Below are 288,358 nucleotides of genomic sequence, written 5' to 3' on the forward strand. Positions count from 1 at the left end.
GGAGGATTGGAGAGGTGTGTTTTCCTGTGGAGAAATAAAAAAATGACTTCCCAAAGACAGAGGGCTGCACCCCACTTTTCCGATGACTCCCTACATATTTTTGTGGAGGGAGTCAGAGCACGCAGGGAGGTACAGAGCCTGAAACTCTTCAATAATCTCATGAGATCAGGAAAGGTGTGCAAAGCCATACTCACATTCATCCTGATGTGCCAGTCACCACATCCCCTTCATTCCCAAGCCTTCCCAAGCCTACTCCTGCACATCGTTACTCACATCAACAGACCTTGCACTCCCACCTATTCCTCTCTGTCTATGTACATACACACATCTCCATCTGACTAAACACCCCTCACGCTCACCCTCATCCAAATGTAATCATACCAAGTAACACCACAGAAAGAGGCCATTTGCCATTGTCACTCCACTCGCTCATAGACACCCTCTACAGATGGAATCCATACATTCCTTACACTCATGCCATTACTCTCACTCAAATTTCTCTTCTTTCCCTCCTTGCAGGATAAGGGAGCCCACAACAACATGGAGAGGGAGACAACCGGAGGTGGCCCGCCATCCTTCAGTACTTGAACTGCAGCAGAGGAGGTGGCCCCTGGAGGTCTCAAGAGGTATTGTTACCCATTTTTAATATGACATTTCTAAATCATCTCTTTACTCTCCCACAGGTTCATCAAGAGCCTCTCCCACTGTCTAGTCGGAGGAGGAAGATGATTCCTCAAAGGTGCCTCCAATCTCTGAGGATGCACCATCACCAGACGGAAGTGCACCCAGCACCAGCGCAGATGCACACACCTCTTTGGAACCTCTGCGAGATCTTCTTCTAAGGCAGTCCCTCGTATCGAGGATGGCTTGCTTCCACACCAAAAAGGGCTGAGTTCACAGCTGTTTGAATGAAGGACCTGACATTCCAGGTCCAGAACTACATATTGAAGGGTGGAAGATGCCTGTGCGTGGATTTTTTTTAACATCTGGTGGCCGTTGCACACCAGCCACCATATGAGCTTGACAGAGCTAGGTCTTGTTCCAGTGGCAAGGATTAACCAAGACGACTGGAGACAAGCTCTGTTGCACGGACCTAGTGCGCACACATATCACTGTGGGCTGGCCCGTGTGCCCCTAACTTCAAAAGTAGAATCACAATGGTCTGCGACTGGGCAGCTCTATTTACAAACTTAAAAAAAAGGATAAAATCTTGTTAACATCTCCCACTAACCTCATCGCTTAAAAGGTTGTGAAATAGGCCACAGCGATAGTGAAAAATCTGGCTGGGACAATGACCCAGCCTGAAAGAAAGAAGTGCATCTACGCTAGTCACAAACTGGAGTGGTTCTGGCTTTATTTTTTACTAAATACATTGTTCTGGAAACTTCATCGTCTCCAGGAAACATGCTCCTTGCACTCAGGGCAACAAAACCAGGAGAGGCAACTTTCCTTACAGTCACCCACATCCCCTTCGTTCCACTCCCAGCAGTGAGCATAGCCAGAACCACTATGCGAGATAGAGTAGAGTTGTCACCTGGTGTCTCACACTTCACAAGTGAGCAAGAGCAGATGGTGGAGACAGGGACAGCAGTGGAGACTCCTCATCAAATGGCGTTGGAAGCTCCAAGCTCTGCTCATCTGCATGCAGACATTGAAAAAGGGCAATCCTGGAGGGGCAGTAAGAAATGCAGGAGGCTCCAGCAGGATATCTGCAAATGTTCACAGAATGGTGGAGTCCATCTCCAACATGAGCAGCACCATGTCGCAGGCGATGGCAACGATGTGCTCTTCCATGGAAAGGATGGCCACCTGCATGGAGCAGCTAATGCGTCACTCACATCAGGACATGTGAGTTATGGAGAACAGATAGCAGAGTGACATAGACCTCCTCTCGAGGAGGATTTTAAATGTAGATTTGGGTCCTCATGGCCCCACTGCTGTGCAGCAAGGTGCTCTCTAGCATCTTGCTAGCAGGGAAGTGTGGGTGGCCCATGAGGGGAATGATGGTGAGAGGGAACATGGAAGTGGGGACTCCTCTCAAAGTGTTCCCACTGCCCCTCTGTCAGAGTCACAGATGCTTCATTGGATCACGATGGCCGAGTTCTTTCCCTGTACAGTCGCAGGAGGAGCGGACGTTGGATAGCCCTCACATGCTCCAAAACCCAGAGGGCATCTGCCAAAATTGTGAAAGCATTCGCATCAGGGAAGTGAGCAGTCTGCTTCTACCTCTGCTGAGGCCACAGGGGATGCACCTCGTAGAAGCACGTACAAAATAAAATTGACACAGAAGAAGATGCACAAGGGTAAGCACATGGGTGTACAAAGAAGTGTTATTATTAATGTTCCATTACTGTTATCAAACATATAAAAGTCATTATTTTAACCACATGAACTGCTATATTGGAAGTGGTTTTGTGAGGGAGTGAATGGTGAGACATTGCTTTACCTCCAGCAATGGGGGTCAGTGTGAAGGGAATGGCTTGTCCATTGCAGGGCTGCTTTATTCTGTTGTTGTGGCGGGACGGGGGGAACTTGGTACAGCATGTGACAGCCATATGGATGCAATGCAGGAAGTTAAGCAAATCTGGCCATGATGAAGCCATCACTGGCCTTCCGGGCAGCAATGTGCTGGTGCCATCTAGACCTCAGGTTCCTCCTGCTCCTCCTCCTTGTCTTCTAGCTGAAGCCCCTCCTAATCCTTCTCTGAAGAAGCTGTGCACTCTGTGCCGTGCTCCTCGTGCAGCTCCAATCCTCAGTGCTGTGTTATATTGTGCAGCACGCAGCAATGATGAATTTGGAGACCCTGGCTGATGCGTACTGAAGGGCTTCTCCAGATTGGTCAAGACATCTGAAGTCCATCTTCAGCATGCCTATTGTTTGCTCTACAACACATCTGGTGAACATGTGACTTTCATTATAATGCTCCTGAGCCTCATTGCTTGACCTCCACAAGGGTATCATGAACCACATCTTCAATGGATAGCCCTTGTCTCCAAGCAGCCAACCGGTAAGTGTATTTGGTGGTTAAAAAAGCTGAGGGAGGCAGGACTGGTGCAGGATGAAAGACTCATGATAACTGCCAGGGAATTTGGTGCACACGTGCATGATGATCTTCCTATGGTTGCAGACGAGCTGACATTGAGGGAGTGGAAGCCTTTGCTGTTCACAAACACTCCTAGATAATGTGGGGGTGTCCTGATGGCCACATGTGTGCAGTCGATGATGCCCTGCACCCATGGGAAGCCAGCCAGAGTGGCAAAGCCAAGCGCACGCTCACTAACACTGGCTTTATTAGTGGCAAAGTTCACATAATTGGCTGGCTAATTAAACTTGGCAGCGTTGGAGGAGCGGTGAGTCGAGGAGGAGCGGGAGTCCAGGGGAGGTCCATAAAAGGCCCAGCAGCGTCGGAGGAGCGGTGAGTCGAGGAGGAGCAGGAGTCCGGGGGAGGCCCATAAAAGACACAGCTGGGAGTAGTGAGTTGAGGAGGAGGAGCTAGCTGGTGCAGCTACAGCAGGGAGAGAAGGCAAAAAAGAAGTAAAAAGAAATTGAAGTGTGACATCACAGCCAAGGGGATAAGTCATCGGCTGGTGATTGGTGAGTAGTTTTTCTTCTTTTTCTTTTCAGTAAGAAAGCTTTGGCATTGTTGCCAAATTAAATTAATTTAAGGGTTAAATCATGGCAGGAGAGCCCAGACCCATGTCATGCTCCTCCTGTGCTATGTGGGAGGTCAGGGATGCCCCCAGTGTCCCTGACGGCTACATGTGCAGGAAGTGTATCTAGCTGCAGCTCCTGACAGACCGCATTGTGGCACTGGAACTGCGCATGGATTCACACTGCAGCATCCGTGATGCTGAGGATGTTGTGAATAGAACGTTTAGTGAGTTGGTCACACCGCAGGTAAAGGTTACTCAGGCCAATAGGGAATAGGTGACCATCAGGCAGAGCAGTGGAAGGAAGGTAGTGCAGGGGTCCACTGCGGTCATCCGCCTTCAAAACAGATACACCGCCTTGGGTGCTGTTGGGGGGGATGACTCATCAGGGGAGGGCAGCAGCAGCCAAGTTCATGGCACCATGGGTGGATCTGCTGCACAGGAGGGCAGGAAAAATAGTGGGAGAGCGATAGTGATAGGGATTCAATTGTAAGGGGAATAGATAGGCGTTTCTGTGGCTGCAATCGAGACATCAGGATGATATATTGCCTCCCTGGTGCAAGGGTCAAGGATGTCTCGGAGGGCTGCAGGACATTTTGGAGAGGGAGGGTGAACAGCCAGTTGTTGTGGTACATATAGGTACCAACGATATAGGTAAAAAACGAGATGAGGTCCTACAAGCTGAATTTGGGAGCTAGGAGTTAAATTAAAAAGCAGGACTTCAAAGCTAGTAATCTCAGGATTGCTACCAGTGCCATGTGCTAGTCAGAGTAGAAATAGCAGGATAGCTCAGATGAATATGTGGCTTGAAGAGTGGTGCAGAAGGGAGGGATTCAAATTCCTGAGATATTCAAACCGGTTCTGGTGGAGGTGGGACCAGTACGAACCGGACGGTCTGCACCTCGGCAGGACCAGAACTAATGTCCTCGGGGGAGTGTTTGCGAGTGCTATTGGGGAGGGGTTAAACTAATATGGCAAGGAGATGGGAGCCTATGCAGGGACACAGAGGGAAGTAAAATGGGGGCAGAAGCAAAAGATAGAAAGAAGAAAAGTAAAAGTGGAGGACAGAGAAACCCAAGGCAAAAAACAAAAAGGGCTACATTACAGAAAAGTTCTAAAGGGACAAAGTGTGTTAAAAAGACAAGCCTGAAGGCTCTGTACCTCAATGCGAGGAGAATTCGTAACAAGGTGGATGAATTAACTGCGCAGGCAGCTATTAACGAATATGAAATAATTGGGTTTACGGAGACATGGCTCTTGGGCGACCAAGGCTGGGAACTCAACATCCAGAGGTATTCAACATTTAGGAAGGATGGACAGAAAGGAAAAGGAGGTGTGGTAGCGTTGCTGGTTAAAGAGGAAATTAACGCAATAGTAAGGAAGGACATTAGCGTGGATAATGTGGAATCTGTATGGGTAGAGTTGCAGACTACCAAAGGCAGAAAACACTAGTGGGAGTTGTGCACAGACCACCAAACAGTAGTAGTGAGGTTGGGGACAGCATCAAACAAGAAATTAGGGATGCGTGCAATAAATGTATAGCAGTTATCATGGGTGACTTTAATCTACATATAGATTGGGCGAACCAATCTGGTAGCAATACGGTGGAGGAGGATTTCCTGGAGTGTATTAGGGATGGTTTTCTTGACCAATATGTCGAGGAACCAACTAGCGGGCTGGCCATTCCAGATTGGGTGATGTGTAATGGGAAAGGACTAATTAGTAATCTTGTTGTGCGAGGCCCCTTGGGGAAGAATGACCATAATATGGTAGAATTCTTTATTAAGATGGAGAGTGACACAGTTAATTCAGAGACTCGGGTCCTGAACTTAAGGAAAGGTAACTTTGATGGTGTGAGACGTCAATTGGCTAGAAGAGACTGGCGAATGATACTTAAAGGATTGACGGTGCTAGGCAATGGCAAACATTTAACGATCAAATGGATGAACTTCAATGATTGTACATGGAGTAAAAATAAAATGGGGAAGGTGGCTCAACCGTTGCTAACAAGGGAAATTAAGGATAGTGTTAAATCCAAGGAAGAGGCATATCAATTGGCCGGAAAAAGCAGCAAACCTGAGGACTGGGAGAAATTTAGAGTTCAGCAGAGGAGGACAAAGGGCTTAATTAGGAGGGGGAAAATAGAATATGATAGGAAGCTTGCTAGGAACATAAAAACTGACTGCAAAAGCTTCTATAGATATGTGAAGAGAAAATGATTAGTGAAGACAAACATCGAATCAGGTGAATTTATAATGGGGAGCAAAGAAATGGCAGACCAATTGAACAAATACTATGGTTCTGTCTTCACAAAGGAAGACACAAATAAGCTTTCGGAAATGCTAGGGGTCCAAGGGTTTGGCGAGAAGGAGGAACTGAAGAAAAGCCTTATTAATCAGGAAATTGTGTTAGGGAAATTGATGGGATTGAAGGCCTGATAGTCTGCATCCAAGTGTACTTAAGGAAGTGGCCCTAGAAATAGTGGATGCATTGATGACCATTTTCCAACAGTCTATCAACTCTGGATCAGTTCTTATGGACTAGAAGGTAGCTAATGTAACCCCACTTTTTAAAAAAGGAGGGAGAGAGAAAACAGGGAATTATTAGTCTGACATCAGTTGTGGGGGAAATGTTGGAATCAATTATTAAGGATGAAATAGCAGCGCATTTGGAAAGCAGTGACAGGATCGGTCCAAGTCAGCATGGATTTATGAAAGGGAAATCATGCTTGACAAATCTTCTGGAATTTTTTGAGGATGTAACTAGTAGAGTGGACAAGGGAGAACCAGTGGATGTGGTGTATTTGGACTTTCAAAAGGCTTTTGACAAGGTCCCACACAAGAGATCGGTGTGCAAAATTAAGGCACATGTTATTTGGAGTAATGTACTGATGTGGATAGAGAACTGGTTGGCAGACAGGAAAGAGAGAGTCTGGATAAACGGGTCCTTTTCAGAATGGCAGGCAGTGACTAGTGGGGTGCCGCAGGGCTCAGTGCTGGGATCCCAGCTATTTACAATATACATTAATGATTTAAATGAAGGAATTGAGTGTAATATCTCCAAGTTTGCAGCTGACACTAAGCTGGGTGGTGGTGTGAGCTGTGAGGAGCATGCTAAGCGGCTGCAAGGTGACTTGGACAGGTTAGGTGAGTGGGCAAATGCATGGCAGATGCAGTATAATGTGGATAAATGTGAGGTTATCCACTTTGGTGGCAAAAACATGAAGGCAGAATATTATCTGAATGGCGGCAGATTAGGAAAAGGAGAGGCGCAACGAGACCTGCGTGTCATGGTACATCAGTCATTGAAAGTTGGCATGCAGGTACAGCAGGCGGTGAAGAAGGCAAATGGCATGTTGGCCTTCATAGCTAGGGTATTTGAGTATAGGAGCAGGGAGGTCTTACTGCAGTTGTACAGGGTCTTGGTGAGACCTCACCTGGAATATTGTGTTTAGTTTTGGTCTCCTAATCTGAAGAAGGACATTCTTGCTATTGAGGGAGTGCAGCGAAGGTTCATCAGACTGATTCCCAGGATGGGAGGACTGACATATGAGGAGAGACTGGATTGACTGGGCCTTTATTCACTCGAGTTTAGAAGGATGAGAGGGGATCTCATAGAAACATATAAGATTCTGACGGGACTGGACAGGTGAGATACAGGAAGAGTGTTCCCGATGTTGGGGAAGTCCAGAACCAGGGGTCACAGTCTAAGGATAAGGGGTCAGCCATTTAGTACCGAGATGAGGAGAAAATTCTTCACTCAGAGAGTTGTTAACCTGTGGAATTCTCTACCGCAGAGAATTGTTGATGCCAGTTCGTTAGATATATTCAAGAGGGAATTAGATATGGCTCTTATGGCTAAAGAGATCAAGGGGTATGGAGAGAAAGCAGGAAAGGGGTACTGAGGTGGATGATCAGCCATGATCTTACTGAATGGTGGTGCAGGCTCGAAGGGCTGAAAGGCCTACTCCTGCACCTATTTTCTTTGTTTCTATGTTTCTATGTGACCTGTGTGATATATCTGAGCGCAGCTGACTGGGAGATGCTGCAAATGTCTGCTATAGATCACAAGAAGTAGCCTGAGGTGAAGAGGTTGAGGGCTCTGGTGACTTTGACAGCCGATGGAAAGGCGTGTCCACCTGCTCTTCTGGGCTGAAAGTGTTGCTCCGACAAGCTGTAATTATCTGCGATGACCTGGCGTGATAACCTGACCTTCGTTTGGCACAGCTGCTCAGTCATATTGAGGTAGCTCAACCTCTGCCTGTATTCCCTGTGTTTGGGGTATCGCCTCCAGTGCTGATGCCATGTGGACTAAGTTTTGTCATAACTCACACTTGTGAGCAGTCATTCACATTCTGTGATTCCTTGCCGTTTGAGCACTTCATTCAATACATTATTGTTGAGGTGCTGAAATGAGTATGTCATCTAAATAACATACTACCCATTCAAGGCCTTGAAAAATCTGGTTCATCAATCCTTGGAATATGGCGGGAGTCCATATGGTAGTCTATTAAAGTGATATAAATGAATGTTTATCGTCAAGCATGACTTGGACTCCTCATGAAGCTCAAGTTGGAAGTAGGCATTTGTCAGATCTAACTTCAAGAAGATCTGGCCCCCAGTCAGCTTTGTGCACAAATCTTCTACATTTGGCAATGTATTGGATAGATTACCCTCCCACAACCTGGCTTACGGTTATTTTATAATCACCACACAACCTTACCTTACTAACTGATTTAGGTACAACAACAAAAGGTGTAGCCCAATTACTTAGATCTACCTTAGATAATGTTCTCAGTCTCTCGTCTTTAGAGTTCTTGCTCAACTTTCTCCTTGAGTGAATATGGTACATGTTGTGTATGGACATAAGAACATAAGAACCTAAGAATTAGGAACAGGAGTAGGTCATCTAGCTCCTCGAGCCTGCTCCACCATTCAAAAAGATCATGGCTGATCTGGCCGTGGACCCAGTTCCACTTACCCGCCCGCTCCCCATAACCCTTAATTCCCTTATTGGTTAAAAATCTATCTATCTGTGATTTGAATACATTCAATGAGCTAGCCTCAACTGCTTCCTTGGGCAGAGAATTCCACAGATTCACAACCCTCTGGGAGAAAAAATTCCTTCTCAACTCGGTTTTAAATTGGCTCCCCAGTATTTTGAGGCTGTGCCCCCTAGTTCTAGTCTCCCCGACCAGTGGAAACAACCTCTCTGCCTCTATCTTGTCTTTCCCTTTCATTATTTAAATGTTTCTATAAGATCACCCCTCATCCTTCTGAACTCCAACGAGTAAAGACCCAGTCTACTCAATCTATCATCATAAGGTAACCCCCTCATCTCCGGAATCAGCCAAGTGAATCGTCTCTGTACCCCCTCCAAAACTAGTATATCTTTCCCTAAGTAAGGTGACCAAAACTGCACGCAGTACTCCAGGTGCGGCCTCACCAATACCCTGTACAGTTGCAGCAGGACCTCCCTGCTTCTGTACTCCATCCCTCTCGCAATGAAGGCCAACATTCCATTTGTCTTCCTGATTACCTGCTGCACCTGCAAACTAACTTTTTGGGATTCATGCACAAGGACCCCCAGGTCCCTCTGCACCGCAGCATGTTGCAATTTCTCCCCATTCAAATAATATTCCCTTTTACTGTTTTTTTTTCCAAGGTGGATGACCTCACATTTTCCGACATTGTATTCCATCTGCCAAACCTTAGCCCATTCGCTTAACCTATCTAAATCTCTTTGCAGCCTCTCTGTGTCCTCTACACAACCCGCTTTCCCACTAATCTTTGTTTCATCTGCAAATTTTGTTACACTACACTCTGTCCCCTCTTCCAAGTCATCTATGTATATTGTAAACAGTTGTGGTCCCAGCACCGATCCCTGTGGCACACCACTAACCACTGATTTCCAACCTGAAAATGACCCATTTATCCCGACTCTCTGCTTTCCGTTAGCCAGCCAATTCTCTACCCATGCTAATATATTTCCTCTGACTCCGCGTACCTTTATCTTCTGCAGTAACCTTTTGTGTGGCACCTTATCGAATGCCTTTTGGAAATCTAAATAGACCACATCCATCGGTACACCTCTATCCACCATGCTCGTTATATCCTCAAAGATGGAGAAAGAGTCAGACTGAATACTGTGAGCTCAAAGTAACGTGTGGCCTTCAACTTTTATTGCAGGTCTCCAAAGTGCCTCTCCAAGCTATGAAGTCTTCTGAAATACCTGTGCTACCAAGGGATTATGGGATCCCTTGGGACTCCAGGGAATGAGCCCTCTGGTGGCTATACAGAGTAAATACAAGTCCACATATATAACAACATTACCCCCCCCCACCAAGTCAATAGTGTAACTATTTACAATGTGAGTCGATCTGGGGCCCTTCTTGCCCTGGTTGATCATCTCGGTGTGAAAGCTGGTGTTGTTGAATCATTTGTTGGGCCTCGCTGGGCTGCTGTGAAGCTGGCCTCGCTGGGCTGCCTCATGTGTTGGGCCTTGCAGGGCTGCTGTGGATGATGGGTTCTGCTGCGTGTTCAACCGTGGTGTCAGTTGTCACTGGTGTATGTGTTGGGGGATCAAAAAAGATTGGGTCCAAGGTGGGTTGCTCAGGGTAGTCCCTGAATCTGAGTTTGATTTGGTCCAAGTGTTTCCGGTGAATGCGTCTATTTGAAAGTTTGACCCGAAACACTCTTTGGCCACAACAGTGCCGGGAAACCACTTGGGACCTTGTCCATAATTTAATACAAATACAGGATCATTGACTTCAATCTCGCGTGACACATTTGCACTATCATGGTATGCACTTTGTTGAAGCCGCCTGCTCTCTACCTGTTCATGTAGATCAGGGTGAACTAACGAGAGCCTTATTTTAAGTGCTCTTTTCATGATCAGTTCAGCAGGTGGGATCCCAGTGAGTGAGTGGGGTCTCATGCGGTAGCTAAGCAGGACTCGGGATAGGCGAGTCTGCAGTGAGCCTTCAGTTACCCTCTTCAAGCCTTGCTTGATGGTTTGCACTGCTCTCTCTGCCTGATCATTGGACGCTGGTTTAAACGGAGCAAATGTGACATGTTTGATCCCGTTTACGGGTCATGAATTCTTTGAACTCAGCACTGGTAAAACATGGTCCGTTGTTGCTCACCAGGACATCGGGTAAGCCGTGTGTGGCAAACATGGCCCGCAGGTTTTCAGTCATGGCAGCGGACGTGCTAGCCGACATTATCTCACATTCAATCCACTTGGAGTATGTGTCCACAACCACAAGGAAGATTTTGCCCAAGAACGGGCCTGCATAGTCGACGTGTACCTTAGACCATGGTTTGAAGGGCCAAGACCATAAACTTTGCGGTGCCTCTCTGGGTACATTGCTTAATTGCGAGCATGTATTACATCTGTGAACGCAGGACTTTAACTTCGCATCGATACCGGGCCACCACACGTGGGATCTGGCTATCGCTTTCATCAATACGATGCCTGGGTGGGTACTGTGGAGGTCATTGATGAAGGTATCTCTGCACTTCTTGGGGACCACTACTCGATTGCCCCACAGAAGACATTTCATCTTTGCGCCGCTGGAATGGCTTTATCTCTTCTTGCATTTCTTCTGGGACACTGGACCAGCTCCCATGAAGCACACAGCTTTTGACTAGAGATAATAAGGGGTCCTGGCTTGTCCAGGTTTTGATCTGCCGGGCAGTGATGGGTGATTGCTCATTCTCAAATGCTTCCATAACCATGGCTAGAACGGCGGGTTGCGCCATTTCCACCGCCGTGGTGGGCAATGGCAGCCTACTGAGAGCATCGGCGAAGTTTTCTGTGCCTAGCCTGTGGTGGATGGCATGGTTGTATGTGGACACCGTGAGCGCCCATCTGTGGATGCGGGCCGATGCATTTGTATTTATCCCTTTACTCTCGGAAAACAGGGATATAAGTGGCTTATGGTCAGTTTCCAATTCGAATTTTAGCCCAAACAGGCATTGATGCATTTTCTTTACTCCATAGACACATGCTAACGCTTCTTTTTCAATCATACTGTAGGCTCGCTCAGCCTTAGACAGACTCCTGGATGCATAAGCAATCGGTTGCAGTTTTCCGAAACCATTAGCTTGTTGCAACACACTCCCAACGCCACATGACGATGCATCACATGCTAGTACCAAATGCTTACATGGATCATACAACACAAGCAATTTGTTTGAGCATAACAATTTTTTTGCTTTTACAAAGGCATTTTCTTGGTTTTTGCCCCAAACTCATTCACCCCCTTTTCGTAGTAAGACATGTAGTGGTTCTAGCATCGTGCTGAGACCCGGTAAGAAGTTACCAAAGTAGTTCAAGAGTCCCAGAAACGAACACAACTCCGTCACGTTCTGTGGCCTTGGTGTGTTCTCGATTGCTTCCGTCTTCGCATTGGTGAGCCTGATGCAGTCCGCCGCAATCCTCCTTTCCAGGAACTCCACTTCAGGTGCCAAGAAAACGCACTTCGAGCGTTTTAACCTGTGCCCCTCATGGTTGAATCGACTAAGAACCTCCTCCAGATGCTCGACTGTGTTCCGAACTGTGACCAAGATTTCGTCCTGGAAGACCACGGTGTGCGGGACCGATTTCAGTAAACTTTCCATGATTCTCTGGAATATCGCCGCCGCTGATCGGATTCCAAATGGGCACCTGTTATAAACAAAAAGACCTTTGTGCGTGTTGATGCAGGTGAGGGCCTTCAATGATTCCTCCAGTTCCTGTGTCATGTAGGCCGAAGTCTGATCCAGCTTTGTGAACGTCTTTCCTCCTGCCAGCGTTGCAAAGAGGTCGTCGGCTTTTGGTAGTGGGTATTGGTCCTGCAGGGAGAAACGATTGATAGTTACTTTGTAATCGCCACAGATTCTTACGGTGCCGTCTCCCTTGAGTTCTGGGACAATAGGACTGGCCCAGTCGCTGAACTCGATAAGTGAAATGATGCCCTCTCATTGCAACCAGTCGAGCTCAATCTCTACCCTTTCTCTCATCATGTCCGGTACTGCTCTCACCTTGTGATGGATGGGTCGCACCCCCGGAATTAGGTGGATCTGCACTTTTGCTCCTTGGAATTTCCCGATGCCTGGTTCAAAAAGCGAAGGAAATTTGTTTAAGACCTGGGCACACGAAGTGTCGTCAGCAGGCGATAGGGCTCGGACGTCGTCCCAGTTCCAGAGTATCTTTCCCAGCCAGCTCCTGCCCAGCAGCGTGGGACCTTCGCCCAGTACCACCCAGAGTGTGCACCGCTCCATCGTAGGAGACTTTTACGGTAGGACTGCCGATTACAGGAATCAGTTCATTTGTGTCAGTTCTTAGTTGCATGTGAACTGGAGTTAAGACTGGCTTTGAGGCCTTGTTACACCACAACCTTTCGAAAGTCTTTTTACCCATGATGGACTGGCTCGCGCACATGTCCAGCTCCATTGACACTGGGAGTCCATTTAGTTCAATATTCAACATTATTAGGGGACAATTCGTGGTGAATGTGTGTACCTGATGTACCTCTGCCTCCTCTATCTGAAGCTCTGTTTCGTCTTGATCCTCCTCTGCAACATGGTGGTTTTCAGGTTTAATAGGCTTAGCAGCTCACCTGCAGACTCGTTGGAGGTGTCCCATTGTTCCACAGCCATTGCAAACGTTTCCTTTGAATCGGCATGAATAGAAACGATGATCACCCCCCACAGCACCAACAAAGTGTTAATGGCCTTGCATTCATCACCCTTGATGGTGAACTCTGAGACATCTGCGGACGTGTAGCTGCAGGTATGTGTGACCTGCCCTGTATGTTACGATTCGAAAACAACATCACTTTGTTCACAGTACTTGTAGCAGCACTTGTGTGCTGAGAGATTTGCTTGGTATTGTCACTGGTGGCAATGAACGCCTGGGATATCGCTATGGCCTTACTCAAGGTTGGAGTCTCGACCGTCAAAAATTTGCGAATTATGGTTTCATGGCCAATGCCAAGTTTGAAAAAGTCCTGCAAGGCGTCTTAGCTCGGCGACATAACTCACCACTTCCTGGCCTTCAGACCTTTTGTAGGTGTCGAACCGGTACCTCGCCATCAGAATGCTTTCCTTCGGGTTCAAATGCTCTCGCACCAGTGTGCACAAATCGTCATACGATTTCTCCATGGGTTTTGCTGGAGTGAGCATATTCTTCATGAGGCCGTACATTGGTGCCCCACAGAGAGTGAGGAAGATTGCCCTTCATTTGGCAGCGCTCTCTTCCCCATCCAGCTCGTTGGTCACGAAGTATTGATCGAGTCGCTCCACAAAAGTTTCCCAATTATCTCCCTCCGAAAATTTCTCCAGGATGCCCACTGTTCTCTGTATCTTTGGGTTCACTATCTGTATCTCGTCGCCAGTTGTTGTGTATGGAGAAAGAGTCAGACTGAATACTGTGAGCTCAAAGTAACGTTTGACCTTAGTCTTTTATTGCAGGTCTCCAAAGTGCCTCTCCAAGCTGTGAAGCCTTCTTAAATACCTGTGCTCTCAAGGGTTATGGGATCCCTTGGGACTCCAGGGAATGAGCCCTCTGGTGGCTGTACAGAGTAAATACAAGTCCACATATATAACAATACGAGACGTGGCTTGCAGTAAACTGGTCTAGCTTCCTTCTGCACTCTGACACTCAGCTTGAAACCTTGGATTGGACTGCCTGTTTCATGGAATACATTTGGATGCTTCTTGATGACATCATCCTTTGATGCAAATCTTTTGTCAGCACAAAAAAATCTGATCCCTATCCAGCTTCAGTGATCCCAACCAATTTCTACCTACTAAGGCAGGCTTGTCTCCTGCCACTACTAAGTGCAGAAAGCTCTGAAACTGATCCTTGTATTTCACTGGTACAGTGATACATCCGACCACAGGGACTTGCTCTCCTGAGTAGCCTCACAGTTCTATCCGACTTCTCCATTTGAAAATCACTCAACTTGTTGAGTGTTGTGCATGCAATAACTGTTATACTGAGTACTGTTTAACTCCAAGAGGTATGACTTTGGCCTTGCTTTATTAAGGTCCAAAGTGATTAATATACAAAATGGCTGGCCTTTTATACTTGGGCTGCACACGCATGCTTGCAGCCCAATGGCCTCCAACAGTGATGCTATCTAGTGGCTAGTGATCCCAAAAGTACATACATGACAATACCCCCTCTGAGATATTAACACAGTCGTTAACAAATTGAGATGGTCCAGTGTTTTACGCTCCCAGGTTCGCTGTCTCAGTTCAACTCCAGCCTTGGGTTGAGTCTGTTGTGACTGGTGGCTGGGTGGCTGACCTGGTGGGAGTGGCAATTGCCATGTCAGGGATTGAAAGTCCATTTTCATTGAACATGTCAGTGATTGAAAGTCCCGATTCACTTTTGACCACTGAATCCTCTGATGACTGGGGGCAGGTTGGTTGGTCGTCGATTGTCTCTTCCTCCGACTGTTCCGGTTCATCTATGTGCCGCAGCTATGTCTGATCCATATGTTTCCTGCATGTTTGCCTATTTTTGAGCTTGACAATAAATACTCCATTGCCCTCCTTGGCCATGACAGCACCTTTGATCCACTTGGGACCCTGATGATAATTCAGAACATATACAGGATCATATACAGAAATATCGCATGATACAGCTGCGCGATCGTGATACCCTTGCTGACTTTGTCTTCTATATTCAACAAGAATATTCAAGTCAGGGTGTACAAGAGATAGCTTGATCTTAAGACCTCTCTTCATCATTAGTTCAGCAGGCGAGACCCCGGTAAGCTATTGTGGTCTTGTCCTGTAACTGAGCAGTATGCATGACAGACGGGTCTGCAGTGACCCTTGGGTTACTCGCTTCATACTCTGCTTTATGATTTTGACAGCAGGTTTGAATGGTGCTGACCTTACATGTTTGATACCATTGAGTTTCATGAACTCTTGAAACTCCTGACTGGTGAAGCACGATCCATTGTCGCTGACAACGATGTCAGGCAGACCATGTGTCGTGAGCATGACACTGAGATTTGTTGTGGATGTGCTGGATGACATGATTATACATTCTATCCACTTCGAATATGCATCCACCATAACTAAAAACATCTTCCCCAGGAGGGACCTGCAAAGTCTATGTGGATCCTGGACCATGTTTTGGAAGGCCAAGACCACAGACTCAGCGGCGATTCCGCTGGTGCTTTACTGAGCTGCATGCAAGTGTTGCACTGATGCACACATGATTCCAGCTCAGAGTCAATTCCCAGCCACCATACATGAGGCCTGGCAATGGCTTTCATCATTACAATGCTAGGATGTGTGCTATGTAGCTCACGCACAAATTTCTCTCTCCCTTTCTTGGGCATAACAACATTATTGCCCCACAGTATATAATCCGACTGAAAAGACAGTTCAACTTTGCGACGATTGTAAGGTTTGTTCTCCTCACACATTTGCTTGGGTATGGCATATCAATCATCTTTGAGGATGCAACTCTTCACCACTGATAAAATCGGATCCTGGCTGGTCCAGATCTTAACTTGTTGAGCTGTGACAGGGGTTTCTTCACTCTCGAAAGCATCCATGGGTCCACCGGTTGTGGCATTTCCACCTCCAACGTGGGTAACGGCAGACAGCTCAAAACATCGGCACAATTCTCGATGCCAGGTCTATGGTGAAAAACATAATCATAATGTCAGCGCCCACCTCTGGATGTGGGATGAAGCATTGGCATTGATATCTTTGTTTGCGGAGAACAGTGAAATGAGCAGCTTGTGATCTGTCTCCAGTTCAAACCGAAGATCAAACAGGTATTGCTGCATCTTTTTAACCCCATACACACAGGCCAGTGCTTCTTTCTCTACCATGTTGAAGGCTCGTTTCGCTTTAGACAAACTTTTTGACGCATACGCGACTGGTTGAAGTTTACCTGACACAGTAGCTTGTTGGAATACGCAACCAATTCCATATGACGAAGCATCACAGACCAATAGTAAACATTTACATGGGTCATAATATACCAGCAGCTTGTTCGAGCAAAGCAGCTTAGTGGCTTTCTCAAAAGCTCTATCTTGAGACGCACCCCACATCCAGTTGGCGCCTTTTCTTAGCAGCATGCGCAGTGGTTCTAATAAGGTGCTCAATTTAGGTAGGAAGCTACTGAAGTAGTTGAGTAGACCCAGGAATGAACGCAGCTCCTTCACATTCTGTGGCTTGGGTGCATTCTTGATGGCCTTGGTTTTCGCATCTGTTGGCCTGGTGCCATCAGCAGCAATTTTCCTCCCCTGGAATTCGACCTCTGGTGCCATGAAGACGCACTTTGAGCATTTCAGTCTGAGTCCCACTTTGTCCAGACGATGTAGAACCACTTCCAGGTTGTTCAGATGTTCCTCGGAGTCATGACCTGTGATCAGGATGTCATCTTGGAACACGACGGTTCTGGGAACAGACTTCAGTAGACTCTCCATGTTCTTCTGAAATATTGCTGCAGCCAAGCGAATTCCAAAAGGGCACCTGTGATAACTAAACAGTCCTTTATGTGTGTTAATGCTCATAAGTCTCTTAAACATCTCGACCAGCTCCTGTGTCATGTAGGCCGACGTCAATCCAGTTTGGTGAATGACTTCCCCCCGGCTAGCATTGCAAACAAGTCATCAGCCTTTGGTAAAGGGTACTGATCCTGTTTCAAAACCCTGTTGATCGTAGTCTTGTAGTCTCCACAGATTCTGACTGTGCCATCACTTTTCAGCATAGGAACAATGGGGCTGGCCCATTCATTAAATTCAACCGGTGATATGATCCCTTCACGCTGGAGTCTGTCCAGTTTGATTTCGACCTGCCCCCTCATCATATACGGAACTGCCAGAGCTTAATGATGGACGGGTCTTGCATCCGAGTTCACGTGGATCTGCACCTTGGCTTTCGTGAAGTTGCCGATGCCTGGTTCGAACAGCGAGGAGAACTTGCTCAGTACTTGGGCTCATGTATCTATCTCCGACAACAACACCTTGATGTCATTCCAATTGCATCTGATTTTTTTAAGCCAGTTCCTGCCGAACAGCATTGGGCCATTGCCTGGGACAATCCATAGCGGTAACTCGTGAACCGCACCGTCATACAACACTTTAATTGTGGCACTGCCAATCACCGTTATGAGTTCTTTGGTGTATGTGCGCAACTTGGCATTGATTGGACTCAGCCCGGGCCTCAAAGCCTTAGAATCCCACAGCTTTGAATGCCCACTGGCTCATTATCGATTGACTCGCCCCCGTGTCCAGTTCCATCGATACTGGCACCCCATGAAACTTCACGTTGATCATTATTGGTTTGCTCTTAGTTAGAAATGAGTACAGTCCATACACTTTCTCCTCTGGTATCTCAGATTGCGTATCCGGATCTGCACTAGTCTGACCATCATCCTTCACGTAGTGTGTCGCAGCACGCTTGCTCATCTGCGAACACTTGCGCCTGAGATGCCCCACTCTCAGACAGCCTTTGCAACTATATTGCTTAAATCAGCACTGTTGGTGCCGGTGATTTCCTCCACAATGCCAACATGGAGAAATCGGATGCAGTCCCACTGGCAAACTTTGGACAGCCATAGGTTTCGCGTACACAGTTGGGTAGGCCCTGCCATGTGCCGCTCTGCCGAACACCGAATCAATCATATTTACAGTACTTGCTGAGTTTTAATTTTTCACTGATATTTGCTTTAGACTTCTATCCGTCGTCATGCATGACTGAGCGATCGTGATGGCCCTGATCAAGTCCAACATCTCCACCGCCAGTAGTCTATGCAGGATCACCTCGTGGTTGATGCCGATTACAAAGAAGTCCCACAGCATGTCTGCCAACACAGCCCCGAACTTACACGGTCCCGCAGGACGTCTCAGGTCAGCAATGAATTCTGCTGCATTCTGGCCCTCTGAGTAAACATGCATGTAAAATCTATATCGCGAGATGATGATGCCTTCATCTGGATTAAGCTGGTCCTGTACCAGTGTACACAATTCTTCATACGTCTTCTCTATTGGATTCATAGGCAGGAGTAGATTCTTTATCAGACCATAAATTTTTGGACCGCAAACCTTGAGGAACACCACCCGGCACCGATCTGCGTCGCCGACCTCCTCCATTTTGTTGGCCACGAAGAACTGGCTCAAACGGCTCACAAAGTCTGCCCAATCTTCTCCTTCCACAAATCGCTTCAACAATCCAATTGTGCTCATGTTTGCATGCAAAGGTTCTTGTAGCCTCGTCGCCAAATGTTGTGTATGCAATAACTGTTAGACTGAGTACTGTTTAACTCCAAGAGGTCTGACCTTGGCTCTGCTTTATTAAGGCTCAAAGTGACGAATATACAAAATGGCAAGCCTTTTATACTTGGGCTGCACAACATCGAGTGGCTAGTGATCCCAAAAGTACATACATGACACTGAGAAGTAACTATTCCAATACTATGCTCATGTATGCGCCAGTGTCGATTTCCATTGGTATCCTAGTTCCTGCAACATCTACTTGGATTACGATACTTCGCAAATCATTGTTAGATACCGTTGTGCTCATAAAAACATAAGAACATAAGATATAGGAGCAGGGGTATGCCATACGATCTCTCAAGCCTGCTCCGCCATTTAACATGACCATAGCTGATCCAATCATGGACTCAGGTCCACTTCCCTGCCTGCTGCCCATAATCCCTTAATCCCTGATCAGTTAAGAAGCTATCTATCTCTGTCTTAAATGTATTCAATGTCTCAGCTTCCACAACTCTCTGAGGCAGCAAATTCCACAGATTTACAATCCTCCGAGAGAAGAAATTCCTCCTCATCTCAGTTTTAAATGGGTGGGCCCTTATTCTATGATTATACTCGCTAGTTCTAGTCTCCCCTATCAGTGGGAACATTGTCTCTGCATCCACCTTGTCAAGCCCCCTCATAATCTTAAACCTTTCCATAAGATCACTTCTCATTCTTCTGAATTCCAATGAGTAGAGGCACAACCTACTCAACCTTTCCTCATATGTCAACTCCCTCAACTCCGGAATCAACCTAGTGAACCTTTTCTGAACTGCCTCCAAAGCAAGTATATCCTTTCGTAAATATGGAAACCAAAACTGCACGCAGTATTCCAGGTGTGGCCTCATCAATACCCTGTACAACTGTAGCAAGACTTCCCTGCTTTTATACTCCATCCCCTTTGCAATAAAGGCCAAGATTCCATTTGCCTTCCTGATCACTTGCTGTACCTGCATACTAACCTTTTGTGTTTCATGCACAAGTACCTCCAGGTCCCGCTGTACGGCAGCACTTTGCAATTTTCGCCATTTAAATAATAACTTGCTCTTTGTTTTTTTCTGCCAAAGTGCATGACCTCACACGTTCCAACATTATACTCCATCTGCCAAATTTTTGCCCACTTACTTAGCCTGTCTATGTCCTTTTGCAGATTTTTCCTGTCCTCCTCACACTGCTTTTTCTCTCATCTTTGTATCGTCAGCAAACTTGGCTACGTTACATTCGGTCCTTTCTTCCAAGTCGTTAATATAGAATGTAAATAGTTGAGGTTCCAGCACTGATCCCTGCGGCACCCCACTAATTACTGATTGCCAACCTGAGAATGAACTATTTATCCCAACTCTCTGTTTTCTGTTAGTTAGCCAATCCTCTATCCATGCTAATATATTACCCCAACTCTGTGAACATTTATCTTGTGCAGCAACCTTTTATGTGGCATCTTGTCAGATGCCTTCTGGAAGTCAAAATACACCACATCCACTGGTTCCCCTTTATCTACCCTGTTCATTACATCCTCAAAAAATTCCAGCAAATTCATCAAACATGACTTCTCCTTCATAAATCCATGCTGACTCTGCCTGACGGAATGATGCTTTTCCAAATGTCCTGCTACTGCTTCTTTAATAATGGACTCCAACATTTTCCCAAGCACAGATGTTAGGCTAACTGGTCTAAAGTTTCTTGCTTTTTGTCTGCCTCCTTTATTAAATCTGCTCCTGATGATGTCTATCTCCAGAACCTCCTCATCCTGTTGCTTCACTTCATTGCTATGTAGTCTCTAGAGATTTCTATTATAGCATTGAAGCTGCTTTACTCTTCAGTAAGCATGTCTTCGCAAGATGCCCAGTTTTCTTGCAGAAGAAGCACTCTGTCTTCACATATGGACAATTTTGAGCAATGTGTTGTCCCACCTACCAATAGCACAAATTCAATGTGCTGTTACCTTGGCCAGATGCTGAGGCCTAGGGGCCTAACTGCCTTTTACTTTTAACCTGCAGGTGATTCACCTCAGTTGTCTGACGACTGAAAATGGCACAAAATTCTCTGGCTTATTGGTCGACCATATCCATCGACATCGTTGTCTGACAAGCTAAATCAGGTCAAGTTAGGGGTTGTCAACAACTTTCTTCTGATTGCTTCATCTTTCATCGCACAAAACAACACGGTCACACAATGTTCGGTCCTGAAAGTTTCCGAAATGACAGTGAATGGATAGCCTTTTTAAAGCTACAAGGTAGTCAGTGATAATCTCATCATTGAACTGATTTCTTGTTCCAAAACAATAACTTGCAGCAATTTCCAAGGGCTCAGAACTGTAGTGCTGTTCCAACTTGGTTGGAATCTCCATCAGTGGCTTGTCCTTTGGTTTTGCGGTAACAAGCACATTTTTCAAGGTTTCATACACCCGGGCCTGCTTTAGTCAGGAAAGTAGCCCATTTTCTTTCTAAAACCAACCCGTTACGGGTTTCATCATTGGGGACTTTGATGATGCCGCTTCACATACGCTCCGAATGTCTCTCGGTCATGATGGAACTCAACCAAGTGCCCTATTATTCCCATAGGTGCAGCTATCTGGACTCTTCAGTTCAGCCAAGTGTGCTTGTAATTTAACTTGGATTTTTAACTGTGCTGCAAAACAAATAACCTCTCAAAGTCGCTCTGTCAGTTGACAGAAACATCCACCATCATAAATTTCAGCCAGGGAATCCGTTTATCCCATCCTACGTTGCCAGATGTGATATATTCTTACGACATCACTAAAGCACACACACTCAAAGATGCCTCCAATCTGGAACTTCTTTACTGTATGAACAGCGGTGCCTGTATTACCACAGTAGCCCACTTGGTGGAGCTATATTTCAGTCTTCAAGTAAAAATCAAAAGGTTTGGTTAAAATTCTTGTTTAGGGTCTCATATCAAGGATTTAATAAGCTTAAGTAGGTCGTCCACCTCTGCAGTTCAAGGCCATGGCTTGCTGCAAACACACCTGTGTTAAAGGCGTGAAGAGATGTGATGACAGTGGATTCCTGACTTGCTCGCATTTTCTGCAACTTTTACTGGCAACTGTCTCCAAACCCACACACACGGCAGCCCGAAAATTCTGACCAGTGTTTTACAGCACATCGTTTTACAGTCTTCTATTCATTACACTGTCCTCATACCAGTAAAATTGTAAACTGTGAGCTGGTGTCATAGTGGACTAATACATCTTCTTGCCTCGAACAGTGGGAGTCATTTCCCTTGCCAAAAGTTTACCCTTTGATATCATGCACACTGACATCAATTGAATTCTGCCTTATGGCTTGAGTGTTTAATAAAGAATTTTCACTGATGAAAGAGACAAAATGTTCTTCCTGACCATCTCCATCTCACAGAAGAAAGTGAATGATTTCTTTAACAGAATCATAGAATGAATAAGGAGAAGCTGTTTCCACTGTCAGGAGTGTTGGTAACTGAAGGATGCAGATTAAAGATAATTGGCAAAAGAATCATAGGGGAGATGAAGAGCAATTTAATATTGTGATCCGAAATGCGTTACCTCAGAGGGTGGTGGAAGTAGACTCAAAAGCAACTTTCAAAAGAGAATTGGAAATATACTTGAAATAAAAGTTTTCAATTGGGGGAAAGCCAATTTTACTAAGCTGAGATGTGATTTCGCCAAGTTGGACTGAAACAGCTACTGGAAGGTCAATCAGTGGCAGAGCAGTGGGAGGCATACAAGGAGAATATTCTGAGGCTGCACAGCAAGTATGTTTCCTTAAAGAAAAATAGTGGGAGTAACAAATCTAGAGCCCCCTGGATGTCAAGGGACATATAGGGTAGGATAAAGAAAAAAAGGGAGGCTTATGACAGATACCAAGGGCTGAATACTGCAGAAACCCTGGAGGAATATGAAAAGTGCAAAGGTGACATTAAAAAGGAAATTAGGAAAGAAAAAAGAGAGCAGAACAACATTTTGGCAAGTAAAACCAAGGAAAACACAAAAATGTTTTATAAATACATTAAGAACAAGAGGAGTTTAGGTCTCCATATTTAAGGAAGTATATACCTGCATTGGAGGCTGTTCAGAGAGATTCACTAGGTTGATTCCGGAGATGAGGGAGTTGACTTATGAAGATAGGTTGAGTATGTTGGGCCGATACTCATTGGAGTTCAGAAGAATGAGAGGTGATCTTAATTGAAAATATAAGATAATGAGGGGACTCGACAAGATGGATGCAGAGAGGATATTTCCACTCATAGGGGAAACTAAAACTAGGGGACACAGGGCTAGATTTTCCACTTTTGCACTTATCGCCCAAAAATGGGCATTATTCCTGGTGTGGGCGTTAAAAAAGGGTTTTCAGAACGTCGGCTTCTCGCCCATTCTCAAAGCAACTAGTCTCCATTTTTAAAAATGGGCTTTACCACGAGCGATATGAAATGGGCAGTAGCATTAAATCTCGCTGACCTTCTGCCGTAGAGTGTCACCGTTCTTAGCAACAGCATGGCAATGCTCGATTCCCGCGATTCAGGAGGTCAAGGGTCATCATGACATGCGCAGAAGAGGAGACAGAGAGAGAGGGAGCTCAGAGGGACTAAAGGTGTGTATGGCTGTGGTGTGTGCTTGTTTGGCTGTTGTGGGAGGCACGAGGGAAATTCACCAGCAGCAAAAAGCCTACTAAGCACCAAGAACATAATTGGCACTGAGTTTTTGTCCAACAAATAAGATATAACATGGAAGGGATGGTGGAGGCCCTGGAGCTGATAGCCAGGAACACTGGTGGCAGAGGGCTCCCAGTGGTCCCATAGCACAGCACTGCACCCCAAGGTGCCGCACCCACATTGCTAACCACATGAGAGCCAGCAGCAACATCTTGCTTCTGGCTCAGAGCATGTTCCCATCTCGGGACCATCCTCTCCCATATCCTTCCAAGCAGCGTTTCGGCCATCATCCCTCCCCCCCCGCCAATGAAGCATCACCTAAGGAGCTCCTCGGCCAGGCGGCTTGAAGTCAGGAGGGGAAGGGGAAGGGGTAGCATAGAAACATAGAAACATAGAAACATAGAAAATAGGTGCAGGAGTAGGCCATTTGGCATTTTGAGCCTGCACCACCATTCAATAAGATCATGGCTGATCATTCCCTCAGTACCCCTTTCCTGCTTTCTCTCCATACCCCTTGATCCCTTTAGCGGTGGGGAGGAGAAGCGGGGCGGGGGAGGCGGGGGCGGTGGGTACAGAAATACTGATGATTTCAGACAAATGTTCGGTTTAAATGTTTTTTATTTAACAAATCCTTGTTGCGCATTGGCTCAGATAGCTGCACGATTACACAATGGTGATTCCTTAACATCAAAGGGTATAATGACACTTAACTTCAATCAACTTAAACTTTAACTGTCACTAAAGTGATGCCCACCATTGATGTATGACCTGCACACCCAGCAATGTGTCAACCTTGTAAATAACACCAATGTTCTTTCAGGCAAAGCGATCATTGATGAGCTCCTTACATAAGACTCTTGCAGCTATCATGCCACCATGTGCCCTTTCATGCCATCTACAGGGGGCAAGGCCATGGCTTCAGCATCATCTTGAATGTCTGGGCCGATTTTAGCTTCCGCTTCCTTATTATCCTCTTCCTTCTCTAGTGAGGTGGACTGTCAGACTCATCAGGCAATTCTTGTCCCCTCCTGATAGCCAAGTTGTGCAGCATGGAGCACACCACCACGAATTGAGCTACCTGCTCAGGGTGGTATTGGAGCTCACCTCCTGAGTGGTCCAGGCATCTAAAGCGCTGCTTCAGCACTCCAATGGTTTTCTCCATGATATTGCGAGTGGCTCGTTGTATCGCCTCTTGGCTTTGGTGTGGGTATCATGCAGGGAGGTCATCAGCCAGGTGGTGAGGCCATATCTTTTGTCACCAAGCATCCAGCATTGACCTTGTGGCTCATTGTTAAAAAGTCAGATACAGTGCTCTCACGCAGGATGAGAGCAACATGGATGCTGCCCGGAAATTGAGTATTCACTGCCAGTATGATTTGCTGGTGGTCGACAACGAGTTGGACATTCAGGGCGTGGAATCTCTTGCGGTTCCTGAAAACCTCTGCATTCTGAAAAGGTGCCCGCATCGCGATATGCATACAGTCTATTGTTCCCTGCACCTTGGGAAGTTTGCAAACCTGGAGAATCCAAGAGCCCTTTCACTCTATGCCTCCCTGGTCATAGGGAAGCTGATCAAGTCCCTCCTGTGTGCTTACAGGGATTCAGTGACCTGTCTAATGCAGTAATGTGTGGCATGTTGAGAAAGTCCGCAAATGTCACCAGCTGTGGCCTGAAAAGAACCCGTGGCATAGAACGACAGTGCCGTGGTGACTTTGACCTCGACAGACAGTGCGGTATTGATGGTGCTGGCAGGCTGCAGATCTCCCCTTATGAGCTGGCATACCTCAGTGATAACCTCTTTGTTGAAGCGCAGTCTCCGAAGGCAGGTGGTGTCAGGCAAATTGAGGTAAAACTGCTTCTCCTTGTACTTGTGGGGGCTGTAACTTCTGGTCCTCCTCATCAGTCTGGCACATCTTACATTGATCTCGAGTCTGCTGCATGTAATTGGTCATCAAGGGAGGGTGAGAAAGGACAGGCCTCATTGCAGTAGTTCTATGTTTTCCACCGATTGGTCGCAAACAATGATTGTTCCAATGAAGGCACCTATTTAATTCCAATCAGTCACCGTATGGTCAAGATGTTTGTACAGATGTTCACATCAACTCCAACGACCTGCAGAGTACATTTGAACTCACCCGAGGTTGAAGCACAGCAGCCTTTTAAAGGATGTGACATGTGATGTAGAATATGGCGTCCATAAGGCTGTAATTAGTTCCGGTTAGTTCCACTTTTTCTGGGCGTTTTTTTGGGCGAGCAATATTGTGGGCGAAATGTGTGCGAGGTGGTGAAAGTGACACTGGGCGATCTCATGGCTGCTAATTTCGGTAAATATGCTCTTTACGATAAAAAAAAGTGGGCGGGCGGTATTATTGAATCTCGACGTAAAATCAGTGTGGAAATTAACACTGGGCGATATTATGGGCGTTGATTTCCCCATTCTGGTAATTCCGCCCCAAAAAAGTGGGCGGGCAGTATTATTTTTTCCCGGCATTAAGCACATGGGGAAAGTAATGCTTGGCGATAAGTTTCCACAAAATGCCCATCAGTTTCCATTTTGTGGCTAAATGGGCGATATCTGGGCATTATACATCATTTCAGTGGTAAAATGGGCGTTAAGTGGGCATTAAGCATGCAAAAAAAGTGGAGGTTCTAGCCCATAGTCTCAAAATAAGGGGCTGCCCATTTAAAACTGAAATGGGGAGGAATTTCTTCTCTCAGAGGGTTGTAAATATATGGCATTCTCTGCCCCAGAGAGCTGTGGAGACTGGGTCATTGAATATATTTAAGACGGAGATAGACAGATTTTTTTGAGTGATAAGGGAATAAAGGGTTAAGGGGAGCGAGCAGGGAAGTGGAGTTGAGTCCATGATCAGATTAGCCATGATATTATTAAATGGTGGAGCAGGCTCGAGGGGCCAGGTGGCCTACTCCTGCTCTTATTTCTTATGTTCTTATAACTATACAAAGAGTACAGCCTACTTAAGACCATAAATGTAATTTCTGTGTGGAGGCAGAAGATGTGGGTATGGTTCGTAATAAATACTTTGCATATGTTTTCACAACATTGCAATCAAGGAGGTGGAGCGTGAAACATTAGATGAAATAAGCATAGTGAGAGAGGAAGTATTAAGGGGTTTAGCATCTTTGAAAGTGGTATAATTTGAAAGTGGAGAAATCATCAGGCCAGATGAAATGTAGCCCATGCTGTTAAAAGAAGCAAAAGAGGAAATAGCAGAGGCTCTGACCATTCGATCCTCTCTGGCTACAGCTGTGGTGCTGGAGGACTGGAGGATTACAAACATTGTAGCTTTGTTTAAAAAGGGAGAAAGGGATAGACCGAGTAATACAGGCCAGTCAGCCGAACCTCGTTGGTGGGAAAATTATTGGAAAAAATTCTAAGGGACAGGGTAAATCTTCATTCAGAAAGACATAGATTAATCAATGACAGTCAGCATGGATTTGTTAAGGGAAGGTTGTGTCTGACTAACTTGATTGAATTTTTTGAGGAAGTAACAAGGAGGGTTGATGATGGTAGTGCATTTGATGCAGAGTATATGGATTTTAGCAAGGCTTTTAATAAGGTCCCACATGGCAGACTGATCACGAAAGTAAATGCCCATAAGATGCAAGGCAAAGTGGCAAGTTGGATTGAAAATTGGCTCAGAGGCAGGAAGCAAAGGGTAATTGTTGATGGATGTTTTTGTGACTGGGGTTCTGCAGGACTCAGTACTAGGTCCCTTGTTTTTTGTGGTATATATCAATGATTTAGACTTGAATGTAGGGGGCATGATTAAGAAGTTTGCAGATAATACAAAAATTGGCTGTGTGATTGATAATGAAGAAGAAAGCTGTAGACTGCAGGAAGATATCAATGAACTGGTAAGGTGGGTAGAACAGTGGCAAATGGAATTTAATCCAGATAAATGTGAGGTAATGCATTTGGGGAGGGCTAACAAGGCAAAGGAATATACAATAAATGGTGGGACACTGAGAAGTGTAGAGGAACAAAGGGACCTTGGAGTGAATGTACACAGATCCCTGAAGGTAGCAAGCCAGGTAGATAAGGAGGCTTAGAAGGCATATGGAATGTTTGCCTTTGTTAGCTGAGGCATTGAATACAAGCGCAGGGAGTTTATGCTTGAGAATTATAAAACACTAACTAGGCCACAGCTAGAGTATTGCGTGCAGTTCTGGTCACCACATTACAGAAAAGATGTGATTGCGCTAGAGAGGGTACAGAGGAGATTTACGAGGATGTTGCTTGAACTGGAGAATTTTATCGATGAGGAAAGATTGGATAGGCTGGGTTTGTTTTCTTTGGAACAGAGGAGGCTGAGGGGAGACCTTACTGAGGTGTATAAAATGATGAGGGTCCTAGATAGAGTGGATAGGAAGGACCTATTTCCCTTAGCAGAGGGGTCAACAACCAGGGGGTATACATTTAAAGCAATTGGGGCAGGTTTAGAAGGGATTTGAGGGGGTGTTTTTTCACCCAGAGGGCACTGGGGGACTGGAACTCACTGCCTGAAAGGGTGGTAGAGGCAGAAACCCTCACCACATTTGCAAAGTACTAGAATGTGTACTTGAAGTGTTGTAAGCTACAATGCTACGGATCAAGAGCTGGAAAGTGGGATTAGGCTAGATAGCTCTTTTTCGGCCGGAGCGGACACGATGAATTAAAATGGCCTCCTTCCGTGCTGTAAATTTCATGATTCTATGATTCTATGAAAAGGAAAAACTTGCATGGCCATGGAGAAAGAGCGGGGGAGCGGGACCAATTTCATAGCTCTTTCAAAGAGCTGGCACAGGCACGATGAATGGAATGGCCTCCTTCTGTGCTGTATGATTTTATGATTCTACAAACAAATTATTTTGTATATTACATCATCTCAATGTTATTTATTGTATTTCTACCAATTACAAAGTTGCAAGAATGAAGAATATTTACAGCTTCTATAATGTCTGTTGTGACATATGAATTGTAGTTAGTTTTAGGAAAAAATTATGAATTGTAATTAGTTGGGCAGTCAGTTGGTTAACTTACTCCACGACTGATGCAAGGCAACCTTTTAGCTCTTAATGGGGCTAGGGAAAGGGTCCAAGGTGAAACATCCAGCTAATACACAAGTACCAGTTACTGCATCTTTGGCAATGTTCTCAATTTATATTTGTATACAAAAAAAATCAACGTAGAGTATTTTAAAACAAGCAGAAAATTCAGCAGATATGTGCAGACACTTGTTCTAAACTTTATATAATATACAAAAATATAATTAACCCAGGATTGTTTTATACCTAAATTGACCATATATCTACAACAGAATATATACAGGCCAATTTTAACCGTCTGCATCCAATGTGAATGGGACATGGAAGGGTTAAAATATCGAAGGGTGGCACTCAACTTGTCCATGCCACATTCGCGCCACACGCCATTTTAACAGGCACCATTAGAGTAGTATCAGAGACCCTCACCCAAAAGTAGGCAAGGGCCTCATGGAAGTGCAATCATCAGGGTCTGATGAAGTCAATCAGTTCCCATCGAGATTTTAATGCGTAGTCGTGTATTCAGTGCCAGGAAAACCTGGTGTCATGCAGGAGCAGGCCCAGAAGAGGGATGAGAAGGTATGCTAATTTAATTTTTTATGGCTTTCTTGTGGGTTAGGAGAAGCAAGAGGGCTTCTCTGGGCCCAACAATAGGCCTCTCCTGCTCGCCCTACTGATCATGACCTGCACACACCCCTCCCCAAATTACTTACTTGACTGTAGGGGAGCGTTCTTGAGGGTCCCGGAATCAGCCTTGTGCCATGCTCATTTCAGTCCCATCCACATAATTCCACATCATTCTCGTTTGTAATAGGCCTGAAGCTTGGTTAGGAGGCCTGGGAGTTTAAATGTCCGTCGGCAAGTCAGGCCGAGCCCACCAGCTCCATGCTGACCTCTTGTCCTGAATTAAAATCGGGGCTGCAGTGTCCTCGAGCAGTCAACTTACATTATTTAGAACTACATATTTATAGCTGCAAAGTGCAGTGACTGGAAGTTATTCTTCTTTTCCTCTGAAGGCCTGGCTCAAATCTAGCTTACTGCAGGATATTAGTTGGCACGAACAGAGACTGTGACTGTTATACAGATTGAACAACATAATTGTAGCCTCATCTTTGATAGCAGCACTGATGATCTCATTATGCTTGATACTGCTACTAATTGTAAAGTAAAGAATTGGCCAATTCTCCAACCATACATAGGGCCCAAGTTTCGGCCTCAGTTGCTCCTGATTTTTTGGAGCAACTGGTGTAGAACGGAATATCTTAGAAATTCAAATTCTTGGCATTTAGTTTGCTCCAGTTCTAGTCAGTTAGAACAGTTTCACTTTGGAACAGAATTTATTTTCAAAAGGGGGCGTGTCTGGCCACTTACGCCTGTTTTCAAAGTTTCGTCAGTGAAAACTTACTCCAAACTAACTTAGAATGGAGTAAGTGAAGATTTTTGTACGCTCGAAAAAACCTTGTCTACACTTTAGAAAATCAGACGTAGGTTACAAATCAGGTGTAGGGAATGGGTGGGGGGGATTTAAAGGGAAGTTTACAAACATTAAACACTTCAGTTTTACAAATAAAGAGCCATCATCAATAATAAATGATAAAAACATCAATAAATCAACCAATAAATCAATCAAAAAAAATTAATAAGAAATAATTTTTTTTTTTAATCAATAAATAAAAAATTTTCTACTTACCGACTGCAGCACCGGGAGCCCTCCAACAGCGTGCTGAGATGCCCCCCCCCCCCTCCGCCAACCCCCCCAGTGTGTCTCTGTCAGTGTCTCTATCTATCTGTCTGTTTGTCTGTGTGTGTCTCTCACTCTCTGTCTGTCAGTGTCTGTGTTTCTGACAGCGAGGGGAGGGGGAGGAGGGGGGTAGAGGGAGAGAGGGGGGGGAAGGGGGAGGGGAGGGAGGCAGAGGGGGAGGGAGGGATGCGGGAGAAGGGGGAGGGAAGGGGGAGAAGGGGAGGGGGAGAGTAGGGGGGGAGGAGAAGGGGAAGGAGGGGAGGAGAAGGGGAAGGGGGAGGAGGAGAAGGGGAAAGGGGAGAGAGGAGAAGGGGAAAGAGAAGGGGGGAGAAGGGGAAGGAGGGGGGAGAAGGAAAGGAGAAGGGGGGAAAGGAGAAGAGGGGGGAAAAGGAGAAGGGGGGAAAGGAGGGGGAAAGGAGAAGGGGAAAAGGAGAAGGGGGGAAAGGAGAAGAGGGGAAAGGAGAAGAGGGGAAAGGAGAAGGGGGGAAAGGAGAAGGGGGGAAAGGAGAAGGGGGGAAAGGAGAAGGGGGGAAGGAGAAGGCGGAGGGAGGCTGAACGGGCCGGGCCCAGCTGGGCCCAAGACTTCGGGCAGGGCCCAAGACTTCGGGCAGGGCCCATCCCCAGCACCAGATTTACAGGTAGATGGTGTTGGGTCGGGTCGGGAGTGCGGGTCAGGTCGGGGGGAGCGCGGGTCAGGGTTGGGTGGCGGGGGGGGGAGTACGAGTCGGGTCCAGTCCGGGGGCGGTGGGGGGGGGGGGGGGGCGGTGGGGGGATCGAGAGTCGGGTCGGTGTCCGGGTCGGGTCCGGTCCGGTCCGGGGGCGGGAGTCGAGTCAGGTCGGGAGGAAGCAGGAGCTGGGCGTGGGAGGCAGCCTTATTCACGCAGCCCCAGTGAGGCCATTCGGCCAGGGCTAGGAGCTGCGTGCTTCTGGCCCCTCCCACACAGTTTTGGGCGCCTGGAGCTACTGCACATGCGCGCCCACTGTAGCGCGCATGTGCAGAGGTCCCGGCACTGTTTTCAGCGCAGGGACCTAGCTCCACCCGCTACAGCTCATGCTGCGCCTTGCCCGGCTCCAGAGAACCAGCAGGGAGCCGGGGAATCTGTAAGTTTTTTTTAGGCGCACTTTGTGGCGTGAAAAACGGGCATCCAGGTCAGGGCTGCGCCGTTCTAGGCGCGGCCCGAAACTTGGGCCCATAGAAACATAGAAATTTACAGGGCAAAAGGAGACCAATTCAGCCCATTGTGACCGTGCCAGCCGACAAAGAGCCACACGGTCCTCGGTCAGCCCTGAAGGTTACATATAAATCTATGAACAGTGAACAATGGCAGACAGGTAAAGAGCATCTGGCCCAACCAGTCCGCCCCACATAACCGCGATACCCCATGAAACTTTCTACATTCCACCCCATCTGGAGCCATGTGATCTCCTGGGAGAGGCAAAAAATAGATAAAAACCCAGGACAATTGGGAAAACAATCTGCAAAAATTTCTCTCCGACCCATCCAGGCAATCAAACTAGTCCAGGAGATCAATCTGTCTGTATTAGATTCCCTGAAGTACTTACCATCGTGTCTGTGCCAGCCAAAAAAAGGTTATCCAGTCTAATCCCACTTACCAGCTCGAGGTCCGTAACCCTGCAGGTTACGGCACTTCAAGTGCACATCCAAGCACCTTTTAAATGTGCTGAGGGTTTCTGCGTCCACCACCCTTCCAGGCAGCGAGTTCCAGACCCCCACAATCCTCTGCGTGAAGAAGCTTCCCCTCAAATTCCTTCTAAACCTTGCACCAACCACGTTAAACCAATGCCCCTTTGTAATTGACCCCTTCGCCAATGGAAATAGTGCCTTGCTATCCACGATATCCAGGCCCCACAACATTTTATACATCTCCCCTCAGCCTCCTCTGTTCCAACGAGAACAAACCCAGTCTATCCAATCTGTCCTCATAGCTAAGATTCTCCATTCCAGGCAGCATCCTCGTAAATCTCCTCTGCACCCTCTCCAGTGCAATCACGTCCTTCCTATAATACGGCGACCAGAACTGCACGCAGTATTCCAGCTGTGGCGTAACTAGTGTATTTCACAATTAAAGCATAACCTCCCTGCTCTTGTATTCTATGCCTCGGACAATAAAGGCAAGCATTCTGTCTGCCTTCTTAACCACCTTATCATCTGGCCTGCTACTTTCAGGGATCTGTGGCCAAGCACTCCGAGGTCCCTCTGTTCATCTACACTTCGAAGTGGCCTACCGTTTAATGTGTATACCCTTTCCTTATTAGTCTGCGCCAAGTGTATTACCTCACACTTCTCTGAATTAAATTCCATTTGCCACTGTTCTGCCCACCTGACGAGTAGATTGATATCCTCAGTCCATGACTTTCCTCTACATTATTAACCACACAGCCAATTTTAGTGTAATCTGCAAGCTTTTTAATCATACCCTCTGTAATCAAATCTAGATCATTGATGTATACCACAAAAAGCAAGGGTCCCAGTACTGAGCCCTGTGGAACCCCAGTGAAAACATCCTTGCAGTCACAAAATCGTCCATCAACCATTACCCTTTGCTTCCTATCTCTAAGACAATTTTGGATCCAACTTGTCACTTTGCCCTGGATCCCATAGGCTTTTACCTTCATGACCAGTCTGCCATGTGGGACCTTATCAAAAGCTTTGCTAAAGTCCATATACACTACATTGTATGCACTATACTCATTGAACCTCCTGGTTACCTCCTCGAAAAATTCAATCAGGTTAGTCAAACACGATCTTCCCTTAACAAATCCGTGCTGACTGTCCCTACTTAATCCTTGCCTTTCTAAATGTAGATTTATCCTGTCTTTCAGGATTTTTTCCAAAAAATTTTCCCACCACTGAGGTTAGGCTGACAGGCCTGTAATTACTCAGCCTATCCTTTTCTCCCTTCTTAAACAAGGGTACCATATTAGCAGTCCTCCAGTCCTCCGGCACCATGCCTGAATCCAAAGTGGACTTTAAAATGGCAGTCAAAGCCTCTGCTATTTCGTCTCTTGCTTTGCTCAACAGGGATGCATTTCATCTGGGCCTGGGGACTTGTCGACTTTCAAAGTTGCCAAACCCCTCACACTATGTCTATTTTGCCCAGAATTTAACACTCCTCCTCGATAGCAGTATCTACATTGTCCCTTTCCTTTGTGAAAACAGACGCAAAGTATTCATTAAGAAGAATACCCATATAGAAACATAGAAACATAGAAAATAGGTGCAGGAGTAGGCCATTCGGCCCTTCGAGCCTGCACCGCCATTCAATGACTTCATGGCTGAACATGCAACTTCAGTACCCCATTCCTGCTTTCCCGCCATACCTCTTGATCCCCATAGTAGTAAGGATTACATCTAACTCCTTTTTGAATATATTTAGTGAATTGGCCTCAACAACTTTCTGTGGTAGAGAATGCCACAGGTTCACCACTCTCTGGGTGAAGAAGTTTCTCCTCATCTCGGTCCTAAATGGCTTACCCCTTATCCTTAGACTGTGACCCCTGGTTCTGGACTTCCCCAACATTGGGAACATTCTTCCTGCATCTAACCTGTCTAAACTCATCAGAATTTTAAACGTTTCTATGAGATCCCCTCTCATTCTTCTGAACTCCAGTGAATACAAGTCCAGCTGTTCCAGTCTTTCTTGATATGTCACTCCCGCCATTCTGGGAATCAGTCTGGTGAACCTTCGCTGCACTCTCTCAATAGCAAGAATGTCCTTCCTCAAATTAGGAGACCAAAACTGTACACAATACTCCAGGTGTGGCCTCACCAAGGCCCTGTACAACTGTAGTAACACCTCCCTGCCCCTGTACTCAAATCCCCTCGCTATGAAGGCCAACATGCCATTTGTTTTCTTAACCGCCTGCTGTACCTGCATGCCAACCTTCAATGACTGATATACCATGATGCCCAGGTCTCGTTGCACCTCCCCTTTTCCTAATCTGTTACCATTCAGATAATAGTTTGTCTCTCTGTTTTTACCACCAAAGTGGATAACCTCACATTTATCCACATTATACTTCATCTGCCATGCATTTGTCCACTCACCTAATCTATCCAAGTCACTCTGCAGCCTCATAGCATCTTCCTCGCAGTTCACACTGCCACCCAATTTCGTGTCATCCGCAAATTTGGAGATACTACATTTAATCCCCTTGTCTAAATCATTAATGTACACTGTAAACAGCTGAGGCCCCAGCACAGAACCTTGCGGTACCCCACTAGTCACTGCCTGCCATTCTGAAAAGTACCCATTTACTCCTACTCTTTGCTTCCTGTCTGACAACCAGTTCTCAATCCATGTCAGCACACTACCCCCAATCCCATGTGCTTTAACTTCCGCCTCCACACATAGATTATCCTCATGGTCCCTAATAGGCCCTACCCTTTCTTTAGTTATCCTCTTCCTCTTAATATATTTATAAAACATATTTGGGTTTTCCTTGATTTTATTTGCCAAGAATTTTTCATGCTCTCTCTTAGCATTCCTAGTATCCTTTATAATTTCACCTCTGAACTTGCTATATTCCTCCAGAGATTCTACAGTATTTAGCCATCGGTACATGGCATAAGCTTCCCTTTTTTTCTTTATTCTCCCCTGTAAGTCCCTGGACATTCAGGGGGCTATAGAATTGTTACTCCCACCCTTTTTCTTTAAGGGCACATGTTTGGCCTGAGCCCTCCAGATCTCCTCCTTGAATGCCTCCCACTGTTTCCAGTCCACTGTGGCCAAATTGCTTCTCAACCTAGCAAAGTTAGCTTTTCCCCAATTTGGGACTTTTATTCCTTGTCTATCTTTGTCCTTATCCATAACTACCTTGAATCTGACTGAATTATGATCACTGGCACCCAAGCGCTCTCCCACTGATACCCCTTCCACCTGCCCAGCTTCATTCCCCAAAACTAAATCCAGAATTGCCCCCTCCAGTTTTGGGCTTGTTACATACTGACTAAAAAAGTCATCTTGAATGAATTTTAGGAATTCCGCACCCTCTATACCCTTCACAATATATTTGTCCCAATTAATATTAGGATTGTTGAAATCCCCTGCTATTTCTGCCCTATGGTTTTTTGACTTTACAGAAATTTGCCTACATGTTTGCTCTTCTATTTCCCTCCCACTGTTTGGGGGGGGGGGTCTATAATACACACCCAGCAGTGTGATTGCCCCTTTTTTATTTTTAAGTTTGACCGATATGGCCTCATTTGATGATCCCTCTAACATATCATCCCTCCTCACCACTGTAATAGTTTCTTTAATCAATACTGCAACACCGCCCACCCCCCACGCCGCCCCATTTTACCCCCTCTCTGTCCTGTCTAAAAATTCTGTAATCAGAAATATTCATCTACCAAAACTGCCCCTCTTTCAACCATGTTTCTGTAATGGCTATAGTGTCATACTCCAAAGTGACTATCTTAGCTCATCCGCCTACTTTGCCATATTCCTTGCATTGAAGTATATACCATTTAGCACAAGAAGACCTCCTTGATTACTACTTACTAATCCTTGTTTCCTCTGACTTACAAATTCAATTTCAGTTTTACTTCCTTCCCTATTGAATTTGTTCTCAGGTTCCCATCCCCCTGCCAAGCTAGTTTAAACTCTCCCCAACAGCACTAGCAAAACTCCCCGTGAGGGTATTGGCCCCGGCACTGTTGAAGTGCAAACCATCCGGTTTGTACAGGTCCCATCTCCCCCTGAAGCGGTCCCAATGCTTCAGGAATTTAAAGCCCTCCCTCCTGCACCAACTCTCCAGCCATGCGCTCATTCTTTCTATGCTTCTATTCTTGTACTCATTAGCACGTGGCACTGGCAGTATCCCGGAGAGTACTACCTTTGATATAACCCTTTAATTTTTTACCTCGCTTCCTAAATTCTGCCTGCAGGACCTCATCACTCTTTCTAACTATGTCATTGGTCCCAATATGGACCACGACTTCTAGCTGTTCAGCCTCTCCCACCAGAATGCCCTGCGTCCGCTCTGTGACATCATTGACCCTCGCACCAGGGAGGCACCGCACCGTCCTGAAGTCACATCTACAGCCGCAGAAACGCCTCTCTATTCCTCTAACTATTGAATCCCTACCACTAAAGCTCTTTTATTCTTTGTCCCTTCCTCCTATGCAGCTGAGCCACCTGTGGTGTCTTGGACTTGGCTCTGGACACACTCCCCAGAGGCACCATCGCCCACATCGGTGCTCAAAACAGATAACGGTTGGAAAGCGAGATGGACTGACGGGGGGGGACTCCTGCACTACCTGCGTAGCGTTCTTCCTCCATCTGGTGGTCACCCACTGCCCAAGGAAGCAGTTGAGGCTAGCTCATTGAATGTATTCAAATCACAGATAGATAGATTTTTAACCAATAAGGGTGTTGGGGAGCGGGCGGGTAAGTGAAGCTGAGTCCACGGCCAGATCAGCCATGATCTTGTTGAATGGCGGAGCAGGCTCGAGGGGCTAGATGGCCTACTCCTGTTCCTGATTCTTATGATCTTATGTTCTTATGCCCCTCTGCCTGCACACTTTTAAGCTGCAGAGTGACCACCTCCTGCAACATGCTATCCACGTAGCTCTCAGCCTCGCGGATATACCATAGTGACTCCAGCCACTGCTCAAGCTCTGAAACGCGGAGCTCAAGTAGTGTAAGCTGGAAACACTTCCTGCGCATATGGTTGTCTAGGCTGCGCAAAGCATCCAGGACTTCCCACATGCCACAGGTCACGCACTCCACAGGATTGATCTGCCTTGCTATCCCTCGAATTAAACTTATCTTATTATAAAAGAGAAAGAGAGATACTTACCAATCAAACAGCCAATCACCTAATTGCCCGGATGAGGGCTGTGAGTGGGCAGAGGCCGGAAACGCAATTTGGAGCAGAATCCAAAATCAACGGGGCGCAAGGGAGTAACACACTTGGCAGCCGGAGGCCCGGAGATCGATGAGGAGTGTGAGACCTGGAGGTTAGCGAGGAACGGGAGGCCCGGAAGTCGGTGAGGAACGGGAGGCCTGGAAGTCGGCAAGGAGCGGGAGGCCTACAGGTCGGCGAGGAGCGGGACGTTTCTACAGGGAGGAACTTCCACCCGGCCTGGACCCAACAGGAAACAGGAAATACCTTCATAGAAAACAGCATCCATATATCCCTCACATTCATAAGCACCAATAAATAAACTAACGTTCACTGGTGTTATTAATCCAGTGATATAAAAGTCATGAGAACAAAGCCAACACCAACTACATCATTTGTGGATGAGATAGTTATTTGAGTACAGGCTTTAAACAATTAAAAGCAATGTTTTATTCTCATTTACAAATCTACATGAAGTGCCAAGACCCAAAGTGCAGAACACTACCAAGCCTTTTGCCTACAATGGGGTTAATGGTAGATCACAGTACATTTGGCTAAAAGATTGTGTCAGCATCAGAGAGGAATAGTGAAATGTTTAATTAATATATTTACATAGTTACATGCATTAAATATTTATATTAGGAAAGCACACAGTTCTGTCTTTCGGATGAGATGTTAAACCAACATCTAGATGGAAGCTCTGTCTGCTCTCTCAAGTGGACGTGAAAGATCCCATGGCACTATTTCAAAGAAGAACAGGGGAGTTCTCCCCAGTGTCCTGGCCAATATTTATCCCTCAATCAACATAACAAAAAAACAGATTATCTGGTCATTATCACATTGCTGTTTGTGGGAGCTTGCTTGTGTGCTAATTGGTTGCCACGTTTCCCACATTACAACAGTGACTGCACTCCAAAAAGTAATTAATTGCCTGTAAAGTGCTTTGAGACATTCGATGGTCATGAAAGGGCCTGTATCAGTCCAAGTCTTTATTTTTTTCTTTTCCCTCACCCCCTCATCGATGCCCTGGGGGGCTATATGTAAGGGGTCATGATCTATTTAGTGGGGGTAAGGGGAATTATTCTGCTGTGCCTATCATAGAAACATAGAAACATAGAAAATAGGTGCAGGAGTAGGCCATTCGGCCCTTCGAGCCTGCACCGCCATTCAATGAGTTCATGGCTGAACATGTAACTTCAGTACTCCATTCCTGCTTTCTCGCCATACCCCTTGATCCCCCTAGTAGTAAGGACTACATCTAACTCCTTTTTGAATATATTTCGTGAATTGGCCTCAACAACTTTCTGCGGTAGAGAATGCCACAGGTTCACCACTCTCTGGGTGAAGAAGTTTCTCCTCATTTCGGTCCCAAATGGCTTACCCCTTATCCTTAGGCTGTGACCCCTGGTTCTGGACTTCCCCAACATTGGGAATATTCTTCCTGCATCTAACCTGTCTAAACCCATCAGAATTTTAAATGTTTCGATGAGATCCCCTCTCATTCTTCTGAACTCCAGTGAATACAAGCCCAGTTGATCCAGTCTTTCTTGATGTGTCAGTCCCACCATCCCTGGAATCAGTCTGGTGAACCTTCGCTGCACTCCCTCAACAGCAAGAATGTCCTTCCTCGAGTTAGGAGACCAAAACTGTACACAATACTCCAGGTGTGGCCTCACCAAGGCCCTGTACAACTGTAGTAACACCTCCCTGCCCCTGTACTCAAATCTCCTTGCTATGAAGGCCAACATGCCATTTGCTTTCTTAACCACCTGCTGTACCTGCATGCCAACCTTCAATGACTGATGTACCATTACACCCAGGTCTCGTTGCACCTCCCCTTTTCCTAATCTGTCACCATTCAGATAATAGTCTGTCTCTTTGTTTTTACCACCAAAGTGGATAACCTCACATTTATCCACATTATACTTCATCTGCCATGCATTTGCCCACTCACCTAACCTATCCAAGTCACTCTGCAGCCTCATAGTATCCTCCTCACAGCTCACACTGCCACCCAACTTAGTGTCATCCGCAAATTTGGAGATACTACATTTAATCCCCTCGTCTAAATCATTAATGTACAATGTAAACAGCTGGGGCCCCAGCATAGAACCTTGCGGTACCCCACTAGTCACTGCCTGCCATTCTGAAAAGTACCCATTTACTCCTACTCTTTGTTTCCTGTCTGCCAACCAGTTCTCAATCCACGTCAGCACACTATCCCCAATCCCATGTGCTTTAACTTTAAAAAGTGAAACTATTTGCTCTAACAATGCATGCTAAATTGCTTAATGCACTTGACTGGCTACTGTTAGTGATGTCTACAATAGCAATCTGGAATGGCCTCGTAGCATATACGTTAAAAGCAGCTATTCCCTAAACAACCACCAAAAATGCAGTGTCTGCGTTGGAGGAGAAATTTCGGTTCTGTGGCAGCATGCGACATAACACAGTGATAGTCTCCTTTGCAAAGCAGAGCCTCCACAGATACTGCTCCTGACTAATGCAGTTATGTGTGGCTGTGCTTATATATTCTGCTGTTGGGATACCAGCAAGAGGGTGCCAAGGGTCTTCGGTGTTACCTGACCAGCCTGGCAATCCTTTAACGCTCCTCTTCTAAAAAAGTAAAGATACATGAGAATTCCCAATGTGAAATCCATTGTACCCCGTGTGAAATGGAGAGAACAAAGGCAGCCCACACTGCAAATGACACAAAGGCCGATGTCAAAATAGTGGGAAAAATAGCCCTCCAAAACAAGTCAAAAAATTTAAAGGGATTATGACAACTTAAATGTTGGTAGCCTTTATAAAGACTCCTGCTATTTTAAATGTATATTTCAACCTTTGTCAAGGTTGTTTGGGTAACAATAATGCTTGGCAAAACCCCAGCACACTAAATTTAGATGCAAGAAACAGAATTTGTGGTCAAACAATAAAGTGGCACAATGCTAAAACCTGCACAATGTCCAGTGAAGAGGAGGTAGTACAGAATAAGACGGTAGTTAGGAGGAAGGCACTGCTTGCCACATATATGCACCCATGCCATATGACAGTAATGCAATATGCTTAGGAGGAGGTGGAGAAAGAGACTTGAAGGCGCAGAAAAATTGTCTGCTATTGCCCACTGCTTCAGCTTATCTACTGGTAGGTTTTCCTCATTGCTCTAAAAATGGGTCCAGCTTTCTTCATCTACATTGTGCTACGTCTTGGACTTGTTTGTCCCCATTATCTCTGTACCACAACTGTTCACAATACTCCATATATGAACACAAGAACATAAGAAATAGGAGCAGGAGTAGGCCACCTGGCCCCTTGAGCCTGCTCCGCCATTTAATAAGATCATGGCTGATCCGATCATGGACTCAGCTCCATTTCCATGCCAGCTCCCCATAACCTCTTATTCCTTTATCACTCAAAAATCTGTCTATCTCCGCCTTAAATATATTCAATGACCCAGCCTCTGGGGCAGAGAATTCCACAGATTTACAACCCTCTGAGAGAAGAAATTCTTCCTCATCTCAGTTTTAAATGTGCGGTCCCTTATTCTGAGACTATGCCCTCTAGTTCTAGTCTCCCCTATCAGTGGAAATATCCTCTCTGCATCCACTTTGTCAAGCCCCCTCATTATCTTATATGTTTCAATAAGATCACCTCTCATTCTTCTGAACTCCAATGTATATAGGCACAAACTACTCAACCTCCCTCAGGTGAATGTAAAAGATCCTATGGCACTATCTCGAAGAAGAGCAGGGGAGTTATCCCCAGTATCCAGGCCAATATTTATTCCTCAATCAACATAACACAAACAGATTATCTGGTCATTATTGTTGTGTATGGAGAAAGAGTCAGACTGAATACTGTGAGCTCAAAGTAAAGTGTGACCGTTGTCTTTTATTGCAAGTCTCCAGAGTGCCTCTCCAACCTGTGAAGCCTCCTTAAATACCTGTGCTCCCAAGGGATTATGGGATCCCAGGGGATGAGCCCTCTGGTGGCTGTACAGAGTAAATACAAGTATACATATATAACAACACTCCCGCAAAAGTCAATAGTGTAACTATTTACAATGTGAGTCGATCTGGGGCCCTTCTTGCCCTGGTTGATCATCTCGGTGTGAAAGCTGATGTTGTTGAATCATTTGTTGGGCCCTCGCTGGGCTGCTGGCCTTGCTGGGCTGCCTGGCGTATTGGGCCCTGCTGGGCTGCTGTGGATGATGGGTTCTGCTTCGTGGTCAACCGTGGTGCCGGTTGTCACTGGTGTGTATGTTGGGGGATCAAAAAAGGTAGGGTCCAAGGTGGGTTGCTCAGGATAGTTCGTGAATCTGAGTTTGATTTGGTCCAAGTATTTCCGGTGAATGAGTCCATTTGAAAGTTTGACCCAAAACACCCTGCTCCCCTCTTTGGCCACGACAGTGCCGGGAAGCCACTTGGGACCTTGTCCATAATTTAATACAAATACAGGATCATTGATTTCAATCCCGTGTGACACATTTACGCTATTATGGTATGCACTTTGTTGAAGTCGCCTGCTCTCTACCTGTTCATGTAGATCAGGGTGAACGAATGGTAGCCTTGTCTTAAGTGCTCTTTTCATGAGCAGTTCAACAGGTGGGATCCCAGTGAGCGAGTGGGGTCTTGTGCGGTAGCTAAGCAGGACTCGGAATAGGCGAGCCTGCAGTGAGCCTTCAGTTACCCTCTTCAAGTCTCGCTTGATGGTTTGCACTGATCTCTCTGCCTGACCATTGGACGCTGGTTTAAACGGGGCAGATGTGACATGTTTGATCCCGTTACGGGTCATGAATTCTTTGAACTCAGCACTGGTAAAACATGGCCCATTGTTGCTCACCAGGACATCGGTAGGCCGTGTGTGGCAAACATGGCCTGCAGGCTTTCAGTAGTGGCAGCAGACATGCTAGCCGACATTATCTCACATTCAATCCACTTGGAGTACACGTCTACAACCACAAGGAATATTTTACCTAAGAACAGGCCTGCATAGTTAACATGGACCTCAGACCCTAGGAGGGCCAAGACTATAAACTTAGTGGCGCCTCCCTGGGTGTATTACTTAACTGCGACCATGTGTTACATCTGTGCACGCAGGACTCTAAGTCCGCATCAATACCGGACCACCACACGTGGGATATGGCTATCGCTTTCATCATTACGATGCCTGGGTGGGTACTGTGGAAGTCATTGATGAAGGTGTTTCTGCCCTTCTTGGGGACCACTACTCGATTGCCCCACACAAGGTAGTCTGCCTGTATAGACATTTCATCTTTGCGCCGCTGGAACGGCTTTATCTCTTCCTGCATTTCCACTGGGACACTGGACCAGCTCCCATGAAGCACACAGCTTTTGACTAGAGATAATAAGGGGTCCCGGCTTGTCCAGATTTTGATCTGCCGGGCAGTGACGCGCGATTGCTCACTCTCAAATGCTTCCATAACCATGGCTAGATCTGCGGGCTGCACCATTTCCACCCCCGTGGTGGGCAATGGCAGCCTACTGAGAGCATCGGCACAGTTTTCTGTGCCTGGCCTGTGGTGGATGGCGTAGTTTTATGCAGACAATGTGAGCGCCCATCTCTGGATGCGGGCCAATGCGTTGGTATTTATCACTTTGCTCTAGGAGAACAGGGTTCTAAGTGGCTTATGGTCAGTTTCCAATTTGAATTTTAGCCCAAACAGGTATTGATGCATTTTCTTTACCCCACAGACACACGCTAATGCTTCTTTCTCAATCATGCTGTAGGCTCTCTCAGCCTTAGACAGACTCCTGGATGCATAAGCAACCGGTTGCAATTTCCCGAAATTATTAACTTGTTGCAATACACTTCTGACGCCATATGATGACGCATCACTTTCTAGTACCAAACGCTTACATGCATCATGCAACACAAGCAATTTGTTTGAGCATAACAATTTTCTCGCTTTTACAAAGGCATTTTCTTGGCTTTTGCCCCAAGCCCATTCGTCCTCTTTTCATAGTAAGACATGCAGTGGTTCTAACAGTGTGCTGAGACCCGGTAAGAAGTTACCAAAGTAGTTCAGGAGACCCAGAAACACCGCAGCTCCATCACATTCTGTGGCCTTGGTGCGTTCTCGATTGCCTCCTTCTTCGCGTTGGTGGGCCTGATGCCATCCGCCGCAATCCTCCTTCCCAGGAACTCCAGTTCAGGCGCCAGGAAAATGCACTTCAAGCGTTTTAACTTGAGGCCCACGCGGTTGAGTCGACTATGTTCCGACCCATGACCAAGATGTCGTCCTGGAAGACCACGGTGTGTGGGACCGACTTTAGTAAGCTTTCCATGTTTCTCTGGAATATCGTCGCTGCCGATCGGATTCCAAACGGGCATCTGTTATTAACAAAAAGACCTTTGTGCGTGTTGATGCAGGTGAGGGCCTTCAATGATTCCTCCAGTTCCTGCATCATGTAGGTTGAAGTCAGATCCAGCTTCGTGAACGTCTTTCCTCCCGTCAGCGTTGCAAAGAGGTCGTCGGCCTTTGGTAGTGGGTATTGACCCTGCAGGGAGAAACGATTGATAGTTACTTTGTAATCGCCACAGATTCTCATGGTGCCATCTCCCTTGAGGACTGGCCCACTCGTTGAACTCGATCGGGGAAATGATGCCCTCTCTTTGCAGCCGGTTTAGCTCGATCTCTACCCTTTCTCTCATCATGTACAGTACTGCTCTCGTCTTGTGATGGATGGGTCGCGCCCCGGAATTAGGTGGATCTGCACTTTTGCTCCTTGGAATTTCCTGACGCCTGGTTCGAACAGCGAAGGAAATTTGTTTAAAACCTGGGCAACCGGCGATAGCGCTCGGACGTCGTCCAAGTTCCAGCGTATCTTTCCCAGCCTGCTCCTGCCGAGCAGCGTGGGACCATCGCCCGGTACCACCCAGAGTGGTAGCTTGTGCACCACTCCATCGTAGGAGACCTTTACGGTAGCACTGACGATTACAGGAATCAGTTCTTTCGTGTAAGTTCTTAGTTTCGTGCAAACTGGAGTTAAGCCTGGCCTTGAGGCCTTGTTGCACCACAACCTTTCTAAAGTCTTTTTGCCCATGATGGACTGGCTCGCTGTTTGTGGGAGCTTGCTGTGCGCAAATTGGCTGCCAACATTACAACAGTGACGAAACTTCAAAAGTATTTCATTGGTTCTAAAGTGTTTTGAGACATTGGTGGTCGTGAAAGACGCTATATAAAAGTATGTCTTTTTTTAAATTTCCATTACACCACCTCGAGAGCAATCATACAACACTGTTGCAAAGCAACCCAACACAACAGGGGCACACTGTTCTGACTTTAGTAGCATAAATAGACTGCATAAAAGAAGATTTGGAATAAAGTGAGATAAACAATGTAGAAGGGATTAACTGTGCCTTTATCTAAGCATCTCCTATCTTTGAAGGTAATGTGGATGTGGTGTATTTGGATTTACAGAAGGCATTTGATAAGGTGCCACATAAAAGGTTACTGCACAAGATAAAATTTCACGGGGTCGGGGGTAATATATTAGCACGGATAGAGGATTAGCGAACTAACAGAAAACAGAGAGTCGGGATAAATGAGTCATTTTCCAGTTGGCAAACAGTAACTAGTGGGATGCCACAGGGTTCAGTACTGAGGCCTCTACTATTTACAATCTATGTTAATGATTTGGATGAAGGGACCAAATATAATGTAGCCAAGTTTGCTGATGATACAAAGATGGGTGGGAAAGCAAGTTGTGAGGAGGACACAAAAAATCTGCAAAGGGATATTGACAGGCTATGTGAATGGGCAAAAATTTGGTAGATGGAGTATAATGTGGGACAATGTGAGGTTATCCACTTTGGCAGAAAAAATAAAAAAGCAAATTATTATTTAAATGGAGAAAGATTACAAAATGCTGCAGTACAGAGGGACCTGGGGGACCTTGTGCGTGAAACACAAAAAGTGAGGATGCTGGTACAGCAAATAATCAGGAAAGCAAATGGATTGTTGGCCTTTATTGCAAGGGAGATGGAGTATAAAAGCAGAGAAATCCTGCTACAACTGTACAGGGTATTGGTGAGGCCACACCTAGAGTACTGTGTATAGTTTTGATCTCCTTATTTAAGGAGGGATTATACTTACATTGGAGGCAGTTCAGAGAAGGTTCACGTGGTTGATTCCTGAGATGAAGGGTTTGACTTATGAAGAAAGGTTGAGCTATTGGAGTTTAGAAGAATGAGAGGTGATCTTATTGAGACATATAAGATAATGAGAGAGATCGACAAGGTAGATGTAAATGGATATTTTCACTCATGGGGCAATCTAGAACTAGGGGGCATAGTTTCAGAATAAGGGGTCATCCATTTAAAACTGAGATGAGGAGGAATTTCTTCTCTCAGTGGGTTGTAAATATGTGGAATTCTCTGCCCCAGAGAGCTGGGGAGGCTGGGTCATTGAACATATTTAAGGTGCCGATAGACAGATTTTTGAGTGATAAGAGAATAATGGGTTATGGGGAGCGGGCAGGGAAGTGGAGCTGAGCCCAATATCAGATCAGCCATGATCTTATTGAATGGCGGAGCAGGCTCTGGGGCCAAATGGCCTATTTCTGCTCCTATTTCTTATGCTCTTAGATGGTTTGCTTTCCAATTACTGCCAATACCACTCTTAACCAGCCGACAGGAAGAATGCAAAGGAAGCCTGATGGACATTTCCCAACCAATGTCCTTTCTATTCTCTCCAACCCCATGGGGTTGACTGGCTTTAACTTTCTACCTCCCCACAGCCGTGAGACGGAGCCACCAACATAGATGGTCGGGGATCAAGTTTGCAAATCTGTGATATGCAACATTTTATTTTCAGTTTGAACTGCTGCCACAATATTTGATTTACTCTCATTTAGACTGCAATTACTAAAATAATGTTTTTTTCTTAATCATTATTTCGCACTTATTTTATTTCCCCTACAGCAACAGTGATTCACTCATTAATCGGCAGAACAGGAAATCTGGTGCCTGTCCTCCACAAATGCTTTTATATATCTTGTCATTCGGCTGCATGCAAGAGAAGGCTAAAATTCTTTCCCCCCTTTCACTCTGTAGATAAATCACTAAGCTGTGCTCTGTGTCCCTATCTCCCTGTACCCCATCTTGACAGCCCTCCTAAGATTGGGAGCTTATTGTGTGTGGATGTGCAGGGAACTGCTCATGTCCTCTCGCTTTCTGATGTAAATCATCGGTGTAGAAATATGCTGAACCACCAAATGAGTCTTTTTGTTTCTTTAATCGAAACTGGCAGCTCTGATCAGATAGCTTACCGATGTAAGCGGTTTTGATCCAAGCTCAATTGCTAGACGGACAGTTCGAATCGCCCCCGCCTAATGAAAATTCTATACCCAGGAATTATTATTGAGTGTAAATGGTCAAGAATGCTTCAGTGAAAAATCATACTTATAGTTATTTAGTCTAACATACACTGGCTAAAACATGCACTACTGAACGAAAATCACTGTCTCCGTGGAGAATAAGATCCAGATTACAAACAATATACATACAGTACAAAACTGAGGACCGATAACATGCAATAATTCCCTTGTTGCTATAGTGGATTCTAACTCCACCCCGACCAATGAATTATCCAGTCGCAGCCCCTTTGCCTGGCTAAACCAAATGAAGCTTCCTCCTCAGAATAGCTCCAAAATACTTCACTTCTGAGAAAACCCTGAGCCCTGACACCTCACCCAGCTCATCTGGGATATCTGGTTACCGGCTTGGGACACTCGCGACCATGGTCACCAACACACACAGTCGGTCTCGATGGCTCAGCTCAGCTGTGGGAAGTCACTGCCTGGAGACCGTACCCTGTGAGGGGAATGCGGTTCTCTGTTTCAGCAGCTTCTTCTGCGGAACTGCGGCTTCCTCCTTTTGTACTTCTTCTTGTTACGTCGAGAGCGAGAGGGAGAAGGGAAATAGTGGAAAAGAGTCTATCTTTAGAGGAGTCTTTCCCACCAATCTTTAAAACCCTTTTGTTTCTAAGCACTCCGGTGCTTAGTCAGTGATGGGCCATCCGACCCATGTGTACTGGACTAATGGCCCTGAGTCTGGGACATATCTCGGTCTTTGTGTTGGGAAACAAAACTGGCTCCTCTTTGGCTGGCCAGGCTAGTGGGTTAATGGTTCTGCTTCTCTTCTGTGATGGAGGTGGGAAGTGCTTTTGCATATGGCCCCCTCCCTTTAGCTAGGACTGGCGGGCGAACCCGTACATTCTGGATGACCGATAGTTCTTTTGTCACATCCAACTGCCATGTGGTCTCTCTGCACAGGGTGATCCCATCACAGGGAAAAATACCCTCAGAAAACTACCATAAAGTCCACAAAATATTCTCGACTGAGTCCATTCTTTAAACAGAGACTTTGCAATCTGTTCACCAAACATAACAAATTTCTATGCTATGAGATCTCTAAAAAGTTTATGCAATTCAAGTCCTGCTTTTTAATGCATTATTATTAAAGCTGGTGGCAGGGAATGTTTTCGCAGGGACCAATTAATTTCCAGTATTTTCAACTTAGTACTTTGGTAGTTTTGCTAAATGAGAAAAGTCGAATAAAAAGAGAATTACTGTTTCACCCAGCCATTATAATTATCAGAACTCCAACTTTGAATTCATCATGAATTTAAATATTCAATTAAAACTTCTGCTCATCAAGGAAATGGTTAACTGTGTTTGAGATATGAAGCACTGCGCTTTTGGCATTCAAAGTCAGTATTAGATGCTCTCCGGGTAGATACAACATACACCAACTGCACATTTGTTTTCAATTTTGAGCAATGTTATGCTATGGATTTACACTGACCAGGAACAGGAATCAGACTCACTAAATGGATTTTGCTTTGGCACCTAATAACTGGCAGGGAAAAGAAACCATTGTCCCTTCAGTCTGGGCTTGATTCGCAACCAAGAGCCAGAGTTGAAATTATAGTGTGTCAACCACCTGTATTAACAAATACTTCATCAACTATCCTTTTAACAGAAATGTATAAACTTGTGGTATTCAGAGCCTAGGGTCCTGAACATAAGGAAAGGTAACTTCGATGGTATGAGATGTGAATTGGCTAGGATAGACTGGCAAATGATACTTAAAGGGTTGATGTTGGATAGGCAATGGCAGTCATTTATAGATCACATGGATGAACTTCAACAACTGTGCATCCCAGTCTGGAGTAAAAATAAAACGGGGAAGGTGGCTCAACTGTGGCTAACAAGGGAAATTAGGGATAGTGTTAAATCCAAGGAAGAGTCATATAAATTGGCCAGAAAAAGCAGCAAACATGAGGACTGGGAGAAATTTAGAATTCAGCAGAGGAGGACAATTAGGAGGGGGAAAATAGAATATGAGAGGAAGCTTGCTGGGAACATAAAAGCTGACTGCAAAAGCTTCTATAGATATGTGAAGAGAAAAAGGTTAGTGAAGACAAACGTAGGACTCTTGCAGTCAGAATCAGGTGAATTTATAATGGGGAACAAAGAAATGGCAGACCAATTGAACAAATACTTTGGTTCTGTCTTCACGAAGGAAGACACAAATAACCTTCCGGAAATACTAGAGGACCGAGGTTCGAGTGAGAAGGAGGAACTGAAGGAAATCCTTATTAGTCAGGAAATTGTGTTAGGGAAATTGATGGGATTGAAGGCCGATAAATCCCGGGGGCCTGATAGTCTGCATCCCAGAGTACTTAAGGAAGTGGCCATAGAAATAGTGGATGCATTGGTGATCATTTTCCAACAGTCTATCGACTCTGGATCAGTTCCTATGGACTGGAGGGTAGCTAATGTAACACCACTTTTTAAAAAAGGAGGGAGAGAGAAAACAGGGAATTATAGACCAGTTAGCCTGACATCAGTATTGGGGAAAATATTGGAATCAATTATTAAAGATGAAATAGCAGAGCATTTCGAAAGCAGTGACAGGATCGATCCAAGTCAGCATGGATTTATGAAAGGGAAATCATGCTTGACAAATCTTCTCGAATTTTTTGAGGAGGTAACTTGTAAAGTGGACAAGGGAGAACCAGTGATGTGGTGTATTTGGACTTTCAAAAGGCTTTTGACAAGATCCAACACAAGGGATTAGTGTGCACAATTAAAGCACATGGTATTGGGGGTAATGTATTGACGTCGATAGGGAACTGGTTGACAGACAGGAAGCAGAGAGTCAGAATAAATGGGTCCTTTTCAGAATGGCAGGCAGTGACTAGTGGGGTGCTGCAAGGTTCAGTGCTGGGACCCCAGCTTTTTACAATATACATTAATGATTTAGATGAAGGAATTGAATGTAATATCTCCAAGTTTGCAGATGACATTCAGTTGGGTGGCGGTGTGAGCTGTGAGGAGGATGCTAAGAGGCTGCAGTGTGACTTGGAGAGGTTAGATGAGTGGGCAAGTGCATGGCAGATGCAGTATAATGTGGATAAATGTGAGGTTATCCATTTTGGTGGCAAAAACAGGAAGGCAGAATATTATCTGAATGGTGACAGATTGGGAACGGGGGAGGTGCAACGAGACCTGGGTGTCATGGTACATCAGTCATTGAAAGTTGGCAAGCAGGTACAGCAGGCGGTGAAGAAGGCAAATGGCATGTTGGCCTTCATCGCTAGAGGATTTGAGTATAGGAGCAGGGAGGTCTTACTGCAGTCAAAGGGCCTTGGTGAGGCCACATCTGGAATATTGTGTTCAATTTTGGTCTCCTAATCTGAGGAAGGACATTCTTGCTATTGAGGGAGTGCAGTGAAGTTTCACCAGACTGATTCCCAGGTTGAACAGACTGACATATGAGGAGCGACTGGATCGACTGGGCTTGTATTCACGGGAGTTTAGAAGAATGAAAGAGGATCTCATAGAAACATATAAAATTCTGATGGGATTGGACAGGTTAGAGGCAGGAAGAATGTTCCTAATGCTAGGGAAGTCCCGAACCAGGGGTCACATTCTAAGAATAAGGGACCGAGATGAGGAAAAACTTCTTCACTCAGAGAGTTGTTAACCTTTGGAATTCTCTACCGCAGAAAGTTGTTGAGGCCAGTTCGTTAGATATATTCAAAAGCGAGTTAGATATGGCCCTTACAGCTAAAGGGATCAAGGGGTATGGAGAGAAAGCAGGAAAGGGGCACTGAGATTGAATGATCAGCCATGATCTTATTGAATGGTGGTGCAGGCTCGAAGAGCTGAATGGCCTACTCCTGCATCTAATTTCTTTGTTTCTATGTTTCGATGTGGAGCATGCTTGGTTGAAACAAGGAACTTTGGACCTATGGTGCCCAAAGCTCTCCACTGCTTGGCTTTTCCTCTTGTCATTTCTGGGTCTGTTGTAGACAATTGATAGAGATTGATTGCTGTGATTAGTCAATGTCTCCATTATCATTGTATCATGTGACTGCCAGGATGGTAGAAGGTGAACGCAATTGACCTTGGTCTTTTTTCGTCTAGCAATTTCTAAATTCCCAGAGATGCATAGATAACAATAGTCTTTAAAAGTACAGTACATGCTTGCCTTGCGGACATTTCAATTTGATTTGTGACATCCTTTTTCCACATTTGTCAATGACAAGTGTCAGACTAGAATGAATTCTATTTCTTAATGCGTTTAATGTGTGAAGAATTTATAGACCTACAGTGCACATTTCAATTAAACTGCAGTGTGCTGGTATTTAGTGTTTTACCCTTTCAGTATGATATAGTGGGGCAGAGGGAGCAGTAGAAGAACCCAGAAGTACTACAAGCTTTCATATGAAATTTAAATATGACATTATAAAATTACATGAGGAAATAGATAGATCACATTCTGCATTACCCAAAGTATGGCATCAATAACTCATTATACTTAATAGGATCTTTCGGTGTCTAATTTATGGCAATGTTTTGGGCTCTCAAAGTTCTCAATATAACAAATTTTCTATGTCGGTACACAGTTAAGAATGCAATAAATATTCAAAAAATCATGGGAAAATATTGCTTCGTAACTACTTTATTACATGAAAGATATTGAATGCTTCTTTATGCCATGGTAAGTTAGATTTGTTAAAGGTCCTGTAATATTCACTGTACAAATCCCATCACTATATATGTTACACCTACAATAGCATTGGTAAAATGCCGTTAGGTTGACACCCATATTTTTATGTCATAAGAAACAGTATGAAGGAATGGCTTATAGACAAGGGGCTGGCTTTTTGACTTTTGAGATTTCGGGGCGGTAATGGCCGTGGGGCGGTCCTAATACCATCTGGAAAACTTTTGCAAAATTCAGCAAAAAATGAGGTTCCATGATCAGGGGTGCAAAATCAGGTGTTACACAAGGAAGTTTTTGCATCTGAGCTGAAAATCGTGGTGTTAAAAAAGTTTTGTTGATTTAAAGAACATCATTGTTGTTTAGTGCCCTGTAACATAAGATTGTATATTGTAGGGTTTCATTTTGGTGGTGGGAATTTTTGTGACTTTGTTGCAATAAAATTTATGATTCGTCATTTGACATTGGTGACTTGTGCATCATTCCAAAGTTCACCGGAGATGTGCCTTTATAGGGGCACATAGAATGTCCAATATTAGCTCTATCCCTCAGTTTCCTCCATTTAGAAGAGCCGATCCATTTGAGCTGGCAAGGTGCGACTCTTGGCCTGGCAACATCTCCATGCTGCCTCCCCTGTGGATGGTGTGACTATCCAATGGGGGCCTTGCCAAGCTCCTCTTCATCGTCCTGCTCCTCCTCCTGAGGTGGGCAATCCCCACTGGCAATGCCTGGCCCCTCATGATGGCCAAGTTGTGCAACATGCAGCACACCACAATGAATTCGGATACCTGTTGAGGGGAGTATTGAAGGCTGCCTCCAGAGCAGTCCAGGCATCGGTCTGCCTATAGGAGATGGCGTATCTCTTTCCGCACTTTCTTTCGGAAGCGCAGCCTTCTCACACACTGCTCATCATAGAGCTGGAGGCATGAGTGTTTGTGCTTGTAAACCCTTGAGAGGTAAGCCCTCCTCTCCAGACATCTTCGGCCTCTCCTCATCTGTGGGTCGACATGGCCAAGAGTTTCTTCTAGCTTGACGCCATCTGGCTATAGCAAGGCGCATGATACGCTGACGAACTAGTAATGCCCCCATTAAATTTTCTCACTCACCTTCTAAGGGCACTGTGATGGCAGATAAATGTGCCGTTTGCGAGTTGGAGCTTCAAGCAATGTGATGTGCGCACTGTTGCAGGCAATATGACCTGCGGGAAGGATGTACTTGCCATTGAGGGAGTGCAACAAAGGTTCACCAGACTGATTCCTGGGAGTGGGAGATTGTCCAATGAGGAGAGATTGAGTAGACTAGGCCTATATTCTCTCGCGTTTAGAAGAATGAGAGGTGATCTCATTGAAACATACAAAATTCTTACAGGGCTTGACAGGGTAGATGCAGGGAGAATGTTTCCTGTGGCTGAGGAGTCTAGAACTGGGAGTCATAGTCTCAGAATAAGGGGTTGGCCATTTGGACTGAGATGAGGAGTAACTTCTTCATTCAGAGGGTGATGAATCTTTGGAATTCTCTACCCCAGAGGACTGTGGAGACCCAGTCTTTGAGTATATTCAAGACAGAGATTGATAAATTTTGGATCATAAGGAAATCAAGGTATATGAGGATAGTGCAGGAAAGTGGATTTGAGCTGTAAGATCAGCCATGATCTCATTGAATGGCGGAGCAGGCTCGAGGGGCCAAATGGCCTACTCCTGCTCCTAATTCTTATGTTCTTATGTTATGTTTTACAATGTGGGATCCTCATCCCTCCATTTAAAAATGATGCCAATAACGCCTGCTGCATCCTGGAAATGCCAGTTTTCTCAGATGTTTCCTGGAGGCGGGCATTAAATGAAGGGTTGGGCCAAATTTTGCATCCAGGGCGCTAGTGCACAATATGACCTCAGTGAAACTACAGGGCGGGGTGGTAAGTTTTTGTGGCACTGCAAACCATGAACTGCATTTGCCAGCCGGGCAGTAAAAGCTGGACGCCTGTCGTTACGCCTAGAGACACTATTTACCGTCCCTCCGGGGTACAAACAGAGGCGCAAATGAGCCGAAAATCCAGCCCCAGGTTTTACTGTATAATTTCTATACTATTACTGCCTTTGGTTCAGCATAGATTTCAGAAGAAATGAAAATGCATGAAAGTTGATGATCCATTGACAATGGAGATATATTTTGGAAGTTTAAAATCGAATTTTCACAATGTACAAAATTAAAATGTTTCATTTTCATAGCAGTGGAAAGCAATACGAAAGATAGTGGGAACATTGTAATTAATTTCCTTTGGCAGCATGGAACATGAGCTATTTGGAAAACAAATTATAAAGAAGGCATGAATAATGTGTATAGCTCACATTATATAAATTTTTCCCCCAAGTCTAGATATCTAAATTCACAATAGATGTTTGCAATCTCTTTACACTTAATTCCAGTTAAAAGACAGTCAATTTAAAAAATAAAGGCCCAGAAATTACATCGCTGAGCACGCAATGGTCGCTGCGCAGACGTGTAAGCCCCAAAATGGCAGGGCCAAAATTCACCGTCCGCCATATTGGATAAGGACAAATGACATCCTTTTCCAATGCGTGCCATGGGTGTTCGTCCCTTTGCATATGCCAATAAGGGAACTAACATCCATTTGATGCCCCCTCCAAGATTGGTTTACCCTGAGGCAGCGAGTGACATCGTGAGCTGCACTCAGGTGATCCAGCCTTTGGGGTCGTCTGCAATGCAAAAGGTAAGTAACTTAACTGAATGTGGAGCCAGGAGAAGCAGGACTTCTCCTCCTGACCCCACATTTAAATCTCCTCCCGATAGCCGCCACCTCCGTCCCCCGATCCTCCCACGACCCCCAATCTCCTAAATTCCTGACCCCTAACCTCATACTATTGGTCCCCTAAATCCCCAGCTCTGAGATCCCCGGTCCCCTAATCCCGACACCTGGCTTCTACGATTCTAAGGCCCTGATCCCACCCCATGGCCCTGACCCAGGCCCCATGTTGCCTCCATCCCTCCATCCCTGACCAGATTCCGGACCCACTTACCTGAGGGCTGCTGTGATGCCAGAGGTGGGCCCATGTTGTGTCACGCCAGCTCCATTACAATGAGGTCCGAACCCCAATATCTGGAGAGCCTTTCTAATCCACAATATTAACCCAGAGCACCCAAAAATGGATGCTCCCAGATTTCCAGGACAAAACATTTAATCAAAATTGGTGATAGCCATTAAATAACATCCATGAAACATGCAATGCAATCTATGACATCTACATTATATTTCTGCGCACAGCATGTATATAAGGACATTTTGTGCTGCATTTATACATGAACACGGTGCAATAGATTACTTGTCTGAACAAGGCAGCTATCAAATGATGAAAATTCTTCCCAGGATGGTTTTTGAAAATTGCACACCATAAAATATGATATTTGGAATCTACAGAAGTGTCACTGAGACTTTCTATTTGATCCGTAGAAAGCTCAACATGCCATTATTTGCACAACTTGATTGCTTGCTTTGTATAGCAAAAATAAGAATTGGCCAACAATTCTTACCCTTAAGCTATTCTCCAGGTCTAACAAGATAAGGGACTTAATTTGCAATTGTGTTAAAATCAAGAAGAATTGAAATAGCTTATGTAGGCACTGACATTGGAAACAATCCTTCAGCCTTGTAAACTGTAAAGTCCTGTCCCCTCAGTACAAATTCACACAAGGCATGTAGTGAAGTCAAGATCACTCTGGAGCTTATTTCACAGCTCTGGAATGCTGCACTTGCCTGAGACCTGTCCTTATATACCTGTCTGGGACAGATATCCAGTGCCTCCTGCAAGTGCACCCCTGGTGGTAAGGTATGCTGGTGGTTACAGGTCATATCTTATTACAGTCATGTATAGCATGTTAGGATATAATTATATATATAATAATGTAAGATACATGACATCACCCTCCCCCAAGGTCTGATTGTCTTTATAGGTTCAGTCTCTCAGGTGGTCTACGCTCTCGCGTGGAGCGTCTGAGTTGTGGTTCAGTTGTTTGCCTTGGTGTCTGTTTTTCTTTGGGTGTGGTTGCTGGTATCTCGCCTGGGCTGTCTGTTTCGATTGGTGTGATTGTTGTTGACTCACCTGGGCTGTCTGTTGGGATTGCCCTTTCCTTAGGTTGTTCCCACTGTGTGTCCACTAGGTGTGGTGCGAGTTCCACATTGTAGTCTGCTTCTGTGTTGTTGGAAATCTGCTTTTGTCTTGGTCGACAAACCTCCGGCAGGTTAGGCCATTGTCCATTTGTACTACCAGTAGCCTGTTTCCTTCCTTGCCCGTTACTGTCCCTGCAAGCCATTTGGGACCCCTGCCACAGTTTAGTACAAACACTTTGTCCCCTATCTCATTCCATCTCCCCCTCGAATTTCTGTCATGGTACTCAGTCAGCTTACGGCGCTTTGCCTCAATGATTTTGTGCATGTCTGGGAGGATTAATGATAGCCTTGTTTTTAAAGTCCTTTTCATCAACAGTTGCGTGGGGGGAATCCCAATCAATGAGTGCGGACGGGATCTGTATGCCAGCAGCAGTCGCGACAGGCGACCCTGCAGCGTGGGACCTTGGATTTTAAGCATGCCTTGTTTAATGATTTGCACTGCTCTCTCCGCCTGGCCGTTGGAGGCCGGCTTGAACGGTGCCGTCTTGACGTGATTTATGCCGTGGTCAATTATGAAATCTTGGAATTCTGAGCTGGTGAAGCACGGATCATTGTCACTGACCAATATATCAGGAATTCCGTGCGTGGCAAACAAGGTAGTGAGGCTCTCCACCGTGGTGGAGGTTGTGCTCAAGTTTAAAATGGTGCATTCGATCCATTTTGAAAATGCATTTACAACTACGAGGAACATTTTGCCCATGAATGGGCCGGCATAGTCTACGTGCACCCGCGACCACGGTTTGGTAGGCCAGGGCCAGAGGCTTAGGGGAGCCTCCCTGGGGGCATTGCTGAATTGGGCACAAATGGTGCACCGTCGGACGCAGAGCTCCAAGTCCGCGTCAATACCAGGCCACCAGGCGTGGGATCTGGCTATGGCCTTTATGAGAATGATCCCCGGGTGCTCGCGGTGGAGCTCCCGGACAAATGCCTCTCTGCCTCGCAGAGGCATGACTACTCGGCTGCCTCACATCAGGCAGTCCGCTTGTAGTGATAGCTCATGCATGCGCCTGTGAAAGGGTTTGATTTCCTCGGGGCAGGCATCGCGAGCCTCTGCCCAGTCATCGGTTAGGACACATCTTTTTACTAAGGATAACGTGGGGTCGCTGGCCGTCCAGGCTCTGATTTGGCGAGCTGTCATGGGCGAACCTGTGGACTCAAAGGCATGGATTACCATGACTATCTCACAGTCCTGTTCGTCAGACCTTTCATGGTCACCAGGGGTAGCCTGCTGAGCGCGTCGGCTCAGTTGTCTGTGCCTGGTCTGTGCCTTATGGTATAGTCGTAGGACGCCAGCATGAGTGCCCACCATTGAATTCGGGCCAAGGCATTGCCATTTATTGCCTTGCTCTTGGATAGGAGGGACTTGAGGGGCTTGTGGTCGGTTTCTAACGCGAACTTGGCCCTGAAAAGGTATTGGTGCATCTTTTTGACACAATACACGCACGCGAGCACCTCCTGCTCTACCATTCCATACCCGCGCTCCGCCCGCGAAAGTGACCTGGATACATAAGCTATGGGTTGTAATTTGCCCGCACAATTGACATGTTGTCAAACGCACCCGACCCCATACGCTGACACATCACATGTGAGAACTAGCTTTTTACCTGGATCAAAGAAAGTCAAAACACTGTTGGAACACAGAAGGTTACGTGCCTTATTGAAGGCGCGTTCCTGGGCGTCCCCCCACAACCAATCGCACCCCTTCCTGACTAGTACGTGGAGAGGCTCCAGCAGCGTGCTTAAGTTCTGCATAAAGTTCCCAAAGTAATTGAGTAGCCCGAGAAAGGCGTGCAGACATTCCGGGGCCTGGGTGCCAGGCGAATTGCTTTTGTTTTGGACTCTGTTGGGTGGATTCCATCAACGGCAATCCTTCTGCCCAAAAATTCAACCTCGGGTGTGAGAAACAGGCACTTGGATTTCTTAACTCGTAGGCCTACCCGATCCAACCGCTTTAGTACTTCCTCCAAATTACGGAGATGGGAGTCAGTGGTAAGTATGTCGTCTTGAAATAAAACTGTCCCCGGGATGGACTTGAGCAGACTCTCCATGTTGCGCTGGAATATGGCAGCTGCCGACCTGATGCCGAATGGGCATCGATTGTACATGAAAAGGCCTCGATGTGTGTTGATGGTGGTGAGTAGCTTGGATTCCTTGGTCAATTCTTGTGTCATATACGCAGATGTGAGGTCTAGTTTTGAGAAAAGTTTACCTCCAGCCAATGTGGCAAATAAGTCCTCCGCTCTGGGCAGCGGGTACTGGTCCTGTAGGGAGACTCTGTTTATGGTAGATTTGTAGTCCCCACAGATTCGTACGGATCCATCAGGCTTCATGACTGGGACGATGACACTTGCCCAGTCGCTAAATTCCACAGATGATATAATGCCTTCCTGCAGAAGCCTGTCTAGTTCGTGTTCAATCTTTTCCCTCATCACATAGGGTACAGCTCTGGCCTTGTGATGGTGGACCAGTCTAGCATCCTGTGTGATGTAGATTTTGACTTTGGCCCCTTTGAAAGTGCCCACACTTGGCTGAAAGAGATGTTCAAATCGCTTTATAACTGTTGAGCAGGAGGTCCGTTCCTCTGACGACATGGCATGAACATCATCCCATTTCCAGTTTAGTTTTGCCAGTCAGCTTCTCCCCAGCAGTGCTGGGGGGTCTCCGGGAACAATCCACAGGGGAAGTCGGTTCACTGTCCCTTTGTGTGTGACTGAGAGCATGGCGCTGCCGAGGGCTGGTACGATTTCTTTGGTATAGGTCCTTGGTTTGGTATCAACCCTTGTGAGTTTTGGTCTGTCTCTTTTATGCGGCCACAGTTGTTCAAATTGTTGAGCGCACATGAGAGATTGACTCGCTCCCGTATCCAGCTCCATGTTGACAGGTATCCCGTTGAGTAGGACCCTCATCATTATAAGAGGCGTCTTGTTGTAGGAGCAGCGGCCATTGATCGTGTTGACCCGCTGTATATCGGTGTCCCGGGTACTGTCCCCACCGTCTTCTGGTCTGCTTTCCAACCCATCCGATTCGTATACCAGCCGAGCTTGCGTTTTTTGCACATGCAGGCCAGATGCCTTGTATATTCACAGTTCCTGTAAACAGCCTGCTGCAATCGACATCCCCTTGACGAGTGCCCATCCCCACACTTCCACCAGAGACCGCTTCCATTGCTTCCAAAGAATGAGCTGCGTCTGGCTGATCTTTCTTGAGTTTCTCTCAGTTTGGAGTTATATACTCGCATTGTGGGTTGATGAGGTATGAACGGCCATTCGTGTGGCCCTTGATGGCTTCTGGCGCCACTGCGTGCTGTCGAGGGTCTGCTCTCCCGCTTTTGTCTGTGAGTGGGGGTAGCAGCTTATTTCACACTGTGAACTCCTTGTTCCGATATTTCGTTAGTTGTTGTACCTGCATTGTAAATCAACCTCGTTTCTTCTTCCCCTGCCAAGAATGTCTGTGCAACCAGTGCTGCTGCCTCTAAGGTCAGGTTCTTGGTCTCTATGAGCTTTCGGAATATGCCTGCGTGGCCTATTCCTTCAATGAAAAAGTCTCTCAGCATTTCTCTCCTCAGTTCATCGGAGAACTCACATAAACTAGCCAACCTCCGAAGTTCCGCCACGAAGTCGGGTATTCTCTGACCCACACAGCGTCTGTAGTTGTAGAACCTGTGTATGGCCATGTGTAGGCTGCTCGCTGGCTTCAGGTGGTCTCTTACCAGTGTGCTCAACTTTTCAAACGACTTGCTTGCTGGTTTCTCGGGTGCCAGCAGATCCTTCATTAAAGCGTATGTTTTCGAGCCACAGCTGGACAAGAGATGGGCTCTTCTCTTGTCTGCTTTGTCATCTCCTAACCAGTATTTGGTTACAAAGCTTTGCTGGAGCCTTTCTATAAAGTCCTCCCAATTGTCTCCAGCATTGTACTTTTCATCTGATCCATTGTTCGCCATTCTGTGGATTCTGTAATCCCGTAACTCGTCGCCACTGTAAAGTCCTGTCCCCTCAGTACAGATTCACATGAGGCATGTAGTGAAGTCAAGGTCACTCTGGACCTGCATCTTTATTTCACAGCTCTGGAATGCTGCACTTGCCTGAGACCTGTCCTTATATACCTGCCTGGGACAGATAACCAGTGTCTCCTGCAAGTGCAGCCCTGGTGGTAAGGTATGCTGGTGGTTACAGGTCATATCTTATTACAGTCATGTATAGCATCTTAGAATACAGTTATATGTTTAATAATGTAAGATACGTGACATAAACATCCTTAAAGCCAGTAACTGTGCAAATAGATGTTAATAAATCTGATGTGATTGGGATTACGGAGACGTGGCTCCAGGATGATCAGTGCTGGGAACTCAACATTCAGGGGTATTCGACATTCAGGAAGGATAGAGTAAAGGGAAAAGGAGGTGGGGTAGCATTGTTGGTTAAAGAGGAGATTAATGCAATAGTTAGGAAAGACATTAGCTTGGATGATGTGGAATCTATATGGGTAGAGCTGCAGAACACCAAAGGGCAAAAAACGTTAGTAGGAGTTGTGTACAGACCTCCAAACAGTAATAGGGATGTTGGGGAGGGCATCAAACAGGAAATTAGGGGTGCATGCAATAAAGGTGTAGCAGTTATAATGGGTGACTTTAATATGCACATAGATTGGGCTAGCCAAACTGGAAGCAATACGGTGGAGGAGGATTTCCTGGAGTGCATAAGGGATGGTTTCCTAGACCAGTATGTTGAGGAACCAACTAGGGGGGAGGCCATCTTAGACTGGGTGTTGTGTAATGAGAGAGGATTAATTAGCAATCTCATTGTGCGAGGCCCCTTGGGGAAGAGTGACCATAATATGGTGGAATTCTGCATTAGGATGGAGAATGAAACAGTAAATTCAGAGACCATGGTCCAGAACTTAAAGAAGGGTAACTTTGAAGGTATGAGGCGTGAATTGGCTAGGATAGATTGGCGAATGATACTTAGGGGGTTGACTGGGATGGGCAATGGCAGACATTTAGAGACCGCATGGATGAATTACAACAATTGTACATTCCTGTCTGGCGTAAAAATAAAAAAGGGAAGGTGGCTCAACCGTGGCTATCTAGGGAAATCAGGGATAGTATTAAAGCCAAGGAAGTGGCATACAAATTGGCCAGAAATAGCAGCGAACCCGGGGACTGGGAGAAATTTAGAACTCAGCAGAGGAGGACAAAGGGTTTGATTAGGGCAGGGAAAATGGAGTACGAGAAGAAGCTTGCAGGGAACATTAAGGTGGATTGCAAAAGTTTCTATAGGTATGTAAAGAGAAAAAGGTTAGTAAAGACAAACGTAGGTCCCCTGCAGTCAGAATCAGGGGAAGTCATAACGGGGAACAAAGAAATGGCAGACCAATTGAACAAGTACTTTGGTTCGGTATTCACTAAGGAGGATACAAACAACCTTCCGGATATAAAAGGGGTCAGAGGGTCTAGTAAGGAGGGGGAACTGAGGGAAATCTTTATTAGTCGGGAAATTGTGTTGGGGAAATTGATGGGATTGAAGGCCGATAAATCCCCAGGGCCTGATGGACTGCATCCCAGAGTACTTAAGGAGGTGGCCTTGGAAATAGCGGAGGCATTGACAGTCATTTTCCAACATTCCATTGACTCTGGATCAGTTCCTATGGAGTGGAGGGTAGCCAATGTAACCCCACTTTTTAAAAAAGGAGGGAGAGAGAAAACAGGGAATTATAGACCGGTCAGCCTGACCTCAGTAGTGGGTAAAATGATGGAATCAATTATTAAGGATGTCATAGCAGTGCATCTGGAAAATGGTGACATGATAGGTCCAAGTCAGCATGGATTTGTGAAAGGGAAATCATGCTTGACAAATCTTCTGGAATTTTTTGAGGATGTTTCCAGTAAAGTGGACAAAGGAGAACCAGTTGATGTGGTATATTTGGACTTTCAGAAGGCTTTCGACAAGGTCCCACACAAGAGATTAATGTGCAAAGTTAAAGCACAAGGGATTGGGGGTAGTGTGCTGACGTGGATTGAGAACTGGTTGTCAGACAGGAAGCAAAGAGTAGGAGTAAACGGGTACTTTTCAGAATGGCAGGCAGTGACTAGTGGGGTGCCGCAAGGTTCTGTGCTGGGGCCCCAGCTGTTTACATTGTACATTAATGATTTAGACGAGGGGATTCAATGCAGTATCTCCAAATTTGCAGATGACACTAAGTTGGGTGGCAGTGTGAGCTACGAGGAGGATGCTATGAGGCTGCAGAGTGACTTGGATAGGTTAGGTGAGTGGCCAAATGCATGGCAGATGAAGTATAATGTGGATAAATGTGAGGTTATCCACTTTGGTGGTAAAAACAGAGAGACAGACTATTATCTGAATGGTGACAGATTAGGAAAAGGGAAGGTGCAACGAGACCAGGGTGTCATGGTACATCAGTCATTGAAGGTTAGCATGCAGGTACAGCAGGCGGTTAAGAAAGCAAATGGCATGTTGGCCTTCATAGCGAGGGGATTTGAATACAGGGGCAGGGAGGTGTTGCTACAGTTGTACAGGGCCTTGGTGAGGCCACACCTGGAGTATTGTGTACAGTTTTGGTCTCCTAACTTGAGGAAGGACATTCTTGCTATTGAGGGAGTGCAGCGAAGATTCACCAGACTGATTCCCGGGATGGCGGGACTGACCTATCAAGAAAGACTGGATCAACTGGGCTTGTATTCACTGGAGTTCAGAAGAATGAGAGGGGACCTCATAGAAACGTTTAAAATTCTGACGGGTTTCGACAGGTTAGATGCAGGAAGAATGTTCCCAATGTTGGGGAAGTCCAGAACCAGGGGTCACAGTCTGAGGATAAGGGGTAAGCCATTTAGGACCGAGATGAGGAGAAACTTCTTCACCCAGAGAGCGGTGAACCTGTGGAATTCTCTGCCACAGAAAGTAGTTGAGGCCAATTCACTAAATATATTCAAAAGGGAGTTAGATGAAGTCCTTACTACTCGGGGGATCAAGGGTTATGGCGAGAAAGCAGGAAGGGGGTACTGAAGTTTCATGTTCAGCCATGAACTCATTGAATGGCGGTGCAGGCTAGAAGGGCTGAATGGCCTGCTCCTGCACCTATTTTCTATGTTTCTATGTCTAACTCTTTAAATAGCTGCAATCAGTCTTTTTACTTTCTCAGTCATTTCCGTGCTTGGTGCGAGACTACCAGTCCTGGGGAATGCAACTGTTTCTATGCTTTGTAACCACTGCCCTGACATACAATTGCATGTTCAAAGTGCTAACTGACTAGTCTTTGGCCTTGCAGTGTGTAAGAGAAAAATTTAGCATTCGGGGTACTAGAGGGATAAGCGTTAAAGTACTGGTTCCTGCACTGACCCATAAGGAGGTAATGGCCTTTCTTCTCACGCCTTGTACATTCCAGCACCAAGGCTCCAGAAGGTACTGTTAAGGGTTGGGATACCAGATAGTATTCCAACAAGGAATGTCAATAGGAGAGAACCTAAACAGACTGCTGATAAGGCTGTGAGAAGAGGCCCGAGATAGACTTCATGGCACCAAAGGAAATGTATAACAAATTCCAACCTAATGATACCATTCTGGGAACGTTCTAAGATGGTCACGAGATCATGGCCTGTCAGTCAGATAAGGTAGTCCAATTAAAGAAGTAGCGCTGATAAGGTAGTCCAATTAGAGAAGTAGCACTGATATGGTAGTCCAATTAGAAATCTAGGGAGGTCTTGTCCGGGAACAGAGGAGTTTTTGAAATGTATAAAAGTTGTATGATTGTGCTGTTCGGGGAGCATTTCCACTCACAGGCGGCTGTGATGAGGGGCGTTCCTGGACGTTCGTAATAAAGATCGTTCTACTTTGCCATCCGTCTCTGTCTGCTAACTTCGAGAATTGCTACGTGGGCTGGGGCGAGCGTCGACCCTCTATATCAGTGGGCCCGCTCGTGGGAAAAGAAACCTTCCCTCTCTCCCCTCAACACAGTGGCCACAATAATTTTGAAGCTGTCAACCTGCTGAACCACTCTATCACCTTCACAATTGATACCTTTGTCCCCAGTCAAACTTTTAGGGAGAGAAATTCGGGAACGCCACAATTGGGGCGCTAACCTTTAAAAGTTTGAAAACTTAGCGCCAGGCGCTAATGTTTTCTAACTTTAATAAAATTTGGCGTTTGCGCACCAGGAAGGAAATGGAGCACTAAATCATGTGCTCTACTTCATTCCTGGAGCTCAAGAGGCAGCAGGCAGGACGGTGAGCGGAGCAAAGCTGCAAACTAGGCCGTGCAGCACTGCCATGTTGAGAGGCTCCTCCTTCCCCTAAAGTGAAGGACTATCGCTGTAGGCTCTGCAAAAGAAGAGTTTACCTTCTCCCCGACGTCAGCCGCGATCCGTCACAATCGGCCCAATGCACTACAGCAGAGTGCCGGGCTGATCGATCGCTGGCAAGAAACTATGAAAAAAATTGAAGGAGAGAATTGAATTTTTTTCTGTACTTCCCTCAGCCACCTCGCCTTAAGTATCGCCCCCAAAGTGCCCGGCCTCCCAATGAACGCATCCTGCTGCTGCGGGTGTTTACGCCTGCCGATGCTACAGGGGGCAGAACCAACGTTTGAGTCCGGGGCGCGACTGGCGATGCACACGGCGAGGACATCATGATCTCCAGGCGAAGGAGATTGGGGCGCAATGCCATATCGCCGCCACAAACCTCCCGGCGAATATGGCGGGAGGCGATCTTTTCACCGGGCGCAGTCAGTAGTTGCCTCACGCCCTATTATCACCCCCCCAGAGGAGATAACAGGAGGTGCTAAGGAGAACAATTTCTGGGCCTTAAGTTCTCCCATCTGGTTGTTTGCTGTGTTATGGCCTCCATCTTCATTCCCTCAAGTCCAAAGAGGCGAAGAGCAGAGCGTATCAGGTGCACGACTGGTTTAGCCATTGATCACAAGATCTGGCTGGAAGACATCAGGAACTATCAGGCTTCATTCGCCTCTGCCACATAGCACTGCAGGATCATCTTGGAAAGCAGATATAACCCCAGCTTCTCTTCTCCACTACCAACTATCTCCTTAAGCCCTTCTCCTCTGCCCTCTCCACTCCCACCTTCAAAAACAAGTGCAAGAAACTCATTGAATTTTTTGTTTGATTGAGATTATCCATTCGCCTCCCTCTGTTACTTCCTATTTTCCTTCTGCCCAGCAAGCTAAACCCTGCCCCAGGCTTCCCACTGCCTGACTGTGTGTCCATCTCTCATTTCTCTCCTATCTCCCCTCATGCCCCCTCCAAGTTTATGACCTTGAGACCCACCTCCTGCTCACTTGTCCCCATTTCTTCTAAACTTTTGATCACCATTTCCCTTCCTGACATCCATGCTAACTAACATAATAAATGGTTGCCTCTCCTCAGATACTGAACCCCTCTCTTTCAAAATAACCATCATCAATACCTTGCTCAAAACTCACCCTCGACCCCTCTGCAAACGACCACCCCATCTCCAATCGCCCTTTCCTCTCCAAATTCCTTGGACGTGCTGTCACCTTTCAAATCCATGCCAATCATTTCTGCAACTCTGTGAATCTTTCAAATCAGGTTTCTGCTCCTGTCACAGCTCTGAAATGGCCATAATTAAAGTCACAGATTGCATCCTCTGTTACTGCGACTGTGGTGAATTTTCTCTCCTCATCATCCTCGACCACTCAGGAACCTTTGACACGGTTGACTATACCATCCTGCTCCAAAGCCTCTCATCGGATTTCCAATTCAGAAGGGCGATCTTTGCTTGGTTCCACTCTTACCTATCCGATTACAGCCAGAGCATCTCCAGCAATGGCTTCTCTTCACCCCCACACCATTAGCTATGCTGTCCCCCAAAAATCTATCCTTGATGCCTTCCGCTTCCTTATCTACATGCTGCCCCTTGGCGAGATCATCTGCAGACATGACATGAGCTGATGACACCAACCTCTACCTCTCCACCACCTCTCTCGACTCCTCACTGCCTTCATGCTGTCAGACTGCTTATCGGACATCCAGTCTTTGATGAGTAGCAATGTCCTCCAGTTAAATATTAGGAAGACTAAAGTCATCATCTTTGGTTCACACCAGATAAAATAAAGCCTATAAACCACTAATCTGGTATTTATTTACTGGTTGTAATTTTCTGCGAAATAGCTGCTCTGCTCTCCAAAATGTTTTATAAATATCAGATTGATAGAAAACCTGATTAAAGAAAATTGTAGTGACCAGCATAATGTATTCATGTTTGTTTATATATGTTTAGATTTGATTCTGAAATTGAAAAAAATGCCTATTGCACCATGGAGTTTTTCCATCTGGTTATAAGGTATACAAATAGGAGGATACTGAGAGGTAAACACTTTTTTATCTCCATGTTCTCAGCGCTTGAAAGCATTAAACTAGCTCGGCATTTTTTAACAAGAATCATTTTAAATGTTGCAAACTGGCTGCACAATTCATTTCCTGACTCAGTAGTTTGAACTGAAAATAAATTGAAGGGTGTCTGCAGTAAAGGTGGATTTGCACATTGGGAGCTCACAGGATAGAGATCAATTTGTACCTCATTGGTATGAACAGTGGAAGAACTGACAGCAGACAACTCAAGATCATACAGAAGTTGACGAGGGAGCAGACTACACAATACAGGGATAGCTAATGAGTATATATGTAGGACAGATGAACTATGAGCCAACTATATTTTTATCATTACTCTTTCACACTTCATTTTATTGCTCTTGATAGTTTTTCAATTATTATGCTGTATTCTGCAAATCATTTTCTGAGATTAATCTCGTGCCATCAACAGCTTAATCAATAAAACATAGTGTTTATAAATCAAGACAACTTCATAAGTTCAGGGCCAATAAATCTCAGGGGGAAGTTGAGGGCATTTGCGCCTCCCCTTAGTGACCCGGAGAGTGCAAATTACTTTTCACCCAGGCACGAGCCACTACCGACTCCCACGAAAATCCGCGGGAGTTTAGCGGCGGCGGTAACCATTAGCGCCCCGCTCCTACCAGCTGCGTCCCGCCGCGCTGGAGATGACGATGTCATCACTGTGCGCAGCGACCTGTTTTTGCCCCAGAGCGAAAATTGAGTAGCGCCCCTTGAAGCTGCCGTGGGCGCTGGGTCGTAGACTGCACACTACTCGAGGGGAGAAAATTAAAGGGGAGGTGCAGCAACAAAAATTAAAGTGGCCGACTTACCGGTCGCAGCTTTGTTGTTAGTAGATTGCGGGGTCAGTGTCGTGATCTTGCAGTCTGGCACACCGCTTGTGTGCAGGGCTGCTGCCATGGCACCCCGCTCCCTGATGGTCCAGCAATGGACCCATTTCCCGCCACAGAGATGGCAGCTTGGCCCTCCCCTTTAATGGACGGGAAGGGTCCTGTCTATGCGGCAGCATTATGCGCCCTACTACGTAGCGCTGTAAAATTTGCGTGGATTTGCATACCGCTTCCGCCCCCGAGAGGAAGTGGTGCTCGATATTTTACGCATCAATTGCTCTCGGGGGCGGTAAGCCCGATACAGGTGGCAGGGCGCGACCTCCGCGCCTCGTGCAAGAACTCCCGCCTTGCAGAAGGTACCGTCCCCATACTGAATTTCGCCCCATCAGATTCTAGCTGCTTGAGAATTGTGCTGGAATCCTCCATTAATGCCCAGGCTGAACTATAAACGAACAATATAAATTAAATCTATTCAGCAGTAGGGTGACATTGATAAAAATGAACCATTTTACAGGGACTTAAGATGTAGTAAACCTTTCCATTTGAAGTTACCAGACCTTCTGTATTTTTTTTATTACTTCTGCGATATGGATGTTGCTGACAAGGCCAGCATTTATTGCCCATTCCTAATTGCCCTTGAGAAGGTGATGGTGAGCTGCCTTCTTAAACCACTGCAATCTGCGTGGTGAAGGTACTCCCATAGTGCTGTTAGGGAGGGAGTTCCAAGATTTTGACCCAGCGACGATGTAGGGACAGCGATATATTTCCAAGTTGGGATGGTGTGCAACTTGGAGGGGAACTTGCTGGTGATGGTGTTCCCATGCGCCTGCTGCCCTTTTCCTTTTAGGTGGTCTAGGTCATGGGTTTGGGAGGTGCTGCCGAAGAGGCCTTGCAGTGCTTCTTGCAGATGGTACACACTGCAGTCACGGTGCACCAGTGATGGAGGGAGTGAATGTTTAAAGTAGTGGATGGGGTGCCAATTAAGCAGGCTGCTTTGTCCTGGATGGTGTTGAGCTTCTTGAGTGTTGTTGGAGCGGCTCTCCAGGCAAGTGTTTTTATATTGCATCACATTCCTGACTTGTGCCTTGTAGATGATGGAAGTGCTTTGGGAAGTCAGGAGCATTCCAATAGTTCTGACGAAGGGTCATCGACCTGAAACGTTAACTCTGTTTTTCTCTCCACAGATGTTGCCTGACCCGCTGAGATTTCCACCATTTATAATTTTTATTTCAGATTCCAGCATCCGCAGTATTTTGCGTTTGCATTCCAATAGTTATCAGAACATTTGACAACTTAAGAATGAGAATGGACCATTTAGTTTCACCTGTCAATTTGTCAATCTAAGAAATCATTTTTAAAACTTCATTTGAATCAGCATTTACTGTACTTCGTGGTCTTTTTTTCTGTAACTCACATCCAATGCATACATGTTGTTACTTGTTTAATGTAATGTTTTGGAGTAATTGTATTTAATTGAATAGTCTAACTTTTACTTAATCTAAGATGTAGTAGATTATTAGGTTATAAAACACAAAATCTGTAAAATATTTTATAATATGCTTAGTTACTGGTAGGGAATGTGATTGCCTGAGATTGCTAGTGTGCAGGTTCCTTAACAATAAAGAAAACCATTTTATTTACTTGGGTAGAAGTATATTTGGTCAGATATGAACTGAAATTTTAACAACTGAGATGTGAATTGTATGTATTATTGCACAGTATGCCCACTTTGCATTGAAATCAGGAATAATATGAAAATTGATTGCAGGTTATTTTGGCAATGAAAAAAGTCGACACAGAGTCACATGTAATTATTAGAAGAATCTAATTTTAAGTTAGGAATATACTGAAACTTGTTTGCTGAAACCGATAAAGAGTATATTAAACTTTAAATATCCATTGAGTAGGAAAAATCCTGGTAAACTGCACAGCAATAAATCTTGCTAATACACTTTAGATGTTATCATCAGACATTAATAACTTTTCGTGGACATCATCATGCATCAAGGATACAGAAGACCACAGAGCACCAATACAGGTAGAGCAGCATAACATCTAACACAGTATTTTTTTAAATGCACTTATATATAGCATTGTAAAATTATAACACAGAAGACGCCAGTTATCCAATTACATCTGTGCTGGCTTTCTGAAAGAGCTAATCAGTTAGTCCTGTACCCCTCTCCTTTTCTCATGCCTTTGTGACTGTAATATTGTAACTTATGTTATATTGTAAAGCTGCAGTGAGCCGAGCCTGTAATATTACTAATTAGCCTGTACTAATTGCATGCCAGGATGGATCAATCCCATCTTTTAAAAAAAAGTAAGGTGATGAATTTTGTGCCTTTTTTGAATTATTTGCTAAGGCAAATAATTCAGGCTAAAAATTCGGGAGCACCCCGTTTCGGGGCAGCAATACTCACACCAGGTGCAGAAGTCTCACCTCTTGCGAGAAATTGCGGTTACCGACCCCAAAAGGAAGTGGAGTGTTAAATCATACGCTCCACTTCCTTTCTGGAACAGTAGCAGGGCGGATGCCTAAGGATGCGAAAGAGTACAGCAGAGCTATGCACTGGGCCGCATAGCGCTGTCGCATAGGAGGGGCTCTTCCCTGAATTAAAGGGAAGGGCCCAAGCTGCATACACTATAGGAAATAAAGGGTCCTACCTGGATCGCCAAGGGGTGTGGGTGCCGCGTCAACAGCCTGGCACTCAAGCAGAATGCCCGGCTGACCAATCGCGGCATGGACCCTGCATTCAAAGCGGCAACAGGACACACAAGAAAATTGGATTTTTTTTTAGGAACAGCTGGACACCTCCCCTTTAACTTTCGCCCCGCTAGTGACCAGCTGCCCGGTACACGTCCCCTGAAATTGTCGCTGTCATCACCCGGTGCAACTTCAGGGGATGATACCCAATTTATGGACTGGGGCGCTAACGGAGCACTGAGCATGGTGATGATGTCACCATTAAAGGTGCAACAGAGCGGGGTGCTATGTGTCACCGCCGCCGCTGAACTCCTGCTAAATTTAGCGGGAGTCGGGAGTAGCACCATGTCTGATCGCAAAGTCATTTGCCATTTGGGCGCTAACAGGAAGTGCAAATGACCCGAATTTCTACCCCTAAGTTTTCAAAAGAAAAATAATTCAATAATTCTAGCTAAGGCATGAATATTTTAACATAATATATGAAAAACCTTATGCCTATGTACACTTCAATTATAAATTCCCATGTCCACATTTACACTGGAAACATCCTATGTAAACTTGTCACATTGTATGTACTTCCTCAGTCAATTCTGCAGAAGAAACTCTTACACTCCACCCACTGCAATGTTCACCAAATTGCCATAAGTGTTATTATTTGACGACCAATAATATAAAGTCAAAATATTATAAGGACAGTATATATCACTGCAAATGGGGATTGAATTATGTGTGTGCACCTGGGCAAACACTCTCTAATATCCTTCTTTGGGTGGCCACATTTCCTTACACACTCAAGGATATATAAATGGTACTAAACTATTAAGAAATGAATTAAAAATTCTGAAAAACCTTGAAGCCTGGCTTAATTTATGGCGTACTTGTTGTAGAGAGTAGAAATATATATATAGACTTAGGCATTAGGCACCTGCTGGATATTTAAAACTCACATAAGCTTAAATGGACACACACATAAAATGGCTGCCCAGGCATTATGGGAAATCAGGTAGTCAAACTGTGAACTGTTGAACGTTCACTGACCGAGCAATAACCCTGTGAGGCCCACTGTAGGAATGCCTGGGAAGACAGAGATAAGAAGGAAACCATCTCCTGTGAACAAGGCCATAAACCAATTAATTCCCCAGGAAGAAAGATAAGAGGGAAACCATTTGCTGTAAACAAGGCTATATACCAATTATTTCTCCCAGATGAAAGAACTAGGGAGAGAACCTATAAAGCCATCGATCAGCCCAAGCTGACAATAACCGAACATATGGTTCCCTGGATACTAGGAGAATTCTATTGGGTTAAAAGAACCTATATGTAATCTATAATCGTTGTGATTGGCTTGTGTCCAGCCGTGATGGGCTGTGTAACTGTAGTAAACTGTTTTGTAACTGTTGTGAAACATATAAAGGTACATGTAACTCTTTGTTCTGTGGAGAGAAACCTGGATACGGTCCTGTGTGTTTCCTCCCCGCTGAGCGTTATTAAATGCCGCCAGGCATTGGAACCGACTCTGAGTGTTGAGTGATTCTTCTAAGAAAACACTAACGCTAACAGTACTGTTTAATCATAAGGTTAACAGTCGATATTAGAACTGCTTCCAATACATTTCTCCATATAGATCTTTGATTCCCATTCTGTAAACAGAACTTAGTGTCTTCAACTAAGATGGGAAGTTATAGCTCCAATTGAGAAGTAGAATGTACTCTGGGTGGGGGGCTTCAATATCCATCACCAAGAATGGATCGGTAGCATCACTACTTACTGAGCTGGTTGAGTCCTGAAGGACATAGCTTCCAGACTGGGCCTGTGGCAGGTGATGAGAGAACCAATACAAGGCAAACACCTATTTGACCTCATCCTCACCAATCTACCTGCCACAGATGCATCTGTCCATGATAGCATTGGGAGCAGTGATCACCACATTGGTAGCAGTGATCACCATGCTGTCCTTGTGGAGATGAATTCCCATACTGAGCATACCCTCCATTGTGTTGTGTGACACTAACACTGTGCTCAATGGGATAGTTTCAGAACAGATCGAGCAGCACAAAACTGGGCATCCACGAGGCACTGTGGGCCATCAGCAACAGCAGAATTGTATGGGAAAATCTGTATTATGTTATAGCCTGGCATATCTCTCACTCTACCATTACCATCAAACCAGGAGACCAACCCTGCTTCAATCAGCAGCAAAGTGATGGAAGGTGTTATCCACAGTACTGTCAAGCGGCACTTACTCACGAGTAACTTGCTCACTGATGCTCAGTTTGGGTCCTGCCAGGAACTCAGCTCCAGACCTATTACAGCTTTGGTCCAAACATGGACAAAAGAGCTGAATTTCAGAAGTGAGATGAGAGTGACTGCTCTTGATTTCAAAGCTACATTTGACCAGCCGTGGCATCAAGGAGCACTAATAAAATTGAGGTCAATGGGATTCGGAAAATTCTCCATTAGCTGGAGGCATACCTGGCAAAAGGAAGATGGCTGTGGTTGTTGAAGGTCAATCATCTCAGCCCCAGGACATCGCTGCAAGAGCTCCTCAGGGCAGTGACCTAGGCCCAACCAACTGCTTCATCAATTACTTTTCATCCATTACAAGGTCAGAAGTGGGGATATTCGCTGATGGTTGCACAATGTTCAGTTCAGATTCGCAACTCCCCATATAATGAAACATAGAAACATAGCAACATAGAAAATAGGTTCAGGAGCAGGCCGTTCGGCCCTTCGAGCCTGCACCACCATTCAATAAGATCATGGCTGAACATTCACAACAGTACCCCTTTCCTGCTTTCTCTCCATACCCCTTGATCCCTTTAGCCGCAAGGGCCATATCTAACTCCCTCTTGAATACATCCAACGAACTGGCATCAACAACTATCTGCAGTAGAGAATTCAACAGGTTAACAACTCTCTGAATGAAGAAGTTTCTCCTCATCTCAGTCCTAAATGGCTTACCCCTTATCCTTAGACTGTGTCCCCTGGTTCTGGACTTCCCCAGCATTGGGAACATTCTTCCTGCATCGAACCTGTCCAGTCCCGTCAGAATTTTATATGTTTCTATGAGATCCCCTCTCATCCTTCTAAATTCCAGTCTCTCCTTATATGTCAGTCCTGCCATCCCGAGAATCAGTCTGGTGAACCTTTGCTGTACTCCCTCAATAGCAAGAACATCCTTCCTCAGATTAGGAGACCAAAACTGAACTCAATATTCCAGGTGAGGCCTCACCAAGGCCCTGTGCAACTGCATTAAGACCTCCCTGCTCCTATACTCAAATCCTCTAGCTATGAAGGCCAACATACCAGTTGCCTTCTTCACCACCTGCTGAACCTGCATGCCAACTTTCAATGACTGATGTACCATGACGCCCAGGTAAGGTTCTACCTCCCCTTTTCCTAATCTGCCGCCATTCAGATAATCTTCTGCCTTCGTGTTTTTGCCACCAAAGTGGATAACTTCACATTTAGCCACATTATACTGCATCTACCATGCATTTGCCCACTCACCTAACCTGTCCAAGTCATCCTGCAGCCTTTTAGCGTCTTCCTCACAGCTCACACCACCACCCAGCTTAGTGTTATCTGAAAACTTGGAGAAGCATTCCATTTCCACATGCAGCAACACTTAGATGACATTCAGGCTTGGGTTGATAAGTAGCAAGTAACATTTGCGCCACACAAGTGCCTGTTAATGACTATGTCCAACAAGCGAGAGTCTAACGACCGCCCCTTGACATTCAACGGGATTACCGTCACCAAATCCCCCAGCATCAACATCCTGGGGCTCACCATTGACCAGAAACATAACTGGACCAACCACATAAATACTATGGCAACAAGAGCAGGTGAGAGGTTGGGTATTCTGCAGATACTGTCTCGCCTCCTGATTCCCCAAAGCCTTTCCACTATCTACAAGGCACAAGTCAGGAGTGTGTTGGAATACTCCCCACTTGCTGGATGGGTGCTGCTCCAACAACACTCAAGAAGCTCGACTCCATCCAGGACAAAGCAGCCGGCTTGATTCGCACCACATTCACCTCCTGAAACATTCACTGCCTGCACAACCGACACACCAGGGCTGCAGTGTGAACCATCTACAAGATGCACTGCAGCAACTCGCCAAGGTTTCTTCGGCAGCACCTCCCAAACCCATGACCTCTAACACCTAGAAAGACAAGAGCAGCAGGCGTATGGGTACACCTTCATCTGAAAGTTCCCCTCCAATTTACACACTATCCCGACTTGGAAATATATCGTCGTTTGGTCAAAATCCTGGAACATCCTCCCGAACAGCAATGTGGGTGTACCTTCACCATGCAGACTACTGCGGTTCAAGAACACAGCTCACCATCACCTACTCAAGGGAAATTAGGGATGGGCAATAAATGCTGGTGATCCCCACATTCCAGGGGCGAATAAAAAAAGCCTATGTACACAGAGTGCACATTGACAACCCATATGAAAGGACAACCAGATAGAAAAGGGCAGGGCAGGAATTGCTTCTCCCAGCTGAGTATGAGAGGTAGGAATGCATTATTGAACTTCTAGCTTAAGACCCTCTCCTAAGGAACTAAATTTCCCATATTGTATCAGGGTAACCCACGACACTGGACAACCAAGTCTAATATTTAGAAATAATAACCATGAATGGCTGCAAAAAGCAAGCGGTAAAATATATATGCTTTTTTCAGCCTTTTAAAATGTCAAATAAAAACAGTTGGGCTAAACTACGTTTTTTGTGTGTGTGTGTGAGTTGTTGAGGACTGATATTTCAACCAGTGGATAATGTTTAACTCTTTTGAGTTCACCTGTGAAAACATAAAAACAATAAACGGTGCCACCCGACCTGGGTGACACTCCAGACATTTTCAAGGCCCTTTTTTTCCCCCCTTTTTTTTTTTTGGTTTTTTTTTTTGTGTTTTTCTTTTTTTTTTTTTCTTTTTTTTTTTTGGGGCACTAAAATCACAATTTTCCCCAGTGCCCCCTATAAAAGGGAAGGGGGTGGATAATGTTTATGATGCTGTGCTCAGGCTGAGCTGGAGACAATCAGGCCAATCTGTTCTAGCTGGAGTTAATTAGGCCCAAACCATAGTGAATGATCACATGCTCAAATTGCTGGTCATTGAAAATGTGGCAATGAGGGAAAAATCTTCCTGATGCACTGCTACATGAATGAACTATAAATCGCAAGGACTATAAATCCATCATGGGAGGTAAGAGGAGTGAAACATTTATCTTATAATCTTATAGATAACTGAGAACATATTCTGGGGAGGAAGATGAAGAAAAAAAAGCTCATGTGCAAGTAATAATGGTGACTACATTTCAAAAGTAATTAATTGGTTGTGAAGTTCTATGGGATGTCTTGAGGACATAAGAAGCACTATATAAATGCCTGTTCCTTTTTTTAAGGAAAATTGCAAGTCCATTATGGGAGAGAGCACAAAAATTATTTTTAATGCAAAATAATTGAGAATAAGTGGTTTGTGGAGGGAAGAACAACATTGCTTGCATCTTAAACAAGTTTTGTAAAGTGGTAATAACTAATGTTCCAAATGTTGTATCTGTGAGGCCTGTATCTTTCAGTATGAGTAATGTGTGTGATATTTTTACCGTGTCAATCATGTGGTATGTTGTTCCAGTATATTTGGTGTATTAGAATAATGGACAAACTGCTGTTGCATTTATAACCGGGAGCTATATTAGGCCTCAGAAATCACATTCCGGATCCAGGATTATCCATGAGCAACACTGCAAAAGATCTGCTAACGTGGTTTTAATAAAAACAGACTGCAACGGCACAGCTTTTGTAACTGCGCACTGAGTTGGGACAAAGCAAGGTTGGAAATGTCACCACAGCCTGAAGCTTTTATATTATTTCACTAATCTAGGTGATTCAGAAATACAAAATATGAATACATACGAACAATGCAATTTATTATTTTGAAATTGTGTAGTTGCTAATTCATGGATCAGTCATCTTTTTAGTATTCATAATTCATATTGAGATATTCTACCTGCATATAAGTTGTAATTTATGATTAGCCATTTTGGTGTATTGTAATGTGGAATTTTTCCGATTTAATAATAGAGCAGTGAATCTATTTCATGCGATCTTTAATTAAAATAAAACCTTTTGTTGGATGTAAAATGAAAGGTTGTCAATCAACTTGGAATATCACCAAATAGTATCACTTATGATTCTATGTGATGATGTTCTGAATAAAGATCAATTACGTGATGACCCTCAACTAGAAATCCAAGATGGGTTCCCAGGATTTCAGAGTCTGCAGTTCAGTGACAACATGGCTTGTGTGAACAGAAGGTTTGAACAAGATAATTATTTTTTTGCTTGCACTTCAGGGACGTGCTATTCAGTAGAATGCTGGTGATTTTTTTTTTTGAAAAGTTAGTGGAAAATGCAGAGATCCCTGAGGTGGCAATTTGGATGCATCAGAGGTGATTTGCTTTGTCCTGATTTAGATTAGCATCATCTTTTTCCTATTTTGACATCGATCCTTAGGGAAACTTAGTAAGTTTGGGCTTTCATAGATTTTGTAAGAAATGTAATTTGTAAGTATTGCACTGAAGCTATTTACATTGGATTGTATTTTTTTTGAAATATATACCTGTGTTTAGTCACTATCAATACCCATTTTGATTTTTCATACCATTTTTATAAGCAAAACATATGCGGTGATCACCAACACTGGCTCTTGTATAAAGTTAAATTTATGAAAAAATAGCTTTAAATGATGGAGTATAAAAGCAGGGAAGTCCTGCTACAACTGTGAGGCCACACCTAGAGTACTGCGTACAGTTTTGGTCTCCTTATTTAAGGAAGGATATACTTTAATTAGAGGCAGTTCAGAGAAGGTTCAATAGGTTGATTCCTGAGTTGAAGGGGTTGACTTATGAAGAAAGGTTGGGCCTATACTCATTGGAGTTTCGAAGAATGTGAGGTGATCTTATTGAGACATAAAGGATACTGAGGGGGCTTGACAAGGTAGATGCAGAGAAGATGTTTCCACTTTTGGGGGAATCTAGAACTGGGGGCATAGTTTACGAATAAGAGGTCGCTTATTTAGAACTGAATGCCGCAGTACAGCGGGACCTGGGGGTACTTGTGCGTGAAACACAAAAGGATAGTATGCAGGTACAGCAAGTGATCAGGAAGGCCAATGGTATCTTGGCATTTATTGCAAAGGGGATGGAGTATAAAAGCAGGGAAGTCTTGCTACAGCTATATAAGTTATTGGTGAGGCCACACCTGGAATACTTCTTGCAGTTTTAGTTTCTATATTTACGAAATTTACAAATTTGCTGGGCTCTTTGAGGATGTAACGAACAGGGTAGATAAAGGGGAACCAGTGGATGTGGTGTATTTGGACTTCGAGAAGGCATTTGACCAGGTGCCACATAAAAGGTACTGCACAAGATAGAAGTTCACAGGGTTGGGGGTAATATATTAGCATGGATAGAGGATTGGCTAACTAACAGAAAACAGAGAGTCGTGATAAATGGTTCATTCTCTGGTTGGCAACCAGTAACTAGTGAGGTGCCACAGGAATCAGTGCTGGGACCCCAACTATTTACAATCTATAAAAACGACTTGGAAGAAGGGACTGAGTGTAACGTAGCCAAGTTTGCTGATGATGCAAAGATGGGAGAAAAAGCATGTGTGAGGAGGACACAAAAATATCTACAAAAGGACATAGACAGGCTAAGTGAGTGGGGAAAAATTTGGCAGATGGAATATAATGTTGGAAAGTGTGAGGTCATGCACTTTGGCAGAAAAAAATCAAAGAGCAAGTTATTATTTGAATGGAGAAAGATTGCAAAGTGCTACAGTACAGCGGGACCTGGGGAGGGGGTACTTGTGCATGAAATACAAAAGGATACTATGCAGGTACAGCAAGTGATCAGGAAGGCCAATGGTATCTTGGCCTTTATTGCAAAGGGAATGGAGTATAAAAGCAGGGAAGTCTTGCTACAGCTATATAAAGTATTGGTGAAGCCACACCTGGAATACTGTGCAGTTTTGGTTTCCATATTTACGAAAGGATATACTTGCTTTGGAGGCAGTTCAGAGAAGGTTCACCTAGGTTGATTTCAGAGATGAGGGGATTGACTTATGAGGAAAGGTTGAGTAGGTTGGGCCTCTACTCATTGAAATTCAGAAGAATGAGAGGTAATCTTATCGAAACATATAAGATTATGAGAGGGCTTGACAAGGTGGACGCCAAGAGGGTGTTTCCACTGATGGGGGAGGCTACGACTAGAGGGCATGATCTTAGAATAAGGGGCCACCCATTTAAAACCGAGATGAGGAGAAACTTCTCCTTTCAGAGGGTTATAAATCTGTGGAATTCTCCGCCCCAGAGAGTTGTGGAGGCTGGGTCATTGAATAAATTTAGGGTGGAGAAAGACAGCTTTTTGAATGATCAGGGAGTGCAGGGTTATGGGGAGCAGGCAGGGAAGTGGAGCTGCGCCCAAGATCAGATCATCCATGGTCTTATTAAATGGCAGAGCAGGTTCAAGCTGCCAAATGGCGTACTCCTGCTCCTATTTTTTATGTTCTTATAATATCAATACCATATCATTGGAGTAATAATGGTTTGGCATGCACTGTATCTGCAATGTATATATCTTTGAGTACAATAATAAAAAGTCCTTGTTGGATATGGTTCCACTTTTTTGAGGGCAGGCTGCTTCTTTACTTCTTCATTATTATTCCCAGGGCAATAAATGTATGTGTGGATTCGGGACCAAAACAATCTACATGTGAATGCTGGTAAAAATATATTTAGAATTGAGAACCAAGCACTTCAATCTTGCTTGAAATGTCTCTCTCTCTCTCCCTTTCTCCCAGGCCTCTGACATCTCTCCACGGTATTGCTCAATATCAATTATCTCCTTGAGCCAATCCTATCATTTCACATCTAATTGCATTCTTGGACATTCGTCTTTCAGCATGCCTGGCATCATCTTCTCTTGCCTCAAAGGGACTTCCACATCTCCTTTTCATTGCTGATGCAGCTCAGTGTTCCTCTGAAAAACTGTTAAGTGTCTAATTCAGGAGAGTGCAATATCAGATGGGAGGCGGCCAAGCTACAATATAGAATCTCATTGACCGGGAGGAATTGGTACTTGAAATTATTGGAGGGGCAGTGATGGAATCCATGGCTAGCGGAAAAGTTGAAGCCGTTGCTGATGATGATGGTATGTGTTATATCTGTAAACTTGTATTTACTCTGTACAGTCACCAGAGGGCTCATCCCCTGGAGTCCCAAGGGATCCCATAATCCCTTGGGTGTACAGATATTTAAGGAGGCTTCACAGGTTGGAGAGGCACTCTGGAGACCTGCAATAAAAGACTAAGGTCACACTTTACTTTGAGCTCAGTGTTCAGCCTGACTCTTTCTCCATACACAACAGTATAGTCATACCTAATCCTTCTTCTCACATCCCACACTCATCTCATCCCACAACCTCTTCTCACTCACACACTGCTAATGGTGTATGCATGAATATGTTACTTTATCCCCACCCCCCCTTCCATCGCCACAACCTGACCCATGTACCTTTCTAGTTTCAGATAGACATGAACTTCCAGCAGGCCAGCCTGTTCCTGAAGTTTTGAAGGAGAGTCATGGACAAGGAGGAGAAGACAACCCATCTTCATTGCATCCAACATCACAGACACCAGCTCAGAAAATGGCACTACCTGGAATTTAGAGGGGAATATGGAGGCAGGATCTGCACATGGTGAGGCACCAGGCATGACTGAGCTGCAGCAAAGCCAGGGGGAAAAGATAGATCGGTGACTAGCTCGCCAGAGGGTGAGTTCGTGCATGAGTTCTGCCTTCAGAAGAAGGGTGTTGGGCATGCACAAGGAAATGCTTGGACAAGCCTGCCAGAGAGCCTTTTGTCAGTCTCAAGGAGCATGGAGGAGTCCGGCTCCAATATTGTAAGGGGCTGTGCAGAGCTTGGAGCCCATGATCTTCAGGATGGAAATGATGGGTAACACCAGGAGAAACCTTGTTGACCAAACCATGGTACTGCATGGGATTGGCGATGTCGCGCCTTCCAGTGCAGCACAGGCGGAATTGACTCATCATCTCACTGCTGCAGTGGAAGCGCAGACTGCTCTCCTGCAGGCTCGGCTTGCTGCCATGCAAACTCGGATAGTTTTCATGCAGACTTAGCTTGTTACCTCGCAAGCTCAGACTGGGTCTATGAGTGCTAGGAATGCTGAGGCGTTGCACCCTGGGTGTGGCAGTAGGTTTGTGGAGGAAGAAACTGCTGTCCTCTCTCAGGATGACAGCATTTGTACCCTGTGCCAATCCACCAGTGCCCATGCTGCTACCTGCCAGCCAGTTAGTCCAGATTGCTGCCGCCCATGCCGAGGTCTAGACCTGGGCCTTCTATCAATTTTTCATTTCAATCCACCTGGGCTAATTTCCTTTTATACTCATTGAAATCAGCCTTCCTCCAGTTAAGTCATTTTATGCTTGATTGTTCCCTTATACTTTTCCATAACTATTCTAAAGCTAATGATATTATGATCACTGTTCCCCAAATGCTCCACCACTGAAACATGTACATCTTGCCCCACTTCATTCCCAGAACTAGATCCAGCACTGCTTCGTTCAGCTGGAATCATACCTTGTACAAGTTTCAGGAATTTAACCCCCTCTTCGCTTTTTAAACCATTACTATCCCAGTCTACCTTGGGATAATTGAAGTCCCGCATTGTCACTACTCTGTCGTTATTGCATCTTTCTATAATGTGCCTGCACGTTTGCTCTTCTATCTCCTTCCCACTATTTGGTGGTGTATCATATGCACCCAGTAGAGTACTGGTTCCTCTATTGTTCCTTCATTCTAACCAAATAGATTCTGTCTTTGACCCCTCAACTACATCACCCTTTTCAGATTTTTGATCAATACTGCCAACCACCTCCCCCCTTTCCTTCCTTCCCTTTCTTTCCTGAATACCTTGTAGCTAGGAATATTAAGTTCCTAATCCTCTCCTTCTTTGAGCCAGGTCTCTGTTATTGCCACTATATTATAGTCGCATGTGACAACTTGTGCCTGCAGCTCACCAACCTTATTTACCACACTATGGGCTGGATGCTCCAGCCCTTTGCACTCATGCTTCACCCTGGAGTGGCGTGAAATGTGGCGTTCAGTTCTCCTGCACCCCGTCGTGATCCACTGGACCCGTGTTGTGGCAACACTGAGTAACACCGCCGGGAAGAGCTGCACCAGGTGTGCAATGCCTCTCGTTGCGACACCGGCAGTACTTTGGATTTTTGCCCGATCTGTCTGTCCGGCAATGTGCCCGCAATGACTGCCTGGGAAATCAGTGCGGTCCAGCATAGCCAGCGGTGCAGATGAAGGTAAAGTACTCCGAAAATAAGTGCGAGTGTTTGTTCTCTCAATTTTTTTTTAAGTGATTTTGTGTTGTGGTGGTGTGGACAATGTTTTGGGAATGTTTTTGTGGGTTTTTTTTAAGGTTCTCCCCTGCAGCCCCCCCCCACCCCCCACCTCCCCAGGCCTATCTCTGAGCGCACACGGCCTGGTACTTTAGTTCACGGGTTTCCCATTCTTGCACCACGAAAAGTGTACAATGCCTCCCTTCGCACTGTCCCCCCCCCCCCCATGATGCAGGGCCCTTTAAGGTTTACACACTTTTACAGAAGGCACAGAAAGAGGCCACAAACTAAAATGATTTAATACAAGCTTTTGGGATTAATTGGACAAAGGGAGAAAAAGGCGGCAGCCTAGGGCAGGTGGTGACTCATCACAATTAATAACAATCTCTGCAGTCAAGAGCCAAACATGTTTATGCATCGAAACAAAGGAATTGATACATTTCATAAAAAACCCACAGAGGAGCCCCTCGATTGATTGGCTGGAGGAGGAAAAACAATTCTCTCCAGAGACTCCAAATTTGCAAGAAACCAGGACAACAAAAGGACCCCACAAGGTGTACAATTTTGGAGAACGGGGTATTTAAGATAAGGAGTTATTTTTGCCCTGTAGACTCTGTGTGCAAATTGAGGAATCCAGGTCCATCATGGCAGTCAGTCAAATGGATCACCACAAACAAAGAATCAATCCAAACATATCAACGGAAACTTCAGCTCAACAGGTGTTTTATTCATAAAATGGATATACATACACGAGCTAGAAACAGCTCGGTGGAAACGGAATGAACACGGAAGAAACAGAAGAGAAGAGAATGACCAGAAGAAGAAACATCGAAGAGGAACAATGGTCATGGAACCAACGACCATGAACTTACAATGTATGGTTGCAGCTACTAACTGGATGGGTGATTGTATGTCTTTGGTCAATTCTCTCAGCAATCTTGTTCTGTAGTTTTTAGTTTGTTTTTACCTCATAAAACTGACAATTGGGTTAAGCCTAAACTTTGCGTCACGTGTAGTCCTTTCCTTTAATTCCCGAGGTCTATGAATCAAGGTGGAGTGTAAAACGAACACCCTACAGCCCTGATGCCGAAACTTTCTTACCAAAGTGCAAACTATTCCTGGCCGGTAACTTTCCCGCCCCATCACCGTTTTCGCCCCGGAAATCGAAAAGCTTAAAATCCAGCCCTATGTGCATTTACGCACATGCACTCCAAACTCATCTTTGACTGCCTCACATTTGCCCCCTGCCTGATCCCTGCTATTTCTGAACTGTTTTTTTTTCTCCAATGCTATTTGCCTCTCTCAGTTCTCTGAGCACCTTGTTTCTCCTCTCTAATGTTTCATCCTGGTGCCCACCTGAATTAATTTAGATCCTCCCTTATTGCACAAGTTAACATCCCCGTGAGGATATAGGGCTCTGATCTGTTGAGATGCAACCCATCCATCTGAAAAAAAATACCTACTGCCCTAGAACTGACCTCAATACTCCAGGAATCTGAAGCCCTCCCTTGTGCGCACTTCTCCAACCACACATTAACCATTCTAATCCTACCATTCCTATACTCACTAGTGTGTGACACTGGAAGTAATCCAGAGATTACTACCTTTTGATGTCCTGCTTTTTAACTTCCTACCTAGCATCTCAAAGACTGACTGCAGGACATCCTTCCTTTTTCCTTCCTATGTAACTGGTTCCCAAATGAACCATGACTTCTGGCAGTTCCCCCACCCCTCCTCATGATGCTCTACACCCGTTCAGTGATGCTGTTTACTCTGGCACCAGGGAGTCAATACATTATGTGGGACTCACATCGACAGTTGCAGAAATGCCTGTCTGTCCCCCTAACTATTGAATCCGTTTTAGCCACTGCATTCCTACACTTTGCTCTACACTACACCAACCCCCTGTGCAGTTTGCCATGCATACCTTAGAGGTGTCATCACATTCACTGAGTAGTGAAAACTGGTTAGTTTATGACATGCTCGTGAAGGATTCCTGCACTGCCTGCCTCTTCCTGTTCTGCTGGATTGCCACTTACCAGCGGCAACCCCATTTCTGACCCCCGCGGATATTTGCCCCACAGGAAGTTGCCCCATGTGGAATTGCTCCACGGGAGCAGCATCACCGCCGGTCCGTGCCACAGACAGCTTTTTCTGTTGGGAAGCTGTATGTGTCTGGATGGCACATCCGCCCTTAAAGGGGAGGGCGCTGCTGCGGTCACTATTATTATTGCCCTTTGTTGGCCGACTGCTAGGTTGGGCCGACAATTGTGCCCCGGGTTCGGCCGGGCCATCACCAGGCAGCCTGGCACCCCCTCTTGGTGCCAGCCCAGCTGAAATCCTCCATGGTGGCCCATTGAACCAAAATAAACTCAGTGCAGAGTTCGCAGCAGCCCTCCCCTTTAACTGAATTGGAGGGACTTTGTGACGCATCAGTGCAACATGGCACATCTTTGTTGCGATGACATCATCAGTGACGTGCTGATGTCATCAGCGCAGCACTGATGACTTGGAGCGACGGCCCTTCTGACCCGCCCCACTTCTGCCCCGCCCCACTTCTGCCCCGTTGATGACGGCCACTCCAGCCTGCTCGCATTTCCACCCCTCTCCCGAAACCAACACGGCTCCGACTGGAAGCAAAATACAAAGACCGGAATTTCTCAGGGTTGTCCGCCCCATGCAATTTTGGCCCCTTTATTTCTAGAATCAGTCAACGTCAAGATGTATAATTAATAAATAGATTTCAATTAATTAATTTCTATGATTATTACTTAATTATTCCTTTTATTCATTTGCTCTTTTTTACTATTTCCCTTATCTCTTTTACTCTCTCCAACCTTGCTGGACTATGGACTTTAGCTCTCCACCTTGAGTTTAATAAAAGTGCTGGCTGCAGAGCATCTTATTTGTATAGATTGCCTGCTTAAAAGTAGCATAACTATCTCTTTGACAAAGCAATTAGCAAAGCTCTTAAGTGAAGCATATCTATCATGTTGAAATAACTGACGATTCAAAAAATATTATTCACATTTTATTTTTAATCGATTTAAATTACGGATGCCTGGATTGAGTATTATACTTTTAAATTGTAATTGCATAGTGGTTTATCAGTTACCCATGTCACCAGGCACTAAAGCAGCATCAAAATTTCCCATTGAACAACCCTACTCTCAACCCATTTTCTTAATTGCTGTAACATTTTGTAGATTTAGTGCTGTAGTTTCCGATCCATTTGTAGGTTCAGCTCTTAAATTTAGTTAAATTAGGATGTAATCAATTGAATGCTAAATGTCTTAGATTGAGTGATAGTTTTACAGCCAAACCATTAACGCCACTAATAAATTTGCTTCCCCCGCAACCCTGCCCCACCTGGTATTTTCCAACTGAATTGAAAACAGCTGATGTTTAACCCCATTCATAAACCTGCTGCTACAGATAGTCCAAATTACTGCAGATCAATATCTCCTGCCTATTCACTTTTGCAGCTAGTACCTGTCTAAAAATTCTATAGAGCTTGAAGTATGTTGATTGGTTCGAAACGCTTTTTTAAAAAAAAAATCCATAATGCTTTTGAGTGACCATGTTGGTTCTTTGCCCAACCCACTATGTACCACTGAAATAAAAAATTATATTATAGTACTCAAATATTGCAAAAATACAAAATGTACCAATTAGTGCAACTCGTGCACTTTCATGCCTCTGAAATCTCCTGTGCCCTCCTTCTCCCATTCTCTTTCCAGCTTGTTATCCACTTCATGCTTCCCCACGGCAACATAACTGAAATTTGAAGGTCAGCCATGTGGGGAATTGCAGACATTAGCTAAGTTCTAGGAATTCATGTACTGTCCATCAGTATTTGACCATTGTGCATCACTTGGTTATTGGATATTCAATTGGATTCAATTGTCCAATAACTTGCACAACTTTCTGCCATTTGACCAGCCCTTCTCGTGGGGACCCTGGGCTTGCATTCTGTTCTGTTCCCAGAGGTCAGACTGTCATCTGTTGTTTGATATGTTGTGGGCCTCTCTGCAGTACAACTTTACTGGCCTTAATTGATGTTTTTTCTGGGGTGCATGCGTGATCTTTGCTTCTCTGCGATGTGCTGACAATTGACAGTTTTGGCCCCTCAATGACTTGCTCAACTATTTAACATTTCCACATTCATGTGTTCCAGTACAAAACCAGCCTGATGCTGATCCTAACACCAGACCCAGTGTTACAGCCAACAATCAGCCCGAGCCCTAACCTTAAACATTGGTCCTGCAATTGCGGTCTCCGTGAAGGCATACTCTGAGTGCAATGTCGTAATCCATTTGAAAGGCCCCACAAATTCCAGAATTTCACATGCACGAAATCTGAAACTTACAAGCTGACAATTTATGCCTTGACAAATCATCCGAACTGCCTGAAAAGTGAGTATTGCTGGTGCAGAGTTGGGCTATTTGCCCAAAAACTGCCCAGCAATTGCCCACACAACTCTTACAGCTGGGTAAAGCAAGTATTCACCTGCTTTCATATAAGGCTTAAATGAAACATTAAAAAATCCAAAATTATGCACATACATTTTAAATGAATTTATGCAAATATTGGTCTGGAGTAGGATGATCAGAACTATTTATCAAAAAAATTAATTTTCATTGAGGTTGGTGTAATGAAGGAACATGAATAAAATTGCAATTCAGTACATTTTATAATTATTAGAATTCTGTACATTGTATAACTATTTGGGGATTCCATTGCACATCACTTGGGGATTCCCTCTGTAAATGATTGCAATGGAATCCTCCTTTGTCATTGGCGGACTGGGTCCCAGGGACGCTTCCAAACCACCTCCGTCCCTGGGACCTGTAGGCCTTTACGCTGCCATCCGGTGGGGGCCCAGAGCTCAACTCTTTGCAGCCTGGGTACCGAGAGGGACTTTTGGAATTGTTTCACTTTTCGGAGACGTATTCCAGAGGTACGCAATTCCTAAGCCATAGTGCCAGTTGAGCTCCAATCTCGCGATCTCAATTTTCTACTTTAGTTATTGATTTTATAATTGAGTTACTGAGTACATTTTATAATTATTCAATTTAATTGAATTAACCTTTTCACTGAATTCATAAATTTGTTTATTAATTTGCTACTGGCATTTAATTATAATTCAATTTAAAAAGTGCATACAAGTGAAACATTTTAAAGATCAATGCAGTTCTGGATTTTTTAAATAATATTTCTGTCTCAATTTATTAATTTAAAACTTTAGGTTATTATTGTAAACTCATTCATTTTGTCTGTGAGTAATGCCTCAGTAGATCCACCAAAATATTTAAAATTGTAAGTGTGTATTCTACCTCTAGAAGTATATGATGACCTCCTTGAAGAAGATATAGTTCACTGGAAAACATCACATCACATTTCATTGTACAACAACAGCATTGATTGAAAACAGTTAAAGGTTAATTTCTGCCCCAAACCAAATAGGGAAAAAATGGGTTTATTGCTTCAGATCTCAATAAAGCATTCCACCATAAAAAAATTTATTTTTAAAAATTTCTGCAAAAAAGGGCTTTCTGGGATTGTTTTTATTTTCAATGTCCCTGATCTTCCCTGCAATTCTACTGCTTTTTGGCTGCAACATCAGTGGGAGACCAGTAGAATCTCCATGGAAGTCAAGGCCTAAAAATTTCAGTCTGTGAGAAAAAATGGTGATAGAAAAATAAATTCAGAAGGTTTTATGAGTTCCTGGTGGCCAGTCACACATCATATATTCTGACTGTAAAATAGATTCTGGCTCTGTCAAGCCCTCTAATATAGCAGCTATTGTTTGTCACACGATGTGACACCTTTAACATTGAAATTATCTATCGTAGCGCCATCTTTAGGAGTTACATTTATGCCATTTTCCAGGTTTTCCCTGCTCTTCCGCTGAAGTTACAGCAAGAAATTAGGAGAACCCCCATGGAAATTCCAAGTGAATATGTTGTTTGTATAGATTAGCCTTGCCTTTTCTAAAATTAGCTAATAAAAACTAATATCCTTTGAAAAGAGAAACAATAAAAATAAAGTGTGTCTAAAAAAGAGGTATAGCTTCTCTTTAACATCACCAACTCTTTCTGATTCTTGAAATCGACTTAGAGTAGGGGAAAATGTCTTGCTTTATCTGCCAAACAATCTTTGACAAACAGATCATATCCCAAATTTCTCCCAAATGTCATTTTATTCTTTTATGGCCGGTAAGGGGTACAATTTGCAATTTCACTTGAAACTATTTCTACCACATCATCTTTTTACACCTCACTATCTGTGTTCATCATAAACCAGTAAATGTCTTCAGCACTCCCAAAATGATTTCAGATTCCATTGTAACCTGAGTGAACTCTCAGCTTCATCTCTTCTCTTGTATGGAGTGGCATAGCAAGTGCATTTTCCTTGAAAAGTAATTGATCCTGATGCACAGTCCACCTCTAAAGTTGAATACACAACAATTCAGAGCGGCTCCTTTTAGTCAGGACATCCTGAGGCCGGAATTACCCCTTCCCTTAAGACCTGTTACCGCTGAAAATCTGCGGCCACGTTGCAGAGTGCAATGGCCACCAATTTTTCGTTTAATGGCTGCCATTTTGAAAATTCCGCTCCTGCGATATCCCGGGGGTCACCCGCTCCTCCCACTACCGCTCCGCTGCTGCCGATCCATCCTAAGTGCGTCATCAGAGTGCGCACTGCCGATGTTCCACCCCCATGGCGAAATTCCGCCGAGAAAATCCTGCTCCCGCCGCGCGGTGGAACAGCTGCTTTTTTCTGCCGGTGCAGTGAGGTTGTAGTCCTTGTTAAAATGGCAGTGCAGCTCCCATTAAACGGGAGAATATGTTGCCCCCATGTTTTTTTTTGGTTGGCCGACTGCCATGTCGGGCCGATAATTATGCCCCCAGGTTCATCCGGGCCGTCAACAAGCAGCCCCGCACCCGCTCTCGGGTGCCGGTCCACTCGCCCGGCCGAAATCCTCCCTGGTGGCCCAGTGGACCGAACTTTAAAGATCGCGCAGGCTCTTCCCTTTAAGTGAAGGGGAGAGCAATGGTGACACTGTGCTGTGATGATGTCGCCAGTGCTACGCTGATGATTGACACCGGTGGCCACTACACCTGCCCCCAACTTCGGCCCCTCTCGACTGCGAACTTCCATTTACCGCTCCACTTCCGCCCCCATTATGACCGACTTCTGGTCCGCAGAAAAAAAAAGCCAAAGAATGGAATTTCGCTCAAGAGACCACTGCATCCACCGTGCTGGTAAAAGCAACAGAAACAGGGTAGGTACACCACATTTCCAGCGGTGGGCAATTTCGGCCCACCTTTCTTTATTACAAAAGAAAAATATTACGGATGCTGGAAATCTGAAATAAAAGAGAAAATGCTGGAAACACTCAGCGGGCCAGAGGGCTTTGTGGGGAGAGAAACAAAGTTAATGTTTGAGATCGATTACTTTTCATCAGAACTGGAAGAAGTTAGAGATTTAACAGTTGTTAAACAAGTGCACAGCCAAAAAGGAAGTGGTGGGGGGAGGTAAGAACAAAAGGGAAGGTTTGTGATAGGGTGGAAGGCAGGAGTGATTAAATGACAAAGGATCATGCTTGCGGACTGAACAAAGGTGTTCAGCAAAGTGACCACCCAATCTGCATTTGGTCTCCCTAGTATAGAGGAGAATATATTGTGAGCAGCGATTACAATATAGCAAGTTGGAAGAAATACAAGTAAATTGTTGTTTCACCTAGAAGAAGTATTTGGGGCCCTGGACGGTGGGAAGGGCGGAGGTAAAAGGGCAGGTGTTGCATCTCCTGTGCTTTCATGGGAAGATGCCAGGAGAAGGGGAGCAGGTGTTGGGGGTGATACAAGAGTGGACTAGGGTATTGTGGAGGGACTGGTCCATGCTGAAAGGGGAGGGGAGGGGAGGGAAAGATGTGTTTGGTGGTGGCTTCGCACTGCATGTGGCAGAAATGGCGAAGGATGATCTGTTCAGTGTGGAGGCTGGTGGGATGGAAGGTGAAGACAACGGGGATCTCAGCGTCATTCTGGGAGGGTAGGGAAGGGGTGAGGGCAGAAGAGCTGGATATGGGATGGACATGGTCATCGGTCCTGTCAACCACAATGGAGGGGAAATCATCGGATGAAGGAAAAGGAAGACATGTCAGAAGCATTGGTGTGGAAGGTGGCATCATCTGAACAGATACGATGGAGATTCAGAAATTGGTAGAATGGAATAGAGTCCCTGCAGGAAGTTTCTTTATTGTTACTTTAAACAATTTCAGATCTTCAACTCCTGTAGTTTGCTTAAACTCGGTGACCAATCCTCAGTTAGGAGTAACTACTGAGTATATTGATGCTTTCTATATCTCTTTCTGTTTCAAAGTATGTATCAATTAGCAGGACCACACTGTTAACAACTTTTATGGCACGTGAGGTAGATATGTCTTGCTGAATGTGTCATCAAGTAATATCTCTTTGCCTCTCTTGCATACATCAAATTTGTACTTTTGCAAATGGATTATCATTCACCAGAGTCGTTTGGGCAAACTAAACCTTATTATTTCCAGAATGCTTTCAAGTGGTTTGTCGGCTTTTTACATCATATTTTTCCAAATATAGAAATTTTCCAAATCACAAATAATTGGACAGAATTTGCTGTAAAACTAATGGCAAGGCTAATAGCACTCGTTTTATTTATTAAATGGTACAGCAACTTCATACGTGGAGAAGATGCGCAGTTAAATGTGAATGTCCAAAAGTTGCTGTCCGAGTTGCGTCGTTCCACCATTAGCTTTGTGAAAATGGCATGTTTCCTTTAGCCTCCCCACTTTTTAGGAACTTGTGCTATTTGCCCATTAATTGCCCATTAAACTCTCCACAGAAAGTTAAATCTAGTTTATTACAAGCGTAAGTACCCAAAGGAGATGAGGGCAGTTTAGGAGAGTGGCTGAAAGTGGGTAGTCCCTCAGGGCTCGCTTCTATTCATTGTGTAACTGTTGTCTTACGTTGTTTTGATTCTGAGATTTCAGACACATAATGAAGAAATAATTTATTTTTCCTACATATATTACACTTCTGACCATAAGAAGGATAGGTTACTTTATGATATGATGATGCTCACAGTACTTACAATTTATTTCAGGTACCTTTAAATATCTCTTAGGTTTGACACCTACATTTATTTCTCCTTTCTCTGCTAAATAGTGCAATTCCTTATTTTACCAAGCCTACTTTCATTCACAATATAAGTATAGGTTGAACCTCCCTTATCCAGAACTCCCTTATCCGGCACCACCCCTTGCTTGGAACCATTCCTGGCCACCGGGTGGTGCATACGCAGAACTCCAACATGAACAAATTGAAGTCCTTCCTCGCTGCTGACTCCCACAATCGCTGGCCTGATCCGCTGACCCTCCCCCCCCCCCCCCCCCACCATGATCTCTCTGCCGCACTCCGAGCCCCAAGCCAGCCAGCCCTGATATTCCCTTGCTCAGTACCTGTACCACTCGTCTGGAAAAATCCCTTATCTGGAACAGGCCATATCCCGAAGGTACTGGATAAGGGAGGTTCAACCTGTACTACCGTTATGTTTTTGCCAACATGCATCACCTCACACTTTTTAACAGTGAATTACATGTGACACTTTTTAGCCCATTCCCCCATCTTATCAATATTCTTTCACAGTTTCATTTGGTCTCCTAAAGAATTAACTATACCTGATATTTTGGTATCAGCTGCAACTTTAAACACACCTCCTTAAAGCCACATCATTGATATACACATTGAATAGAAGTGGCACCTGAGCGACACCGCTACCCATTTTTAGCCTTTCTCCTAAAATGCCATTAAATCCTACTCCTTTTTCTTTTCTTTCTTATCAATTTTAAATTTAATTTTCTATCTGCCACCTGATTCTATACCACTTCATTTTTTCCAGTAATCTCTCATGGGTTAGCTTGTTAAAGACTTTCCATAGTCCATATACATTACATCCACTGCATGCCACCTCCCTCCCCATCCCCATCTAACATGTCTGTTAAAGAAATAGCTTGTATTCATTACAGCACCTTTCTCATTCTCAGGATGCTTTACAGCCAATTAAGTATTTATTAAGTGCAATCATTATTGTAATATAGAGAAATGCAGCAGACAAATTTTGTACTGTGAGGTCCCACAAACAGCAGAGATGAATGACCAGTTAATCTGTTTTTATTCATGTTGGTTGAGGGGTGAATGTTGATCGGGACACTGGCAAAACTCCCTGCTTCAACACTGCCATGGGATATGTTACACTTGCCTGAGAGGGCAGATTGGGCCTCAGTTTAACATCAGAAAGACAGCACAAGCAAGCATGCTGCACACCCACAGTACTGCACTGAAGTGTCAGCCTAGGTAGATTATGTGCTCAAATCTCTGGAATGGGTCTTGAACCCATGAGCTTGCTACTCACAGGTCAGCTTGCTAACACTGAGCCAAGGCTGACGCTAAGGTGCTGCACTGATGGGTACAGACATGTTGGTGTTAGTGGGAGCAATCTGAGAGGTGGAGCCCAGAGTATTACACAAGAAGTATATTGACACCAGAGTGATATTTTTCCTACAAAATATTGGTGATAAGCCTGCTGACTCCACTGCACATTGATGATTAAGAGGGCGCGACTTGTGCATTTCTCCCAGGCCCCTGGCAATGGTGCTCCCTCCTATCATGCGTTGACTCCTCAAAAGATGTTGAGGATTGTCAAGCATCATCATCATAGACAGTCCCTTGGAATCGTGAAAGACTTGCTTCCACTCTAAAAATGAGTCCTTCGGTAGCTGAACAGTCCAATACGAGAACCACAGTCCCTGTCACAGGTGGGACAGATAGTCGTTGAGGGAAAGGGTGGGTGGGACTGGTTTGCCGCACACTCTTTCCACTGCCTGCTCTCGACGATGAGACTCTAGGTGCTCAGCGCTCTCCCAGATGCACTTCCTCCACTTAGGGTGATCTTTGGCCAGGGGTCAGTGGGGATGTTGCACTTTATCAGGGAGACTTTGAGGGTGTCCTTGTAATGTTTCCTCTGCCCACCTTTGGCTCATTTGTCATGAAGGAGTTCCGAGTAGAGTGCTTGCTTTGGGAGTCTCGTGTCTGGCATGCGAATAATGTGGCCTGCCCAGACGAGCTGGTCAAGTGTGGTCAGTGCTTCAATGCTGGGGATGCTGGCCTGGTCGAGGAAGCTATCGTTGGTGTGTCTCTCCTCCCAGGGGATTTGCAGGATCTTGCGGAGACATCGTTGGTGGTATTTCTCCAGCGACTTGAGCTGTCTACGATACATGGTCCATGTCTCTGAGCTATACAGGAGGGCGGATATTACTACAGCCTTGTAGACCATGAGCTTGGTGACAGATTTGAAGGCCTGGTCTTGAAACACTCTTTTCCTCAGGTGGCCGAAGGCTGCACTGGCGCACTGGAGGTGGTGTTGAATCTCGTCATCGATGACTGCTCTTGTTGATAAGAGGCTCCTGAGGTATGGGAAATGATCCATGTTGTCCAGGGCCGTGCTGTGGATCTTGATGACTGGGGGCCAGACTTGTGTATTTCTCCCAGGCCCTTGGCAATGGTGCTCCCTCCTATCATCCGTTGCCTCCTCAAAAAATTTTATGAGGATTGTCAAGCATCAGCATCATAGGCCCTGTCAGATACATCTACTTGCGTTACCTCATTATTTGTAACCAGATCTCGAAAAGCCTCTGCCCTTGTAGGCCTACTAACATACTGTGTGAGGAAGGAGTCCTGTATATGTTTTATGAATTACGTAAGTCACAGAACTATTTTTTGGAAACGCACAGAGGTTAGCTACATATGACTCTCTTACATCATCAGAGCCTCAGTTCTAATTGTTGAAATGTCATGTCAAAAAAATAGGTTTTATTGGTTTCCCTTGAGTTGCATTACCTTGGTCAGAATAAGATCAATTCCACTCTTTACTTAGTGAAATCTAGAGCTCCATCTAATGGAGTACTACTCCACCTAGTGGACTACTGTGGTAATGCAACTGTTGATATAAATACAATAAAAGGTTCATGTGACAAGTCACATGATGACAAGTTCCTGAGTGGAACCATCTTGTGTGTGTGCTTTAGTGATATAGTAAGAAACTGAGAACATTATCTCTAAGGTAAATCTAAGTAATTGGGCTACACCCATTGTTGTTGTACCTAAGTAAGATGGTAATGCTGATGCTATTTTTAGGTTGCCATCCCCATCACAATAGGGAAGAAGTGTTCTATTTTTCATACATTGATGAACTGCCAGTCACCGCTGAAGAGACTGTTGGAGCAACCAAGCGTGACCCAGTTATGTCATTACATTGCAAATGGCTGGCCATACCAGGTTTCAGAAAAAGATATTCATCTATTCTTTGTCCATCAGAATGAATTATTCGTGAATAAAGATTGTATCATGTGGGGTGCAAGATTGATGATCCCAAATAAATTCAGCTCCAAATTGATAGGAGATCTTCATGGCCAGCACCTGGGAATGTGTTTTACCAAGAGTTTTGCATGCAGTTGCTTATGGTGGCCAGGTCTAGATAAAGATATTGACTACATCTTTAGTTAGTGTACATATCAATTGTTAAGCAAGAAACCACCATTAGTACCATTACAGCCATAGAAATGGCCCTGCAGCGTGTGGCAAAGGTTACACATAGATTTTGCTGAGCTAGAAGGAAACAATTGTTCAGTGTGATTGACAGCCATTTGAAGTGAGTAGAGGTGTTTGCAATGTGGGTAATAACAACCAATGAAACAATAGACAATTTGCAAAGTTTGTTTTCTTCATATGGCCTCCCAGAAGAAATTGTGTCTGATAATGAGCTGCATTATTGTTCAGAAGAATTTGCATAGTTCATGAGCAGAAAAGATGTGCAACATACCAACGTTCCACCGTACCACCATGCTTCAACTGGTGCAGCAGAGCACACAATACAAATTGCAAATCATGCCCTCAGCAAGCAAATGTTGGATTCAAATCCAAGGAAATGGCAGTTGTCGTTGGACAACAAATTGGTAAATTTTCTAACTACTTATTGTAATGCTCCTCATAAAACTACTGGTAGAACACCAGCCAAAGTTGTTTCTCAAATGACAGCCACAAACCAGGTTCTCGTTGTTAAAGCCAACTCAGGCACAGTCGGCAGAAGAGATACAATTAAGACAGAAAGAGAATCATGACAGAGGTCGAGCATGGAGAGAAGTGTGAAATTGAATCAGAAGTTAGCGTGAAGAACCATCACCATAAATGGCTACATTGGTTACCGGGGAAGAGTAGTGAAGATATGTGGTTGTCGCACATATTTGGTCAAGATGTTTGATCATGGAATGGTTAGGTTTGTTCACAATGATCATATATTATCTTCATATGTGGAAGGTCTTCAAAGTTGGAATGATTCAATTATTTCTGATGAGTCAGATAGTCTTGTTACAATTAGAGTTCCAGCAGCAAACCCTACATCAGGTGTATTAGAAACAAATCCAAGAGAAAGTCAGAAATTAAGTGTGAGTCCAAGTCAGGCAGACAAACAGTCTGAAGTGGTAGCGAGTTCAAATGTAGATCATTGATTGCTCTTGGACAAAAACTGGCCTCAGGCATAGCCTAGAATGAGTTTAAGTTCGACACCATAGGGTCAATTTTCCCCAAGTTTCTTTTTGCCGTCCTTTGAGAGTTACACCCATTTTTCTGTGGCCCAAGTACAGCAAAAAAAAATGTTCTATGTTTCTCCATTTGATCTCTTCTTTTTGGCGCAGCCTAACCTGTCCTTTAGCGTTGGGGATCTGTGCCAAAAAGATCATGTTGCTACGGTAACCATAGACACAATGCGGGATGAGGCTGCAAAGTGAAAGATACAGCCAGCTTACAACACATTAAAATACATTGCAACAACTTACCTCCAATTATTAAAGACCCCCCTGATGCCGGTGCCGATTCCCGCCTGAAGGGCCTCCCAGTCTACTCCCTATCCCTAGCCGAGTGACCTACTGATCCGCTCCCCCCTCCACCACCTCCCCCAACCAAGTGACCCGCCGGTCCGCTCCCCTAGCCCAGGTCAAGTGGCCTCCCGGTCCGCTCCCCCGCCCGTAGCCCTGGCCAAAGGGCTTGCCGGTCCGCTCCCCTAGCTCTGGCCGAGTGGCCTCCCAGTCTGCAACCCTAGCCCAGGCCGAACGGCCTGCCAGTCCACTCCACCACCCTTACCCTGACTAAGTGGCCTCCTGGTCCATGCCCCCACCCCTATTGTAAGTCGAATAGCCTCTTCCCTCCCAGTCCCCGCACATAACTATACCCAAAATGCTCCCCCACCGCCCTCTCCCCCGCTCTCTTACCTCTCCTGCTGCTGTCTGGGCATCTGCTGCACTTACCTGCGCCGATTTCCTTACCTGCACCGATTTTCTTAACTCTCCAGGAGGTTTGTCTGTAGAAGCCACATACGCTGGCCTAAGAAGAACTGGAGTAACACACAGCTGGCCAAACTTTCCTAAATGGCCAGAATTGGCGCAGGTGGCAGGTTACGGCCCCTTTGGCTGAAAAAAAAAACGTACTTAAAAAAAAAAAATCATACCTAACTGAGTTATGCTTCTTCAGATTGATTGGGGAAACTGTTTTCTTTTCATCTTCGGCCAAAAAAAGTGGCCTGCTCCAAAAATATGGCGCATATCACTAGGGAAAATTGAGCCCCATGTTTGGAAGATTTTGTTCGAGAGCGAAGGTATCCTCTTTGAAAATGAAAACCAGTGGTTAAGTTTGATTTGTAAATATGGAAAAATAAGTCAATTTCTTTTATGTATAACCATGCAAGTTATGTATGCTTATTATTTTGTTACGATTACTTGTTCAGAAAAAAATGGAGCTCCAACTAGTGGATTACTGCTCCACCTAGTGGGCCACTGTGGTACCGCCACTGCTGATGTAAATACAATAAAACGATCATGTGACAAGTCACTTGACCACAGGTTCCTGAATGGAGCCATCTTGTGATGTCATAAGAATATATCACACTTCGATTTAATTCCAGATATGTTGGTTACTTGATAAGGTGTAATGCACTCTCATGATTTTTCCGTATTCTTCTAAATCTTTGCCAATTTCTTGCTAGATTACTTGCCATTTGGAGCTCTTTGGGAAGCGGACTTTTTAGGCGATAAGCTCAGAGGCATAGGGAACAATTGTGTTCCAACTGGTACAGTAAATTGCTGAGATTAAAGTCAAAAAGCACAATTCAGAATCAATACTGAAGTAATCACATACAAAAGTATAGTATCTGTTAGTTCAGTTGAAATGTACATGGGCTGTAGGACGATGGCTTCAAATGTTCTATGCTTGCATCTATAATCCCTTTCGAAAGCAATATGGCAGAATCACTTTTAAATACTTCTATTTTTGACCTTGTATTGCAAACCTTGAACAACAAAGATTTCAGAGGAAGTTTAATGTGATATTTATTACGCAACCACCTTGATTCTACATGTCTGGGTCAAAAGAAGAGTTTGTAAATGCTTTCTTATATGATATTGTTACAAAGGGTTTAATTAAATATTGATAAGTGATCTGTAGTGGCTACCGAGCAACTAGAACAGCATTAAAAACATTATTTAATTTTGAAAAGTATAATTGTAGTAGAAAATGGTTACACACCAGCAGAAAACAAATCACATTTTACTTGGTGATTTTTCTTTTATTCATTCACGGGATGTGGGCGTCGTTGGCAAGGCCAGCATTTATTGCCCATCCCTAACTGCCCTTGAGAAGGTGGTGGTGAGCCGTCTACTTCAACTGCTGCCATCCGTGTGATGAACGTACTCCCACAGGGCTGTTAGGGAGGGAGTTCCAGGATTTTGACCCAGCAATGATAAAGGAATGGTGATATATTTCCAAGTCAGGATGGTGTGTGACTTGGAGGGGAAATTGGAGGTGGTGGTGTTCCCATTTAATGGAGCACTTCAAGAAGATTTTAATTTGTTAGAAAGATAGCCAAGTATGAAAAGAAGGAGACCTTTTGAGAGTATCGCAGTAAATGACCGTGATGATGCTCACTGATTTTTGCTGAAACAGATCATTGGATATCATGAGGGAATACAATTGTGCAGCAGCATATTTAGATTAGGACAGCTATAGACAAATCTTACTCATGTGAGCACTGCTTCTGAATGATCTCTTAGCCCTGTATAATTACCATCTCTGAAATCAAATTTGCTGGAATTCTTTGAGGATGTAATAAACAGAGTGGATAAACGGAAACCAATGGATATGATGTATTTGGACTTCCAGAAGGCATTTGACAAGGCGCCACATAAAAGAGTTATTGCACAAGATAAAAGTTCATGGAGTTGGGGGTAACATATTAGCATGGATAGACGATTGGCTAACTAACAGAAAACAGAGAGTCGGGATAAATGATTAATTCTTGGCAATCAGTAACTAGTGGGATGCCACAGGGATCAGTGCTGGGACCCCAATTTTTACAGTCTATGTTAATGACTTGAAAGAAGGGATGGAGTGTGAGTGTAACATAGCCAAGTTCGCTGATGATACAAAGAGGGGAGGAATAGCAATGTGTGAGGAGGATACAAAAAACATGCAAAAGGACAGGCTAAGTGAGTGGTCAAAAATTTGGCAGATATAATGTTGGAAAGTGTGAAGTTATGTACTTTGGCAGAAAAAATCAAAGATCAAATTATTATTTAAATGGAGAAAAATTGCAAAGTGCTACAGTACAGCGGGACCTGAGGGTACTTGTGCATGAAACACAAAAGGTTAGTATGCAGGTACAGCAAGTGATCAGGAAGGCCAATGGAATCTTGGCCTTTATTGCAAAGGAGATGGAGTATAAAAGCAGGGAAGTCTTGCTACAGTTATACAGGGTATTGGTGAGGCCACACCTGTAATATTGCGTGCAGTTTTGGTTTCCATATTTACGAAAGGATATACTTGCTTTGGAGGTAGTTCAGAGAAGATTCACTAGGTTGATTCCGGAGTTGAGGGGGTTGACTTATAAGGAAAGGTTGAGAAGGTTTGGCCTCTACTCATTGGAATTCAGAAGAATGAGAGATGATCTTATCGAAACATATAAGATTATGAAGGTGCTTGACAAGTTGGAAACAGAGAGGGTGTTTCCACTGATCAGGGAGACGAGAACTAGGGGGCATCATTTTAGAATAAGGGGCCGCCTCATTTAAAACTCAAATGAGGAGGAATTTCTCGAGGGTTGAAAATCTGTGGAATTTGTTGCCTCAGAAAGCTGTAGAAGTTGGGTCATTGAATAAATTTAAGACCGAGATAGACAGTTTCTGAACTGATAAGGGAATAAGGGGTTATGGGGAGCTGGCAGGGAAGTGGACCTGAGTTTTCTTCAGTGACCGAAGGCTGCACTGGCACACTGGAGGCAATGTTGGACCTCGTTGTCAATGTATACCCTTGCTGATAGTAGGCTCCTGAGGTTTGGAAAGTGGTCCATGTTGTCCAGGGCTGCGCCGTGGATCTTGATGACTGGGGGACAGTGCTGTGCAGCGAGGACCGGCTGGTGGAGGACCTTTGTCTTACGGATGTTTAGCATAAGGCCCATGCTTTCGTACGCCTCAGTAAATATGTCGACTATGTCCTGGAGTTCAGCCTCTGTCTGCGCAGACGCAGGCATCTTCCGCGTATTGTTGCTCAACGACAGAGGTTGGGCTGGTCTTGGACCTGACCTGGCCTGGAGAAGGCCACCTGAGGAAAAGAGTGTTCGAAGACCAGGCCCTCAAATCTGCCACCAAGCTCATGGTCTACAGGGCTGTGGTAATACTTGCCCTCCTGTATAGCTCAGACATGCACGATGTGCAGTAGATACCTCAGGTCACTGGAGAAATATCACCAACGATGTCTCCGCAAGATCCTTCAAATGCCCTGGGCGGACAGGTGCATCAACATCAGCATCCTTGTCCAGGTTAACATCCCCAGCATTGAAGCACTGACCACACTTGATCAGCTCCGCTGGGCAGGCCACAATGTCCGCATGCCAGACACGAGACTCCCAAAGCAAGCACTCTACTTGGAACTCCTTTTTGGCAAACGAGCCAAAGGTGGGCAGAGGAAACGTTACAAGGACACCCTCAAAGCCTCCCTGATAAAGTGCAACGTCCCCACTGACACCTGGGAGTCCCTGGCCAAAGACCGCCCTAAGTGGAGGAAGTGCATCCGGGAGGGTGCTGAGCACCTTGAGTTTCATCGCCAAGAGCTTGCAGAAATCAAGCGCAGGCAGCGGAAACAGCGTGCGGCAAACCTGTCCCACCATTCTTTACCCTCGACTACTATCTGTCCCACCTGTGACAGGGACTGTGGTTCTTGTATTGGACTGTTTAGCCACCTAAGGACTCATTTTTAAGATTCCAAGAGACTGCCTATGATGATGATGATGGGATCTGAGTCCATAATCGGATCAGCCATGATGGTATTGAATGGTGCAGCGGGCTCGAAGAGCCGTATGGCCTACTCCTGCTCCTACTTCTTATGTTCTTATATTCTTACTAATACAGTTACCCACCAGTGGTACCTTTTGAACTAGCGAGGGAAGTAATGGTGGGCCACTTGCCCAACCAGCACAGAAAGGTTCCCGTGAAACACTGGACATATGCAGCAGTAAAACACTAACAACTGCACAATTGAATAAAATTACTTTTACTAAATCTGAGCATCCATCACGAGAATTTCTTTAGGAGTTGACCTGATTAACTGCTGTAACTTTGTCAGAAATTTGGCAGAAAACCCAGATAGACATAAACAGGGTTTCTGCTAATCTTCCACTGAAGTTACGGTAGCTGGTCGGGAGAACCCCCGAGGAAATCTATTTCAGTGTACTCAAAGGGTAATGTCAATTCTCCAAAAAACCAACAAAATAACTGATATCTGCGATGTCCCCCATGGATGGTTCGGTCAAGTCTGTTTGCTTTATAGTTGAGGGCAATGCTGATCTGCATTGCATGTGGTAGTGACCTGCAGATAATTGACTGTCACTGCAAGTCTGTGTGAGGTGACTTTCCTCAGTCATAATCTCCTTGTTAAGATTTAACCTTTTCATCTGCTTGCTCCTCAGTCTTGCCCACATAACTGACTCTGTTGTAATAGACTGTTTATTACCAACCTGACCCCACCACACAGCATCGCTGCCCCTCCCCTCCCTCCCCCGGTCATCAAAATCCACGGCGTGGCCTTGGACAACGTGGACCACACTCCAAACCTCAGGAGCCTGTTATCAGCAAGGGCATACATCGACGACAAGGTCCAACATCGCCTCCAGTGCGCCAGTGCAGCCTTTGGTCGCCTGAACAAGAGTGTATTCGAAGACCAGGACCTCCAATGTTGCACCAAGCTTATGGTCTACAGGGCTGTAGTGATACCCACCCTCCTATATGGCTCAGAGACGTGGACCATATACTGTAAACACCTCAAATCGCTGGAGAAATACCACCAACGCTATCTCCACGATCCTGCAAATCCCCTGGGAGGATAGACGCACCAATGTCAGTATTCTCGATCAGGCCAACATCCCCAGCATCGAAGCACTAACCACACTAGACCAGCTCTGTTGGGCGGGCCACATTGTCCACATGCCTGACACAAAACTCCCAAAGCAAGCGCTCTACTCGGAACTCCTACACGGCAAGCGATCCCGAGGTGGGCAGAGGAAACATTTCAACGATACCTGTGATAAAGTGCACTTGATAAAATTATACATCCCCATCGACACCTGGGAATCCCTGGCCAAAGACCATCCTAAGTGGATTAAGAGCATCCGGGAGGGCGCTGAGCACCTCGAGTCTTGTTGCCGACAGCATGCAGAAACCAAGCACAGGTAGCGGAAGGAGCGTGTGGCAAGCCAGACTCCCCACCCACCCTTTCCTTCAACCACTCTCTGTCACACCTATGACAGAGACTGTAATTCTCGTATTTGACTGTACAGTCACCTGAGAACTTACTTTTAGAGCGGAAGCAAGTCTTCCTCAATTTCGAGGGACTACCTATGATGAGACTAGTTATCACAGGTGGTACAGTTGTGAGTCATATTCCTTCTATACTGTCGGTGCTCTCAAGCCACTCTTTATTCTTCCCCCTTCTGCTGCACTGTACTATGTTGTGTATGGAGAAAGAGTCAGACTGAATACTGTGAGCTCAAAATAAAGTGTGACCTTAGTCTTTTATTGCAGGTCTCCAGAGTGCCTCTCCAACCTGTGAAGCCTCCTTAAATACCTGTGCTCCCAAGGGATTTTGGGATCCCTTGGGACTCCAGGGGATGAGCCCTCTGGTGGCTGTACAGAGTAAATACAAGTCCACATATATAATATACTACACCTGCCCACAGCTGCTATGCCCACGCTCTCTAGCAAAAAGCTTCTGCATGCTAATCACTTAAGTCATTGATGTGGAGATGCTTTGAAATCTTCTTGCTCATTAAGCTCACCAACTCCGGGTCTGATCTGGGTTAAAATATAGAAACATCATAATGTCTGAGTAAGACAGGATCGTTCGTTCATCTAGCTTATCCTTGCAAACAATCCATCAGTTTAGTTACCATGGCCCCAAGTTTCCACATGATTTGATCCTGATTTTTAGGAGCAACTGGTGTAGAACGGAGTATCTTAGAAATCAGAATTCTCCACATTTAGTTTTCTGCAGTTCTAGTCAGGTAGAACAGTTTTACTTTGGAATAGGATTTTTTTTTCAAAAGGGGGCATGTCCGGCCACTGACGCCTGATTTGAAAGTTTCCACAGTGAAAACGTACTCCAAACTAACTTAGAATGGAGCAAGTGAAGATTTTTGTACGCTTGAAAAAACCTTGTCTACACTTTAAAAAATCAGGCGCAGGTTACAAATTAGGCATAGGGAACGAGGTGGGGAGGGAGGGGGGATGGAAGGGAAGTCATTAAATTCTACAATCAATCCTTAGTTATACTTATACAAATATTATACAAATAAATCCAACCTGAATAAAAATTTATCAGCAAAGAAAAGATTAAATAAACCATGTTCCTACCTGTGTAAAAGTGCTTCAGGCAGCAGTGTGGCGTCAATGTCTCTCGATGGCAGGGGCAGCAAGCAGCCTTCGAGCTGATCTGCGGTGCTTGAGGCAGGCCTTCATTCCCTGCGAAGATGCAGCACCCGGACGGACTTGAGGCCATTCGGCCATGGGATTGCAGCGGTGTCAGTGGCTGGTCGGGAGCAGCAGCAGCCTTCGAGCTGTGAGGGGGACTGACTGAGGCCATTTGGACAGGGAGAGGCAGCCACATCGACATCTTTATATTTAAATTTGCAGAATGGGTGCACCACATATTATTCAATGGTTTGCTTCCTCATGCAAGAAATTCTTTGTTCTTGGTGGAAGTTGATCCATTGCAAAGTTGAATTGGCACTTTTATTTCTCCAAACACACAGTCCTTAATTTGCAGGCACCGGTTCTGCAAGTTTAGCAGTGAAAAGCTGAACTCACTGATTTCAGCAGGTGATTTATTCAGCAGTGCTGCTAAAAGCACTCCCTCACACACAGAAATATCAAGAAAATTAAAATACAAGCCTTTGCAGGGGTCCAAGAAACAAATCTTCACTTTTTCTGCAGCACCTTTAAAAATGGCCGAGTGCCAATGTTTACTTCAGACTGCGCGTGCGCGAACGCTCCAACGCGCACGCACAGGGTTGCCGGCACCAAGAAGCCTCATTTCAATTGTACCCGCCCCCTCCTACTTACAAAATCGGCCCGAGTGGTAGGCTCCGCTCCCTGTGCGCCGCGCCAAGCAGACACCGAGCTCCAAGGAGCTCGAGAACACCGGATTTTTTTTCAGGCGCCATTTTCGGCGCGAAAAACAGGCGCCCAGCTCTGAGGTGCGCCTTTTTCGCCGCGTGTGGAAACTTGGGGCCCATATTTCCAGAAACATTAGTCCTTGTCCCATTTCTAATTAGAATTCAACGAGTCTATTTTAAAACCAGCTTTGACTTTCTTTTTCAGCAATGCAGCTGGTAATCTATTCCACACTTCCATCACCTCATTACTAAAATAAATGTTGCCTAAATTAAGTTTTTGGATACCTTTAACAATAAACTGTGCCCCTATTCTTCAAATCCTGTACCCAGCAGAAAGTTTTTTGTGAATCCAAATTCTTTATTCTCATGAAAATCTTAAAGTCCTCTGTTAAGTCCCCCCACTATCTTCCAATCTTCTTCTCCAGAGAGTAAAATTCTGGGGTAGACAATCTATTCTCATAAATCAGCTCTGTATATTTAGGAATCAGTCTTCTAGATCTCCTCTGATCGCTCTCCAATAATTCTACATATTTCTTGTAACACAAAGATAGTACTGAACACACAACTCCAGCTGCAGGCTCACCAAGGCCAGACTTCAACATCACTTCCTTAGACTTATAAGTCATACCCTTTGCTGCGCATCAAAACACTCTCTCTCTTTACTTTTTTCACCATCTGCAAAAACTGCACCAACTTTTGAAATGACCAATCCAAAACCGCAAAGGGGTTGGAATATAAAGGTGAGAAAATGATGCTTCAGTTGTACAGAGCCTTGGTCAGACCCTATCTGGAGTACTGTGTTCAGCTTTGAGCACCGCACCATCCTGGAGAGGATACAGCGCACATTTAATGATACCGGAGTCCAAATTATGAGGATAAGTATGAATAAATTTGGCTGGGATGTAGATAAACTATTTCCTTTGGTGGGGGAAACCAAAACAAGGGGGCATAATCTTAAAATTAGAGCAGAACAATTTAGGAGTGAAACCAGAAAGCACTTTTTCGCAGAAAGAGTAGCGGAAATTTAGAACTCTACCCCAAAAGGTGGTGGATGCTAAGTCAATTGAAATTTTTCAGACTGAGATTGATATATTTTTGTGAGCTAGGGTATCCAGGAATATGGAGCAAAAGCATATAAATTATAAAAGCATATAAATTAAGTTGTGCTACAGATCAGCCATGATCTGATTGAATGGCTCAATTGTCTGAATGCTCTGCTCCTTTCCAATGTTCCAATGAAGCCCTGCAAGGACAGCAATACTACTACAGAAAACGAGGTTTGGCAATTTACTTTGACTGCAAGATATAAACCACAATTATTAAATCACTGACTACTGAGTATAACATTTGATATAATTTCCACTCCAGTCCCTGACCAGAGAAGATGCCAGCTGCATGGTTGTTGCAGTGGATATGGCTTTTTACAAATGATTACACAATGATGGTGTGTGGTAAATGAGTTTGGTGCTGCTGTAATTCATTTTTCAAGACTCTGTTGATTCAATTATCCCTGCGGAAATTGGAATGAAATTCCTCAATGCTGTGAACTGATGTGGTTGTTTGGATGATTTAGAAAGGATTTTTAAAACTACCACTGCAGTGAATTGCTCACTGCCTCGCTGGCCAAGTATACAAAAATCCTCAGTTTATCATCATTTTTTTATATTCACATTGCATCAACATAAAACTGTGAGCACAAAGCCCTATAAGATACTGGGGGTAATTTTGACTCTGTGCGATATTGTAAAACAATTTGATGACTTCAATAGAAATACGGTAGGTATGAAAATGGAAGGTATGGTAGCATAGTGGTAATGTCACTGGACTAGTAATCCAACGGCCTGGACTAATGATCCGGCGACATGAGTTCCAATCTCACCATGGCAATTGTGGAATTTAAATTCAGTTAATGAAATAAAGATCTGGAATAAAAAGCAAGTGTCAGTAATGGTGACCATGGAACTATTGGATTATTGTAAAAATGCATCTAGTTCACTATTGTCCTTTAGGGAAGTAAATCTGCCGTCCTTGCCCAGTCTGGCCTGTATATGACTCTTAACTGCCCTCTGAAATGGCCTAGCAAGTCATTCAATTGTTAAGAAGGTGGCTCAACGCCACCTTCGTAAGGGAAATTAGGGATGGGGAATAAATGCTGGCCTAATAATAAATAAATAAAAATCACGATAGGTGTAAAACAGACTGCTGATTTGCTATCGTTTGTTTTACATTATCGCACAAAGTCAAAATTTACCCAACTGAATTTTCCTTTATTCAGTTTTATATTTCGTTTTTAATTAATGTGAATATGCTGGGGACCAAACTGCAGGTGACAATTTCTCATTGGCACTTGAGACGAAAATGGCTGACTTGAAGCTTTTTGATATGCTGTAATTTGTATTAATTTTAGTATTTAAGCAGTGCTGTGTAATGACTTTGGAACAGTGGGAACGTATTAATAGCATTGAGCAAATGCTGACTCTAAGTCACGTAATACCACCTTGTATTTTCAATCTCATCGTGGCTGATGTGAGAACAAATGACTTTAACAAATGACAAATAACTGTGAATTTTTTTGAGAAACATAATGTAATGCACAATGTAAATTTTCTTTTGAAGCATTCCAATATATTATGTTCAGTTTTTGAAAGTGCTGCATTCTGAAACAATGGTGTAAATTTTCATTTATGCAAATGTCACAAAATATACATTTGCATATACAGGCAACTCTCGATTATCTGCACACGGATGCAACGGGAAACTGTTGTAACGGCATTTAAAATTCCGTGTGTGTGCGCGTTGCTGCAGCTGCTGTCTCTCATGGCCGCCACTGACGTCGGAGTCCTTTGGGCCCGGGAAGGCATCGCGCTCCTCCTTGACAATATCCTCCTCGAGGCCACCTGCATGCATGCTGGTAATGTCCATACTTAAATGCCTTGTTATTGTTTGTAGCTGATTGAATAAATACTGCGCATTGAAGTTTTAACTTTATAATGTCAACTTGCTCTAATGGAGAAATCGTTTACTCGGCATAGCCCAATCCCCAAGGGACCCGGATAATCGAGAGTTGCCTGTAGTTATGTGAAATACCCCATGATTTTGTTTATTGATTGCGAAAGTATAAAATATTATTGTTAGTTGTTAGCTTTGTCTTATTAAATGCGAAAAATCTAACTAACCATATGTGCTCCATTTATCTTTTGTCATTTAGGTATTGTGCATGGCCTGAGTGCAGTGCTGGTAATTTTTCATATTGTATCAATTTCTTTTGCATTTTAGTTCAGTTTACTTCATTGACTGCAAAGCGCTTTGAGATGCCCGGTGGTCGTGAAAGGCACTATATAAATCCAAATCTTTCTTTTAGATATTACACAGAATTTACAGTTCAGAACTAGGCAATTTGGCCCAACTGGTCCATGCCGATGTTATGCTACACATGAGCCGCCTTCCACCCTTCTTCACCTAACTCTGTCAGGATAACCTTCTATTCTTTTCTCCTTCATGTATTTATCTAACTTCCCCTTAAATGCATCTGTGCTTTTTGCCTCAACTATTCCTTGTGATAGCAAGCTTCACACTCCAATATAATTTCTTACTATTCCAATCTGGTTAAACACTTGCCTTACGCAAAACTGACGTCTGCCTGAGCTGGATGATTCAGTGAGTAAGTGCACTGAATGATGGAAAACTGAATCACAAGACCAGGAAGATCCCAGTTTCAATCTCTGCTTTGTGTTGAATTACCTGATCTGAACTGAGGCAGCTGCAGGTTGTTCTTGCTCATGGTCACTATTCAATGATCTGATGTCTGGATGGCATCAGTCTTCAGTAAAGAGTTACCCATGGCTAAGTAGCCTGCTGCCACTCATTTACTGTCAAACTTCAAACAAGAAGTAATGGCCACTTGACCTGTGGAGCTATACTATGAGTTGCAGCATAGAGGGGATAAAGGTGGAAACACATAAATGCAACATTGAGGAGAGTTCATCATTTATCTAGTCCTACAAACCATGGTTATAAATAACGCTAAGCATAGCGAGCCAAATGTTCTTAGCATTATCTTCAATACTGCAAAGAAAACTGATCTTTCCTCTTGGAAACCCAAGCAGTGTAAAACCATACAGGTACCACAAAAGAGGTTATTAAACAAAATTGGGGCTCATGGGATTGGGGGTAATATACTTGCATGGATTGAGGATTGGTTAACGGGTAGAAAATAGAGAGTAGGAATAAATGGGTCATTTTCACGTTGGCAGGCTGTAACTAATGGGTGCAGCAAGGATCAGTGCTTGCACCCCAGCTATTCACAATCTATATCAATGATTTGGATGAGGGGACCAAATATAATATATTCAAGTTTGCTAGGTGGGAATGTAAGTTGTGAGGAGGATGCAAAGAGGCTTCAAGGGGACATAGATAGGCTAAGTGAGTGGGCAAGAACATGGCAAATGGAATACAATATGGAGAAATGTGAAGTTATCCACTTTGGTCGGAAATATAGAAAAGCAGAGTATTTTTTAAATGGTGAGCGATTGGGAAATGCTAGTGTTCAGAGGGACCCGGATGTCCTTGTACACTAATCACTGAAAGTTAACATGAAGGTACCACAAGCAATTAATAATGCAAATTATATATTGGCCTTTATTACAAGAGGATTTGAGTATCAGAGTAAAGATGTCTTACTGCAATTATATAGGGCCCTTGTGAGATCGCACATGGAGTATTGTGTACAGTTTTGGTCTCCTTACCTAAGGGAGGATATACTTGCCAGAGAGAGTGTGCAATGAAAGTTCACCAGACTGATTCCAGGGATGTGGGAAGTCCTATGAGGAGAGATTGAGTAGACTTGGCCTATATTCTCTAGAGTTTAGAAGAAGGAGAGGTGATATTATTGAAACATTCAAAATTCTTAGAAGGCTTGACAGGGTAGATGCGGGGAGGATGTTTGCCCTGGCTGTGGAGTCTAGAACCAGGGGTCACTGTCTCGGAATAAGGGGCCGGCCATTTAGGACTGAGATGAGGAGAAACATCTTCACTCAGAGGGTAGTGAATCTTTAGAATTCTCTATAACCCAGAGAGCTGTGGATGCTCAGGTGTTGAGTATATTCAAGACAGAGATCGCTAGATTTTTGGATATTAAGGGAATCGAGGGATATGAGGACAGTGCAAAAAAGTGGAGTTGAGGTAGAAGAGCAGCCATAATCTTATTGAATGGTGGAACAGGCATGAGGGACTGAATGGCCTACTTCTACTATTTCTATGTTCTTATGTACATCAATGGATTCATTGGAGATGACTTTCTCAACATCAGATTCAATCTCGTGCGACACAGCTCCGTTCTGACGAAGGGTCATTGACCTGAAACATTAACACTCTTTCTCTCTCCACAGATGCTGCCTGACCTGCTGAGTATTTCCAGCATTTCATGTTTTTATTTCAGATTTCCAGCATCTGCAGTATTTTGCTTTTGTAACAGCATGGTTATGGCCCAGCTTTTAGTCCCCTATTTGTTAAAGGCAAATCGTGTTTAACCAATTTGATCGAGTTTTTTGATGAGGTAACAGAGAGGGTTGATGAGGGTAATGTGGTTGATGTAGTGTGCATGGATTTACAAAAGGCATTTGACAAAGTGCAACATAATAGGCTTGCCAGCAAAGTTGAAGCCCATGGAAGAAAAGGGACAGTGGCAGCATGGTTAGGAAATTAGCTAAATGACAGCAAACAGAGAGTGGTGATGAACAGATGTTTTTCAGACTGGCAAAGGTATACAGTGGTTTTCCCCAGGGGTCGGTACTAGGACCTCTGCTTCTCTTAATATATATATTAATAACTTGGATTAGGTTATACAGGGCACAATTTCAAAATTTGCAGATGATACAAAAATTGGAAGTATAGTGAACAGTGAGGAGGAGAACGATAGACTTAGGGAAGGGGTGGTGAACTTGGCAGACAAATGGCAGATGAAAGTTAGTGCAGTAAATTGTGAAATGCTGCATTTTGATAGAAGGAATGAGGAGAGGACATATAAACTAAGTGGTACAATCCTCAAGTGAGTGCACGAACAGAGAGCTGGGGTATGTGTGCACAAATCATTGAATGTGGCAGGGCAGGTTGAGAAAGCAGTAAAAAAGGCTTATAGGATCCTTAACTTCATAATTTTTATTTTATTTATTCATTAACAGAATATGGGTATTGCTGGCAAGGCCAGCATTTATTGTCCATTTCTAATTGCCTACAAGAAGGTGGTGGTGAGCCGCTGCAGTCCTTGTGGTGAAGGTACTCCCACAGGGCTGACTTTGTCGTAGAGGTTTAGTACAACTGTGTACTTGCTAGGTCATTTCATAGGGCAGTTAAGAGTCATTGCTTTGGGTCTGGAGTCACATATAGGCCACAGCAGGTAAGGACGGCAGGTTTCCTTCCCTAAAGGGCATCAGTGAGCCAGTTGGGTGTTTAGGACAATCCGGTAGTTTCATGGTCACCATTACGGATATTAGATTTTTATTCCAGATTTTATTTAATTAACTGAATTTAAATTCCCTGACTGCCATGGTGGAATTTGAACATGCGACTTTGGATTATTAGTCCAGGCCTCTGGATTACTAGTCCAGTAACATAATCACTATGCTACTGTACCCACATAAATAAAGGTATAGGGGCTGAAATTCAGCTCCGCCCAAAACGGGGCGCACCTACCACTTTTTAGCCGCCATTACCGCCGCTATGGTAGAGGCGGGAATCCACCCGAAATTCAGTTTGGGTTTTTTTCCAAAAAAATGGTGCCCAGCCGTATTGGTCGGCGGGAATCGACACTTTGCAATGGTGTGGGTAGGGAGCTTGGAGCAGAGTTTCCATTGGAAAATTCAGCTTCTGTTGATGAGGTCTTATCATAGATATGTGTTTTCTCGCAATGGAGGCTTCCTGAGCTGCATGTCAGGGACACACACTTGTGCACTCATTTCTGAGGCCTCATCACACTGCTACTCAGCAACCATTCTTGGTTTTGCAGGCCAAGGTTGCGTATAACTGGATGGAGCAAAGGAGGAGAAGGAGTGGTGGTGGCGAGCCCCAGCTTCAAATCCTGGCACCTTTTTGGAGGAGTGGGTTGAAGCATAGTGGGCAAACATGCTGCCTTCCCTGTGGTCACTGGTACTGGCAATGCTGATCCCCCTGTGGGCTGTGCGGCTCTTTGTCGGCCGGTGCGAACACGATGCGTTGAAATAGACTCCTTCTGCACTGTAAATTTCTGTTTCTAATGCTCTTATGTACACTGTGCAACAGGCCATGGAGCATCTACCTGCTGTCATCTCTTGTGGCTTTGAGACTGTGGCTGCTTTCATGCAATCTCAGCTCAATGCCACCCGACACCTCAGTGTTGTCTTCACGGCTGGGTCCACCACGGGTCACGGGGGACCTTCTGGTGTGGCGCAACAGCATGGACCTGACCTCCCCCAGATTGGTGGTGGTGGTAATGTGCTCCCCCTGGGGAGTCATGCAGACTCCTCGGACCAGGATCATGGATGATATGCTCTCTCAGGATCACACCATTCCTGACCCCAGTCCTGTCACTCTGCCATTGCCTCCAACCATAGAGTCACCCGAGCCAAGGCCAACTGAACCCTCCCAGGAGGGTGCTGACCAATCTCCAGCCGGCCCTTCCAGGGCCGGAGCTGGTTGAGGATGTCCGAGAAGGATATCTGCAGCTTCCACACAGGAAACACAGCAGCTTTCCCAGACCCATGAGGCAGCCACAGGGGAGACAATGCGACTTAGTAGTAGGATAGGTACCGGTAAGAAGGGTATAAGGAAATGCACACTGGTGAGAAATTATGTTATTAGTTTTTTGTACCATTGTTTATTATGCAATAAATAATTATTTTCTCTTCCTATATCTGGACAGGTGTATAATTTGATGGTGGGCAATGATGTATGAAGGGACTCATTAGGATGGCCATGGAAAAGCAAAGCTGAAGGGTCATGTAGGCAATAAATCATCTGAACCGAGCAGCAATTAGACGGGTCTGCACATCCCTTGCAGGGTTGGGATGGTGCCGACGTCTCTTAAATGGCTGGTGATGCGCATTCTGGTCCTCCTCCTCCTGCTGCTGTGCCTCCTCCTGAGGTGGTACTGCTGGATCGACCTCCAGCAGCTGACACCTCATGATAGTCAGGTCATGAAGCATGCAGCAGATGACTACGAAGATGGAGATCCATTCAGGTGAGTACTGCAAAACTCCACCAGGCAACGGAAACTTTGTTTGAGGATCCCGATGCAGTGCTCAATTGCACACCTGGTGGTGGAATGAGAGTCATTGTACGCAGGTTTGCCAGCAGTCCTGGGGTGCCGAAGGGGAATCTGCAGCCAAGGGAACAGAGGATATCCCTTGTCCTGAAGCAGCTATCCGTAATCCTAGTTTGGGCCCGAGAAGACGGCAGGCACACTGCTTTGGTGTAGGATAAAGGCATCGTGGCTGCTGCCTGGATACCGGGCATCGACTGCCAGGATCCTGCACTGATGGTCGCACAGCAGCTGGATATTCAGGGAATGGAATCCCTTTCGGTTCATAAACATGTCAGCATGGCTTTATGGCGCCCTCAGTCCAACGTGTGTGCAGTCGATGGCAATAGTGACTTTTGTTTCAACGCTCAGAGCTGTCCTCAGTCTTGTCTGAAGCTGCAACTCTGCCGCAGAAGATTGCACAGCTCCCTCACAATGTCTTTCCTGAAACATATAAACATAGAAAATAGGTGCAGGAGTAGGCCATTCAGCCCTTCGAGCCTGCACCACCATTCAATAAGATCATGGCTGATCATTCCCTCTGTACCCCTTTCCTGCTTTCTCTCCATACCCCTTGATCCCCTTAGCCGTAAGGGCCATATCTAACTCCCTCTTGAATATATCCAATGAACTGGCATCAACAACTCTCTGCGGCAGAGAATTGCACAGGTTAACAACTCTGAGTGAAGAAGTTTCTCCTCATCTCAGTCCTAAATGGCCTACCCCTTATCCTAAGACTGTGTCCCCTGGATCTTGACTTCCCCAACATTGGGAACATTCCACCTGCATCCAACCTGTCCTGTCCCATCAGAATCTTATATGTTTCGATTAGATCCCCTCTCATCCTTGTTAACTCCAATGTATAAAAGCCCAGTTGATCCAGTCTCTCCTCATATGTCAGTCCTGCCATTCCAGGAATCAGTCTGGTGAACCTTCGCTGCACTTCCTCAATAGCAAGAACATCCTTCCTCAGATTCGGAGACCAAAACTGAACACAATATTCCAGGTGAGGCCTCACCAATGCCCTGTACAACTGCAGTAAGACCTCCCTGCTCTTATACTCAATTGCCCCAGCTATGAAGGCCAACATACCATTTGCCGCCTTCACCGCCTGCTGTACCTGTATGCCAACTTTCTTTGACTGATGAACCATGACACCCAGGTCTCATTGCACCTCCCCTTTTACTAATCTGCTGCCATTCAGAAAATATTCTGTCTTCGTGTTTTTGCCCCCAAAGTGGATAACCTTACATTTATCCACATTATACTGCTTCTGCCATGCATTTGCTCACCACCTAACCTGTCCAAGTTACCCTGCAGCCTCATAGCATCCTCCTCACAGTTCACACCGCCACCCACTCATCTGCAAACATGGAAATATTACACTCAATTCCTTCATCCAAATCATTGATGTATATTGTAAAGAGCTGAGGTCCCAGCACTGAGCCCTGCGGCACTCCACTAGTCACTGCCTGCCATTCTGAAAAGGACCCATTTATCCCAACTCTCTGCTTTCTGTCTGCCAACCAATTCTCTATCCACATCAGTATATTACCCCCAATACCATGTGCTTTGATTTTGCACACCAATCTCTTATGTGGGACCTTGTCAAAAGCCTTTTGAAAGTCCAAATACACCACATCCACTGGTTCTCCCTTGTCCACTCTACTAGTTACAGCCTTAAAAAATTCCAGGAAATTTGTCAAGCATGATTTCCCCTTCATAAATCCATGCTGACTTGGACCGATCCTGTCACTGATTTCCAAATGCGTTGTTTTTTCACCCTTAATAATTGATTCCAATATTTTCCCCACTATTGATGTCAGGCTAACCGATCTATAATTACCCGCTTTCTCTCTCCCTCCCTTTTTAAAAAGTGATGTTACATTAGCTACCCTCCAGTCCATAGGAACTGATCCAGAGTCATTGACTGTTAGAAAATGATCACCAATGCATCCACTATTTCTAGGGCCACTTCCTTAAATACTCTGGGATGCAGACTATCAGGCCCTGGGGATTTATCGGCCTTCAATCCCATCAATTTCCCTAACACAATTTCCCGCCTAATAAGGATATATTTCAGTTCCTCCTTCTCACTAGACCCTCGGTCCCCTAGTACTTTCGGAAGGTTATTTGTGTCTTCCTTCGTGAAGACAGAACCAAAGTATTTGTTCAATTGGTATCTGCCATTATTTTGTTCCCCATTATAAATTCACCTGAATCCGACTGCAAGGGCCCTACGTCTGTCTTTACTAATCTTTTTCTCTTCAGAATCGGAGCCTTCACAGACATTGTTCATCGGTTAGCACCATGAAGGAAAACTGATGTCAGTACACGCTGGCACGGTAGGACCTCCTTCCCCCAGGTCTGTGCTGGGGCCCTCCAATGGCAGCTGGCTGATTGCCTTCTTCCTCATCCTTTTGATGCTCTTCAGCCTCTGCAGGCTGGAGCTGGCAAGCATCTGGCTGCTCGCCCACTATCTGGCGTGGGGGGTCAGCATACCTGACCCCTCCTCCTGACGCCAACTCCTTCCTGGCCAGCCTCTCTGCCTTCAGGTCTGTGGCCATCTCCAGGCCCTTCTCCATTTGGGCAGCCATGTGGGCTGCCTCCCTTGCCCATTGCCTCTGGACCCATTGCTGATGGCGCCGCCTTCTCCGGCGTGTCTCCCTGCCTCGCACAATGTGGAAAAGGAACATTGAGCTTTGCGTCTACAGGCTCAACCCTCAGGATGAGGCCTCTGTGGAGTACAGAATGAGGCCCCCAGGCCACTAGTAATCACGCCAAATGATAAACTTTTCAAAAGTCCGAAAAACTTCTCCAGTCTGAAAAAGATTTAGCAACAATTTTTTACAACTCCACAAAATTTAAGTGAACAAAAATCCCGATTCCACCAAGACTCCTTTCTCCTTCGCTGAGCAGCCCGGCAGTATTCCGACACAAAAATCTGTCAGGGCACCATCAGGAAGCAGTTTGTTTTTTAATCCTGAATATAGGTTTCGGGCGCAGGAGCAGTGGTGCGCGCACTGATTGCGTCATTACGGCTACATCCACACTACAATGGCCAAGTGCGGGAAGCGGGACGGAAGTGAGCACCCCTGCAAAAATAAACCAGAAGTTGGTGGCCGCTGGACTCTGCCGTCTGGTCACCACTTTCTGGCAGTAAACAGCCTTTTTGGAGAGCTGAATTTCGGCCTCGTAGTGTACAAAAGTGTGGAAATTATGATGAACCTGTAGAAAACATTGGTTCAGCCCCAACTGGAGTACTATACCCAATTCTGGGCGTCACACGTTAGAAAAGATGTGAAGGTCTTAGACAAGATGCAGCAAAAACTTACGCGAATGATTCCAGGAATGAGGGACTTCAGTTATGCTGAAGCTGGGGTTGTTCTCCTTGGAGCAGAGAAGATTGAGAGGAGATTTGATTGTGGTGTTCAAAATCATGAGGGATCTAGACAGAGTAGATAGAGGGCAACTGTTGCCATTGGTAGAAGGGTCGAGAACCAGAGGACACAGATTTAAGGTGATTGGCAAAAGAACCAAAGGCGGTGTAAGGAACACTTTTTTTACATAGCGAGTGGTTGGGTTCTGGAGGGTACCTGAGAGAGTGGCGGAGGCAGACTCAAACTTATGTTTCAAAAGGGAGTTGGATAAATATCTAAAGGAAAAAATATTTGCCGGGCTACAGGGAAAGGGCTGGGAGCTGGGAATAGCTGAGTGTCAGCACGAACGCGATAAGCCGAATGGTCTTCTTCTGTGCTGAGCTCTGTGTGGTTTTACCCTTGGTGGTTTCGAATCCCCCCCTTATAACCGTTCTAGACCCTGGGAATTATAGTAGTGAACAGAATATTCAGTTACAGACAGATCTTTCGATCTCAACTGTCACAATGCTTTTATTCAAGTTAAAGCACACACCTGCTTCAAGTAAAACACACCCTGGTGGTGTAAACAAAACACAGTACAACACACAACACTGACCCGTCTAAACAGGCCCCTATCGCAAAGTACCCATGACTAAAACACCCCTGCTTGGATCAATTTGTCCATCAGACTGCGCGTACACCTATGATCCACACAGAATCTCCCCACTAAACCTCTAAGGCTTGGTTGGGACACATGACACCCCTTTACAATATGCGGTGGTCTAAAGGATGTGTGGGCTGGGATAATGCTCACCGGTTACCTCTTTGGCTTACTCGCCGCTTCTCCCGATGAGGCGTATCTTCTGGTTCTGTACCGATCTGTGGTTTTCAAGTCCCAGTCTCAAGGTCAGCTTCCCAGTCGAAATAGCGAGGCTGTCTTTGCTCGTAGATTGTTGTGTATGCAATAACTAAATAGACTGAATACTGAAAACTCCGAACAGGTACAAACCTGGCTCTATATACTTTATTAGGGCCCACAGTGATTACATTACAAGATGGCTGGCCTTTTATACCTGGGCAGCACACACGTGCGCACAGCCCCATGACCTCCAACAGTGGCGCCATCTGGTGGCTAGTAAACCCAAGCATACATACATAATGGTTTCTTCTCTCTGTCCCAGACAGAGTGCTCAGTCCTTTATACATTGAATGAAGCAAGCAAGTATAGAAGAGGAGAGAGAGAGAGAGAGAGATATGGCAGCAAACTGCCTAATCTTATACGTGAAAAATGCTTGCTGAATTCTCATGCCAAACCAGTCCTTTGCCTGAGGCAGTTCAACTAAAGAGCGATGAATCACATCTTCAACCTGTGCCTTTGTTACCGGGCTCTTCCTGGGGATAAAGGATCTAACGAGTCTGGGTGGCCAAATAGCTTCTTTTGTCCTGAGGTTCCCGCGCTCCGGGGCTCTGTCATTTCCATCAGTTTATCTGATCTCTCACTGATGGGTTCCCATTACAGGACAAAAGGGTCCTCCATCTGCTTTCAGCCATCCCAGACTATCCCCGCCCACCTGATGTGTATTCTTGTGAAACATGCCTGGGCCGGTCCCAGTCATGCTGTTAGCTTTCCTGAAATATGAAAAAGCAATGTCCAAAACTTAAAGTCCAAAATCCTGAAGTCTGTTTTGATGTTTACACCGATGCTTACAGAACCCATTCTATGATGAGATGATTGAATGGATTTACCTTGCTAGAATTGATTCTACACCTCCATGTTTATTCAGAAACACAACAGCTGAACATCATCATTCTTCTACATAATTCCGAACCATCTTCTTCTACCAGACAATGTAGTTCTGTCTCTTGTTTGCCAAAATTTAAACAGTGAGGTGGTTAATTTTGATAGGATAAATAAGGTCGCCACTTATACATTAACATAAGAAATAGGAGCAGGCTTAGGCCATACAGCCTCTTGAGCCTGCTCCGCCATTTAATACGATCATGGCTGATTGGATCACAGACTCATGTCTTATTCCCTTATCGATTAAGAAACTGTCTATCTCTGTCTTAAATTTATTTAATGTCCTGGCTTCCACAGCTCTCTGAGGCAGCAAAGTCCTCTTCATCTCAGTTTTAAATGGCGACCCCTTATGCTAAGATTATGCCCCCTAGTTTTAGTCTCCCCTATCAGTGGAAACATCCTCTCTGCATCCACCTTGTCAAGCCCCCTCATAATCTTATACATTTCAATTAGATCACCTCTCATTCTTCTGAATTCCAATGAGTAGAGGCCCAACCTCCTCAAACTTTCCTTATGTCAACCCCCTCATCGCCAGAATCAATCTAGTGAACCTTCTCTGAACTGCCTCTAAAGCAAGTATATCCTTTTGTAAATATGGAAACCAAAACTGTATGCAGTATTCCAGGTGTGGCCTCACTAATACCCTGTATAACTGTAGCAAGACTTCCCTGCTTTTATACTCCATCCCCTTTGCAATAAAGGTCAAGATTCCACTGGCCTTCCTGATCACTTGCTGTACCTGCATACTATCCTTTTGTGTTTCATGCACAAGTACCCCCAGGTCCCGCTGTACTGCAGCACTTTGCAATTTTTCTCCATTTAAATAATAACTTGCTCTTTGATTTTTTTTCTGCTAAAGTGCATGACCTCACACTTTCCAATATTATACTCCATCTGCCTAATTTTTGTCCTCCTCACACTTTGCTTTTCCTCCCATCTTTGTATCATCAGCAAACTTGGCTACGTTACACTGAGTCCCTTCCTCCAAGTCGTTAATATAGATTGTAAATAGTTGAAGTCCCAGCACTGATCGCTGCGGTACCCCACTGGTTACTGGTTGCCAACCCGAGAATGAACCATTTCTCGCGACTCTCTGTCTTCTGTTAGGTAGCCAATCCTCTATCCATGCTAATATATTACCCCCAACTCCGTGAACTTTTATCTTGTGCAGTAACCTTGGAAGGTAAAAAGCTAAATTAGGTAGAGGAGCAAAGAGGTCTACAAATACAAAGGTATAAATCACTAAAAGTAGTCGTTTATTTTTTTTAAAGATATGTGTTTATATAGTGTCTTTCATGACCTCAGGGTATCCTGAAGCACTTGAAGCCAATGAAGTCATTTTGAAGTATAGTCACTTTTATAATGTAGCAAATGCGACAGTCAAATTGCGCACAATCAGCTCCAACAAATAGCATTGTGATATGACCAGATTGTTTTGTAGCGATGTTAGTTGAGGGATAAATATTGGCCAGGATACCAGGGAATACTGCCATGCTCTTCTTTGAAATACTATCATGGGATCCTGCATCACATCTGAAAGACAACATCTGCAACAGTGCAACAGTGCAGCAGTACTCAGTACAGATCAGGGATTTGAAGCTGCAACCTTATGACTAAGAGGGCCGAATGCTAACACTGAACCACCGCTAACATTTAAGGTCATGAAACGTGTAAACAAATTACTGAGAGTCATTTATAGAGGAATAGAATACAAAAACATTATGTTAAAGTTATATAGAAATCTTGGTTCGACACACTTAGAGTACCATGTGCAGTTCTGGTTTCCAAACTGCAAAAAGAATATTGAAGCAAAGGACAGAGAGCAAAAAAGATTGACAACGGTTTAACCGGAATTGAGGGGATGTAACTCTCAGGAAAAGAGAAGACTAAGATCTGCGGCTGAAAATTGCCCTTCGCCCCGATTGGAGGTGGTAATCTTCCGTGGCCATGACTTCGTGCACCTGGCCCGAATGCCCGCCCTGATGCGGAATTGGGCATACGTTTCCCTTCCTTGGAGGGGTGCTCTGGGAGTCCAGCGCCACACGGAATAGGCCAGTGCTACGCAGTTACTCCGTGTAGCACTGACACACTGTAATTCCGCTCTCCTTCAATCTGCAGGCTCTTTGGTGGCCGCCAGTGGGCCACCAGGGAGGTGATCGACTGGACCAGCAGCCCGGCACCCAAAGCGGAGTGCCAGACTGCACGATGTCAGCCCGCTCGACCTGAGGGCTGACGCAAGAGTCGGCCGACAAATAAAAATGGCGGCCCAGGGCGGTAAAGGCCTCTCCTTTAATGGGTGCCACGATGGCGGATGTCCACCAGCCTCACAGCCCACGGGGCACTTTCCACCGCGGGGCGTAAAGGGGTCAGAGTGGGCTGGTGAGGGGTCGGCACGGACACCGATGAGGTCATTGCGATTGTGCATCGGCGCAGAACTGCCAGATCAGCGCCTCCCCAAATCTCTAGGGCAATTTCTCCCCAGGGCGAAAATGCCATTTCACCCCATTATCACCCCCCAAGAATAGCAGAGAATTGCAGCAGTCAAGACTAGTTAAGAACGTAGTAGAGGTGATTATCAAACTGAGATTAGCATATTTTGAAAACATAGGCCGAGAAAGTTGTTTTAAGTTATTTGTTTAGGTCAATTTGTAGCCACCAAATGGGCACAGTGAGATCCAATTTCTACCCCATAGTGTGGGCAAATACTAAACATTGCCAACACTTGGGGCACTTTGCCCAAAATATCACAGAAACACTAGTTCAGTTTTGTCCAATGTAATAAGGCCAATTTCAACTCTAGAGCGGAACTGTAGTGGCCCAAAAATTGGAGAACTACACTTCTTGCCACATTCCTGCTGCATGTTTGCTTCGGGCCTGATTCAGGTGATAACTTCATTAAATTATGCAAAATGGGGTCCTATGATGTACATCGGAATCTAAATACAACCTTGAGTTAAACTACGCAGCGTGTGGATGCTCTGGCCAGTTGTACCAGGCATTGAGACGCCTAAAAAAGTGGTTCTTAAAGGGACCCCAGGAGGCTGCTCACAAGCAGAACATTTCTGTTTTGTAAACTGCTTCCATTTGCTGTATTGTTTATATTGTACCTGCTTATCTGTTACTTTTAATAAACCTGCTCCTTAGCTATGGACTAATATTCTACCACCTTCCAAAATCTGAATGATCACAAGAGGGCTTGTGTCCTATCCAGTAAATTAAGTACAGCAACAAGAGCTTCTAAGCAATGCTACATTGCCAGATAATGTGGGTATAAAGCCACACTTGTGAGCAATGCGAACCCACTGATGGGAGTGGTATTTGGTGCACAGTAAAAGATAAAGCTTAAAAATATGACAGTAACTTCAGAGTTCAGAGAAAGTTGCTATCTACAGTTACAAAGCTTTTTAAACACTTTAAGATGTCAAAGATAGTTGTGCAATGAAATGGTGTCTGTTTTAATACACAATACAAAAGAATATCTTGAATCATTCAACTCTGATTTCATTGTGCACCAAATGCAGACCTGACTGAAAGTACAAAAAACGCTTAGACCATAATTCTTTGGCTTTCTTACCTCTTGGTAAACCCACTATATAGAAATGTTGCTTTAATGAGACAATTTAGCAATAGGAATCTCTTGCAAACCAAATGGTTCATTAAAATAAAATGTGTGTTGTTTGACAATATGGATCAGTTTTGCTCATTAGTACAAAATGAGAATCATGCCCTGATATTACAGTCACACAATCCAGTGTTAGCCTGCACTAGATTTCTAATTAGCTGCAATATAAAGAAGCTTATTGGTGAAAGATGTGTCTCACTTACTTGTATTTTATGTATCTTGTGTCAGATTTCTTTGTATCTCATTAGGTTGAAAAGAAATATAGTTAAGAATGTTATTTGAGGACTGCTGAACATGAAGTGAGATACAGTTTAAACTCTTGAAATTCTTTAATATGCCGTGACATTTGCTTTCTATGGTCTGAGACTTAGTGCATTTTGATACTTTATTTATAATATAATATCATAGGCAGTCCCTCGGAATCGAGGAAGACTTGCTTCCACTCTTAAAATTAGTCCTTGGGTGGCTGAACAGTCGAATACTGGAGCCACAGTCCCTCAAACCTCCATTTGATATACATTTCTTGGTGCCAAAACATTTTGGGGAGATTGTAATGGATGGATCCAGGTTGGAAAATATTTGTTTACTTTAATCACATGAAGAATGATATCGCACTTCCCAGTTGGTAATAGTTGGGCTCCCGCTGCACTATACACCATTTTAAGAAACATCATCAGTGACAGTAATGTTGGCAAAAAATAAATTCATATGTCACAGGGTGTCCACAGTGCCATGATAAGGAGAGATTGGTTGGCACTTACATAACTGAATTATATAACACACTGCTTCAAAAATGTCATTGTGACCCAAGTGGCTGTTTTGCTTCTGTTCTTGAGAATCTCTCAATTATATCAGTACTATAACAATGTTTAAAATGTCTTGTGTGACTGCATGCTGGAGGGAATGTTCTGCTCTTGTAGTTTCTCTGCGTTGGGGGAACGTGGGGAATGCACATCCCTGTTCAGTACGGAGATGCCCCTTCAATGGTAATATTCATGGGAACATAAGAACAGGACGAGGTCACCCTCGGGCCTGTTCTGCTATTCAATGAGATCATGGAGGGAGAACACCAACATCTTGTTCCTCATGGACAGACCAAAGTAGCATAAAAGAACACTAGGCATTGCCAACATTTTTTTACTTATTCATAGGATGTGCATGTCACTGGCAAGGCCAGTATTTATTGTCCATCCCTAACTTCCCTTGAAAAGATGGCGGTGAGCCGCCGCCTTGAACAGCTGCAGTCCTTGTGGTGAAGGTACTCCCACCATGCTGTTAGGGAGGGAGTTTCAGGATTTTGACCAAGTGGTGATGAAGAATGGCGATATATTTACATGTCCAGATGCTGTGTGACTTGGAGGGGAACTTGGAGGTAGTGATGTTCCCTGCATTTGCTGCTCTTATTCGTCTAGATGGTAGAGCTCATGGGTTTGGGAGGTACTATCGAAGAAGCCGTGGCATGTTTCAGCCATGCATCTTGTAGATGGTTCACACTGCAGCCATGGTGCGCCGGTGGTGGAGGGAGTGAATGTTTCGGGTGGTGAATGGTATACCAATTAAGCAGGCTGCTTTGTTCTGGATGGTGTCAAGCTTCTTGAGTGTTGTTGACAGGCTTCTCCAGGCTGCAAGTGCCATAGACTGTACACATATTGCTTTGGCATCTTTATCAATAGAAAGGGATTCCATTCCATTCTCCTTCAACATACAGATAGTTTAAGAAGATAAGAACATAAGGAATAGGAGCCGGAGTAGGCCATACGGCCCCTCGAGCCTGCTCTGCCATTCAATAAGATCATGGCTGATCATTGACCTCAACTCTACCTTCCTGCCTGATCTCCATATCCCTTGATTCCCCTAGACTCCAAAAATCTATTTATCTCAGCCTTGAATATATTCATAGATTCAGCATCCACAGCCCTCTTGGACAGAGAATTCCAAAGATTCACAACCCTCTCAGTGAAGACATTCCTCTTCGTCTCTGTCTTAAATGGCCTTCCCTTATCCTGAGTCTGTACCCCCTAGTTCTAGACACTCCTGCGAGGGGAAATAACCTCTCAGCATCTACCCTGTCAAGCCCCTTCAGAATCTTGCATGTTTCAATGAGATCACTTCTTGTCCTTCTAAACTCCAGAGACCGTAGGCCCATTCTACACAATCTCTCATCATAAGACAGCCCTCTCATCCCAGGAATCAATCTGTTGAACCTCCATTCCACTGCCTCCAAGGCAAGTATATCCTTCCTTAGATAAGGAGACCAAAACTCTGCACAGTACTCCAGGTGTGGTCTCACCAAGAGTACAATTGTAGCAGGACTTCCCTACTCCTTATACTCCAACACCCTTGCAATAAAAAACAACATGTCTTTTGCCTATCTTATTGCTTTCTGTACCTGCATGCTAGTTTTCTGTGAGCTAGACTTTCCACTTGGTGGCTAAGGCCCAAAAAGATGGACCTGGTTGCAGCGATCTGGGATGTATCGCCCGTGCTGATCGCCGGCACAAGGCACATTTTTTTTATTTTTTTAGCGATTTTCCATGCTGCTTTACCCCAGCGATGTCAAATGGATGATGTGATTTTTCGGCGATCTCACGATCGGCCAAAGAAAATGGATGTGAATGAAAAAAAAAGCTTCCCTAGCAACGTTATACTGCGCATGTGTAGCTTGATTTTTTTTTCAGGTTGATTTTCTTTGCTGCGTTTTGAGAGGTCCGGGTTCATCACATGCTCAGAAGCTCTGTGTGAGAGAGAGAGAGAGAGAGAGAGAGAGCATTTTGTGGTTGAACGCTCTGATTTATCTGTCAATAATCGACATTCTTCGAATTCTTTTTCCATTTAAAATAATTTTCTGTACTGTTAATTACACTGACAATAATTTAGTAAGTTAAAATATTGGAAACTAAACTGATAATTACTAGTAATTCAAGTTAAAAATTTATCAGTCCCAATTTGTTTAATAAAAATGGAGGGATCAGTTGAGAGGCGTAGGGCCAAGCTCTTCAGCGAGGAGGCCAATGAGGCCCTCGTGAATGTTGTCAGCACCAGGTGGGAGGATCTGACACGGGGTGGGATTGGGAAACCTCCACCCCGTGCATATCGGAGGATTTGGTCTGACATTGCCGTGGTCACGTCGGCATCTAATGAAGCGGGTATACCGGATCAGTGCCGCAAACGGTGGAACAGCCTACTGGCAGCTGCGAGAGTAAGTTGAAATTTATATTTATGTATTATTTAATGATGTATGGAAATTGTAACTAGAATCTGCAATGTTATTTTGTTACATTTAAACATAACTAAATTATAAATAAATTTATGCACCCCAGCATAAATTTGAATGTTATAGTATGAAATATGTTATTTTATTCGTATGCAACGTAATGCTAATTTGTAATTGAACATTTAAATCAGTCAGTCATACATGTCTTCAATGTCTTAAATTGCCTGGTCCATTTGCTTATGCCGTGCAATGTTATCGTATCATTTACAGAAGAAGATATCGATCAATAATCGTGAGCAACGCAGGATGGGCGGGGGCTCTGCCATGATGCACTGTTTAAGTGCTTATGAGGAGCTTGCGGTGGCCTTGGTGGGGCCAGAAAGCCATTCGGTTACAACCCGTGGTGTGGCCGAACCCACCCTTGAGACACGTGAGAAATGAGAACTGTGCATTGTGTAATGTGTGAATCATTAGTAAAAACTAAAAATATCGTAGTTACACATGTAATGTTATGCAATTATAAAGTAATTTGATGTTATGCAATGTTATGCAGTTATAATGTAATGTTATGCAATTATAATGTAATTTGATATATAATTGTGATGTACTATTGATCTTCGAATGAGGTCATGTTAGGTCATATTAAACCTGGTGATCCCTTATGCATATGGGGCAATGGAAAGCATTGTACTGTTTTGAGTTCGTGAAAAATTGTAATGCATTGATTTGAATTGTTGAATGGTGTTTATCAATTTAAAGGTCAAGTGGTCGTCGAGTCAGTGGAGTCCAATTCTACAGAACCATCTCAAACATCACAGAAGGATGAAGAAGAAGAGGAGCCACTGCAGACTCCTGCTGCTGTGCTTCAGCAGGAGGAGGAGGAGGAGATAGAAGAAGAAGAGTTTTTTTTTATGGGGGGGAACAACCTGCGGCCATCTCGGTTGAGATGGAAGAAGCACCGGGACCAATCGGTGTGCAGGTGGCGACGCCAAGGCGTGTCATATTGCAAACACCGACCCCACGGAAGTCTGGTCAGCATGGCGAGCAGTCGCCTAACTTGGAGGGCCAGGCAGAGAGCTTGATTTCCCTGTGCAGGGAGACGGTCGCGATTGGTCGCAACCTTATCCAGGGGCTCACGGGATTCTCTGCGAATTGGAGCCAGTTCTCTGCTAACTGGAGCCAGTTCCCAGCAACCTGGAGCGAGTTCTGCCAGAACTTCTCCAACTGGTCTTCTGAGCAGTCACAGACTGCAAGGGAGACCTTGGAGGCTATTCGGCAGCAGACAACCGCAACCAATGCCCTACAGCATGCGTTGCTGGTGCTGCACCCCAAGGTGCCGTGTCTGCTTGCAGCGAGACCCCGAGCACGTAAGCAAATACGGAGGGCACAGTTCCTCCTGACTTGGAAGTAGAGCCTCAGGCTTCCGCGTCCTCTCCGTCACCTCCACCACAGCAGGAAGTCTTGCCATTCCACTCTGCACGGCGTCTTGGTGTCGGTCTGCGTAGACCAAAACGGGCGGGTGGGGTGCGAACACTGGGTGGGGCTGGACCTGGAGGGAAACGTGACCACCGGTCGGGAGGGGGACGTTACAGTTTGTTCACTTTTTGAATTGTTCTTGTTCCTGTTTTGTTGGTTTTGTTCGTTGTTATTAATTAATTGTTAATTGTTAACATTTTGTATTTGAGAGACGGGTGGGTTGGTGCAGGGGTGGGGGGTATCGAGGGATAGTTTTTCAATTTTTATTTGCGTTTTTGTTAATAAAAATGTTTTTCTTTAATTCAATAAATTGTGTGTGTCTTCTCTCTTAGTTAGTTATCAGCTATACAGATGTCATTCCATATCTGAGCATTCTATTAATATACGAGTACTTTAGTAACACCTTCTAATAAATTGTATTATATAAAACCTATTCACTAAAAACCTATTCACTAAAAACAGCGTAATAATACCTATATGAAAAATTACAGCTCTCATCCTCATTAAATTCTATTATATAAAACCTAATTATATAAAACCAAACGTAATGATAACTATATGAAAACTTAGAGCTCTCAGTAAATTATACTATCTAAAACCTATTTGATAAAAATAACGTAATAATACCTATTTATATTCCCTGTCTCAATATTCTGAGTACAACTAGCTCTCTCATTAAATCACAACTAATCCTCTACCCATCCATTGAAGTCAAAATGGTATCCGTAGTGCCCATTTTCATTCACTTAGGTCCAGAAAAAGCAACTATTTCTCAGCACTGTTTTAGGCCACACATCGGCCCAGCGAAGTGCATGCTAAGTGTTGAAACTTGGGATGGGCCTTGTGTGAGCGATCATTTCGGCGATCAAAGTGGAAACTGTTTTTTGGGCGATATTTTGGGCCTAGTTTCTACTTTTTGCTCAAATGGGCGATAGAGGTCTGTTTTGGGCCATAGATGGGCCATAGATGGGCGATGTGAAGTGGAAAGTTTAGCCCTGTGTTTCTTGTTCAAGGACAAGCAAATCTTTCTGAACACTATCATTTAAAGTTTTCTCATCATTTAAAGAATATTTTGTTTTCTATTCTTCCTGTCAATGTGAATAATCTTTCATTTCCCTACATTATACTCCATTTGTCAACTTACTGCCCACTCACAATCTATCTATATCCTTTTGCAGACACTGTGTTCTTCTCACAGCTTACTGTGCCACCTAATTTTGTTTTGTCAGCAAACTAGGGTACATTACACATGGTCCCTTCATCTAGGCCATTAATATAGAGTGTAAATAGCTGAGACCCTAGCACTGATCCTTGTGGCACCCCATTAGTTATAGCCTGCCAACCTGAAACAAACCCGTTTATCCCTACTCTCTGTTTTCTGTCTGTTAACCAATCCTCTATCTATGCTAATACATTACCTCCAATCCCATGAACCCTTATCTTGTGCAATAACGTTTTCTGTGACACCTTATAGAAAAAAACATAGAAGCATAGAAATTTACAGCGCAGATGGAGGCCATTTCGGCCCATCATGTCCGCGTCGGCTGACAAAGAGCCGCACAGCACTCAGTCAGCAGACCTGAAGGTGACATATAAACCTATTAACAATGAACAATGGCAGAAAGGTAAAGAGCATCCAGCCCAACCGTCCGTCCCATACAACTGCGACACCCCTTACACCGCATGGATGAATTACAACAATTGTACATTCCTGTCTGGCGTAAAAATAAAAAAAGGAAGGTGGCTCAACCGTGGCTATCTAGGGAAATCAGGGATAGTATTAAAGCCAAGGAAATGGCATACAAATTGGCCAGAAATAGCAGTGAACCTGGGGACTGGGAGAAATTTAGAACTCAGCAGAGGAGGACAAAGGGTTTGATTAGGGCAGGGAAAATGGAGTACGAGAAGAAGCTTGCAGGGAACATTAAGGCGGATTGCAAAAGTTTCTATAGGTATGTAAAGAGAAAAAGGTTAGTAAAGACAAACGTAGGTCCCCTACAGTCAGAATCAGGGGAAGTCATAACGGGGAACAAAGAAATGGCAGACCAATTGAACAAGTACTTTGGTTCAGTATTCACTAAGGAGGACACAAACAACCTTCTGGATATAAAAGTGGTCAGAGGGTCTATTAAGGAGGAGGAACTGAGGGAAATCTTTATTAGTCGGGAAATTGTGTTGGGAAATTGATGGGATTGAAGGCCGATAAATCCCCAAGGCCTGATGGACTGCATCCCAGAGTACTTAAGGAGGTGGCCTTGGAAATAGCGGATGCATTGACAGTCATTTTCCAACATTCCATTGACTCTGGATCAGTTCCTATTGAGTGGAGGGTAGCCAATGTAACCCCACTTTTTAAAAAAGGAGGGAGAGAGAAAGCAGGGAATTATAGACCGGTCAGCCTGACCTCAGTAGTGGGTAAAATGATGGAATCAATTATTAAGGATGTCATAGCAGCGCATTTGGAAAATGGTGACATGATAGGTCCAAGTCAGCATGGATTTGTGAAAGGGAGATCATGCTTGACAAATCTTCTCGAATTTTTTGAGGATGTTTCCAATAAAGTGGACAAAGGAGTACCAGTTGATGTGGTATATTTGGACTTTCAGAAGGCTTTCGACAAGGTCCCACACAGGAGATTAATGTGCAAAGTTAAAGCACATGGGATTGGGGGTAGTGTGCTGACGTGGATTGAGAACTGGTTGTCAGACAGGAAGCAAAGAGTAGGAGTAAATGGGTACTTTTCGGAATGGCAGGCAGTGACTAGTGGGGTACCGCAGGGTTCTGTGCTGGGGCCCCAGCTGTTTACATTGTACATTAATGATTTAGACGAGGGGATTAAATGTAGTATCTCCAAATTTGCGGATGACACTAAGTTGGGTGGCAGTGTGAGCTGCGAGGAGGATGCTATGAGGCTACAGAGTGACTTGGATAGGTTAGGTGAGTGGGCAAATGCGTGGCAGATGAAGTATAATGTGGATAAATGTGAGGTTATCCACTTTGGTGGTAAAAACAGAGAGACAGACTATTATCTGAATGGTGACAGATTAGGAAAAGGGAAGGTGCAACGAGACCTGGGTGTCATGGTACATCAGTCATTGAAGGTTGGCATGCAGGTACAGCAGGCGGTTAAGAAAGCAAATGGCATGTTGGCCTTCATAGCGAGGGGATTTGAGTACAGGGGCAGGGAGGTGTTGCTACAGTTGTACAGGGCCTTGGTGAGGCCACACCTGGAGTATTGTGTACAGTTTTGGTCTCCTAACTTGAGGAAGGACATTCTTGCTATTGAGGGAGTGCAGCGAAGATTCACCAGACTGATTCCCGGGATGGTGGGACTGACCTATCAAGAAAGACTGGATCAACTGGGCTTGTATTCACTGGAGTTCAGAAGAGTGAGAGGGGACCTCATAGAAACGTTTAAAATTCTGACGGGTTTGGACAGGTTGGATGCAGGAAGAATGTTCCCAATGTTGGGGAAGTCCAGAACCAGGGGTCACAGTCTAAAGATAAGGGGTAAGCCATTTAGGACCGAGATAAGGAGAAACTTCTTCACCCAGAGAGTGGTGAACCTGTGGAATTCTCTACCACAGAAAGTAGTTGAGGCCAATTCACTAAATATATTCAAAAGGGAGTTAGATGAAGTCCTTACTACTCGGGGGATCAAGGGGTATGGCGTGAAAGCAGGAAGTGGGTACTGAAGTTTCATGTTCAGCCATGAACTCATTGAATGGCGGTGCAGGCTAGAAGGGCTGAATGGCCTACTCCTGCACCTATTTTCTATGTTTCTATGTTTCTACACCAAAATATTCTACCCTCCGCACCAACCACAGCCTGTGATCTGGGAGAGGCAAAAACCAGATAAAAACCCAGGCCAATTGGGGAAAAAAAAATCTGGGAAAATTCCTCTCTGACCCATCCAGGTGATCAGAACTAGTCTAGGAGATCACCCTGGTCATATTCTATTCCATGCAGTACTTACCATCGTATCTGCGCCAGCCAACAAGAGATTATCCAGTCTAATCCCAATTACCAGCTCTAGGTCCGTAACCCTGCAGGTTATGGCACTTTAAGTGCCCATCCAAGCACCTTTTAAATGTGATGAGGGTTTCTGCATCCACCACCCTTCCAGGCAGTGAGTTCCAGACCCCCACAACCCTCTGCGTGAAGAAGCTCCCCTCAAATCCTCTCTGAACCTTCCACCAACCACCTTAAAACTATGCCACCTCATAATTTACCCCTCCACCAATGGAAATACGCCCTTCCTAGCCACTATATCTAGGCCCCTTAAAATTTTGTACACCTCAATGAGGTCTCCTCTCAACCTTATTTATTCCAATGAGAGTAAACCCAACCTATCCAATATGTCCTCATATAGAACGCCTTTTGGAAATCCAAATATACTACATCCACTGGTTCTCTGTTATCTACCCTGCTAGTTACATCCTCAAAAAATCTAATATATTTGTCAAACACGATTTCCGTTTTATGGGCCCAAGTTTCAGTTGAGGATTAGAACGGCGCACCTCTGAGAGATCCGCCAATTTCCTGGAATAAAAAGCATGTCTCTTTCCTACCTTGCTATTCTCGACTTTCATGAGGCCTTCTGTGGCCTCGGCGAAGCGTAGCAGCAACAGTGGGGGGCGTAGCTACAGCCCTGCATCTAAAAGACTGCCGGCAGCTGCGTGCGTGCGCAGTAGCTCCTGGCCTCCAGATTCTGTGTGCGTGTGCTGCAGGCTTTGTGGGAGGGGCCCGAAGCACGCCGCCCCTAGCCCTGGCCGAATGGGCTCCTGGAGCAGGTGACCGACTATGTGGAGGAGAAGGAGATCCTGGGCTCGGACCTGGAGACGGCAAGTATGAAAGGGAAAAGGAGCTGCCAAAAGTGACCATCAAGAAGGAAGATGTCGATTGCTCTCACTGACTGAGGCCATCGAGTGTTCCTTGGGACTGTCTCGGAGATGTTCGGAGGGTCGGGGGTTGCAGGAAAGCAAAGAGATTGAGGGCAAGATGTGAGTAGGGTGCGACCTGGGCAGGCTTGTCTTTTAACATTGCCCCCTCTCCCCCTCCCCGCCCTCACACCCCCTCTCCCTCCCTCCACCTCCCCACCCCCTCTCCTCCCTTCCCGGCTGCACTCATGACCCTATCCCTGGCCGAGTGACCTGCCGCTGCTTGCTGCCTGCGTGTATGGGCTGCATGTGCTTCCTGCTGTGTGCGCTGCTAGAGGGCTCCCGGTGCTCCCGAATGTATAGTGCTGCAGTAATAATTTTTTATTTGCTGATTTATTGATTTTTTAATTTTTTAATTTTTAATTTATTGATTTATTGATTTATTTGTTGATTGGTTGATTTATTGATTTATTTATCATTTATTATTGATGATGGCTCTTTGTTGCTAAAAATGAAGTGTTTAATGCTTTGGAAAATCCCCTAACTTCCCTCTAACTTCCCTCCCCCCCCGCCCCCCCCCCCGCCCCGCCCCCACCACCGCCTATCTCTGGCTAACTGTGCCTAATTTCGAAAGTGTACGCAAGGTTTTTCTGAGCATACAAAAGTCAACACTTACTCCGTTCTAAGTTAGCTTGGAGTAACTTTTCACTGCCTAAACTTGCAAAACAGGCGTAAGGGGCTGGTAACACTCCCTTTTGGGAAAAAAAACTGAACTAAAACAAAACTATCGAACTCACTAGAATTGGCGCAAACTAAATGTCGAGAATTGCGATTTCTAAAATAATCCAAACAATACTAGTTGCTCCAAAAAAATAGGAGCCACTCCAACCGAAACTTGGGCCCATAAAACTATGTTGTCTCTGCCTAATCACGTTATGATTTTCTGAGTGCCCTGATATGACTTCCTTAACAATGGATTTCAGCATTTTCACGATGACTGATTTCAGGCTAACTTGTCTGAAATTCTCTGTTTTCTCTCTCTCTCCTTTCTTGAATAGCAGTGTTACATTTGCTACCTTCCAATCCGCTGGGACTGTTCTAGAATCTAGGGAATTTTCATAGAAACATAGAAAATAGGTGCAGGAGTAGGCCATTCAGCCCTTCGAGCCTGCACCAACATTCAATAAGATCATGGCTGATCATTCACCTCAGTACCCCTTTCCTGCTTTCTCTCCATACCCCTTGATCCCTTTAGCCACAAGAGCCATATCTAACTCCCTCTTGAATATATCCAATGAACTGGCATCAACAACTCTCTGCGGCAGGGAATTCCACAAGTTAACAACTCTCTGAGTGAAGAAGTTTCTCCTCATCTCAGTCCTAAATGGCCTACCCCTTGTCCTAAGACTGTGTCCCCTGGTTCTGGACTTCCCCAACATCAGGAACTTTCTTCCCGCATCTAACCTGTCCCATCCCGTCAGAATCTTATACGTTTCTATGAGATCCCCTCTCATCCTTCTAAACTCCAGTGTATAAAGGCCCAGTTGATCCTGTATCTCCTCATATGTCAGTCCAGCCATCCCTGGAATCAGTCTGGTGAACGTTTGGTGCACTCTCTCAATAGCAAGAACGTCCTTCCTCAGATTAGGAGACCAAAACTGAACACAATATTCCAGGTGAGGCCTCACCAAGGCCCTGTACAGTTGCAGTAAGACCTCCCTGCTCCTATACTCGCGCTATGAAGGCCAACATGCCATTTGCCTTCTTCACCGCCTACTGTACCTGCATGCCAACTTTCAATGACTGATGAACCATGACACCCAGGTCTCGTTGCACCTCCCCTTTTCCTAATCTGCCGCTATTCAGATAATAGTCTGTCTTTGTGTTTTTGCCACCAAAGTGGATAAACTCACATTTATCCATATTGTACTGCATCTGCCATGCATTTGCCCACTCACCTAACCTGTGCAAGTCACCCTGCAGCCTCTTAGCATCCTCCTCACAGCTCACACCGCCACCCAGTTTAGTGTCATTTGCAAACTTGGAGATATTACACTCAATTCCTTCATCCAAATCATGAATGTATATTGTAAAGAGCTGAGGTCCCAGCACTGTGCCCTGCGGCACTCCACTAGTCACTGCCTCCCATTCCGAAAAGGACCCGTTTATCCCGACTCTCTGCTTCCTGTCTGCCAACCAATTCTCTATCCATGCCAGTACATTACCCCAATACCATGGGCTTTGATTTTGCACACCAATCTCTTATGTGGGACCTTGTCAAAGGCCTTTTGAAAGTCCAAATACACCACATCCACGGGTTCTCCATTGTCCTCTCTACTACTTACATCCTCAAAAAATTCGAGAAGATTTGTCAAGCATGATTTCCCTTTCATAAATCCATGCTGACTTGGACCGATCCTGTCACTGCTTTCCAAATGCGTTGCTATTTCATCCTTAATAATTGATTCCAACAGTTTCCCCACTACTGATGTCAGGCTAACTGGTCCATAATTACCCGTTTTCTCTCTCCCTCCTTTTTTAAAAAGTTGTGTTACATTAGCTACCCTCCAGTCCATAGGAACTGATCCAGAGTTGATAGACTGTTGGATAATGATCACCAATGCATCCACTGTTTCTAGGGCCACTTCCTTAAGTACTCTGGGATGCAGACAATCAGGCTCTGGGGATTTATCGGCCTTCAATCCCATAATTTCCACAATACAATTTCCTGCCTAATTAGGATATCCTTCAATTCCTCCTTCTCACTAGACTCTCGGTACATCCGGAAGGTTATTTGTGTCTTCCTTCATGAAGACAGACCAAAGTATTTGTTCAATTGGTTTGCCATTTCTATGATTCTATAGAATCATAGAAATGTACAGTGCGGAAAGAAGCCATTTCGGCCCATCGTGTCCGCGCCGGCCAACCAAAAGCTATCCAGCCTAATCCCACTTTCAGTGCAGGTTACAGCACTTTAAGTGCACATCCAAGTATTTTTTAAATGTGGTGAGGGTTTCTGCCTCTACCAATCTTTCAGGCAGTGAGTTCCAGACCCTCACCATACTCTGGGTAAATAAATTTACCCTCATATCTCGCCTATATCTCCCCCCGATTATCTTAAATCTATGTCCCCTGGTTGTTGATCCCTCTGCCAAGGGAAACAGGTCCTTCCTATCCTCTCTATCCAGGCCCCTCATAATTTTATACATCTCAATCTGGTCTCCCCTCAGCCTCCTCTGTTCCAAAGAAAATAGACCCAGCATCTCCAATCTTTCTTCATAGTCAAAAATCTCCTGTCTAAGCAACATTCTAGTAAATCTCCTCTGCACCCTTTCCAGTGCAATCACATCTTTCCTGTAATGAGGTGACCAGAATTGCACACAGTACTCCTACTGCGGCCGAACCAATGTTTTATACAGTACAAGCATAACATCCTTGATCTTGTATTCCATGCCTCGACTAATAAAGTATTCGATATGCCTTCTTAATTACCATATCTACCTGGCCCGCTACCTTCAGGGACCTGTGGACCTGCACTCCAAGGTCCCTTTGTTCCTCTACACGTTTCAGTGTCGCACCATTTAATGTATATTCCCTTGCTTGTGCATTAACTCACACTTATCTGGATTTGAATTCCATTTGCTACTGTTCTGCCCACCTGACCAGTACATTGATATCTTCCTGCAGTCTGCAGCTTTCTTCATCATTATCAGCCACACAGCCTATTTTAGTGTCATCTGCGAAATTCTTAAACATTCCCCAACATTCAAGTCCATGTCATTGATATAAGAACATAAGAAATAGGAGCAGGAGTAGACCACACGGCCCCTGCTCCGCCATTTAATATGATCATGGCTGATCCGATCATGGACTCAGGTCCACTTCCCTGTCTGCTCCCCATAACCCCTTATTCCTTTATTGGTTAAGAAACGGTCTTTCTCGGTCCCTTATTCTAATATTATGCCCCCTAGTTCTAGTCTCCCCTATCAGTGGAAACATCCTTTCTGCATCCAACTTGTCAACCCCCCTCATAATCTTATACATTTCGATAAGATCACCTCTCATCCTTCTGAATTCCAATGAGTAGAGATGCAAACTACTCAATAATTCCTCATAAGTCAACCCCCTTATCTCTGGAATCAACCTAGTGAAACTTCTCTGAACTGCCTCCAAAGCAAGTATATCCTTTCGTAAATATGCAAAACCAAAACTGCACGCAGTATTCCGGGTGTGGCTTCACCAATACCCTGTATAACTGTAGCAAGACTTCCCTGCTTTTATACTCCATCTCCTTTGCCATAAAGGCTAAGATTCCATTGGTCTTCCTGATCATTTGCTGTACCTGCATACTAACCTTTTGTGATTCATGCACCAGGACTCCCAGGTCCTGCTGTACTGCAGCACTTTGCAATATTTCTCCATTTAAATAATAACTTGCTCTTTGATTTTTTTCTGCCAAATTGCATAACCTCACACTTTCCAACATTATACTCCATCTGCCAAATTTTTGCCCACTCTATGTCCTTTTGCAAGTTTTATGTGTCCTCCTCACATATTGCTTTTCCTCCCATCTTGGTATCGTCAGCAAACTTGGCTTCGTTACACTCGGTCCCTTCATCCAAGTCGTTAATATAGATTGTAAATAGTTAGGGGTCCCAGTATTGATCCCTGCGGCACCCCACTATTTACTGATTGCCAACCTGAGAATGAACCATTTATCCCGACTCTCAGTTTTCTATTAGTTAGCCAAACCTCTATCCATGCTAATATATTACCCCAACTCCGAGAACTTTTAAGTTGTGCAAATACATACCACAAAAGCAAGGGACCCAGCACTGAGCCCTGTGCAACCCCACTGGAAACAGCCTTCCAGCCACAAAAACACCCATCAACCATTACCCTTTGCTTCCTGCCTCTGAGCCAATTTTGGATCCAACTTGCCACTTTGCCCTGGATCCCTTGGGTTTTTACTTTCATAACCAGTCAGCCATGTGGGACCTTATCAAAAGCTTTGCTAAAATCCATATACGCACAGCCCTCATTGACCCTCTTTGTTAACTCTTCGAAAAATTCAATCAAGTTAGTCAGACATGACCTTCCCTTAACAAATCCATGCTAACTGTCCTTGATTAATCCATTATGGGATTTGGGTTTATGAATTTTGGAACATCAAAACCAATGCATCCACTATCTCTGCAGCCACATCTTTTAGAACCATAAGCTGTCAGGTCCAGGGGATTTGTCTGCTTTTAGTCCCATTAGTTTCTCTAGTAGCTTTTCACTACTTATATTAATTACATAAATTTCCTCACCCTCATTAGACCCTGATTCCCCACCATTTTCGGGATGCTTTTTGCATCTTCTACTGTGAAGACAGATACAAAATATTTGTTTAAAGTTTCTGCAATTTCCTGACTCCCCATAATAATTTCTCCTGTCTCAGCCTTAAAGGGACCACTGTTTACTTTTGCTACTCTCTTCCTTTTTATATACTTGTCGAAGCTCTTACAATCTGTTTTTATATTTCTTGCTAGTTTTCTCTCATTGTCTATTTTTGTTCCCTTTTTATCAATTTTTTTATTTATCCTTTGCGGGTTTCTGAAACTGTCCCAATCCTCTTTGCAACATTATAAGCTTCTTCTTTCAATCTAATATTATCCTTAATTTAGTTAGCCACGATGGATCAACTTTTCCTGTGTAGTTTTTGTTTCTTGATGGAATGTATTTTTGTTGAGAATTATGAAACAGTTCTTAAAATGCTAGCCACTGCTTATTTACTGCCATCCCTTTTAATCTATTTTCCCAACTGGCCCTTCATACCGATGTAATTGGCTTTATTTAAGTTTATGGGCTGGATTTTCGGCTAATTTGCGGCTTGTTTAGCGCCCCATTAAATGCTGTTTTTAGCATGGTCTCAGGCGTCCAGGATTTAGTACTGAGCGCAAAGTTCAGCTATTGGTTTGCGCTGGCACAAAACTTATCACCCCACCCTCCGTTTTCAGCATGATTATGATGTCAATCGTCGTGCAAGGCTGTGCTAGCGCCCCGGATAGAATTTTGGTCTTCACGCTTCATTTAACGCCTACTCCAGGATATGCTTGAAAGAAACAGGCAATCCCAGGGTGCAGCAGGCGCTATTGGCAGCATATTTAAATGGAGGCTAGAGGATCTTATATCGCAATTGTCAGTGACTACAACAGTTGCGAGCACAACACTGTGTGAGGCTCTGAGTTGCAAACTTTTATGTGCCATGACACTTTGCTTACAAGGTCAGTGAGAGATTTCAATGGGGGCAATTGTAGTTCACCACCATATCATGCTGGTTGCTATTGGCAGGCGGCTTCAAGCTGAAAGAAGGATTCTTGGACATGTTGGGCTACATATTCGAAGAGGTCACAGGCGTATGTGGAGGAGGCCTTACACCCCACAGGTTTACAGGGAACATTGCTCATACCTCCAGATCTCTGAGGCGCATACATTAGAAGGCTGCACTGCCGAAAAGAAGTGCTGACCAGAGATATGCCACCTTCTACACGCAGAACTACAGCCTACCATCATCATCATAGGTAGTCCCTTTTGGCTACATTACACTCAGTCCCTTCTTCCAAGTCGCTAATATAGAATGTAAATAGTTGGGGTCCCAACACTGATCCCTGTGGCACCCCACTAGTTACTGGTTGCCAACACGAGAATGAAACATTTATTCTGAGTCTCTGTTTTCTGTTAGTTAGCCAATCCTCTATCCATGCTAATATATTACCCCCAACCCAATGAACTTTTATCTTGTGCAGTAACCCTTTATGTGGCACCTTGTCAAATGCCTTTTGGAAGTGCAAATACACGACATCCACTGGTTTCCTTTTATCCATCCTGTTCGTTACATCCTCAAAGAATTCCAGCAAATTTGTCAAACATGACTTACCCTTCATAAATCCATGCTAACGCTGCCTGACTGAATTTTGCTTTTCCAAATGTCCTGCTACTGCTTCTTTAATAATGGACTCCAACATTTTCCCAACCACAGATGATAGGCTAACTGGTCTATAGTTTCCTGCTTTTTGTCTGCCTCCTTTTTCAAATAGGGGCGTTACATTTGCAGTTTTCCAATCTGCTGGGACGTCCCCAGAATCCAGGGAATTTTGGTAATCCATCAGGTCCAGTGGATGTATCTGCCTTTAATCCCATTATCTTACTGAGTACCACCCCCTTAGTGATTGTGCCTGTGCCCCATAGCCACTGTTGGAATATTGTTAGTGTCCTCTACTGTAAAGACTGATACAAAATATTTGTTCAGAGTTTCTGCCAACTCCATGTTCCCCATTATTAATTCCCTGGTCTCTTCCTCTAAGGGACCAACATTTAGCTGAGCCACTCTTTTCCTTATTCAGCATCTCTCAGCATGCTGCACATTGCTGCATTCGCCAGGTTACAAGAGCACTGTATGCATGCAGAATAGACTTCATAAAGTTCCCAGTGAGCAGGGACAGCCAGAATGAGAGGGCGTTAGGTTTTGGATGAATTGCAGGCTTCCCCAAGGATCAAGGAGCCATTGACTGCACACACATCACCTTGCAAGCACCATTACACAATGCAGATGTCTTCGTAATCTGAAAGGGATACCACTCCCTAAACGTAGGGCTGGGACCACATGCTGTGCATCCTCACAGTGAATGCCCGCTATCCAGGGTGTGCACATGATAGAAACATAGACATAGAAAATAGGTGCAGGAGTAGGCTATTCGGCCCTTCGAGCCTGCATCCGCCATTCAATGAGTTCATGGCTGAACATGCAACTTCAGTACCCCATTCCTGCCTTCTCGCCATACCCCTTGATCCCCCTAGTAGTAAGGACTACATCTAACTCCTTTTTGAATATATTGAGTGAATTGGCCTCAACAACTTTCTGTGGTAGAGAATTCCACAGGTTCACCACTCTCTGGGTGAAGAAGTTTCTCCTCATTTCGGCCCTAAATGGCTTACCCCTTATCCTTAGACTGTGACCCCTGGTTCTGGACATGCCCAACATTGGGAACATTCTTCCTGCATCTAACCTGCCTAAACCCGTCAGAATTTTAAACGTTTCTATGAGATCCCCTCTCATTCTTCTGAACTCCAGTGAATACAAGCCCAGTTGATCCAATCTTTCTTAATATGTCAGTCCCGCCATCCCGGGAATCAGCCCGGTGAACCTGTGCTGCACTCCATCAATAGCAAGAATGTCCTTCCTCAAGTTAGGAGATCAAAACTGTACACAATACTCCAGGTGTGGCCTCACCAAGGCCTTGTACAACTGTAGTAACACCTCCCTGCCCCTGTACTCAAATTCCCTTGCTATGAAGGCCAACATGCCATTTGCTTTCTTAACCGCCTGCTGTACCTGCATGCCAACCTTCAATGACTGATGCACCATGACACCCAGTTCTCATTGCACCTCCCATTTTCCTAATCTGTCACCATTCAGATAATAGTCTGTCTCTCTGTTTTTACCACCAAAGTGGATAACCTCACATTTATCCACATTATACTTCATCTGCCATGCATTTGCCCACTCACCTAACCTATCCAAGTCACTCTGCAGCCTCATAGCATCCTCCTCGCAGCTCACACTGCCACCCAACTTAGTGTCATCCGCAAATTTGGAGATACTACATTTAATCCCCTCGTCTAAATCATTAATGTACAATGTTAACAGCTGGGGCCCCAGCACAGAACCTTGCGGTACCCCACTAGTCACTGCCTGCCATTCTGAAAAATACCCATTTACTCCGACTCTTTGCTTCCTGTCTGCCAACCAGTTCTCAATCCCTGTCAGCACACTATCCCCAATCCCATGTGCTTTAACTTTGCACATTAATCTCTTGTGTGGGACCTTGTCGAAAGCCTTCTGAAAGTCCAAATATACCACATCAACTGGTTCTCCCTTGTCCACTCTACTTTATCTGTGTGAAAGCAGTGTGTCACAACTGTTTTAGTGACAAAGACAAGGGCAGGGCTGGCTGCACAAAGGTAATGGCTTGGTCACCTGGCTCATGACCCCTCCTCCGGAGCCCCGCCACAGAAGCCGAACAGCGCTACATTGACCGCCATGCAGCCACCCGCAACTTTATCGAACAGACAATTGGCATGCTTAAGCAGCGCTTCCGATGCCTGGACCACTCTGAAGGCAGCCTTCAACATTCCCCTCAACAGGTCTCCAAATTAGTTGTGGTGTGCTGCATGCTACACAACTGAGCCATCATGAGGGTCCAAGCATTGCCAGTGTGGATTGCAGGACCACCTCAGGAGACGGAAGATGAGCCTGGTGAGGAAACCATTGCGGATCCACCACAACCACAAGGGAGGCAGCGTGGAGATGTGGCCACAGCGAGAGCCTTACATTGCCAGCTCATCATTGACCGATTTGCTTCAATGGGGACGGCGGAGTTGAAGCTTTGACTCGAGACTCTGTGCCACCATTATGGCTCATCTACACTGAACTCTGCAACGAGACACAAGACACCATTGGCAAAGGTCCAAGTAACATTTTAATGAATATCAATAGCGAACAATGTCCCCGCCCCCCCCACTCCTCGCAACAACCCAAAACTATACATTGATAAAACTAGAACTAGCTGAACACAAAACTGCTTCCTGCAGCAAGTCAATACAAACTAACCCATTTCTTAACCATTTACAATGTGAACATTTCTACAACTAGGCCTTAATGGCTCTTAGACACAGTTTCACTCCCCTTCCCGTCAGCCCCCTCCCATGCCTGTTGCTCCTCAATGAGGCTTCAGTGCCTACAGCAAGGCTGCTAGAGGGCTGCTGTGTTTGGGGACAGACAATGCAGGCAGCATCTGAGGACTCCCTGGATCAGCTCTGGGCCTGGAAGGCCCGGCTATGGACTGGTACTCGTCATCATCGGCGGAAACAGTCACTGGTGGCTGGGGCTGTCAACCGTGTATGGTGCATGATTGGCAAGTCAGTGGTGGGAGCCGGATTGCTGTCATCCTGAAGAAGGACGGCACCTTCCATTTCCTGGGAGCCATTGACTCTCCGACGGGGCTGTGCCTCAGCATCCGGAGCACGATGTGTCTCCACAACTTCCTCTTCTGCTTCGGCACCATCCCTTCCCCGTTGGGCAGTGGGGACATGGGAGGATGGCAGCAGTCATCGACCACATCACAGCACCAAGCTGAAGCGTAGCTTGTGCCTGTGATTCGTGTGATGCTGCAACGTGCACTGTCGCTGCTCGAGGCCACCAGCCTCTGTGTGTGGGCAATGATGGCCTCGACGGAGTCCTGAGTTGCATTGATAATCCGTGATGCTAACTCCACAACAGTTGCTGCAAGCTTGTCGATGCTCTCTGGGATCCGACCCAATGCATCCATAAGCTCACGGTGCATTCCTGTGTTTTCCCTGGACATTTCCACCAAGTCCAGTTCCATGTCTGCCTGTCGTTGAGCAGACTGACTTTGCCGACTCGCCCTCCGGAGAGCTAACCTGCGAGATTGTCCTCTCGCACTGCGCTGCTGGAAGCTACTGGGGCTAGGAGCCTCCAAATACTCAAAGTTCTCACTGTTGCCAGATGACGGGCGTGGAGACAGGACAACTGGTGGGCTCTGCGGCTCAGTGATGTTGGTTGTCACCGTTGCCTCGTTATCACCGCCATGGCCAGAGGTTGATGTGTCCCGGGAAGGCTTGCGCGATCATGGCTGATCTTCTGCAAGGTCAAAAACACATACATGTGGTTAGAAGCAGCGGAGGGAGCATGGTGACATGAGGAAGGTGGCATTGTACATGTTCATTTGAAGGGTCGCCGCCACTTACTTATACAACTCAATGCAGTGTCTTCAGGCACCCTATCCATTTGCATACTCTCACGACACGAAAGGCCTCAGTATCGCTCCTGGCACCTGCCTGAGCTGCTATTCAAATTAAGACTGACACTCATTCTTCAACATCAGTCAGTTCCAGTTTTTGAGGCCACCCCCCCACCTGTGCGCAGCTGCTCCCTCCTGTGTGGGAGTGCTTTGACTGCAAAGAGAAAATTAGGAAGGGTTCAGAACGGGTTACCCTCTTGTGGTGCATATGCTGACCATAGTACAATAGATGAGACTGTGAATGTTCCAGTGGCTTCCGTTCAATCTGTTTCGATGTTAGAAAAAATAGAAACATAGAAAATAGGTGCAGGAGCAGGCCATTCAGCCCTTCAAGCCTGCACCGCCATTCAATGAGTTCATGGCTGAACATGAAACTTCAGTACCCCCTTCCTGCTTTCTCGCCATACCCCTTGATCCCCCGAGTAGTAAGGACTTCATCTAACTCCCTTTTGAATATATTTAGTGAATTGGCCTCAACTACTTTCTGTGGTAGAGAATTCCACAGGTTCACCACTCTCTGGGTGAAGAAGTTTCTCCTCATCTCGGTCCTAAATGGCTTACCCCTTATCCTTAGACTGTGACCCCTGGTTCTGGACTTCCCCAACCTTGGGAGCATTCTTCCTGCATCTAGCCTGTCTAAACCCGTCAGAATTTTAAACGTTTCTGTGAGATCCCCTCTCATTCTTCTGAACTCGAGTGAATACAAGCCCAGTTGATCCAGTCTTTCTTGATAGGTCAGTTCCACCATCCCGGGAATCAGTCTGGTGAATCTTCGCTGCACTCCCTCAATAGCAAGAATGTCCTTCCTCAAATTAGGAGACCAAAACTGTACACAATACTCCAGGTGTGGCCTCACCAAGGCCCTGTACAACTGTAGCAACACCTCCCTGCCCCTGTACTCAAATCCCCTCGCTATGAAGGCCAACATGCCATTTGCTTTCTTAACCGCCTGCTGTACCTGCATGCCAACCTTCAATGACTGATGTACCATGACACCCAGGTCTCGTTGCACCTTCCCTTTTCCTAATCTGTCACCATTCAGATAATAGTCTGTCTCTCTGTTTTTACCACCAAAGTGGATAACCTCACATTTATCCACATTATACTTCATCTGCCATTCATTTGCCCACTCACCTAACCTATCCAAGTCACTCTGCAGCCTCATAGCATCCTCCTCGCAGCTCACACTGCCACTCAACTTAGTGTCATCCGCAAATTTGGAGATACTACATTTAATCCCCTCGTCTAAATCATTAATGTACAATGTAAACAGCTGGGGCCCCAGCACAGAACCTTGCGGTACCCCACTAGTCACTGCCTGCCATTCAGAAAAATACCCATTTACTCCTACTCTTTGCTTCCTGTCTGACAACCAGTTCTCAATCCACGTCAGCACACTTCCCCCAATCCCATGTGCTTTAACTTTGCACATTAATCTCTTGTGTGGGACCTTGTCGAAAGCCTTCTGAAAGTCCAAATATACCACATCAACTGGTTCTCCTTTGTCCACTTTACTGGAAACATCCTCAAAAAATTCCAGAAGATTTGTCAAGCATGATTTCCCTTTCACAAATCCATGCTGACTTGGACCTATCATCTCACCATTTTCCAAATGTGCTGCTATGACATCCTTAATAATTGATTCCATCATTTTACCCACTACTGAGGTCAGGCTGACCGGTCTATAATTCCCTGTTTTCTCTCTCCCTCCTTTTTTAAAAAGTGGGGTTACATTGGCTACCCTCCACTCGATAGGAACTGATCTAGAGTCAATGGATTGTTGGAAAATGACTGTCAATGCATCCGCTATTTCCAAGGCCACCTCCTTAAGTACTCTGGGATGCAGTCCATCAAGCCCTGGGGATTTATCGGCCTTCAATCCCATCAATTTCCCCAACACAATTTTCCGACTAATAAAGATTTCCCTCAGTTCCTCCTCCTTACTAGACCCTCTGACCCCTTTTATATCCGGAAGGTTGTTTGTGTCCTCCTTAGTGAATACCGAACCAAAGTACTTGTTCAATTGGTCCGCCATTTCTTTGTTCCCTGTTATGACTTCCCCTGATTCTGACTGCAGGAGACCTAAGTTTGTCTTTATTAAACTTTTTCTCTTTACATACCTATAGAAACTTTTGCAATCCGCCTTAATGTTCCCTGCAAGCTTCTTCTCGTACTCCATTTTCCCTGCCCTAATCAAACTCTTTGTCCTCCTCTGCTGAGTTCTAAATTTATCCCAGTCCCCAGGTTCGCTGCTATTTCTGGCCAATTTGTATGCCACTTCCTTGTCTTTAATACTATCCCTGATTTCCCGAGATAGCCACGGTTGAGCCACCTTCCCTTTTTTATTTTTATGCCAGAAAGGAATGTACAATTGTTACAAATGCGGTCTCTAAATGTCTGCCATTGCCCATCCACAGTCAACCCCTTAAGTATCATTCGCCAATCTATGCTAGCCAATTCACGCCTCATACCTTCAAAGTTACCCTTCTTTAAGTTCTGGACCATGGTCTCTGAAATAACTGTTTCATTCTCCATCCGAATGCAGAATTCCACCATATTATGGTCACTCTTCCCCAAGGGGCCTCGCACAATGAGATTGCTAATTAATTCTCTCTCATTACACAACACCCAGTCTAAGATGGCCTCCCCCTTAGTTGGTTCCTTGACATATTGGTCGAGAAAACCATCCCTTATGCACTCCAGGAAATCCTTCTCCACCGTATTGCTTCCAGTTTGGCTAGCCCAATCTATGTGCATATTAAAGTCACCCATTATAACTGCTGCACCTTTATTGCATGCACCCCTAATTTCCTGTTTGATGCCCTCCCCAACATCACTACTACTGTTTGGAGGTCTGTACTCAACTCCCACTAACGATTTTTGCCCTTTGGTGTTCTGCAGCTCTACCCATATAGATTCCACATCATCCAAGCGAATGTCTTTCCTAACTATTGCATTAATCTCCTCTTTAACCAGCAATGCTACCCCACCTCCTTTTCCTTTTATTCTATCCTTCCTGAATGTTGAATACCCCTGGATGTTGAGTTCCCAGCCCTGATCATCCTGGAGCCACGTCTCCGTAATCCCAATCACATCATATTTGTTAACATCTATTTGCACAGTTAATTCATCCACTTTATTGCGGATACTCCTTGCATTAAGACACAAAGCCTTCAGGCTTGTTTTTTTAACACCCTCTGTCCTTTTAGAATTTTGCTGTACAGTGGCCCTTTTTGTTCTTTGCCTTGGGTTTCTCTGCCCTCCACTTTTCCTCATCTCCTTTCTGTCTTTTGCTTTTGCCTCCTTTTTGTCTCCCTCTGTCTCCCTGCATTGGTTCCCATCCCCCTGCCATATTAGTTTAACTCCTTCCCAACAGCACTTGCAAACACTCCCCCTAGGACATTGGTTCCGGTCCTGCCCAGGTGCAGACCGTCCGGTTTGTACTGGTCCCACCTCCCCCAGAACCGGTTCCAATGCCCCAGGAATTTGAATCCCTCCCTGCTGCACCACTGCTCAAGCCACGTATTCATCTGCGCTATCCTGCGATTCCTACTCTGACTAGCACGTGGCACAGGTAGCAATCCCGAGATTACTACTTTTGAGGTCCTACTTTTTAATTTAGCTCCTAGCTCCTTAAATTTGTTTCGTAGGACCTCATCCCTTTTTTTACCTATGTCGTTGGTACCAATGTGCACCACGACAACTGGCTGTTCTCCCTCCCATTTCAGAATGTCCTGCACCCGATCCGAGACATCCTTGACCCTTGCACCAGGGAGGCAACATACCATCCTGGAGTCTCGGTTGCGGCCGCAGAAACGCCTATCTATTCCCCTCACCATTGAAGCCCCTATCACTATCGCGCTCCCACTCTTTTTCCTGCCCTCCAGTGCAGCAGAGCCAGCCACGGTGCCATGAACTTGCCTGCTGCTGCCCTCCCCTGATGAGTCATCCCCCCCAACAGTACTCAAAGCGGTGTATCTGTTTTGCAGGGGGATGACCCCAGGGGACCCCTGCACTACCTTCCTTGCACTACTCTTCCTGCTGGTCTTCCATTCCCTATCTGGCTGTGGACCCTTCTCCTGCGGTAAGACCAACTCACTACACGTGATACTCACGTCATTCTCAGCATCGTGGATGCTCCAGTGTGAATCCACCCTCAGCTCCAATTCCGCAATGCGGACCGTCAGGAGCTCGAGGCGGATACACTTCCCGCACACGTAGTCGTCAGGGACACCGGAAGTGTCCCTGAGTTCCCATATGGTACAGGAGGAGCATAACACCCGACCGAGCTCTCCTGCCATGACTTAACCCTTAGATACACTTAAATTGGCAACAACAATGTTAAAAGTTACTGACTGATATAAAAAAGAAAAAGAAAAACTACTCACCAATCACCAGCCAATCACTTACCCCCGAGGCTGTGACGTCACCTTTCTGTTTCTTTCAACTTCTTTTTTGCCTTCTCCATGTCGCTGCACAAGTACGCCTTTTATAGGCGTCTGCTGATTCCCGGACTCACGCCTCACCAACGAACTCCCGACGCCTCTCGCAGCCTTTTATAGGCCTCTGCTGATCCCCGGACTCACGCCTCACCAATGAACACTCGACGCCTCTCGTGACCTTTTATAGGCCTCTGCTGATCCCCGGACTCACGCCTCACCAACAAACTCCCGATGCCTCTCGCGGCCTTTTATAGGCCTCTGCTGATCCCCGGACTCACGCCTCACCAACGAACTCCCGACGCCTCTCGCGGCCTTTTATAGGCCTCTGCTGATCCATGATGTTGCATGAGCTTTATGAGCAATTGTTAGGAGGTTAGAGGGATGTAACATAAGGGCTGCAGCGATCTTTCTGAGAGCCATAGCAGCAGTGGAAGTGTATTGTGAGGAAGGATGTAAATTAGTGAGTTCATGTGCAGAGATCATTAGAAGGCAATGGGTGCAGAAGTAAGCCTTCATCTTTCTTATGCATTGTGAAACCCACCCCACCCCTCAGACAGCAAGACTTTTGAGAGGGACCATAAACATGAAAGTCTTCACATAGTGTCTGTGATTCATGTTAGAAGGAAAGGAGACATATATATGTGTCACCCTGGTAAGGTCATTGAAAATTTTCAATCATTGTGTCCCAGTTCTGGGCACAGTGTCTGCAGCAGAGACCTCCTGTGCTATGGCCCTTCACAGCCTCCGAAATACAGGAGGGAGTGGTATGGCTCCCCCAGCAATATGGAGTGAGGACCAACTCCTCTCAACTGCGTTGACTAAGGCCTCACTCGCCTCATTACTGAAGAGCCTGGCATGCTGCCTTCCCTCCTGCTCCTCCATCTCTGCAGAAGTGGCTGAAGTAGGGCGGTTTATATGCGCATGCGCGCAGGAGGCTGCTGCGCCCTGCATTAGCGATTGCGACCGGAGAATTATTTTCTTTAAAACACTGCACACGTGCAAAATGGCTGCCTCCTTGAATGACACAACTTTTGGCTTGGCGCACAAAGTCTGTTGTGCAACATGTGACTTAACATCAACACTCCTCCAACTTACTTTTTCGCCGAAACTTGCAGTCGAAGGCACAAACTATTTGCAGGCGGTAACTTTAATGCCCCGTCGCGATTAATGCCCCAAAATCCAAGAAGCCCAAAATCCAGCCCTAAGACTCTAGTTTAGGACTTTGCTTGAACCACAAGCAGCACATCATGCAGGTCTATGTCCAGTATCCTAACAGCAGTCATGACTCGTTCATTCTGTGTCAGTTCTCTGTGCCACCTTTATGCCAGCCAGGCTGTCAAGTTACAGACTGGCAACTGGGTGCCAAGGAATATCTTCTCCGAACATGGCTTATGACTCTCATCAGGTACCCAGTCAGCTGCAGAGCAGGCCGACAATGACGGCCACACCACCACAAGAAATGTAATTGAACAAACAATCGGCATGCTCAAGCAACACTTCTGCTGCCTGGAATGTTTTCATTCTATGCTGAGCTAGCTCTGATCTGATTTTGTTCGTTCCCACCCTGCCCAGACTTGTCATCCTCGTGCTTTCCAGCTCCATCTCTAATCACCATGCTCTCTCTCCTCTGAGTTCACTAGCCTCCTATGCTTCCTTAATCTCTCACCCCAGGGAAACTCCTCAACCCATATTCACAGCCACCCCCTCAACCTTGCCATCTCTTATGGCCTTGCTACGCCCATCATGTCAATCCCAGATTAGGCCATCTCTGACCACTTCCTCGTTTGCTCTCCACCCACATCTCTCTTCCAACCCTACTTCATTCTGTGTCTGCCCCGGAAAAAACTCTCTCCCAACTCTCTTACAACTTATGAAATCCCAGATGTCCAGCCTTTGGCCCTCCATTCACCACGGCATTTCTGCAGCTACTAATCTGCTCAACCACAGCCTCACCACCACTTATGCCCTGGTCCCTATTGAAACAATACTCTCTCTCACCCTGGCCATTCCCCCTGGTACGGCCCTCATCTTCACTCCGTTAAGTTCGAGAGACGCAGTCTTGAATGAGATGGCGGACAACTGGTCCATTCACCGCCAGATCTGGCTGGAACACATAAAGCATTATTGGGTCCTGCTCTCGTCTGTCTAGAATTGCTCACGACTCCATAATCATTCTGGAAATGCAAAGATAAACCCCGGTTTCTATTCTCCACCGTGAACCGTCTTCTTAAATCCCTCTTCCCTGTCTCCTCCACCCTCACCTCCGACAACAAGTGTGAGACGCTCATGGACTTCTTTGTCTCTAAAATTGAAACAATCCATTCAGCTGCCTTTGCCACTTCCCTTCCTTCTCCTGGCCCACCGAGCCAAACTACCTCTAAGGTTCCCTCTTGACCTAGCCCTTAACTCTCATCTTTCTCCAGTTTCACTCAGATCTCCCCTCATGACCTCTCTGCATTCATCTTGCCAATGAGAACCACTTCCTGCTCCCTCGACACTATTCCCACCAAACTACCTTTTCTTGCTCCCCGCACTCATTTTGTCCATGAGACATACTTCCTGCCTCCTAGACCCAATTCCACCAAACTGCCTCTCCTGGCTCCCATGTGAGCTAACATTGTTACTGGTTCTCTCCTCAGTTACTGTCCCCCTCTCCCTCAAATCTGCCGTCATCACACCACTCCTCAAAAAAGCAATTCTTGACCCATCCCTCCATGCAAACTACTGCCCCATCTCTAACCTCCCTTTCCTATCCAAAGTCTTTGAATGAGTTTTCGCCTGCTACATCCATGCTCATATTTCCCGCAACTCCGTGTTCAAATCCCTCCAATCCGGTTTCCGCTCCTGCCATAGTACCAAAACGGTTCTCCTCAAAGTCACAAATGACACCCTTTGTGATAAATGATGAAGGTAAACTATACCTCCTTGTCCTTCTTGACTTGCGAGAGGGCTGGAGTACAAAAGCAGGGCGGTCCTGCTGCAACTGTATAGGGTATTCGTAAGGCTGCACCTGGAGTACTGCGTGCAGTTTTGGTCGCCTTACTTAAGGAAGGATATACTGGCTTTGGAGGGGGTACAGAGACGATTCACTAGGCTGATTCCGGAGATGAGGGGGTTACCTTATGATGATAGATTGAGTAGACTGGGTCTTTACTCATTGGAGTTCAGAAGGATGAGGGGAGATCTTATAGAAACATTTAAAATCATGAAAGGGATAGACAAGATAGAGGCAGAGAGGTTGTTTCCACTGGTAGGGGAGACTAGAACTAGGGGGCACAGCCTCAAAATACGGGGGAGCCAATTGAAAACCGAGTTGAGAAGGAATTTCTTCTCCCAGAGGGTTGTGAATCTGTGGAATTCTCTGCTCAAGGAAGCAATTGAGGCAAGCTCATTGAATGTATTCAAGTCACAGATAGATAGATTTTTAACCAATAAGGGAATTAAGGGTTACGGGGAGAGGGCTGGTAAGTGGAGCTGAGTCCATGGCCAGATCAGCCATGATCTTATTGAATGGCGGAGCAGGCTCGAGGGGCTAGATGGCCTACTCCTGTTCCTAATTCTTATGTTCTTATGTTCTTGTCTGCTGCCTTTGACACGATTGACCACTCCATCTTTCTCCAAGGCCTCTCCACCATCGTCCAGCTGGATGGGACTGCACTTGTTTGGTTCCATTCTTAGAAACATAGAAACATAGAAAATAAGTGCAGGAGTAGGCCATTCGGCCCTTCGAGCCTGCACCAACATTCAATAAGATCATGGCTGATCATTCAGCTCAGTTGTCCTTTCCTGCTTTCTCTCCATACCCCTTGATCCCTTTAGCCGTAAGAGCCACATCTAACTCCTTCGTGAATATATCCAACAAACTGGCATCAACAACTCTCTGCGGTGGGGAATTCCACAGGTTAACAACTCTCTGAGTGAAGAAGTTTCTCCTCATCTCAGTCCTAAATGGCTTACCCCTTATCCGTAGATGGTGTCCGCTGGTTCTGGACTTCCCCAACATCGGGAACATTCTTCCTACATCTAACCCTGTCCAGTCCCGTCTGAATTTTATATGTTTCGATGAGATCCCCTCTCATCCTTTTAAACACCAGTGAATAAAGGCCCAATTGATCCAGTCTCTCCTCATATGTCAGTTCTGCCATCCCAGGAATCAGTCTGGTGAACCTTCGCTGCATTCCCTCAATAGCAAGAATGTCCTTCCTCAGATTAGGAGACCAAAACTGAACACAATATTCCAGGTGAGACCTCATCAAGGCCCTGGACAACTGCAGTAAGATCTCCCTGCACCGAAACTTAAAACCCCTAGCTATGAAGCCAACATACCATTTGCCTTCTTCACCTCCTGCTGTACCTGCATGGCAACTTTCAATAATTGATGTACCATGACACCCAGGTCTCGTTGCATCTCCCCTTTTCCTAATTTGCCGCCATTCAGATAATATTCTGCCTTCGTGTTTTTACCCCAAAGTGGATAAGCTCACATTTATCCACATTATACTGCATCTGCCATGGATTTGCCCACTCACCTAACCTGTCCAAGTCACCCTGCAGCCTTTTAGCATCCTCCTCACAGCTCACACTGCCACCCAGTTTAGTGTCATCTGCAAACTTGGAGATATTACAATCTATCTATTTAATTGTATCCAGATAATCACCTGCAACGGCATCTCTTCCCATTCCTGCATCATTACCTCTGGTGTCCCCAGAGGATTTATCTTTGCCCCCCACCCCCATTTCTCATCAGCATGCTGCCCCTTGGTGAAATCATCCAAAAACACAGCATCAATTCTACATGTACGCTGAAGATACCCAGCACTGCCTCACTACCACTTCTCTCAATCGCTCCATGGTCTCTAAATTGTCAAATTGCTCGTCCAGCATCTAATTAAATATTGGGAACAGCAAGGCCATTGTTATCAGTCCCCACCACAAAATCCATTCCAGAGCCACTGTTCGCAATCTTGGTATCATATTTGACACTGAAATGAGTTTCCGACCACATATCCGGGGCGTAACTAAGATCGCCTATTTCCATCTCAGAAACATTGTCTGTCTCCACCCTTGTCTCAGCTCATCCACTGCTGAAACCCTCATCCCTGCCTTTGTTAGCTCCAGACTTGACTATTCCAATGCACTCTTGGCTGTCCTCCCACATTCTACCCTATGTAAACTTGAGGTCATCCAAAACTCGGCTGCCCATGTCCTAACTTGCACCAATTCCTGTTAACCTATCACCCATGTTCGCTGAAGTACATTGGCTCCCGGTTAAGCAATGTCTCGATTTCAGAATTCTCATCCTTGCTTTCAAATCCCTTCGTGGCCTCACCCCTTCCTATACTCCTCCAGCCTCATAACCCCCTCGCCGCACCCCCGCCCAATGAGATATCTGTGCTGCTCTAATTCTGCCCTCGTGAGCATCCCTGATTCTAATCGCTCAACCATTGGTGGTCGTACCTTCTGTTGCCTAGGCCCTAATCTCTGGAATTCTCAGCCTAAACCTCCACCTCTCTACCTCTCTTTCCTCCTTTAAAATGCTTCTGAAAACCTACCTCTTACACCACACTTTGGATCGCATATAAAGATAGAAAATAGGTGTAGGAGTAGGCCATTCGGCCATTCGAGCCTGCACCACCATTCAATATGATCATGGCTGATCATGCACTTCAGTACCCCATTCCTGCTTTCTCTCCATACCCCTTGATCCCTTTAGCCGTAAGGGCCACATCTAACTCCCTTTTGAGTATATATAACGAACTGGCCTCAACAATTTTCTGTGGTAGAGAATTCCACAGGTTCACAATTCTCTGAGTGAAGAAGTTTCTCCTCATCTCAGTCCTAAATGGCTTACCCTTATCCTTAGTCTATGACCCCTTGTTCTGGACTTCCCCAACATTGGGAACATTCTTCCTGTATCTAACTTGTCCAATCCCGTCAGAATTTTATATGTTTCGATGAGATCCCCTCTCATTCTTCTAAATTCCATTGAATATAAGCCTAGTCGATCCAGTCTTTCTTCATATGTCAGTCCTGCCATCCCGGGAATCTGTCTGGTGAACCTTCGCTGCACTCCCTCAAAAGCAAGAATGTCCTTCCTTAGATTAGGAGACTAAAACTGTACACAATCTTCAAGGTGTGGCCTCACCAAGGCCCTGTGCAACTGTAGTAAGACCTCCCTGCTCCTATATTCAAATTCTCACGCAATCAAGGCCAACATGCCATTTGTCTTCTTCACCGCCTGCTGTACCTGCATGTCAACTTTCAATGACTGATGTACCATGACAGCCAGGTCTTGTTGCACCTCCCCTTTTACTAATCTGTCACCATTCAGAAAATAATCTGCCTTTCTGTTTTTGCCACCAAACTGGATAACTTCAAATTTATCCACATTATACTGCATCTGACATGCATTTGCCCACTCACCTAACCTGTCTAAGTCACCCTGCAGCCTCTTAGCATCCTCCTCACAGCTCACACTTCCACGCAGCTTAGCGTCATCTGCAAACTTAGAGATATTACATTCAATTCCTTCATCTAAATCATTAATGTATATTATAAATAGCTGGGGTCCCAGCACTGAATCTTGCGGTACCCCACTAGTCACTGCCTGCCATTCTGAAAACGACCCGTTTATTCCTACTCTTTGCTTCCTGTCTGCCAACCAGTTCTCTATCCATGTCAGTACATTACTGTTATGTAATGATGTGTGTATCGTCCCAGTACTTTAAATGTAATTTAAGCACTATGCCACACCACAGAGGGCACTGTGGTGGGAAATCCTGGTAGTACCTGCAACGAGTGCTATATAAGGCTGACCACCACACCTGGGAGGCACTCTGGAGCTGAACAATAAAGGCCGAAGGTCACAGCAGTTAGACTTACACCAGACCGTGTGGAGTCAGTGATTTGTGTGCTACATACACCACATTGGCAACGAGGAAGCGGACGAAATCCATGCAACCATGGCTACTCTGGGCTCGCTAAAGGATTTTACCATGGGCAATGATTGGGAGGCCTTTACGGAAAGGCTCGAGTACTACTTCACAGCAAACGAGGACACATATGCAATGAGAGAGAAGCGTAAGGCGATATTGCTCTCCTGTTGTGGAGATGAGGTTTACTGTCTCGTCAGGGATTTGCTGGCACCTGGGAGCGCCAGGGACAAGTCATACGAGGTGCTAACTGAACTCATTCGTGACCAGTTGAAACCGAAGGAGAGCATCCTCACGGCCAGATACAAATTTTACCATCACTGCAGAACTGAGGGCCAGGATGTCACCAAATATGCTGCGGACCTCAGAAGACTCGCGGCGCCGTGTGATTTTGGCGCACACCTTGACGAGGCTTTGCGGGACGTTTTCGTTATGGGGATTGGCCACGAGGGCCTCCTTCACAAGCTGCTAGCCACGGAACCCACAGTCACTCTGACAAAGGCCATCACCATCAGCCGGGCATATATGACCTCGACTTGCAGCACCAAGCAAATAATCCACACAGTCTCGAACCCAGCAGGCACTGTCCACAGGATAGCGCCCACCACGGACAAAACTGCAGAATGTGGCTCTGCCCGGGGCAGAGAGCATGGACCTCGGGATCCTGGAACTCAGAGTCCGCTGAGGGGGGCCAATCAAGCAGCACCATGCTGGCGTTGTGGAGGAAGCCATGGGGCTCACCGGTGCAGGTTTGCGGAGTACACGTGCAATACCTGCCACGTTAAAGGCCACCTTCAGCGTATGTGTAAAAGAAATCAGACTCACCATGTGGCTGAGGAGATGGGGGATGATCTACTGTTCAGCGAGGAGCAGTTAGAAGATGATGAGGTGTTTGGACTGCACACGTGTACTGATGATTCACCCCCAGTGATAAGGGAAGTAAAAATCAATGGAGTCCCTGTGAGTATGGAAGTGGACACGGGCTCGGGTCCGTCGTTGATGAGTTAGAGAACTTTTGATGAACTGTGGATTAACCTAGCTGCACGACCCAACCTGGTCTCGGTCACGGCGAAGCTGCGTACCTACACCAGGGAACTAATACCTGTTCTTGGCAGAGCGATGGTGCAGGTATCCCACGGGGACGAGATGCACGCTTTACCTCTGTGGGTCGTTGCAGGCGATGGGCCGACACTCCTCGGCCGGAGGTGGATGGGGACGGTCCGTGGGAGCTGGGAAGACTTCATCACTCCACAGGCTGCTGCTCCTCGGTGTGCTGCCGTGCCCCGGGTCCCCAGAGAGCAGCGCCGACCGAGCTGGAGCTGCAGCCTCAATCCCCCCACAGGCAAGCCCCAGGCCCAGACCTCACACACAGATCCCGCAGTCTCAGCCCCCACAGGCAAGCAGCCCTGCACAGGGGGGCCTAGTGGGGGGGGAGTGAGCCGGCGGGGTGCGAGGGATCCAGGATGGCCGGCGGTTCGGAAGAGCCCTGCCGAGGAGCTGTTAGTGTCGGGCGGCGGCAGCAGCTGGAGGGCGGGGGCTATGGAGGACGCGGCAAGTGCAGCCGCTGGAGTGGCCACGATGGCCGCAGGAGAGGCGGCAAGTCAGGTGGCAGCGGAGGGGAGCGGAGGCTGCGACGGCGGAGGGCATCTGGAGCGGCGGAGAAGAAGATGGCAGCGACATCGTGTCGGAGCAGCAGAGCATCAAAAATGGCAGCACCCAAGGAGAAGCCTCGTGGAATCCTCCTGCATCAAAGATGGCGCCTTAAAAAGGAAATGCACCCGGGAGTCTTAAAAGGGCCTTATCAAGAGGTGGTCCCCACAAAGGACTTCTGTAAGGCAGAGCGAGTCTAAAATGAGCTATGTTAATGTGAGATAGTGAATTTATAATAAGAATTACTTTTTTAATGCTGAATGGCCACTGTATTTGTGTAAAATAATAGATGAAGTACAATTAATGATAACGGCTAACAAGGAAATCAAGGATCCGTTACCAGTCAATAATCAGTTAATGTACCAGATAATATGTACCATACTAACGCACTGTCTATGCCCACCTGCCTTTGGTTGGGCAAGTGTGATGTTCTGTAATGATGTGTGTATCGTTGTCCTGCGTCCTGGTGGTGGGGGGAAGGTGATGTTATGTAATGATATGTGTATCGTCCCAGTACCTTAAATATAATGTAAGCACTATGCCACACCACAGAGGGCGTGGGAAATCCTGGTAGTACCTGCAACAGGTGCTATATAAGGCTGACCACCACACCTGAGAGGCACTCTGGAGCTGAACAATAAAGGACGAAGGTCACAGCAGTTAGATTTACACCAGACCGTGTGGAGTCAATGATTTGTGTGCTACATACACTACATTTATCCCCAATACCATGTGCTTTAATTTTGCACACTAATCTTTTTGTGTAGGACCTTGTCAAAAACCTTTTGAAAGTCTAAATACATCACATCCACTGACTCCCCCTTGTCCACTCTACTCGTTTCAGCCTCAAAAATTTCTAGTAGATTTGTCAAGCATGATTTCCCTTTCATAAATCCATGCTGACTTGGACTGATCCTGTCACTGCTTTCTAAATGCTGCTACTACATCTTTAACAATTGATTCCAACATTTTCCCCACCACCGATGTCAGGCTGACCAGCCTATAATTGCCTGTTTTCTCTCTCCCTCTTTTTTTAAAAAGTGGGGTTACATTAGCTACCCTTCAGTCCATTGGAACTGATCCAGAGTCTATGGAATGTTGGAAAATGACCACCAATGCATCCACTATTTCTAGGGCCACTTCCTAAAGTACTTTGGGATGCAGACTATCAGGCCCTGAGGTTTTATCGGCCTTCAATCCCATCAATTTTCCTAACACAATTTTCTGACTAATAAGGATTTCCTTTCATTCCTCCTTCTCGCTAGACCCTCGGTCCCCTAGTATTTCCGGAAAGTTATTTGTGTTTTCCTTACTGAAGACAGAACCAAAGTATTTGTTCAATTGGTCTGCCATTTCTTTGTTCCCCATTATAAATTCACCTGATTCCAACTGTAAGGGATCCACATTTGTCTTCACTAATCTTTTTCTCTTCACGTATCTGTAGAAGCTTTTGCAGTCAGTTTTTATGTTTCCTGCAAGCTTTCTCATATTCTATTTTCCCCCTCCTAATTAAGCCCTTTGTCCTCCTCTGCTGAATTCTAAATTTCTCCCAGTCTTCAGGTTTGGTGCCCTAATTTCTCCTAATGTGGCTCTGTGTCAATTTTTTTGTCATAATACTCCTGTGAAGCATCTTGGTTCATTTTACTATGTTAACGAAGTATATAAGTACAAGTTGTTGTTATTAATCATGGAGATCAGGAATGTAGAGTGACATGATATACCATTTCCATTGCACATTTCAATCTTGAAATAATTCATTGTTCACTGAGACCCCTACAATCCTACCTTTGCTTCATAGCAAGCACATGTTTGTCTACTTGTACCTGAATTTTGTGCTGAGCAGCAATAAAATGTATTTGCAGAGAGCACGAATCCGAAAGGATTTGACAAATTAGAATTATAAGTAACATCTTGCTCTATCCTTACTTGTATGGTCATAATTAGTGATAACATTCCAAAATGAAAATAAGCCTTTGATTTTTACAGTTTGTCGGAAGTTATATCATGAATCTTATGTCATCCACTGTGTCGACATCAATGTAGAACAGTAATTTGAAAGCAACCTGATCACAGAATTGTAAAAACTGCCTCAACCACCCTCATTGATGTGGTTGTGATGAAATAATGCAGACAGCACAGTAGTTTAAAAAGATAGGGAAGTACTTGACAGTGTCTTGAAATCTGGTCATAAAATCACTAATTTATTAATGAGCTTAATTGTTCGCAGTCTGCAAGGCAAATCGAAACATATTTTCAGTTTTTCTTCCAAAACTCCCATTGAAATGAGACCATTTGTTTGATTAATCTCTCTTAGGCAGCCCCCGAAGTCAAGGATGACTTGCTTCCACACTGAGTTTTAAATGGGATTGTCCATGAGGGTCCTGTACTTCATTTTAGAGGGTTGAAGTTGCCTGTGCGTGAATTCTTTTAACGTGGGGTGGCCGTTGCACACCAGCTATCACACAAACTTGACAGAGCAAAGTCTTGGTCCAGTGGCAAGGGGACCCAGACAATTGGAGACCAGGCTCTGCTGCTGCATGGGCCTAGCACACACAAAACCCTGAATCTAGAAGCCTGGGAACGCTCTGGCATGCAGCCAGCCGAGAGGGAGGGACGGCTGGGTGGGGAGGAAAAAGACAAAATTGCCCTCTCCACACACCGCTCCATGCGCCCCCCCACCCCCGCCCCCTAACTGAGAAATTAAAAAATATAATTGAACAACATCAGCTGCCCTGGAACTCGAACCAGCAACTTCCAGCTTGTGTGTGGGAAGAAGGGCTTGAATATGGTTCGGACAAGAGATGCCGAAACCTTTAACCTGTCTTTTCCCTTTCTTGATGTTGATGGGCATTTCCAGCAGTTTGTTCTTATTTCAAAATCCCAGCATTTGGAGTTCTTTTTCTTTTACAAATGGTATAATACATTGATTGGAAAAGAAAGAAAAAGAGACTTACATTTATATAGCGCCTTTCATGACTACTGGACATCCCAAAGGGTTTTACAGTCAATGAAGTACTTTTGAAATGCAGTCACTGTTGTAATGTGGGAAACGCTGCAGTCAATTTGCACACAGCAAGCTCCCACAAACAGCACTGTGATAATTGTTGTGTGTGGAGAAAGAGTCAGACTAAACATTGTGAGCTCAAAGTAAAGTGTGACCTTAGTCTTTTATTGCAGGTCTCCAGAGTGCCTCTCCAACCTGTGAAGCCTCCTTAAATACTTGTGCTCCAGGGGATGAGCTCTCTGGTGGCTGTACAGAGTAAATACAAGTCCACGTATATAACAACATTCCGCCCCCCCCAAAGTCAATAGTCTAACTATTTACAACATGAGTTGGTCTGGGGCCCTTCTTGCTCTGGTTGATCATCTCGGTGTGAAAGCTGGTGTTCTTGAATCACACATGGGCTGCCTGATGTGTTGGGCCCTGCTAGGCTGCTGTGGATGATGGGTTCTGCTTCCTGGACAACTGCGGTGTCGGTTGCCAGTGGTGTGTATGTTGGGGGATCAAAAAAGGTAGGGTCCAAGGTGGGTTGCTCAGGATAGTCCGTGAATCTGAGTTTGATTTGGTCCAAGTATTTCCGGTGAATGAGTCCATTTGAAAGTTTGACCCGAAACACCCTGCTCCCCTCTTTGGCCACGACAGTGCCGGGAAGCCAATTGGGACCTTGTCCATAATTTAATGCAAATACAGGATCATTGACTTCAATCTCGCGTGACACATTTGCGCTATCATGGTAGATACTTTGTTGAAGGCGCCTGCTCTCTACCTGTTCATGTACATCAGGGTGAACTAACGAGAGCCTTGTCTTAAGTGCTATTTTCATGGGCAGTTCAGCAGGTGGGATCCCAGTGAGTGAGTGTGGTCTCGTGTGGTAGCTAAGCAGGACTCGGGATAGGCGAGTCTGTAGTGAGCCTTCAGTTACCCTTCTCAAGCCTTGCTTGATGGTTTGCACTGCTGTCTCTGCCTGATGATTGGACTCTGGTTTAAATGGGGCAGATGTGACAGGTTTGATCCTGTTACGGGTTATGAATTCTCTGAACTCAGCACTGGTAAAACATGGCCCGTTGTTGTTCACCAGGAGATCGGGTAAGCCCTGAGTGGCAAACATGGCCCACACGTTTTCAATAGTGGCAGCGGACGTGCCAGCCAACATTATCTCACATTCAATCCACTGTCTATGCGTCTACAACCACAAGGAACATTTTACCCAAGAATGGGCCTGCATAGTCGACGTGTACCCTCGACCACGGTTTGGAGGGCCAACACCATAAACTTTGCGGCGCCTCCCTGGGTACATTGCTTAACTACGAGCATGTATTACATCTGTGAACGCAAGATTCTACGTCCGCATCGATATCTGGCCACCACACGTGGGATCTGGCTATCGCTTTCATCATTACAATGCCTGGGTGGGTACTGTGGAGGTCATTGATGAAGGTGTCTCTGCCCTTCTTGGGGACCACTACTCGATTGCCCCACAGAAGGCAGTCTGCCTGTCTAGACATTTCATCTTTGCGCCACTGGAATAGCTTTATCTCTTCCTGCATTTCCACTGGGACACTGGACCAGCTCCAGTGAAGCACACAGTTTTTGACGAGAGATAATAAGGGGTCCTGGGTTGTCCAGGTTTTGACCTGCCGGGCAGTGATGGGTGATTGCTCATTCTCAAATGCTTCCATAACCATGACTAGATCAGCAGGCTGCGCCATTTCCACCCCCGTGTTGGGTAATGGCAGCCTTCTGAGAGCATCGGCGCAGTTTTTTGTGCCTGGCCTATGGCGGATGGCGTAAATGTATGCGACAACGTGAGCGCCCATCTCTAGATGTGGGCCGATGCATTGGTATTTATCCCTTTACTCTCGGGAAACAAAAATATAAGTGGTTATGGTCAGTTTCCAATTCGAATTTTAGCCCAAACAGGTATTGATGCATTTTCTTTACCCCATAGACACACGCTAACGCTTCTTTTTCAATCATGCTGTAGGCTCTCTCAGCCTTAGACAGACTCCTGGATGCATAAGCAACCGGTTGCAGTTTCCCAAAATCATTAGCTTGTTGCAATACACACCCGACGCCAGATGACAACACATCACATGCTGGTACCAAAAGCTTACATGGATCATACAACACAAGCAATTTGTTTGAGCAAAACAATTTTCTCGCTTTTACAAATTTTCTTGGCTTTTGCCCCAAACCCATTCGCCCCTTTTCGTAGTAAGATGTGCAGCTGTTCTAGCAGTGTGCTGAGACCCGGTAAGAAGTTACCAAAGTAGTTCAAGAGTCCCAGGAACGACATTCTGTGGCCTCGGTGCGTTCTCGATTGCCTCCGTCTTCATGTTGGTGGGCCTGATGTCATCCGCCGCAATCCTCCTTCCCAAGAACTCCACTTCAAGCGCCAGGAAAATGCACTTTGAGCATTTTAACCTGAGCCCCACGTGGTTGAGTCGACTAAGAACCTCCTCCAGGTTCTGCAGGTGCTGAACTGTGTTCCGACCTGTGACCAAGATGTCGTCCTGGAAGACCACGGTGTGCGGGACCGACTTCAATAAACTTTCCATGTTTCTCTGGAATATCGCCATCGCTGATCAGATTCCAAACTGGCATCTGTTATAAACAAAAAGACCTTTGTGCGTGTTGATGCAGGTGAGGATCTTCGATGATTCCTCCAGTTCCTGCGTCATGTAAGTTGAAGTCAGATCCAGCTTCGTGAACATGTTTCATCCTGCCAGCGTTGCAAAGAGGTCATTGGCCTTTGATAGTGGGTATTGGTCCTGCAGGGTGAAACAATTGATAGTTACTTTGTAATCGCCACAGATTCTGACGGTGACGTCTCCCTTGAGTACTGGGACAATAGGATTGGCCCAATCGCTGAACTCAATCGGTGAAATGATGCCATCTCTTTGCAGCCGATCTAGTTCGATCTCGACCCTTTCTCTCATCACGTATGGTACTGCTCTCGCCTTGTGATGGGTCTCGCCCTCGGAATTAGATGGATCTGCACTTTTGCTCCTTGGAATTTCCCGATGCCTGGTTCGAACAGCGAAGGAAATTTGTTTAAGACCTGGGCACACGAAGTGTCATCAGCGGGCGATAGTGCTCGGACGTCGTCCCAGTTCCAGCGTATCTTTCCCAGCCAGCTCCTGCCGAGCAGTGTAGGACCATCGCCCGATACCAACCAGAGTGATAGGACTCCATCGTAGGAGACCTTTACGGTAGCACTGCTGATTACAGGAATCAGCTCTTTTGTGTAAGTTCTTAGTTTTGTGCGAATTGGAGTTAAGACTGGCCTTGAGGCCTTGTTGCAACACAATCTTTCGAAAGTCTTTTTGCCCATGATCAACTGGCTCGCACCCGTGTCCAGCTCCATTGACACCGGGAGTCCATTTAATTCAAGATTCAGCATTATCGGGGGACAATTCATGGTGAATGAGTGCATGCCATGTACCCTGCCTCCTCGATCTGAGACTCTGGTTCATCGTGATCCTCCGTGGATCTGTCCCCCTCTGCAACATAGTGGTTTGTAGGTTTAACGGGCTTTGCAGCTCACCTGCACACTCGTTAGAGATGTCCCATTGTTCCACAGCCCTTGCCAACATACTGTTTGAATCGGCATGAATGGAAACGATGATCACCCCCGCAGCCCCAACAAGGTGTTAATGGCCTTACATTCATCACCCTTGATGGTGGACTCTGAGACATCTGCAGATGTGCAGCTGCAGGCATGTGTGACCTGCCCTGTATGTTACGATTCGAAAACAACATCACTTTGTTCACAGGTCTTGTAGCAGCACTTGCATGCTGAGAGATTTGCTTCATATTGTCACTGGTGGCAATGAATGCCTGGGCTATCGCTATGGCCTCACTCAATGTTGGGGTCTCTACAGTCAAAAGTTTGCGAAGTATGGTTTTGTGGCCAATGCCAAGTATGAAAAAGTCTTTGAGCATGTGCTCCAAATGTCCTTCAAATTCACAGTGCCTGCAAGGTGTCTTAGCTCAGCGACGTAACTCGCCACTTCGTGGCATTCAGACCGTTTGTAGGTGTAGAAACAGTACCTCGCCATCAGAACGCTTTCCTTCGGGTTCAAATGCTCTCGGACCAGTGTGCTCAAATTATCATATGATTTTTCCATGGGTTTCGCTGGAGTGAGCAGATTCAGGTGCCCCACAGACGTTGAGGAGGATCGCCCTTCATTTGGCAGCGCTCTCTTCCCCATCTAGCTCGTTGGTCACGAAGTATTGGTCGAGTCACTCCATATAAGTTTCCCAATCATCTCCCTCCGAGAATTTCTCCAGGATGCCCACTGTTCTCTGCATCTTTGGGTTCGCTATCTGTATCTCATCGCCAGTTGTTGTGTATGGCGAAAGAGTCAGACTGAACACTGTGAGCTCAAAGTAAAGTGTGACCTTAGTCTTTTATTGCAGGTTTCCAGAGTACCTCTCCAACCTGTGAAGCCTTCTTAAATACCTGTGCTCCCAAGGGATTATGGGATCCCTTGGGACTCCAGGAAATGAGACCTCTGGTGGCTGTACAGAGTAAATACAAGTCCACATATATAACAATAATGACAGAAAATCTGTTTTTGTTATGTTGATAGACGGATAAATATTGACTAGGACACTGAGGATAACTACCCTGCTCTTCTTCGAAATAGTGTTATGGGATATCTTTTACGTCCATCTGAGAGAGCAGATGGAGATTCGGTTTAATGGTTCAACCAAAAGATGGCACCTCCGACAGTGCAGCACTCCTTCAGCACTGCACTGGAGTGGGACTTGCACCCACAACCACTGAGTCACGGATGTCACTTAAAGCTGTATTATGCAGTTATTTCATTTTATCGATTCTTTTACATAGAATTTACAGCACAGAATCAGGCCACTCTGCCCAATTGCTCTGTGCCCGTGTTTATGCTCGACATGAGCCCCCTACTTCATCCAACATTGCCTCCTATTCCTTTCTCCATCATTCACTTATTTAATTGTCCCTTAAATGCATCCATGCTACATGCCTTAACTATTCCATGTGGTAACAAGTTCCACTTTCTGGATAAAGACTTTTCTCCTGAATTCCTTATTGGATTTATTAATGACTATCTTATATTTATGTCCCCTAGTTTTGGACTTCCCCACAAATGGAATCATCTTCTCCATGTCTACCTTGTCAAACCCCTTCATAATTTTAAAGACCTCTATTGGTCTTGTAAGTCTAATCAATCTTGTAGGTTGTTAAATTATGTCAGTGCATTTAAATCAGTACTTGGATGTGCCCCAGAAGTGCCGTAACCTGCAGGGTTACGGACCTAGAGCTGGAAAGTGGGATTAGGCTGGATTGGTTCTTGTTGGCTGACATGGACACGGTGAGCCAAAATGGCCTCCTACCTTGCTGTAAACTTGTATGATTCTATGATTCTATGAATAATGGAAGAGTGCTTCTCTATGTCACATTTTCTGTCATTATTGTCTCAGTAGCAGTAGACACTATTCATGCCAATATTCAACAGGCGTCCAGGATTCTAGGCAATGGAAGTCAGAAGAGAGCTTTTTTGGCCACAGCAGACACATCAATTATGAAAGGTGGGATCGGGAATGATACAATTGCTGCAACATTGGTTCTTTGATGTACACAGCCAGACTCCAAACTTTGGTACTGTTGCCTGCCTCTTTACTCCTGCTGCAGCAGCCATTTCCTGCTTCCCACCCTCCCTTCACCCCTCCCGCCCCAGTGCTAAGCTTCCCATTTCCCACTGGCTGAGAATACTGCTGGGGTCTCACTGAAAAATATAAATCAGATGGATCTCAGTGGTGGGTTTCTTGTGAAGGTGGAAGTCCTGCATCACCACATTAAAGCGGTGTATCCTGGCCGATCTTTACCATTTGATCAGTATTCTTCTTCATAATGTACACGATGTAATATTATCCAAGCTTGTGACATTACAATGTCGTAGATCATATTATTTGGATCACAATTAATTCGCAGCCTTATCTTGAAAGGTGTTAAGGTCTAAAACTCAAGTATATTTTTGTGTTCAGCAGTTTTGATTGAATTTCTGTCTGTACACTAAGGGGGAGAAATTTGTGTGGTTTGCGCCGCCCATCATTATCATCATCATCATAGGCAGTCCCTCGGAGGCGAGGATGACTTGCTTCCACTCTAAAAGTGAGTTCTCAGGTCACTGATGAGTCCAATGCGGAAATTGCAGTCTCTGTCACAGGTGGGGCAGACAGTAGTTGAAGGGAAGAGTGGGTGAGGAGCTTGGATTGACACACGCTCCTTCCGCTGTCTACGTTTGGTTTCTGCTTGTACTCGGTAATGGAACTCGAGATGCTCAGTGCCCTCCTGGATGCTCTTCCTCCATTTTGGGCGATCGTGGGCCAGGTATTCCCAGGAGTCGGTGGGGATGTTGCACTTTATCAAGGAAGCTTTGAGGATGTCCTTGAAGCGCCACCCATTAGCACTATGAGATGGTGCTAAAATGCCATTGAGAGCTTTAACAGTACCTGGTGCCAGTTCCAACATTACATGACATATCGGCATTGCCAGTAGAGCTGCTACTGGACGTGATCACCGGGAACCTCGCCAGCACGGCGATCGTGACGTCCGTGAGCATGCAACGCTTACTTGATGCCCGCTTTCCCAACTTCGTTACAGCCAATGAACTTACCGGCTGGAGAAAACAACAGACAGCTTCAGGTGGCATGCAGCAGCAGGAAGCTGGCTGCGTCAACATTATTTAAAGGGATCATCACCAATCCCTCGGACCTGACAGGTTTTTGAAGTTTGAATGGCTGTGTGCTACTTCCTGCTGCTGGAAGAGTTTCCTTTCTTCGTTTCAAGGTTCTTTGATATCAGAGAGTGTTGTGGCAAGTATAAAACTCCATAATTATTTCTGAACAGCTCCATCATACAACACTTGCTAAAAATCATGGGGACTGTACTGGCAGTGGATCTCGCCCTCCAGGATCTATGGTGGATGGAGCGTAGGCAGCGAGACAATCGGCCTTCCAGACGGGCGGTCCTTGACCGGCTCATCAGACTCTGATTCACATGAATGAAACCCCAGATCCCCGTTGTTCACCACCCCCTATCATACTGTCTCACACTATATCACAGCATCCTCCTGGGCACAAAGGTGAAAGACCACATAATATTCCAAACATAATTAATAACTTTATCTATAAACATATCACTGGATATATGGCACAGAAACATGCCATGTGGCACAATCAGTCCATGCTGGCTTTTATGCTCCACTCACTCTCCTCACATCTTTCCTTCCCTGAACAGCATAACTCGCCATTCTCTTTTCCATCTATACTTGTCCCCTTAAATGCATCTGCATTATTCACTTCAACCACTCCCTATGGTAGTGAGTTCCACTTTCTCACCACTCTCTGGGTAAAGAAGTTTATTCTGAATTCCCTACTGGATTTCTTAGTGACTATCTTATATTGATACCTCTAATTATGCTCTTCCCCACAAGTGGAAACATTCTCTCTGTATCTACTCTATTAAAACCTTTCATAATTTTAAAGACCTCTATTAGGTCATGCTTCAACCTTTCTTCAAGAGCAAACTGACCCAACCTGTTCATCCTTTCCTGATATGTATACCCTTGCGGTTCTGGTATCATCCTTGTAAATATTCGATGCACCCTCTCCAGTGTCTCTATATCCTTTTTTATAATATGGTGACTAGAACTGCATGCAGTACTTTAAGTGTGGTCTAACCAAGGTTCGATATAGGTTCAGCATAACTTTGCTACTTTTTAATTCTATCCCTCTAGAAATAAACCCCAGTGTTTGGTTTGCTTTCTTATGGCCCTGTTAACATGTGTCGCAACTTTTAGTGATTTGGGTATTTGTATTTCGAGATACCTTTGTTCCTCTACACTACCTAGACTCACATCCTCCAAGTAATAAATTACCTCTCTACCAAAATGTAATACCTCACATTTATCTATGTTGAACTTCATTTGCCAATTATATGCCCATTTTGCAAGTTTATTAATGTCTTCCGTTAATTTGTTGCAGTCTTCCTCAGTAATGATTATCACGTCCCCTCAATCCCCACCATCCCCCCAATTTGGTGTCATCCCCAAATTTAGAAATTGTATTTTTGATTCCAAAGCCCAAATCGGTAATATAAACTGTGAACAACAGTGTTCCCATACTGATCCTATGGAACACCACTACCCACCATCTACCAACGTGAATAGCTACCTGTTACCCTGACTCTCTGCTTTCTGTCTTGAAGCCAGCTAGCTACCCATTCTGTTACTTGTCCCCTGACTCTGCATTCTCTGATAACTGAGGACCCTTGTGCCTGCCTTAGTTGAATAGCTGTCATTGTGTGCAAGGTGTGAGATGTGGGTGTGAGTATTGCTAGGTCGAGATTGATGGTGGGTGAGTGCTTGTGGTGCAGTGAGTTGTGTGTGAAGCTTGTGGTATAGATGGTGGTATGTAGCATTTGCCGAATCCTTCACTCACCCTGACCACCCGAGTGAGCTTGTTAAACTTCTTCCTATGCTGTGTGTGGGCCCTGGGGTCCGCCGTTCTGCACCCGATGTGGCGTGCCATCTCCCTCCACATAGTCTGGCAGACTTGTGGCGCGGGCCTTCTGCCAGTTGATGGGTACAAGGCCACCTGACTTCTCTCCACTGCTAAAATGAATGCCTCCAAAGCTTCATGGGAAAACCTCCAGGCTCTCTCCCATAGGGCGGCGATCTGCCTGCAGGATTTGTAAATAAGTGCTCTTTCTCCCTGTCCTTCTTCTTATGGTTGTTGAGACAGCTGCACACCCAACTATCCAGAAAATGAGGTGCCCCTGCATCAAGAAGCTCCCCTTTAAGGAGTGGAAAAAGCCTGCGGCAATCATCGTTTGCATTTAGACTGCCTCCGACATTGGTCCATCTTTTCAGTGTAACGCAAATAAGCTTGGGTTTTTAGATAAGAATCATGACTGCAATCACTTTAATGAGGAGTGAGGACAAATTTTGCCGAGACAATTTTCAACTGGCGCAACTTAACAATTTTTAGTCTAAACACTGCCCATTTATTGACGATAATGAATTTCTAGCCCTTTTCATTCGTTCGTGAGATGTAGATGTCGCTGGCAGGCCAGCATTTATTGCCAATCCCGAATTGCTCTTGAGAAGGTGGTGGTGAGCCGTCTTCTTGAACCACTGCAGTGCTGTTTGGGAGGGATTTACATAGAAACATAGAAACATAGAAAATAGGTGCAGGAGTAGGCTATTCGGCCCTTCGAGCCTGCACCACCATTCAATAAGATCATGGCTGATCATTCGCCTCAGTACCCCTTTCCTGCTTTCTCTCCATACCCCTTGATCCCTTTAGCCGTAATTCCATGATTATGACCCAGCGACACTGAAGGAACGACAATTTACTTCCAAGTTAGGATGGTGTGTAGCTTGGAGGTGATGGTGTTGTCATGCACCTGCTGCCCTTGCCTTCTAGGTGGTACAGGTCGTGGGTATGGGAGGTGCTGTCAAAGAAGCCTTGGCGAGTTGCTGCAGTGCATCTTGTAGATGGTACACACTGCAGCCACGTTGCGCCGATGGTGGAAGGAGTGAATGTTGAACGTGGTGGATGATGTGCCAATCAAGCGGGCTGTTTTGTCCTGGATGGTGTCGAACTTCTTGAGTGTTGTTGAAGCTGCACTCATCCAGGCAAGTGGAGAGAATTTCATCACACTCCTGACTTGTGCTTTGCAGATGGTGTAAAGGCTTTGGGGAGTCGAGAGATATGATACTCGCCACAGAATACCCAGCCTCTGACCATAGTCATTGCCCGGCAATTGTGTTACTTGTCACTTAGCAGAACAAGCCTGATTGTCGTCCAGGTCACATTGACGTGAGCGGATTTGCCCCCGGGGCTCCATGGGCGAAATATGGTTTGCGCTGCGCTCCATGATTAGCACACCATCGCAGCACATGCACGGCGATGACGTTATCGCCTTGCACGCCAATCCTTTATTGTCCCATGCTGAACCCTTTGCGCCCTTCGGTGTGAGGAGCTGTGGTGGCTTGGCGCCCGGCCGCCCTTAAAGGAGAAGTTGTAGCACAGCGGCCGCCATATTTATTTTCTGTCAGCCAACTTTCCAGTCAGCTCGATGCACCCCGACACCCCCTCTTGGGTGCCAGGTTGCTAGCCTGGCTGACATCCTCCCTGATGATCCAGTAGGTGCCAGTAAAGAGGCTACAGATTTTGCAATGGCTCTCCCATTTAAAATAAGGGGAGGGCCGTTGTGAGGCAGTAGTGTGAGGTAGCACGTCCATATCGCGCTGTCACCAGTGCCGCGCTGTTCTTCTGAGCGCGCCTCTAAGCGTAACACCGCAACACCACAATAACAACAACTTTTATTTCTCGTGCTGGCAATAGAAAAATAAGCTCATTTGAATTATGCGCTGCAAACCCAGTGTGGGGCAAATTTGGCACCTATGCCTCTATCTAAGAAGCCCAGGATCCCATCTGCTTTCTTAACCGCTTTCTCAACCTGCCCTGCCACTTTCAACAATTTGGGCACATATACCCCCAGATCTCTCTGTTCATCCATCCTCTTCAGGATTGTACCCTTTTGTTATTTTGCCTCTCCTCATTCTTTCTACCAAAATCTATCACTTTGCACTTTTCTGCGTTAACTTCATCTGCCACGTGACTGCACATTTCACTAGCTTGTCTATGTCTTCCTGCAGTCAGGTGGGCAGAACAGTGGCAAATGGAATTTAATCCAGAGAAGTGTGAGGGAAGTGTAATGCATTTGGGGAGGACTAACACGGAAAGGGAATACACATTAAATGGTAAGACACTGAGAAGTGCAGAGGAACAAAGGGACATTGGAGTGCAGGTCCACAGATCCCTGAAAGCAGCAGGCCAGGTAGATAAGATGGTTAAGCAGGCAGAAGTAATGATTGTCTTTATTAGCCAAGGCATAGAATATAAGAGCAGGGGGGGTTATGCTTGAACTGTATAAAACACTGGTTAGGCCACAGCTGGAGTACTGTGTGCAGTTCTGGTCACCGCATTACAGGAAGGACATGATTGAACTGGAGTGGCTACAGAGGAGATTTACGAGGATGTTGCCGGGATTCAAGAATCTAAGCTATGAGGCTAGATTAGATAGGCTGGATTTGATTTCATTGGAACAGAGGAAGCCTCATGGTGGTGAATAAAATTATGAGCAGCCTAGATATAGTGGATAGAAAGGATCAGCCGTGGCTCAGTGGGCAGCACACTCGCCTCTGGATCAGAAGGTTGTGGGTTCAAGTCCCACTCCAGGAACTTGAGCACATAAATCTAGGCTGACACTTCCAGTGCAGTACTGAGGGAGTGCCGTCTTTCGGATGAGATGTTAAACCGAAGTCCCGTCTGCTCTTTCAGGTGGACATAAAAGATTCCATGGCACTATTTCAAAGAAGAGCAGGGGAGTTATTCCCGGTGTCCTGGCCAATATTTATCCCTCAATCAACATCACAAAAACAGATTATCTGGTCATTATCACATTGCTGTTTGTGGGAGCTTGGCTGCCGTGTTGCAACAGTGACTACATTCCAAAAAAGTACTTCATTGGCTGTGCTTTGAGATGTCTGATGGTTGTAAAAAGTCGCTGTGTGAATGCAAGTCTTGGGGGTACAGTCGAAGAGGCAGAGCAGCAGCGTTGATGAGGCCGATAAAGGCCCAGCGGCAGTCCGGGGATTGGCGGCAGTCGGAGAGGCGGAGTAGCAGCGTTGGTGAGGCCTATAAAGGCCAGCTGGTGTAGCTGCAGCAGCTAGAGAAGGCAAAAAAGAAGTAGAAATAAATCGAAAGGTGACGTCACAGCCAAGGGGGTAAGTGATTGGTAAGTAGTTTTTATTTTTCTTTTCTATATCAGTAAGTAACCTTTAGCATTGTTGTTGCCAATTTAAGTTTATCTAAGGGTTAAGTCATGGCAGGACAGCTCGGACATGTGTTATGCTCCTCCTGTACTATGTGGGAAGTCGGGGACGCTTCCGGTGTCCCTGACGATTACGTGTGCGGGAATGCATCCGCCTGCAGCTCCTGACAGACCGCATTGCGGAACTGGAGCTGCGGGTGGCTGTACTCTTGAGCATGCACAATGCTGAGAATGACGTGAATAGCACGTTTAGTGAGTTGGTCTTACTGCAGGCAAAGGGTACACAGCCAGATAGAGAATGGATGACCAACAGGAAGAGCAGTGCAAGGAAGGTAGTGCAGGGGTCCCCTGCGGTCTTCCCCCTGCAAAACAGATACACCACTTTGGGTACTGTTGAGGGGGATGACTCATCAGGGCAGGGCAGCAGCAGCCAAGTTCATGGCACTGTGGGTGGCTCTGCTGCACAGGACGGCAAGAAAAAGAGTGGGAGAGCGATAGTGATAGGGGATTCAATTGTAAGGCGAATAGATAGACGTTTCTGTGGCCGCAACCAAGACTCCAGGATGATATGTTGCCTCCCTGGTGCAAGGGTCAAGGATGTCTCGGAGCCGGTGCAGGGCATTCTGAAAAGGGAGGGTGAACAGCCAGTTGTCGTGGTGCATATAGGTACCAACGATATAGGTAAAAAACGGGATGAGGTCCTACAAGACGAATTTAGGGAGCTAGGAGCTAAATTAAAAAGTAGGCCCTCAAAAGTAGTAATCTTGGGATTGCTACCAGTGCCACGTGCTAGTCAGAGTAGGAATCGCAGGATAGCTCAAATTAATATGTGGTTTGAGGAGTGGTGCACAAGGAGTGGATTCAAATTCCTGGGACATTGGAACTGGTTCTGGGGGAGATGGGACCAGTACAAACCGGACGGACTGCACCTGGGCAGCACAGGAAACAATGTCCTTGGGGAGTGTTTGCTAGTGCTGTTGGGGAGGGGTTAAACTAAAATGGCAGGGGGATGGGAACCTCTGCAGGGAGAAAGAGGGAAGTAGAATGGGGGCAGAAGCAAAAGATAGAAAGAAGAAAAGTAAAAGTGGCAGGCAGAGAAACCTAAGACAAAAAGCAAAAATGGCCACATTACAGCAAAATTCTAAAGGGGCAAAGTATGTTAGAAAGATAAGCCTGAAGGCTCTGTGCCTCAATACGAGGAGTATTCAGAATAAGGTGGACGAATTAACTGTGCAGATAGCAGATGCAATTGGCATCATGGAGACATGGCTCCAGGGTGACAAAGGCTGGGAACTCAACATTCAGGGATATTCAACATTTAGGAAGGATAGACAGAAAGGAAAAGGAGGCGGGGTGGCATTGCGAGTTAAAGAGGAAATTAATGCAATAGTAAGGAAGGACATTAGCTTGGATGATGTGGAATCAGTATGGGTGTACCTACGGAATACCAAGGGCAGAAAACGCTAGTGAGATTTGTGTACAGACCACCAAACAGTAGTAGTAAGGTTGGGGACAGCAACAAACAAGAAATTAGGGATACATGCAATCTAGGTACAGCAGTTATCATGGGTGACTTTAATCTACATATTGATTGGGCTAACCAAACTGGTAGCAATGCGATGGAGGAGGATTTCCTGGAGTGTATTAGGGATGGTTTTCTAGACCAATATGTCGAGGAACCAACTAGGGAGCTGGCCATCTTAGACTGGGTGATGTGTAATGAGAAAGGACAAATTGGCAATCTTGTTGTGTGTGGCTCCTTGGGGAAGAGTGACCATAACATGGTAGAATTCGTTATTAAGATGGAGAGTGAAACAGTTAATTCAGAAACTAGGGTCCTGAACTTAAGGAAAGGTAACTTCGATGGTTTGAGGCGTGAATTGGCTAGAATAGACTGGCAAATGATAGTTAAAGGGTTGACGGTGGATAGGCAATGGCAAACATTTAAAGGTCACATGGATGAACTTAAGCAATTGTTCATCCCTGTCTGGAGTAAAAATAAAACGGGGAAGGTGGCTCAACCGTGGCTAACAAGGGAAATTAAGGATAGTGTTATCCAAGGAAGAGGCATATAAATTGGCCAGAAAAAGCAACAAACCTGAGGACTGGGAGAAATTTAGAATTCAGCAGAGGAAGAAAAAGGGTTTAATTAAGAGCGGGAAAATAGAGTGCAAGAAGAAACTTGCCGGGAACATAAAAACTGACTTAAAAAGCATCTATAGATATGCGAAGAGAAAAAGATTAGTGAAGACAAACGTAGGTCCCTTGCAGTCGGATTCAGGTGAATTAATAACGGCAGACCAATTGAACAAATACTTTGGTTCTGTCTTCACGAAGGAAGACACAAATAATCTTCCGGAAGTACTAGGGAACCGAGGGTCTAGTGAGAAGAAGGAACTGAAGGATATCCTTATAAAGCAGGAAATTGTGTGAGGGAAATTGATGGGATTGAAGGCCGATATATCCCCGGGGCCTGATAGTCTGCATTCCAGAGTAATTAAGGAAGTGGCCCTAGAAATAGTGGATGCATTGGTGATCATTTTCTAACATTCTATCGATTCTGGATCAGTTCCTATGGACTGGAGAGTAGCTAATGTAATACCACTTTTTAAAAAGGGAGGGAGAGAGAAAACGGGTAATTATAGACCGGTTAGCCTGACATCAGTAGTGAGGAAAATGTTGGAATCAATTATTAAGGATGAAATAGCAGCGCATTTGGAAAGCAGTGACAGGATCAGTCCAAGTCAACATGGATTTATAAAGAGGAAATTATGCTTGACAAATCTTCTGGAATTTTTTGAGGATGTAACCAGTAAAATGGACAAGGAAGAACCAGTTGATGTGGTGTATTTGGACTTTCAAAAGGCTTTTGACAAGGTCCCACACAAGAGATTGGTGTGCAAAATCAAAGCACATGGTATTGGAGGTAATATACTGATGTGGATAGAGAACTGGTTGGCAGACAAGAAGCAGAGAGTCGGGATAAATGGGTCTGTTTCAAAATGGCAGGTAGTGACTAGTGGAGTGCCGCAGGGCACAGTGCTGGGACCCCAGCTCTTTACAATGTACATCAATGATTTGGATGAAGGAATTGAGTGTAATATTTCCAAGTTTGCAGATGACACTAAACTGGGTGGCGGTGTGAGCTGTGACGGGGATGCTAGGAGGCTGCAGGCTGACTTGGACAAGTTAGGTGAGTGGGCAAATGCATGGCAGATGCAGTATAATGTGGATAAATGTAAGGTTATCCACTTTGGGGGCAAAAACGTGAAGACAGAATATTAGCTGAATGGCGTCAGATTAGGAAAAGGGGAGGTGCAACGAGACCTGGGTGTCATGACTCATCAGTCATTGAAAGCTGGCATATAGGTACAGCAGGCGGTGAAGAAGACAAATGGTATGTTGGCCTTCATAGCGAGGGTATTTGAGTATAGGAGCAGGGAGGTCATACTGCAATTTTATAGGGCCTTGGTGAAGCCTCACCTGGAATATTGTGTTCAGTTTTGGTCTCCTAATCTGAGGAAGGATGTCCTTGCTATTGAGGGAGTGCAGCGAAGGTTCACCAGACTGGTTACCGGAATGGCAGGACTGACATATGAGGAGAGACTGGATCAACTGGGCCTTTATACATTGGAGTTTAGAAGGATGAGAGGGGATCTCATAGAAACATATAAAATTCTGATGTGACGGGACAGGTTAGATGCAGGTAGAATGCTCCCGATTTTGAGGAAATCCAGAACCAGGGGACACAGTCTTAGGATAAGGGGTATGCCATTTAGGACTGAGATGAGGAGAAACTTCTTCACTCAGAGAGTTGTTAATCTGTGGAATTCCCTGCCGCAGAGATTTGTTGATGCCAGTTCGTTGGATATATTCAAGAGGGAGATTGATATGGCTCTTATGGCTAGGGGGATCAAGGGGTATGGAGAGAAAGCAGGAAAGGGGTACTGAGGGAATGATCAGCCATGATCATATTGAATGGTGGTGCAGGCTCGAAGGGCCGAATGGCCTATTCCTGCACCAATTTTCTATGTTTCTATGTTTCTATATCTGTTTCCCTTAGTAGAGGAGTCAACAACCAGGGGACAAAAATTTAAAATAATTGGTAGAATGTTTAGAAGAGATTTGAGGGGAAACTTCTTCACGCAGAGGGTTGTGGGGGTCTCGAACTCACTACCTGAAAGGGTGTGTGATGTACGAAATGATACAATGAACTCCGTACTTTGAGCCAGTGACGAGGTGTAACCTAGTCAGACAGGGCTGCATCATCGCTTCAACCAGCTTCTCAATCTTCCTCGCTGCCATGCTCCACCTCACAATCAACAAGCTCCCTGCTGGAGTAGAACTAAACTACAGAACCGGTGGGAAGCTGTTTAACCTATGCCGCCTCCAGGCCAGGTCCAATATCACCCCATCTTCTGTCGTTGAGCTGCAGTATGCAGACAACGCCTGCATCTGCGCACATTCAGAGGCTGAACTCCAGGTTGTAGCCAATGTATTCACTGAGGCATATGAAAGCATGGGCCTTACGCTTAACATCCGTAAGACAAAAGTCCTCCAGCAGCCTGTCACCACCACTCAGCACTGCCCTCCAATCATCAAGATCCACGGCGCGGCCCTGGACAACCTGGACCATTTCCCATATCTCGGGAGCCTCTTATCAACAAAGGCAGACATTGATGCGGAGATTCAACATCGCCTCCAGTGCGCCAGTGCAGCCTTCGGCCGTCTGAGGAAAAGAGTGTTTGAAGACCAGTATTCGGACTGCTCAGCCATCAAATCTACCACCAAACTCATGGTCTACAGGGCTGTAGTAATACCCGCCATCCTGTATGGATTTGAGGCATGGACGATATATAGAAGGCACCTCAAATCGCTGGAAATATGTCACCAACGATGTCTCCGCAAAATCTTGCAAATCCCCTGGGAGGACAGGCGCACCAACATCAGTGTCCTCGACCAGGCTATCATCCCCAGTATTGAAGCACTGACCACACTCGATCAGCTTCGCTGGGCAGGCCACATAGTTCGCATGCCAGATACGAGACTCCCTATGCAAATGCTTTATGCGGAGCTCCTTCATGGTAAACGAGCCAAAGGAGGACAGCGGAAACGTTATAAGGACACCCTCAAAGCTTCCCTGGTAAAGTGCGACATCATCACTGACACCTGGGAGACCCTGAAAGAAGACCGCCAGAGGTGGAGAAAGTATTTCCGGGAGGACGTCAAGCTCTTCGAGTCCCAACGCAAAGAGCATGAAGAAGCCATGCGCAGGCAGCGGAAGAAGCGCGTGGCAAACCAGCCCCACTGATCCCTTCCCTCGGCGAATGTCTGTCCCACCTGTAACAGGGTCTGTGGCTCTCGCATCGGACTGTTCAGCCATCAAAGAACTCACTGTGGGAGTGGTAGCAAGTCTTCCTCGATTCCGAGGGACTGCCTATGAATGAATATAACCTGCTCAGTCTTTAATGATTTCCAGAAGTGAAGATACAAAGGTGAAGCTCAGGTTATATGCTGGGCCCAGCACGAATGTACCCATGACCCTAGGACCTCCGACGGGAGTGCTCTCTATTGGTGGGCAGACCTTATGTACATACATTACAGGGTGGTAGAGGCAGAAACCCTCACCACATTTAAAAAGTACTTGATGTGCACCTGAAATGCCATAACTTGTAGGGTTACGGACCTCGAGCTGGAAAGTGGGATTAGGCTGGATAGCCTCTTGTTGGCCAGCATGGAAACGATGGGCCGAAATGGCCACCTTCCATGCTGTAAACGTCTAGGATTCTATGAAGTCTATCACTATCATCCTCACTATTCATTATACTTCCCAGTTCTGTGTTGTCTAAAAATTTTGAAATTGTGCCCTGTACACCCACATCCAAGTCATTAATATATATCAAGAAACGAAATGGTCCCAGTACCGATTTCTGGGGAACACCACTGTGTACCTTCCTCCACTCTGAAAAACAACCATTCACCACTACTCTCTGCTTCCTGTCACTTTGCCAATTTCGTATCCATGCTGCCACTGTCCCTTTTTATTCCATGGGCTTAAACTTTGCTGGCAAGCCTATTATGTGGCACTTTATCAAAAGCCTTGGAAGTCCATGTTCACCAAGTCAACCACACTGCCTTCATCATCCCTCTCTGTTGCCTCATCAAAAAACTCGATCAAGTTAGTGAAACACAATTTGCTTTAACAAATCCGTGCTGGCTTTTCTTAATTAATCCGCACTTGTCCAAGTGACTTTTAACTTTGCCCCGCATTATCGTTTCTACCAGCTGCTCCATTACTGAGGTTAATCTGACTGACCTTCATTTGCTGGATTTATCCCTGCAGCCTTTTTTGAACAAGGGTGTAACATTTGAAATTCTCCAGTCCTCTGGCATAATTTTCCCCAAATCTAAGGAGGATTGCAAGTTTATGGCCAGAACATCCACAATTTCCTCCTTAACTTTCCTCAGCATCCGAGGATGCATTCCATCTGGTCCTGGTGACTTATTACATTTAAGTACAGACAGCCATTCTAGTATCTCCTCTTTGTCAATTTTTATCTCATCCAGTATCTCCACTATCTCCTCTTTCACTATGACTTTGGCAGCATCTTCTTCCATGTTGAAGACAGATGCAAAGTATTCATTTAAAACCTGAGCTATGCCCTCTGCCTCCATGCGTAGGTCTCTTTTTTGGTCATTAATCAACCTCACACCTGCTCTTGCTACCTGTTTACTGTTTACATGGCTATAGAAGACTTTTGGATTAACTTTTATGTTAGCTGCCAATCTATTCTTATACTCTTTCTTTGCCTCTCATTTTCTTTTTCACTTCCCCTCTGAACTTTCTATATTCAGCCTAATTCTCACTTGTATTCTCAACCTGACACCTGTCATACGTGCTCTTCTTCAGCTTCATTTTACTCTCTATCTCTTTCGCCATCTAGGGTGTTCTGGATTTAGTTGCCCTACCTTTCCCCCTCGTGGGAATGTATTTCAACTGTACCCAAACCATCTCCTCTTTAAAGGCAGCCCATTGTTCAATTACAATTTTTCCTGCCAATCTTGATTCCAATTGACCCAGGCAAGATCCCTTCTCAACCCACTGAAATTGGCCTTCCTCCAATTAAATATTTTTACTCTAGATTGCTCCCTGTCCTTTTCCATAGCTAATCTAAACCTTATGATACTATGATCACTGTTCTCTAAATGTCACCCTACTTGACCACCTCACTCCCCAGAACCAGATCCAGCAATGCTTCCTTTCTTATTGTGCCAGAAACGTACTGATCAAGAGAGTTCTGCTGAACAAACTTCAGAAATTCTTTCCCCTCGGCCCTTTATACTATTACTATCCCAGTCTATATTAGGATTATTGAAGTCCCCCATTATCACTACTCAATAGTTCTTGCATCTCTCTGTAATTTCTCTGCAAATTTGCTCCTCTATGGCCCAGAAATCCTGGCCTCCCCAGGTATGGAGTGTGTACGGACCCGGGAAGGCATCACAAAAGCCAGTTTTCAGAGCACAATGCGCATGTGCAAAAAAGCGGCTTTTCCAATCTGTCAAGTTTCTGGTTTGACAGATCCTATGCATCTCGGGAGCAATGACATTTAAAAGGGCAAGATTGCAATATTTACCCAGATTTTGCCCAGCAAATGTCCTGAAACCTCTTGCACCTGATAAAAGCAGATGCATAGCCTACATTTACAGGCGTAAGAGTTTTAAAATACACAAAAACATAATTAAATTAAATTTTAAAAACACATTTTATTATTGCAAACCCACCCCACTACAGTAAGTTTATTTTAAACCATAATTTTAAAAACATTTTTTAAAAATCAGGAAATTATTTTTTTATAAGAAACATAAAAATTTACAATGCAGAAGGAGGCCATTTCGCCCCATCGTGTCCACGTCAGCCGACAAAGAGCTGCACGCCCCTTGGTCAGCAGCCCTGAAGGTTACATATAAACCTATGAACAATGGCGGAAAGGTAAAGGGCACTCGGCCCAACCAGTCCACCCCACACAACTGTAACACCCCTTACACTGAAACATTCTACACTCCACCCCAACCGGAGCCATGTGATCTCCTGGGGAGAAGCAAAAACCAGATAAAAACCCAGACCAATTTAGGGGGAAGAAAAAAGTGTATTTTTTCTATTTTTTATTCGTGTTTTGGGTGTTTGGGGGGGTTTCTCAATCATAATAATGGGAACTCCAACTTACGGTCCAGATTTTTAATCTCTTTCCTAGCTCCCTAGAATCTGCCCACAGGACCTCATCCCTCTTTCTACCTATGTTGTTGGTACCAATATGAACCACGACCTCTGGATATTCACCTCCCCCTTCAGAATGTTCTGCAGCTGCTCAGTGACATCCTTGGCCTTGGCACCAAGGAGGCAACATACCATCCTAGAATCATGTCTGCAGCCGAAGAAATGCCTGTCTGTTCCCCAAACTATCGAATTCCCTACCAGTATTGCTTTCCCGATCTTCCTCCTCCCGCCCCTCACCCCTCCGTATAGTTGAGCCTGTGATGCTGTGGACATGGCTCTGGTTCTACTCCCCAGAGAAACCATTACCCGCACCTGTATGCTGCAGTGGTTCCAGGAGGTGATTGAAAGCTACCGGTTACTATGCAACTATCTCTATTACATTTAGGATAATGCTGCAATTTAGTAGAACATTCTATGGCCTCAATTTTCCCCAGTTATTGGCATCGTTTTTTTGGTGCGCGCCACTTTTTTTGGTGTAAATTAAAATATCCAAGTTTGCCAAAAGTTTCTGTGCCAGCCTAACTCAGTAAGTTACGATTTTTTACGGTTAGTATTTTTTTTGCGTAATCTAATGTCTGCGCCAGTTTTTCCACATTTAAGCAAGTTTGGTCAACTTACATTTCTCCTAGGTCGATGTATGTGACCACTCCCAAAAATCTTTCTGGGCACTTAAGAAATATCAGCGCACATTAAAAAATCGGCGCAGAAAGACACCATTGTTTTCATGCAAAGTTTTGAAGGGAGACAAGAAGACAATGAATATGCATCATGTAGCTTAAGTTTTTCAAAGTCAAAAGGGAGAAGATGGAAATCTATTGCAATTCTTCAAATTTTGATTTTTATTCCAAAGTACCACGCCGCCACCGAACATCTCCCAACTGGGCTCGACATTCGGAGCGTCGGCCGGCAGAACTGCTCCCTCGCCCGGACACAGGGGCTTGGGGCTTGGCTTCAAAAGAAGCCCGGGGTGGGGTGGAAGCCGAACTGAAGGGATGAGATCCCTTATACATTCAGCAGCTTCAGAAGAAGGCTGGGGGGGGGGGAGGGGGGGCATAGTGGAGGTGGTGGATCCCAAGCCCTTGTATCTGGGCGAGGGAGCGATTCTGCCGGCCGACCCTCGAGCCCGGTGAGGAGTCATTCAGTCGGTGGTGGGGTGGTGCTTTGAAAAAAATCAAATATTAAAGCATTAAACTTTGTTGGTCCAAATGTCTTCATTCAATGACCAGCTTCCCATTCTAAGCAAGCCTATTGCACATGCGCAGACGAGTGTGTGGTCCATACTAGGGTGTCGACCTTGGGAGAGAGAAAGAGGAAAGAAGGTTGAAGTACTTTGTCCTGCTTTTGAGCTTCTTGCAAGCTACAATTTAATTATGGGGGCAATATTGACAATGCCAGACTTCGTGCAAGCGTTCTGCATGAAAGTGCTGCGAAGGAGGCGATTGATGAGGTGTCATCGCATGAGGAACCTCAGAGCATGTTGAATGATGGTCAGGAGGCCTTACCCACGTCGGGTATATCGAGACAGACGTTCATACCTGCACCTGAGTGATGCAAACTGTGTGAGAAGGCTGCGTTTCTGCAAAGAAGTTGTAACCGAGATCTGTGAGTTCGTAAAAGCAGATCTGAAACCTAGAAACGTCAGGAGGACTGCTTTGTCAGTTGAAGTGAAGGTTACATCTGCACTTTCACTTTATGCATCTGTATCATTCCAGGCCACAACTGGGGCAGTGTGCGCCATTTCTCAACATGCAACACATATCTGCATTCGGCAGGTGATTGCTGCACTATATGCTCAAAGGAATGACTACATAAAGTTCCCCATGACTGCCCAAGCAATGCGTGACAGGGCTGTGGGCTTCTCCAGGATTGCTGGTGACCCCAAGGTACAGGGCTGCATTGATTGTACCCACATTGCCTTGCGAGCACCTTTGGAGGATTCCGAGATGTACAGAAACAGAAAAGGCTTCCACTCCATTAATGTGCAGCTTGTGTGTTTCGACATGCATCACATCATGTCAGTTGATGTGAGATATCCTGGGAGCACCCATGATGCGTTCATCCTATGCAAGAGCGCTATATCTGCCATGTTTCAGCAGCAGCCAGAACAACAGAGCTGGCTGCTGGGAGACAAAGAATACGGCCTCACCACCTGGCTCATGATGCCTCTACGCATAACCTGGACGGAATCTGACCGGGAATACAACATGTCACACATTGCGACGCGCAGCATCATAGAGGGGACTATTGGCATCTTGAAGCTGCATTTTCAATTCCGGAGGCTACTTGCAATACTCCCCTGAGATTGTCGGTCAGTATAAAAAGCGAGGGCTTGGTGCAGTCTTGTTCGGAGTGCAGCGGCAGGTCAGAGTGCAAAGGTAAGAGTTTGGTAAGTGGGAGAACTTTAAGGGTTAATCTGTTTTAAACCATTTCAAGGTTGGTATAAATTACTAGTGACAATCTCCAGTAGCTTCTAAAGGTATAATAAGATTACAAGTTAAGTAAAACTGCAATATTAAACAGATAGGATCCTTGTAGGTTTAAGCTGAGACAAAAAAGCAAGCTGGCTTAGTTAATTGTGCAGCTAGTAAAAACTGGTTCTCTAAATAGGCCAGTGAGTCAGCCAGGAACAGGACAAAAAGAGGGGGCTTGGTGCAGTCTTGCTCGGAGTGCAGTGGCAGGTCAGAGTGCAAAGGTAAGAGTTTGGAAAGTGGGAGAGTTTGGGCAAGTGGGACCGGGGGGTGTTGCTTTGTCTTGTTTTCCCCACCTGTGCTGACTCCCCGACCTGGGAGGAAAAGAAAACGAAGTGTGACATCACAGCAAGAGGTTCGGGGACGTCGGAGCGGCCTATAAAGGCCAGCTAGTGCAGCTGCAGCAGGGAGAGAAGGCAAAAAAGTAGAAAGAAATCGAAATGTGACATCACAGCCAAGGGGGTAAGTGATTGGCTGGTGATTGGTGAGTAGTTTTTTCTTTTGCTTTTCTTTATCAGTAAGTAAGCTTCAGCATTATTGTTGCCAAATGAAGTTAATCTAGGAGTTAATCATTGCAGGAGAGCTCAGACACGTGTTATGCTCCTCCGTAATTTATGGGAAGTCAGGGACGCTTCCAGTGTCCCAGACGACTACATATGCGGGAAGTGTATCTGGCTGCAGCTCCAGACATACCGCATTGCAGCACTGGAGCTGTGGGTGGATTCACTCTGGAGCATCCACGATGCTGAGAATGATGTGAATAGCACAGTTAGTGAGTTAGTCTTACCGCTGGTAAAGGTTTCACAACCAGATTGGGGATGGGTGACCAACAGGAAGAGCAGTGGAAGGAAGGTAGTGCAGGGGTCCCCTGCGGTCAACACCCTGCAAAACAGATACGCCACTTTGGGTACTGTTGAGGGGGATGACTCATTAGGGGAGGGCAGCAGCAGCCAAGTCCATGGCACCATGGGTGGCTCTGCTGCACACGAGGGCAGGAAAAAGAGTGGGAGAGCTATAGCGATAGAGGATTCAATTGTAAGGGGAATAGATAGACGTTTCTGCGGCCGCAACCGAGACTCCAGGATGGTATGTTGCCTCCCTGCTGCAAGGGTCAAGGGTGTCTCGGAGCGAGTGCAGGACATTTTGAACAGGGAGAGTAAACAGCCAGTTGTCGTGGTTCATATAGGTACCAACGATATAGGTAAAAAACAGGGTGAAATCCTACAAGACAAAGGTCTGCTGGAGTGTCTCCACAAAATTGTCCCAGTCCTCACCCACACAGTAACGTTCCTCTGTGCTACCGGTAGCCATCCTTGTGGTTCAGTGATTCCCGTTTCTCGTCGCCAGCTGTCGAGTTTTCAACTCTAGAACATATTCACACGAGGCATATACTGCAGACAAGGTCACTCATGACCTGCACCTTTATTCCATGGACTAAGGAGTGCTGAGCCTGCGTGCAACCTCCCTTTGAGTACCTGGCTGGCCAGGTAAGGAGTGTCTCCCACAAGTTCACCCCCTGTGGTCAAGGTGTGTATTTCACAGCCATATACAGTGTACAATGTTGTTACATATTGGTTACAGTTATGTGAAGGTTACAAACATGACAGATGGCATCAAACAGGAAATTAGGGATGCGTGCAATAAAGGTATAGCAGTTATCATGGGTGACTTTAATCTACATATAGATTGGGCTAACCAAACTGGTAGCAATACGGTGGAGGAGGATTTCCTGGAGTGTATAAGGGATGGTTTTCTAGACTAATATGTTGAGGAACCAAATAGAGAGCTGGTCATCCGAGATTGGGTGTTGTGTAAAGAGAGAGGATTAATTAGCAATCTTGTTGTGCGAGGCCCCTTGGGGAAGAGTGAGCATAATATGGTAGAATTCTTCATTAAGATGGAGAGTGACAAAGTTAATTCAGAGACTAGGGTCCAGAACTTAAAAAAAGGTAACTTCGGTGGTATGAGACGTGAATTGGCTAGGATAGACTGACAAATGATACTTAAAGGGTTGACGGTGGATAGGCAATGGCAGACATTTAAAGATCACATGGATGAACTTCAACAATTGTACATCCCTATCTGGCGATAAAATAAAACGGGGAAGGTGGCTGAAACGTGGCAAACAAGGGAAATTAGGGATAGTGTTAAATCCAAGGAAGAGGCATATAAATTGGTCAGAAAAAGCAGCAAACCCAAGGGGAAATTTAGAATTCAGCAGAGGAGGACAAAGGGTTTAATTAGGAGGGGGAAAATACAGTATAAGCTTGCAGGGATCATCAAAACTGACTGCAAAAGCTTCTATAGATATGTGAAGAGAAAACAATTAGTGAAGACAAATGCAGGTCCTTTGCAGTCAGAATCAGGTGAATTTATAATAGGGAACAAAGAATAGGCAGACCAATTTAACAAATACTTTGGTTCTGTCTTCACTAAGGAAGTCACAAATAACCTTCCGGAAGTACTAGGAGACCGAGGGTCTAGTGAGAAGGACGAACTGAAGGAAATCATTATTAGTCAGGACATTGTGTTTTATTGGATTGAAGGCCGATAAATCCCCAGGGCCTGATAGTCTGCACCCTAGAGTACTTAAGGAAGTGGTTCTAGAAATAGTGGATGCATGAGTGGTCATTTTCCAACATTTTATAGACTCTGGATCAGTTCCTATGGATTGGAGGGTAGCTACCACATTTTAAAAAAAGAGGGAGAGAAAAAACAGGGAATTATAGATCGATTAGCCTGACATTGGTAGTGGGGAAAATGTTGGAATCAATTATTAAAGATGTAATAGCTGCGCATTTGGAAAGCAGTGACAGGATCGATCCAAATCAGCATGGATTTATGAAAGGGAAATTAAGCTTGACCAATCTTCCAGAATTTTTTGAGGATGTAACTAGTAGGATGGATAAGGGAGAACCAGTGGATGTGGTGTATTTTTACTTTCAAAAGGCTTTTGACAAGGTTCCACACAAGAGATTAGTGTGCAAAATTAAAGCACATGGTATTGGGGGTAATGTACTGATGTGGATAGAGAACTGGCAGGCAGACAGGAAGCAATGACTATGAATAAACGGGTCCTTTTCAGAATGGCAGGCAGTGATTTGTGGGGAACCGCAAAGTTCAGTGCTGGGACCCCAGCTATTTACAATATACATTAATGATTTAGACAAAGGAATTGAATGTAATATCTCCAAGTTTGCAGATGACACTAAGCTGGGTGGCAATGTGAGCTGTTAGGTGGATGCTAAGAGGCTGCAGGGTGACTTGGACAGGTCAGATGAGTGGGCAAATGCATGGCAGATGCAGTATAATGTAGATAAATGTGAGGTTATTCACTTTGGTGGCAAAAACAGGAAGGCAAAATATTATCTGAATGGTGACAGATTAGGAAAAGGTGAGGTGCAACGAGACCTGGGTGTCATGGTACATCAGTCATTGAAAGTTGGCATGCAGGTACAGCAGTTGGTGAAGAAGGCAAATGGCATGTTGGCTTTCATAGCGAGAGGATTTGACCGCAGAAGTAGGGAGAACTTACTGCAGTTGTACAGGGCCTTGGTGAGGCCATACCTTGAATATTGTGTACAGTTTTGTTCTCCGAATCTGCCGAAGGACATTCTTGCTATTGAGGGAGTGCAGCGAAGGTTCACCAGACTGATTCCTGAGATGGCAGGACTGACATATGAAGAAAGACTGGATCAACTAGGCTTATATTCACTGAAATTTAGAAGAATGAGAGGGAATCTCATAGTAACATATAAAATTCTGATGGGATTGGACAGGTTTGATACAGGAAGTATGTTCCCGATGTTGGGGAAGTCCAGAACCAGGGAACACAGTCGAAGGATAAGGGGTAAGCCATTTAGGACTGAGATAAGGAGAAACTTCTTCACCCAGAGAATTGTGAACCTGTGGAATTATCTACCACAGAAAGTTTTTGAGGCCAGTTCATTAGATATAATAAAAAGGGAGTTAGATGTGGCCCTTACGGCTAAAGGGATCAAGGGGCATGGAGAAACATAGAAACATAGAAAATAGGTGCAGTAGTAGGCCATTCGGCCCTTTGAGCCTGCACCACCATTCAATAAGATCATGGCTGACCGTTCATTCAGTACCCCTTTCCTGCTTTCTCTCCCTACCCCTTGATCCCTTTAGCCGTAAAGGCCATATCTAACTCCCTCTTGAATATATGCAATGAACTGGCATCAACAACTCTCTGCGGCAGGTAATTCCACAGGTTAACAACTCTCTGAGTGATGAAGTTTCTCCTCATCTCAGTCCTAAATGGTCTGCGTCTTATTCTAAGACTGTATCCCCTGGTTCTGGATTCCCCAACATCAGGAACATTCTTCCCGCATCTAGCCTGTCCAGTCCAGTCAGAATCTTATATGTTTCTATGAGATCCCTTCTCATCCTTCTAAACTCCAGTGTATAAAGCCCCAGTTGATCCAGTCTCTCCTCATATGTCAGTCCAGCCATCCCGGGAATCAGTCTGGTGAACCTTCGCTGCACTCCCTCAATAGCAAGAATGTCCTTCCTCAGATTAGGAGACCAAAACTGAACACAACATTCCAGGTGGGGCCTCACCAAGGCCCTGTACAATTGCAGCAAGACTTCCCTGCTCCTATACTCAAATCCCCTTGCTATGAAGGCCAACATACCATTTGCCTTCTTCACCGCCTGCTGTACCTGCATGCCAACTTTCAATGAGAGAAAGCAGGAATGGGGTACTGAAGTTGCATGATCACCCATGATCATATTGAAAGGTGGTTCAGGCTCGAAGGGCCGAATGGCCTACTCCTGCACCTATTTTCTATGTATCTATGTCACAAAGTAACAACGCTAATAACAACAACAGCAGCAAAGAAAGGTTGCACCCATTTTTCCTCCATCTTATCTTAAGACTACCTGCTGCTCTTGGTCTTGGTGACTTCACCCCTATCCGCAGGCGGTGGTGCAATGTTTTTCGGGTTGGTACCTAGCCTATTCTTTCGAGCATCTCGGGTAATGCGCACTTCTTGATGATGGGGAGGCATGGGCAGGTGCTAATGTGGAAGGCCCGAGTGGGAGTGGCAGTTGAATCTGTCAATGGCCATGGGGTCTGAGCATGTTTTGTTATTGTAGCAGCGAACTTCAACATTCCTTCCCTCATGTTCACCAATAGTGTATCAGCTTCCTGTGACATTCCCTCCATCATTTTCACCAGCAGTGTCTCCACTCCTTGCAACATTCTCTCTATCATGTCCACCAACAGTGTCTCAACTATCTGCAACATTCCCTCCATCATGTCCACCAACAGTGTCTCAACTACCTGCAACATTCCCTCCATCATGTGCACAACAGTGTCTCCACTACCTGCAACATTCCCTCTATCATGTTCACCCACAGTGTATCAGCAGCCTGCGACATTCCCTCCCTCATGTGCTCGAATTGTGTTCGCATTTCTCGTGAGAGTGTTGTTACTTCTTCTGACAGCCCCGATATCTCATCACCCACCTCATTGATGGTATTCAAGAGTGATCGCGTAAGGTCAATGCTCTCCGCACTCATTGCCATCATCTAAACCACATCTGTTAGATCCTGCACCTCAGGAGAGTGCTGTCGAGCTCTCCTTCCCTTTCTCACCCTGGGTGTGGCTCACTTTAGCCCACTGTGATCCACAGGCTCAGACGGTAGGGCCCTGGGTGTGTCTTGCTGCACCCCACTGGAATCCCCAGCCTCATAGAAACATAGAAACATAGAAAATAGATGCAGGAGCAGGCCATTCAGCCCTTCTAGCCTGCACCGCCATTCAATGAGTTCATGGCTGAACATGAAACTTCAGTACCCCCTTCCTGCTTTCTCGCCATAACCCTTGATCCCCCGAGTAGTAAGGACTTCATCTAACTCCCTTTTGAATATATTTAGTGAATTGGCCTCAACTACTTTCTGTGGTAGAGAATTCCACAGGTTCACCACTCTCTGGGTGAAGAAGTTTCTCCTCATCTCGGTCCTAAATGGCTTACCCCTTATCCTCAGACTGTGACCCCTGGTTCTGGACTTCCCCAACATTGGGAACATTCTTCCTGCATCTAACCTGTCTAAACCCGTCAGAATTTTAAACGTTTCTATGAGGTCCCCTCTCATTCTTCTGAACTCCAGTGAATACAAGCCCAGTTGATCCAGTCTTTCTTGATAGGTCAGTCCCGTCATCCCGGGAATCAGTCTGGTGAATCTTCGCTGCACTCCCTCAATAGCAAGAATGTCCTTCCTCAAGTTAGGAGACCAAAACTGTACACAATACTCCAGGTGTGGCCTCACCAAGGCCCTGTACAACTGTAGCAACACCTCCCTGCCCCTGTATTCAAATCCCCTCGCTATGAAGGCCTTGGACTATGAGAAACCATAGAATGTCCCAACACTCGCACCACTCAGGAAAGGGGATGGCACCTCAATGGGCAACACCTCCACTTCCTCCAGAGCGAGTAAAAGAGTGGTGGCTTCATTTTCCCTCTGCCTCTCCCCCTCACCCTCACCCCCATGCTCTTAGTCTGGAAGATGGAATTGGAAGATGTTCTCCTCTTCAGGCTCATCCTCATCTGAATCTTCTTCTGCATCGGCTTCAGCCTTGTCAGGCTTGAACTCAAGTTTTGCAAAATATAACAGAACAGACAAGTGGTTAGCAGCAGCGGAGGGGGCAGGGTAGCATAAGTAGGCTCACACAGCGCAGGCAGCAGGCTGATTTGAAGGACCATGATGAATGATAGCACATTGCATCAATCGAAGCGTAGCTGATAGAGACATCCCCATGAACCGAAGCATGGCTAGCCGGTGCAGTACTTGACTTTTAGCAAAGCCAGAATGTGGAATTTGCAGGACTTACCCTCTCCCTCGAGTTTGTGCAGTGGTGGTTGCTTTTCTCCAGGCAGGACCCATCAGAGCAGCTACCCTCTCTTCCAAAGGTGTCAATGAAAATATTACTTACACTAACTACTTGAGCAAGGTCCTGCCACTTCTGGCCTCCAGGCCTCGGGGTGGTCACTATTGCACAGTAATCTTCTGCAGGTTGTTTCCAGTGTTTCTTCATTTCCTTTGGTGAAACTTTTATGTGACCTCTGCTGGTGTCCAGCCCGTGCCATCTGGCCTCAATTACAGTAACCAGTGCCTCTACTTCGTCCTGTGAGAAATTGTTGGTCCTTGAGCCACGTCGCATATTGCAGCTCCGATTTTTCCACTGAGAATTAAAGTTCTCACACACAACTGGTTTTTTAAATATGGCCGAATGCAGACCGGGAGCTGTACTGGGCATGCACGCCCATAGCAGTCACGTTAAAAATGTCATTTTTTTATTCGCACATGCGCAGAAGGGGGGGCATTGTTTTTTCGGCGCAGACAGGATGCACGGCACCAATTTAAAAAATGAGAACAGGGAAACTTGCAAGTTATTTTTTTTGAGTCGTCGGGGCCAAAATATGTGAAAAAATGGCACTGAGGAAAATTGAGCCCTATAAATGTAGGAAATAACTAACCATTTTTTAATCCAGAATCTCTATCAAGTTTTCTCTTTTCTGCAATAAATAATACTTTATAATACACATTTAGTTTAATATTATTAAAAATTATTATCCTGATTTCCCCAAAAAGGCTGATGAGTGTCTAGAATTTTGCCAAGCTTCTGTCGGCATAGTTGTGTTGTCACATGTGCCAGCTCAATTATTAATTATCGTATACTATAGCAAAACATTACACTTGACAAGTATGGTATAAATTTATTATTCTTTAGTTACATAACTCTAAAAAAGGACACGTATTCATTCCACATTGTCGTAGTTGTTTCTCTGTCATTGCTCGTGCGTTGTCATGTCAACTGATTCAATGAAAAATAAAATTCTGATCCAGGTGAACAGACAAGGTCATTGGAAAAATCTCAGCTCTTTCCATTGCCCTATTGATTATGGACAAACACCATGATTAGAATCATGGATACTTACAGCACAGCAGCTGATCATGCAGCTCATTTTGTCTGTGCTGGCTCTTTGCTAGATAAATCCAGAATTAACCCCTGCCCTGTTTTCTTTTCATTGTCTTGTATTTTTATCTGATTAAAATAATAATTCAATTTAATATTAAAAGATGCAATGGTCTCTGTTTCAGCACTCCCTGTGGCGAAGCATTCCATCCTCCAACAACCTTGTGTGCAAAGAAATGTCTCTTAACCACTCTGCTCACAACCTTACTGACAATTTGAAACTGGTGACCTCTTGTCAATGACTCCCCAGCTAGAGGAAATAAAGTTTTGCGATTCACTCCTTAAAATGTTTCAAATTATAAATACCTTCTATGCTCCAGTGGAAGCTTGCTGTGCACAAATTGGCTGCTGTGTTTCCTATATTACAATGGTGACTACACTTCAAAAGTACTTAATTGGCTGTAAAGCTCTTTGGGACTTTCTGCAGTTGTGATAGGCACTATATAAAAGCAAGCTCTTGTATTCTTGAAATAATCATAGTATCTCAAAACTCTCCTCACAACTAGTTTCCCATCGCTGACATGAAACTATGCTGTACAGTCTCCAGTGATTTGATGTGCTTCCTATAATATAGTGCCCAAAATCGTACACAATACACTATAAATGTGGCCTAACCAATATTTTGTACAAATTTATTATTACTTCTTTACTCTTCTACTCTATTTATAAAACCCAAAATGTTAATGGTCTTTTTATGGCTTTAACTACCTACACTTACACTTTCAGGAAATCACGGGGCTGAATTTACAGTGTACGTTGAATGTGCGAGTTGCGTACATGCCCATAGGGACCCCGGAGATTCTGCAAGCGCATGTGTCGAAACCCAGAACATGAGATCTGTCAGGAATCCTCGTGGCAGGTTGTACGAATCGAACAGAAATGGGAATTTGCCAGCGAAGAGTTGGACTATTTGTATAACTTCTGTCGAGCAAATGCCTGTGAAATTCGTACAACTGATAAAAGCAGGCACATGGCTTGATTTTTTATCAGTGTAAGACTTTTAAACCACAGAAAAATGCATTTTTTTTCTTATAATTTAAATATTTAAAAACCTGTGAATTAAGGTTTTATTTCTGTGAATTATTTCTAGACCTTTTAAAATATGTACATTTATTTTTCAAAAAATTAAGTTTTTGTTTTAAATTAATTCACCAAAATCAGAGCAAAGGATCCCTGCAGGGCGCTGGAGGCTGACCAGCCGCCTGGAAGACCTCACAGCCACCTTTACCGCTGCCCCGGGGCGAAAAACAGTTCAGAAGACTCGAAAATCTACCCCATTAACTCTTAAACTTTTTTCTGGTTTTCTCATTTTATGTTTTGATATCCAATGCCCCTTCTACACAGAAGGTGTTTGCTGCTGGCCACGAAGTACGCTTCGCACAAAGATCTCGCAATTAGATTACGAAAGTAAAATTGCGCAAAACATAAAAACAGATAGTAAAAGCTTTTACCGATATATAAAACGGAAGAGATTGACTAAAGTAAATGTTGGTCCCTTAGAAGATGAGAAGGGGGATTTAATAATGGGAAATGTGGAAATGGCTGAGACCTTAAACAATTATTTTGCTTCGGTCTTCACAGTGGAAGACACAAAAACCATGCCAAAAATTGCTGGTCACAGGAATGTGGGAAGGGAGGACCTTGAGATGATCACTATCACTAGGCAGGTAGTGCTGGACAGGCTAATGGGACTCAAGGTAGACAAGTCCCCTGGTCCTGACGAAATGCATCCCAGGGTATTAAAAGAGATGGCGGAAGTTATAGCAGATGCATTCTTAATAATCTACCAAAATTCTCTGGACTCTGGGGAGGTACCAGCGGATTGGAAAGCAGCTAATGTAACGCCTCTGTTTAAAAAAGGGGACAGACAAAAGGCAGGTAACTATAGGCCGGTTAGTTTAACATCTGAAGTGGGGAAAATGCTTGAAACTATCATTAAGGAAGAAATAGCGGGACATCTCGATAGGAATAGTGCAATCAAGCAGACGCAACATGGATTCATGAAGGGGAAATCATGTTTAACTAATTTACTGGAATTCTTTGAGGATATAACGAGCATGGTGGATAGAGGTGTGCCGATGGATGTGGTGTATTTAGATTTCCAAAAGGCATTCGATAAGGTGCCACACAAAAGGTTACTGCAGAAGATAAAGGTACGCGGAGTCAGAGGAAATGTATTAACATGGATCGAGAATTGGCTGGCTAACAGAAAGCAGAAAGTCGGGGTAAATGGGTCCTTTTTGGGTTGGAAATCGGTGGTTAGTGGTGTGCCACAGGGATCGGTGCTGGGACCACAACTGTTTACAATATACATAGATGACCTGGAAGAGGGGACAGAGTGTAGTGTAACAAAATTTGCAGATGACACAAAGATTAGTGGGAAAGCGGGTTGTGTAGAGGACACAGAGGCTGCAAAGAGATTTAGATAGGTTAAGCAAATGGGCTAAGGTTTGGCAGATGGAATACAATGTCGGAAAATGTGAGGTCATACATCTTGGGGAAAAAAAAACAGTAAAAGGGAATATTATTTGAATGGAGAGAAATTACAACATGCTGCGGTGCAGAGGGACCTGGGGGTCCTTGTGCATGAATCCCAAAAAGTTAGTTTGCAGGTGCAGCAGGTAATCAGGAAGGCGAATGGAATGTTGGCCTTCATTGCGAGAGGGATGGAGTACAAAAGCAGGGCGGTCCTGCTACAACTGTACAGGGTATTGGTGAGGCCGCACTTGGAGTACTGCGTGCAGTTTTGGTCACCTTACTTAAGGAAGGATATACTAGCTTTGGAGGGGGTACAGAGACGATTCACTCGGCTGATTCCGGAGATGAGGGGGTTACCTTATGATGATAGATTGAGTAGACTGGGTCTTTACTCGTTGGAGTTCAGAAGGATGAGGGGTGATCTTATCGAAACATTTAAAATAATGAAAGAGATCGACAAGATAGAGGCAGAGAGGTTGTTTCCACTGGTCGGGGAGACTAGAAATAGGGGGCACAGCCTCAAAATACAGGGGAGCCAATTTAAAACCGAGTTGAGAAACATAGAAACATAGAAACATAGAAAATAGGTGCAGGAGTAGGCCATTCGGCCCTTCGAGCCTGCACCGCCATTCAATAAGATCATGGCTGATCATTCCCTCAGTACCCCTTTCCTGCTTTCTCTCCATACCCCTTGATCCCCTGAGCCGCAAGGGCCATATCTACATCCCTCTTGAATATATCCAATGAACTGGCATCAACAAGTCTCTGTGGCAGGAAATTCCATAGGTTAACAACTCTCTGAGTGAAGAAGTTTCTCCTCATCTCAGTCCTATATGGCCTACCCCTTATCCTAAGACTATGTCCCCTGGTTCTGGACTTCCCCAACATCAGGAACATTCTTCCCGCATCTAACCTGTCCAGTCCCGTCAGGATCTTATACGTTTCTATGAGATCCACTCTCATCCTTCTAAACTCCAGTGAATAAAGGCCCAGTTGATCCAGTCTCTCCTCATATGACAGTCCAGCCATCCCTGGAATCAGTCTGGTGAACCTTCGTGTATTTGCCACCAAAATGGATAACCTCACATTTATCCATGTTATACTGCATCTACCATGCATTTGCCCACTCAGCTAACCTGTCCAAGTCACCCTGCAGCCTCTTCGCGTCCTCCTCACAGCTTACACTGCCACCCAGTTTAGTGTCATCCGCAAACTTGGAGATATTACACTCAATTCCTTCATCTAAACCATTAAGTATATTGTAAAGATCTGGTGTCCCAGCACTGAGCCCTGCGGCACTCCACTCGTCACTGCCTGCCATTCTGAAAAGGACCCATTTATCCCGATTCTCTGCTTCCTGTCTGCTAAGAAGTTCTCTATCCACGTCAGTATATTACCCCCAATACCGTGTGCTTTGATTTTGCACACCAATCTCTTGTGCGGGACCTTGTCAAAAGCCTTTTGAAAGTCCAAATACACCACATCCACTGGTTCTCCCTTGTCCACTCTACTCGTTACATCCTCAAAAAATTCCAGAAGATTCATCAACCATGATTTCCCCTTCATAAATCCATGCTGACTTGGACCGATCCTGTCACTGCTTTCCAAATGCGCTGCTATTTCATCCTTAATGATTGATTCCAACATTTTCCCCACTATTGATGTCAGGCTAACCGGTCTATAATTACTCGTTTTCTCTCTCCCTCCTTTTTTAAAAAGTGGTGTTACATTTGTTACCCTCCAGTCCACAGGAACTGATCCAGAGTCGATAGACTGTTGGAAAATCTTCTCCCAGAGGGTTGTGAATCTGTGGAATTCTCTGCCCAAGGAAGCAGTTGAGGTTTGCTCAATGAATGTATTCAAATCACAGAGAGATAGATTTTTAACCAATAAGGGAATTAAGGGTTATGGGGAGCGGGCCGGTAAGCGGAGCTGAGTCCACGGCCAGATCAGCCATGATCTTGTTGAATGACGGAGCAGGCTCGAGGGGCTAGATGGCCTACTCCTGTTCCTAATTCTTATGTTCTTATTAATCCATGTATATAGAACTTACGATTTTCCTACCTTCAATTCAAATCAATTGGGGATTCCTTCGTGCGAACTACGGTGGCATCAACAAGTTGTCTAAGCAGCCAATCAATAGGCAGAATTCTCACAGACAGCAAAAAAGTAAGTGAGTAAGCTCGTAAATTTCTAACTTTTTAAATATTTAGAGACAGCAAACTTTAAAAAAGAAAATGTAAAATTTCATTAACATTATTTTTTATTAAAATGAACAAATTTCACACTGCACACAATTAAAATTAGTTTTCCAGGCCCTTAACATTTGTTTAGCAGTAATAATGCTGTCAAAACCCCAGTTACACCGAATCACTTTGGGTCTAACTTTTTGTGGGGAATTTTACAGCGTACTTACTGCGGAAGAGACAAAGGTTTCATCAGTTTTGATAATTTGGCTGATTACACAGATTCCCGGCTCTGTGGGGGTGTGGGCGGGGGTTGGGGGGAGCACAGCGCAGCCTGTTTCGGAGCTGTCGGTGACTGACTGTGTTGTGTGTGCAATAGCTGTTAGACTGAGTACTGTTTAACTCCAAGAGGTATGACTTTGGCTCTGCTTTATTAAGGCCCAATGTGACTAATATACAAAATGGCTGGCCTTTTATACTGTTGTGTATGTATATTGCCTATACACTCAATGTACAGTTACATAAGACCAATGAATGTATCTTTACACTGTATACAATATTCCTGTACCACCAACAGGATGCAACAGGTAGAGACCTAGAGGTCACCTGCACCCTGCAGGTAACCAGGTATAAAAGGGAGCCCACCTTACTGTAACCTCATTCAGGAACTACAATAAATGGACTAAGGTCACAAAAGTTCAAGTGCAATACCCTACCTCGTGGAGTCATTACTAAAGTGCCTGCAAACACTACAATTGGTGACGAGAATACGAATTCCACGCGAAAAATGGCCAACCTTAGCAACTTTCAACAATTCGCTGACGGAGAAGATTTGGATTCCTTTGTGGAAAGGCTAGAACACTACTTCATCGCAAACGACCTGACTGGAAACACACTGACCTTGCTAGCTGATAAGCGCCGAGCCATCCTGTTCAGCAGTTGTGGACCCACCGTTCATGGCCTTGCCAGGGACTTACTAGCCCCAGAGAAGACGACAACGAAAAAAATTCATGGAGCTCGTAACCCTGATACAGGAACAACTTCAGCGAAAAGAGAGCACCCTAACAGCCAAACAACGGTTCTATACACACCGGCGGCCTGAAGGCAAGGAAATCACAAATTACGCTGCAGACCTGAGGCGATTGGCTGCACCCTGTGATTTTAGCGACCACCTTACCTGAGGGACATCTTTGTTACCAGAATCGGCCACGAAGGCCTCCTCCACAGGCTGCTCTCTGCGGACACCACTGTCAAGCTGCAGAAGGCATTTAGCGTGAGCCAAGAGTTCATGGCCTCAGCCTGTGATTTCAGAAGGATAATGACTCAATCGCAGGACTCCAACACGGCAAGCACAGTGAACTAAATGGCGCCTTTCAGAGGCAAGACTGTGACCCTGAGTCCCGCAACCCTGAGTCCGCCACAGGGGACCAACCGGCCCACCCCATGCTGGCGCTGTGGAGGAAATCACAGAGCCCACCAATGCAAATACAGCAACTATACTTGCAAGGGCTGTAACACTAAAGGCCATCTACAGCGAATGTGTAAAATAAATTTTGCTCACCAAGTCGCTGAAGAGTTGGCTGGTCACCCGGGCTCCAGCGCTGATGAAGACGAAGAGAGAGTCAGAAGGCAGCTCAGCCTCAGGAAGAGGTGTATGGAGTGTTTACCTGCTCCACCGAGAGTTCCCCATTGAAGTTAGAAGTCGAAATCAACAGCGTTCAAGTCTCGATGGAGGTCAACACAGGGGCGAGCCAATCGCTGATGAACCAGGCGGCCTTCGACAAACTCTGTGACAACCCCATCGAACAACCTAAAATGCAGGCGAAGCTGCTCACTTACACAAATGACAGCATCCCAGTCTTGGCAGCGTGGATGTCCAAGTGTTCTACAGCGGCGCGATGAACAAGCTACCTTTGTGGATCGTTGCTGGCGATGGTCCAACGCTGCTGCTAGGAAGAAGTTGGATGAAGCAAATCCAAATCTGTTGGAGCTGGAAAAGCCTCCAGGCCCTGGCGATCGACTTCCTAGGCAGCCCCAAATTTGGATCCATCGCAGCACCTGAAGATCCTACTGTCCAGCTCGACTGCGCGGCGACAACAGACTGCACTACCCAACGGCAAGATGATCCAACCCGAACAGACAGAGCACAGTTTCCGGGCCGTGGCAGGGCTCAGAAGGGAGAAGATCGACGCAGAAGATATTTCCCCAGCTTCAGTAGCAGACCCTGGGGAGAGAAGGATCACCGCAGCCTACCTCGAGGAGAGCGTAAAGATAATTCAGCCCGAACAGACAGAACACACCTTCTGGCCATGGCACGACTCAGAAGGGAGCAGATCGACGCAGAAGGTATTTCCCCAGCTTCAGTGGCAGACCCTGGGGAGAGAAGAATCACCGCAGCCTAACTCGAGGAGAGCGAAAAGATGGTGTCCGCACCACAAGGCGAAGTGCCTGAAATCAAGATGACCACGACCAGACCACGAGGGGCAGTGTTGAGGGAGCAACACATGATGCCGAGCAGCGAACCGGATTGGGGTAAAGATTGCAAAGGTTGCTGGTCTCCTCTTAAAGGAGACCGGCAACCCAGAACAATTAAAGGGACAGTTCCACTTTATGTACAGAAATGCCGGTGATACTAATGTGAGATATATAATTAACAAATGCAAATATTTAACTGTAACGTTGAACAGCGATGCCAGTAGTATACGTGAAAAAGGTGTAATTGATGAACACAAGTATCTAAATGTAACATTGTACAGCGATGCTGGTAATATACAGGGAAAATATGCAATTGAATATAAAGAAGCAATTGACAAATGTGAACTCGTATCTGAGAGCGATCGGAGCTAATGTATCATGAGTGTAAACGATGGAATAATGTATGTTACCGGGTTCAAGATGCTCGCCGACACAACCAAGGGCAATGGGGATATGTAGCCATGGACACACCCAGAACCCACACAAACCCCCACTTCAACCTCCAACTGTCCACTGCTACCATTTCCCAATGTTGTGGCAATAAGGACTTGGGGGTCCACAGGGAGAGAGCCATTCCCAAGCACATACAAAGTGCAAGGGCTTTGGGCACTCAAGTCGAGGGCCAGAGCATCCGGCAAAGGCTAGTGGCACAAGACTTGGTGGGGGGGCGGGGCGGGGAGTGATGTTGTGTATGTATATACTCTGTATACTCAACGTACAGTTACAATGAATGCATCTTTATACTGTATACAATAAGCCTGTACCACCAGAGGGTGCAATAGGTGGAGACCTCGAGGTCTGCAGGTAACCAGGTATAAAAGGGAGCCCACCTTACTGTAACCTCATTCAGGAGCTGCAATAAATGGACTAAGGTCACAACAGTTCAAGTGCAATACCTCGTGGAGTCATTACTAAAGTGCCTGCAAACACTACATATACTTGGGCTGCACACCCATGCGTGCAGCCCAATGGCCTCCAACATTGATGCCATCTAGTGGCTAGTGATCGCAAAAGTACATGACAATACCCCCCTCTGAGATATGAACACAGTCTTTTACAAATTGAGGCGGTCCGGTGTTTTACACTCCTGGGTTGACCGTGTCAGTTCAACTCCAGCCTTGGGTGAGTCTGCTGTGACTGGTGGCTGGGTGGTTGACCCAATGGGAGTGGCAATGAACATGTCAGGGATTAAAAGTCCATTTTCATTGAACATGTCAGTGATTGAAAGTACCGAATCACTGATGACCACTGAGTCCTCTGATGACTGGGGGTAGGTTGGTTGGTCGTCGATTGTTTCTTCCTCCGGATGTTCCAGTTCGTCTATGTGCCGCAGCGTTGTCTGACCCATATGTTTCCTGCATGTTTGCCCAAGTGTTTAAGACCCCCTATTAGGGTCAAGCCTTGGACCACCCTACCATCAAGGGCGCTACTCGACGCCGAGCCTGCGGCCAAGATCTCACCTTAGGCAATTCGGCCCATACAGCAGTGCCTGGTCTCTAGTCATCTTGAACCCCCTTGCCACTTGACCAAGGCCTTGCTCAGCTTAGCCTGTGTGGTAGCCGGTGTGCAACGACCACCCACATTAAAATAAATCATGCACAGGCATGTTCCACTCCTCTAACATAAATTTCGCGACCTGAAACGCCAGGACCCTCATGGACAACCCCAACAGCGACAGACCGGAACGCCACACTGCCAAAGTTGCCTGGGAACTTAGACGCTTTGATATCGACATCGTCGCCCTAAGCGAGACCCGGTGGGCAGGGGAAGGCCAACTCAAGGAACATCGTGGACGTTACACCTTCTTCTGGAAAGGGAAACCAGAGGCAGAACGTCGTCTCCACGGAGTCGACTTCACCATAAAAAATGAGCTGGTCGACCGCCTCAAAGACTCCACCTGCGAGATTAATGAACGCCTCATGATACTTTGACTCACTATATCCCGGAACCAGTGTATTGTGTTCCTAACACAGATGAGACTGCACACAGGGAGGTTAAAGTAACAGTGATCTCAGTCTTTATTAAGACACTCCAGAGTGAGGAACAGGCCTTAGGGTCCAGCTTATATACAGTGCTTCCAAGGGATGCTGGGATCCCTTGGGACTTCAGGGAATGCGCTCCCTGGTGCGGAACATGGGAGTGCATGCTTTACAGATACACAACATCACTCCCCCCCGCCAAAGTCAAAGTGAAAACTATTTACAAGGTTAGGCGGTCGGGAGCCTTTCTTTCCCTGGTGGACTCCCTTTGTACAAATGTATGTTCTGGTGTGTTGGCTGTGCCCTCGCTGGGCTGGCATGTTGTTGGCCCTGCAGGGCTGCTAGGTGAGCCTGGCCTTGCTGGGCTGTTGGGCATGATGGGTTCAATTTCCTAGTCTGGGGTGGTGTCGTTGATCCTTTGGGTGTGTGGTGTGGGCTCAAAACGTGGTGTCTGCTGTGGGTTGTTCAGGGCAGTCTGTGAACCGCAGCCTCGTTTGGTCCAGGTGCTTTCTGCAAATTTGTCCATTGTCAAGTTTGACGACAAACACCCTATTCCCTTCTTTAGCTATCACCATGCCCGCGATCCACTTGGGACCATGTCCATAGGTTAGCACATACACAGGGTCATTCAGATCAATTTCCCGTGACACAGTGGCGCGACCATCGTTTACATTTTGTTGCTGCCGCCTGCTCTCTACCTGATCATGCAGGTTGGGGTGAACCAGCGAGAGTCTGGTTTTAAGTGTCCTTTTCATGAGTAGCTCAGCTGGGGGCACCTCTGTGAACGAGTCGGGTCTAGTGCGGTAGCTGAGCAGTACTCGGGACAGGCGCGTTTGGAGTGAGCCTTCTGTGACTCGTTTGAGTCTGTTTGATTGTTTGTACTGCCTGCTCTGCCTGCCCATTGGAGGCCGGTTTAAACAGGGCCGAGGTGACATGTTTGATCCCATTGCGGGTCATGAATTCTTTAAATTCGGCACTGGTGAAACATGGCCCGTTGTCACTGACCAGTATGTCAGGCAGGCCGTGGGTGGCAAACATGGCCCTCAGGCTTTCAATGGTGGCGGTGGCAGTGCTTCCCGACATTATTTCACATTCAATCCATTTTGAAAAAGCATCCACCACCACCAGGCCCATTTTACGGAGAAACAGACCCGCATAGTCGACATGGATCCTCAACCATGGTCTGTAGGGCCAGGACCACAAACTTAGAGGTGCCCTTCTGGGCGCGTTGCTCAACTGAGCACACACGCTGCATTGCCATACACAGGACTCTAAGTCAGAGTCAATACCGGGCCACCACATGTGGGATCTGGCTATCGCTTTCATCATTACTATACCCGGGTGTGTGCTGTGGAGATCCGAGATGAACGTCTCCCTGCCCTTTTTGGGTAGCACTACAGGCAGTCTGCCTGAATGGACAGCTCGTCTTTTCGCTGCTGGAACGACTTGATTAGCTTTTGCATTTCAACGGGGATGCTGGCCCAGCTCCCATGCAGTACACAGTTTTTTATTAGGGACAGTAGAGGATCTTGGCTGGTCCAAGTTCTAATCTGGTGGACCATGACAGGTGATTTATCATTTTCAAATGCTTCCATGACCATCAACAAGTCTGCGGGCTGTGCCACCATCAACAAGTTTGCAGGCTGCGCCATTTCCACCCCCATGGTGGGCAATGGTAGCCGACTGAGAGCATCCGCACAGTTCTCAGTGCCTGGCCTGTGCCGGATGGTATAGTTATGCGCTGATAGCACGAGTGCCCACCTTTGTATGCGGGCTGAGGCATTAGTATTTATCCCCTTGTTTTCAGCGAGCAGGGATATGAGGGGCTTGTGATCGGTTTCCAGCACAAATTTGAGGCCAAACAGTACTGATGCATTTTCTTTACCCCGAACACACATGCTAATGCCTCTTTCTCAATCATGCTGTAGACCCTCTCGGCCTTAGACATGCTCCTGGAGTCATAGGCAACAGGTTGCAACTTTCCCGCAACGTTAGCTTGTTGTAATACACACCCGACTCCATACGACGATGCATCACATGCTAGCACAAGTCTTTTACACGGGTTATACAATACAAGCAGCTTGTTGGAGCATAAAATGTTTCAGACTTTCTCAAAAGCAATTACTTGTTTTTTTCCCCATACCCAGTTCTCACCTTTACGCAATAACACATGTAGGGGCTCTAAGAGGGTGCTTAACCCTGGTAGGAAGTTACCAAAATAGTTGAGGAGTCCCAGGAACGACCGCAGCTCCGTGACGTTCTGTGGCCTGGGCGCGTTCCTGATAGCCTCTGTCTTGGCGTCTGTGGGCCGAATGCCGTCCGCCGCGATCTTTCTCCCGAAAAACTCCACTTCTGTTGCCATGAAGACGCATTTCGACCTCTTCAGCCGCAGCCCTACGCGATCCAGTCGCTGGAGGACCTCCTCCAGGTTTTGTAAGTGCTCGACGGTGTCCCGACCCATGACCAATATGTCGTCCTGAATAACCACCGTGCGTGGTACCGACTTGAGTAGGCTCTCCATGTTTCTCTGGAAGATCACTACAGCTGACCGAATTCCAAACGGGCATCTGTTGTAGATGAATAGTCCCTTGTACGTGTTGATGCAGCTGAGGCCCTTCGAAGACTCCTCCAGCTCCTGCATCACGTAGGTCGAAGTCAGGTCGAGCTTGCTGAATGTCTTGCCTCCTGCCAGCGTCGCAAATAGGTCATCTGCCTTCGGTAGCTTGTATTGGTTCTGTAGCGAGAAACGATTAATAGTTACTTTAGAATCGCCGCAAATCCTGACCGTGCCATCACTTTGAGTACTGGAACAATCGGGCTGGCCCACTCGCTAAATTCCACTGGGGAGATGATGCCCTCACGTTGCATCCTGTCCAGCTCGATTTCCACTCTCGCCCTCATCATGTGAGGTACCGCTCGCGCCTTGTGGTAAATGAGTCATACCTCTGGGACCGAGTGGATCCGTACCTTCGCCCTGGAAAAGTTTCCAATGCCTGGCTCAAAAATGGAAGGAAATTTGTGAAGAACCTGGGTACATGAGGCCTCATCGACATGTGATAGCGCTCGGATGTCATCCCAGTTCCAGCGGATTTTGCCTAGCCAGCCCTTTCCAAGCAGTGTGGGGCCATCGCCCGGAACACTCCAGAGTGTCAGTTCGTGCACCTTGCCCTCATTGATAACCTTGACCATGGCGCTGCCCAGGACAATGATAAGCTCTTTGGTGTACATTCTCAGTTTCATGTGGATGGGGCTCAGTGCTGGTCTGAGTGTCTTTTTGCACCACAGTCTCTCAAATATCTTTTTACTCATGATGGATTGGCTAGCGCCAGTGTCCAGTTCCATGACTACGGGTAAGCTATTCAATTTTACGTTTAGCATTATAGGTGGACATTTTGTCGAAAATGTGTGCACCCCGTGTACTTCAGCATCTGCCTCCTCTCTCTGAGGCTCGAAATTGCTTTGATCCACCATGGACCAATCTTCCTCTGCCACGTGGTGGTTAACAGGTTTTGCAGAGCTTGCAGCTCGTCTGCAACTCATTGGAGGTACCCCATTGTTCCACAGCTCTTGCAAACATACCCTTTGAAGCGGCAGGAATAGGCTGAATGGTAGCATCCACAATGCCAACAAGGTGTGAATTACCTTGCATTCATCCTTTGTTGCGGACTCTGAGTCATCTGGATCACCTGAGGCCTGCTGGCAGTTGCTGACTCGTGGATTCTGCCCTGTATATTTCTGCTCGCAAATACAGTTCCAGTTAATTTATGAACATTGCTATTGCTTTTGTGCTGAGAGATTTGTTTGGTTTTATCACTGGTGGACATAAATGCCTGTGCTATCACAATGGCCTTACTGAGGGTCGGTGTCTCTACAGTCAAAAATTTTCGCAGTATGGTCTTGTGGCCAATGCCCAGTACAAAAAAGTCTCTAAGCATTTGCTGCAGGTAGCCATCAAACTTACTTTGTCCTGCAAGTCGCCTTAGCTCAGCGATGTAGCTCGCCACTTCCTGACCTTCAGATCGCTGGCATGTGTAGAACCGATACCTCGCCATCAGCATGCTCTCCCTCGGGTTAAGATGCTCCCGACCCAGTGTACACAGCTCCTCATACGACTTATCTGTGGGTTTCACGGGAGCCAGAAGATTCTTCATGAGGCTGTAGGTCGGTGCCCCGCAGACCGTGAGGAGGACCGCTCTCCTTTTTGCAGCGCTTCCTTCCCCGTCCAGCTTGTTGGCTACAAAGTACTGGTCTAGCAATTCGACATAGGCTTCCCAGTCCTCACCCTCCGAGAATTTTTCCAGGTTGCCCACAGTTTGCTGCATCTTTGCGTTGGATTCGTATACTCGTCGCCAGTTATTGTGTTTCTACATATGAGACTGCACACAGGGAGGTTAAAGTAACAGTGACCTCAGTCTTTATTAAGACACTCCAGAGTGAGGAACAGGCTTTAGGGGCCGGCTTATATACAGTGCTCCCAAGGGATGCTGGGATCTTTTGGGACTTCAGGGACTGTGCTCCATGGTGGCGTAACATGGGAGTGCAAGCCTTACAGATACACAACACAGTGCACCACAGTCACCAGTGCTTATGCTCCAACACTTGATGCAACAGATGAGGCCAAAGAGGGTTTTTACTCCAAACTCCAAAAATCCCTGACTTGCGTCCCGGCGGGCGACAAACTGATCCTCCTCGGTGACTTCAATACCAGGGTCGGCAAGGTCACAGCCCTCTTGGGAGGCGTGATTGGCAGAGAGTGGGTAGGGAAAGCCAATTCCAGCAGTACCCTACTCCTGACAAAATGGCTAGAGCATAAACTTCTCATCAAACACCTTGTTCTGACAGAGTGACAAATACAAGGCATCATGGCAACATCCTCGCTCCAAACACTGGCACCTGCTCATCCGTGTCAGGGATCGCAAGGATGTACGCAGCACCTGTGCCATGGCAGGAGCTGATGACTGCTGGATGGACCACCGCCTAATCCGATCCATCAATGGCATCAACATAGCCCCAAAGCGAAGGGGGCAGCAGAAGCAGTGTCGCAAAAAAGTCAATGCCGCTGCACTTAAGGACCCAGCTTAGAGAGCCCTTTACAGTCAGCACCTCACAGCTAACCTGGCGTGCCTTGGTGACCCTGAGATGCAGAATGCCCACAGCGCTTCGTCTGCCCTCCAGTCCTCCATAACCAGTGCCTGCAAAGAGACGCTCGATCAGTCAACTAGGAAACACCAGGATTGGTTTGATGAGAATGATCAGGAGATTCATGAGCTAAAAGATTGCAAGAGCAGGGCATTTCTGAGCCTTAAACAGCAACCCAACTTGGAAGCAGCAAAACAGCATTACAGATGGTTCAAGGCTGAGGTCCAACAAAAAACCTGAGACCTAAAGCACAAGTGGTGGATGGAGAAAGCACAGGAGATACAGCAACTGGCCAACAGCTATGATGTGCGAGGATTCTTCATCGCGTTCAAGGCCACCTACGGTCCAAACACCCAAGGCCCCAACCCGCTGCTGGCCAAGAACGGGGAAACACTCATCAAGGACACCAAGGTAGTCAGGGTCCGCTGGAAGGAGCACTTCGAGGATCTTCTCAATCGAGCCTTTGACTCGAGTGTTCTCGACTCCATTCCGCAGCATGCTACCCGCCACCATCTCAGTAAGACCCCAAGAGCACGAGATAGAAATGGCCATAAGAAGCTAAAAAACAACAAGGCTACAGAAGCAGATGGAATCCCTGCTGAGGCACTGAAGTATGGCGGAGAGGCACTGCTGGCTTGAATACACGACCTCATCGCCCTCATCTGGAGGGAGGAGAGAATGCCGGAAGATTTTAGGGAGGCAGTGATCGTGACCATCTTTAAAAAAAGGGACAAGTCCGACTGCGGCAACTACAGAGGAATCTCCCTGCTATCAGCTACTGGGAAAGTCGTGCGAGAGTCCTCCTCAACCGTCTTCTCCCCGTGGCCGAGGAGCTCCTCCCGGAGTCGCAGTGCGGATTTCGTCCCCTCCGGGGCACAACGGACAAGATTTTTGCAGTGCGACAGGGAACAGCGCCAGCCCTTATACATGGCCTTCTTCGACCTTACAAAGGCCTTTGACACTGTCAACCACGAGGTCCTATGGAGCATCCTCCTCCGTTTCGGATGCCCCCAAAAGTAGGTCACCATCATCTGCCTGCTCCACGATGACATGCAGGCCGTGATCCTTAACAACGGATCCATCACAGACCCAGAACCAGTGGGAAGCTGTTCAACCTTCGGCGTCTCCAGGCCAGGTCCAAGACCACTCCAACCTCTGTCGTCGAGCCACAGTACGTGGACGACGCCTGCGTTCGTGCACACACAGAGGCTGAACTCCAGGACATAGTCAATGTATTTACCGAGGAGTATGAAAGCATGGGCCTTACGCTAAACATCACCAGCCTGTCCTCGCCGCACAGCACTGCCCCCCCCCAGACATCAAGATCGAAGGCGTGGCCCTGGACAACGTGGACCACTTCCCTTATCTCGGGAGCCTCCTAACAACAAGAGCAGGCATGACGACAAGATCCAACCCCGCCTCCAGTGCGCCAGTGCAGCCTTCAGCCGCCTGAGGAAAACAGTGTTTGAAGACCAGGCCCTCAAAACTGTCACCAAGCTCATGGTCTACAGGGCCATAGTAATACCCACCTTTCTGTATGGCTCAGAGACATGGACCATGTACAGTAGACACCGCAAGTCGCTGGAGAAATACTACCAACGATGTCTCCGTAAGATCCAACAAATCCCCCAGGAGGACAGACGCACCAACATTAGCGTTCTCGTCCAGACCAACTTTTCCAGCATTGAAGCACTGCCCACACTTGATCAGCTCCGCTGGGCAGGCCACATTATTTGCATGCCAGACACGAAACTCCCAAAGCAAGCGCTCTACTCAGAACTCATCCACGGCAAACGAGCCAAAGGGGAATCGTTACAAGGACACCCTCAAAGCCTCCCTGATAAAGTGTGACATCCCCACTGACACCTGGGAGACCCTGGCCAAAGGCCGCCCTAAGTGGAGGAAGTGCATCCGGGAGGGCGCTGAGCTCCTCAAGTATCATCGCCGAGAGCATGCAGAAATCAAGCGCAGGCAGCGGAAGGAGCGTGCGGTAAACCAGGCTCCCCGCCTACCCTTCCCTTCAACCACTGTCTGTCCCACCTGTGACAGAGACTGTGGTTCTCATATTGGACTGTACAGCCACCTAAGAACTCATGCTAAGAGTGGAAGCAAGTCTTCCTCGATTCCGAGGGACTGCCTATGATGATGTTTGTCCATTTTTGAGCTTGACAATAAATACTCTGTTGCCCTCCTTGGCCATGACAGTACCAGCGATCCACTTGGGACCCTGACCATAATTCAGAACATATACAGGATCATTTACAGAAATATCACGTGACACAGCTGCACAGTCGTGATATCCTTGCTGACTTTGTCTTCTATATTCAACATGATTATTCAAGTCAGGGTGTACAAGAGATAGCTTGGTCTAAAGACCTCTCTTCATCATTAATTCAGCAGGCCAGAACCCGGTAAGCGAGTGTGGTCCTGTCCTGTAACTAAGCAGTATGCATGACAGGCGGGTCTGCAGTGACCCTTGGGTTACTCGCTTCATACTCTGCTTTATGATTTGGACAGCACATTCTGCTTGCCCATTGGGTGCAGGTTTGAACGGTGCTGACCTTACATGTTTGATACCATTGAGTTTCATGAACTCTTGAAACTCCTGACTGGTGAAGCATGATCCATTGTCGCTAAGAACTATGTCAGACAGACCATGAGTTGTGAACATGATACTGAGATTCGCTGTGGATGTGCTGGATGACATGATTATACACTCTATCCGCTTCAAATATGCATCCACCACAACTAAAAACATCTTCCCCAGGAAGGGACCTGCAAAGTCGATGTGGATCCTGGACCATGGTTTGGACTGCCATGACCACAGACTCAGCGGCGATTCCGCTGGTGCTTTGCTGAGCTGCATGCAAGTGTTGCACTGATGCACACATGATTCCAGTTCAGAGTCAATTCCCGGCCACCATACCTGATACCTGGCAATGGCTTTCATCATTGCAATGCCGGGATATATGCTATGTAGCTCACGTACAAATTTCTCTCTCCCTTTCTTGAGCATAACAACACGATTGCCCCACAATATACAATCCGACTGAAAGACAGTTCTTTGCAACAAATGTAAGGTTTGGTCTCCTTGCACATTTGCTTGGGTATGGCAGACCAATCACCTTTGAGGATGCAACTCTTCACCACTGATAAAATCGGGTCCTGGCTGGTCCAGGTCTTAACTTTTTGAGCTGTGACAGGGGGTCCTTCACTCTCAAAAGCATCCATAACTAACAATAGGTCCGCCGGTTGTGGCATTTCCACCTCCGGAACGGCAGACGGCATCAGCATAATTCTTGGTGCCAGGTCTATGGCGAATGACATAACAATAAGTGGATAATGTTAGCGCCCACCTCTGGATGCGGGATGAAGCATTGGTATTGCTACCTTTGTTTTCAGAGAAAAGTGAAATGAGCGGCTTGTGATCTGTCTCCAGTTCAAACTGAAGACCAAACAGGCACTGATGCATCTTTTTAACCCCATACACACAAGCTAGTGCTTCTTTCTCTACTATGCTGTAGGCTCTTTCCGCTTTAGACAAACTTTTTGAAGCATACGCGACTGGTTGAAGTTTATCCGACTCATTAGCTTGTTGGAGTATGCAAACAATTCTATATGATGAAGCATCACAGGCCAATAGTAAACGTTTACATGGGTCATAATGTACCAGCAGCTTGTTAGAACAAAGCAGATTAGTGGATTTCTCAAAAGCTCTGCTTGTGACGCAACCCACACCCAGTTGTCGTCTTCTCTTAGCAGCATGTGTCATTGTTCTCATAAGGTGCTCAATTTAGGTAGAAAGTTACCGAAGTAGTTGAGTAGACCAAGGAACGAAGTAGTTGAGTAGACTCAACTCCGTCACATTCTGCGGCTTGGGTGCATTCTTGATGGCCTTGGTTTTCGCGTCCGTGGGCCTGATGCTGTCAGCAGCAATTTTCCTCCCCAGGAATTCAACCTCTGCAGCCATGAAGATGCACTTCGAGCATTTCAGTCTGAGTCCCACTTTGTCGAGATGATGTAGAACTTCTTCCAGGTTGTTCAGATGTTCCTTGGAGTCACGACCTGTGATCAGGATGTCATCTGAGAACGGACTTCAGTAGACTCTCCATGTTCCTCTGAAATATTGCTGCAGCCGAGCGAATTCCAAAAGGGCACCTGTGATAAATAAACAGTACTTTATGCGTGTTAATGCACGTAAGTCTCCTCGACGTCTCAACCAGCACTTGTGTCATGTAGGCCGACGTCAAGTCCAGTTTGGTGAACGACTTCCCCCCAGCTAGCGTTGCAAAGAAGTCATCAGCCTTCGTTAACGAGTACTGATCCTGTTTCGAAACCCTGTTAATCATAGCCTTGTAGTCTCCACAGATTCTGACTGTGCCATCACTTTTCAGCACAGGAACAATGGGGCTGGCCCATTCATTAAATTCAATCGGTGATATGATCCCTTCACGCTGGAGTCTGTCCAGTTCAATTTTGATCTTCTCCCCCATCATATATGGAACTGCCCGAGTTTTATGATAGAGGGGTCTTGCATCTGAGTCACGTGGATCTGCACCTTTGCTCCTGTGAAGTTGCCGATGCCTGGTTCGATCAGCAATGGGAACTTGCTCAGGACTTGGGCACGTGTATCTTTCTCCGACGATAACGCCTTGATGTCGTTCCAATCGCATCTGATTTTTTCAAGCCAGTTCCTGCCGAACAGTGTTGGGCCATTGCCTGGGACAATCCATAGTGGTAACTCGTGAACCGCACTGTCACACGACACTTTAATTGTGGCACTGCCAATCACCGTTATGAGTTCTTTGGTGTATGTGCACAACTTGGCATTGACTGGACTCAGCCTGGGCCTCACAGCCTTAGTATCCCACAGCTTGTCAAATGTCCTGTGGCTCATAATCGATTGACTCGCCCCCCGTGTCCAGTTGAATTGATACCGGCACCCCATTAAATTTCACGTTGATCATTATCGGTTTGTTCTTAGTTAGGAACGAGTACAGTCCATACACTTCCTCCTCTGGTATCTCGGATTGCGTATCCGGATCCGCGCTAGTCTGACCATCATCCTCCATGTGGTGTGTCACAGCATGCTTGCTCATCTGCGAACACTTGCACTGGAAATGCACCACTTTCAGACAGTCTTTGCAACTATATTGCTTAAATCGGCACTGCTAGTGCTGGTGATTTCCCCTACAATGTCAACACGGAGAAATTGGATGCATTCCCGCTGGCGGAATTTGGGCAGCCACAGGTTTCGCGTATGCAGTCCGGTAGGCCCTGCCATGTACCACTCTGCCGAACGCCAAATCAATCATACTTAGAGTACTTGCCGAGTTTGGATTTTTCACTGATATCTGCTTTAGACTTCTATCCATTGTCATTCATGACTGAGCAATCGTGATGGTCCTGTTCAAGTCCAACGTCTCCACCGCCAGTAATTTACGCAGGATCACCTCATGGTTGATGCCGATTACAAATAAGTCCCGCAGCATGTCTGCCAACACAGCCCCAAACTTATATGGTCCCGCTAGACGTCTCAGGTCGGCAACGAATTCCACCGCATTCTGAGCGAACGTGCGTGTAAAATCTGTATCTCGAGTTGATGATGCCTTCGTCTGGCTTAAGGTGGTCCTGTACCAGTGTACACAATTCTTCGTACATCTTCTCCATTGGACTCACAGGCAGGAGTAGATTCTTTATCAGACCATAAATTTTTGGACCGCAAACCGTGAGGAACACCACCCGGCGCCGATCTGCGTTGCCGGCCTCCTCCATTTTGTTGGCCGCGAAGAACTGGCTCAAACAGCTCACAAAGTCTGCCCAATCTTCTCTTTCCACAAATTGCTCCAACAATCCAATTGTGCTCATTGTTGCATGCAAAGGTTCTTGTTGTCTCGTCGCCAAATGCCGTGTATGCAATAACTGTTAGACTGAGTACTGTTTAACTCCAAGAGGTATGACCTTGGCTCTGCTTTATGAAGGCCCAAAGTGACAAATATACAAAATGGCTGGCCTTTTATACTTAGACTGCACACACGTGCGTACAGCCCGATGGCCTCCAACATTGACGCCATTTAGTGGCTAGTGATCCCAAAAGTACATACATGACCGACTGCAACTTCTGGACTTCCGCCTGTGCAGAAGTTAGAAAAAGGTTAGTGTAGATAGGGTGTGAATGATGGAATAATTACCAGTTGCCATTTGAAACAGAGAGAAAAAAATTACATAAGATCGGGGGGTGGGGTCGGGGGTGTGCGGGGGGGGGAGTGTGGGGGGTGGGGGAGGTGGTTTAAAAAAAAAGGAGGGAAGGGAGCCAAATCTGGGCAGAGATTATGGTCTGAAATTGTTGAATTTGATGTTGAGTTCCGAAGGCTGGAAAGTGCCGAATCGAAAGATGAGGTGCTGTTCCTTGAGTTTGCGCTGAGCTTCATTGGAACAATGTAGCAGGCCGAGGATGGAGATGTCGGATGGGAGTGGAGCCGGGAATTAAAGTGACAGGCAACCGGAAGCTAGGGGTCATGCTTACGGACTGAACGGAGGTGTTCCGCAAAGCGGTCACCAATCTGCGTTTGTCTCCCCAATGTAGAGGCGACCACATCATGAGCAGCGAATGCAGTATCATCATCATAGCCAGTCCCTCTGGTCGAGGATGACTTGCTTCCACACTAGAAATGAGTTCTCGGGTGACTAAAGAGTCCAATATGGGACTTACAGTCTCTGTCACAGGTGAGGCAAACGAAGGATGAGGGAACAGGTGGATGGGGGGCCTGGGTTGCCACGGACTCCTTCCGCTGTCGACCCTTGACTTCAGCTTGCTCCCGGCGAAGAGGCGCGAGGTGTTCAGCGCCTTCCCGGATGCTTTTCCTCCACTTTGGGTGGTCTTGGGCCAGGGATTCCTCGGTGTCGGTGGGGATGTTACACTTTTTCAGGGAGGTTTTGAGGGTGTCCTTGAAGCATTTTCTTTGCCCACCTGGGGCTCATGTGCCGTGTCGGAGCTCCGAGTAGAGCGCTTGTTTTGGGAGTCTTGTGTCAGGCATGTAGACGATGTGGCCCGTCCAACGGAGCTGATGAGGGTGTAGGCCTGAGCGAGATCATCATCATCATCATCATAGGCAGTCCCTCAAAATCAAGGAAACATAGAAATATAGAAACATAGAAAATAGATGCAGGAGTAGGCCATTCAGCTCTTTGAGCCTGCACCACCATTCAATATGATCATAGCTGATCATTTTTGCAACTTTAGTACCCCATTCCTGCTTTCTCTCCATACCACTTGATCCCTTTAGCCATAAGGGCCACATCTAACTCCCTTTTGAATATATCTAACGAACTTGCCTCAACAATTTTCTGTGGTAGAGAATTCCACAGGTTCACAATTCTCTGAGTGAAGAAGTTTCTCCTCATCTTGGTCCTAAATGGCTTATCCCTTATCCTTTCCTTCAAAAACTGTCTGTCCCACCTGTGACAAAGACTGTAATTCCCATATTGGACTGTTCAGTCACCTAAGAACTCACTTTCAGAGTGGAAGCAAGGCTTCTACACTAAACGGGATTGGACAGGTTAGATGCAGGAAGAATGTTCCCGATGTTGTGGAAGTCCAGAACCAGGGGTCGCCACGCACTCCTTCCGCTGTCGACCCTTGACTTCAGCTTGCTGTCGGCGAAGAGACTCGAGGTGTTCAGCACCTTCCCGGATGCTTTTCCTCCACTTAAGGCGGACTTTGGCCAGGAAATCCCAGGTGTCGGTGGGGATGTTGCATTTTATCAAGGAGGCTTTAAGAGTGTCCTTGAAATGTTTCCTCTGCCCACCTGGAGCTCGCTTTCCATGTAGGAGTTCCGGGTAGAGCACTTGCTTTGGAAGTCTTGCGTCAGGCATGCGAACAATGTGGCCCGCCCGACGGAGCTGGTCAAGTGTGGTCAATGCTTCGATGCTGGGGATGTTGACCTGATCGGGGATGCTAACGTTGGTGCGTCTGTCCTCCCAGGGGATTTGCAGGATCTTGTGGAGACATCGTTGGTGGTATTACTCCAGTGATTTGTGGTGTCTACAATACATGGTCCATGTCTCTGAGCCATTCAGGAGGGTGGGTATCACCACTGATCTGTAGACCAGGAGTTTGAAGACCAGGTTTGAGGTCCTGGTCTTCAAACACTCTCTTCCTCAGGCGACTGGCACATTGAAGTCGGTGTTGGACCTCGTTGTCGCTGTCTGCCCTTATTAACAGTACGCTTCTGAGGTTTGGAAAATGGTCCACGTTGTCCAAGGCCTCGTCGTGAATTTTGATAACCGGGGGGCACTCGTATGCCTCGGTGAAGGTTTTGACGATGGCTTGGAGTTCGGCCTCTGAGTGTGTGCAGACGCGGGCGTTGTGTGCGTATTGTAATTCAATGATGGAGGATGGGACAACCTTGGATCTGGCCTGGAGGCAGCGGAGGTTGAACAGATTCCCGTTTGTCCTGTAAATTAGCTCCACTCCAGCGGGGCGCATGCTGAGGGTGAGATGGAACATTGCAGCAAGGAAGATCGAGAAGAGTTTTAGTGCAATGACACAGCCTTGCTTGACACCGGTCTGAACATGGAATGGGTCAGTGATGGATCCGTTGGTCAGGATCACGGCTTGCATGTCATCGTGGAGCAGGTGGAGGATGGTGACAAACTGTTGAGGGCAGCCGAATCTGAGGAGGACTCTCCAGTCGTGCTTCTCTGCCATGTTTTAATGTTTCGGTGGGGATTCCATCAGCTCCTGATGCCTTGTTGTCTTCAGTTGTTGAATGGCCTTTTCAGCCTTACGCCGGGCTGGGATTGTGCTGAGATGGTGGTGGGTGGCATGCTGCGGGATGGAGTCGAGGACACTCACGTCGAAGACAGAGGCTCGGTTGAGGAGATCCTTGAAGTGCTCCTTCCAGTGGGCACTGATTTCCTCCCTGTCCTTGATGAGCACCTCTCCGTTCTTTGCCAGCAGTGGGGTAAGGCCTTGGGTGCTTGGGCCGTCGGGCGACTTGACTGCATTGAAGAATCCTCGCATGTCGTGGTTGTCGGCTAGCTGCTGGATTTCTTGTGCTTTCTCCACCCACCATCTGTCGTTTAGGTCACAGGTTTCCTGTTGGACCTTGGCCTTCAGACATCTGTAGAGCTGCTTTCTTGCCAGTATACTAAGTTTAAAGAAGTACAAGTAAATCGCTGTTCCACCTGGAAGAAGTATTTGGGACCCTGGACAGTGGGAAGGGATGAGCTTAAAGGGCAGGTGTTGCATCTCCTGCGTTTGCACGAGAAGGTGCTGTGAGAGGGAGAGTGGGTGCTGGGAATGTCCTCTAGTTATGCTCTTCCCCACAAGTGGAAACACTCTCTCTGTATCGACTCTATCAAAACCTTTCAGAATTTTAAAGGCCTCGATTCGGTCACCCCTCAGCCTTCTTTTTTCAAGAAAAAAGAGACCTAGCCTATTCATCCTTTCCTGTTTTATATATATATATACCCTCCCAGTTCTGGTATTATCCTTGTAAATCTTCTCTGCACCCACTCCAGTGTCTTTATATCCATTTTATAATATGGTGAGTGGACTGCATGCAGTACTATAAGTTCGATACAGGTTTAGCATAACGTCTCTACTTTTAAATTCTATCTCTCAAGAACTAAACCCTAGTGCTTGTTTTTTTTTTATGGCCTTGCTAACCTGTGGCACAGCTTTTAGTGATTGGTGTATTTGTACTCCGAGATCCTTTTGTTCCTCTATCCCAACTAGACTCGCACTTTCCAAGTAATACGTGTCCCTCCCTCTTTTTCCTAACAAAATGTACCAACTCACATTTATGTGTTCAACTTAATTTGCCAATGATTTGCCCATTCTGCAAATTTATTAATGTCCTCTTGTAATTTGTTGCAGTCCTCCTCAGTGTCGACTACCACCAACCCCCCCACCCTCCCCACCCCCAATTTGGTGTTGTCCGCAAAGTTATAAATTGTGTTTTTAATCCCAAAGTCTAAATCATTAATGTAAACAGTGGTCTCACCACTGATCCTTGCGGAACACCACTATCTACCTTCTGCCACTGTAAATAGCTACTCTCTGCTTTCTGTATCGAAGCCAGCGAGCTATCCTTTCTACTACTTGTCCCCTGATTCTGCATTCTCTGACCTGGTTCATCACTCTATTATGGGGCACCTTATCAAAGGCCTTTTGAAAATCTAGATAAATTACATCTACCGCATTAGCATTGTCTACTCTCTCTGTTAGCTCTTCAAAACATTCAAGAAGGTTGTTCCACCAAGGTTTTCCCTTTTGAAATACATGCTGATTATTCATTAGTATACTTTTTGTTGCTAAATGTTCTTGTATTCTCTCCTTTAGTAGGGATTCCATTACTTTTCCTACCACTGATGTTAAACTGACTGGTTTCTAATTCTCTGGACATAAGAACATAATAGATAGGAGCAGGAGTAGGCCATTTGACCCCTCGAACCTGCTCTATCCTCCTTCTTAAATATAGATATTACATTAGCTATCTGCCAGTCCTCTGGCACTACCTCTTTTTCTAACGATTATTAAATATGTGTAGTAATGCCTCTGCTATCTCTTCTCTAGATTTTTTTAAAATGCGTGGATGCAATCCATCCAGACTACAGGTTTTATTCTCTTTGATTTTGATTAGTATATTTAAAATATCCCCTTTTTTATTTTAAATGCACATCTCTCATTACTGATCTCATCATCCAATGTCATGTCCACCTGTTCTATCTCCCTGTTAAATATCGAAGCAAAATAATGATTTAATATTTCTGCCATCTCTCTATCGTTAGCTGTAGTATTATTCTGTCTATCCCTTAATGGCCCTATGCCCATTCCAACCTTCTTTTTTTATCGATATGCCTGTAAAATATTTTACTATTTTATTTCATGTTCCTTGATAATTTACTTTCATAGTTCCTCTTTGCAGTCCTAATTGTTTTTTTGACTTCTCTCCTAATCCCTTCATATTCTCTCTTAACATGCACTTCTGACCTTTCACGCTCCATTGCCTCTCAGAGCTGGAGATTGATTTCTTGCAACTTAACTAAAATTCATATTGCCTTAACTTGCACCGTAACCCAACAGTCACAGAACAAAATGGCTTTTCAATGAACAGCTAATTAACCAGCTATTTAACAGCTAATTACACTACCTATTCACCCATATATTTAACCTAATACAGTCTCAAACCAGCCCACACTTAAGGCACCAATTATGCATTTATGTAGCTCCTTCCAGTCAATCATCTAAAATAAATTATACAAAGTTTAGGGCTAAAAATTCAGTTGCGTAGCATCTGTTGTTTGGGCACCACAGGGGCTGATTTTGTCCAAGCCGGTATGGGCCATGCTGGACACGATTTTGTTGAGGGTGTTGGCGTCGACGTTGGTGCATGTGCCGGAGGTACGCAGAGCAGGCAGATCGTGATGCCAATCAGCGCATAACACGGATTTGACACCCACACTGCCATTTTTGATCTCCGTGCTGGATCTAACGCCCCCTCTTAACCTTGCACAGCTGAACATGCATTCAGCAACAGGAAGCAGCAGCTGATGATCCCAATGTAATTTAATGGGATCATCATCTACTTACAGGTTAGTTCCTGATTGATTTCAACCAGTTGTTGCTAAGTTTGTAAAGCTTGGTGTTTTCTAGACTTCTTTAAAGTGGCCTAAAGTTTACAAGGCGTGTTGTGGCACTTGCTCAAGGACGTGGCACTGCCTGCTCAGACCAGTTGCTCCCAGACATGAGTGCAGTAGTTTGTATCCCCCTTAGCCTGCAGCATGATAGGGAGAATGAGCAGAGGCGACACAGAGCAGGATAAGCTGTTAGAAAAGGCAGGAGGAGGAGGGTGAGAAGGGCTCTCAGCAGGAGGCCATATCCACTCAGGATGAGGTCAGCATTGCCAATGGCTGTAAAGGTGACCATAGCTTTGAACTTCTTCGCATTGGGCTTCTTCCAGGCTGGAGCAGACAAGATCCGTAACATCTCCCAGTTCGCCGTCCACTCTTGTATAAGGGAGGTGAATGAGGCTCTGTATGCAAAGCAAGCTAAATACATTTCATCCTCTCTTGCCAGAGAGAAACAGGCGGAGTGACCAGTCAGCATCGCCAGGATAGCAGGCTTCCCCATAGTACACGGTGCCATTGACTGCACACAAGTCACTTTGGGGGCGCCGCATCTCAATTAGGAGATGTACCACAATCGGAAGGGATTCCACTCCCTCAATGTCCAGCTCACGTGCGACCATATGCAGTGCTTCATACAGGTCAGTGCTCACTAACCTGGAAGCTCCCATAATGCCTTCATTCTGTGGCAGTGGGCAGTCCACTGTTCTATCAGCATTTGAACCACCACAACAAAGCAGAGGGTGGCCAATGGAAAACAAGGGTATCCATTAACTACCTGCCTCATGATTCCAGTGCGTAGCCTACGCACACATGTGCAGCATGCATGTAACAAAGGCCATGCTGATGCAGGAAATCAGATAGAGCAGACCATTGGCAGCCTTAAACAATATTTCTGCTGCCTGGACCGCTCTAGAGGAGCACAAGAGCCAGAGCGTGTCTTTAGATTCATTGTGGTCTGCTGAATGCTCTACAACAGCCCTTGCCACCAGGCATATGGCGACTACCTGAGGAGGAGGATGAAAGCGACCACCTGAGGAGGAGCACGAAGTAAAAGAGGAGGAATCAGAAGGGAGGAGGCAACCCAGACAGCCCCTTTCTGCCCGGACTGTCCGTGATTGACTCATCCTACTGCAGTACCAGTGAACGCAACCCCAATTCCACATTCATCAATAGTTCCACACCTCACCTCTGTTACTGACAATCACAGCATCTTCTTGGCCACAATACTATAATAAAAGCCACTGCAAAACAAACATTCCAAATCAATTTTAGGAATCAAAACATTAAAATATTTAATTCAAAAGTAGGCCTGGCTTTGGACTGCACCACCTTGGCATCAGCAGCAGTCTGGGCTGGCTGGCTGACAGGCAACAGGAGGACGAATGCTGTCATCCTGAGAGAGGACAGCTGGTTCGTCCTCCACAGAGCCAATGCCACTCCCCGGGGATGGTGCCTGAGGAATCCTAGCCCTCTGCTGGAGGACAGATTGCTGGACTGCTGTGACATCCTAAAAATCCCTTTCAACACTGGTAAACCCAGCCATGGTGGCAGCAGTTTGTGCTTGTATGGCAGCAAGCTGAGCCTGCATGAGAGCAGTCTGAGCTTCAATTGCATCACTCCGACATTGGGTGGCTTCTGCTTGTGTTGCAATGGAGACATCGGCCATCCAAAGCTGCATGATGGTTTGTCCCACAAGTGCGCTAATGGATCTGTCTACCCCTTCCACACTGGAAATGATGGGTTCCAAGCTCTCAGCAAAGCCCTGTGCAAGGTTGGAGCTGGACGCCTCCAATTTGTTGTGCATACCCACCAGCTTTATTCTGTAGGCCACCCCATCGAACTCCTCACCTGAGTCCTGTACACCAGAACGCGTTTGTGACCTTGCCTTTTGGGAAGCTGGCACCTGCGCTACTCTTTCCCCCTGCCCTGGCTGCAGCCTACTCGTGCCTGATGACTCACCACATGCAGATCCCTCCTCTAAGGTCTGCGCAGAGCCAATAACTGAACTGATGGCTGCAAGTGTCAGATCAAGTGACATTGTTTCTTCTTCATCATCACTATCCTCTTTGTATTTCTCTTGGCACCACTGCCTGGCCATGTTGGATTTCCTGAGCCTCTCAAATGAGAAAGGCATTAGGGTAGGGTTGTGGTGAGGGAAAGAGGGCAAAAGCAAGATGTACATACTTACACCATGTGCAGCTTGTAAGTCAGAAGAGTTTGTGGAATGAGGGGGATGCGGGATATGACAAGGAGGATTAGGTAAGAGCATACCATCATCTTCAGTGGTTTCAGCGCTGTTGCTGGTCACGGCCTCAGTCACAGGTACTCCAATTATGCCGAATACCATCTCCTTGAGCGCAGTCAGGATATGGAGACGAGCCTGTCCCCCTTTGGTTAGCTGCCGCTACCTCCGATTGTGTTTTATTTTGTTGTGCAAGAGAGAGGGAAGTGTGTCAGTGAGTGTGGTTCAATGTGTTTGGTTGATGTGGCTGTCATTGCTGAAGCACTGGCAGTGTGTGCAAGCTGTAAGATGTGGGTGTATGGCTTGCAGTAGTGGTACGTGTGTGCCAGTGAGATGGAGCATATGAATGTGAGATATGAGTCGTGATGGAGAGAGATTGTTGGTCGGTGAGTAATGGGGGTTGTGGTGAATTGAGCAGTGTTTGAGGCTAGAGGTGCAGTTATGTGGGATATGGCATTTGAAGATGAATTCACTCGACCACTCGTGAGGTCATTGAACTTCTTTCGGCACTCCAACCAGGTCTTCAGGGCAACACTGTTCACATTGAACTCCATGGCTGTTTGCTCCTGCTGCCTTCGCAGTGTCTGTCTGTAGGACCTCCTGGCCCCCTGTGAAAATAGGACCTCTGTCCACCTCCTGTACTAAGGCCCCCAGTTCAGCACCTGAGAATCTTGGAGCCTCTCTCTGGCCTGTTGTGGCTTCCTGTATGTTTCCCAGGTGAAAATCCCTTCTGTAATTACTTCCATCAAATGTCATCAAACTGCTCCTCCGCTTTAAGAGGTGCAGGTTAGATTAAAGAATTTCAGGCTTACATTTAACTTCTGCCTTGCAGAGGCTGATCGCCAACTCTCTGACACCTCCTCCTACCTCCCAGTGGACCATGACCCCACTACCGAACATCGAGACATCGTTTCCAAGATGGTCACTGACCTCATCTCCTCTGGAGATCTTCACTCAATGGCTGCCAACCTCATAGGCCCCCAACCCCACACAGCCTACTTCTACCTCCTTTCCAAGATCCACAAACAGGTTGGATTTAGCAGACCCAATTTTCAGCCTGTTCTTGTGCACGGAACTGATGTCTTCTTATCATGATTCTATTTTTTCTCCCCTTGTCCAGTCTTCCTGCCTACATCCTTGACTCTTCCGATACCCTCCACCACTTTAACTGTTTCCTGGCCCCAACCATATCCTTTTCGCTATGGACGTCCAATCCCTCTACACCTCAATCCCCCACCAGGACAGCCTGAGGGCGCTCCGCTGCTTCCTTGAACAGCGGCCCAACCAGTTCGCATTCACCACCAACCTTCTCCCACCTTGCTGAACTTGTTCTCAGATTGAACAACTTCTCCCTTGATGTTGAGGCTCGGGAGTTCGTGGAGAGGTGCTTGTGCAATGCAGCAGGGGGAGAAGGCAAAATAGAAGCAGAAAGAAATCAAAAGGTGACGTCACAGCCAAGGGGGTAAGTGATTGGCTGGTGATTGGTGAGTAGTTTTTTGTTTTCTCTTCTATATCAGTAAGTAACCTTCAGCATTGTTGTTGCCAATTTAAGTTAATCTAAGGGATAAGTCATGGCAGGAGAGCTCAGACACGTGTTATGCTCCTCCTGTACTATGTGGGAAGTCAGGGACGCTTCCGGTGTTCCTGACAACTACATATGCGGGAAGTGTATCCGCCTCCAGCTCCTGACGGACCGCATTGCGGAACTGGAGCTGCGGGTGGATTCACTCTGGAGCATGCACGATGCTGAGAATGACGTGAATAGCATGTTTAGTCAGTTGGTCTTACCGCAGGTAAAGGGTCTACAGCCAGATAGGGAATGGAAGACCAACAGGAAGAGCAGTGCAAGGAAGGTAGTGCAGGGGTCCCCTGCGGTCATCCCCCTGCAAAACAGATACACCGCTTTGAGTACTGTTGAGGGGGATGACACATCAGGGGAGGGCAGCAGCAGCCAAGTTCACGGCACTGTGGCTGGCTCTGCTGCACAGGAGGGCAGGAAAAAGAGATGAATTTAAGTAGCTCGGAGTTAAATTAAAAAGTAGGACCTCAAAGGTAGTAATCTCAGGTAGTGCCACGTGCTAGTCAGAGTAGGAATCGCAGGATAGCTCAGATGAATACATGGCTTGAGCAGTGGTGCAGAAAGGAGGGATTCAAATTCCTGGGGCTTTAGAACCGGTTCTGGGGGAGGTGGGACCAGTACAAACTGGATGGTCTGCACCTGGGCAGGACCGGAACCAATGTCCTTGGGGGAGTGTTTGCTAGTGCTTTTAGGGAGGAGTTAAACTAATATGGCAGGGGGATGGGAACCTATGCAGGGAGACAGAGGGAAATAAAATGGAGTCAGTAGCAAAAGGTAGAAAGGAGAAGAGTAAAAGTGGAGGGCAGAGAAACGCAAAGCAAAAAACAAAAAGGCCCACATTACACAAAAATTCTAAAGGGGCAAAGTGTGTTAGAAAGACAAGCCTGAAGGCTCTGTGCCTCAATGCGAGGAGTATTCGGAATAAGGTGGACGAATTAACTGCAGATAGCAGTTAACGGCATCACGGAGACATGGCTCCAGGGTGACCAAGGCTGGGAACTCAACATCCAAGGGTATTCAGCTTTTAGGAAGGATAGACAGAAAGGAAAAGGAGGTGGGGTGGCGTTGCTGGTTAAAGAGGAAATTAATGCAATAGTAAGGAGGGACATTAGCTTGGATGATGTGAAATGGATGGAGCTGCGGATTTCCAAAGGGCAGAAAATGCGAGTGGGAGTTGTTTACAGACCACCAAAGAGTAGTAGTGAGGTTGGGGACAGCATCAAACAAGAAATAAGGGATGTGTGCAATAAAGGTACAGCAGATATCATGGGTGACTTTAATCTACATATTGATTGGGCGAACCAAACTGGAAGCAATGTGGTGGAGGAGGATTTCCTGGAGTGTATTAGGGATTGTTTTCTAGACCAATATGTCGAGGAACCAACAAGAGAGCTGACCATCCTCGACTGGGTGATGTGCAATGAGAAAGGACTAATTAGCAATCTTGTTGTGTGAGGCCCCTTGGGGAAGAGTGACCATAATATGGTAGAATTCTTTACTAAGATGGAGAGTGATACAGTTAATTCGGAAACTAGGGTCCTGAACTTAAGGAAAGGTAACTTCGACGGTATGAGGCGTGAATTGTCTAGAATAGACTGGCAAAGAATACTTAAAGGGTTCTCAGTGGATAAGCAATGGCAAACATTTAAAGATCACATGGATGAACTTCAGCAATTGTACATCCCTGTCTGGAGTAAAAATAAAACGAGGAAGGTGGCTCAACCATGGCTAACAAGGAAAATTAAGGATAGTATTAAAGCCAAGGAAGAGGCATATAATTTGGCTAGAAAAAGCAACAAACCTGAGGACTGCGAGAAATTTAGAATTCAACAGAGGAAGGCTCAGGGTTTAATTAAGAGGGGTAAAATAGAGTACAAGAGGAAGCTTTCAGGGAACATTAAAACTGACTGCAAAAGCGTCTATAAATACGTGAAGAGAAAAAGATTAGTGAAGACAAACGTAGGTCCCTTGCAGTCGGATTCAGGTGAATTTATAATGGGGAATAAAGAAATGGCACACCAATTGAACAAATACTTTGGTTCTGTCTTCACAAAGGAAGACACAAATAACCTTCCGATTGTACTAGGGGACAGTAGGTCTAGTGAGGAGGAGGTACTGCAGGTTATCCTTATTAGGCGGTAACTTGTGTTCGGGAAATTGATGGGATTGAAGGCCGATAAATCCCCGGGGCCTGATAGTCTGCACCTCAGAGTACTGAAGGAAGTAGCCCTAGAAATAGTGGATGCATTGGTGATCATTTTCCAACAGTCTATTGACTCTGGATCAGTTCCTATGGACTGGAGGGTAGGTAATGTAACATCACTTTTTAAAAAAGGAGGGAGAGAGAAAATGGGTAATTATAGACTGGTTAGCCTGACATCAGTAGTGGGGAAAATGTTGGAATCAATCATTAAGGGTGAAATAACAACGCATTTGGAAAGCAGTGACAGGATCGGACCAAGTCAGCATGGATTTATGAAAGGGAAATCATGCTTGACAAATCTTCTGGAATTTTTTGAGGATGTAACTAGCAGAGTGGACAAGGGATAACCAGTGGATGTGGTGTATTTGGACTTTCAAAAGGCTTTTGACAAGGTCCCGCACAAGAGATTGGTGTGCAAAATCAAAGCGCATGGTATTGGGGGTAATGTACTGACGTGGATAGAACTGGTTGGCAGACAGGAAGCAGAGAGTCGGGATAAACGGGTCCTTTTCAGAATGGCAGGCAGTGACTAGTGGAGTGCCGCAGGGCTCAGTGCTGGGGCTCCAGCTCTTTACAATATACATTAACGATTTAGATGAAGGAATTGAGTGTATTATCTCCAAGTTTGCGGATGACACTAAACTGGGTGGCGGTGTGAGCTGTGAGGAGGATGCTAAGAGGCTGCAGGGTGACTTGGACAGGTTAGCTGAGTGGGCAAATGCATGGCCGATGCAGTATAATGTGGATAAATGTGAGGTTATCCATTTTGGGGGCAAAAATACGAAGGCAGAATATTATCTGAATGGCGGCAGATTAGGAAAAGGGGAGGTGCAATGAGACCTGGGTGTCATGGTTCATCAGTCACTGAAAGTGGGCATGCAGGTACAGCAGGCGGTGAAGAAGGCAAATGGTATGTTGGCCTTCATAGCTCAGGGGTTTGAGTATCGGAGCAGGGAGGTCCTACTGCAGTTGTACAGGGCCTTAGTGAGGCCTCACCTGGAATATTGTGTACAGTTTTAGTCTCCTAATCTGAGGAAGGACATTCTTGCTATTGAGGGAGTGCAGCCAAGGTTCACCAAACTGATTCCAGGGATGGCTGGACTGTCATATGAGGAGAGTCTGGATCAACTGGGCCTTTATTTTATGGAGTTTAGAAGGATGAGAGGGGATCTGATAGAAACGTATAAGATTCTGATGGGACTGGACAGGCTAGATGCAGGAAGAATGTTCCCGATGTTGGGCAAGTCCAGAACCAGGGGACATAGTCTTCGGATAAGGGGTAGGCCATTTAGGACTAAGATGAGGAGAAATTTCTTCACTCAGAGAGTTATTAACCTGTGAAATTCCCTGCCGCAGAGAGTTGTTGATGCCAGTTCACTGGATATATTCAAGAGGGTGTTAGATATGGCCCTTAAGGCTAAGGAGATCAAGGGGTATGGAGAGAAAGCAGGAAAGGGGTACTGAGGAATGATCAGCCATGATCTAATTGAATGGTGGTGCAGGCTCGAAGGGCCAAATGGCCTACTCCTGCACCTATTTTCTATGTTTCTATGTTTCCACTTATTTCCTCCAAATGAAAGTTGTTGCTATAGGAACCTATATTGGTCCTAGCTATGCCTGCCTTTTCGTGGAACATTCTTTGTTCCAGTTCTACTCAGATCCCCTCCTTCACCACATTGATTACTGTATTGGTGCCATTTCCTGCTCTCGCTCTGAACTAGAACATTTCAGTCACATTGCTTCCAATTTCCACCCTTCCCTCACCTTCACATGGTCCATTTCTGACTCTTCCCTCCCCTTCCTCGACTTCTTCATCTCCATTTCTATATCGCCACCACCAACTAAAACCCCACTGACTCCCACAGCTACCTTGATGTTATGTCTTGAATAAAGAATCTGACCAGACACTATAAGCTCAAAGTAATGTGTGACCGTAGTCCTTTACTACAGGTCTCCAGAGTCCCTCTCCAGCCTGTGAGGCCTCCTTGTGTACAGGTGCTCCCAAGGGGATGAGCCCCCTTGTGGTTAAACAAGTTATTTACAGGTTTACATGTATAACAACGTTTCCCACCAAAGTCAATAGTGTAACTATTTACAACGTGAGTCGATCTGGGGCCTTTCTTTCCCTGGTTGGTCGTCTCGGTGCAAATGCTGGTTTTGGTGAGTCGTTTGTTGGGCCCTCGCTGGGCTGCTGTGCAGCTGGCTTTGCCGGGCTGCTGGGTGTGTTGATTCCTGCTGGGCTGCTGCAGGTATGGGTTCTGCTTCGTGGTCAACCGCTGGGTCGGTTGCCACTTTGTGTGTGTTGGAGGGTCAAAAAAGCTCGAATCTATTGTGGGTTGTTCTGGATAGTCCGTGAATCTGAGTTTGGTTTGGTCCAAGTTGTTTCTGCAGGTGAGTCCATTTGAAAGTTTGACCAGAAACACCCTACTCCCCTCTTTGGCCACGACAGTGCCGGAAAGCCACTTGGGACCTTGTCCATAGTTCAACACAAATACAGGATCATTAATCTCGATTTCGCGTGACACATTTGCGCGATCATGATATGTATTCTGTTGAAGCCGCCTGCTCGCTACCTGTTCGTGTAGATCAGAGTGGACCAACGAGAGTCTTTTCTTAAGTGCCCTTTTTATGAGCAGTTCAGCGGGGGGATACCCAGTGAGCTAGTGGGGTCTTGTGTGGTAACTCAGCAGGACTCGGGTTAGGCGAGTCTACAGTGAGCCTTCAGTTACCCTCTTCAAGCTCTGCTTGATTGTTGGCACCGCTCGCTCTGCCTGATCATTGGATGCTGGTTTAAACGGAACAGATGTGACATGTTTGATCCCATTGCGGGTCATGAACTCTTTGAACTCGGCACTGGTGAAGCACGGCCCATTGTCACTCACAAGGACATCAAGCAGGCCGTGCATGGCAAACATGGCCCACAGGCTTTCAATAGTGACAGCGGACCTGCTTGCTGACATTACCTCACATTCAATCCATTTGGAGTACGCATCTACGACCACAAGAAACATTTTTCCCATAGTCAACATGGACCCTGGTCTACGGTTTGGAGGGCCAGGACCATAAACTTAGTGGCGCCTCCCTGGGTGCATTACTTAACTGTGAACATGTGTTACATTTATGCAAACAGGACTCTAAGTCTGTATCGATATCGGGCCACCACACGTGGGATCTGGCTATCGCTTTCATCATTACAATGCCTGGGTGGGTACTGTGGAGGTCACTAATGAAAGTTTCCCTGCCCTTTTTTGGCACCACTACCCGATTACCCCATAGGAGGCAGTCTGCCTGGATGGACATTTCATCTCTGCACCGCTGGTACAGCTTTATTTCTTCCTGCATCTCTAACAGGACACTAGACCAACGCCCGTGGAGCACACAGTTTTTTACTAAGGACAGTAAGGGGTCCTGGCTCATCCAGGTTCTAATCTGTCAGGCGGTAACAGGTGATTGCTGACTCTCAAATGCTTCCATTACCATAACTAAATCTGCGGGCTGTGCCATCTCCACCACTGTGGTGGGCAATGACAACTTACTGAGAGCATCGGCACAGTTTTCTATGCCTGGCCTGTGGCGGATGGTGTATTTGCATGTGGACAACGTGAACGCCCATCTCTGGATGCAGGCCGATGCATTCGTATTTATCCCCTTACTTTCAGAAAAGAGGGATATAAGTGACTTATGGTCGGTTTCCAATTCAAATTTGAGCCCAAACAGATATTGATGCATTTTCTTTACCCCATAAACACACGCTAACGCTTCTTTTTCGATCATGCTGTAGGCCCTCAGCCATAGACCGACTTCTGAATGCATAAACAACCAGTTGCAATTTCCCAGATTCATTAGCTTGTTGCAATACACACCCGCCACCATATGACAACGCATCACATGCTGGTACCAAACGCTTACATGGATCAGACAACACAAGCAATTTGTTTGAGCATAACAGTTTCCTAGCTTTCTCAAAGGCATTTTCTTGGATTTTGCCCCATACCCATTCATCTCCTTATGCAGTAAAGAGTGCAGTGGTTCCAACAGTGTGCTAAGGCCCGGTAAGAAGTTACCAAAGTAGTTCAGAAGTCCTTGAAACGACTGCAGCTCCGTCACGTTCTGTGGTCTCGGTGCGTTCTTGATTGCCTCCATCTTCGAATCGGTGGGCCTGATGCCATCCGCCGTGATTCTTCTCCCCAGGAACTGCACTTCAGGTGCCAGGAAAATGCACTTCGAGCGTTTTAACCTGTGCCCCACACGATTAAGCTGACTAAGAACCTTCTCCAGGTTTTGCAGGTGCTCGACGGTGTCCCGATCTGTAACCAAGAAGTCGTCCTGGAAGACCACAGTGTGTGGACCAACTTCAGCAAGCATTCCATGTTCCTCTGGAATATCGCCACAGCTGATCGAATCCCAAACGGGCATCTGTTGTAAATGAAGAGAGCTTTGTGCATGTTGATGTAGGTGAGGCCGTCGATGATTCCAGTAGCTCCTGTCTCATGTAGGCCGAGGTCAATTCCAGCTTAATGAACGTTTTTCCTCCTGCAAATAGGTTGTCTGCCTTTGGTAGCGGGTATTGATCCTGCAGGGATAAACGATTGATAGTTACTTTGTAATCACCACAGATTCTGACGGTGCCGTCTTCCTTGTGGACTGGAACAATCGGACTGGCCCACTCATTGAATTAGATCGGCGAAATGATGAACTCTCGTTGCAGCTGGTCCAGCTCTATCTCCATCCCCTCTCTCATCATGTATGGTACCGCTCTCGCCTTGTGATGAATGGGTCGCGCCCCTGAAATCAAGTGGATCTGCACTTTTGCTCCTTGGAACTTCCCGATGTCCAGTTCAAATAGCGAGGGGAACTTGTTTAGGACCTGGGCACATGAAGTGTCGTCGACGGACGAGAGTGCTTGGACATCGTCCCAGTTCCAGCATATCTTTCCCAGCCAGCTCCTGCCGAGCAGCTTGGGGCCATCGCCCAGTACCACCCAGAGTGGTAAATTGTGCACCGCTCCATTGTAGGAGACCTTGATGGTATCACTGCCGATTAGGGGAATCAGTTCCTTTGTGTACGTTCTTAGTTTAGTACGAATGCGAGTCAGGACTGGCCTTGAGGTCTTGCTGCACCACAATTTATCGAAGGTCTTTTGGCTCATTATGGACTGGCTCGCGCCCGTGTCCAGCTCCATTAACACTGGGAGTCCATTTAATTCAACCTTCAGCATTATCGGGGGACACTTTGTGTTAAATGTGTGCACCCCATATACATCTGCCTCCTCAGTCTGAGGCTCTGGTTCATCGTGATCCACTGTGGATCTGTCCTCCTCTGCAACATGGTGGTTTTGCAGGATTAGCAGGATTTGCAGCTTGGCTGCACATACATTGGAGGTGTCCCATTGTTCCACAGCCCCTGCAAACATATCCTTTGAAGAGGCTTGAATGGAATCGATGATCACCTCCGCAGCACTAACAAGGTGTTAATGGCCTTGCATTCACCACCCTTGATGGTGGACTCTGAGACATTTGCGGACATGCAGCTGCAGGCATGTGAGTCCTGCCCTTTACGTTACGATTCAAAAACAACGTTACTTTGTTCACAGTACTTGCAGCAGCACTCATGTACTGAGAGATTTGTTTGGTATTGTCACTGGTGGTGATGAACGCCTGGGCTATCGCTATGGCTTTACTCAAGATTGGGGTCTCTACAGTCAAAAGTTTGCGCAGTATTACTTCATGGCCAATGCCAAGTACAAAAAAATCCCTGAGCATGTGCTCCAAGTGTCCTCAAATTCGCAATGTCCTGCAAGGCCCCTTAGCTCACGACTTCCTGGTCTTCAGACATCTTGTACGTATAGAACCTATTTCAGTAAGTAACCTTTAGCATTGTGGTTGCTAAATTAAGTTAATCTTGCGGCGAAGTCATGGCAGGAGAGCTCAGACACATGTTATGCTCCTCCTGTACCATGTGGGAAATCAGGGGCGCCTCCGGTGTCCCTGACGACTACGTGTGCGGGAAGGGTATCCGCCTCCAGCTCCTGAAAACTGCATTGCGGAACTGGAGCTGCAGGTGGATTCAATCTGGAGCATACAAGATGCTGAGAATGATGTGAATAGCAGATTTAGTGAGTTGGACTTACCGCAGGTAAAGGGTACACAGCCAGATAGGGAATGGAAGACCAACAGGAAGAGCAGTGCAAGGAAGGTACTGCAGGGAACCCTGCGGTCATCCCCCTGCAAAACAGATACACCGCTTTGGGTACTGTTGAAGGGGTGACTCATCAGGGGAGAGCAGCAGCAGCCAAGTTCATGGCACCGTGGCGGGCTCTGTTGCACAGGAGGGCAGGAAAAAGAGTGGGAGATCAATAGTGATAGGGGATTCGATTTAAGGGGAATAGATAGGCGTTTCTGCGGCCGCAACTGAGACTTCAGGATGGTATGTTGCCTTCCTGGTGCAAGGGTCAAGGATGTCTCGGAGTGGGTGCAGGACATTCTGAAAAGGGAGGGTGAACAGCCAGTTGTCGTGGTGCATATAGGTACCAACGACATAGGTAAAAAACGGGATGAGGTCCTCCGAGACGAATTTAAGGAACTAGGAGCTAAATTAAAAAGTAGGATCTCAAAAGTAGTAATCTCAGGATTGCTGCCAGTGCCACGTGCTAGTCAGAGTAGGAATCGCAGGATAGCTCAGATGAATACGTGGCTTGAGCAGTGGTGCAGCAGGGTCCTGGGGCATTGGAACCGATTCTGGGGGAGGTGGGACCAGTACAAACCGGACGGTCTGCACCTGGGCAGGACCGGAACCAATGTCCGAGGGGGAGTGTTTGTTAGTGCTGTTAGGGAGGAGTTAAACTAATATGGCAGGGGGATGGGAACCAATGCAGGGAGACAGAGAGAAACAAAATGGAGACAGAAGCAAAAGATAAAAAGGAGAAGAGTAAAAGTGGAGGGCAGAGAAACACAATGCAAAAAACAAAAAGAGTCACTTTACAGCAAAATTCTAAAGTGTCAAAGTGTGTTAGAAAGGCAAGTCTGAAGGCTCTGTGCCTCAATGCGAGGAGTATTCAGAATAAGGTGGACGAATTAACTGTGCAGATAGCAGTTAACAGATACGATGTGGTTGGCATCACGGAGACATGGCTCCAGGGTAACCAAGGCTGGGAACTCAACATCCAAGGGTATTCAAACATTTAGGAAGGATAGACAGAAAGGAAAAGGAGGCAGGGTGGCGTTGCTGGTTAAAGAGGAAATTAATGCAATTGTAAGGAAAGACATTAACTTGGATGATGTGGAATCGGTATGGGTGGAGCTACGGAATACCAAAGGGCAGAAAACACGAGTGGGAGTTGTGTACAGACCTCCAAACATTAGTAATGATAATAGGGAGGGCATCAAACAAGAAATTAGAGGTGCATGCAATAAAGGTGCAGCAGTTATCATTAGTGACTTTAATATGCATGTACATTGGGCTAACCAAACTGGAAACAATACAGTGGAGGAGGATTTCCTGAAGTGCATAAGGGATGGTTTTCTAGACCAATATGTTGAGGAACCAACTAGGGGGAAGGCCATCTTAGACTGGGTGTTGTGTAATGAGAGAGGATTAGTTAGCAATCTCATTGTGCGAGGTCCCTTGGGGAAGAGTGACCATAATATGGTGGAATTCTACATTTGGATGGAGAATGAAACAGTTAATTCAGAGACCATGGTCCAGAACTTAAAAAAGGGTAACTTTGAAGGTATGAGGTGTGAATTGGCTCGGATAGATTGGCGAATGATACTTAAGGGTTGACTGTGGATGGGCAATGGCAGACATTTGGAGACCGCATGGATGAACTGCAACAATTGTACATCCCTGTCTGCATAAAAATAAAAAAGGGAAGGTGGCTCAACCGTGGCTATCAAGGGAAATCAGGGATAGTATTAAAGCCAAGGAAGTGGCATACAAATTGGCCAGAAATAGCAGCGAACCCGGGGACTGGGAGAAATTTAGAACTCAGCAGAGGAGGACAAAGGGTTTGATTAGGGCAGGGAAAATAGAATACGAGAGGAAGCTTGCAAGGAACATTAAAACGGAATGCAAAAGCTTCTATAGATATGTAAAGAGAAAAAGGTTAGTAAAGACTAATGTAAGTCCCCTGCAGTCAGAATCAGGGAAAGTCATAACTGGGAACAAAGAAATGGCAGACCAATTGAACAAGTACTTTGTTTCGGTATTCACTAAGGAGGACACAAATAACCTTACGGATATAAAAGGGGTCAGAGGGTCTAGAAAGAAGGAGGAACTGAGGGAAATCCTTCTTAGTCGGAAAATTGTGTTGGGGAAATTGATGGGATTGAAGATCGATAAATCCCCAGGGCCTGATGGTCTGTATCCCAGAGTACTTAAGGAGGTGGCCTTGGAAATAACGGATGCATTGACAGTCATTTTCCAACATTCCATAGACTCTGGATTAGTTCCTATGGAGTGAAGGGTAGCCAATGTAACCCCACTTTTTAAAAAAGGAGGGAGAGAGAAAACGGAATTATAGACCGGTCAGCCTGACATCGGTAGTGGGTAAAATGATGGAATCAATTATTAAAGATATCATAGCAGCGCATTTGGAAAGAGGTGACATGATAGGTCCAAGTCAGCATGGATTTGTGAAAGGGAAATCATGCTTGACAAATCTTCTGGAATTTTTTGAGGATGTTTCCAGTAGAGTGGACAATGGAGAACCAGTTGATGTGGTGTATTTGGACTTTCAGAAGGCTTTCGACAAGGTCCCACACAAGAGATTAATGTGCAAAGTTAAAGCACATGGGATTGGGGGTAGTGTGCTGACGTGGATTGACAACTGGTTGTCAGACAGGAAGCAAAGAGTAGGAATAAATGGGTATTTTTCAGAATGGCAGGCAGTGACTAGTGGGATACCGCAAGGTTTTATGCTGGGGCCCCAGCTGTTTACATTGTACATTAATGATTTAGACGAGGGGATTAAATGTAGTATCTCCAAATTTGCAGATGACACTAAGTTGGATGGCAGTGTGAGCTGCGAGGAGGATGCTATGAGGCTGCAGAGTGACTTGGATAGGTTAGGTGAGTGGGCAAATGCATGGCAGATGAAGTATAATGTGGGTAAATGTGAAGTTTTCCACTTTGGTGGTAAAAACAGAGAGGCAGACTATTATCTGAATTGTGACAGATTAGGAAAAGGGGAGGTGCAACGAGACCTGGGTGTCATGGTACATCAGTCATTGAAGGTTGGCATGCAGGTACAGCAGGTGGTTAAGAAAGCAAATGGCATGTTGGCCGTCATAGTGAGGGGATTTGAGTACAGGGGCAGGGAGGTGTTACTACAGTTGTACAGGGCCTTGGTGAGGCCACACCTGGAATATTGTGTACAGTTTTGGTCTCCTAACTTGAGGAAGGGTATTCTTGCTATTGAGGAAGTGCAGCGAAGGTTCACCAGACTGATTCCCGGGATGGCGGGACTGACATATCAAGAAAGACTGGATCAACTGGGCTTGTATTCACTGGAGTTCAGAAGAATGAGAGGAGATCTCATAGAAACGTTTTAAATTCTGACGGGTTTGGACAGGTTAGATGCAAGAAGAATGTTCCCAATGTTGGGGAAGTCCATAACCAGGGGTCACAGTCGAACGATAAGCGGTAAGCCATTTAGGACCGAGATGAGGAGAAACTTCTTCACCCAGAGAGTGGTGAACCTGTGGAATTTTTTACCACAGAAAGTTGTTGAGGCCAATTCACTAAATATTTTCAAAAAGGAGTTAGATGTAGTCCTTACTACTAGGGGGATCAAGGGGTATGGCGAGAAAGCAGGAATGAGGTACTGAAGTTGCATGTTCAGCCAGGAACTCATTGAATGGTGGTGCAGGCTTGACGGGCTGAATGGCCTACTCCTACACCTATTTTCTATGTTTCTATGTTTCAATGATACCTCGCCATCAGAATACTTTCCTTCGGGTTTAGATGCTCCCGGACCAGTGTGCACCAATCATTGTATGACTTCTCTGCGGGTTTCGTTGGAGTGAGCTGATTTTTCATGAGGCCATACGTTGGTGTCCCGCAAACGGTGAGGAGGATCGCCCTTCGTTTGGCAGTGTTCGCTTCTCCTTCCAGCTCGTTGGCCACGAAGTATTGGTCGAGTCGCTCCATGAAGGTTTCCCAATCATCTCCCTCCGAAAATTTCTCCAGGATGCCCACGGTTCTCTGCATTGTTGCGGTTTGGTTTGTCATCTGTATCTCGTTGCCAGTTGTTTTGTCTTGAATAAAGAATCTGACCAGTTACTGTAAGCTCAAAGTAATGTGTGACCATAGTCCTTTACTACAGGTCACCAGAGTCCCTCTCCAACCTGTGAGGCCTCCTTATGTACAGATGCTCCCAAGGGATTCTGAGATTTCTTGGGACTCCAAGGGATGAGCCCTCTGGTGGTTAAACAAGGTATTTACAGGTTTACATATATAACACTTGACTACACTTCCTCCCACCCTGCTTCCTGTAAGGACTCTATTCCATTCTCCCAATTTCTCCATACGAGTGCTTCCGATTTGCCTTTCTCCTTAACCCAGGATACCCCTCTACAGTGGTTGATATGACCCTCGATCTTATTCTTTCCATTTCCTGCACATCTGCTCTCACCAATTTCCCCCCCCCTCTCCATGATAGGGTTCTCCTTGTCCTCAACTTTCACCCCACCAACTGCTACATTCAACAGATCATCTTCTGTCATTTCCACTACCTCCAGCGTGATCTCGCCACCAAACACATCTTCCCCTCCCCTCTCCTTTCGGCATTCCAAAGGAACCGCTCCTTCCGTGACACCATGGTACACTCCTCAATCACCCCCAACACCCCTTCCCTTTCCCACGGCACGTTCCCGAACAATCGCAGGAAATGAAACTCCTGCCCTTTTATCCTTCCCATCGTCCAGGGCCCCAAACAATCCTTCCAGGTGAAACAACGATTTACTTGCAACTTCGTATACTGTATTTGCCGCTCACGATGTGGTCTCCTCTACATTGTGGAGACCAAATGCAGATTGGATGACCACTTTGGGGAACACCACCAATCAGTCCGCAAGCATGATCCCAAGCTTCCAGTCACCTGTCACTTTATATCTCCACTCTGAGATCTCTGTCCACGGCCTCATGCACTGTTCCAATGAAGCTCAACGTAAGCTCAAAGAATAGCACCTCATCTTTCGATTAGGCACTTCAGTACCTTCTGGACTCAACATTGAGTTCAGAAATTTCAGATCATAACCTGTGCCCCTATCTTTTCAGATGGCAACTGTTGATGATTTTCCAGTTCCCATGTACATCTCTCCTAGACAATCTTTTGTTTCTTTACTTGTCACATTATCCTCTCCTTTTGTCATTCAATCACTCCTGCCATCCACCCTATCACTGACCTTCCCTTTTGTTCTTTCCTCCCCTCCCCTCTTTTCCCTACACCTGTACTTGCTTAAAATCTGTTACGTCACTAAACTGTTTCCAGTTCTAACGTCGGGTCATCGATCTGAAACGTTAACTCTGTTTCTCACTCTACAGATGCTGCCTGACCTGCAGAGTGTTCCCAGCATTTTCTTTTTTTATTTCAGATTTCCTGCACCCAAAGTATTTTGCTTTTCTATTCACTTTAATTGGCGCTTGCCTTGCATGAACATTGACCTCCTAATGAGCACTCAGCAACGTGTTTAGTGTTGAGCTGCACACCACTACCATTTATATTAGCAAGCAGCATGAAGTTTGTGTGCCACCTACAATACTTTGAATGGACCAAGACGACTGGAGACCAGCTCTGCTGCATGGACCTAGTGCGCACACATATCGCAGTGTGGGCTGGCCCGTGCTGCCCCTGGGCCCTCGTCTTTCCTGGGCCCCGAACTCTCGCCTCTCCTGGGCTCCAATCACATCGCTCTACAATCTCTCACCACTCTTTCGCCCCAACCTCGCCGCTCCTGCTGTATCTGCCCACGCTGCAATCACCGACCTTCTAATGTAAATCGAAGATGGTAATCAACTATTCGGTCATGCAGATCCTTAGCGGACAATATTGGCTCTGACAATAAGTTAGTTTTGGCATTGATAAGGCTGAGAATTAGAATAAGACTGGAAAACATTCTAGGATATGGATAAATTGAAAGAACCTGACATCAAGTAAAAATATGCTGTAGAGGGAAACATCGTACCTGCAAAAACTGAAAAAATGGCCGAAATGAAGATCACCATCAAAAATGGAATATTAAGAACTGCAGAACAAGTATTGGGTCACAAATACAACATTTAGGGGGGAAAATTGGGTACCAGGGTGGTCACACTTTGCACAAAGCACAGGAGTCTTGCCTCTCGTGAGAAATTGGGGTTACATTACAACAGTGACTACATTCTCAAAGTGCTTAATTGGATGTAAAGCGGTTTGAGATGTCTGGTGATCCTTGCTACTGGACCAAGACCTAGCTCTCTCAAGCCCGTGTGGTGGCTGGTGTGCAACGGTCACTACACGTTAAAAAAATCCACGCATGGGCATTTTCCACCCTTCAAGATTTAGCTCGGGACCTGAAGTTTTAGGTCCTTCATTGAAACACCTGTGAACTTCTTGACGTGGAAGCAAGTCATCCTCAATTCGAGGGACGGCCGATGATGATGATGACTTTGAATGGGCACAGTTTGATCACACATCAAACAGCGGCGGCAGTCGGAAGATCGAGGCCCATAAAAAGGGTGCGGAGCTCAGGAGGAGGAGCGGTGGCAGAGGTCGGGAGATCGAGGCCCATAAATAGGTCGCGGAGCTCAGCAGGAGAAGCGACGGTGGCTGTCAGGAGATCGAGGCTGAACGTAAAGCAAAGAAGTAAAAAGAAATAAAAGTGTGATGTCAGAGCCAAGCAGGTAAGTGATTGGTTGGTTGATTGGTGAGTAGTTTTTCTTTTTTCTTGTCTAATTCTTTTCTTATCAGTAAGAAATCTTTGGCATTATTGCCAAATAAGTTAATTTAAGGGTTAAGTCATGGCAGGAAAGCACTGACCCATGTGATGCTCCTCCTGTGCTATGTGGGAAATTCAGGACACTTCCAGTGTCCCTGACTATTATGTGTGCAGGACGTCTATCCAGCTGCAGCTTCTGACATTCCATATTGCAGCATGAGAGCTGCGCATGGATTCACTCTGGAGCATCCGCAATGCAGAGTATGTCGTGAATAACATGTTTAGTGAGTTGGTCACACCGCAAGTAAAGGTTACAAAGGCAGATAGGGAATGGGTGACCATCAGGCAGAGCAGTGGAAAGAAGGTAGTGCAGGGGTCTCCTGCGGTCATCTCTATCCAAACAGATATAACGTTTTGGGTATTGTTGGGTGTGATGGCCCATCAGGTGAAGGCAGCAGCAGCCAAGTGCAAGGCACCATGGGTGGCTCTGCTGCACAGGAGGGCAGGAAAAAGAGTGGGAGAGCTATAGTTGTAGGGGAATAAATAGGTGTTTCTGCGTCCGCAGTCGAGACTCAGGATGGTATGTTTCCTCCCTGGTGCAAAGGTCAAGAATGTCTCGGAGCAGCTGCAGGGCATTCTGGAGGGGAAGGGTGAACAGCCAGTTGTTGTGGTGCTTATAGGTACCAACGATATAGATTAAAAAACAGGATGAGGTCCTACAAGCTGAATTTAGGCAGCTTGGAGTTAAATTAAAAAGTAGGATCTCAGGATTGCTACCAGTGACACGTGCTACTCAGAGTAGAAATAGTAGGATAGTTAGGATGACTATGTGGCTTGAGGAATGGTGCATGTTGGAGGGATTCAAATTCCAGGGACATTGGAACCGGTTCTGGGGGAGGTGGGACCAGTACATACCGGATGGTCTGCACCTGGGCAGGACCGGAACCAATGTCCAAGGGGGAGTGTTTGCTAGTGCTGTTGGGGATGGGAACCTAAGTAGGGTGACAGAGGGAAGTAAAATGGTAGCAGAAGCAAAAGATTGAAAGGAGATAAGGAAAATTGGAGAGCCGAGAAATCAAAGGCAAAAATCACAAAGGGCCACATTACAACATAATTCTAAAAGGACAAAGAGTATTAAAAAAACAAGCCTGAGGGCTCTGGGTCTCAATGCGAGGAGCATTCGTAATAAGTGGATGAATTAACTGCACAGATAGCTGTTAACAGATATGATGTAATTTGGATTATGGAGACATGGCTCCAGGGTGACCAAGGCTGGGAACTTAACATCCAGGGGTATTCAATATTCAGGAAGGATAGACAGAAAGGAAAAGGAGGTCGGATAGCGTTGCTGGTTAAAGAGGAGATTAACACAATAGTAAAGAAGGACAATAGCTTGTTTAATATTGAATCTGTATAGGAAGAGCTGCAGAACACCAAAGGGCAGAAAATGCTCGTAGGAGTTGTGTACAGACCACCAAACAGTAGTAGTGATGTTGGGAATGGCATCAAACAGGAAATTAGGAATGCATACAATAAGGCTACAGCAGTTATCATGGGTGACTTTAATCTACATACAGACTGGGCTAACCAAACTGGTAGCAATACGGTAGAGGAGGATTTCCTGGAATGTATAAGGGATGGTTTTCTAGACCAATATGTCGAGGAACCAACTAGAGAGCTGGCCATCCTAGACTGGGTATTGTGTAATGAGAGAGGATTAATTAGCAATCTTGATGTGCAAGGCCCCTTGGGGAAGCATGACCATAATATGGTAGATTTCTTCATTAAGATATAGAGTGACACAGTTAATTCAGAGACTAGGGTCCTGAACTTAAAGAAAGGTAACTTCGATGGTATGAATTGGCTAGGATAGACTGGTGAATGATACTTGACGGGTTGACGGTGGATCGGCAATGGCAGACATTTAAAGATCATCTGGATGAACTTCAACAATTGTACACCCTGTCTGGCGTAAGAATAAAATGGGGAAGGTAGCTTAATCGTGGCTTACAAGGAAAATTAGGGATCGCATTACATCCAAGGAAGAGGCATATAAATTGGCCAGAATAGGCAGCAAACCTGAGGACTGGAGGAGGAGGAGGACAAAGGATTTAATTAGGAGGGGGAAAATAGAGTATGAGAGTGAGCTTGCAGGGAACATAAAAACTGACTGCAAAAGCTTCTATAGATATGTAGTGAAGACAAATTTAAGTCCCTTGCCATCAGAATCAGGTGAATTTATAATGGGAAACAAAGAAATGGCAGACCAATTGAACAAATACTTTGGTTCTGTCTTCATTAAGGAAGGCACAAATAACCTTCTGGAAATACTAGGGGATCGAGAGTCTAGTGAAAAGGAGGAACTGGAGGAAATCCTTATTAGTCAGGAAATTGTGTTCGGAAAATTGATGGGATTGAAGGCCGATAAATCCCCAGGGCCTGATAGACTGCATCCCAGAGTACTTAAGGAAGTGGCCCTAGAAATAGTGGATACATTGGTGGTCATTTTCTAACATTCTATAGACTCTGGATCAGTTCCTATGGATTGGAGGGTAGCTAATGTAACCCCACTTTTAAAAAAAGGAGGGAGAGAGAAAACAGGGAATTATAGACCGATTAGCCTGACATCGGCAGTGGTTAAAATGTTGGAATCAATTATTAAAGATGTAATAACAGCGCATTTGGAAAGCAGTGATAGGATCGGTCCAAGTCAGCATGGATTTATGAAAGGGATATCTTCTAGAATTTTTTCAGGATGCAACTAGTAGAGTGGACAAGGGAGAACCAGTGAATGTGTGTATTTGGACTTTCAAAAGGCTTTTGACAAGATCCTACACAAGACATTAGTGTGCAAAATTAAAGCATATGGTATTGGGGATAATGTATCGATTGGATAGAGAACGGGTGGGCAAACAGGAAGCAAAGAGTAGGAATAAACGGGTCTTTTTAAAAAATGGCAGGCAGTGACTAGTGAGGTACTGCAAGGTTCAGTGCTGGGACCCCAGCTATTTACAATATACATTAATGATTTAGACGAAGGAATTGAATGTAATATCTCCAAATTTGCAGATGACACTAAGCTGGGTGGCAGTGTGAGCTGTGAGGAGGATGCTAAGAGGCTGCAGAGTGACTTGGACAGTTTAGGTGAGTGGGCAAAATGCATGGCAGATGCCGTATAATGTGGATATATGTGAGGTTATCCACTTTGGTGGCAAAAACAGGAAGGCAGAATATTATCTGAATGGTGACAGATGAGGAAAAGGGGATGGCAACGAGACTTGGGTGTCATGGTACATCAGTCATTGAAAGTTGGCATGCAGGTACAGCAGGCGGTGAAGAAGGCAAATGGCATGTTGACCTTCATAGCGAGAGGATTTGAGTATTGGAGCAGGGAGGTCTTATTGCAGTTGTACAGGGCCTTGGTGAGGCCACAGCTTGAATATTGTGTACAGTTTTGCTCTCCTAATCTGAGGAAGGACATTCTTGCTATTGAGGGAGTGCAGCAAAGGTTCACCAGACTGATTCTTGGGATGGCGGGACTGATATATGAAGAAAGACTGGATCGACTCGGCTTATATTCACTGGGATTTAGAAGAATGAGAGGGGATCTCACAGAAACATATAAAATTCTATCGGGATTAGACAGGTTATTTGCAGGAAGAATGTTCCCGATTTGGGGAAGTCCAGAACCAGGGGTCTGAGTCTAACGATAAGAGGGAAGCCATTTAAGAACAAGATGAGGAGAAACATCTTCACTCAGAGAATTTTGAACCTGTGGAATTCTCTACCACAGAAAGTTGTCGAGGCCAGTTCGTTAGATATATTCAAAAGGGCGTTAGATATGGCCCTTACGGCTAAAGGGATCAAGGGGTATGGAGAGAAAGCAGGAATGGGGTACTGAAGTTGCATGATCAGCCATGATCATATTGAATCGTGGTGCAGACTTGACGGGCCGAATGGCCTACTCCTGCACCTATTGTCTATGTTTCTATGTTTCTATCACAATCCCCATGCCCAATTTCAGGGGTGTTCTGTATGTAAATAAACAGACTAACTGAAACACGATTAAGGTAACTTAACTGTGTGCTTCATTGCAACTCCCAAAATGGTGTCCCCAAACCAGCATGAACCAGAATGTTTAGAGGAACTGTGAATAGCTCCCGCAGGGTCCTAATGTCTGTCTCGTGAGAGATTTTGCAACAAACTAACAGAGTATGAACACAACATATTTCCCCCCTTCTGAAAAAACAGTCTATGAACAGACAAACTCCTTGAGATAGCCAGACTGTGTTCTGATATGCTGAGATCAGCGTGGATCTTGCGGTGTTTGATCGAGGTTTTCGGTTGGGAAACAGAACGGTGCCTCTGTTCCATTCTGTTGGCCTGTGAGTTGGGATCAGTCTACGAGCATTCCATCAAGTTCCATCATTGAGCTTGTAGGTGTGAGGGCTGAACTTTCGCCCGATCTGTTTTGGAGTTGAATGTGAAGATGCAAGCTTATGACTCAGGCTTGGACACTTACCTCTGACCCAATCTCCATTATTCAGTTGGGGCTTTTGAGCGCGTCATTTTACGTGAATGTATGACTTCGCTTTTCATTCGCGTTCCGAACTCTGGGATGTGAGTGTGGTTATCTTCGCGCTAGGTTTGGCTGGAGGTTTGAGAGTGTCCAGTAGCCAGTGAAGATTCTGACAATCATATGCTCAGTGGGTGACTTCCCCGTTAGCAAGTGCTTTGTTGAACGGTACGTGCGGAGAATGATTTGAAGGGCTTCGTCGAATGTTTGGCCACCTTCGAGGTTGGCTTTCAAGCCCTCTTTCATGACATGGTTAAATCGCTCAACACCTCCGTTGCTTTGAGGATTGTACCGAGCAGTAAGGCGATGCTTGATAGCATGACGAGTGAGGAAATCCGCAAACTGATCGGACACAAACTATGGTCCATTATCAGTGATTATGACCTCTGGCCGACCCCACTTCATGGAGATACTCTTCAGAATAGTGACGATCACTGATGAGGTCACTGAACTTGTTGTAGCGATTTCTGGCCATTTGGAATGCAGGTCTTGTACTACAATAAGGAAATGCTAGTGCTGTGGATCTGTTTCCACTGGATCGAAGATATCCAACTGAAGTTGTTGCCATGGTTTTTGTGGCCATGGAATGGGATTCATTGGCGTGGTCGAGGTTTGTGGCCTTTTTGCCCAGGCTGCAAGCTTCGCAGTGTGAGACAAACTTCTCGATGCGAGTGTCAATCCCACGAGCTAGGCAGCCATCGTTCCAAATGGAAAATTCATCGCAAAGTCTGTGGAAGATTTTCAGCTCTTCCGGAATTTGTTTAGTCCACTCAGTCTGGAGGAAGTGGCACATGTGCTGGAGCGTAGAATCACTCTGTGATTCGGTTTGAGTTCATCGCAGGAGACAAGGTTTCTGATGGACTGAGTGATGTGACATATGTGTCGTCATCTGTGAACAAGTCAGCACCAGAGTCCGAAGCAGATGTTGAGCGGCTGAGCATGTCAGCTACATGGTTGCAACTGCCAATGATATACATCGTTGAGAGCATGCTGAAATCAAGCGCAGGCAGCAGAAAGAGCGTGCGGCAAAACAGTCCACCCTTTCCTTCAAACACTGTCTGTCCCACCTGTGACAGAGACTGTGGTTCTTGTATTGGACTGTAAGAACTCATGCTAAGAGTGGAAGCAAGTTTTCCTCAATTCCGAGGGAGTGCCTTTGATGATGATGATGATGACTGTACATCAAAGATATACTGATGAAAGCAATCTGACCATCGGCTGATTCGTAGTTCTCTGTGCCCAGATCCAGTTGTAGTGAATAGCATAGTAAGCACTTGGTGATCTGAACGGAGGGTAAATTTCCTGCCATAGAGGTAGATGTGGCAGCGTTCACAGGCATAGATGCAAGCAAGTGCTTCACGTTCCCCTGTAGAGTATTTATGTACTGCAGATGAGAACATGCGAGAGGCGAAGGTGACTGGGCGTTACAACCGTCAATCCATTGCGAGAGCACAGCGCCCATGGCGGTGGCTGATGCATCCGTGGTGATATACGTAGTGGCATTCAGATCAAATTACGCGAGGATAGGAGGGGTAGTGATTTTCTCAAGTGTGGTGAATACCTGAGCCTGGGAATCTCTCCATTCCCAAGGAACATCCGTGTGCAGCAACTTGCGAAGTGGTTCGGTCGGCAATGTGCGCGTAGTGCGGGACGAACTTCAGATAGAAGTTGCAAGTGCCGAGCAATGATGAAAGTTCGTTGACGTTGGTAGCCACCTGCATTTGCTGGATCGCGTCAACGTTGTCAACTGTGCTGTGACTCTGTAGCCCAGAAAGTTTATTTCTCCAGCAGCAAATGTACACTAATTGGCATTAAGTGTAATGTAATGTGTAGCAAGTCTAGCCATAACTGAGTAAAGTCGCTGATCATGTTTTTCCATTGTCCATCCATGGATGACGATATTGTCAAGCAGATTGAGGACTCCCTCTATGCCTGCAAGCATAGTACTGACAATCTTCTGAAATGCATTTGGTGCAGAGGATAGTCCGTAGGGCATGCGTCGATACTGATGCAGACCATCATGCATCGTGAATGCCGTGAGCGGTTTGCTGTCCTCCATTAGGGGTATTTGCAGGTAACTGTGGCACATGTCGAGTTTCGTAAAAACTATTGAGCTATGGAATTCGTCAAAGGTAGGAAGAGGGTACTTGTCGGGGATGATGGTCTTGTTGAACTATTTCAGGTCGATGCATAGGCAGATCTCCTCATTTTTATACCAAGCAATGACTAAGTTTGAGATCCAGGGTGAGGAGTCGATGCTCTCAACGATTCCCTGAAATTTGAGTCACATTTATTCTGCAGTTACTTGGTCGCGAACCGCGAATGGGAGACACCAAAGTCGCTGCGTAACTGGTTTGACGGAAGGGTCAACGTGGGGATGATGGCAACATTTTGTTTTCACTGCAAACCCTGTGAAGATTGAGGGATACTGCTTGTCAAAGTCCACCGTGTACACAGGTGTGCCCGTTGAGTCGTAAACTTTGAACTCAAGCTTGTCAAAAAGATCAACACCCATGAGGCTTCTTCCCTTCGTGACATGAAAGAAAAAGTTCTCCAATGTTATGTCGTTGTAGTATATTGGGACAGATATGACCCCAAGTACCACAATTTTAGAGTCGGAGTACGCACGTGGAGTGGAAGTTGCGGGCTGCAGTTGACAGTGCATGAAGTGGGTTCTGTACACAGCCTCGCTCAATATGGAGACATTGGCTCCAAGGTCAATGAGGAGGCAGATGGGCGTGCCATCAATGTTTACATCACGGTCCTTGAATTTGCCCGAACCGACATGCGAAATCTCACGAACAGTGTAAAGCATATTGGGTTCATCGCTATCACGGTTGCGATGAGCAAAATGGTTAGTTTTCCCACATGCAGAGCATTTCTTCCCACGTGCAGTGCAGCTAGGATGCTTTGTTGAATGTGATTTGTCCCCACAGTTAACGCAGTGGAAGTTAGGCCCGTGATCCGTAGTGGGTGGCTGATTACTAGCCCTGGGTCTCTGTTGTGATTTCTGCTTTAGACAAACGCCTTGCACATGGGCTGTAGCTGAAGTCTGCTGCACAGGGGAGCAGGGGATCTGATTGCTTTTGAATTGGAAAGTGCTGATTCGATTTGGATGGCCAAGTTATTTGCTTTGTCCAATGTCAATTTGTCATCCTCCATTAGCAAGCGTTCCTGAATGCGGTAGTTGGTTGTTTTCTCAATAATTTGATCCCTGATCATTTCCTCTGTGATTGTTCCAAAGTTACATGTAGTGGCCAGTTCAGTTAATGAAATGTTATACTGTTTGATTGGATCACCGTTCCCTTGCCCCCTTTGATTAAAATTGTATCTCTCCATCATGATACTTTTCTTTGGCCCAAAATATTTCTCTAGAGCTTTGTTGTCGGACTCCATGTCTTCAATTTGGCCAAAGATGCTTTGGCCTTTGGTGCCAAGGCAGTGGATAAATATTGCACAGTGGCGAGTTGGTTGTCGCCATCTAACCCACTTACCGTGATGTACGTAGAAAAGCTTTTTATCCATCTTGGCCACGGAATTGGAGGGTCTCCGGGTGTGGAGAGGAAAGGCGGTGGTGGGGGGGGGGGAAGGTTGGGGTAGGGAGGTTAATTTGATTCATCCTTGTCACCAAATTATGTTTTGTACATAAATAAACAGACTAACTGAAACAGGAGTAAGGTAACTTAACTGTGTGCTTTATAGTAACTCCCAAAATGGTGTACCCAAACCAGCATGAACCAGAATGTTTACAGCAACTGTGAATAGCTCCCGCAGGATCCTAATGCCTGTCTAGTGAGAGTTTGTGCAACAAACAAACAGAGTATGAACACAACAAGGGGCTATTGAAATTTTAGCTCCTTATGATCCTATCACTTCTGCTGAGGTTAAACTCTACACTTTTCTGGTCTTTCACACTTTATAGGCCCTTGCAGTTTTTTCTCAAAAGTCTTAATTTATACAATTCCCCTAAAGTCACAGGAAAATGAATTTTGTAAAAGTAAATACTTTTTGTATAATTAAGGTATCAATCAATAAAGTAAGACTTCAACTTGTCAGAAAGTATGGAGTGGCATCAAGGCACAGATTATAGATAGTTGGAACAATTTAACCTGTTGAGAAAAATGACTAGGTCTGATAAAACTTCCAAAAAGATAAAGTTAATTTCACAAAATTCTGGGCTATCAATTTAACATTAGAATTCACACTATTCAATGCTGACAGTAGTTTATTTGCACATAACTGCACAATTGGAAGTTAGAGGAACAAGTAGAATAATACATTTTGAGCTTAAAATTGAAAAAGGAGGAAAGTTCAGAGGAGCGTTGACCGTGGCAATATCATTAACCTAGAGAAAGTCAAGATAGGTTACAACAGTGAAAGTTTCGATGATTGACATGAATGAGCCCATCAATCTTTGGCATTTCTTAAATCTCATTCAGGAGCATGAGCGAAGTGCAGAAGAGTCTTATCTGATATAGTAGCATTTAAGGAGAACAAATAACTTTTGAGGAGAACAGAAGTGTTGGACACAAAATAATGCAATTTTAGCAATGCAGTAGGTGCAGGAGTTCCATTTCAGGCCACTGAGGATAATAATGCCAATAGAGATATAGGACTCAGGTTGAAGATATTAATGGTAAGAGGTGACAGTTAACAGTTATACTTGGGGAAGACATGAAAAACTTGGCATTAAAGAACCAAAAGGAACAAGATTTTCATTGGCATGGAGGAAATCAAGAAAAAGTAATTCAGCCAATGAGGTGTGAAGATTGAGGGTGTGCAATCAGAAGGAAATTGATTAATGTGGAGAAGAATCATCAGTAGGCATAAGAAAAGTGTTTTGGGATGATCATCATCATAGGCAGTCCATCGGAGTTGAGGATGACTTGCTTTTACTCTAGAAATGAGTACATAGGTAACTGATGTGTCCAGTGCAGGACCTACAGTCTCTGTCACAGGTGGGAAAACGGTGATTGAAGGAACAGTTGCGTGGGGTGCCTGGGTTGCCATGCACTCCTTCCGTTGTCGACGCTTGGATTCAGCTTGCTCTCAGCGAAAAGACTCGAGGTGCTCAGCGCCATCCTGGATGCTTTCCCTCCACTGTGGGCGGTCTTGGGCCAGGGATTCCCAGGTGTCGGTGGGGATGTTACATTTTTGTAAGGAGGCTTTGAGGGTGTCCTTGAAGCGTCCTTGAAGGTGTCCTGCCCACCTGGGGCTCGCTTGCCGTACTGGAGCTCTGAGTAGAGCGCTTGTTTTGGGAGTCTCGTGCTGGGCATGTGGGCGATGTGGCCGATCCAGTGGAACTGATCGAGCGTGGTCAGCGCTTCGATGCTGGGGATATTGGCCTGCGTGAGGACACTAACGTTGGTGCGCCTATCCTGCCAATGGATTTGCAAATTCTTGTGGAGACAGCGTTGGTGGTACTTCTCCAGTGAATTGAGGTGCCTGCTGTACATAGTCTATGTCTCTGAGCCATATAGTAGGTCGAGTATCACCACTGATCTGTAGACCATGAGCTTGGTGCCGGGTTTGAGGTCCTGGTCTTCAAACACTCTCTTCCTCAGACGACCGAAGGCTGCACTGGCACACTGAAGGTGGTGTTGGACCTCGTCATCGATTTCTGCCCTTGTTGATAGTACACTCCCAAGGTATGAAAAATTTTTCCACATTGTCCAAGGCCTCTTCATGGATTTTGATAACCTTGGGGCAATGCTATGTGACCGGGGTAGTTTGGTAGATGACCTTTGTCTTACAGATGTTTAGTGTAAGGCTCATGCTCTCTCCTGCCTCGGTGAAGATGTTGACAATGACTTGGAGTTCAGCCTCCGGGTGTGCGCAGACGCATGCATCATCTGCATACTGTACTTTGATCATGGAGGATGGAACAACTTTGGATCGGGCCTGGAGGTGGCGGAGGTTGAATAGAATCCTGTTTGTCCTGTAATTTAACTCCACTCCAGCGGGGAGCTTGCCGAGAGTGAGATGGAGCATTGCAGCAAGGAAGATGGAGAAGAGCATTAGTGCGATGACACAGCCTTGCTTGACCCTGGTCTGAACGTGGAATGGGTCAGGATCACAGCTTGCATGTCATCGTGGAGCAGGCGGAGAATGGTGACAAACTTTTGAGGGCAGCCGAATCTGAGGAAGACGCTCCATAATCCCTCACAGTTGACAGTATCAAAGGTTTTTGTGAAGTCAAAGAAGGACATGTTCAGGGCTTGGTGTTCTTCCCTGCATTTCTCTTGTATCTGCCGTGCGGTGAAGATCATGTCCATTGTGCCCCTTGAATCCGCATGGGAGGAGTTCTTCAGCCACAGGAAGAAGGCGATTCAGGAGGATTCTTGCTATGATTTTCCAGGTGGTCGACAGCAGGGAGATTCCTCTGTAGTTACCGCAGTTGGACTTGTCACCTTTCTTGAATATGGTCACGATTACAGCATCTGTGAGATCTCATGGCATGAGCTACTCCTTCCAGATAAGAGAAATGAGGTCATGGATCCAAGCCAGTAGTGCTTCTCCGTCATGTTTTAGTGCTTCAGCGGGGATTCCATGACTTGTTGTTCCTTAGTTGGCGGGTGGCATTTTCAATCTTGTGTCAGGCTGGGGTTGTGCTGAGATGGTAGTGGGTGGCATGCTGTGGGATGGAGTCGATGCCACTCACGTCGAAGTCAGTGTCTCGGTTGAGGAAATCTCGAACTGCTCCTTCCAGCGGGCACTGACTGCCTCTCTGTCCTTGATGAGCACCTCTCCGTTTCGGCCAGTAGTGGGGTAGGGCCTTGGGTGCTTGGGCCATAGGTCATCTTGATTGTGCTGAAGAATCCTCGCACTTGGTGGTTGCTGGCTAGTTGCTGGATTCCTTGAGCTTTCTCCACCCACCATCTGTTCTTTCGGTTTTCTGTTGGACTTCGGCCTTTCGACATCTGCAGAGTTGCTTTCTTGCCCTCGAGTTGTGTTGCTCCTTCCAGTCCAAGAATGTCTTGCGTTTGCGACATATTAGTTCCTGGATCTCCTGGTCATTCGCGTTGAACCAGTCTTGGTGTTTCCTCGTCGAGTGACCGAGCGTCTCTTCGTAGGTACTGATTATGGAAGCCTTGAGGGTTGACCAGACACTGAAGACACTCTGTATCTCTGGGTCACTGGGAGTCATCAGGTGGCAGCAAAGCGCTGGCTGAATACGGCTTTCATGGCAGGAACTTTGAGTGCACCGGCATTGATTTTCCTGCGACATTGTTTCTGTTGTCATCGCTGTTTTGGGGCAATGCTGATGGTGATGACAGAGCGAATTAGGCCGTGGTCCATCCAGCAGTCGTCAGCTCCTGTCATGGTATGGGTGATGTGCATGTATTTGCGGCCCCTCGCTCGGATGATGATGTAGTCTAGAAGATGCCAGTGCTTGGCGTGAGGGTGTTGCCACGAAGCTTTATATTTGTCCTTCTGATGGAACAGGATATTAGTTATGACGAGGCCATGTTCTAAGCATTTCGTCAGGAGGAAGGTGCCATTGGAGATGGCTTTCCCTACTCCTTCTCTGCCGATCACACCTCCCCAGGGGTCAGTGTCCTTTCTGACTCTGGCAGTGAAGTCGCCAAGGAGGATCAGCTTGTTGCACGTTGGGACTTGGGGCAGGGATTTCGAGGCTGGAGTAGAATTTCTCTTTGGTATCGCCTGTAGCTTCCAGTGTTGGGGCGTATGCGTTGAAGACCGTAGCGCCCTGTTTCCGGGCTAGGGTGACCCAAAGAGTCATGGCGTTCGTTTATCCCGCAGGGCAAATCTCTGAGACGGCTCACTAGTTAGTTTTTTACGGCAATGAGCATTTTGAGGTCATTGACATGAAAAAACATTGGTGGAGAATAGAGCCTTGCAAAATTCATCAGCTATAGCATAGATGGAACCATCAACTGTAACATAGAGCAAGCTGTGCTATTGTTGATTGCTCTATTAACTATAGCATAGATAGATCAATTATAACATACAGCAATCAAATACAACAAAGACAAAACAATCAATTACAGCATAGATTGTACTATCCACTACGCCATAGATAGAGTCCTTGACTAGCATAAATAGAGCCATTGATTACAGCATAAATAGAGCCATTAAATGGGCTGGATTTTCGACTTTTGAGATTTCGGGGCAGTAATGTCGATGGGGCGATCCGATACCACCTGGAAAAAGTTTGCACCACCGTCAGCAAAATTTGGCAAAAAATGAGGTTCCATGATTGGGAGTGCTAAATCAGAAGGAAGCTTTTAAGCCCCAGCCAAAAATCGCGGCGTTAAAAAAGTTTTGTTGATTTAAGGGACTTCATTGTTGCTCAGTGCCCTGCAACATAACATTGTATAGTGTATAGTTTATATTTGGTGGGGGAGATTTTGTTACTTTGTTGCAGTAAAATCTATGATTCATCCTTCGCAATTGGTGTCATTCCAACGTTCACCGGAGCTGTGCCTTTATGGGGGCATTAGTTTCATCCCTCAGTTTCCTCCATTTAGGAGAACCGGTCCATTATGAGCTGGGGATGTGGGATGGTGTGGCTATCTAATGGGGGTCTTGCCAGGCTCTTCTTTGTTGTCCTCCTCCTCCTGAGGTGGGCATGCAATCCCCTACTAGCAATGCATGGCCCCTCATGATGGGCAAGTTGTGCAACATCCAGCACACCACAATGAATTCAGATACTTGTTGAGGTTGATATTGAAGGCTGTCTCCAGAGCAGTCCAGGTATCGGTCTGCCTGTAGAAGATGGTATTTCTCTGTCAACACTTCCTTTCAGAAGCGCAGCCTTCTCACACACTGCTCCCCAGAGAGCTGAAGGTATGAGCGTTGGTGCTTGTAAACCCATGGGGTGTTTGTCCTCCTTCCCATACATCTTCGGCCTCTCCTCATCCATGGACAGATATGGCAAAGAGCCCTTCTTCTAGCTAGATACCGCCTGGCAATAGCATGCAGCATGATATGCTGGCGATCTAGTAATGCCCCAATTAAATTCTCTCAGTGTAAGGACACAGTATTGGTCGATAAAACTGCCACTTTCAAGTCGAAGCTTGATGCAGCGTGCTGTGTGCAACGCTTGCAGTCAATGTGACATGCGACGTAGGATCCTCCTCCCTCCATTTAAATACGCCGGCAATACCGCCTGCTGCACTCTGGGAATGCCTGGTTTTGTAAAAGTTTCCTGGGGCGTTGGGGCTGAATTTTGCATTCGGGGCGCTAGCGGAGCATTGCACGACGATTGACATTATGATCTCAGTGAACCTAGAGGGTGGGGTGATAAGTTTTTACACTGCCGCAAACCATGAGTCAAATTTTCCGGCCGGGCACTTAAAGCTGGACGCTCACCATAACGCATAGAAACAACCTTAAACAATAGAAAACAATTTCCTGAGCAAAAAGGACTAATAATATCTGAATCACCAGGTTGGGTGTGACAACATGCGAAGGATCTATCACTTCAATACAAGATATGCTGAGAGTTGCCATTGTGCCACTCCAGGGCGCTAACTGAGGCGCAAGCGAGCCGAAAATCCAGCTAACTATAGCTGCGAAGAAATGGCTCTGCTGCATGTAGCTACTCAAGTTGAGTGGTGTCAGTTGCTCCCTTAAGTAGTCTGGTTGCCATAGGTAGAGCCATTGTCTATAGCATAGGGGAAATATAAGATTTATATTGCTACGATCAGCTAAGATTGGCAAACTTTTGAGCCTGAAGACTGCCAACATTTTTGCTACTTATTATTGGAGCTGGGAGTGCTTTATTTCAGTGAAGTTTTTTCCTTCGTTTGCCTTAGATGCTTGTGGGGTTGTGAGACATTGGGATACTTTACCCCCTTACTGCAAGGGGTAGGCCATTTAGGACTGAGATGAGGAGAAACTTCTTCACTCAGAGAGTTGTTAACCTGTGGAATTCCCTACTGCAGAGAGTTGTTGACGCCAGTTCATTGCGTATATTCAAGAGGGAGTTAAATGTGGCCCTTACGGCTAAAGGGATCAAGGGGTATGGAGAGAAAGCAGGAAAGGAGTACTGAGGTGAATGATCAGCCATGACCTTATTGAATGGTGGTGCAGGCTCGAAGGGCCAAATGGCCTACTCCTGCACCTATTTTCTATGTTTCTATGTAACTCACAGTGAAAGGATCTTAAAAGCATATACGGGATTCCCAATGTGCACACCTTTATTTGCCATTATAAAAGGAGGAGGATCAGGGTAGGATGGAAGAAAAAATAATGAAGCAACATTTAAGGATCTGTCCTTCAAGATATTATCCCCTTCCCGAAAGAATAAACAAGCAACACAGTTCCTATGTAGAGCACTGTGTTAGAAGAATTCATTTCACATAGGTGCAATGGGGGAGCTGTGCCAGTTACTGCAAGAGGACCTGCACCCTCACAGGTCTTCTTCCCTCACAGCTCTGTCTGCAGCTATGAATGTTATGACCACACCCCACTTTTATGCCAGTGGGTTATTTCAGGCAGCCACGGGGCATTTGTGCAATATCAGCCAAGGTACCAACTGGGCGTGCATTTGCCAGACAACTGATGCACTTTGTTGTAGATCCAGTTTTGACACTACCAGCAAGGCAGCAATAAGACAGGACCATCCAATTTGATGAGGTTGTTGGCATTCCCAGGGTGCAGGGTGCAATAGATGGTATGCAATTTGCTTTGAAAGGTTCCATGGTCACCTCTTCAATTTCCTGAGCAGAAAGGACTAATAATATCTGAATCACCAGGTTGGGTGTGACAAGATGTGAAGGATCTATCACTTCAATACAAGATATGCTGAGAGTTGCCATTGTGCACTCATCCTTCAGAATTTGTCCCTCGCTGAGATCTTTGAGGAAGAAATTTATGTGAACAGTTGGCTTGTGGGTAACATGGCAATGTGCCCCCTGCTGCCATGGATAATAACCCCTCTTGGGGTTACACAAACAGCAGCAGAGGAGTGTGACAATGAGGCACATACCAGTACCAGAATAGTGACTGAGGACCATTGGGGTCTTAAACTGAGTCTTTGGTAGGCCAGTAGAGGCACAGCTATATGCTCCAGCTCATATGTACTGCATAATTGTAGCTTGCTGTGCCCTGCATTACTTTGCAATCCAGAAAAGCCTGGACATGGATGCTCCTGCTGAGATGGGCCTAGCTGTTTTGGAGGCAGAACCACATAAAGGATAGCTGAAGGATGACTCACTCTGAGGACTCCTCAATGATTGCTGTAAGTGGCATCAGAGCACAAATGATCAATAAAGTGTTATTATCTGTTTATTACTGAACCCTTTTTGCAACTCCTCTAACTGCTCCTTCTCCATCTTTAAATAACAGAAAAATCCTTCATTTCAACATCTATCCTGGAACATCACATCAGACCATGTAAATCGTAAACATCTGAATAAGTAAGTGGATGCTTTACTGTTCAACTTGAATCTCCATAAATACCAAAGCATCTCCTTTAATACAACTAACTACAAAATTATGACACCCATTCTCTTTCTTACAATGTGCTTGCCCTGGGCATCTAAACATGCTGACCTATTTCCTATTCCAGTGCTTCTCCTTGGTGCGACCTGAGAGTTAGTATCTGGGGTCAGCACTAGAGTCCTAAGTGGACACATCCCAGCTCTAACACCAGGATGCCTTCTTCAGGGATTGTTTTCTCAAGTGTCTTTACTTCTGAGCAAAATGTTTTGAATCAGTACTTAGGTAAGGAGAACAAAACTATGCACTATATAATTACAGTAAATCTTCTTTACTCTCATACTCCAATCCCTTTGTAATAAAGGCTAACATACCATTTGCTTTCATAATTGCTTGCTGGACCTGCATGTTAACTTTCCATGATTCATGTACAAGGACATGCAGGTCCCTCTGAACATCAACATTTCCCAATCTCTCACCATTTAAAAAAAATACTTTTCTATTTTTCCCACCAAAGTGGATAACTTCACATTTCTCTATATTATTTTCCATCTGCCATGTTCTTGCCCACTCACTTAACCTGTCTATATCCCTTTGAAACCGTTTTGCGTCCTCGTCACAGCTTATTTGCTCACCAAGCTTTATATTGTCAGCAAACTTGGATACATTACACTCAGTTCCTTCATCTAAGTCATTGATATAGATTGTAAATAGCTGAGACCCAAGCACTGAACCTTGCGGTAAGCCACTAGTTACAGCCTGCCAACCCGAAAATGGCATGTTTATCCCTATTCTCTGTTTTCTGTCTGTAACCAATCCAACACCTTTGTTTTCAGTTCTGCTTTATCTTTACCTATCTGATTGTAAACCATATTACATGATAATCATTGCCCTGTATCAGTTCTCTCGCATTTGGTTTGCTTACCCTGATTTATTATCTAGTTCTCAGTCTCATGTTGCATCGGACTTGGAAAGAACTGATACAGAAAGCAGATCTTAATGCATTCTGTGAACTGATCACCATTTTAACCACCATTATTAACATTATTCTAGTCTAGGTTTGCATAGTTACGCCCCTCACTATTCAAGCCATATTGTTTCTTTGAAAAATCTAAAATACGTATTGTATTTTAAGTATTCTGTTCATGGATCCAGGCTCTTAAATTGAATGATGTATTTTATTAACCAGAACACTAGCAACAAAACTTATCTCACATTCTTCACATTTGTTCAGTTGTTTTATTTTATAAGGGAGTTAGTATTGATCTTTGGACTCCAGAACAATCTGAATGTGATTGGTAAACTGGGAGCCTGAGCCATGCAGAAACTCATCATCATGTTGAAGAGTTTCCAAACCAAATTACTGAGAAATCTATATCTGTGCACATTCTGTTTTCTCACAGTAGGTACACATCTTAATTAATTAAGCCCAGAAATTTTAGAGAGCTGCAGGTTGGCAGGATCCAGATTTAGAAGCCCCGAAGTATATGCTCGAGTTCAGTCAAATAAACCCACAGTTTACCAACAGATAGACCTCGTAAGCTTCCTGTTGCCTGTCCAGCTCAGATCACCCTACCTGTTAAAGCATTGGATTACAGATTATCGTTAGGCAAGTGGGATGAGTCCGAGCCTCCAATGAGAGGTCCAACTGGGAGCGCCACAGTGAGGCGAATCCAGCAACGCATGGCAAATCCGCCCACCACCCCGTCCCTTTGCGCCGCAGGCATGAGTTACCATCAGGGACTTCAACGTCAGGCAGATCGTGGCATCAGTAAGCATGCATTGGCTGCCTGATCTGGCGAATTCATTGTCGCCACTTACCTTCGCGCCTCGACCAGAAAGCGACAGGGAAAGCTGGCGTATAGCTCGAGGAAGCAGGCTCCAGCGATGTTATTTAAACCATAAGCATTAATCACTCCCAGCTGTCAGGGCAGGTTAGTTTCAGAGGTTTCTTGTCAGTTTCACCCACCAGAAAATTCCTAATAGTGATTTCAAGCTTTCTTTGTATCAGTGGTCTTGGGGCAACTACAAAGTAGCTAAATTTATGGTTCAAACTCCTACACTTGGCAACATTAATGGGGGCTGTATTGGCAGGCCACCTCACCTTCCAGTGTCTATGGAGAATGGAGTAGGCAGTGAGAAATACAGGAACATGTGCACAGAAGGATGAGGAGGGACATCAGGGCTCACACAAGGAGGCCTTTCCCTCCGACAGTATTCTGATAGCACTTCTCCTACCTTCAATTAAACGAGGAGCAGCAGTATTAGCCGGCTCCGCATCAGCAAGGAGGTTATTTTACAACTCTGCCACCTCCTCCGAACAGAGCTCCAGCCTCACACCAGGATGACTTAAACGCCCGATCGCTTTTGTTCATTAGATCTCCATCATTTCTTCTCTGTGTCGTGCCATATCATAGAAACATAGAAACATACAAAATATGTGCAGGAGAAGGCCATTCGGCATTTCGAGCTTGCACCACCATTCAATATGATCATGACTGCTCATGCAACTTCAGTAACCCATTCCTGCTTTCTCTCCATAACCCTTGATCCCTTTAGCCGTAAGGGCCACATCTAACTCGCTTTTGAATATATCTAACAAACTGGCCTCAACAACTTTCTGTGGTAGAGAATTCCACAGGTTCACAATTCTCTGAGCGAAGAAGTTTCTCCTCATCTTGGTCCTAAATGGCTTACCCCTTATCCTTAGACTGTGACCTCTGGTGCTGGACTTCCCCAACATCGGTAACATTCTTCCTGCATCTAACCTGTCTAATCCTATCAGAATTTTATATGTTTCTATGAGATCCCCTCTCATTCTTCTAAATTCTCGTGAATATAAGCCTAGTCGATCCATTCTTTTCTCATATGTCAGTCCTGCCATCCCGGGACTCAGTCTGGTTAACCTTCGCTGCACTCCCTCAATAGCAAGAATGTTCTTCCTCAGATTAGGAGACCAAAACTGGACACAATATTCAAGGTGTGGCCTCACCAAGTCCTGTACAACTGCAGTAAGGCCTCCCTGCTCCTATACTCAAATCCTCTAGCTATGAAGGCCAACATGCCATTTGCCTTCTTCACCGCCTCCTGTACCTGTATGCCAACTTTCAATGACTGATGTACCATGACACCGAGGTCCCGTTGCATCTCCCCTTTTCCTAATCTGTCACCATTCAGATAATATTCTGTTTTTGCCACCAAAGTGGATAACCTCACATTTATCTACATTATACTGCATCTGCCATGCATTTTCCACTCACATAACCTGTCCAATTCACCCTGCAGCCTCTTAGCATCCTCCTCACAGCTCACACTGCCACCCAGCTTAGTGTCATCTGCAAACTTGGAGATATTACATTCAATTCCTTTGTCTAAATCATGAATGTATATTGTAAATAGCTGGGGTCCCAGCACTGAACCTTGCAGTACCCCACTAGTCACTGCCTGCCATTCTAAAAAGGACCCGTTTATTCCTATTCTTTGCTTCCTGTCTGCCAACCAGTTCTCTATCCTGCCAACCAGTTCTCTATCCTGCCAACCAGTTCTCTATCGCAATCAAAGCGTTCTCCTGTGCACAAAGGTGAAATGAGAGATCACAAAATATTTCAAACTCCATTAATAAATTTATGCATAAACATATCACACATATCACATTAATTCTAACTAATATAACTAATGATCCTTGTGCCTGTTATAGTTGACTAGCTGTAATAGTGTGCAAGGCGTGAGATGTCGATGTGAGTGTTGGTAGGTAGAGATTGCTGGTGGGTGAGTGCTGGGGATCTGGTGCTCTGGGCATTGTGTGAAGACTGTGGTGTAGATGGTGGTCGATAACATTTGTTGAAGCATTCAATCACCCTGACCACCCAACTGAGGTGTATCTGCCATGAGCACACCTGCTTCAGTCCTCTGATTCCTTCTCCTTGTTTGCTTCTCCTTGCTGAGGCAGCTGCACAACCAGCAATGCTGAGACTGAGGTGCTGCAGTATCAATGAACTTCACCTTTAAGAACTGGGAAAAGCCTGTGGCAATGATGAGTTGTGATTAGACTGCACGCAATATTGATCCCCCCTTTGAGTGTAAAGCCAATGAGCTAGGCCTTTAAGATTTGAATTAGCGCTCCAATCATTTCTTTGAGCAGTGTGAATGAAGTTTGCGTGCTGTCTAAAGTATTAGTACCTGGCACTAATTCTCAAACTTTTCTAATGGTACCTCCCATTCCAAGGCTATAATGAATTTCTAGCCTTCGGCGTGCTGTTTAACTGAGAAGAGAACTCGAAGTAAATTCAGGAGGACACATGTTAATAGACTATGGAGAGAGATGTTGGAGGAAATTCAATGTGGAGAAGTGTGTGGTGATACATTTTGGGAGAAAGAATAAGGAGAGGACATATGCAATAAACTGATGAAAGACTAGAAGATCAAAGAGGCTTGTGAATTCAGACACATTTTTACAGCTAACAGGACAAGTTATAAAACAATTTTTCGATTCTAAAAAAAAATATAGGATCCAGGTTTTATAAATAGGGGGATAGGATACTACAGCACAGAGGTAATGCTAATCATTTATTTGGCTGCAGTTAGAATATTGGGGGTGAAATTGTCCCTTTTCCAGAGGCCTGTTAGCACCTCCGGGAAGTGCCAACTTTTGCAAGACACTTTTCGCCCGGGGGTGGGGATTCCTGGGAAATTGCCCAGGAGTTTGCAGAGGGGCTGCCACGGTAGCACCTTGGGCCTCTGCGCAACTGCCGATGATGTCATTGAAGTGCGCGGTGACCCCTCAGCACCGTGTGCCGATCCTTTTCTGCCCCACAAGGGATAGTACCCCACGAGGCAGGCACGAGCTGGTGTCAATGCCAACTTCACGGCTAGCAGTGCAGAACTTAAAGGGGAGATCATCAGCACCCTGTGCCACCATCTTTAAACTTTTGCCGACTCTTTGTTCGGCTCACACGATGGCTCCCTAGCGTGGTCCAGGCCGCCATTGTGTAGCCCGGCACCCCGTTTTGGGTGCCGGGCTTCAGGCCTGGTACCACTCTGCCCTTGTGGTCTAGTGGAGGCCAACAGAGGTCTTGCAGAGTGCGCAGCGGCATTCCAATTTAAGCAAAGGGGAGGGGCGTTGAAGCACATCGAAAGGAAATGAAGCACGCGAGATTGCGCTCCACTTCCTTTGAGAGACTGTAAGCCAAATCAGCGGTCGGGGTGGGACTTCTGCGCCAGGCGAAGGAAGTCCCAGCCCCAGCAGGTTACCACCCCAAACGGGACACAGGCCAATTTTGCCCCCATTGTGTCCAATTTTGGGGACATTACTTTAGAAAGGAATTTCAAAGGCCGCAGAAAGGATCTAGAATAGATTCACTAAGGTGATACCCGGGATCTGAGGCTTTACAACAAAAAATGTGAAGAGGAGGGCTGATAGATGTACTCAAACTGATGAGGGGTTTTGCGAAGAAAAATTATGAAGGAAACATATAGGAGTACTGCAAACTTGTCTGGTTCCTGTATCACATTGCCAAGTCTGCCACAGTGGATCTACTTAGTTCTGAACCTTCTTGGAGTCTTCTTGACGTCAAAATACTCTGCTTATCTATTTCCTATGGAGGATCGTCAATCTGAATATATAAAGGCTTTGATTATCCATATGGAGACATCTGAAATTTTGAATGCTCATATCTAATGTCATTAACATTCTGTTGAATGTAATAGTCAGCAAAACCTTCAAGATATTAGTACATGCTGAGATATATGTAATATTTTAATGTAAAAAAATGTTCCCTTCAAATTTCTCGCCAGTATAATTAATTGAGCTGAACTTTTATGTTTCCTTCATAATTAGTTTTCTTCCTTACCAACCAGCTAACAGAAATCATAGCAACAGCTTACCCTCAAAGATCTTCGTCATGGTAAGCGAGCCAAAGGTGGGCAGCAGAAGCATTACAAGGACACCCTCAAAGCCTTTCTGGTGAAGTGCGACATCACCACTGACACCTGTGAGACCCTGGCTGAAGACCGCCCGAGGTGGAGAAAGTGCATCCGGGAGGGCGTTGAGTTCTTTGAGTCTCAACGCAAAGAGCGTGAAGAGGTTAAGCACAGACAGCGGAAGGAGCGCGCGGCAAACCAGCCCCACCCACCCCTTCCCTCGACGAATTTCTGTCCCACCTGTGACAGGGTCTGTGGCTCTCGTATTGGACTGTTCAGCCACCAGAGAACTCATTTTAGGAGTGGAACAAGTCTCCCTCGATTCCGAGGGACTGTCTATGATGATGATGGTGACTATCCATTTCTGAACATCTAGCCATTGGCTACAAAGAGTTTGACACCATGGGGAAAAGTGTGTAATAAAATTGATTTGGTTTGCAGAGTAGAATTCCCATTTCTGGATAACATAGCTCGAGTTGTGTTGAACATGGTTTGATCTGTGAAGCTATCCTATCAAAGCTGGAAGAAAATAAATGGCTGAAAAAAGAGTGATCATGGCATGGTAGAATTTCAAATTCAGTTTGAGAGTGAGAAAGCTAGGTCTCAAACTATTGTCCTGAATTTAAATAAAGGTAATTACAAAGGTATGAAGGCAGAATTGGTTAAAGTGGACTGGGAAATATATGAAAGGGTAAGACTGATGAAAAGCAGTGGCAAACATTTAAGGAGCTATTCCATAACTCTCAACAAAGATATATTCCACTGAGAAACCGTTGAACCATCCCTGGCTAACTAAGAAAGTAAAGGATGGAATCAACTTGAAAACAAAGGCAAACAATTTTGTGAAGAACAGTGGAAGATTGGGAAATTATTAGAAACCAGCAAAGGATGACTAAAAAAATGACAGAGAAAATAAAATATGAGAGTTAACGAGCAAGAAATATAAAAATAGTCAGCAAGAGCTTCTACAGGTATATAAAAAGGAAGTGAGTAGCTAAAGTAAATGTCGATCTCTTAGAGGATAATACTGGGGAATTAATAATGGGAAACAGAGAAATGGCAGAGACTTCAAGGTAGAAGATACTAAGAGCATCCCAATAATAGATAATCAAGGGGCCATAGGGAGAGTAATGTAAAACAATCACTATCACTAGATAAAAAGTATTAGGCAAACTAATGGGACTAAAGCTGGACAAGTCCCCTGGACCTGATGGCCTGCATCCTAAGGTCTTAAAAGAAGTGGCTGCAGAGATAGTGGATGCATTGGTTGTAATCTACCAAAATTCCCTGGATTCTGGAGAGGTCCCAGCGGACTGGAAAACTGCAAATGTAACGCCCTTATTTAAGAAAGGAAGGAAACAGAAAGCAGGAAACTATAGACCAGTTAGCCTAACATCTGTCATTGGGAAAATACTGGAGTCCAACATTAAGGAAGTACTTGCAGGACATTTAGAAAATCATAATGCAGTCATGCAGAATCAGCATGGTTTTATGAAAGGGAAATCATGTTTGACAAATTTGCTGGAGTTCTTTGAGGATGTAATGAGTAAGGTGGATGAAGCGGAACCAGTAGATGTCGTGTATTTGGATTTCCAGAAAGCATTCAATGAAGTGCTACATCTAAGGTTACTGCACAAGATAAGAGCTCACGGGGTTGGGGGTAACATATTAGCGTGGATTGAGGATTCTCCAACTAACAGAGAACAGAAAGTCAGGATAAATGGACCATTTTCAGGTTGGCAAACAATAAATAGTGGGGTGTCAGAGGGATCAATGCTGGGGTCTCAACTATTTACAATTTATATTAATGACTTGGATGAAGGGACCGAGTGTAACATAGCCAAATTTGCTAATGAAACAAAGATAGGTGGGACAGCAAGTTGTGAGGAGGAAGCAAAGAATCGACAAATGAATATAGATCGGCTCAGTGAGTGGACAAAAATTTGCAGATGGAGTATAATGTGGGAAAATGTGAGATTATCCACGTTGGTAGGAAAAATAAAAAAGCAAATTACTATTTAAATGGGGAGAGATTACAAAATGCTGCAGTACAGAGGGATCTGGGGATTATTGTACATGAAACACAAAAAGTTAGTATGCAGGTATAGCAAGTAACCTGGAAGGCAAATGGAATGTAGGCCTTTATTGCAAGGGGAATGGAGTATAAAAGCAGAGAAGTCCTGCTCCAACTGTTCAGAGCATTGGTAAGACCATACCTGGAGTACTGCGTACAGTTTTGGGCTCCTTATTTGAGGACGGATATATTGGAGGCAGTTCAGAGAAGGTTCACGAGGTTGATTTCTGAAATGAATGGGTTGTCATGTGAAGAAAGGTTGAGCAGGTTGGGCCTATACTCATTGGAGGTTAGAAGAATGAGGGTTGATTTTATTGAAATATATAAGATTCTGAGAGGCCTTGACAGGGTAAATGCAGAGACGATGTTTCCCCTCATGAAGGAATCTAGAACGAGGAGACATAGTTTCAGAATAAGGGGTCGCCCATTTAAGACAGAAATGAGAAAGGATTTCTTTTCTCTGAGGGTCGTGAATCTTTGGAATTCTCTACCCCAGGGAGCTATGGAGGCTGGGTCTTTGAATATATTTAAAATGGAGATAGGGAGATAGGGACTGAATGATAAGGGAGTCAAGAGTTATGGGGAACAGGCAGGCAAGTGGAGTTGAGGCCAGGATCAGATCAGCCATGCTCTTATTGAATGGCGGAGCAGATTCGAGGGGCCAAATGGCCTATTCCCTATTCTTGTGTTCTTATGTTCTTATGTTCTTATTGAACAGAGCTGACATTGCTCTTGAGATCTGGTAAGTTCAAAAAATGTATTACTATCTATTTGGGAGCAGCAGCGGGAGTGGGCGGACCTGTGAGTGAAGCGGCGGCAGTGGAGCACTTCAATAAAGGCCGAGGCTCGAGGCCCAGACCGAGCTAGTCGGGAGCAGCAGCAGGAGTGAGCACACCTGTGAGGGAAGTGGGGCAACAGGGTCAAAAGTAAAAGAAAGAAGTAAAGAGAAACATACACTGGCTAAAACATGCACTACTAAACAAAATCACTGTCTTGGTGGAGAATAAAACCCAGGTTACAAACAGCATGCATACAGTACAGAAATGAGACCTAGTAACATGCAGTAATTCCCTGGTGGATTCTAACTCCACCCCTACCAACGAATTACCCAGTCGGAGCTTCCTCCCCAGAATAGCCCTGATAAGCTTCACTTCTGAGAAAACTCTGAGCCTTTTACACTCCACACAGCTCGCCTGGCTCTCTGGTTACCGGCTTGGAACACTCGCGATCATGCTGACCACTATACCCACAGTTGGTTGCCTTGCTCAGCTCAGCTGTGGGAAGTTACTGCCTGCTGGTTTTCAGTCTTGGCGACTTCTTCTGCAGAACTGCGGCTTCTTCCTCTGGTAAATTGATCTTGGTGGAGCGAGAGCGAGAGGGAGAGAGAGAGCTCTCTCTAGGCACAAGCTGCAAGCTGCAAGCTCCAAGCTTCACTAAAAAGAAAGTGAAAAGAGCCTGTCTTTATGGGAGTCTTGCTGCACCCTATCTTTCCCGCCAATCTTTAAAATCCTTTTGTTTCTAAGCACGGGTACTTAGTCAGTGATGGGCCATCCAACTCATGTGTATTGGACTGATGGCCCTTAGTCTGGGCATTTCTCTCAGTCTTTGTGTTGGGAAAGACCTGGCCCCTCTTTGGCTGACCAGGCTAGTGGGTTCATTGTTCTGCTTTCCTTCTGACATGGAGGTGAGAAGTGCTTTTGCATATTAGAGTGGATTTGTCAGTGGCCCCCCTTCCTGGCCGACAGCTCTTTTGTCAATATTCATGGCTCTCCTCCTTTAGCTGATACTGGTGGGCGAACCCGTTCTGGATGACTGACAGTTCTTTTGTCACAGCTAACTACCATGCGGTCTCTGGAGTTTCAACAAAACCAGCTTTTTCACGTATCTGCACAAGCCAACCCCAGCACAGCGAACATACCGTAAAAAAAAAAAATCCATGAAATATTCTCGACTGAGTCCATTCTTTAAACAGAAACTTTGCGATCTCTTCAGTCCCATGTTTGATGCTTTTTCTTTCCATAAAGCATTACTCAACGAGAGAGCAAAGGCCAAAGTCTCCCACAAATGAAGCTGTTCCCCTGATTTTACGTTTTAAAACCCCAGGACTGTACCCCTTACTGCGTGTCACAGTTCCCTTCTACAGAGTCAAGACATCAGTGAAAATAGTTTCTTAACACATGGTTGGGTTCCACTCCACGAGACGTTACAAAAAAACACGCGCACATCGCACCGTACAGCATTGACAGGTGGTGACACATTACAAAAATCACAACAGTGCACATCGCGCAATACAGAGTGTGAAACTCTCACCAGAATATACAATACACTTGTTTACAGAATTTTGGTACATTACAAATTTTAGCAGGGAGAAACCATCATCAACATACATCAATTATACCTCTCCGAGTCGATAGGCAACAGATAGGAGGGAAAGAAGTTATGTACAGCGCCACCTGTCTCCGGACCACACGAGGTCTCCTTGAACCTGGGCATCTTATGACCCTGGCTTCCTTCGTTCACCGGTGTGTAAGGAGACGTCCACGACGTCGTTGGCCGTGAGATCCTGGCACTCCTCCTCACTCCTGCCCCCACAGACGGAACAGCTAGTCCGTCTGTGGGCTCCTCCCAGTTCCAGATTATGGCTGGAGACCCACAGCTGTAGTGCAGTTCACCACCCTCTGCTGTTTCCTCCTCTTATCAGCTCTTTCCCCAGGGTTAAAAAGCTTGCACTGATTGATATGGAACCACTGAGTGCGTCGGAGCATTTTGACCACATATACCATCGGACTTGCCTGATCCACGATACTGTACGGTCCCATGTATAGCGGTACAAAAGTCCCTACCCTGGCGAAATTTCTGACCATTACTTGATCTCCGACCTTCCACTTGTGGTGCTTCTGGGGCTCAAGCAATAAACGATTTCTGTGATGTTGCTTCCCCATGTTATTTGCAGCCTGCCAATGGATCTGTTTGAGATGCTCAAACAGATTCTTAACAAACCTTTCCCGATTCACCTCTCTCAACTGACCTTCCTTGAGAACCGGTGCTAGTACATGGCTGGACGTTCTCATGACCCTGCCAGTCACGAGCTCATGCGGAGAATACCCTGTGCTTCTAGATGCGCTGGCTCAGATCCCCATCAGAACTAACGGCGAGACCCCCACCCATTTTCTAGGCGAGTCTCCCGTTTCCTTTTGTAACCTTTCCTTGATGGTCCTATTCATTCGCTCCACAATCCCTGATGACTGTAGGTTGTGGACGACGTGTCATTTACCCTCTTCACCTAGCATCTTCAGAGTCGCCTGCATGACTGCCCCTGTGAAGTGACTCCCCTGATCGGACTCCACATACTGTGGTAACCCCCACCTAGAGAACACTTCTCTCACTAGAATCCTTGCGGTCCCCAAAGCTGTGGCTGTTCAGCAAGGGAAGGCTTCTACCCATTTAGAGAACACATCTACCAGGGCCAGGCAGTATTGTAATCCCCCCTGCGCAGTGGGCAACGGTCCGATATAATCGACCTGTATGGACTGCCATGGTCCCCCCACTCTCCTCGTGTGCCCCATGGATACCTTCCTTTTCTGGGGGTCAGGGTTGTTTGCAGCACACACCAAGCAATCCGCGCAAAAGTCGCAGACGCCCCCCTCAGTTGCGGCCAGGTGATCTCCGGCCCGGGGTGCCTCATTCCTGGACCCTCGTGGGCCAACTGAAGGAATTCTTTCCGGTGCTGCTGCGGGACTCCCCACTGTTCCCCTCTGAAAACCATCCCTTCCTTTACTGTAATGCCTGCCACTCCGTATGGACCCTCTACCTTAACTTCCTTAGCCAGTGTCTCCAGAACAGTCTTTAGGACGGAATCCTGTGCCTGGACCATCTTTAGGTCTGGGGCCAATGCTACCCCTGCACTCCCGTGTGTCCCACCTCTGTCTTTGATCGCAGCTACCAGACTCGACTCATAAGAATCTCAAAATGTGCCCATTCGAGCACCTTCCTTGGCCAGTACATCGGCCTGCTGATTGACCTCCGTCTTAGAATGGGCCTTGACTTTGTGGATATAGAAGTCCCCTGGGTTCCTATCAATGTTATGATCTGTTGTAACAATGGCTTGGTTGCTAGGGGTTTCCCGTCTGCAGATGTAAACGCACGACGAGACCAAATGGCCAAATATTTTGTACATGAATTGCAAGTGAACATGCTGTCTGAGCAAATCATGTAGGGTGTAGGGAACTCTTTGGGGTGGGTAACCACATACACCACCATCGATAGTTCAGCACACTGGGTGCTCATGGTGCTCAGGAGTTTAATGGCCTTGGCAATGCCTGCCTTTGGGTCAAAAATCCCGCATCCAATGAGTTGCTCCCCTGCCACCATTGTACTGGACCTGTCTACATAGATCTCGCGGCCGTGGGATGGATCCCAGCTCGAAACCCTATGTCTACATCCCATACTCCTTCAACAGAACATGTGTGGACCACCCCTGGGTAGATCAAATTTGCGACGAGCTTGGGCTCGCTCAAATTCACGCTCAAATTCATCTGCGAGAGCAATAAAGTCCAGCGAGCAATGCATGCACTGCTCACCGTGCCGACCTTTATCCTCCCATCCAGATGCATCTGAGTAGGCGTATGATGGGTTAAGAGCATTATCAGGAACGCCCCCGTGAAGATTTGTGATCTCTTCACGGCCCACTGTGTGGCAAGTAGGTGCCTCTCACAATTGGAATTCCCCCTCTCTACATCTGTGAGGATTGTTGATGAGCATACCACAAGCCTCTGCTTGCCATGCTGCTCCTGGAGCAGCACTGCGTTTAAACTGTCCCCTGTGGCAGCTACCTCCAAAAAGAACTCCTCTCCCCCATCAATCGCTCCTAAAGCCGGTGCAGTCTGCAGATCTCTCTTCAGACGACTAAAAGCTGCCATGCAGTCCTCATCCCACTCCCAGCCCACTCCCTTGTTGAGGAGCCAGAGTCGAGGGGCTGCTGCAATGGCATAGTCCTCTATGAAGTCCCTGCAATAATCTGTGAGTACCAGGAAGGGTCTTACCCCGGTTATCGTGGTCAGGACAAATAGCTCCTGTACCACCTTCCTCCTCGCCTCAATGGCTCTCTCCCCAGCACGCACGGTCAGCCCGAGGAATTTTACTTCCTGCTGGCCAATCTGTGCTTTCCTGGGATTAACTTTGAACCCAGCTTCCTTTAACAGACTCTGCAGCTCAGCCAGCAGTGGGCCATGCTCCACTTCCGCTTTGCAAAACAAAAGCAGGTCGTCCATGTACTGCACAAGCTGCTGTGGTCTGCTGAACCCTTTTAAACAGTTGGCCATACATTGGTGGAAAGTACTGTTATGAAACCCTTGGGGAAAGTGGTCCATGTGTACTGCTGAACCTTGAAAGTGAATGCGAACTTATACTGGTCCTCCCTTTTGAGAGGGTTAGACCAGAATCCATTCGAAATGTCCAGCACCGTGAATGTTTTCGCGGATGCTGGATACTCCTGATCAGGTCGGCTACGGCTGCGATGGTGGGGGCGCAGGCTGGGATGTTCTTGCTAAGAACCCAATAGTCCACAGTGGCTCTCCACAAATTGTCCGGTTTCCTAGCCGGCCAAATCGGAGAGTTCACATGGGTCACTATGGGTCTCAACACACCCTGCTCAACCAGTGATACCAACACCATCTCTAAATGCGCCTCTGCTTCTCTGGGGAAGTTGTACTGTTTCTGTGGTCAGGCCATGGGGTCTCCTTCTACTCTGACCTCCTCCCCTGCTACCCTCCCGCAGTCGTGCTTGTGTGTAGCAAGTGGCCCGAGGTTGGCTCGCACATCCGCTCTGTACTCCACCGGGGTAGAAGTGACCAAAAGTTCAAGGTCATAACTACCCTTGGACTTCATTGTACACACGGTTCCCTTGCCTTGCTTCCCTGGTATAACTACCACCTCCTTCTCCTTTCCCGTACAGTGTTTCCGGAAATCCACCAATATCTTGTGGGCCAGTATGAAGTCTGCCCCCAAGATGCCTATTCCCTCCCGCTCCCACACATTTCCACTCCATATGGAGTGTCCCCAGATCAGTGGCTAGCGGGATGGAGAAAGACCCCATTCATTTGTTCCCGGTGAACCCTACTAAGTTATATGGGACCCCGTTCAATAGAGGCGATGTGGTCAGGCTATCCACATAGATAATAGTGCTTGAAGCTCCAGTGTCCAGCAGATGGGTCCCTTGCACCTTCTCCACCCCCATCTTCACGCATGGTCTTTTCCAAGCATTAAAACTTAGTGAGCACAGGTAAACGGGCTGAGAAGCCCCGAGACATGGGTCGGGATTATTTGGGGCTGCCTGCTGCCACATCCACCCTACCCTGCCCTGCCGGAAAGACTGCGCGGAGAGCAGCCACAAATGCATCAGTGCTGTTTCCCGCCACAGCTGCGGCTTTCTGCGCTGGTGCTGGAGGATCCCCTTTCCCGCTCCTTTTGTCAGGGACTGGACAGTGTTTCCTCCAGTGCCCTTTACTCCCGCACCCATAACAACCCTGCTTCTTGTCTGAGCTACCCACTTCCTGGCACCACTCTTTTCTAACATTGCCTCCACCAGGCTTTAACTCGTGCACTCTGCCCTTTGGTTTGCCATCCTCACCCCTACCATTCTTAAATGAGAGAGTTAACTACTAGATTACCCTCTCTTCTGTGGTCTGGGGATCCCTGGAATCGAACCACCTCTTTGCTTTGGCCTTGATCCTGGGCAGACTGTTTGCCACCAGGGTCCTCAGCCAATGAGCCCCTGCACCTGCGCCCAGTCGGGCACCCCCACACAGGCACTCCGGTAGACAGGCCAAAGCCTGTCCGCAAAAGCCTGCGATGCCTCCCCGGCTAACTGCAGTGTCTTTTCTACTCGGGAGAAGGGACTTCCATCATTGAGGCCCATAGCCTCTAGGATGCCATCCTTTATCCTCTCTAACGTACCCTGCCCCCTCTTGCTACCCACTGAGAGTGACTGGTACAACCTACTATCCAAGGAAAACAAAAGTAATTTGGCTGATTCAGCTTCCTTATAATTATTGTCTGCCATTCTGAAAAGGATCCATTTATCCTGACTCTCTGCTTCCTGTCTGCCAACCAGTTCTCTATCCACATCTGTACATTACCCCCAATATTATGTGCTTTAATTTTGCACACCAATCTATTGTGTGGGACCTTGCCAAAAGCATTTTGAAAGTCCAAATACACCACATTCACTGGTTCTCCCTTGTCCACTCTATTAGTTACATCCTCAAAAAATTCTAGAAGATTTGTCAAGCATGATTTCCCTTTCATAAATCCATGCTGACTTGGACTAATCCTGTCACTGCTTTCCAATTGCGCTCCTATTTCATCCTTAATAATTGATTCCAACATTTTCCTCACTCCTGATGTCAGGCTTACCGGTCTATAATTACCCATTTTCTCTCTTCCTCCTTTTTTAAAAAGTGGGGTTACATTAGCTATCCTCCAGTCCATTGGAACTGATCCAGAGTCGATAGACTGTTGGAAAATGATCATCAATGCATTCACTATTTCTAGGGCTACTTCCTTAAGAATTCTGGGATGCAGACCATCAGGCCCCGGGGATTTATCAGCTTTCAATCCCATCAATTTTCCTAACACAATTTCACGCCTAATAAGGATTTCCTTCAGTTCCTCCTTCTCACTAGACCCTCTAGTCCCCTAGTATTTCCGGAAGGTTATTTGTGTCTTCCTTCGTGAAGACAGAACCAAAGTATTTGTTCAACTGGTCTGCCATTTCTTTGTTCCCCATTATAAATTCACCTGAATCTACCTTTGTCTTCACTAATCTTTTTCTCTTCACATATCTATAGAAGCTTTTGCAGTCAGTTTTTATGTTGCCGGCAAGCTTCTTTTCGTACTCTATTTCCCCCCTCCTAATTAAACCCTTTGTCCTCCTCTGCTGAATTATAAATTTCTCCCAGTCCTCAGGTTTGCTGCTTTTTCTGGCCAAGTGCTCATCCAACCATCTCTTAAAAGTGGTGAGGGTTTCTGCCTCCCACTCTTCCAGGCAGCGAATTCCAGATCCCCACACCCTCTGCGTAAAGAAGACCCACTCAATTCTCCTCTAAATCTTCCACCGACCACCTTAAAACTATGCCCCCTCGTAATAGCCCCCTCCACCAAGTAAATATACCCTTACTATCCACTCTGTCTAGGCTCCTTAATATTTTGTACACCTCAATGAGGTCTCCTCTCAACCTCCTCTGTTCCATTGAGAACAAACCCAGCCTTATCCAACCTGTCCTCATAACTCAGATTCTCCATTCCAGGCAGCATTCTAGTAAATCTTCTCTGCACCCTCTCGTGCAATCATGTCCTTCTTATAATACAGCGACCAGAACTGCACTCAGTACTTCAGCTGTGGCCTAACCAAAACATTATACAATTTAAGCATAACCTCCCTGCTCTATGCCTCAGCCAATAAAGGCAAGCATTCCGTATGCCTTCTTAACTACCTTATCCACCTGGCCTGCTACTTTGAGGGATCTGTGGACAAGCACTCCAAGGTCCCTTTGTTCATCTACACTATTAAGTGGCCTACCGCTTAATGTGTATACCCTTTCCTTATTAGCCCTCCCAAAGTGCATCACCTCACACTTCTCTGAATTAAATTCCATTTGCCACTGCTCTGACTACCTGACCAGCAGATTGATATCCTCCTGCAGCCCATGACTTTCCTCTTCATTATCAACCACACAGCCAATTTTAGTGTTGTCTGCAAAATTCTTAATAAACATCCCTATATTCAAATCTAAATCGTTGATATATACCACAAAAAGCAAGGGAGCCAGTACTGAGCCCTGTGAAATCCCACTGGAAACATCCTCCCCGTCACAAAAACATCCATCAATCAATACCCTTTGCTTCCTACCTCCAAGCCAATTTTGGATCCAACTTGCCACTTTGCCCTGGATCCCATGGGCTTTAACCTTCATTACCAGTCTACCATGCGGGACCTTGCTAATGTCCATATATACTACATCGTATGCACTATCCCCAGCGACCCTCTTGGTTACCTCCTCAAAAAATTAAATCAGGTTAGTCAAACACGATCTTCCCTTAACAAATCTGTGCTGACTGTCCCTAATTAATCCTTGCCTATCCAAATGCAGATTTATCTTGTCTTTTAGGTTTTTTCCCAATAATTTTCCCTGTAATTACTCGGCCTATCCCTTTTTCCCTTCTTAAACAGGGGCACTACATTAGCAATCCTCCAATCCTCCATCAGTGAGTAAAATTCAGAATATTAGTAACTTGAGACCCAAATTAAATCAATTTATGGTAAATTAATGTGGAATAGCTCCTTACAGAATAAGAAAGTGTTAACTTTCATTCAAGTGGTAATAATTGTCACAACAGTGTGTACTGGAATGAGAGTTTAGCAGATCCTCTTATCTCCTCAGGAATTAATTAGCATTTCAAATACTCAGTGAAAGTTTCAGCAGCAAAATAAAACCAGCAGATCTCATTTCAAAATTAAATTATTGTCTGAGAGAAGAGCTTCATGAGATTTGGCTCAAATCTAATGAATTATTTTTTGATGTTTTGGGCTCATAGCATAGAAAAATATCTGATTTGAATTAGAGCTATATATTTTGACAGAATACCTACCAGATTTAATTTTTATGTTACAAAATTACTTTTAAGAATTCTACTTTGAAAAGATTAACATTGTGCAAGGCAGAAGGAAATTGACCAACTGATAATTGGGGCAAGGTTTCTTGTGTAGTAAATGTATACAACAACAACTATTTTTATTTGTATAGAGCCTTTAACATAGTGAAACATCCCAAAGCATTTCACAGGAGTACTATGCGATAACAATTTGATACCGAGCCACATAAGTACAAATTAACGCAGGTGGCCAAAAGCTTGGTCGAAGAGGTATGTTTTAAGGAGCGTCTTGAAGCAGGAAAGAAAGGGAGAGAGGCAGAAAGGTTAAGGCTGGGAGTTCCAGAGCTTGGGGCCGAGGCAACAAAAGGAACGGCCACCAATGTTTGAGCGATTATAATCAGGGATTTTCAAGCGGGCAGAATTCGAGGAGCGCAGATATCTCGGAGACTTGTGGGGCTGGAGGAGATTACAGAGATAGGGAGGGGTGAGGCCATGGAGGGATTTGAAAATAAGGATGAAAATTTTGAAATCGAGATGTTGCTTAACCGACAGCCAATGAAGATCAGCGAGCACAGGAGGGATGGGTGAACGGGACTTGCTGCAAGTGAGGACTCAGGCAACCGAGTTTTGCATCACCTCTAGTTTACATAGGGTAGAATGTGTGAGGGCAGCTAGGCGTGCGATGGAACAGTCAAGTCTAGAGGTAACAAAGGCATGTATGAGGACTTTAGCAGAGGATGAGCTGAGGCAAGGACGGAGATGTGTATCTGTAGTAAAATAATAAATAAATTCTTATTGAATCATAGAATCATATATGGCCCCGAAATTGGTGGAAGCTCAGTTAGCCTAAGTACCACCCAAAGGACCACTGAGATTCTGACAGTACTTTGGGCGGAAGTTTCATAGAAAAATCTTGGAAAGACCGCCTGGTGGCAAAAATAAGACTTACGCCCTGAATTTGGGCGGCAGCAGGTGTTAGCTCCCATTCTCGGCAGCAAATGCAATACTCAGAAAAGTACTGCCGAGGATTGAGTCAGGCCCAGGGAGGGGGGAACTGATGAAATTTAAGAAATTTTTTAAATTGTAAAAAAACTCTATAAATCCTTCAGGAAACCCCATCTACCTGAATCGCTGTTGAGGTTGGCCCTGTCTCCACGCGGCGGTCTTTGCCCCTGCTGCAGCGGAGGACCGCCCGGACCAAACTGGCAGCTCGACAGGCGGGAGGACTCTTACGTGCATTGCATGCCAGTAGGTGGTCCCCAGTGGTCTTCTCTCCCCGCCGGCGGGAGGCCTCCACCAAACTCACTTGGAGGGGAGACCGCCCAGATAACTCAACAGCAGCGGATGGTAAGTCCACCAATTTTGGCCCCATAGAACCTTACAGCATGAAAGGAGGACATTTCAGCCCATTGTGTTAGTGCCAGCTGACCAAGAGCTATCCAGCCTAATTCCACTTTCCAGCTCGTGGTCCGTAGCCCTGTAGGTTATGGCACTTTAAGTGCACATCCAAGTATCTTTTAAATGTGGTGAGGGTTCCTCCCTCGACCACCGTTTCAGGCAGTAAGTTCCAGACACCTACCATGCTCTGGGTGAAGAAACTTCCCCTCATATCTCCTCTAAATCTCTAAAACAATGACTTAAAATCTATGTCTCCTGGTTGTTGACCCCTCTGCCAAGGGAAACAGGTCCTTCCTATCCACTCGATACAGGCCCCTCATAAGTTTATACACCTCAATCAGGTCTTCCCTACGCCTCCTCTGTTCCAAAACAAATAGACCCAGCATCTCCAACCTTTCCTCATAGCCAAAATTCTCCAGTCCAGGCAACATTCTTGTAAATCTCCTCTGCACTGTTTCCAGTGCAATCACAGCTTTCCTGTAATGTGGTGACTAGAACTTACTGCATTTGTCCGTTAATTAAACTTGCCACAGAAAATTTAATCTAGTAATTAATAGAGTGAGTACCTTTTTAACCGAATGATAATTGTGAATGACTGCCAATCAACTAGTTTGGCCCAGTATGTGAACAATTAAAAGCATGTGGTATTATCTCCTGAAGGTAAATGATGATGTCTTAATTGTTCTGTGACAATAACACTCTAATCCAAAGCATTACTTTACCCTCTCCCGATGTCTATAGAAATTTAAAGATACAAACAGCCATTGAATAGGTTTGCTGCATGGTGGTAGCCATTTTTATTATTCATCAGCAAATAAAATGATGAGAAGTAGCAAATATTAATTCAGTTCACAGAGAAGCTAAGTTCAGTTTTAAGAATGCACTTTATCTTTGATTTAAATCTGGACATAAAATGTTGTCAGCTGAAGACCATTTCCTTTCTTCACTCATTTCTGAAACTGGGGCTGAAAAAAGGATATCATAGAAACATAGAAACATAGAAACATAGAAAATAGGTGCACATGTAGGCCATTAGGCCCTTCGAGCCTGCACCACCATTCAATAAGATCATGGCTGATCATTCCCTCTGTACCCCTTTCCTGCTTTCTCTCCATACCCCTTGATCTCTTTAGCCGTAAATGCCATATCTAACTCCCTCTTGAATATATCCAATGAATTGGCATCAACAACTCTCTGCGGCAGAGAATTGCACAGGTTAACAACTCTCTGAGTGAAGAACTTTCTCCTTATCTCAGTCCTAAATGGTCTACCCCTTATCCTTAGACTGTGTCCCCTAGTTCTGGACTTCCCCAACATCAGGAACATTCTACCCGTATCGAACCTGTCCCGTCAGAATCTTATATGTTTCTATGAGATCTCCTCTCATCCTTCTAAACTCCAAAGTATAAAGGCCCAGTTGATCCAGTCTCTCCTCATATGTCATTCCAGCCATCCCGGGAATCAGTCTGGTGAACCTTCACTACACTCCCTCAATAGCAAGAACGTCCTTCCTCAGATTAGGAGACCAAAACTAAACACAATATTCCAGGTGAGGCCTCACCAAGGCTCTGTACAATTGCAGTAAGACCTCCCTGCTCCTATACTCAAATCCCCTAGCTATGAAGGCCAACATTCCATTTGCCTTCTTCACCGCTTGCTGTACCTGTATGCCAACTTTCAATGACTGATGAACCATGACACCCAGGTCTCGTTGCACCTCCCCTTTCCCTAAATTCTCCAGTCCAGGCAACATTCTTGTAAATCCAGTTGTTTCCAGAAAATAGTTTCCAGTGCAATCACATCTTTCCTGTAATGTGATGACTAGAACTTACTGCATTTGTCCGTTAATTAAACTCGCCACAGAAAATTAATACAGCGAATACCCTTTTAGCCATATGATAATTGTGAATTCCTAATCTGCCGCCATTCAGAAAATATTCTGTCTTCTCGTTTTTGCCCCCAAAGTGGATAACCTCACATTTATCGACATTATACTGCATCTACCCACTCACCTAATCTGTCTAAGTCATCCTGCAGCCTCTTAGCGTCCTCCTCACAGCTCACACCACCACCCAGTTTAGTGTCATCTGCAAACTTGGAGATATTGCACTTCATTCCTTCATCTAAATCATTGATGTATATTCTAAAGAGCTGGGGTCCCAGCACTGAGCCCTGCGGCACTCCAATAGTCACTGCCTGCCATTCTGAAAAGGACCCGTTTATCCCGACTCTCTGCTTCCTGTCTGCCAATCAGTTCTCTATCCACGTCAGTATATTACCCCCAATACCATGTGCTTTGATTTTGAACACAAATCGCGTGTGTGGGACCTTGTCAAAAGTCTTTTGAAAGTCCAAATACAACAAATCCACTGGTTCTCCCTTGTCCACTCTACTAGTTACATGCTCAAAAAATTCCAGAAGATTTGTCAAGCATGATTTCCCCTTCATAAATCCATGCTGACTTGGACCAATCCTGTAATTGCATCCAAAAGCGCTGCTATTTCATCTTTAATAATTGATTCCAACATTTTCCTCACTACTGATGTCAGGCTAACTGGACTATAATTACCCGCTTTCTCCTTCCCTCCCTTTTTAAAAAGTAGTGTTACATTAGTTATCCTCCAGTCCATAGGAACTGATCCAGAGTTGATAGACTGTTAGAAAATGATTACCAATGCATCTGCTATTTCGAGGGCTACATCTGGGATGCAGACCACCAGGCCCCAGGGATTTATCGGCCTTTAATCCCATCAATTTCCCGAACACAATTTCCCACCTGATAAGGATATCCTTCTGTTCCTCCTTCTCACTAGACCCTCGGTCACCTATTACTTCCGGAAGCTTATTTGTGTCTTCCTTCGTTCAATTGGCCTGCCATTTCTTTGTTCACCATTATAAATTCACCTGATTCTGACTGCAAGGGACCTACGTTTGTCTTCACTAATCTTTTTCTCTTCACATATCTATCGAAGCTTTTGCAGTCAGTTTTTATGTTCCCTGCAAGCTTACTCTCATACTTTATTTTGCCTCTCCTACTTAAACCCTTTTTCCTCCTCTGCTGAATTCTAAATTTCTCCCAGTCCTCAGGTTTGCTGCTTTTTCTGGCCAATTTATATGCCCCTTCCTTGGATTTAATAATATCCTTAATTTCCTTTGTTAGCCATGGTTGAGCCACCTTCCCCATTTTATTTTTACTCCAGACAGGGATGTACAATTGCTGAAGTTCATCCATGTGATCTTTAAATGTTTGCCATTGCCTATCCACCGTCAACCCTTTAATATCATTTGCCAGTCTATTCTAGCCAATTCATGCCTCAAACCATCAAAGTTACCTTTCTTTAAGTTCAGGAATCAAGTCTCTGAATTAACTGTATCACTCTCCATCTTAATAAAGAATTCTATCATGATATGGTCACCCTTCCCCAAGGGGCCTCGCACATCAAGATAGCTAATTAGTCATTTCTCTTTACACATTACCCAGTTGGCCAGCTCCCTAGTTAGTTCCTTGACATATTGGTCTGGCAAACCATCCCTAATACACTCCAGGAAATCCTCCTCCACCGCATTGCTACCAGTTTGGTTCGCCCAATTAATATGTAGATTAAAGTCACCCATGATAACTGCTGTACCTTTATTGCATGCATCCCTTATTTCTTGTTTGATGCTGTCCCCAACCTCATTACTACTGTTTGGTGGTCTGTACACAACTCCCACTACCGTTTTCTGCCCTTTGGTATTCCGTAGCTCCATCCATACCGATTCCACATCATCCAAGCTAATGTCCTTTCTTACAGTTGCATTAATTTTCTCTTTAATGAGCAATGCCACCCGCCTCCTTTTCCTTTCTGTCTATCCTTCCTAAATGTTGAATACCCCTGGATGTTGAGTTCCCAGCCTTTGTCACCCTGGAGCCATGTCTCCGTGATGCCAATTACATCATACCCGTTAACTGCTATCTGCGCAGTTAATTCGTCCACCTTATTCCGAATACTCCTCGCACTGAGGCACAGAGCCTTCAGGCTTGTCTTTCTAACACATTTTGCCCCTTTAGAATTTTGCTGTAATGTGGCCCTTTTTGTTTTTTGACTTGGGTTTCTCTGCCCTCCACTTTTACTTTTCTTCTTTCTATCATTTGCTTCTGCCCCCATTCTACTTCCCTCTGTCTCCCTGCATAGGTTCCCATCCCCCTGCCATATTAGTTTAACTGCTCCCCAACAGCACTAGCAAACACTCCACCTAGGACATTGGTTCCAGTCCTGCCCAGGTGCAGACCGTCTGGTTTGTACTGGTCCCACCTCCCTCAGAACCGATTCCAATGTCCAGGAATTTGAATCCCTCCCCTCTGCACCACTCCTCAAGCCATGCATTCATCTGAGCTATCCTGCAATTCCTACTCTGACTAGCATGTGGCACTGGTAGCAATCCTGATATTACTACCTTTGAGCTCCTACTTTTTAATTTAGCTCCTAGCTCCCTAAATTCGTCTCATAGAACCTCATCCCGTTTTTTACCTGTATCGTTGGTACCTATATGCACCACGACAACTGGCTGTTCATCCTCCTTTTTCAGAATGCCCTGCACCCACTCTGAGACATCTTTGACCCTTGCACCAGGGAGGCAACATACCATGCTGGAGTCTTGGATGCGGCCGCAGAAACGCCTATCTATTCCCCTTACAATTGAATCCCCTATCACTAAAGCTCTCCCACTCTTTTTCTGCCCTCCTGTGCAGCAGAGCCACCCATGGTGCCATGAACTTGGCTGCTGATGCCCTCCCCTGATGAATCATCCCCATCAACAGTACCCAAAGCGATGTGTCTGTTTTGCAGGGGGATGACTGCAGGGGACCCCTGCACTACCTTCCTTGCACTGCTCTTCCTGTTGGTCACCCATCCCTTATCTGGCTGTGGACCCTTTACCTGCGGTAAGACCAACTTACTAAACGTGCTATTCACATCATTCTCAGCATCGTGGATGCTCCAGAGCTCATCCACCCGCAGCCCCAGTGCTGCAATGCGGTCCGTCAGGAGCTGCAGGCGGATGCACTTCCCGCGTCAGAGGCGCTTCAGGGACACCGAAAGCGCCTCTGACTTCCCACATAGTACAGGTGGAGCATAACACGTGTCCGAGCTCTCCTGCCATGACTTAACCCTTAGATAAACTTAATTTGGCAACAACAATGTTACTTACTGATAAAAGAAAAATAAAAACTACTTACCAATCACCAGCCAATCACTTACCTCCTTGGCTATGACGTCACCTTTCGATTTCTTTCTACTTCTTTTTGCCTTCTCACCCTGCTGCAGCTGTACCAGCTGGCCTCTCCGACCACGAACTCTGCCGGGCCTTTTATAGGCCTCCCCGATGCTGCCTCACGAATGACTGCTGCTCCCCAGGCAGATGATCAATAGTAATTCCAAACTACCCCTTGTCAACTGTGCTACCCTATCTTAAGATTAAAAAATAGCTCTCTGGGGTCGATAGGAAGCTGTGTCAGCACTTGAAACTTGGGTGTGACTACGTGGTGTTTAAAAGTTAGCAGCATCTGCTGACGCACAGAGTGGGCACACATAGTAGATCATATACGGAGTGCAGTATAAACAGAGTGCAAAAGTTGGGAATTTGGTGAGAGTGAGAATTTGGTGCAAGGTTCAAAGCAAGTGTTGCTTTTCACCTCAAATACTTGTAGTGGTTCAAGTTAAAGGTTGATATGTAATTTAATCTACCTATAACTTAAACCAGACAAAGTGATAAGTTAAAAAGCTAAAACAATATAAGTTAAGTTGATTAAATAAATTGTGTTGTGGACACCGCCCATTAGCACCGGCAGTTGGTGGCAAACGGGCGGGAAAGGCTTACCCTCGTTGTTAAGCTGCATCCACGGCCCAGCTGAAATTGAGTTGACTCTTTGGCAGAGGCGTCAAGAGGCAATGCTGTGCCAGCTAACGCCACCTGCGTGGTGACATCATCCAGCGTACAATGCCTCTTTGACGCCTCTGTCACGATATTTGGTTTATATGGCTACCGTACCGGCAGGCGGCCGTATAGCCTGTAAAAAGTGGTGATTAAAGAACGGTTAAAGGGCAGAATCGCCCAGAAAGGAAGGTAAGTTTTTCTCTTTATTTTTTTCTGCATGTTTTCATTTGTTTTAAGAGTGGGGAAGTTTGTGTGTGGATCAGAGAAGTTTTACATTTTTTTTTCTTCCCTTTTCTTCCCGTTGTTTTTCTTAGCATGGTGGCAGCCTCCCATTGCAAAATTGAGTAGGCCTCCTGAACTTCTGCCCTGTTGGCACCCGGGGATGAGTGTGCAATGCCAATTTTTAGTGCTGCTCCCCCATCTTTGGGAGTTAAAACTGAATTTAGCAATTTAAGGCTGCACCTCACACCCAACGCTAAAATCAGCACTAACGCAGTGACACCGCCTCAAAAACGGTCATAACCAATTTCGACCCCATATACTTTAATTAATTAAGTAAAGCAAGATTACATTGGGTGAACCTGATCAGGGACCGGAGTGGAGGCAGGTAAATAAAGAGCATGGTCGGAGGCCCAAACTCAGTGGGAGGAGTGGAAGCGGAGTATATTCGGCAAAATAAAACATCAAGGAGTGACACCACATGACAACAGTTAGGTGATTGGCTGGTGAGTATTACAGCTTTACTTGCTCTCTAAGTTAGGGTAGTGGGTTAAGTTTAGAACTGGGAAAATATAACTGCTATTACTTTAACTTAAAAACTTAAATCAGATTAACTAATTAACAAAACTAAAAATAATCGATTGAATGAAAACTTTAACGAATTAAATAACTAAAATAAGATTAGATAGAGATGATGGTGCAGATGGTGTGTCATAACTGCAGCATGTGGGAGTTTGTGGAGACCAGCAAGATCCTCAGCAACTACATCTGCTCTAAGTCTCTGCAATTTGAGGAACTTCGACTTAGAGTTGTTGAGCTGGAGCCCGAGCTGAAGATATTGTGATGCATCAGGGAAGGAGAGAGTTACCTGGATACTTTGTTCCAAGGAGCAGTCACATCTCTTCGATTAAGTACTACTTTAGAGCTTGTCAATGGTCAGGGACGGGAGGGTGTGAATGCGGGTCAGGCAGCTATGAGGTCCCAAGATATAGTGATGGAGGAGCCTCAGCCCTTGACATTTTCTAACAGGTACAAGGTACTTGCTACCTGTATGGATGAGAACAAGGACTGCAGGGAGGATGGGAAAGCTGACCACAGCACCGTGGTACAGGGGGCAATTCAAGTCGGGGGAGTAAAAAGGAATGTGGTAATTGTAGGGGACAGTATAGTCAGGGGGATAAATATTGTTCTTTGCAGCCACGAATGGGAGTCCTGACGGCTGTGTTGCCTACCTGCCCAGTGCCATTTAAAAAAAAATTAATTCATGAGATATGGGTGATGCTAGCAAGGCCGGCATTTATTGCCCATCCCTAATTATCCTTGAGAAGGTAGTGGCAAGTCTCCTTCAGCTCGGACTCCAGTTAAGAGTCAACCACATTGATGTGGGTCTGGACTCACATACAGAAACATAGAAACATAGAAAATAGGTGCAGGAGCAGGACATTTGGCCCTTCGAGCCTGCACCACCATTCAATATGATCATGGCTGGTCATGCAACTTCAGTACCCCACCCCTGACTTCTCTCCATACCCCCTGATCCCTTCAGTCATGAGGGCCACATCTAAATCCCTTTCGAAAATATCCAACAAACTGAACTCAACAACTTTCTGTGGCAGAGAATTGCATAGGTTCACAATTCTCTGGGTGAAGAAGTTTCTCCTCATCTCTGTCCTACATGGCCTCCCCCTTACCCTTAGACAGTGACCACTGGTTCTGGACTTCCCCAACATCGGGAACATTCTTCCTGCATCTAACCCTTCCAATCATGTCAGAATTTTATAGGATTCTATGCGATCCCCTCTCATTCTTCTAAATTCCAGTGAATATAAGCCTAGTCGATCCAATCTTTCTTCATATGTCAGTCCTGCCATCCCGGGAATCAGTCTGGTGAACCTTCGCTGCACTCCCTCAATAGCAAGAATGTCCTTCCTCAGATTAGGAGACCAAAACTGCACACAATACTCAAGGTGTGGTCTCACCAAGGCCCTGTACAACTGCAGCAAGACTTCCCTGCTCTTATACTCAAATCCTCTCGCTATGAAGGCCTACATGCCATTTGCTTTCTTAACTGCCTGCTGTACCTGCATGCCAACTTTCAATGACTGATGTACCATGACACCCAGGTCTCGTTGCACCTCCCCTTTTACAAATCTGTCACCATTCAGTTAATAATCTGCCTTCTTGATTTTGTCACCAAAGTGGATAACCTCATATTTATCTACATTATACTGCTTCTGCCATGCATTTGCCTACTCACCTAACCTGTCCAATTCACCCTGTAGCCTTTTGGCATCCTCCTCAAAGCTCACACTGCCACCCAGCTTAGTGTCATCTGCAAACTTGCAGATATTACATTCAATTCCTTCGTCAAAATCATTAATGTACATTGTAAATCGCTGGGGTCCCAGCACTGAACCTTGCAGTACCCCACTAGTCACTGCCTGCCATTCTGAGAAGGACCCATTTATTCCTACTCTTTGCTTCCTGTCTGCCAACCAGTTTTCTATCCATGCCAATACATTACCCCCAGTCCCATGTGCTTTAATTTTGCACACTAATCTCTTGTATGGGACCTTGTCAAAAGCCTTTTAAAAGTTCAAATACACCATATCCACTGGTTCTCCCTTGTCCACTCTACTAGCTACATCCTCAAAAAATTCTAGAATATTTGTCAAGCATGATTTCCCTTTCATAAATCCATGCTGACTTGGACCGATCCTGTCACTGCTTTCCAAATGCGCTGCTATTATATCTTTAATAATTGATTCCAGCATTTTCCCCCACTACCGATGTCAGGTTAACCGGTCTATAATTCCCTGTTTTCTCTCTCCCTCCTGTTTTAAAAACTGGGGTTACATTAGCTACCCTCCAATCCATAGGAACTGGTCCAGAGTCCATGGAATGTTGGAAAATGACCACCAATGCATCGACTATTTCTCGGGCCACTTCCTTTACTATTCTGGGATGCAGACTATCAGGCCCTGGGGATTTATCGGCCTTCAATCCCATCAATTTCTCTAACACCATTTCCTGAATAATAAGGATTTACCTCAGTTCCCTCAGTTCCTCCTTTTTGCTAGACCCTCGGTCCCCTAGTATTTTCAGGAGGCCAGACCAGGTAAGGATGGCAGATTTCCTTCCCTAAAGGTCATTAGTTGACCAGATGGCATTATGACATTACTGATTTATAACATTACTGATATCAGTTTTTATTCCAGATTTATTTAATTATTTAATTAACTGAATTTAAATTTCCCAGCTGCCATGGTGAGATTTGAACTAATGTCTCTGGATCATTAATCCAGGCCTCTCGATTACTAATCCATCAACATAACCATCATGCTTCCTAACCCTGACTGGTTACCCGTTAAGGTAGCTCCTCGAGGCTGGAGAATATCTTACAAAGAACATAAGAACATAAGAACTGATTGGGACAGGCAGGATCAAGTTGTTGTGGTCCACATAGTAACCGATGACAAAGGTAGTACTAAGAATGAGAATCTGCTTGAGGAACTAGGGTCTAAATTAATAAACAGAACCTCAAAGGTAATAATCGCTAGATTGCTACTTGAGCCACGTGCAAACTGGCATAGGGACTCAAGGAATGGTGTGAGTGGAAGGGGTTTCAATTCATTGGGCACTGGCACCAGTACTGGGAAAAGAGAAAGCTGTTCCATAGGGATGAGTTCCACTGAACCCGGGCTGGGAGCAGTGCCCTAGCGAATCGAATAATGAGAGCTGTAGTTTCGGCTTTAAACTAAAAAGGATGAAGGTGGGGGTCAGGTGAGTGGCAATTCAGAAATAAAAAGTGAAATGTCAAGGCAATCGTGCAGTGTAGCGACTTCAGTTAAGCAGAGTGTGACAGGAAGGAACAGGGAGTTTAATGGTAAGAATGCATCAGTGAACAAGGTGAAAGCAGGGAATAATGGTAAAAAGTTCAAATTGAAGGTACTTAATCTGAATGCATAAGGCATACATAACAAGAAAGATGATTTAGTGGCAAAAATAGAGATAAATGGCTTTGATTTAATAGCCATTACAGAGATGTGGGAGCCGAAATTGCCCCTCCAGATAAGGCCTCTGGTCGCCTGAAAGTGACCGTCGACTCTCTGTGGAGGGGCCGCCATTTTGTAAATTGCCCTTCATCAGGGCTGACCTGCTGCAGGGGAACTTCCGCTCCTCAGCCGCAACTACATCTGCCCCCGAGCAAAAAAAACACGTCCGAGTGCTGAAAATCTTTAAAAAAACAGAAGGTGCGCCCCGTTTCAGGCGGAGGTGAGTTTTTACCCTCTGGTTGCAAGGTGACCAAGGTTGGGAGCAATATATTCCAATGTACTTGATGTTGCAAAATGGAAAGAGGGGTTGGGGGTAGCCTTGATAATAAAGGATGACATTAGGACAGTATTGAGAAAGGATCATGGCTTGGAAGATCAGAAGTAGAATCAGCATGGATGGATATAAGAAATAACAATGGGTAGAAAACACTGGTGGGAGTAGTTTATAAGCCCCGAACAGTAGCTACACCATTGGACAGAGTATTAACCAAGAAATAGTAGCAGCTTGTAACCTAGGTAATTTAATAATCTTCATATAGACTGGGCAAATCAAATTGGTAAAGGGAGTCTGAAGGATGAGTTCATGGAATGCATTTGTAAGGGTCACAAAATCCGAGTGTTTCTCGAAGATGTTAGGCCTGTGAAAGGAAACGCTGCAAGCATAGTGGTGGGATCTACCTCTGTAATTTGGACTTTGGGTATTGGATTGATCAAAGACTGTCTGGGAAGCTGTTAACCTAGTCAGCTCCCAGAAGGACATTAGCATCTTAAACAACCAGCCCACAGCAGAGTGCCCCCACCCCACAGTGATACTGAGGTAAGCCCACAGAAATCTCTGGCCTCACCCAGGACCTCCTGGAGCCAGCAGAGAAACATGACAAAGACAAGGGCTCGGCAGCCCATCTAAAATAAACACAGAAATTCTGGGTCGCATCGACACCTAGTCCAACCATTTAACTCTAATCAAAAGGTAACAAGCACACCAAACTTAACAAAGGACACACATCAGAATCAATGGGCCAGCCAAGACAGAAAAAAGGAGTCTTGAGATTTGGCGGCAAGATTAGCAGGCCCCTCAGTAGTATAACTAGAGGCCTCACAAAGCGAAAAAAAGAACAGAAGCTGAGAAGCTAGGAAGCTAAGAAACTTGAGAAGAAGCCACCACCTTCCATCCCGGCAACCACGAGGCAACAGGGACACCACGATCAACAAATCGACGCCGGAAGGAAAAGGCCGAAGGAAAAACCGGGGTCCGAGCAAAACCCGACCACCACAACCGATTCCTAACAACCAACGAGGTAAATATTACCTAAAGAGGCCCGAAACTACAGCTCGAGGAAGGAAATCGGGTACTCATCAAGTACATTTCCAAAACGCGCCCAACCGCATCAACAGACTCACGAAGACTGATCAGGTGCACAGTTGGAAGTCCTCTACTGCGTCCGGGTTACGGCAGACATCAACCACCACATCCTGCGAAACCTGAAACCGCGAACCAGCTCAACTGTCAACGAATCATTTGGTGAGCATAATCCTTGGGAGGTGGGAGGCAAGTATGGGAGTGTGTTTGTTCACCTGTAACTTAATGTTCCCCCTTCTATTCTAAGTATTGAAGTTTCTATATAATCTTGAAGTGCCATGTTGTCATTCTAAAATAAACATAAGGATTTTTTTTGCACCAAAACAATTGTCTGCTGCTCTTTATTACATCCTGACTAATAGGTCCAAGGTCTAGAGCCAGGGAGCGGGAGCAATTCGACCAGCTCAAGGTCAGAAGGTGAAACTGACTGGTCAACCACCCCTACGGAATGGCGACCTTGGCAAAAGGGATGTAATATAATGGACGATGTTTCAGAGGAAAGATCCAAAATGGAGGAGAGAATCTCCATCTATGTGTTTAAGAAGGTGAACATTACCCAGAAATGGGTGTGTAGCCTACTGCGCGCTGAGCGTCCAGGAGATGCAGCCGCAGAGTGGACTGAGAGTAGAGACCTTAGCGTTTTGTTGAAAAGGCGATATGGCTCATCTGCCTGCAGCGACAGGTCCAGCTGTTGGACGAAAGGGTCGACGAATTGGAGGCACAACTCGGGGAGGCCAAGGCACGATCAGGCTTAAGGGCCACAGCGGGAGAGCGATTATGAGAGGAACTAAGTAGGGAGAAACAGGAAAGAAGGCAATTGCAGGAAAACTACAGAAATCACCAAGATTACTTGGCAGGTTACCGAAGCAAAGGGTAGTGAGCTGGTGAAGCGGGAGGAAAGCACCCGCCTCACCAGACAAGTTCAAGAGCAGGAGAAGAAGTTGAGAGATGTTCAAGTGGCGTACCGAGTCGCGAGTAGCAGGGGGTTTGAGATGGGAGACCACGTTCCCTGCCAGGAGCAAATCCAGAATCTGTACCTTGCTCTGTCTATGGCCAAAGGTATAGTTTGCTTAATAAGCCCGGGTGTGGCCCAGGAGGGGCAAGAAGAAAATAAGGAGGCGGATTGCAGGGCAGGAGTGACGCTCAACCATCACCTGTGGTGCTGGGATCAGACCCAGTTTGGCAGCAGGAGGATAGGGACGCAGAACCAATAAGAGAAGGGCTGGGACCGGGGCCGATGTGCCCGATCCAGCAGCATAAGTAAGGTGCACCCAATGTAGGTCAGGAGCAAGGGGACCTAGAGAGTCACTTCGTGCTCCCACACGGTACCCAGCAGCTGAGGGCGATGGTGGCTCACTTGAATAAACTCACGAATAAGGGGGACCCATCTGTTCACTTCATGGAGCTGGAACAGGCGGGGGGGGGGGGGGATAAACGGTTACGCTGATGCCGAAATGGCCAAAATGCTTTTGCTTTCCATCGATAGCAGATTGTACCAGTCTCTCTCCACAAACGCCAAGAGGAGGCAAAGTACATTTGCGGCCATCCAGGATGAAATCCTGGAGGCTATGGGCCTCAACGATGGGAGCCCTTTTTCCCCAAGTGGAGAGGACACTGCAGCTTGCTGGAGAGACCCCGCAGCATTCGCAGACAGGCTGTGGCCCGTCTTCCAGAGTGCCTGTGGTGGGGGCTTAAATCGGGATAACCTCAACCTAGCTTGTAGGAATGGCAGGTGGCGGAATAAAGGGCTGCAAAAGGCAAGGTCCACAAATTGAGACCCAGCCAAAGCAAAAGAGAGTGGCACCAGGAAGGGGGCAGCCCCTTGGATAAAGGGCACAGCTGCTTTGGAAGAATGGGCACTGCAGGAAAGATTGCCGAAACCCCTGGAAGGCCAGTGGGAAAAGGAATTCCCCTGCGCCTGTCCAAAAACCCGAACCCGTAGTGCAGAGCTCCCCCAACACCTTTCAGGAGTTCATGGCAGCGCTCCGGACTGTTTTAAACGGGCCGGGGAAGGTAGCCACTGCAGCCGGCAGGGAGATTCCATCCGCTCCGCCAAATCCCGACCCATGACTAGAACCGGCGCTGCCTGTGTACCTGTGTCCCCTAGAATATGATGCACACAAGAGACCGTGCGTTAAGGTGGAGGTGGAGAGGGTGACAGAGACCTATCTGCGAGATACTGGAGCTTCAAGCACCATTGTATACGCAGATAACCCAGCTGTCGCACCTCTATCTAACGGGGTCCCGTACAGTCTAGTGGGTTTCAGAGGGAACGAACAAGCTGGGTCGTTCTCCATCCCGCTGAGCATTCATCTGGGAGCACTCCGCACCAAGTGGACGTGTGTCCTGATGAAATGGGAGCAGGAAGGAAGGGGGATCTTGGGGGCTGACTTCATTCCAGCCCACAAGATCCTGGTGGATCTTAGGAACCACTGTCTTTGAGGGACAGTGGTTCCTAAGAGGAAGGAGAAGTGTTATTCATACCAGGGAAGCAAGGTAAGGGGACCTTGTGTACGGTGAAGCCGAAGGAGGGTTACGACCTTGAACTGCTGGTCAGTAACATAAGAACATAAGAACATAAGAATTAGGAACAGGAGTAGGCCATCTAGCTCCTCGAGCCTGCTCCGCCATTCAAAAAGATCATGACTCAGCTCCACTTACCCGTCCGCTCCCCATAACCCTTAATTCCCTTATTGGTTAAAAATCTATCCATCTGTGATTTGAATATATTCAATGAGCTAGCCAAATCACAGATAGATAGATTTTTAACCCAGCGGAGTACTAGGCATATGTGCGGGCCAATCTCGCAGCATTCACCACCCAGAAACACGACTGTGGAAGGGTAAACGGGGTTGAGGTCAGAGTAGGAGGGGATCCCAAGGCCCGACCACAGAAACAATATAACTTCCCCAGGGAGGCTGAAGCAGGCATTGAAATGGCTCTGGGTTCACTAGTAAAGCAGGGTGTGTTGAGACCGATAGCCACCCATGTGAACTCCCCACTTTGGCCGGTTAGAAAACCAGACAATTCATGGAGGGCCACAGTGGACTATCGGGTGCTCAATAAGAACATCCCAGCTTGTGCACCCACGGTCGCAGCCGTAGCCGACCTGATAGGGAGCATTCCAGCATCGGCGACCACCTTCATGGTGCTGGATATTTCGAATGGGTTCTGGTCGATCCCTTTAAAACGGGAGGACCAGTACAAGTTCGCCTTCACCTTCAAGGGCCAACAGTACACGTGGAATTGTCTCCCTCAGGGTTTTCACAACAGCCATAGTATCTTTCACCAGTGCATGGCAAATTGCTTAATAGGATTCCGCAGACCCCAGCAGCTAGTGCAGTATGTGGACGACCTGCTCCTGTTCAGCAACGAGGGGGAGGAGCATGGCCCACTGCTGGCTGAGCTGCTGAAGCTGCTGAGAGAGGAAGGGTTTAAAGTAAACCCTAAGAAAGCGCAGATTGGCCAGCAGGAAGTGAAATTCCTGGGGCTAACCGTGCGCGCTGGTGAAAGGGCCATCGATGAGGCGAGGAGGAAGGCAGTACAGGAGTTACCTATCCCTACCATGGTAACGGGGGTAAGATCCTTCCTGGGACTCAAGGGGTACTGCAGAGATTTTATTGATGATTACGTGGCCACAGTGGCCCCTCTGTTCCGACTCCTGCACAAAGGCGTGGAGTGGGAGTGGGATGAGGGTTGCGGGGTGGCGTTCAATCGGCTCAAGAAAGATCTGCAGGCCGCACCAGCCCTAGATTGATGCGGGAGAAGAGTTCTTTCTGGAGGTAGCTGCCGGTGGGGACAGCCTGAGCGCAGTGCTGCTTCAGGAGCGGCATGGCCAGCTGAGGCCAGTGGTTTACTCCTCCAGAATCCTCACGGATGTGCAGAAAGGGTACTCCAACTGTGAGAGGCATCTGCTTGCCACTCACTGGGCTGTGAAGAGGTCACAAATCTTCACAGGGGTGTCCCCGATAACTCTCCCCTTCCATCATATGCCCACCCAGATGCTTCTAGATGGAAGAATAAAGGATGGGACAGTGAGCAGTGCACGCATTGCTCGCTGGACTTTATTGCTCTCACAAATGAATCTGAGGGTAAAAGGCCTTTGTGAACCCAAGCTCGCTGCCAATATGATCTATTCAGGGGCAGCCCACAGGTGTTCCTTGGAAGGGGTATGGGACATTGACGTAGGTTTTCAGGCTCGGATAAACCCCTTCGGGCTGCGAGATCTACATGGACGGATCCAGCACAGTGTCTGCTGGTGAGTGACTCACTGGATGCAGGATTTACGACCCACGGGCAGGCATTGCCCTGGTGATTAAATTCCCAAGTACCCTGAGCGCCCAGCATGCTGAACTGTTGGCGGTGGTGTACGTAGTCACTCACGCCGCAGAGTTCCCTACCCCCTACACGATTTGCTCGGACAGTATGTCCACGTGCAATTTGTGTACGGAATACCTAGCCATCTGGTCCCGTCGCGGATACACCTCTGCAGACGGTAAAGCCTTGGCAACAAAACCTTTGTTGCAAAAGATCATGGCAGCCTTAAGGACTGAAGGGGAGGTGTACATACACAAGATGAAGGCCCATTCAAAAACTGAACCCCATGGTGAGGGGAACCAACAGGCCGACGTACTGGCCAAAGAGGGTGCTTGCACGGGCAAGTTCTGGGATCTGTACGACTCAGGCCCAATAGCGGCGGTCAGGAGCAGAAATGGGACATCAAGGAGTGCAGGGGTAACTTTGGCCCTGGACCTGAAAACGGTTGAGGCACAGGACCGCTTCCTGAAAATTATCCTGAGCAAGCTGGCTAAGGGAGAGAGGGTAGAGGGTCCGTACGGCATGGCAGATATCGCCATAAAAGAAGGCATGCTGTTTAAAGGGGAACAGTGGATGGTACCGCAGTAGCACCGGAGAGAATTCCTCCAGCTGGCCCACGAGAGCCCAGGAGCGGGGCACCCTGGGCCGGAGACCAACTGGCAGCGGGTAGAAGAGGCAGGTTGGTGGCCGGGACTCAGGGGGGACGTCCGTGAGTTCTGCGCGAACTATCTAGTGTGCACTACTAACAACCCTGACCCCCCAGAAAAGGAAGGTGTCCATGGGACACATCAGGAGGGTAGTGGGACCATGGCAGTTGATCCAAATTGACTACATTGGGCCCCTACCCAACGCCCAGGGAGGCTACAAGTACTGCCTAGTCCTGGTGGATGTGTTCTCGAAATTGGTGGATGCTTTTCCATGCCGAACAGCCACCGCATTGGGGACTGCTAGGATCCTAGTGAGAGAGGTATTTGCCCAGTGGGTACTACCACAGTATGTGGAGTCTGATCAGGGGAGCCATTTCACCGGTCAGGTAATGTAGGCAACCCTTAAGGTGCTCGGCGTGGAAGGGAAATGGCATCGGGTCCTGTGGAGCATTTAAACTGTACCATCAAGGAAAGGCTGCGGAAGGAGATGGGAGACTCACCCAAGAAATGGGTGGAGGTCTTGCTGTTGGTCCTAATGGGGGTCCAAGCCAGCCAGTCAAAGAGTACGAGGTATTCCCCAGACGAGCTCATGACTGGTAGAATCATGCGTACCCCCACCCATGTGCTAGCCCCGGTGGTCACGGAAGGTCAGCTCAGAGAGGTGAACTGGGACAGCTTTGTCAGGAATCTGTTTGAACACCTTAAACAGATTCACTGATAGGCTGCTAGCAATATGGGAAAACAGCATCAGAGCAACCGATTGCTGCTAGAACCCCGCAAGCACCACGAATGGGAGATAGGGAATCAGGTCATGGTTCGGAATTTTGCTCGGTCGGGACTTTTGAACCGCTGTACATGGGGCCGTACAGTATTGTAGATGCAGTGAAGATGCCCCGCCGTATAAAATGGTTCCACATTAACCAATGCAAACTGTTCAACCCCGGGAGATCCAACAAACGAAAGGGACAGTCAGGAGCGAGGAACCGCTCCAGAGACGAGGGTCTCCAGCCCACGGGGCCCGACTGTGGGGAACCTCTCACTGAAGCAGCAGTTTCACAGGCCATACAAATAGGGGCAATGAACTGCACTACAGGGGGAGCCATCCCACCCATAGTTTGGGAGTCGGGACAACCCCCAGTCACTCGAGCCAGGACCCCAAGGAGGACTCTCCGAACCCCACGGCTGAGGGTGCCGTGTTCACCAATGCACCTCCTACCCAGAGGCCGCAGAAAGCAGGGGGTTGTCAGCACCTAGTCTGGTCACCCGGAGATGGATGGCGGTGTACATAGTTTCTCAAAAAGTTAGTTTGCAGGTGCAGCAGGTAATCAGGAAGGCGAATGGAATGTTGACCTTCATTGCGAGAGAGATGGAGTACAAAAGCAGGGAGGTCCTGCTGCAACTGTATAGGGTATTGGTGAGGCCGCATCTGGAGTACTGCGTACAGTTTTGGTCACCTTACTTAAGGAAGGATATACTAGCTTTGGAGGGGTACAGAGACGATTCACTAGGCTGATTCCGGAGATGAGGGGATTACCTTATGATGATAGATTGAGTAGACTGGGTCTTTACTCGTTGGAGTTCAGAAGGATGAGGGGTGATCTTATAGAAACATTTAAAATAATGAAAGGGATAGACAAGATAGAGGCAGAGAGGTTGTTTCCACTGGTCCGGGAGACTAGAACTAGGGGACACAGCCTCAAAATACGGGGGAGCCAATTTAAAACCGAGTTGAGAAGGAATTTCTTCTCCCAGAGGGTTGTGAATCTGTGGAATTCTCTGCCCAAGGAAGCAGTTGAGGCTAGCTCATTGAATGTATTCAAGTCACAGATAGATAGATTTTTAACCAATAAGGGAATTAAGGGTTATGGGGAGCGGGCGGGTAAGTGGAGCTGAGTCCATGGCCAGATCAGCCATGATCTTGTTGAATGGCGGAGCAGGCTCGAGGGGCTAGATGGCCTACTCCTGTTCCTAATTCTTATGTTCTTATGTTCTTATGTTCCTTCAGTAGTTTTAAGTTTAGATTTCAAGTTAAGAGTTTTGACCTTTTGTCACGCCTGCTAAGCCTGAGAACCATTATCAAGGCCAATGCTATCTGCTCTGTGTTTTACAGGAAAAAAAAAGGATGAGAGGGGTCTTGCTCCTGTTCGCTCTACTGGAGACAAGTACCGGTCGCAGGGGCAACACGGAGGAGTCCCTCATTTACGGGTGCTCAGGAGGGAAAGCACCCACCGTTACAACCGGAGGTGGCGCACCGGGCGTGGATGATGCCATCGCCTACTTCCACAAGGGAAGATGGCCAGGGTGGCTGGGATCAAAATCTACCCGGTATTCCAGCCATGCCAGGTTCACATACGGGAAGACGTCCATCCCATGCCCTAGTATAAAGATCACCGCCTCCGGGGTTAGGGTAACAGAGGGTAAACGGGTGTGCCTCAGTTGTAGGGGGCACACTCCACTGGGTAGGTGGTGGTGGCTCAGGAAGCTGAACACGGATACAGGGTACGATAGCTGACTGGGAAAGACTAGATAACAATACTTACCGGACGGTCACGGGTACACAGGAAGGAGTGAGTGTGTGCTAGAACAAGTGGTGGGGATCCGAACAAGGGATTTACATGTGTATGTGGGGATCAGGGAGGGTCTGTCCCGCGGGCATATCCATCGCATTCCACAGGCAGTGCAGGATGCCGGGAATGGGATCGGGTGGGATCGGAGCTTGGTCTCATGTGTAATCTCAGAGCCCCCAACCACAATAAACGCCACCGAGCTCATCGCACACACCAGGAAACCCCTGCCCACAGCCCCGATGGTACAGACGGATGTAGATAAGTGTCCTACCACCACCAAGGGACCAGGGAATGGGTTGGTTTTAGTCCCAACTGAGAAATTGCTATACCAGGGAATTCACTTTGCCATGGCCTCCTTAATAGTAAATCTGACTGAAGTTCACTGTCCCGCATGGTGCCCAGACAGAGCAGCTGTACCAAGCCTTACTCTGAGAGATGTTCAGGAGATCCTATGAGCTAGATTTCGGGAATGTAAACAAGGCAGACCTTTACAGTTTAAATGCAGGGAACGTAAATGGGTACAGGGAAGCAGAGAAGGGGGACCGCGAATAACATAGCCACAGCTTTCAACACAGGGTCGTCCGTTATCAATAGCATGGATGATGTGCAACTTTCCATGCAGATAAACGGTTTAGAGAACCAGCTACGCAAGATTCTGGGGGAAGAAAATATAGTGGTACACGAGGACCAAGCCATGACGGTCCACTTAAATAATCGCAGAGCTGGAAAGACACGCCAAAACAGTAAATGATCTAATTCAGGAGGACAGGAATGCCTCGGAGCAGGCTGCAGGAAATGAGGTGTGTGTGTTGTAGGGGGCATAGTTGTCGGGCGAGGGCCACAGCAACCTGGAGGACTTAGAGCAAGGCCAAGTCCCCTCCTGGATAAGCAACAAACACCTCGCAGCACTCCACCTGTTTAGTAATTTGTTAAGCCCGTGTCAGCTCCGTCTAGCCTCTGAAGCCTACCCTGTCCCAGTAGATTGCGGGCGGTCTAACCACACTATCATGGGGATAGTGGTGAGGATGCCGGTCATCCGTGGGACCTCATGACCAGCACCAGTGTACAGGGTGGAGAATATTGGAGTCATTCGAGGAGGAGTACATGTTCGTTTCAAAGCGGTCCCACCCTATGTCATCAAGTGGGAGCACGCTATGACAGGTACTGACCTCTCTGGGTGCCGGAGCCGGGGTGCACACGTAATATTGTGCCCCCAGCACTTGAATGCATTTTCTCGACCACAGTGTGGGTTTAAGGCTGTTGGTGCGGAACCTGTAAATTGCACCATGGAGGTGATGGCACACGACCACATTCCTCCACAGGTAGCATACATAGAGGGTGGGAGCTACTGTGTCACCACAAGTGCGTTTCGCTACCAGTACAAGCAGGACATGCAGTGTCTGGTGAATGACAGCAGTTTTTGTTTTAAACCCCAGGCTGAAGTTCAAGTGGCCCAGGAACACATAACTCCAATTCCTGAACCCTCCACTATTCACCTCACTGTGAGCAACAATCTCACCAACCTGCAAGACTATGTGGCACATTTCGGTTACACGATTCCCCCTCTGCCAGAGCAGCTCACTTCCCTACTGAAGGCAGTAGAAATGTCACAAAAGCATTTTTACACATTAGAACAGAAAACTATTGAAGTAGGGAACGACATTGCGAGTATAACAGCTCCACCATGGTAGGATCTGGGGTTTAATGTAGAAATCGCTCCCAGGATCCGTATAGCCTCCCATGCATTGGTCATTTGTCAGCTTGTGATTATTCTGTATCTGCTAGGTACTAGCTGTAGGATGTGAAACAGAGGCCATCGACTCCGACACCAGAGGGTGTTAGATGAGCCCTAATGTAATGATGGATATATCCTGAAGCACAGAACATGAAGGTTGTGCCACGGTAAAATCGCAGCTGTATATTTAAGTTTCTATTCCCTCCCTGCTGTAAAAACGCAGAGGTCGGGTTTGTAAATAGAGTTTTATGTGTGTAAGGTACATTGTAAGTTTAATGTCCTGACTGGATTTTGCCTATGATAACGCTGTATTGTTCTTGAGGAAGGGGAATGTGTGTTCTGGGTGTTGGCTAGGTAAATCCAGGGAAGGCTGGCTCTCGGCTGTCAGGAATTTTGTTCTTCAAAATGACACTCTATTAAGAAGAGTGTCAAATGGGGGACTGTAAGGGTCACAAAATCCGAGTGTTTCTTGAAGATGTTAGGCCTGTGAAAGGAAAAGCTGCAAGCAGGGTGGTGGGATCTACCTCTGTAATTTGGACTTTGGGTATTGGATTTTCAAAGACTGTCTGGGAAGCTGTTAACCTAGTCAGCTCCCAGAAGAACATTAGCATCTTAAACAACCAGCCTACAGCAGAGTGCCCCCACCCCACAGTGATACTGAGGCAAGCCCATAGAAATCTCTGGCCACACCCAGACCTCATGGAACCAGCAGAGAAACATGACAAAGACAAGGGCTCGGCAGCCCATCTAAAATAAACACAGAAATTCCGGGTCCCATCGACACCTAGTCCAACCATTTAACTCTAATCAAAAGATAATGCGTACACCAAACTTAACAAAGGACACACATCAGAATCAATGGACCAGCCAAAACAGAACAAAGGAGTCTTGAGATTT

This window comes from Pristiophorus japonicus, chromosome 3 (genome assembly GCF_044704955.1).
Source record: "Pristiophorus japonicus isolate sPriJap1 chromosome 3, sPriJap1.hap1, whole genome shotgun sequence".
NCBI classification, from domain to species: domain Eukaryota; kingdom Metazoa; phylum Chordata; class Chondrichthyes; family Pristiophoridae; genus Pristiophorus; species Pristiophorus japonicus.